Genomic DNA, 288358 nt, shown 5'->3' on the forward strand with positions numbered 1-288358 from the left:
GCTCCAGAATCTGCACTCTTATCTATCTAAATGGATATATCAGCAGGCAATTGGATACAGTCTTCAGTTCAGGGTAGAAGTCAGGTCTAGATAGAGATATGCAGTTGGGAATTATTAGCACATTGATGGTATTTGAAGCCACGGTACTGTTTGAGATCATGTAAGGAGAGAGCATGGATGGAAAAGACAATCAGTTCAGGGGCTAAGTCTTGGGGTATTTCATCATTTGGAGCTCAGAAATGAGAGAAGGCACCAGTAAGAAAAAAAAAGTTGGCCCAGCATGGTGGCTCACATCTGTAATCCTAACACTTTGGGAGGCTGAGGAGGGAGGATTGCTTGAACCCAGGTGTTCGAGACCAGCCTGTGCAACATGATGAGACTTCATTTCTACAAAAAAAAAAAAAAAATTTAGCTGAGTGTGGTGGAGTGTGCCTGTAGTCCCAACTACTTAAAAGGCTGAGCCAGGAGGATTGTTTGAGCCTGGGAGAGTGACGCTGCAGTGAGCTATGATCATGCTACCGTACTCCAGCCTGGACAACAGAGCAAGACCCTGTCTCAAAAAAAAAGAAAAAAGAGAGGACTTGCCTGTGGAGTAGGAGGTAAATCAAGACCCTGTTGTGTGTGGGAAGCCAAACATAGAAACTAGGCTGGGCATGGTGGCTCATGCCTGTAATTCTAACACTTTGAGAGGCCAAGGTGGGAGAATCACTTCAACCCAGGAGTTTGAAAACAGCCTGGGCAACAAAGTGAGACCCAATCTCTAAGAAAAATTTTAAAAATGTATGGGCAGGGTGGTGAATACCTACAATGCCAGCTACTCAGGAGGCTGAGGTAGGAGGATCCCTTGAGCCCAGGAGATTGAGACTGCAGTGAGCTATGATCACACCACTGCACCCCAACCTGGGCGACAGAGTGAAACCCTGTCTCTAAATCAATCAGTCAGTCAACCAATCATAGAAATTGTTTCAAGAAGGAATGATCAGCTCTGTCAAATACTGCTGATAGCTTGAAAAAATGATGACTGAGGATTGACCAATAGATTTGACAATACAAAAGTCATTGGTGGCTAAGCATTTTCAAGGAATGACAGGGGCAGAAGCTTGAAGGAGTGTGTCAAGGAGGGATAGGAAGAGGGTAAATGGAGATCACCAGCTTGGACAACTTTTGAAGATTTTTTTCTAAATAAAAGGAAGCATAACTAAGTTCTCTTTTCTTCTCCCCTAGTGGCTCTCTGCTGACTCCTCCAGATTGTGACACTCCATTTTTACCAAACTTGTAACTCCCAGAAAAGTCATATCTGGGGGCCTTACAAATCTCAGTTGTCAGAAACACACCTGACCAACAGCCAATCATATGCCCATTCTCACCTCTGCCCTTTTCTGGTTCATGGGCCAGTTATCAACCTAGCATCTGGTCCTATTAACCCAGGTGTCTCCCTCAAACTCTACCTCTTAACAGCCTTCCCAAACTCCCAGACTGGGTCAGGCATCTATAATTATGGGATCCTGAACTTTGCTCTATGGTGCTTATCACAGTTTGTAATTATACACATTTTTGTATGATTGTTTTATTTATGTTTGTCTTTTCTACTGTGCTGTGCTAAGAAACTGGGCTCTGGAATCAGATCGCCAAGGTTCAAATCTTGATCACACGGACTAGTTGGATGGGCAAGTAATTTAGTCACACTGAGACACAGTTTTCGTATCTGTTAAATTAAAGTAGTATTCACTTCATCCAATTTTTGTGAGGCTGATACTATGTAAAGGGTCTAAAGACTGGTGCCTAGCATTCAATTAACCTGAAAATCATTGTGAATATATTAAAGTAGAAAATACATATTTTAATATAGCCAAAATAACCTAGAGCTAATCTGTTTATTTCCACCTACTCTTCCCTCCTTCCACTGCCGCTCAGGCTCACTGTGTTATATATTAGGCACATATCTTTTTTTTTACCTCTATTATACCCAACTGCAAAAACCATTATCTTACTGAATTTAGCAACTAATAGAATTTTTTAATGGAAGTGGTCTAAAACATTATAAGAAATTCCACCATTACTTTTTCCCTACAGTACAGAAGCCCCTTTGTTGTTTTGGGGGAATACCTAACAAGTAAAAGGCACTGAGTGAGTTTTCCAGTTATCTGTTACTCCATAACAAACCACCTCTCCACCTAGTGTCTTAAACCAACCATTTGCTAGGTTTTGTTACGATCTAGTGGGTAAATTGGGCTCATGTGAGTAGTTCTTGCTTGTCTCTCTCATAATATTGCAGGGAAACAGATCCTGGAGCTAAAGTCATCTGTAGGCTTCACTGTGCTGGATGTCAAATGTGGATTCTTCACTCACATGTTTAGGTGGAATAGAGTGATGGAACAGCAGCTGAGGACTAGCTGGATTGATTTCTCTCTCTCTCTCTCTCTCTCTTTCTCCCTCCCTCCCTTTCTCTTTGTCTCTCCTCTCCATAGTCTTCTCCATGTGGTAGCTTGGCTCTTTAATAGTATGGAGATTTCAATGTGTTCACACTTCTTACATGATGGCTGGCTTTCCCAGAATGAGACCTAGGTGGAAACTATAAGACTTCTTACCTTGGCTCAGGAGTCACACAGTGTCACTTCTACTGCACCCTGTTAGTCAAAAGCAAGTCACAGAGGACCAAACCAGATTCAAGTGGCAGGGAATGCACAAAAGTATGCATTCTGAGAGGCATGGTTCATTGGAGGGCCATCTTTGAGGACTAATGACCAAAGTGAGCCTATACACATATACAGTAAAACCACAAAGACTCTGCCTTTAAGAAGCTTATAGTATTGTATAGGGCAGGGGTTTTTAACTTTTGCACTACTGACTCTTTTTATTAAATACATTTTATTTTTAGAGTAGTTTTAGATTTATAAAAACATTGCAAAGATAGTACAGTTCACATATACCCTACACCCAGTTTCCCCTATTATTAACATCTTACATTAATATGGTACATATATTACAATTAAAGAACTGATCAATTGACATTATTATTAACTACAGTCTATACTTTACTCATATTTCCTGAGTTTTAACCTAAAGTCCTTTTTCTGTTCAAGGGTCTCATACATTACATTTAGTTTACATATCTCCTTAGACTCCTCTTGGCTATGATAATTTCTTACACTTTGTTTTTGATGGCCTTGACAGGTTTTTTTTTTTTTTTGAGACAGTCAGGCTGGAGTGCAGTGGTGGATCTCGGCTCACTGCAACCTCTAGCTCCTGGGTTCAAGCAATTCTCCCGCCTCAGCCTCCCGAGTAGCTGGGACTACAGGTGCGTGCCACCACACCCATGTAATTTTTGTGTTTTTGGTAGAGACGGGGTTTCGGCATGTTGGCCAGGATGGTCTCGATCTCTTGACCTCGTGATCTGCCCACGAGGCTGAGGGGCCTCCCAAAGTGCTGGGATTACAGCCATGAGCCACCGCATCTGGCCAGGTTTTGTTTTTTTTAGAGACAGAGTCTTGCTCTATCACCCAGGCTGTAGTGCAGTGGTGCGATCGCAGCTTACTGCAGCCTCGACCTCCTGGCCTCAAGTGATTTTCCCATCTCAGCCTCCCAAATAAGCAGCAATGAGAGCAACCATGCCTCACTAAGTTTTATATTTTTTGTACAGACAGAGTTTTGCCATGTTGCCCAGGTCAGTCTTGAACTCCTGGGCTCAAGTGATCCTCCTGCCTCGGCCTCCCAAAGTGCTGAGATTACAGGCATGAACCACCACACCTGGCTCCTTGGCAGTTCTGAGAAGCCTGGTCAAATGTTTTATCAAACGCCCCTCTTTTGGAATTTATCTGATGCTTTTCTCATGATTAGATTGGGGTTAGAGCACACACATTATCAACATGACTTACCATTGTTGATGTACCTTCTCACTACCTGGCTGAGGTAGTGTTTGCCAGGTTTCCTCTGTAAAGTTACTCCCCCATGAAACCCCCATGAAACTCCCCTCCCACCTTCTACTGTGGAAGTCAGTAATCAGCCCACACTTTAGGAGTGGAGAATTATACTCCCTCTCCTTAAGGGAGGTTATTTATATAAATCATTTGGAATTATTTGGCAAGGAAGATTTGTTTCTTCTCCTCTGATTATTTTTCAATAATTTACTTACATTAATATAGACTCATGGTATTTATATTATACTTTGAGTTATAACCCAATACTACTTTGTTTATTTTGTTGTTTAACTAGTTCTAGTTTTAGACATCGAGAGCTCTTTCTGATGGTTCCTGTGTCCCTTTGGCATACCCCTAACAATGTGGGTTTTGTTTTGTTTTCTGAGCACTTCCTATTTCCTAGCACTGCAAGATACTCCAGGCCCACTTTGTATATTTTCAGCCCCAGTCCTAGAGTCAGCCTTTCGTCTAAGGACCCCCAAGTTCCTTTTATTAGAAGCCAAAATTTGTAGGGTGTATAACAGTATCCTTGGCCTCTGCTTATTACATGCCAGTAGCAACCTTTCTCCTGTAGTCATGAAAATCAATGATGTTTCCAGACATTGTTAAGTGTCTCCTGGAAGGCAAAATGGCCCCAAGTTGAGAACCACTGCTATAGAGATAGACCTGCTGAAAATTACGTTAAGATAATATGATGGAGGGCAGTGGGAGCATTCCAGAAGAAGCTTCTGAACCTGTCAGCAGATATTGCTGCAGAGGAGGTTTGCCAGAGGAGGTGCCATTTGAACTGAGAATTGATTTGCAATTCTCAGTTTTATTGAGCAATTATCACAAGCCAGACATAAGGTAATGTTTTACTTTAATTATTTCTTATAATTCCAACCTTAAAAAGCAGGTATTATTGTCAGTTTACAGCTGAAAAAACTAAGGTTCAAAGGGACAAAGTAACTTGCTTAGGGTGCTTGAGCTGGTCTTGAAAGTTCCAGCTGTGCATGTGGATGGAAAGTTACAAGGGTACTGACATGTGCCCACACTGCTTGAGTCAAGACTATCTCAACTACTTTCTTTGTTTACAAACCTGCAATACCACTTCATTTTAAATTTATTTTTTTCCCATTGAATTCTGGGTTCTCGAGAGCAGGAATCTTGCAGTGTTCATCTTATGTCTGCTTTCCAGCACAATGTTTGCAGTGATAGGTGTTCAATAAATGTTCAACAAATGAATTAATATTAATCTATGTCATCAAATTCACCACTTACAGCTTATGGAATTAATTCAAGTTCCTTCCGGTCAGATCACTATCCTGGCAGCACCTCTGGTAGAGAACTCATTGCTAGACACACCAACCAACCTCCAGGAGTCTTTTAGTCACTCTGTCTCATTGTTTTACTCTCAGCATCCCGTAAGGCTAGTAGGCTGGTATTATGACTTCCTCAAATGATTATGGTATGTGATCATAATATGTTGCCATGGGTTAGAGCTACAAAACAGGAGTTCTCTAAGGAAGGGAAAAATATGCTACATCTCTAATATTAAAATGTCAGAATGTATTGTTACTAATTTCCACATGTAACCCCAATTTTATATATATATATGTATATATGTGTGTATATATATATTCTTCTGAAAATCCCTTTATCTTGATTGTTGTAGCATTTTAAGATGAAATTTTATGCAGATCATGAAAGAGTTTTTTTTCCTTTCTTTAAATTCCTTCCCATTCTCATCGTAATTTCCTTTTATTTAATTTATTTATTAATTTTTGGTTGTGAGGATGGAATCTTTCTCCTTGTTTATTAAACAAAACAAGGGGAGAAATGTCCTTTTTTTGTTGCTTTTCTTTATTCTACAACTTTTGGATCTGCTATTTGCAGTTGCTCTGAAATTTTGTCCATTGAATTAGAAGTTGCTCTCTGGTTTCAAGACTCTTTCTTCCTTTCCTTTGCTAAAATTTGGTCTAATTAAAAAAACAGTAGATCATAGTTAAATAAAACTGTACCCAGGATAACCCTAATTTCCATATGCAGATTTATCTGCACTGACAGCCACCCCCCTTACACACACACACTCTCTCTCTTTCTCATTCTCCTTTCCCTCCTCTCCATCTCCCTATTGCATTGTGTCTGACTGATTTTCAGAGCACCTTCGCTGTTTCCCCCTTCTCGTTCCCTTCCCATAAAATATCTAGACAGGAAGGAGGTGGCTGCAGAGGCTGAACAATCTCATATTCTGCCTGCAATGTCATCGTTTCTTTCCCCCATTTTAGGGGGCTGAAGTTGCCCAGCAAGGGATGCAGAGGAGCTGGAAAGGAAGGGGGGAGCTCTCCAGAGGCAGCTGCGGTCAGGGGCAGGGACTGCCGCCAGATGTGCCTGCCTTTCTGGGCTTTGATGAGAAAGGGGCAGCAGGAGGAAATATTGGGAGACAAAAGCCCCGGTTTAAATGATCATTTTCTTTATTTAACATGGCAGCAGACACTCTCTGCGTAGGATCATCATGCCGAGCATAAACTGGACTTTCCCACTTGCCTGGCAGGAGTCACACAGATCCCTGTGTGCTAAATGAACATCTGAGGTAAGACCCACTGTTTCAGATACTTGCTTTTTTCCTAATCGATTAATTTTCTTAAATATATGTTTCAGCCTCAACCACAAACAGCATAGTGGGGGCAAATCTGTGTTAATGTGTATCTAAAAAGCCAAGAAAAACCAGAGGTATAATAGATTCAAGTCAATTTGGGGAGGTTAGTTACTTTGTCAATTCTATGTATGCTGTTTGTTTTGTAGGAAAAATATTTGGTTTAAGAATAGACTAGTGTCATCCTAATCCACCACTGGTGATAATACTGATGTTCAGACTCTTAAAAAAACTTTGTAAAAAGACAGTGAGCTACAGATGCATGTGCTGTATTTTTAGCTCACATACAAATATTAGAACTCTTATTAAAATGATAGGGTTTTTTTTTTTTAGCAGAGAAGGATGAATGCTGCATAATTAAGTACAGTATTTAATTTGGCTGTTGTGAAGCAAAAGAATAAGGTAATAATTTTTATTGTACTAATCAGTCTCAAGATGTTCTCTGTGTTAATTGGGTTAAAAAAATTGCAGTACTTATTAGAAATTCTAATTTCACAATGCAGCACTGACAATAAGCTCAGCCAGTGAATTATTCACATCTTTAATTTGCTCACTTAATGACAGTGTTCTGTAATCAGAGTGCAGAGACTGCTGCCTATGCATTATGTATGATGCTCAGGACTTAAATGCAGGACATTATGAAGCTCTCAGTGGTTCAGTAATTAGTTTTCCACAAGACAGGATTTAGATATTCAGAGATAAAAGTCCACAGTTGGATAATATTAAGGTTGCAACACAAAATAACAAAGGAAAGGAAGCTCAAAGTTTGGACTGAAACTTTGTCTCTAGGGCCTTGTCCACCGTGGAAACAGAATCATGCCACCTGAAATAGTTGCCTAGCTCTGATCACATGTTTGAAAACTGTTTTTGAACAAAGTTGTAGCAGGCAAGGCATTTGAACAATTTCAGTGGACCAGAGGGGAAAGATAAAACCTTTTTAATTAGTGTTCACAGAAGCCCTGCAATATATCCTCCTAACAAGTCTGTAGTATGCATAGCAGGCATCCTCAATGTGCTTTGTAACTTAGTTAGTGCAAATGCAAATCAGGTTACAATAGTGTTTGGCTGTAATTGTGTTTGTAAAAGGGTTACATGCCCAAATGGAGATTGAGCTTGCTCATGGTTTTGTTCCAATTGCTTCTGAGGGAAGGTTTGAAAATCAAATGAGATATTAAGTAAATCTGGGCATGAAAGGAAGTAGATCCGAATTGTCAGTGCAACTTTGGAATTTCTTACACTTGTCAGTTTGGAGTTGTCAGTTTTTCTTTAACGATGCTACGGTTGTTCTGTCATAATTATGTAACTTTAATGGATTACCCAGCCCATTAGCAATACTTTAAAAATGTATACTAGGTTTCAGAAAACATGTCACAGTATCATTTCTAAAGTTTAATAAGTAACTTGAAATCTTTAAGTGATGTTTTAAAAAGAAGAACATGCTGTTATAGTAGACTATATGGGGTATTTTTGAGAGCTTAAATATTAATATTTACTAATAAAATCTCACTGCTTTATCATTTATCAGTCTAAGATTTGTGCTCATTTTCAAAATCCAGGAATTAGAATCCTTAGTAAAAATTGGTATCCAACATTGGAAAACACAGCAATACTTTGTAAAAACTGCCTTTTATAGGTTACAGCATTATCTACAAGGAAGTTGAGTTGAGAAGCCTTATAAACAAATGTAATGTTTAGTAAATAATGAAGGGTCAAATTTCTAAAAGTTACATCTTACCATACATTTGAAAAATTCAAAATTAAAAAATGTAAGTCCCATCTCCAAATTTGACTTCTAATTTCTAAAACTAAAAAGTTACTTCAAAAAATAAAAAAACTTTTTCATAAATGTTTAGGAAGCTATTGCCTGTGTGATACTTAGAACATACTTTTTGGAAACGATGCTTGATTGGAGCAGAATTAGGATACTAGGCAGCTGAGCACGTGACCTGGCTTTGACTTGGGTTTGGATACAGGTTAGCATCCATGTATGGATAACATGTGGCAGTCTAATCAGATGGTGGCAGTGGTGCTGGTGGTAGCTGAACAGAGTTTTAAAAATAAATAAATAAATAAAAAGAAATAGAGAAATGGTTGAGAATTAGGAAACTTGAGTTCTATTCTCACTTTTGCCACAAAACAGCCATAAAGTTGTTACAGGGATAAATGAGGTAGGAGCAAAAGTTTTTTTGAAGATTATAAAGCACTAGATAAAAACAAGGGAGCTATTTAACATAAAGTTAAATGTATTTCTTTGAACCTGTGTTATTCATTATGGCAGGGATTGCCATCCAGATTTGCAACACTCTATAATGCTAAAATGTCAAAATATTCTCAAGCAAATCAATTTAAATTTAATTAAATGAAAAATAAGCCATGAGGGGGAAAAAAAGTATTCTTCTTAGGTATTTTGGGGAGAATAAGAGCATTTTGAAGTCTCATAAATGTCAATTTGGTGTTACCACTCCAAAAAGGTTAGCAATCATCATGCTTTAGAGAGTTCTTCTACCCATAACTTAAGAGACACTTGCATATTAATATTCTAAGAAGTCTTATGCATTAAATGTCTGCTAATTACTAAGATTTTAGCCATCTTTTTCATTTTAGATTGTATGAGTCAGATTGAAATCATTTATACGACTAGAATTTTGGAGCTCTTTTCCTCACTAAAAGTCAATTTATATATCAATCAATCAATAATTGACTATCGGCTGGGTGTGATGGCTCACACTGTAATCCCAGCACTTTGGGAGGCTGACATGCAAATGTAAAGCAAGCTGGTCAGATGTGTGTTTCACTTGAGGTTAGGAGTTCGAGACCAACCTGGTCAAAGTGGTGAAACCCCAACTCTACTAAAAATACGAAAATTAGCCAGACCTGGTGGTGTGGACCTGTAGTCTCAGTCATTCGGGAGGCTGAGGCAGGAGAATCGCTTGAACCTGGGAAGTGGAGGCTGCAGTGAGCCTATTGTGCCACTGTACTCTAGTCTAGGCAACAGAGCAAGACTCCGTCTCAAAAAATTTTTTTTAAAATAGACTATCCATTAATGATTTTTTTCAACACCTACTGAGCACTTATAATGCTAAGAAAAATAAGGTGATAACTTCCTCTCATTCTTGAGAGGCAGTATCCCCATATTCCAGGTGAGAAATTGAAGCCTAAAGAAGTTAAGTAGGCTGAGCGTGGTGGCTCACGCCTGTAATCCCAGCACTTTGGGAGGCCGAGGCGGGCAGATCACGAGGTCAGGAGATCAAGACCATCCTGGTTAACACAGGGAAACCCCGTCTCTACAAAAAAAATTAGCCAGGTGTGGTGGTGGGCGCCTGTAGTCCCAGCTACTCAGGAGGCTGAGGCAGGAGAATGGCGTGAACCTGGGAGGTGGAGCTTGCAGTGAGCCGAGATTGTGCCACTGCACTCCAGCCTGGGCGACAGAGCAAGACTCCGTCTCAATAAAAGAAAAAAAAAAGAAGTTAAGTAACTTGACAGCACGACACAGCTGGTGAGTGGAAGTTGGAATTGAACCAGCTTTAGGTCCTCAATTTTCAACAAATAGACCATATTTTCAGTTTCCAAGGCCTTCTGCTAAGGCTGAAAGAAGGTAGATTGAAAGAGGTTCTTGTCCTCAAACTACTCACAGTGGTAATACTTGAATTTCTTCTACCTGGCTCAGTTGTTGGTCAAGACTCTTGCTCCTCTTGGTGCAGTCCAGAGACCAGCAGCATTGGCATCATCCAGAACTAGGCTTGGGTGCTTCTCAAACATTAATGTGGACTTCGAATCACCTGGGATGTCTTTACAATGCAGACTCTTATTCAGTAGGTTTGAGATGGGGCCCAAGATGCTTTTCTGACAAGTTTCCTGGTGATGCAATGTTGCTGTTGGGGAAACCTCCATTTGGTGAGTTCTACAGTTTGTCTTGTTTTTCAGTGTGTCTAAGGTAGGCCCAGTATACCTTACTGGGTTCCTTACTGAGTCGTAGCTTTCCTCCAATTCTGATGTTCTCTTGATTCAAATAGAAGAGCTTTCACCTTGGCTTCTTGGCTATGGCCCTCTGCTGCCCTGGGTCCCAACCTACATAGCTATGGCCCTGCCTGCCTGCTTATCTCTAGCTTAGACTTTCTTTTGAGTCCACACTCCCAGTTACCAGTGATGTTCTAACATCAGCCTGGTTGAGGATCTTCATTCCCTCCTCTTCATCAAAACCAACTGTGAAGCCCATTAAAAACCTTCAAGCCTTCTAGGTCTACAACCATAGATTTTAATTCTGGGGCTAGTCTTTGGAATCTTATTTTCATTTACAAAGTTTTATAGTTGATTCTGATGGGTGTCACATACTGAGAACAACTTCCCTAGGGGCCCCTGCTATGCTCTGACCTGATGGGAACCTCTTGGAAAGTAACATTGGCATGGCTTGGGTTCAAGTTTGCAATACACTGAGAACTTTTTCTCTATGCCTCTGTGTTAGCAATGAGAGCACAGCACGGAGAGAACTTAAAACTTTACTGAACTAGTTTCAGAAGGCTTTGCTGAGTGATTGGCATTTGAATTGGATAGCCGTTTAATGAACAGGTCCTTTGTTCAGGCCAAAGGAGTGGCATATGCAATGATAGTTAAAAGTGAGAAGTGCCTTAAGTAAACATCCATTTGGACAAAAGTGTTTGTTTAACACATGGAAAGGAGAAGTAGGAGATAAAATTATAAAGGTAGGTAAAAGCCTCACTTTTAGAACTTCATGTGTTACACCAAACAGTATGTGCTTTATTCTACATATTGTGAGGATTATCAGAGATTAAGATGGAAAGCAAGCTGATCAGATGTGTGTCTCAGAAAGATAACCTTGGCTTTGAGGAAGATGAATTCAGTGAGGCAAGACTGAAGAAAAAGAGACCAGTTAGGTACGTGTGGTAATAGAGTGTGAGAGATGAAGAGGGATCCTTTCCTTGTGCCATATGCCTGGGACCTGAACCTAAGTTCCTCTGTCTCAGACACTGATGATGCTTTTTTTTTTTTTTTTACAGTTACATTTCATAGCAATAGCCTGCTAAGCCTCTTAGACCTTATAAATGGCATGGCCTTGAGAATTCAGGTAACTCAAAGCTTTTATGAGCCATCAGTTGTTCTTACTTCTCCTGATTATTTTATTTTATAGTGCTGAGACAGCTAGCTCTAGGGTTCTTCCCTCAGGAGATACTTAGAGCTTTTAAGGTAATTATTTGGTAGAAAATCTTCTACTAATGGCCTAAGATAAATTTGAAACCAGTTAATGAGCAGCTATATGAATCCAATGGTTGGGAGAGTTGTGTCTAGGCCTGTTGAATGCACTGCTTTTGCCCTACCTTTGGAGAAAGACTTTGCATTATCCTTGACCTAGCTTGATTTTTTTAGGTACTGCCTCTGGATTTGTTCCTTTTAGAGTGACAGCTCCAGTCAGTTGCCTTTTAAAAGTAAGCGTAGATGTGGCTGGGCGCGGCAGCTCACACCTGTAATCCCAGCACTTTGGGAGGCATTGGTGGGTGGATCACCTGAGGTCAGAGGTTCAAGACCAGCCTGGCCAACATGGAGAAACCCCGTCTCTACTAAAAATACAAAAATTAGCCAGGCATGGTGGCGGGTGTCTGTAATCCCAGCTACTCGGGAGGCTGAGGCAGGAGAATCGCTTGAACCTGGGAGGGGAGGTTGCAGTGACTGAGATTGCACCATTGCACTCCAGCCTGGGCGACAGGGTAAGACTCCGTCTCAAAAAAAAAAAAATAATAAGAAAAGTAAGCATAGACGTATTGCTTCACCAGCCTTCATTTACTCACCTCTACGTGGAAAGCTCACTAAATTCTAACCACTACATATATTGTATCATAGAATATATTTTGGGGACAATAATACTCTCAGATGTGCCTAGGCATTTCAACAAGTTTTTGACCCAGCCTAGTTTGTTCTTATTTCCATTTCTGTTCTGTACTTCCTTGTTATTAGCTCAACTCTGTCTTCCTTTGTGGGGTAAACTGAGTGTCCCCCTCCTATGAAGATTTCCACTTCATAACTCTCAGAGCCTGTGAATATGTTACTTATACAGTAATCCTCTCTTATCTGAAGTTTTACTTTCCACACTTTCAGTTATCCATGGTAAATCACAGTCTGAAAATATTAAATGAAAAACTCCAGAAATAAATAATTTGTAAATTTAAATGCTGTTCTGATTAGCGTGATGAAATCTGTCACCATACCACACTGTTCTACTCTGTTCCACCTGGGTATGAATCATCCATTTGTCCAGTGAACCCATGTTGTAGACACTACAGGCCCATTAGTCACTTAGTAGCTGTCTCCATTATCAGATCTACTGTCGAGGTATTGCAGTGCTTGTGGTAAAGTAACCCTTATTTTACTTAATGATGTCCCCAACATGCAGTAGTACTGATGCTAGCATGTTGTTAAAATTATTGTTTTATCATTAGTTATTGTTGTTAATCTCTTACTCTGCCTAATGTATAAATTACATTTTATTATAGGTATGTATGTATAGGAAAAAACAGAGTATATATAGGGTTCATTATTATCCTTGGTTTCAGACATTCACTGGGGGTCTTATCTCCCTTGAGAATAAGAGGGGGAATACTCTATGGCAAAAGGGACTTAGGAGATATAATTAAGAATTTTGAAATGGGAAATTATTCTGGATTTTCTGGGTGGGACTTATGTAATCACAATGGTCTTTTTAAAAGGTAGGCAGGAAAGAGTCAGAGAAAGGAGGTGCTACTGTGCTGGATTTGAAGACAGAGGGAGGGACTATGAGCTAAGGAAAGCAGGCATCCTTTAGAAACTGCAGAAGGATGGAAACAAATTTTACCATGCAGCCTCCAGAAGGAACCAAACCTGCCAGTGTTGGACTTCTTATATCCAGAACTGTAAGACAGCAGATTTGTATTATTTTAAGCCACAAAGGTTGGGGCAATTTGTTAACCCAGTAATAGAGTATTAATATAGCATATGGTGTACCTTTAACTGATTTGTTTCTTTGCTCAGTTTGTCCTACTGATAACATTTTTATTGGTTCATCGTTGTTCTTTCTTGACTACTTCTCTTTTATTGAGTCAGCACCCTTACTTTTTCCGAGTGTCCATTTCCTCACTTAATGACAATAGTGTTATCTAGGAGATGAATGACTGCTGGCACTGTTCTGAGGTGAATGAGGTAAGGCCAGCAAAGCACGCCACAGTGTCTGCTGTACAGCAGGTGTGTAATGAATGCAGCTCCTGTCACTTCGTGGGCTTTTGCCAACCTGATCATTGGGGTTTTACTCACAATCTTGGAGAAATTTAGAAGCTGTTTTGCATATTGGCAGCTTACAGGATAGAAAAGTTTCATTTAGAATTTAGATTAGTAAGTGCTTAGTGCTAATAGCATTTCTAGATTAATTTCATTTTCTTCAATCCATTTCAAATCTCATTTAAAATATATTTTAATTTTGAATTCTTGACTTTTGTGGTAAAATACATCTCATTTGTGGCCATGTCTACACTTTAAATACTGAACTAGCTAAAGCTAAGCAGAGCAGAATTCCTCCCCGCCTACCCCCCCAACACACTAGAGTCTACAGTACAATTAGTGTCCTACATAGATAGAAGCCTTAAGGGTTAAGTGAGAATGCCGGTGAAAGTACTTTGTGAAGTCTTTTGCTGTCCAATGTAATTTGTTGGTACATTGTTGCATTTATAAGGTTATGAGCTCCTTGAGAATAATACTGTGTATTATTTCCTTGGATCCCCAAGGCCTTACAAGATTTATTAAATAAATTACTAAATAAGTTAGAAAATTAGAGTGGGGAAAGGAAATGAAGAAGTGTTAGAGAAAAGGAAGATAAAGAACTGGATTTGGTAGTTCTTTGAGTAGGATCACTCACTAGTTGTCTTGGAAATGGCTCCTGATCCCTGTATTTGCGCTCTCACCCCCTAACCTATACACTGCTGGTGTGTAAACGCTAAACCCTCCCTCACATAACTTGTCTCAGTAACTCAGACTGCCCAACTAGGGTGGGCATGTAAAGCAACCCACTCCCTAAATGAGTTTCCTATTGTTGCCATATGCAATAACCATAAATGTGGTGGATTAAAATGACACACATTTGTTATCTTACAATTCTATAGTAAGAAGTCTGGTCCAGAGTCTTAGCTCTCACCAGGCTAAAACCAAGGTGTCAGTAGGCTGTGTTTCTGTCTAGAAGTTCTAGGGGAGAACCTGCCTTGCTCATTTGAGTTGCTGGCAGAATTCAGTTCCTGGTGGTGGTGGGGCTGAGACCCCACTTTCTTGCTTACTGTTTGAGGGATATTTCCAGCTTCTTAAGGTCATCCACATTCCTTGGCTCATAGACCTGTTCCTCCATCTTCAAACCCCACAATGGCAAGTCCAGTTGCTCCCTCACTTCAGATTTCTCCTCCTCCTTCTTCCATATGATCTTTCTGGCCCATTCTTTTGCCTCTCTCTTTCAATTTCAAAAACTTATGATTACTTTGGATCCACATGGATAATCCAGAATAATCTCCCAGCTAAAGATCCTTAACCTAATCATACCTGCAAAGTCCCTTTTGCCTTTAAGGTAAAATACTCATAGTTTCCACGGATGAGGAGGTAGAACTCTTTAGGGTGTCATTATTCTGTTTATCATAGCCCCTAATTTATAACATTTACCTATATTTTAATTATTCCACATTTAGTTTTCTGATTTGTGTAGTAGCATTTTTTTTTTCTTTTTGGAGACAGAGTCCTACTCTGTCTCCCAGGATGGAGTGCAGTGGTGTGATTTCAGCTCACTGCAACCTCCACCTCCTGGGCTCAAGCGATTCTTGTGCCTCAGCCACCTGAATAGCTGGGATTACAGGCATGTGCCACCACACCTGGCTAACTTTTGTATTTTTAGTAGAGACAGGGTTTCACCATGTCGGCCAGGCTGGTCTCGAACTTCTGGCTTCAAGTGATCCACCCACCTTGGCCTCCCAAAGTGCTGGTACTACAGGAGTGAGCCACCACGCCCTGCCTTGATTTGTGTAATAGTATTTTTAGTTTCTCTCTAAACCTCAGTTATCCATTCTCAGAATTCTATCAGGCATCTGGTTCAACTCTGTTGTCAGCTTCGTTTTTCTGCAATATAAAGTCATTTTTACCCCAGTTTGTTTCAATCCAGTTAGATTCAATTCAATTCAACAACACTTTATTGTCTGCTGAAAACATTCCTAGTATGATAAGGTAAGGTAAGGTATAGAGTTTGTAATCTGCTTGTAGAGATAAGACATATTCACAGGAGATAGAGAAAAATGCAAGACAGAATACAGTAACCTGCCATGTGTATATTACAGACAAGGGAGCTAGAAGGGGAAGATTAACATGCATTGGTGGGATTAAGTAAACAAAGTTGTGACTATGCCTGGCTGAAGTCACTTATATGCTGTGATTTAAGGGACAATGGGAAGGGCTTTCTCCTTGAAACTATCTCCCTACATAGCCTGAAATTTGTTGCATCACTTTGTCACTATTAGATCACATCCATTTAGTTTAACAAACATTCTGTTTTATCAAGGCATCCTGCAGAACTCTTGCTCTCTGTTTAAATATATATATATATATATATATATATATATATATATACTATTTTTTGTTTGTTTGTTTGTTTGTTTTTTTCTAGACGGAGTCTCGCTCTGTCACTCCAGGCTGGAGTGCAGTGGCGCGATCTCGGCTCACTGCAATCTCCGCCTCCCGGGTTCATGGCATTCTCCTGCCTCAGCCTCCCAAGAAGCTGGGACTACAGGTGCCCGCCACCACGCCCGGCTAATTTTTTTTTGTATTTTTAGTAGAGAAGGGGTTTCACTGTGTTAGCCAGGATGGTCTTGATCTCCCGACCTTGTGATCTGCCCACCTTGGCCTCCCAAAGTGCTGGGATTATAGGCGTGAGCCACCATGCCAGGCCAAATATATTCATAATTTTTAATTGAACCACTGTATACTAATCCCTGTACTTTAGTTTGAGTCAACTTTCTGTAGATCTTTTTTTTTTTTTTTTTGAGACAGAGTCTTGCTCTGTTGCACAGTCTGGAGTACAGTGGTATGATCTCGGCTCACTGCAACCTCCGCCTCCTGGGTTCAAGCAATTCTCCTGCCTCAGCCTCCTGAGTAGCTGAGACTACAGGCGCCTGCCACCATGCCTGGCTAATTTTTGTATTTTTAGTAGAGACGGGGTTTCACCATGTTGGTCAGGCTGGCCTCAAACTCCTGACCCTCATGATCTGCCTGCCTTGGCCTCCCAAAGTGCTGGGATTACAGGCGTGAGCCACCACGCCTGGCCACTTTCTGTAGGTCTTTAAAGAATATTTCCCTTCCAAATTTGTTGTCCTAATAACTTGATAGGGTTTCTAGCAGCAGACATTTCGAGACCTCAGTAATACATAAGTCAAGTAAGTCAGGACCAAATGAGAAAAAGCCTTGGAAAACTGATCTAGGCCAGGACACCTTTTATTCTCTGATGATGCCCCTAAGAGAAATTAACATGGCAGCAGTGCTGACTCCCACGGAGTGTGGCCGGGAGTCCATATTCCAGTGTTCAAGGGCAAGTAGTTCAAGTCTGAAGCAAACTACTATTAACATCATAGAAGTTCTTAAAATGTGAAGTAGTGACCTAGCTATAGAAGTATTTGGACAAGAGCAGATAATTATAGTCAGGTAGAGGTAGCTTGTTTTCAAAATACTAAATCCAGTACCTTAGCTAGTGTCTGAGGATACAGATCTAAGTTCCAGCTCCATTAGGGAGAGGCGGCTGACAAGAGGTAGGTAAATTCGGATTCCAGGCAAATGGCCTAGAGTTCAGAAAGGAGGCTTGAACATAAAGTGGGCACCATGGCTGAAGCCCAGAATAGAGTGGGACAAAGGGTCAAGCTTGGAGCTTGGAGCACTAGTGTCATGGGAGACATGGGCTTTGGATGACAGGACAAATTTCAGACCACTGGGATCATGACTCTAATATCCAATGAGGCCTCATTCTCTTTGGCTCTGGCAGAACAGGACTCACTGACTATTGTTCTGTAACCTGTAATGGCACAGCCCATTGTAGGCTCCACTTGTCAGCCTTAGAGGAATAGGAAGAGCACAGTCAGTTACCATTAGGGGTTTTATGGTAAAAATACCATCACAGGCATTTGTCCCACCTATGTTGTAGAGTTTGTCTAATGCCATATGACTCCAGTCATGATTGAATTAACAAGTTATTCCTATTAAAGTGTTATTCTAAATCTAGACCTTGGTCATTAAATTATTTGTTCATTTTATTCATTTTCTAAGCCAAAAATTTAGATTGTATTTTAGCTGAATAGAAGAAATAAATTCTAATAATTCAAGTTCTCTGAAGATGAAATGAGAGGCCATAGGCTCCCTGAAACTGGAAGGATCAAAACATACATTGGATGACCATTTGGCAGATGAGATGCTGAGGGATTAAACAGGTGACATTTAAGGTCCCTCCTAATCTTAAAACGCCATCTAAGCCAGGATAATACAAACATGCCTAGAGTTCACAGACATTAGTTTTATTTACTGAACACCTGGCTTCTTTTAAATTTTAGAAAAACACTTATTAATTAGAAAAGAGATATTAAAATGGAATAATTTTCATTAAGCATACTTGGCCATTTTTAATTACTTTCTTCAACTTAAAATCCCCTTAATACACTGATTACTTATTAGATAAACCAATAATCTTCTATGATTTGCAGTAAAATGGAAATGTATGCATAAATATTTAAATGTTACAGATAGTCATATACAGTGAGGATCCTCCTTTTTTTAAGCATAAAATTCATACTGGTATATTTTATTACAAAGTTGTTTGTTTTAATCCTGAAATAAAACCAAAGTTTGTCTCCTAGTTGCACTGAATTTCAATGGCCTTTTAAGTTGCAATTAAGCTCAGAGTTCTTTTAGAAGAAGAGCCTATCTGTACTTAAGATGTAAGTTGCCCTAGGTAAGGCTTTCAATCCCTGCTGTGCCTGGCAGTCTGTGAAGAAAAAGTCTAAAAGAATGGTGTGTGATTTTGGAATTGATGTCTATATCTAGGATTAGGGTCCACTGAGAAAGGCCTTTTCTAAACTTTTGCTTTGGTGCTTCCAGTTCAAGTCTGGAATTACCAAATTTTTGTGCTTCAGAGATCATTAGTGATGGCTCTTGCCTCACTGAGTCACAGTGAGTTTGAGTGGCTTATCTATTCATCTGTTGTACCTAAGAGTTCTCTAAGCTCTGTTACTTCCAATTTGACAGTGACACATAATCTCAATTATGGGATTCAGTGACATGGACAAGATCACACTTTCAGTAGATCGGAGTCATGTTACCTCCTCTTGTGATGCTGGGCTACAGCCTTCACAGTACTTCTTTCCATTTTTATTTCTCTAATGACTACAAGGTGACTAAATTGAACCTTATTTGTCTGATGGTAGGTAAAATAAGGTTACAATCTAGACCATTAAATGTAATTCTCATTTATTGAAAAATAATGTTTGTAAGATTTGTAATTACTTAAAGATACTTTTTTCCTAAGGTATTTACTAAACCTTATCGTGTGTAGTATACATTTTATAAATAATATAGATGTCAATCATATGTATTAAGATATCAGATATTTACAGGTTTCAGGATACTTAGCATTTTAAAAATAAATTACTGCTTATACAGTAATAGTTCACTTGTTGCCTTGTGATTGTTAGTCTTAATGAATATTGTTATATGTAGTTGGAACAATCAGGAGCAGAAACTTGATCATGATTCAGGCTGAAAGTTATTCTCAGAATTTTAATTTCATAATGTTGTACATTATAAATAACTGACTTGATATCTCTTGATCTCTATGTGCTGATTTTAAAAAAGTATTCTTAATTACCTGCCTAAAGCTAGAGGTAGGCAGGAATTTTGATTGCAGCATTCTTATATCTTGTTTCTAAGAAGTTGCTTGTCCAAAGAAATAGCACCTTCCTTGCACCTTCCTTTTTCCCTCCCCCTCTCTCTTTCTTTCTTTTTCCCCTCTGAGCTCAGATGTGATACTCCCACAATTTCTCTGTTGTCATCACAAGAACTCTCTAGCATAGGGAAGATGTATCCAAGCCACTTTCCCTTGACCTTCATGACTGTACCCAGACTCACTGCTGGGCTCTTTACAATATGCCATCCCTTTTATTTTTATTTATTTATTCATTTATTTATTTTTTGAGATGGAGTCTCACACTGTCACCTGGGCTAGAGTACAGTGGCATGATCTCGGCTCACTGCAACCTCTGCCTCCCGCGTTCAAGCGATTCTCCTGCCTCAGCCTCCTGAATAGCTGGGACTACAGGCGCGCGCCACCATGCCTGGCTAATTTTTGTATTTTTAGTAGAGACGAGGTTTCACCATTTTGACCAGGATGGTCTCGAACTCCTGACCTCATGATCTGCCCACCTCGGCCTCGGGATTACAGGCATGAGCCACTGCACCTGGCCGCCATCCTTTTTATTCTTACGACATTCCTGAGACCTAAGCATTGCATTAGGATTGTTGTTCTGTAAATGAGAGAACTGAGGTTTTCAGAGGTTTATTGTGTCCAAAACTCATTCAAGATATCCTTTCTACCACACCCAGCTTCTTAATTATATTTATTTGTTGGTGGGGGGGAGACAAAGAGAATAAAAATAAGATAAAAAATGGCATTTCACATCTGTAGACCACTTTAGAAATTTTTCTTTGTCTCCTAGCCCATTATGTTTTATATGTATATTACAGTGATCTCTAGAGAACTAATGTGTTAATGATAATAGTAATATTTGTTAAAAACTTGCTATATGGCAGGCACTGTGCTAAGTGTTTCACATACATTATTTCATTTCATCCTCACAGCAATCCTATGAAGTAGAAATTATCCTCATTTTTAAGATGAAAAAATGAAGCTTGGAGAGATTAAATAGTTTGCCCAAGGTTACTGCTGTTTAAACCAGAGCAATCTGCAAATTTCTATCCCCTAACCACTCCTCTCTGCTGCTTGCACTGTACCTAAGGCTCTTCTTGTTTTGCTACAACATTTCTTCTCTTTAGGAAGGGTTGCAGGGAAATGACTTCTGCACTACCAGTATGCTATTAGGAGCCACTGCTGCTGACCAATGCCCTCAGATTTTAATGTGCATGGAAATTATCTGTTGTTTTCTAAGGCAAATGGTCCTAGACATTTCTGAAATTTTCATATTACACTAAGTATAAAATTTAAATGAATTAGAGTTGCTTAGTGGATAAAACGCTACAACTTGATATTGTCAATAAATATCTAAAGTAAATAATCATTTCTCAACTTATTTTTTATATAAAATCAGATTTTGTAAAGTCAATTGCTTTAAAAATTTTCTTTCTTTTTTTTGGGGGTGGGGGATGGAGTCTTGCACTGTCTCCCTGGTGCTGCATGGTGCCTTATCTTTGTAATTCATACAATTGTGGGATATAATCAGAAAAGATCTTTGTTTTTATTTCTCTGCCCCTTTAAATTTCTTTAGTGGCCTTAGCTTGTCTGCTACTGAATGGAAACATGGGCAATTCTATCACTTTACCACTCTCTCCTAGGATCCTACAGTGTCTGTATCTAACATACACAGTCTCAATTTAGTAATGAGAAGTGTCCACTCCCATGTATTGGCAAACACTTCCATCTTCATCCAAAATACAATTACTTACTTACCCTAGCTGAAGCTTTTTGCAGGTGGGAATCCAAGTGGGGAGTGTGGGCCTTCCTTTCTTCTCTTTTTTGAGACAGAGTTTCACTTGTCACCCAGGCTGGAGCGCAATGATGCAATATCGGCTCACTGCAACCTCTGCCTCTCGAGTTCAAGCGATTGTCCTGCCTCAGTCTCCCTAGTAGCTGGGATTACAGGCGCCTGCCATGACACCTAGCTAATTTTTGTATTTTTAGTAGAAACGGGGTTTCACCATGTTGGCCAGGATGGTCTCAAACTCCTGACCTCAAGTGATCTACCCGCCTTGCCCTCCCAAAGTGCTGGGATTACAGGCGTGAGCCACCACACCTGCCTTTTCTTTTCTTTTTTATTTTTTTGAGACAGAATCTTGCTCTGTCTTGCCCAGGCTGAAGTGCAGTGGGCCAAGTGATCACGGCTCGCTGCAGTCTTGTTGACCACCTGGTCTCAAGTGATCTGTTCACCTCAGCCTCCCAAGTAGCTGGGACAACAGGTGGGATGCCACGCCAGGTGAATTTTTGTATTTTTTTGTAGAGACAGGGTTTGCCATGTGGCCCTAGTCTCGAACTGGCTGGTCTCGAACTCCTGGCCTCAAGCAAAGTGCTGGGATTATAGGTGTGAGCCACCGTGCCCTGCTGGGCCTTCCTTTCTATTTCCCTATTTCAGTGGTTCTTAAAAAGCATGATCCTGTGGACCAGTAGCATGAACAGGGAAATTGTTAGGAATTGATATTCTTGGTTCCCACCCAGACTTACTGAATCAGAAAATCGGGATGAGGCCAGCAATGCATTTTAACAAGTGCTCCAGGTAACTGATAAACATTAGTTTGAAAAACACTGCCCTATCTGACACTTATTTCCCTCCTCATCCTTCTTGGTATTCTTAGTTTCTGTGACTAAACCAAAGGGAGCGGGGATAGAAAAGGGGCCAGTAGGGTTATTATTCCTCTGGTATTGTTGTAAGATAACTTCTTGCATTAGGGCCTGAGTCTTATCTATAGTTGATGCTTTCTCTGGTGGCTGCTTTTTCAAAGGCCTTGGCTAAGAATATACGTTTATCCCTTTTCTTCTCTTCCCCTTTTTTCCCTACCCTTCTTCCATGTGAAAGGATCTCTCTGTTGGGGTCTTACTGTCCTTTCAGGGCCCAATCAGAATGACCCTAGAAATGCTTTTATTTGATATAGTTTACAGAATACAAAGTTGTAAAATAAAAAATGAGTCTATTCTTTATGAACAAGATTTTCTTTTCTCCCACTGACCCCCTGCCATTTTCCAAGTGTAAAGAAGTTTATGAATTGATTGATCTGGGGCTTCCTTGATAGTATTTTGAGGTCTCTCAGTCCAGAGTGAGATCATGAAACTAGACAACAGTCAGGGATTAGGTTAGAACTGCCTGATCATTACCTACTGAACTGGACCCCTCTTGTACACCATTTTACATCATCTTGTCCTCACTTATTACTCTAGTCACTGCTATAGTTACTAGGTCTAGAGAGACTTGACCAGTCATGTAGGTGCAACATGACAATGCCTCAGCCTGGGTCAGTTACATCCTGTTTCCTGCCTGGTGCTTCTCTGATGGCCTAGTATCTGCTGGGCTTCCATGCATGATCAAACAAGAATTGGGTGCAAGGGAGTTAATGCCTATGGCGCCATTCTTGGCTAATAGGGAACACATTTACCAGATAAAAACTTCCGCCTTTTAAGCCAGGTGGGAAATTCTGAAATGGATGTTCATAAAGCTTCTCAGAACCTCCTACAGAATTGAGTAATTATTGCCTATAGAAGTTTCCAGCTAGATAATGCATCTTTGTATTGACTTTCCCTCCTTCCTCACTCATTCTCTCATTCCTCACTGCTGTTCCCTGATCGCTTCCTAAACAAATGGCCTGCTTACAAACCTTTTTCTCAGCCTTTCAGGGGGACTCAGGCAAAGACACCAATATGAACCTTTCGTATTTCCTATCTTTTGAAGATTTTGCAGACTCAAAGATTCAAGGTGATAAATTCATTTGAAACTGAGGATATCTGCAAAAGGGAATGTCTGAGATTTGTTGGCTTCAACTGAACAATTAGTCACCAAGAATTGAAATTACCCATATGTGATTCATGAAATACTATCAAGCTGCCATCATTTCTGGAGGCAGGGAACTACTAGATAACATCTTTGAGAAACACTGAGGATTTCAGTGACTATTTTATAAGAGGGAGGCACTTATTTTTTTCTGTCTCAGCAAAGTATCAAAAAATCTTGGCATTTATCAGGGCTCACAAGTGACTATACACTGAAGAGATGACTTATAGTTCGCTTTAATTTAAAAGCAAGACATACTTGTCACAATTCAGAGTTCTCTTGGGTGACAGCGATGCCAGTATTGCCTCAACTTGCCTTTGTGCTACACAGAAGAAGCCATGCAAGTGCATTAGCTTTTTTAGCCTCAGAAACTACTGTGGTTGTATGCTAATCTAGCCAGTGGTTTGAGAAAACTGGCTATGAATTGATTATATTGAAATCACTAGGGAAGCTTTTTAAAAATACATGTTTCTGAGTTCCATCTCTGGGTATTTGGATTGGGGCTGGTGTGTGGGCAGTGGTGGCCTGAAGCTGGCTGTGAGAGCTGATTGTGCACTTCTCTTCCTTACTCTATGTTGAGTGACTTTATGTTGGTAGCTTGAAATCAGCTCTAGTGGGAGTATGTATACCATGAAAATTGGCAAATCCTACAACTTGGCAATTTATCCCCCTAGAGAGCTGGTTATAAAACATTTACTAGAACATCACTAGATTGAGCCTATGAATCCAATGCAATCTTCTACCCAGGTAAGGAATCTGCCTTTCAGGAATGTTAATATTTTTATTTCTGATTTAATATGAGCTGTTCAGATGTCAGTACAATTAGTCCACTATCCATTTTTTGCAAGTATAATGTTTAAGGTAGATATTAACCTTTTGTATTTGATATATTATTGAAATTACTTTAATAAAAATACCAATTTGACTTGTATTACAGAAGCTAATGTAAATGACCTCCCCTTTGTACCTGATTGGATTTTCTAAAGGAAAACCGGTCCACATTAATTTAACTCCCTATGTGATACTGTTCTACAAAATTAAAATATTTATCTGGCTTGGTTTAAGGACAGTTGTTAGAATAATTGTTTTAACAGAAACTTGGACAATATATTCTCACACATATTATACTTTAATGAACGATTTCTGTGCTAAACTGAATAGTTATCATTATAAGATTTTATCTGGAATTTGGAGAGGTGGCCCGTTAGAGAGATTACAGGGGAGTCCCTATTTCTCTCTCCTATTGGTACCATTAATTATTAATATTAAACATTAGACATAGTGAGGTTGGAGAATTCAGTACATATTAAGAAAGAGAAGGAATAATAATTTTCAACACAATGCCTATATTTCTGTACCTGGCAATAATGATTTAAAGACCAGTTTAGGTCATTTATGCCATTTCTAACAGAGTTTACACTGATAAACTTGAAATACAAAAAAATCACAATGTGGTTTTAACATGAAGTGGAAATGTCAAATTGTTTGATATGGTATAGTATTCTGAAAATTGAATTAGATGTAAGGAAGAAATGTGTTCTAACCTCAGCTTCATCATTTCCTATTCAAATGCCATGGGTCAATCACATAATCATTCTCAACTTCGATTCCTTATTCTTGAAACTAGTGAATTTATACTACATAGTTTATTCTGAGGATCAAATAAGATAGTGCAGGTGTGAGCACTTTGAATATTCTACATTACTCTTCAAATGTAAGAAATTATTAATATTAGTTTTTTATTTCAAAGACTTTGGAAGGATATTATCTTTTTATTAAATGTGATTCAATCTAAATAGATATATAATGTATCTAGTGTTGATAAATCCCTTGTTAGAACTTTAAGTGACAGGATGAATCTTAATTCGCCATTGACAGATGTGGTTATCTTCTTTTGGATGCTATCTGCCATTGACAAATGTGGTTATCTTCTTTTGGATGTTATCTTCTTTTGGATGTTATGAAATCATTCTCAAAATTCAAATAAATCTCTTAATAGCTACAAGCATTATTTTGCAATTATTTTATGGAAGAAGAGTTGTATTGCTTAAAATATTTCTATCTTCTGTGAAGGTGTAGTATAAATAAAAAAAATAGCTAACTTATGGAGTTCTTACTGTTTGGGAGGAACCATGTTATAAAGTAGAGTAGGTATTATTAGTATCCCATTTTTTTTCAGATGAGAAAACCAAGGCTAAGAGAGAATAATCGATTTTCCACATCTAACAGCTATAAGATGATAAAGCTAGGACTCAGAAATTATTCCACCTGACATCCAAGCTCAGACTCTGAAACAAAATGCTAATACTGCCTCTTGGATTGTTCGCCTTTGCCTTTATTCTCACTTTACCCACTATATATGAATGTATATATTTTATATGTGTACATCACTATACATCTTCATCACTATATATGAATGTACATAATGTATATAAAACTGTCCCTACGTTTAACAGTGGCTGCAAACTACCTGGCATCCTGACGGTCTGATTTCTGTCAATCACATGCATAGCAATTTATAACTGTAGTTAATGGTGTTATTTCCTCAATTAACCCTAGATTTGAAGGTCAAGTGGACCTTCAAATTTCCCTCAAAGGACACTTATTTAGTTTATTATGGGAAAGTAATAATAGGCACAATTTTTATTATTTGTTAAGTACCTAGCAATTTGTACCTATAACCCTTACTATAGGCATAGATATTATAATCCTCATGTTGCAGATAACAGACTGAGATGGACAGTACTCTGCTGGAGGTTATGCAATAGCTTAGTGACAGAGCTGGAATTTAAACTGGTCCCCAAACTCCGTAGCCTATCATTTTCTCACTAACAACAAACACATGGCACACCATGTGTGATACACTGAGGGGATCCCCTTGTTAGAATTGGTCATCTCTAGATGCTAGTGTGATTTCAAAGCTTTGTTGACTGAGGGGGAAAAGTTAATTCTGTGCTACATTTATGATTAATTAGCAAATTGAGGGTAGAGCTGTTTTAGTTGTTCTCAAGATAATGTAGTTTGGGTCCAAACCAGGGATCTCTAAGAGAATAAATACTTTACACTCATCCTCTGGAATTGTGATTGATATGATGTAAATAACATCAAAATTAAAATTAAAATTTTGATGTTATTTAAAATTATGTCTGTGATTTTTAAGGTTTCTATACATTAAAATTTAGGTAGTAAAGAATACTGCTTGCACTAGAGTTCTTGAAAATGATAAGATCTTACATTTTGTTTGGAAACCACCAAATTCTAAATTCAGGGGATGAGTTGGAGAGGGAGCACTAACCTCTTTTTGTTCATTATCGTGTAAGTTATATTATGCAATCCTCAAAATAGGCTTTTAGGCCATTACTCAGATGGAAGAAGCAGATTTTGTTTTACAACTAGAGGATAATATAGTACATCTCCTGTAAAAACAAACTCAAGTCTTCATATTCAGAGACCTATTTTAGTTTTCTAATTAAAAAATGAAACAAACAAAAAATTGTTCTAGAATTACGAAAAAACTGAAGAAAATATACTAATTAAAATATCAATTTGGCAGAAACTTTAAAAAAAGAATTGTGTTTCTCAAGTGTACCAAAGCTTTAAATAAAATCTTACAGGGGATTTTATTCATGTGTAGGCAGTCATAAAATATCTCAAGTTGAATGGGGGTGGGGAGGCATTCTTAAAGTTAGTATTACTTTTGTGGGTCAATTCTTTCTGAAATTTTTTATTATTTATTTATTACTTTGAATCCTCAAAAGCTATTTTAATTAATTAACTAATTTCTACTTTGAACCCTGAGAAGCTATTTTAAAAATTTAACTTAATTTTTAACCTAAATATAGCTCTTTTTTAAACTTTTTTTATTTTAATTTTTTTCTTTGTTTTTTGAGACAGGGTCTTGCTCTGTTGCCCAGGCAGGAGTACAGTGGTGCAAGTGATTTCAGCTCACTACAGCCTCGACCTCCAAGGCTCAAGTAATCTTCCCACTTCAGCCTCCCAAGCAGCTGGGATTACAGGCATGTGCCACCATACCCAGCTAATTCAGAAATTAATTGATATCTACACTCATATGTAGTCCAGAGTGTTTAGGTCACTAACAAAAATAGTTCACTTACATATCTTAATATGATACTTTATGTAAAAGAATTTCAAAGTTTAAAAACTATAAGCAAACATAGGTTATTGTTATTATTTGGGCATTTCCCCTTCTTAATCAGTAAATACTTTTTAAGTGCATACTATGAATCAAACACTGTTAGGTGCTGATATTGTTTGGCTCTGTGTCCCCACCCAAATCTCATCTGAATTGTAATAATTCCCACGTGTCATGGGAGGGACCTGGTGGGATATAATGGAATCATGGGAGTAGGTTTTTCCTGTACTGTTCTCGTGATAGTAAGTCTCATGAGATCTGATGGTTTTATAAAGGGGAGTTCCCCTGCACATGTTCTCTTGCCTGCCACCATGCAAGACATGACTTTGCTCCTCATTTGCCTTCTGCAATGATTATGAGGCCTCCCCAGCCATGTGGAACTGTGAGTCAACTAAACCTCTTTCCTTTATAAATTACCCAGTCTCAGGGATGTCTTTATTAGCAGCATGAGAACAGACTAATACAGTAAATTGGTACCAGTAGAGTGGGATGCTGCTGTAAAGATACCTGAAAATGTGGAAGTGACTTTGGAACTGGGCAACAGGCAGAGGTTAGAACAGTTTGGAGGACTTAGAAGAAGACAGGAAAATGTGGGAAAGTTTGGAACTTCCTAGAGACTTGGAGTACTCAGAAGACAGGAAGATGTGAGAAAGTTTGGAACTTCCTAGCCTTGTTGAATGGCTTTGACCAAAATGCTGATAGTGATATGGACAATGAAGTCCAGGATGAGGTAGTCTTAGATAGAAATGAGGAGCTTGTTGGGAACTGGAACAAAGGTGAGTTTTGCTATGTTTAACAAAGAGACTACCAGCATCTTGCCCCTGCCTTAGAGATTTGTGAAACTTTGAACTTGAGAGAGATGATTTAGGGCATCTGGCAGGAGGAATTTCTAAGCAGCAAATTATTCAAAAGGTGACTTGGGTACTGTTAAAAACGTTCAGTTTTATGTATTCACAAAGATATGGTTTGGAATTGGAACTTATGTTTAAAAGGGAGGCAGAACATAAAAGTTTGGAAAATGTGGCTGGGGGCAGTGGCTTATGCCTGTAATCCCAGCACTTTGGGAGGCCGGGGCGGGCAGATCATGAGGTCAAGAGATTGAGACCATTCTGGCCAACATGATGAAACTCCGTCTCTACCAAAAATACAAAAATTAGCTGGGCATGGTGGTGCATGCCTATAGTCCCAGCTACTTGGGAGGCTGAGGCAGGAGAATCCCTTGAACCCGGGAGGCAGAGGTTGCAGTGAGCCAAGATCATGCCACTACACTCCAGCCTGGCAACAGAGTGAGACTCTATCTCAAAAAAAAAAAAAAAAAAAAAAAAGTTTGGAAAATGTGCAGCCTGATGATGCAATAGAAAAGAAAAACCCATTTTCTGAGGAGAAATTCAAGCTGACTACAGAAATTTGCCTAAGTAATGAGAAGCCAAATGTTAATCACCAAGACCATGGGGAAAATGTCTCCAGGGCATGTCAGAGGTCTTCACAGCAACCCCTCCCATCACAACCTGGGAGACCTAGGAGGAAAAAATGGTTTTGTGAGTTAGGTCCAGGGTCTTGCTGCTTTGTACAGTCTAGGGACTTGGTAACCTACGTTGCAACAATGGCTAAAAGAAGTCAACATACAGCTCAGGCCATTGCATCAGAGGGTGGAAGCCCTAAACCTTCGTGGCTTCCACGTGATGTTGGGCCTACAGGTGCACAGAAGTCAGGAATTGAGGTTTGGGGACCTCTGGCTATATTTCAGAGGATTATGGAAACACCTGGATGTCCAGGCAGATGTATGCTGCAGCAGTGGAGCCCTCATGGAGAACTTCTGCTAGGGAAGTGCAGAAGGGAAATGTGGGGTGCAATCCCCCTCACAGAGTCCCCACTGGGGGAATGTCTAGTGGAATTATGAGAAGGGGGCCACTGTCCTCCAGACCCCAGAATGGTAGATCTACCAACAGCTTGCACTGTGCCCTGGAAAAGCCACAGACCCTCAATACCAGCCTGTGAAAGCAGCCAGGAGGGGGAAACCCACCTCTTGCATCAGCATTACCTGGATGTGAGACATGGAGTCAAAGGAGATAATTTTGAAGCTTTAAGATTTGACTGCCCTGCTGGATTTTGGACTTGCATGGGCCTGTAGTCCCTTTGTTTTGGCCAAGTTCTTCCATTTCGAATGAGTATATTTATCCAATGCCTGTATCCCCATTGTATCTACGAAGTCACCAACTTACTTTTTTTTTTTTTTTTTTTTTTTTGAGATGGAGTCTTGCTCTATTGCCAGGCTGGAGTGCAGTGGCACGATCTCGGCTCACTGCAAGCTCTGCCTCCCAGGTTCATGCCATTCTCCTGCCTCAGCCTCCTGAGTAGCTGGGAATACAGGTGCCCACCACCATGCCTGGCTAATTTTTTTGTATTTTTAGTAGAGATGGGGTTTCACCATGTTAGCCAGGATGGTCTTGATCTCCTGACCTTGTGATCCACCCGCCTTGGCCTCCCAAAGTTCTGGGATTACAGGCATGAGCCACCGCGCCCTGCCACTGGCTTACTTTTGATTTTACAAGCTCATAGATGGAAGGGACTTGCCTTGTCTCAGATGAGACTTTGGATTGTGGACTTTTGAGTTAATACTGAAATGAGTTAAGACTTTAGGGGACTTTTGGGCAGGCATGATTGGTTTTGAAATGTGAGGACAGGATGTTTGGCAGGGGCCAAGATCAAAATGATATGGTTTGGCTCTGTGACCCCACCCAAATCTCACCTTGAATTGTAATAATCCCCATGTGTTGTAGAAGGGACCTAGTGGGAGGTAACTGAATCATGGTTGTTTTTCCTGGGCTGTTGTCATGATAGTGAATAAGTCTCATGAGATCTGATGGTTTCCTAAAGGAGAGTTCCCCTGCACATGCTCTCTTGACTGCTGCCATGTAAGATGTGACTTTGCTCTTTATTTGCTTTCTACCATGATTATGACACCTCCCCAGCCATGTGGAACTGTGAGTCAATTATACCTCTTTCTTTTATAAATTATAGTTTTGGGTGTGTATGTCTTTATTAGCAGTGTGAGAGCAGACTAATACAGGTGCTGTGGAAGATTTATAAAAAATGTTTTTGAATATATATTTTATTTTATTTATTTATTCTTTTGAGACGGAGTCTCGCTCTGTCGCCCAGGCTGGAGTGCAGTGGCACGATCTTGGTTCACTGCAAGCTCCGCCTCCTGGGTTCACGCCATGCCATTCTCCTGCCTTAGCCTCCTGAGTAGCTGGGACTACAGGTGCCCGCCACCATGCCTGGCTAATTTTTTGTATTTTTAGTAGAGACGGGGTTTCCCCATATTAGCCAGGATGGTCTCGATCTCCTGACCTCGTGATCCACCCGCCTTGGCCTCCCAAAGTGCTGGGATTACAGGCATGAGCCACTGCACCTGGCTCCTTTAATATATATTTTAAATAATCAAATAGTTTACGATTTGAAAAGTAAAGAAAGGAACATAGTGAAAATACCTTGAAAATTATTGTTTCATTCTTATTCCTATGCCCAGAGGCAACAAATATTACATGTTTCTTGTGTATCCTTACACAGATAATTTATGCAAATATAAGCAAAGCAGGGATTGTTCTTTCCTTCATACCTGTTGTGCAGCTTACTTTACATACATGGTAGTAGATCCTACAAATAGTTCAGAATCTTGCCTTCAGCTCTCCATCCCTGTTGCTGCAAAGGACATGATTTCATTCATTTTTATGGCTTTTATAGTATTTCATGTGTATATATATCACATTTTGTTTAACAAAACAACCATCGAGGGACACTTAGGTTGTGACTCTTGCTTTTTCACATGCATATCTTGCAAAGTATTTCAAAGCCCAGGTCATAAGTTTACTCATTCTTTTTTTTTTTTTTTTTAATGGCTGCAAACTATTTCCTTTTATGGATGTTTCATAGTTTATTTAACTAGTCATCTGGTATTGACACTTAAGTAATTTCCAATCTTGCTGTTACAAATCATATTGCAGTGAATAAACTTCTGTATAGGTCTTTTCACCCATAAATATCTATGTCTTCAAGGGAAGTCCTTGAAGTAATGTTGTTGGATTAAAGGTATATGCTTTTGCAACTGTGATAGATACTGACAAATTAAACTGCATAGAGGTTGTGTCAGTTTACACTTTGGCTAGCAACATGTGAAAATGCCTGTTTCTCCAGCCTGGCCAACATGGTAAAAACCCATCTCTACTAAAAATACAAAAATTATCCAGGCGTGGTGGTGGGCACCTGTAATCCCAGCTACTCAGGAGGCTGAGGCAGGAGAATCTTGTGAACCCGAGAGGCAGAGGTTGTAGTGAGCCGAGCTCGCACCACTGCACTCCAGGCTGGGCAACAGAGCAAGACTCCATCTCAAAAAAAAAAAAAAAAGCCTGTTTCTGAACTGTCTGGCCAAACAGTATTATGAATTTTTTGTATCTTTGCCCATCTGCCAGATACAGAGTGATGTTAGTATAGTTTTAATTATCATCACCCTTATTTCTTTATTCATGTATTTAAGAGTTATTTGTGTTTCATGTCCATGAACTATCTGTGCATATTGTTTGCTTATTTTGGGTCATTTATTATCAAATAGTAGGTATTCTTTACTGTTTATTGGTTTGTGATATGAATTTCAAGTACTTATCCCAGCTTGTCATTTTTCTTTTGTCATTGCTTATTGTGGTTTTTGCTGTAAAGATTATTTAAAATTTTTTGTGTTGTACAATTTATCAGTCTTTTGATTTATAGCTTCTGTGTCATATTTAAATGGGCCTCTCCTCTACCAACATTATAAAGATACTTCTCCCACATTACTTCTAATACTTTTAGGCTTTCAGTTTTACAATCATATCTTTCCATTTGAAATTTATCCTGATATAGAATATGAGGCATAATGCCAATGTTATTTTTTTTCTAGGTAACTACCCCATGTCGTTTTTTCTTCACCTATTTGAAATGCTGCCTTAATATGTTTTGTTATATTAATAATTATGGTGTACACCCTATGAATAAAGCATTGTGTCAGGCACTGTGGGAAAATTTATAAAGTGTAACGTAGTTCATGCAGCCAGAAATTGCCATCTAGTTATAGTTACAAAACTAACACTCACAGAAATAACCAAATGGTGGGTTGTATCAGAGAAGATTTTATGGGAGGGGTCGTCATTAGTTCTCTAACAGTTGTAAGTGGATTTAGAGAATAAAAACACAGAAAAGAGGCTGGGTGCGGTGGCTCATTACTTTAAAATTTTTAACAATAGAAGATTTAGAAACCTCTATAAGGATGATACAATTACATGTATTATTTTGTCGTTGTTTTTCAACTTAATCTTTTTTTTTTTATCGAGACAGAGTCTCCCTTTGTCACCCAGGCTGGAGTGCAGTGGCGCGATCTCGGCTCACTGCAAGCTCCGCCTCCCGGATTCACACCGTTCTCCTGCCTCAGCCTCCCGAGTAGCTGGGACTACAGGCGCCCACCACCACGCCTGGCTAATTTTCTGTATTTTCATTAGAGACGGGGTTTCACCGTGTTAGCCAGGATGGTCTCGATCTCCTGACCTCGTGATCTGCCCAACTCGGCCTCCCAAAGTGCTGGGATTACAGGCGTGAGCCACCGCACCTGGCCTCAACTTAATCTTTTTTTAAAAATTGAGATATAATTCACATGCCATTAAAATTCACCATTTTAGGCCGAGCATGGTGGCTCACGCCTATAATCCCAGCACTTTGGGAGGCTTAAACTCCTCGCTTCAGGTCAGGAGTTCGAGACCAGCCTGGCCAACATAGTGAAACCCTGTCTCTACTAAAACATACAAAAATTAGCTAGGCATGGTGATGCACACCTATAATCCCAGCTACTCGGGAGGCTGAGGCAGGAGAATTGCTTGAACTCGAGAGGAGGAGGTTGCAGTGAGCTGAGATCCCACCGCTGTGCTCCAGCTTGGGCAAAAGAATGAGACTCCATCTCAAAAAAAAAAAAAACACAAAAAAAATTTTGGCATTTTAAAGTGCATAAAGTGGTTTTTAGTAAATTCACAAAGTTGAGTAATCATCACTACTATTTAATTCCAGAACATTTCCATTACCCCAAAGAGAAGCCCTGTATGAGTTAGCTGTTACTTTTATAATAACCCACTCCCCAGCTCCTGACAGTTACAAATGACTACTTTCTGTATCTACAGATTTGCCTATTTTGGACATTTCATATAAATGTAATCATACAATATACAGCCTTTTGTGTTTGCCTTCTTTCATGGAACAGTGTTTTGAGGTTCATCCATATTGTGGAAAGTATCAGTAGTTTGTTCTCTTTTTATGGTTGAATAATATTCCACTCTATGTATGTAGCACATCTTGTGGTGTATGTGTTTATCAGTTGATGAATGTGGGAGCTGTTTCCACTTTTTGGCTATTATGAACAATGCAGCTATGGACATTTATGTACAAGTTTTTACATGGACATATATGTTTTCGTTTATCTTTTGTATTTACCTAGGAGTGGACTTGCTGGATCATTGATAACTCTATGTTTAAATTCTGGAGAAGCTACCAAACTTTTCCATATTGACTACACTGTTTTATATTCATACTAGCAATGTATGAAGGTTTGAATTTCTTCACATCTTTACCGATACTCGTTACTTATTTATTTATTTTTTTGAGACAGGGTCTCACTCTCCCTTCCAGGCTGTAGAGCAGTGGCGTGCTCATGGCACACTGCAACCTTGATTTCCTGGGCTCAGTTGATCCTTCCACCTCAGCCTCCCAAGTAACTGGGTCTACAGACCGGGTTTCACCATGTTGCCTGGGCTCATCTCAAGCTTCTGGGCTCAAGTGATCTGTCTGCCTCAGCCACTCGTTATTTTGTGTTTTATTTTTAAAATTATAATCATCCTAGTGTGTGGAAAGTGGTATTTCATTGTACTTTTAATTTGCACTTCTCTAACAACTTACGGTGTTCAGTGGCCTTTCGTGTACTTATTAGGCATTTATATGTCCCTCCTTAGGGAAATATCTATTTAAATGCTTTAACCATTTTTGAATTTTGAATTGGTCATTTTGAATTGATCATTTTATTACTGAGTTGTAGATATTTTTATATATCATGAATACTAGAGCCTTATAAGATATATAATTTGCAAATAGTTCCTCTTGTTGCTGGTTTGTCTTTTCACTTTCTTTATAGTGTCCGTTGACACACACAAGTTGTTTTGTTTCTTATTAAAATTGCATTAAAAGATTTTGTTCATTTTTAAATTTGAAAATGAATCCAAGTTATCTTTTTCTTTGATTACCTGTGCTTTTGTTTATAACTAAGAAACTTTTGCCTAACTCAGATTCATGAGGATTTACTCCTGTGTTTTATCTTTAGAGTTTTATGGTTTTAGCTTTTACATGTAGGAATGGGATCTATTTTGAGTTATTTTTTATGTGGTTTGAAGTAGGGGTCCAACTTCATTTTTTTTTTTTTGTATGTGGATACTAGTTGTCCTAGTGCCATTTGTTGAAAACACTGTTCTTTCTTCATTTAAAAGTCTTGCCATCCTTGTTGAAAATTAATTGACCAAAGATGTAAGGGTTTATTTCTGTACTCTCAATTCTATTCCACTGATCTATATGCCTATCTTTATGTCAGTATCACACTATCTTGACTATTGTAGCTTTGTAGTAGACTTTAAAATCAGGAAGTATGAGTCCTCCAACTTTGTTATTTTTAAAGATTTTTTTGGCTATCTTGGGTTACTTGCACTTCTATGTGAATTTTAGAATCAACTTGTGTATTTCTGTAAAAAAGAAATTTAGAATTTTGACAGGGATTGCACTGAATCTGTAAATCAGTTTGGTCATTCAGTGTTTCCAAATAAGTTGATTCTACTATGTTTAAAATATTCAAATATTCTTCTCATAATTTTTTCTAATATCTGATCTAAATTTTAGGGTTAATACTGAATTTGTTCTCCTAGATCTGAATTTAGTGTGCTTTCCAAATGGTTACTATTGTCACATGCTTACTTTTGCAACTTTTCCTCTGAAAGAGTATTTTGTCTGACTTGAATTCACTTCGTGATGATCCTGGTGGTAAAGGTGCTGATGCATGTAATACTGGTTTTAAAGATACTAGACATCAGGCAACAAGGGACATTTATCCCTAGTGAGGGTCATATGATTTATGGTACAGATTAAGTGAAGGTTTTGTTATAGTTTGAATAAAGAAAAGTATGGGAAAACTGAGTTATCATGTGAAATATAGTAGATGCATGGGCAGACCAAATTAAAAAGAATCCTCAATAGCTGTCTGAACCATATTCATATTATAAGCAGCATTTTTTTTTTTTTGAGACAGTCTCACTCTGTTGCTTAGGCCAGAGTGCAGTGGCACCATCTCAGCTCACTGGTTTCAAGCAAGTCTTGTGCCTCAGCCTCCTGTGTAGCTGAGATTACAGGTGTGTGCCACCACGCCTGGCTATTTTTTGTATTTTTAGTAGAGACGGGGTTTCACCATGTTGTCCAGGCTAGTCTCAGACTCTTGGCCTCAAGTGATCCACCCGCCACAGCCTACCAAAGTGCTGGGATTCCAGGCTTGAGCCACCGCGCCTGGCCTGTAAGCAGCAATTTAATTTCAGGTAAATATCATGTGTTGGCTTCAATTAATATTATTAATTTGAATTTTATTAATTTTGGAGTTTTTGAGTGATTTTAATTTGAAAATTTGCTTTGCCTTTACAATTAAGAGCTATAAACAATAACAAATATTTATGTTAACTGGAGTTTATAAGAATTTAAAAAATATATTACATTAGGGGTCCTCAACCTTTTTGGCACCAGGGACTGGTTTTGTGGAAGACAATTTTTCCAGGGACATAGGTGGGGTGGGGATTGTGGGGGATGGTTTCAGGATGAAACTCTGCCATGTCACATCATCAGACATTAGATTCTTATAAGGAGCACGGAACCTAGGTCCCTCACACACACAGTTTACAATAGGGTTCTCACTCCCATGAGAGTCTAATGCAGCTGCTGATCTGACAGAAGGCAGAGCTCAGGTGGTAATGCTTGCTCGCCCACCACTCACCTCCTGCTGTGCAGCCTGGTTCCTAACAGGCCACAGACTGCTACCAGTCTGCAGCCTGGGGGTTAGGGACCCCTGTTTACATGATTGAGAATTTCTGTTCTTAGGCAACCATCATCTAGCCTCCTATATTCTTCTAAAATAAATATGTAGGTGATGCCCATATCTTCAATCTACCTCTACCTCTACTTTTCTGGCCACACTGTTTCACCCTAGTGCAGAATGCTAACAATTTGTTGTCTATATTATTGTTCTAGCCTTCTAAGTCTTTCTTCCACTCATTTTGCCTCTCGACCACCTCTTATATACACTTCTATTAGATTAAGTCATTTTTGTATTTTCCCATGCACAAACAACAGTTTTCGAATATCGTGATTCTACTAAGCCAAGTACCACTTACACAACCCTACTCTTTGCCTCTACCTTGTTCTTTAAATTTTTCTTGGATGTTCTTGGCCTGAATTTTAGGATAACAATAAAAGTTTTTGAAAATCTGTGCTGTGACATTGATTAAAATTTCTTTGAATTTATAAATTATATGGGAGGGAAATTTAACTTTTTAAATATCCAGTCTAAAAATATGGTATATTTCCTCACTTATTTAGAATTTCTTTTATGTTCTACAATTTTTAAAACGTTGCATGAGGTCTTGCACATCTTTTGTTAAATTTATAAATTTATTATTAGTTACCTTAGAATTTTTATCACTGTTGTCAGTATGATTTTCTTTTCCATTAGTTTTCCAATTGTTTATTACTGGCATATAGAAGCATTTTTTGTTTTTTGTACATTTACCTTAATGACTCTTATTAGCATAAAATTTAATCTGTAGCTGTTTTTAGAATTTTACACAAGTCGACCGGGCGTGGTGGTTCATGCCTGTAATCCCAGCACTTTGGGATGCTGAGGCGGGTGGATCACGAGGTTAAGAGATCGAGGCAATTCTGGCCAACATGGTGAAACCCCGTCTCTACTAAAAATACAAAAAATTAGCTGGGCGTGGTGGCGGGCGCCTGTAGTCCCAGATACTTGGGAGGCTGAGGCAAGAGAATCACTTGAACCTGGGAGGTGAAGGTTGCAGTGAGCTGAGATCACGCCACTGCACTCCAGCCTGGTGAGAGTGAGACTCTGCCTCAAAAAAAAAAAAAGAAAAGAAAAGAATTTTATGCAAGTCATCTTTCTCAAATGTAAACCTGATAGTTTCTTTTCTTCTTATAAACCTTCCATGGCTCCTCATCCCCTGCCTGGCATACAGGCTTCTTTATGATCTAGCTACTTCCTTCATCATGCTTACTACTTTTAGCCAGACTCCAACCCCTACAGTTCCCAAATGTTCCATGCTACTTTACATACATGTCTTTGTTCTGATTCTTCCAGCCCCTAGAAGAAGTGCTGAAGAAATGCTCAGTACTTTTTTTTGTTGTTGTTCAGAGACAAGGTGTCACAATGTTGCCCAGGCTGGCCTGGAACTCCTGGGCTCAAGCAATCCTCCCACCTCAGCCTCCTGAATAGCTGGGACAACATGTGTGAGCCACTATGCCTGGCTTAATACATTTTTTTCTTGAGTGATTGAAGGAATAACTGAGTGAGCTTCCTCTGCTTGAAACATTTTTCTCAATTTTTGTCCATCTGCTTTAGATCAGCTAATACTTTATTCTCCCTCTAAGACTTTACCTTCTTTTAAAGTCCTCTCTGACCATACCTAGGCAAATTCCGGCACTCTTTTTCTGTGCTTGCCTCTGTTACCCTGAATCATGTATGTGCATCTCTTGTAATAGTTTTTATGTCTTGTAATTGTTCACATACATATACATTTTTATCTTGAAAATTGGAAGACAGGGATATTCTCTTTCTCTTCTTGTGTGACCCCACATCTAGCAGAGTATCTTATATGCAGACTTAATAAACATATATTAAATATAAATAAGAAAAATACGATGTTTTCCTTTTTATGCTGGCTTTATTGACTCTCTCTCTCTCTCTATATATATATAGCTTATTTATATATATATATAATCTTGGTCCAGAAAATTGGACCAAGATTTCGAGGATGAAAAATGTGGCACTCATGCAAATATCTAGAGAAAGCTTTCCAAGGAGAGAGAGAAAAAACAGCAAGTGCAAAGGCTTCTAGGTAAGGATGAGCTTGGCATATTCATGTAGGAGATACATAAAGAGAGCTATTATAGATAGAACATTTAGAAAGGCAAGGGAGTGAATGGGAGATGACATAGAGGTATGTAGAGACCTATCATGTAGGGGCTCTATGTGTCCTGCAAAGAGACTGGAGTTGGAATTTATTATAATTATAGTAAAAATTTATGGAAGGGTTTTAAGGGAGAGGGGTAGAAATAAGCTGCCCTAAGAAGCTTATGCACAAGGCATAGCTCTGAAATTAAATTCCAAACAGAGCAAATTTACTCAAATGTAAAGATGAGGCTGGGCACGGTGGCTCACACCTGTAATCCCAGCACTTTAAGAAGCTGAGGCAGGAGCATCACTTGAGGCCAGGAGTTCAAGACCAGCCTGGCCAACATGGCGAAACCCCATCTCTACCAAAAGTACAAAATTTAGCCAGGCGTGGCTGTGCGCATCTGTAATCCCAGCTACTCAGGAGGCTGAGGCAGGAGAATTGCTTGAACCCAGGAGGCGGAGGTTGCAGTGAGCCGAGATCGTGCCACTGCACTCCAGTCTGGGCGGCAAAGTGAGACTCTGTCTCAAAAATAAATAAATAAATAAATCCAAGTAAACAGTCCTGTCTCATAGAAGTCTCTCAAATATTTTTTGACTAATTATGACTAGTTATAATACTGTTTTCTCAACATGTACTCCAATTTTTTTTTCACTTATTTTGGCATATGATTAGTTTTTCTCCTATTGCTAAACCTAGTCTTTTAAAGGATGTCTCTAAATCAAAATTCAATTGCTTTATGGCAAAGAAACCCAGATGTGTTCAATCACGCAAATAAACTCTCAATTATTAGGGCCTTTTATAAACTATATAAACAATTGTGTTTCTCTTCATTTTAAAATGCTAGTTTTCTGTTGTTCTGAACTTCTGTTTAACAATGTATTACTGTTATTTATTTTCTCTTATATATTTTGCCTTTTGCCAACTAGACCATAAGCTACTAGAGGCAGGGAACATGTTCAGTCCTTTGGATACCTGTGATGTCGAGTAGAGTGACTGAGCAAAGTTTCAGCTACTCGCCTAGTTGTTTTCATTGCAACTGGAGTCAAGAAACAAAGAGAAAAAGAGCCAAATCAACTAGACATTACTAATAATGATCATCACATCTTTATAACAGACTTGGTGAAAGAAGGATGTTGATGTTTTTAAAAATGTGGTTTATGTGTTTTGTTACAAAACTTTCCAAATCAGCTCTGTTCATTGTGTAAAAGCTATTGTTCATGTTATCAACGGTTATAATGGCACGGCCTTTGTAGCTGATTAACCTGTGTAATTTAAAGCCTTTCAGGGCTCCTGCAAAATATATTTGGTATGGAGAGACACTAGAATTACATCTATGTTATGGACTGAATGTTTGTGTTCTCCCCGATTTCCAATTTTGTATGTTGAAACCCTACCCTCTAATGTGATGGTATTATGAGAAGGGGCCTGTGGGAGGTAATTGGATTAGATGAAGTCTTGAGGGTATAGTCCTCGTGAATGAGACTAATGCCCTTGTAAGAGTCCTGAGAGATCTTGCTTCTCCTTACTCTCTGCTACATGAAGATACAAGCAATTGGCAGTCTGCAACCCAGAAGAGAGCCCTTGCCAGAACCCGACCCTGTTGACAACCTGATCTCAGAATTCCAGCCTACAGAAGTGTGAGAAATACATTTCTGTTGTTCATAAAACACCCAGTCTGTGGTAATTTGTTATAGCAGCCCAAACTGACTAAGACGCCTCCTTTTAGGAACTCTTTCTTTCTTTAAGGAAAAAAGCACAAAAGTAAATGTTTTAACATCCTAGTAGGGTTAAGATCTCAGTTGGAGGCCAGGCGCGGTGGCTCACGCCTGTAATCCCAGCACTTTGGGAGGCCGAGACGGGCGGATCACGAGGTCAGGAGATTGAGACCATCCTGGCTAACACGGTGAAACCCCGTTTCTACTAAAAATACAAAAAATTAGCCAGGCCTGGTGGCTGGCGCCTGTAGTCCCAGCTACTCAGGAGGCTGAGGCAGGGGAATGGCGTGAACCTGGGAAGCGGAACTTTCAGTGAGCCAAGATCGCGCCACTGTACTCCAGCCTGGGCGACAGAGCGAGACTCCATCTCAAAAAAAACAAAAGATCTCAGTTGGATTAAAAATACAAATTGGTAAACAATGCTCTTCCAGCAAATCTGATGGCAAATTACTTTTTCACTATAATTGAAAGAGATGTTATTACATTATAGCATTTGTGATATGCTGAATTTATTTGCAGTGTTTATAATATCTCTCATATATTTTATGGAAGAATTTTAGTATGTGTTTATCGAATTAAAAATTGCCTCTAAGATTGTTCATTCTGTTTTTAAACTTTATCACTGATTATAGATACAAGGCACTTCTATCATTTATTTTAAAGACTGTTTATTAACTTGTCTTTAGGCTAGTTCAGATTGCATATTGCTAAGAAATTAAGTGCTTTGGACAATCAGTAATTTGCATAATTATTGTTTTGGAGATAATTCTGTAGGGAATAGTCTGCATCTATGAATATTTATAAACTATCTGATTTATAAGCATAGAAACAATAAGTATAAGGTATTGTTGTCTAGTTGTTTGAAAGATAATAAAATATCCACAGAGAAAAAGTGTATTATCTTTGATACAGCTCAAATAACTTTATCACTAATCATATAATAGAAAAGAAACAGAGTAAGGGGAAATTTTCCATTATTTAGATTATTCCTTCACTTTCAGAACACAGTTCCTGAAATACTCAGTATAGTACTTTATATTCAAGTGTGTGTATCTGTGTATGATGATGCATATGTAACATGTCTGCATGATGTACAACATATCTTTGTATGATGAGATGTAATCTAGATCAAGATCTGGCAAACTTAATGCCTGTGAATTGAATCAGCCCTCACTTACAGTTTTTGTGTATAAGGCTTTGTTGGAACACAACAATGCTCATTCATTTGCATATTACTTTATATGGCTGCTTTAATGCTCTGTCAGCAGAGTTGAGCATGGCCTGCAAAGGTGTGCCCTTTAAAGGAAAAGCTTGTGATCCCTCACCTAGATATTAATTATATAGATTCAGCTGACCCTCATGCCCCAGAAACACTATGTTGCTGTATTTTTAAGTGTTCCATTCGGTAAATGCTTTTCTTTCTAACATACAGGAAAACCAAGGACAGTCTACAGGTATCAACTTAAACAAGATCCAATAAATCTTTTTGATCCTTATCTTGCATCTATATTTATAATCATAAGCATCCAAAGTAAAGATATATAAAACACATTAATTCAAAAACCAAAGATTCTGTCATAAAATGTTGTAAATTCTTTAGTGCTTTTTGAATACACAGGAATACCTGATTAATAGCTTGGAAAACTGAACACAAAAGGTATTATACCCTTGATAGTGTATGCATTGTGACCCTCCAAAGCCACTCCGTCCATCACAAGAATAGTTTCCAACAATTCTCCTCCCTTATTTTACAACTGAAAAAAAAATGAGGAAAGCCAATTCCAATGTAACTATAAGAATATTTTATATCTTTATTTAAAGACTTATAATTTCAATTAAAATATTGAGTCAAATGACCTCAAGGGTTTTCTTAAATTTTAAAATCTTACAGTTTTTTTCAAGATAATGTAAGATTTTATCAAACAAAAACAAATTTATACTTTTAAAGAACCAGTTTAGTTTGTTATTAGTAATAGAAATGGCTGTTTTTCATAAGCTCATTCTCTGTAGAGATAAGTCATAAGAAAATAACTCTAGGCCAGGTGTGGTGGCTTATGCCTATAATCCTAGCACTTTGGGAGGCCAAGATGGGTGGATCACTTGAGCCCAGGAGTTAAAGACCAGCCTGGGCAACATGGCAAAACTCTGTCTCTACAAAAAAAAAAAAAAAAAATTAGCCAGGCATGGTGGCATGTGCCTGTAGTCCCACCTACCCAGGAGACTGAGGTGGAAGGGTCACCTGAACCTGGGAGGTTGAGGCTGCAGTAAGCCATGATCATGCCACTGCATTCCAGCTCCTGGGTGATGGAGTGAGACTCTTATTCAAAAAATAAAAAATAAAAATAAATAAAGAGATATACCATGTTCATAGATTAAAACTCAAGATTGTTAAGATGTCGATTCTTTATAAATTCTCTAGACTCACTAAAATCCCCAACAGTATCCCAGTAGGCTTTGTCTTTAGCAGAAATGGGTAAATTGATTCTAAAATTTCTATGGAAACATATGGGAATTAGAATAGCCATACACACAAAAATCTTGAAGTAGAGCAATGTTGAAGAACTCAGACAAACAACTTGATTTTAAGACTGAATTTGAAGCTATAGCATTAAGGACAGGTCTGTTATTGGCATAAGGATAGGCAAATAGATTATTTGAATAGAATCAAACACATTTGTGGTAGTCTGTTTTTAAAAGTCAAATCTAAAACAAATGGTCCTAGAACCAACGGGAAAATGAACTTTTCCCCTTACATTACACATAAAAATATCAACATGTATCATAGATGTAAATTTAAGACCTAAAAGAAAAGGCTTCTAGAAAAAAATAAGAGACTATCAATGTAATTTTGGATATTTGAAGATTCCCGAGACAAGAGCAAAAATTCCCAACCACAAAAGGAAAAAATAGATGAGTTGGATTTTATAATAATAATTTTTTTCTCATCACAAGGTATTGTTAAGATAATAAAAACAAGGTAAAAACTTGAAGAAAATATTTGCAATATTTACATCTGTCAATCTGTACCTATACATAAATAATACATATTCCAGAATATATCAGTAATCTTACAAATCAGTAATAAAGACAACCCAATAAAAAAGCTAATAAACTAGAACAGATACTTGAACAAAAAGAATAAAATGAATGGCCAATAAATATATGAAAAGGTGCTCAACATCATAATAGAGGTGCAAATTAAAATCACAGCGAATTACCATTTAATACTCAATAAATATCTAAAACTAAAAATTTTGACAAGAACAATGATTGACGAGAATGTAGAAAACTGGAACTTTCATATTGCTGACAGGTGTATGAAATTGTACAATTACTTGGAAAACAGTTGGCAATTTTTTATAAAATTAAAAGTAGGTTTATCTTATAATCCAACAATTTCATTCCTAGATATTTACTCAAGAGAAATAGAGATACAAAAAGCATGTTTATATTTGTTTGATTCATAGTAGATAAAAACTGAAAACAGCTCAATCACTCATTAAAAGGACAATGAATAAATAAATGGTGGTATAGTCATACAACATAAAACTACTGGGCAATATGAAAGAGCAAATAACTGAAACCTGGAACATCATGGATGGGTCTCAAATTTTATGTCAAATGAAAGAAAGCAGACACAAAATACTGCAAACAACCATATATTTCAATTTATATGAAGCTCAAGAACAGGCAAAACAAAAAACTGAAAGCAATCTAATGCCCATCAATTGGATAAACAAAATGTAGCGTTTATACAATGAAATATTACTCAGTTAAAAAAATGAACATCTGATATAACTGATCCATCTGATACAAGAGGTAAAGCATTATGCTAAGTGAAAGAAGCTAGACACAAAAGATTACGTAGTGTCTGCCGGGCACGGTGCTCACGCCTGTAATCCCAGGACTGTGGGAGGCCAAGGCAGTCAGATCACTTGAGGTCAAAAGTTTGAGACCAGCCTGGCCAACATGGCAAAACATTGTGTCTACTAAATATACAAAAATTAGCTGGGCATGGTGTCGCACGCCTTTAATTCTAACCACTCTGGAGACTGAGGCAGGAGAATCACTTGAACCCAGGAGACAGAAGTTGCTGCAAGCTAAGATGGTGCCACAGCACTGCAGCCTGGGTGAGGGGGTGAGTCTCTGTCTCAAAAAAAAAAAAGAAAATTACATAGTGTCCAATTCCATATATATATACATGGAGTTTTTCAGAAAAGCCAAATCTGTCCTGATGGAAAGCAGATCAGTGATTACTGGGACTGCGAGTGAGAGTAGGGATTGACTGCAAATGGATATGAAGGAACTTTTTTTTTTTTTTGAGATGGAATCTTGCTGTCACCCAGGCTGGAGTGCAATGAGGTGATCTCAGCTCACTGCAACCTCCGCCTCCTGGGTTGAAGTGATTCCTCTGCCTCAACCTCTCGTGTAGCTGGGATTACAGGCATGCACCACCACGCCTGGCTAATTTTTATGTTTTTTTAGTAGAGACGGGGTTTCACCATGTTGGCCAGGCTGGTCTCGACCTCCTGAGCTCAAGTGATCTGCCCACTTTGGCCTCCCAAAGTGCTGGGATTACACGCACGAGCCACCGTGCCTGGCCTGATTTGGGTATTTTTATAGTATATAAATTATACCATAAATTAAAAGAAAAAGTCATTACAAATTTAGACTCTGTTGACTTGGAAAAAAGTAACAGTGGAAGTTACCTGGATTAAACTTTGCTTGATTCTGAGGCATGAAGGAAACAGACATGGAAGAAGATGATGACTGTTAATTTTATCATATGTGAAGTGATTTCTGAGGCAGTAAAACATGCAGAAGCTTGAGGAGAGAGAGGTGATGTCAACACAGAATTTATTTGCTCCTAGATACACATGATTAGTAAAAGGAAGTAAAATTAAGGATCTTTTATTTTTAAGAGGCCACATTTCTGCAGTGGAGACCATTGTCACTTTTTTTCAAGCCAGTCCTTTAAGAAGTTTGTTAGGCACATGGAGCTCTCCTCAGTTTACAACTAGAAGCACTATGAATAAGATAAGGTAAAAGTTTTTTGAGGAGTAATGAAAAGCTCATGTTTAATTGAGTAGTAATGAATAAAAGGTGTATAGTTTACACCTAAAATTTTTTAACCTCATTTCTTATTCTCTATTGGATGCTCTAGAGGCAGAGCCTGAGAGAGGGATTCTTGTTCAAGTGACTCATTGGAGGAGTGTTCTCTGGGGAAGGAGAGTGAGGGATGTAGGACAAGACAGGGAATGTGTCTCAGCTGGAGACTGGTTTCACTCAGATCCTATTGGGAAGGTCTGGGATGAAAATTACACTGAAAAGCTGGTCCCACCATGAGGTAAGTGGGTCCTTTTTACTCTTCTATCAGTTATTGGCTGAGGTTTCAAGGGCGGTAGTGTTGGAAAGTGTAGCCTTCCTGGTGTGGTAGCTTTCTTTGGTGATTGTCTTAGTCTGTTCAGGCTACTATAACAAAATACCTTAAACTGGATAATTTATAAATAATGTAAATATATTTCTCATGGTTCTGAAGGCTGGGAAGTCCAAGGTCAAGGCACCAGCAGATTCACTGTTACTGTCTGGTGAGGACCTGTTTTTCCCAGGTGGCGCCTTCTCTATGTCCTCACTTGACAGAAGAAGAAAAGGCAGCTCCCTTCAACCTCTTTTATAAGGGCACAAGTCTCATTCATGAGGGCAGAGCTCTCATGACTTAATCACCCCCTAAAGGACTCACTTTTTAATATTTTTGCATTGGGGGTTAGGTTTCAACATGTGAATGTTTTTTGTTTGTTTGTTTGTTTTGGTGATGGGTACCAACATTCAGACCACAGTACTTTCCAGGGAATGGAGTCATTTGTGAACTATTATCAACCTACACTCACAACAGCCAGTGGATGAGAGCACCTGCCTGAAAAGGGACAGGGTCGCACAGTGTCCACTACAATGTAGTATAAAATACATAACTCTGGAGAGTTACTTTTTAGGGAAAGGTTATGTGCATGTTCAATTAAGTGTTTTAAAACTCTTTTCCCCTTATGCTTGGAAAAAGCTATTTTCTGAATCAAAACTCAGGATGTTTTGTCAAGTCATGTATCCTGACTTGGGATTTAGAAATGTATTTCTCTGATACTTTATTTTTATGAAACATGTGACATATAAATTTAACATATTTATTGGTATACTTAAACATTAAAATAATAAATAAAGATGGGCCATTGGGATGCTTTGGAACATAAAAGGCTTATTATTCCCAAGTATCATATACAGAGTCTCAAACCAGATTTGATGGACAAAATTTCTCATTTGCTTTACAAATCTCAATTCCTTTTGTCCCACTCAAATGTCTATTCAAATTTTCTCTTCCTTTAAATTTTTCTATAATTTAAGTAACATCTTGTTTCTATTTGCTTTTTTTTCTTTCTATAAATCATATTTATTCTTCTTTTGCTTGCTTTTCAGGGCATGGCTTGAGGTTTCTCAGGAAACTTATTCTTTACATCTAACCTATTATATCTATTAATTGTTATCTCTATCATCATTTTTTTCACCTCATTGACTCATTATTCTCAGAGTCAAGCAAATGGGAATGCACTTAAGTGTACAGGAGAGAAATAGTAAAATGTTGACAATGTGTAATAGTGTTTTATTGCTATCATCATCTGTTATAACTCCTCTGACACCCATTACATATGTTTATGAAGAGCCAGGTTGGAAGAGCATGGAGTCTGCTTTTGGGAAGGCATTTGAGCTGCCTCCAGCCTGATAAAGAGTTTAGAATGGTTACCCACTCATCCCCAGATGATAATTATATTACCTTTATTCAATATTTTCTTATGCTAGACATCATTTCATTGTAAAAGCCAAATAAAATTTTAAATGTGTTTTGAACCAAAAGTGTTGCAGATTTCATTGTCTTTTAATTTTTTCTGTCTTACTTTGCATTCCTTATAATCCTAATATTCTGATTGTCTTGATTTTTCTCCTGTTCATGAATGATCCTTAACATGCTCAGGCTGCTTTTCTATTTCTGAACCATATTTAATGCTAAAGCATACTGCCCAGAAATCCTGTTGTCTTGTAATGGTCCCTACTTCCTCATCAAGACCCTCTCCCTGCCTACAAATACCTTGGCTTCACTCAGTTGCTAAAATTTTCATCCAAAGACCAGAGTGGGAGCTGCCATTGCCAGTGCTTCCCAAAGTGCACTCTCAGGGGTCCCCTGAGTACCACGAGGTCTTCCCCTTGTGCTTTTTCAAAACCTAGTTTTTTTTTTTTTTTCTTGCTTTTGAATTCCGTGGACCTCAGATTACTTCACTACTTCTGAGGCAACGTGACCATCTCTTTTTGCCATCTCATTTCCTCAGAAGCAAGGCCTCGCTTTTTTTTCATTTCTATTTAACAGTTCTTGGTCTTTTTTCATATGGGTTTTCATATGCCTTTTAAAAGACCAACTCCTGGGACTTATTTCTCTTCTACCTGCTCAGATCTAGGACTCTTTTGGATCTGAGCTTCTTTCTCTTTCTTTTTTTTTTTTCCTCTTTGTGACCATTCTTACTTTAATGTCAAAAAAAAAAAAAAAAAACCCAAAACTTTTAAAACCCGGTTTTTAAACTGTTTCTATGGGAGTTTCTATTTCCTTCAAAAGCTCTGGCAATTGTTTCTATTTATTTAATAGTAAATTTGTTTTTTGGTTTGATGTGTATGTGTGTTTACTCTGTTTTCTGCTGCTGTAGCACAAATCAGATTCCTAAAATCAGTGTTTAGGCACAAGACCAAAAACACCTTCTTACCCTGGAAATATTGCATATCTCCTCTCTGCTTCCAAAATTCATTCTTACTTTTTCATCTCTCATTAAACTTCACTTTGAATAATCCTGCACTCTGGATTCTCAAAATTAGTGACAATGATTAAATCTTAGTAACATACCACTCCCTTCCCTCTTAAAAAACAAGATTAAGAGGGAAAAAAAATGAGCTGGAGTAATGAAATCCAACTCACATATTAAAGCAAAGGTAAAACTGCATCTCAGATTTCAATCTATTTGAAACAAATCTTTCCTGGCTTCCAGAATGACTTCTTACCTCCTCCACAAGCAGATTTCTGCATGCTTCACATGATGTAGGGCCACTTATGAATGTAGCTACTATTTATAGAGGCTTCACTGAAACAAGACTGAATCTCTATTCACTCCATCTCAGATTCCTCCTATTTATTATCTGCTGTATAAAACTTGCATCTACTAAGGATTCAGAGTTTTGAGATACATGGCTCTAAAAGTATGATTTTTTTTTAGTAATCTCTTTTCCCAATTAACCATCCACTATGAAATTATCATCAGACTGGAGTGTTTCTTCTGGAGGAAAAATTACCTGTGAACCTAGATGCACAAATATCCCTACAACCTCATACTGTTGTACATTGCCAAGATGCATAAGCATGGGAGACATTCTTTAGGCAAATGCTCTGCATACATTATTACTAGCTGTGGTTTGGATCTCAAGCTTGTTTAAACTGTGATACTAAATGTAGTCCACCAGAGCCACATGTTTTCTTCTAACTCGAATGGGTCAAGTGACTCCATTCTCCTAGGCCTATTTGCTGATCTAATTATTTTGGGCTTATCATCTGTTTTGGAAAAGGAAGTAGACAAAATGGAATCCAAGAAAGTAATACCAGAGACAGAGCTAGTCAGAGACAGAGCTGACCTAAACTATCTCTTCCACGTCTTCCTCCTTTTGGAGCCCATTGAAGTCCATTATACCCAGTACCCTTCATAAGATTGAGAGATTCAAGATAAATAGAGATAATAGATTTTGGTGGGAAGATAATAAACTTAATTTTCAATAGTAACATCCTTCTAAAATTCTAGAAAGTAGTTTGAAATGCAGGACGAACCTGGGAGAGGAGTTAGGACTGGAAAAAGATTTCAAAGTCATCTGCATAAAGTATTTAAGGCCATGGGAGTAGGTGGAAGATTGTGTAAGTGAATCAGAAGTATAATAGTATATATCTGAGATCAGAATGCCTAGGTTTAATTCTATCTCTGTCATATTTTAACTGAAATCTTGGGCAAATTACCATCTGTGATCCTTGGTTTTCTCATGTTTGTAATGGGTTTTGATTTAGGTTATCTTTAAGTTCCCTTTTATCTCCAAAATTCTACTATTTTAAGAAATTGTTAAAGGTAAAAATGCAGAGATAAAATATAGAGAACCTATAAGTACGTAATAGAATTGAGACTTAAGGCAGGTTTCAAAGCTGAGAACAACTTAAGAATGTGCATATTTGAATGAGATTATTTGTTTCTTGATTAACACATGAACTTTTTCCCCCCCGGGGGGTATTAGGACCCAATTTTCATTAAAATTTCCTCTTCACAAGGTAAAATGTAGTACTCTAAGGAGATTACAATAACTGAAACTAATGATGATTTAAGCATCAAAAATTAGAATAAAACAAGTGAATTTTAGGGATGATATTTCAACGATAAAGTAGCAACTGATGACAACCTGAATGTGGTACGAGAGAAGCAAAGTCAATTGGTTCTAAGATTGCACACTATTTGATACTATAATTGAAGACATAGTGTAAGAGGAGATGGAAATTAAGAAGTTGTAATCATATGGGTGCCTTTATGAAGCACTCAAAACACTTTGCACACATCAAGTGTTAATCCTTATTATATCTTTAAGAGGCAAATAAGAGAATGAGTATTATTCTCACTTAGAAATGGATGGCTTGTGTTTATGGGGTAAGCACGTGGCACATGCAGAGGCAGCCAAATGTCGCCACTGAAAGAATGTGCTCTACGTCACAGGGCCTGCATTTAGCTCCCCAAAGCACCACCCCACACATCGTGTGTCCTGGGGCGAGTTCTTATTTGGGCTTCAATGTTCTTACCTACAAAATGGAAATAATAATGGTTATTAGTAGCTGTTAGGTTTAAATAATGTGTGTAAAGTGCTTCTAATGGTATCTGCCACATAGTAAATATAGTCAATATAATTTACTACTACTGCTATTACTGCTACAATGACAATCAGCAACATACAGTGAGGTTTTGATACATGTAAAAGGAAATTAATGTTTCTTCATTCTTATTTTGGGGCTTCTATTCTGTAAGTGGGGCCTGGGGAGAACAGGGACTATGAAGGTCCCTGTGGCAGTTCACTGCGTGGTTCCTATTAATATTAATATTAATGATACCACAGTGCCTTCACTTTTTTGAGTACAAAACTTGTTTATGACATTTTGTTGAAGACAAATGGAAGTTAAAAACAACAGCTTTTTCTTTTCCCATTAATTTTGTGTTTTTAATGGAGCAGGAACTGGGTTAGAGGCATAGTTTGTTTGAAGGGTATTTCTTCTCATGAAAGGGGTCAATGAAAAGCAAAAGCTTAGGAGATTTTGTGCTGGAGTATAACGGCAGGATAATAAATTAGTGATATTTTTAAAAAGATAGGTGAGAAAAGTCAGACTAATAGCCTGTTGCATAGTCTTTCAGATTCTACTTCTACCCCACACTGCGTCAGGATTTATTTCTATCCCATTCTTTTAGCTAAGCCTTCTACCCTCTGAAAAACTTTCCTTCCTTAGCTCATTAATCCATGTCTTTTTGATCCTTTAATATGTGATTCAAAACATTCTGATTGTCTCCCCTACTTAGATCACCCACTGGATCACCTCAGTATACATATATTATTTGCACTATTTTAATTTTGCACTAATTTATGTTTCTTTGGAAACCCTATTTTAGTCCATTTAGATAGCATGAATAATCAGTACTATTGAAAGTTCCTTGTTGTCAGGAACCATATTTTCTATTTCTATTGCATCTCCCTAGGGTATCTGTCATAATGTTCAGAAACATTTATGAAGTACCCAGTAATGCTTAATGAATGTTAGTGATGACAAGACTCTCATGCAATTGAGATAGCAATACAACATCTGAGAGATTTCTGGGAGACAAGCAGAGAAACACAGGCCAGAGATGTACAGATTTGAGTTTTATCCATGTAATGAGAGTAGTTTCACTAGGCAAAAGTTCCAGGTTTCTTAAACCTTTTCATTCACCTAAGTGCTCCATGTCTTTTTAAGCATTTTCAATGTCTTTTTTGGTATACTCTTACAAAATTTGTATGCCTTTTCTCTCTAAGGAAGATGACGTTAACTGATTGAAAGGTGAAAGAATACCATAATTTATATAATGGTATTATATTTTCTTTCTAATATTCTCCAATTATGGAGGGCTTTAAGATTGTCCCTGTTAGCTATGGGATGTCATAGCTATAATCTTGTACTATGCCATGTACTATAATCTTTAAAATGAATTCATTTTTGACATTTTTATTTTCTTGTGACATAGCATCATCAAATTTTCAATAGTATATGTGACTAGTATATAAAAACCTAAAACAAATCATACATTCTTTGAAAACTATGGAGTGAAAATAAACTACAAATGTAATTTGGTATGTATCTTAGCTTAAAGTGGGAAACATTCTAGGAGATATTTTATATAAAAAGAAAACAAAAGAAACCTAATTTTTCCCCTTTTTACGATTTCCAGAATTAGTGCTATAAATTGCAGAAGAAAATAGAAAATTATATAAGCGATGCAATATATGTTGAAGATACCTTCTTGTAAGGAAACACTATGGTACATAATTGTCATAGTATTAATAATTCTTTACCTTGAAAAGTAGTCAAATGATCTTCACTTCAGACAAATCATAGGACCGCAAGTCGGGCATAATCACAATATAAATATTCATGTATAGCATATATAGGAATATATGTGTGTGTTGTATATGTGTGCATATGTGTATACATGTTTATAATAGGTTCTGTTTAAAATATGTTATAGTAATGGAGAAAACGTTTGAGACAGTAACTTTTAAAATAGAAATCTTAAGGAAGGAAAAAGAAAAAAATTGTCACAAACCCTGAAATTTACACAGTATAGTACTTCTCATGGCAACTGTCGTTGATATTCATGTGGTCATCCATGGAATGCAATGTGCAATGAGGACAAGAGCAGTGATATCAGCAAAACAATTTAGTCGTGGATGTAAGCTCATGTCTGATACATAAAACACTATACTTGATTTTAGCCAAAAGGCTGAGAAGTGCTGGCATATAAATGACATATAAAATAAATTTGGTTCTCTCTATTAAGCATATTAGGAATTAGCATCAATTAATTATATTTCAGGGGCTAATATGTAACTAATTTTAATGGGCCTTGGGCCTCAGTGCATTTAGTTATTTTTATAGAAAGTACCTTTCACTTCAGGTGCCAGATTAAGGTAACAGTCTGATAAGAAGCACATGCACTAAGAATAAATGAGGGTTTATTTGCCTCAGAGTGGTTGGAGTGACTTCTTTCATTTGTTTTCATCTTGCTGATCTCAAACATTGTTACTTCCTGTCCCTTCTCCAGATAAACAAGGCATAGGTCTACTAGCAAGAGGGATTTCTGTAGTTCCCAATTATAGCTCATTTTGAAGGAAATGTGTATTGGACTTTTTGTGAAGAACACTAGTAGCCTTAAACAAGCCATTGAAATGCAAATACAAAATTATCTAATTGGAACATTTTTATGAATTGCTAGAATAATTTTTACATATTTTTAGAAGATATTACTAGAGTCTTTAAAATTTTAGTAGTAGTTCTGTGACTCAAATTTGGTGTTTTATAGAAAAGACAAGGTTGGCATACCTTCTGTTTTTAGGCATACTTAAGTTGAGATTAGAAGAAAAATTAGTGTCTCTTTTCCTGCATTCATTGGTGTATTATGTGGAATTTTGTCAAAGTCATGATCAGTAAGTAAAAGAAAGCTGTGTAAATGAAAAGCAAAACTGCAAAAATCAGCTGCAGTAAAGGTTTATTTTTCATTGATAAAATTTTCTAATTCCCAAACAATCTGGAGTCTGGCAAATATGTAGTAGTATAGTAGTTTCATTAGGCAGGTTTATATGAGAGAAAAAAACAACAAGGAAAAGTTTTGCTTAAGCATCTGAAGGCCACCCTGATGATATCTAGTGTTTGAAATAGCTGTGCTTTTGAATTGTGCAAAAGGGAATCAAAGGAAATGCCTTAAAATTCTACCCAATATGTTGGTTATGGAGTATCTCCTGGGAGTCACATTAAAACAAACACACACACACACACACAAACAACAATTCATCCAAAATTGTTCAAATTGTGAATAGGTGGATATATTGCAAAAACATGCATATCAAACTCTAAAGAATGGTTATAACTATTTGCAATTGAGCAATGTAATATAAAACTCACAAAAAAATTAAAACATTTATTGTTCTAGCCCAGCACTTCTCAAATGTCATGCCTAGAGCTGCAAATACATAGATTAGATTCTGACTTAATTTGTCTTACGTGGGACTGAGGATTAGGTAATTCTTTCAAGCTCTCTTAGTGATACTGGTATGAATACATGGTTGAGAAATACTGCTTTACACCATGGATCCTTGAGAGGAAAGCAAAGACTTTAGGGTGGATTGGCCCTCTGTTGAAATCCTAGCTCTGCCACTGGCTGTGGGGCCTTGTGTAGGGAACTCTCAGAGGCTTCATTCTCAATCGTATGGGAAATGCAAAACCACAGGATTCTTATGAGAATTATATTTGGTAATGTTCTTAAAGCCTTTGGTATAGATCAAAAATACTTGTTTACTATCTTTGTACACTTCTCACTCTCTGATAAACCCAGGCATAAGGTCACCTTGTCTTATAATATTAGGTAATATTAGTGTCACTACCCCCAATATATTATCTAGTACAATGTTCAGCATTTTTGAGGATTCTTTGGGGATGAGGTTAATGCATGTAATTATTTTTGGCTCTTTTTTCCTGCTTCTTAAATTCACAGTGTCTACCTCCAATTTTGCTTCTTGCTTCTGACTGTATTTCTATTTTGTAATGTGCCACTGGACAAGGTCTCTATCCCTTTGCTATCAAAAGTATCAACTGTAGCTAATTTTAATGAAGGTTTGTGATTCAAAAACCTAAAATTGTACATTGGATAGTCAATTTCTTAAAAATATCGCAACCATTTCTGGCTCTGAGGAATTTTTATTGTCTATTCTAGTGGGGTTTTGACCTCTTTTTATGTTCCTGTTCTCTCTTTGTTTCTTTTTAAAACTCCATTACATGTTTTCCTAGATGTTTTTGCTTCAAAATCCCAAAATAGCTAGTTAGTCCTGAGTTCTCCATTTGGCTCACTTTGAGGCAATTCAGTTATATGCTGATTAATGTCTTTTCACCACAAAGTTATTGAACACAATATTTTGCTAAATAAAAATTGTTCTTGCCTCAAAGAGGAATTTTTCCATTCATGAGAATGATAATTTTCCTCGCCATTGTACAATGTTGGCACAACTGATTTTTTTTTTTTTAGTATGTATAATTGGCTGAACAATGACACAGTTGAGATAGCAGAATACCTTCGAGAGATCAATAGAGCTAGGGTTGTATCCTGGAAAACTAAGTTTTGTTTGTCAGTTCATAGCTTTGACCTAACTAAATTTAAGAATCACTCCATATAATATCTGATGTTGAATGCCACTGTCTTTATGTGACTTTCAGGATTATGCAAAATGGCTGAGAGTATTGACTTAGAAGTAAAATAATTCAGTGGGTCCATCTGAAAGTTGGAACATACTTAGAATTTTTTATTTTTTTGTATAGTTAATACCTGGGTATCTATTTCTTAGTTCTTCTCCCTCTTTTTAATGTATTTAAATTTTTTTTGTATACACAGTGATATTTGTCTGTTTTAGAAAATCTAGAACTTAAAACAAGTAGAAAATAAGAAAGTAAAAAGGATCTGCAATGTTACAATCCAATAATAATTACCACTGACATTTTCGTTTTAATCTTTCTTTCTTTTTTTATACAAACATTTTTGCTTACTAATAAAAAAGAGGTTAATATAAATACAATTATGTAATTCACTTTATTCAGCTTAACATTAGGCAAACATCTTTCCATGCCGTTAGATATTTACTTATACTATTACTTTTAGTGATGTATATATATGTGTGTGTGTGTGTGTGTATATATATATATATATATATAGTGTCCCATTATATGGATACACTAATAATTCATTCAATTTTCTATTATTGAACCCTTAAGGTTTTTTCCCTTACCATTTTTATTATAAAAAACATCCTAGTGAAAATTATTTTAATTAAATTATTGCATACATTCAGGATAGACTTCTTAAAATACTTTATTTTTTAGAGCAATTTTAGGTTCATAGCAAAATTACAAGGATGTACAGAGATATTTCCTATACCCAGAACTCCTGCATTTGCATAACCTCCCTTACTATCAACATCCCCAGCAGAGTGGTATATTTGTTACAATTAATGAACCCACACTGACACATCGCTATTATCCAAAGACCATAGTTTACATTAAGTTTCACTCTTGGTGTACATTCTGTGGATTTTGGTTTGGACAAATTCAAAATGACATGTATCCACCATTATGGTATCATACAGAGTATTTTCACTGCTTCCAAAATCTTGTATTCTACCTATTCATTGTTTATGGTTATAAAACAATAATCCCATCTCATTTTTAGAGTAGTACTTAGTTTTACTCTAATTTTAAAAATAAATCTAACCTTTGTGGAAAATTGCAAAAAAACATGAAAAGGAAATAAAAATCAACCTTAATTTTAGCAGCTATAAAAAATTAACGTTTTGGGTATATGCTCCTTTCTATGTATGTTTTTCCCTCAAATTATAAAGTAAGATGTGTTAATCATTGAAAACATGATAGTAGAGAAACCTGCAAACAGGATAAAATTTTATTTATTATCTCAGTTTCCTGAAGTGACCACTGTTACAATGTAGATATAATATATACCTTTCTTCTTTATGTTTTTATTTATTTAAGCTCATATTGGATAGATTTGTTATGATTTCATTAACTTTCTACTGTTGTAAAATAATTTCCTGGAGTTATTAAGAACTCTAATTTTTAATACTGCTTAATAGTCTATTTTGTGGAAGTATTTTCTATTATTTGGCAGTTAGCCTATTATTTGATAGCTAGTTTGTGTTATTTTTAATATAAATATTATGAATACTGCTGCTTTATGTACACTAATGCATTTTTAATGTACATTAGGCTTTTTTTATAAGATTGGTTCTTCCAAGTGGAATTAGAGTGTAAATGTTATGAAGTTTATTTCTGCTGTTTCTTATGTTTCTGGTTAACTGATGCTGGTAAACTCACATCAGTGGCATTAAAAGGCATGTTCATCTTCCTATTTTCTTGAGAAGGGTAAATGTAATTTTCAACTTTTGCAAATTGTTTCTGTACAAATGAAAAAGAGAATCAAGAGCAAATATAAATATAGCGGTGGATATAAATATGTTTTCCTTTGTTTTTGTGTCTTAGAATTCTCATATATTTTCTTCAAATATCTCTTTGAATTAGCAAATTGTGTGAGAAAATACATGCTAAATGTTTTTAAGTGATAGTTATGTTAATAATGGTTATTCATTAATCAAGTATTTTTTTTAAACTCCTATGTACCAGACATGTTCCTAGGGGTTTGTTTTATCTTTTCTCTTTTTAATGTATTTAATTCAGTGAGAAACTGAATGAGGAGAGCTAAGTAGATTAATTCATTTAATGAATATTTATTCTATACTCTCTGCTGCATGGGGGTTAAGTGCTGGCAGTACAGAGAAGAATAAGACATGATTCCCGTCCCTAGGAGCTCCAGGTCTAGTGGGGGACAGTGGGTCAACAAGTGATTGTAATCCAAAGTGGGAGATGCAGCAAATTGGTGTGCTTGCTGTCCGTGGGTGCAAGGAGTGAGCAGTGATGCTCTGCAGGGGGAGATGATCAGTGGAAGCTTCACCTAGGAGAAGGCACTTGAGATGGTTCTGGAGGGATTTAGGAGTTGGCTAATATGAGAGGATGGAAGGTGAGGGGGTACTTGCTACCTTAGTCTCAAGGTAAAGGGAAGGATCAAAGATGTATAGCAGGTTATGAAATGGCATTAGCCTTGGTGAAGTCAACAAAAGCCTTATGGGTCAATTAGACAGTGAATTTGTGAAATTAAGCTTGAATAACATGAGACAGCTTTATGTTGTGCTTAATTAGTAGACATTTACATGTGTAATAATACAATTAACTAAGACAAATCTTTTTGCAGTAGTTATATTTTTCTGTGTTTACAGACTATATATTTGCTCATTGAAAAATTGTGAAAATATAGGAAAAAGAGGAAAATAAATATTCAGGCATAATCACTGTTAACATTTTAATGGACATGTTTTAGAAATTTTTTTAAACATATAAACATCCTTTAAAAAATGTAATCATATAATGCATATGGCTTTTTATCTGTTTCTTCTCACGTAATATATCATGAAATCTTTCTCAAAATAAACATAAGCTAATATTTCATATTAACATATTCTGCTATATGGATGTGCCACAATTTGTTGAACAAATTCACCTCTTCTAGTACATTTGAGGTTATCCTTTTTTTCTATTAAGAAGAATGCTAAGGTAAACAGTCTTTTATGGTCATCTTTGTTCACTTCTTCATATCCTTAGGAAAAATTACTGGGTTAAAGTATTTATGTTTCAAATGTTGCCAAATTGGCTTCTTGAAAGTTTGTATCGTTGTAATTATATTTTCACTAAACAATGTAAAAGAATATAAGCAAATCTTACTCTGATTCAAATTGCTTTCCTTGTAAAACTAACGTTATTCTGCTCAAAATAAAACCATTGGTGCCAATATACTTCAATTAGGCTTGTGATTAAATTATAAATAAAGAAGAGATCAGTAACTCTGTGCTTCTGAGTTTTCCCCTCAAGAATATTAAATGAAAGTGTAACAGACAAAATTGAACATAAATAAAATTTCTCCAATGAATTAATAGACATTTATATTTAAGCCAAAATTTGAAGAAACTGAAGAAATTTGTATTTTGGGGATGTCTTCATACTGAGAAGCTTCACATTTTCAGTTGTGTTCTATTATTGAATAATAAGATCATCCAGATTTTTGTACCCATAAGCTAATGTTCTGTCTTCAAAGAAATTCATAGAATAAGTTATGCTAACTTAAATAACTTTCCCTTTCACGAGAGTAAATTTCACGAGAGTATTTCAGTGTTCTGAGTTAACCCCTAGTAATCTCAAAGAATTAAGACAACTTTTCAAAGTATACAATTTAACACTGGAGTGTTTTAAAATATAAAACAAAATGGGCCGGGCGTGATGGCTCACGCCTGTAATTGCAGCACTTTGGGAGGCTGAGGCGTGCAGGTCACGAGGTCAGGAGATCGAGACGAGACCATCCTGGCTAACACAGTGAAACCCCGTCTCTACTAAAAATACAAAAAAACATTAGCTGGGCGTGGTGGTGGGCGCCTGTAGTCCCAGCTACTTGGGAGGCTGAGGCAGGGGAATGGAGTGAACCCGGGAGGCAGAGCTTGCAGTGAGCCGAGATTGTGCCACTGCACTCCAGCCTGGGCAATAGAGCGAGACTCTGTCTCCAGGGGAAAAAAAAAAAAAAAATATATATATATATATATAATATATAATATATATTTATAAATATATTATAAATATATATTATATATAATATATTTATAATATAAATTATGTTCATAAATATATTATATATAATATATATAACAAAATTAAACGAATCTAGAGGTTTATGTGTGCTTTTATTATTATTATTTAATATTCAAAGTTAAAAAAATTACATTAACTTCCTAAGATTTAATAGCAACTCAAAGTCCTGTATAAATATATTGATCCATTCTTTATAATTACTATGCATCAATAGTCTAGGCACCCCAAATTCCTGGTGAATGAGTCATTTTAGATAGCCATTTTCTAAGTAATAGAATTCCCCCCCGCCACTAAGAAATAGAAATATTTCAGAATTACCTTTTAAACTTCCTTGACTTATTTAAGCAAGCCTCAGGTAATTGTTATATACTGTACTGCTGCATTGACCTCAGGGTCTATCGAATTTTATTTTTGCCCCTGCTAATTGATCCTATATTTCTTTGCTGAAAATTCTTGAGCTTGCTTTGTATTTTTCAGTCTTCTTTGTCAGTTGTCATATTTTTCTGTCAGTGTATCTACTTTATCTAATTCTAATTTGCTGATGCTAATCTGGCATAAATATGCTTGTTAAGATTGTATAAAGCAAAAGTAAATGAGAACTTGGAAAGGAAATGACAGCTTGTTTTTGAGCAAAGAACAAGCATTTTCCTTTATAAATATAAATCTTATTAATATACTCACTGGCTAAGGAGTCAAAATTACTAATTTCCTACTCTGGCTATCCTATTTTGAATAGAAAAGCTAATTTTCTTACTCTAAGTGCCCCTCTTGACCCAAACTAAGTGTCAAGCAAAAGGGAGTTTTAGGGAAGGCAAAGAATAAAGCTGTCATGGCTTTCTCCTACACTATCATCAGATTAAGGTGCAGTTTCACCTTAAATTCCACCAGCTGTATTGTCTGTGTGCAAATTTCCCTGTTTTCTATGTTCTTCTAAAATGAACTGACTTCTGCTGTGAGGTTCCGTAAACTTATGAACATCAGCTCTTGTTTTCACCCAGCGTCACCCACTGTTCTAAAATCTGCTTTGATTTTTTTTTCTTTTTGGTAAAAATAAGAGCAAGTTCTAGGGGGTTTTAGCTCATTTTTAGCAACATATGCATTAGAGAAGAAGGACTAATCCTGTTGTGATTCAGGAAAAATAGGCATACCATATATTTAGAGAGTGTCTGGACAGAGTTACTGGATTAAATTGGAGTTAAAGTCTTCATTTGAGTTTGATGGTGTTTTGTAGTCCAATATACACTTAAATCTTCCTTGGCATGAAAGCAAGTTAGAAGTAGCTGGGCAATACAATTAGAGATGAGGAAAAAATGTTTAGAAGAATCACTGGTAATGAACACAAAGTTTTTAAAAAGTTAGAAAGCAAGTCTAGTGATACAAGTTATCATAAAAAAAGGTTAAAGTAGAAGTGTAATCTTCTATTTAATATTTGATATTGTTTTTTGTTACCTAACTTAGGGAACACAATTATGAAGTAATTCAAAGGAAATAATAGCTTTAGGGAGCATTAGAAATGACATTTAGGTATTGTGTTTCACATGGAAGCATCTGAGAATGTACCACCCCTTTATTTAAAGACAATGTGGCTAAAAATAAGTAGATCATTTTCTGATATGTATGAAGTTTATTGTTACTGAAGAACTGACTAATTTGCTTCCCATTTTTACTAAGAATGGGATAAATCATATGTAATCTATTCATTATTCTTCTAGAATTCTTTTTGGATTGTACCTATAAGAGGCAGGGGACTCTAAGAGCCTCATGATTCTATTTTTAAAAGGCCAACAAAAAGAATGGAAAGATATGGGCATTTTCTCATTTAAATGATACATAAAGAGGAAGATCTTGCTCAATTCTGGATTAAAGATGTTGGTCATTTTCTTCCCATCAGCTATGCTGCTGATGGGGAGCACTGACCTCATGCTTTCTCCTTCCCATTATCTGCAGATAAGTCACTTTTCCATTTCTGGGGGAAGTGCTTAACATATTATATGAAACTACCACAAAGGCTTTGCCGTTACTATTTTTAAAACAAAATTATTATATACATATTCATGTAGTTTTGGAACTCTTGTATTTCAGTTTTACTGCAATTTTTTAAAACTACAAAATACATGCTTATATGATAACATGTAAATTTTTTTAATGAGAGGAAGACTGATGGTCATGTTTTTATCATTCTTCTTGCCAATCTCTTCCATGAGTAGCTTTGACAAAAGTGTTTGGCAATTTATTTTTACTAGATATAAATTACACATTGTGCAAATATTTCTTTTGTAAATATGATTAAACCAGGATGATTTTTAAGAATATGTTATGCACTAATAGGTTTGAATAATTTTCAGGACACTTACGCAAACATGGTCACCTATCAGATTATAAGGCTCAAAGTGTTTTCAAATATATCTAAAAACTGTAGAATTAACTATTACAATGCAAACATTAATTCTAAATCCTCAAATTATTGCCTATTCAGATAATGTAGCCACATGAGTAAATCATGTGAAGTATTCTTACAAAGCATGTGTAACTATAAAAAGACACACTGAATTGGATTTGTGGCAGCAAACCTTAGTGATAAAGAGCACAGAGTGCAAAGTCAGACTGTGAGACCTTGTGCTAGTTACTTTTCTAGTCTGTGCCTCGGTTTCCTCTTCTGTGAAAGGGGTATTAATAATAGTACTTACCATGTAGAGCTGTTGAGAGGATTGAATTAGTTAGTCCATTTAAAGTGCTTAGAGCAGGGCCTTACCCAGGTAAACTCTACAAAAGTGCTGGCTGTTGAATGATTATGTAAGTGAGAGCGATTGCAACAATAACTATGGAATGCCTGTACATTTCTGGGCACCAGGCCAGGCGCTTTATTTATTCAGATTCTCACAACAATCCTTCAAGACAAATAGTATGCACATTTTATAGATGAAACTAAAATTCATAGGTTAACTAATTTGGCAAGGTCATATTGCCAGCTTCTACTATAGCCATGATTTAAGCTCTGGTCTGTTTGAGTTCAAAGCCTGGCCCCTTTCTACTAAGTCATATTGTAGTTATAAGCTTTGTTATAATCATAAAATTATATGAGAATAGGAGGATACTTTTTCACGCACAGAATATACTGAATATTAAAGTAGCTACATCCTCTACAATTGAAAAAATAATTGCGGTGGCTGACGCCTGTAATCATAGCACTCTAGGAGCCCGAGGTGGGCGGATCACCTGAGATCAGGGGTTCGAGACCAGCCTGGCCAATGTAGTGAAACCCTGTCTATACTAAAAATACAAAAATTAGCTGGGTGTGGTGGCGCACGCCTGTAGTCCCAGCTACTCAGGAGGCTGAGGAAGGAGAATTGCTTGAACCCAGGAGGTGGAGGTTGCAGTGAGCTGAGATCACGCCGCTGCACTCCAGCCTGGGTGACAGAGCTAGACTCCGTCTCAAAATATATATATATATATACATATATACGTATATATATATGTATATATATATACGTATATATGTATATATATATATATACGTATATATATATGTGTATATATATACGTATATATATATACACACACAAATAGAATTTTTATATGAATAGAATTATATTTCGTATTATATATTGCAGTTTTGCCACATCGGCATATATAAATAGACCTTATTTTTTGTTGTTGAATAATATTTTTCTAGTTTTCATTATTGATAAAAAGTGCCGTGATGAACATGACACAGAAGTGCTGTAAGTTTAATATTGCGCTTGTTTTGAATTTAGCAACCTTCTGTTCTTTTTGTGTGTAACTGACTTCATTTATACTTCCTGGGCAAATGTCTCCATTATTATAGCAGATCACCACAAAGAGATCCTTTTACTTCGATTTTGGGGCTCTTTTTTCCTCAGGCATCCCCCTTCTTTCGAAACAAATTCTGCCCATTACCTCCTGTTTTGTGGTTCACAGACTCTCTTTCACTAGCAGAATTCTATGAGAAAAGACTCCCTGGTTTCTCACCTTTCTGCTACCTTTACACTTTATTCTGCCCTGCCTCCAATACCATGTCTGATTTTTGGCCCTCCTCTTCATCTATTCCTTAGGACAACTTAGTTACAGAGTAGGAATGAAAGCAGAACAGGTACAAGGATTTTGGGGTAAGGATAAAGTCATGAATCGTCGTGAATTTAATGTGTTAAGGGAAGCAGTCATGATAACAATAGTTGTTTTTTGTTGTTGTTGATTTTGTTGTAGTTTTGAGATGGGCTCTTGCTCTGTCACTCAGGCTCCAGTGCAGTGGCGTGATCACCACTCACTGCAGCCTGGACTTCCTGGGCTCAAGTGATCCTCCCTCCTCAGCCTCCTGAATGGCTGGGACTACAGGCATGTGCCACCATGCCTGGCTAATTTTAAATTTTTTTTTGTAGAGATGAGTTCTCACTATGTTGCCTAGGCTGGTCTTGAACTCCTGAGCTCAAGTGATCCTCCTGGCTTCGTTTCCCAAAGTGCTAGGATTACAAGTGTGAGCCACCATGCCTGGTCATAACAATAGTTTTTATCTGTTTTGTTAAAAATGTACAAATGTGGCCAGGCGTGGTGGCTCACGCCTGTAATCCCAGCACTTTGGGAGACCGAGGTGGGTGGATCACCTGAGGTCAGGAGTTCGAGACCAGCCTGGCCAACATGGTGAAACCCCCTGTCTACTAAAACTACAAAAACTAATGGCATGGTGGTGGCAGGCGCATGTAATCCCAGCTACTCAGGAGGCTGAGGCAGGAGAATTGCTTGAACCCAAAAGGCGGAGGTTGCGGTGAGTCAAGATCACGCCACTGCACTCCAACCTGGGGGACAAGAGCGAGGCTTCATCTCAAAACAGAAAAAAAAAATGTTCAAATGTTTACTTGAGACTGCTAGTCTTTAGCAGTCAGATTCTTCAAACAAAAACTTAGTTTCAAAGGAATGAAAATTGTCTGTGTAGTTTCCTATACCAAAAATTTGAGTTTAATAAAGAGGAAATATTATTTTACATCTACCATCAATAACAGCATAATAGAGTAATGGATACATCATTAATTTGATTAAGTAGTATTCCTGATCTAATGATATGGGAAGGTCATTACCTATGTACATGGAATAATGTTTAGTTTTATATTACAAACCAGGCAAAATGAGTGCATATAATTAGAAAGTGAAGTTATATCATCACAAAATATCAAGAAGATGTTTCATCAAGACTAACACTATTAAATGAGGAAATGTTTATGGACATTCATAGTTTAATATATGAGTTCTGTGAGGGGAAATACATAAGGTGGACAATGTTATGTGTAAATAAATGCAACCATTAGAATAGAATATTAGAGCTATATAATTAGCTGAATGTGTAATATGCTAATACTGAATATTTAACTCATCTTAATTCTGTGTCAAAGTGGAGAAAATCAATTTAGAAAACAGAGTTTAATGGTCATTATACTCCCCTTTTTTGAAGACATATTTCTTCATTGAGCACTTTAGTTTCCCTGTGGAATGTTTGTGAACATTTAAAAGATTCAAACTGTGATTACTACATTAAAAACAAAGGTCTTTTAGGTGTAATTCCTTTGCAAGCAATTAGACTATATTAACAGAAGAACATGAGTTTTTACTTTAACCTCTGGTACTTTTCGTGAACATTTATTAAAACACATAGGTATGTTATTAAAATACTATTTGCCATAGAACAAAATTCTAAGCTAGTCTTTACTGAATGTTATATTACAGGCTTTAGATGCTGAATTATCTCATTATAAGGGGCTTTACTTAAGGCAACATGACATTACAAATTCCAATAATAGTTCTATAGGAGACTTACAATAATAAATACATGCATATAAATATTCATGAATTATATGCCAATATACATGTATATGCATTTATTTACAAGGATAACACGTCTGATATCCTTGTGGGTTGTTTGGAGCAGCACTATGTTAAGAAGTTAACATTATCAGTTAAGTCTTGGCCAGGGGCTGTTTTTGTTCCAGATTGTTGGATGGTCATAAGAGGGACAGGGAATGAATTGGTTCAGAATTATTGCTTCACCTGGTAAATTTTAAACTAATGCCCACTATTTCCCAGAAACTATGGGTAATAGGTATATGATTATTACAGGAAAATAAGTAAGTGACTATTACAGGAAATTACTATTTAAATAGGTAAATGATTGTTACAGGAAAATTTTTTGTATACCCTAGTAATAATTTTTCAAAAGTTTTTGAACATTTATAGTGTTCAAAACATATATATGTATTTTTGTTCCAAACTTTTGATCGTGGTACTGTTGACATATTTGTATAACACCAATAAGTGAACAAAAATCCTTTTCAGGTTGAGCATTCATTGATTCAACAATTTTTTAAAAACACCTTTATTTATATGTAGTCAAATTAATCTTTTTCTTTATAATTTTCTCCATTACTTTTGGAGAAAAGCCTTTTTCTCACAGAGTTCAGATAATTATTCTTATGTATTATCTCTAAAGTTTTCATTTTTGACTTTTTGCATTTAACTCTAATCATCTGGAATGTTTTGAAATATGTGCAAAATTGGGTACTAATACATCCCTAATATTATTATAAAAAAGTAGAGCTGTATATACAGTATTTGGCACTGAGCACTCTGTTAGGCTCATAACTGGTGCTCAACACATTTTCTGAATCCACCCATCTACTTTCCCAAATCCAACCAGGGAATATACTCAGTCAGTGTCCCAGAAAATAAACATCTGACCTAAGAAGGGCCCAGTTCTTGATGCCAAGGCACTCGCCAAAAAGAAAAGGAGGAGATGCAAACAAATGACTCTAATATAACTTTGGTGAGACAAGAGGACAGAGAAACCTTCAAAGGGGGCATTCAACAATGCTACCTGAGATATGAGTCGAAGTTTATTAAATGAGTGGAAGAGAAATGACTGTCCAGGAAGAATGTACCTAAAAGAGTCTGGTGTTTTCAGGGGCTTCTCAGAAGCACAGCAGGATGCTGACATGGCTGACAGGAGGTGGAGGATGGAAAGAAGGCCTAGGCCAGATAATGAAAGAAGTGGCAAGCCGTGCTGAGGATTTTGGTCTAGAATTTCTTGTATATACTAGGATGCTAGTAGCATAGTTCATTCAGACTTTTTGATTCTTACATTTCTAGTACAATTTTTAGAGTGGGTATAAAATATCTTTCATGCAGTTTTGTGTCTGAATCATTAACAGTTCATAATACTCTTGGTTAGTCTGAAATTACTGGAGTACTTAATTTATAGTAATGCTTAGATCATGTGGGTTGAAAAAATTTGCTTGCCTTCCCCCATTGATATTTTTACTTATGTATGGGTCTATTTACTTAAATATTTGGGAGCATACTTTTGTAGCATACTCATGGAGTAGAAATATGGTTTTGCAACATGGGACTATGCCATATAACTTGTTTTCGCTCTGAAGCAGAAAACTATAATGAACTGTACCAAGACCATTTTACTTTATTCACAAGTTTTACAAACATACTTGACACCATTAATATTTATTAAGCATGCTTGGCAAACCACGAACTTTGTCAACAATCTAAAGTGAAGGCTTGCTAAGTATTACTTGGGCATATCTGAATAATGGGACTTCATCTAATTTGTTCTCATTAACAGATGGAATGAGGAAGTTTTCACCTTTAATATGTATCTACTATAAACAAAGAGTATGTTTATATATACATAGTCTCTGAAGATTGTCTACTTATACATTTGCCTCAAGATAACACATGATTGACTGTTCCAGTTGAATCTTATTAGAGAATGAATCATTATACTTGCATGGGTTGTTTTGTTTTTGGGCTCTGAGAATTTTCCTGTGAAAAAAGCACTGATGTTCAAGTAGGCATGGCTGATACACTGTGTTAGAATGGGGGAAATGGGGAAGTTGAATGTTAAAGAGGGACTCCAAGAAGGCTGGGAGAAACACAAGTTAAGGGAAGAAAGTTTGGAAGAAGGAGCTGCATTGAAACAGAGGGGTGGCAGAGGAGAGTGGTTCTAGGGATAAAGTCATTGATGTTATTTAAACTTACTTCAACCCAGCTATTCCGCTCCTTAAGAGAAAGTCTATGAGCATGTAAAATTAAACGATACTACAGCCTAGTATCTCCTTATGGGCACCTCTAAAAGATCCTGACATAATGGAGAGGAAGCCATTTTGTTTCTCATTTCTTGGTAGAATGATGGCCAGCTCTTGAGCAGAGTAGTGGGCTAGCATTAATGATGTGGGTAGCTGCCTGAACACTGGGCAAGATTTCTGCTCATTTATGGGCCTAGGAAGGGAGTAGACTGTATGGAGTGGTTCTGGAACCTTGTAGCAGAAATGGTATATTCAGATGCTAGAATGTGGCCTGGAAGTTGTGGGTCACTGGAGTGGTACAAATGGAACCTCAGATGTTTGTGAATGTTAGTCTACAATAACAAATGATGACAAAGCTGCAAATTGAACTTGCCTGATTTGTAACTGAGGTATTGGGAACTGATTCTGTTGGGAATTCTGAAATAATTGAGAACTGAGATGAGAAATATATTCAAACTGTGAAAACTGGTGTGGCATATTGATATTATCCCATTAGTAACCCTGTGCTGAAGAGGGCTTGGAATACTTGGGTCACACACTGATTTGACCATTATCTTTACAAACGTCAGTTGGAGTTTTCAGTCAATGGCTAGGCCAGACATAAATAACTGTATAAATCAGGAAGGTTTATTTATTGCAAAAAGTGCTTTTCAACCATGTTTACATCATAGAATGCATAGAAGATGATGTATTTGTTTGGTATCCAGGAGTAAAATGGAGGAGGTTTGGAAGAGCATTTCCATGAAGCTTAGTTAAGAAAAAATTGTTTTCTTTATGTTATGTAACAATGAAAGGAGAACTAAATAAAAAAAATTAGGACAAAATTGCATGTATGTCTAACTTTCAAGTAAATTTTATTGAACATTTTAATAAACTTGACTTGCTTTAATGAACTCATAGTTTCTGATCAAAACATTTTAATGATAATTTCTTTAATACTTGATACTATAAATAAGAAACTGTTTTAAAACTATTTTTTTCAACAATCCAAATTTTTCAACAGTTACAAGTGAGAATTTGAAGAATTCTACAGCTCTTCTTTTCTTTCAATGTCAAACGTAATGCTAAAATTTCTTGTGAATTCAAATGCACTTCAATTCCACCTGCACTTTTTTATATCAAAGATTTCAAAAGAACAGTCAAACTCTAATTGCAGAATATACATGCATTTTTACTCCATAGTCAGTTTGAATGCCCCTAGGTGGCCACAAAGTCATAAACTCACAAAAGTATTGGATATATGGAAACACAGAAATTTGGAGTCAGATTTAAAGCTGCGTCGTTCAGTAGTTCTCCCAGCCCACCTCTGAAAATTGTTCCCTGAGCTGTGTTTCTTCACTTCTGGAGTGTGAACTCTTCCATCAGCTTCACAGGCCTCTTGAGCAAGGCTGGTGGTAATTTGGTCTGCCCCAGGCTGCTAAAGCAGATATCCAGGTAATAGATCACCTCCCTAGGGAAACTCATGATGCCACAGAGGAGCAATAAGTGTAGCACATGTCATTTCTTGTGCACCCATCTGAGGGTATCATAGGGTGAGCCTAACCCTAACCTCTAACTTTTCTCCAAGAAGTCCTGGAAAATGCTTATTGAGGTCAAAGCCATCCAATGGGGAACTCCAACCCCAAGGCCCAAGTGGATCAGGCCTTCTGCATACACTTTTAAGCCACAGAATGCATATCAGTGTTCTGCAGTTCAACAGGTGGGAAACTAATCTAAATCCTACATGGGAGAGTAACACAACAGAAATATTAGCAGTTATCTCCAGTGACAGATTAAGATGTTTCTGTGTCTCCCCAAAATACTTCACACATTTGCAGATGATAGGTCTAGATTAAGAAGAGTCAGTTTAGAGCTTGAAGAAGCGCAAATGCTCCCCTTATGGCCTGACCTTAAATACAAAAGGCTAAAGTGTTCCAAAAGACAACTTTGCCAGAACATGGGCCCTAGCACATTAATCTCAGAATTACAGGCCAGACACCATGGCTCACACCTGTAACCTCAGCATTTTGGGAGGCAATGTCTCTCAAAAAAAAAAAAATCTCAAAATTACATACATAATATGTGGCATACAGTGTACTTGGCCCTGAATAAACTCCTTGGCCATTGTTCTCAGCCTCCTAGTGGGACACAGATTGGATCAAATACAATTAATTCAGTGGAATTTGAGCAAGTGGCAGCAAGATTTCTGGGATTCCTTTTCATATGTTGTGAGACAAGCCAAAGGCCAATTGTGTACAACACATGATCTGTACAATTTCTGGAAAACAGTTCAAAATATAGCTGGAACTGGCTATCATAAAGATTATTGTACGCAGTATTTGGGAGAATTTTCTGGTCTCTTAAATATCCTGTATTTTTCCTCTTTTGTGGACACAATGAGAAAAGGGGGAAATGTGAAGATTGAGATATCTTTTTACTTAACGTTTCAATGCATAGATTTAATTAAGTTTGATTATTAAAATGTAGACAATATCAAGATGAATTTAGAAGCAGTGGATTATGTTAAATGTGCATTAGTCTTTCCATAGAAATGGATACTCACAGGACATTGAGGAAACTCATTTCCTGAGGAGACAAAAAATGGTTTGTCAAATGTCTTATAAATGTTGGTGTCTCAAATCTGAATGCAGCCAGGAGTTGCTTCTGGCAACTGCAAGATTTTAACATCACTTGTCTGTAAAGTTGGCTTATGCCCTGGAGCCAAGGCACATTCTGCTTCCTTGCTCCTCTGAACTTTCCAGGTTAATTAAAAACTATCATTATCACTGTTTCAGCAGCTGGCATGCTATAAAATGAGCTTTAACAAGTGATTAATTGAAAAGTAGAGGGTTATTTCAGAAGTCTTAAGTCAAAAGGGAATATACCTCCTTCACTACCAAAACAGTACAAAAATTAGTTCACACGGAGCAAGCGTAAGTGGGCCCACAGATGTCTGCCAGTCCCCTTGTCTTGGAAAACTTGAGATCCATCCTTCTTCAGACCAATTCCCTATTCTGATTCTGACCTCACGAGCATCAGCCATAAAGGAATCACTAAAGGGTGCCTGCGATTCTGCAAATAGAGTATAGAGTCCTGTAGTGCCCCTAAAGTAGAAGGATCAAAGTGTGGGCCCCTACTCACATCATTCCCTTGCCCTTCTCCCCATTGCAACAGCAGGTAAATCCTACATTCTGAGAATGTGCTGGGTTTTTGCTCTTAATTGGCAAGTGGTTGTTATTTTTGCGACTTATTTAATGTTCCCAGGGTTTGTGAACTGTCCTTTTTGCTTGGTGGGGGACAATTCCAATGTGCATCTTTTCCCAATCAAACCAAACCTAAATGATTTGTGTTAGTATACTCTTACAAACATTTGCCTTTCAAATAAAAGTTCCTAAGGACAATGACTTCTCCTTTGATAGAGTAAATTCAATTCTAAGGGCTTTTCATCATTCTGATTTCAAATCAAATGTTTCTTTTCTGTGAACTCTTTCATAACTCTCCAGATAAAGATAATTGTCCTTGCCTCTGTACTCCAAATCTTGTCCCTTTGTATATATTTCTGTAATAATGTTTACCATACTAAGCTGCAGTGATTTGTTTATATTCTTTTTTGTTTCATTAGGCTGTGAACTCCTAATGGGCAGTGCCTTGTTTTTCTTTGTATTTTCAGGGTCTAGCACTAGAGAGGAATAATAAGGACTTAATTAGTGAAAGAATGAATAACCAATCTGTAATGAATCTTAACCAAAGAATTTTAGTTTCTTAGGTGCCAAGTAACTACTTTAAAGTTACCAAGGCATGAAGTGTAAGAACATTGCTCTATCAATGTATCAGTATTTTGTTTATAGATTATAAATTTATATGCCAAGGAAGATATTAGATCCTAAAGTTCCTCTCCTACTTTCTATTAGAAATACTGGAATTCTTATATCTTATTTTAATGATTATATTAGATTTAGGACCTTGAATGATTTTCTGATATGCAAAGTAATGCCTGAATATACTGTCATCATTGGACTTACATAGGAGATAATGTAGGGCTTAGCACTTGGGGTTTGATGGACTATAATTCTAATATCAAATATATTAAAAGTGGACTACTAATCTCTACTTTATATAATTTGGTAAAAATTACTTTCTTAAGGAGATACTGCAAATCAGAATTTAAAAATCAATTTTTAAGAGTTTATTCTGAACTCCTTCTGAAAAACTAAGCCATAAGCTATATTATTTTTTAATAATTCTGAGGAATTACTCAGACTACAGATAAAAAATAAAATAATAGTTTGAGTTTTTTCCTTCCCCTTTCTCTTATACTTGTTTTTAAGTAAGATCTCTCACAGATATCTAAATTTTTTTTGAGAGAATTGCCAAATAATGGGGGATTGATCACCTATCATAGGTATGATATAGGCTGAAGCTTTGTATTTCTTTAGGCAAAAATATTATTCCTAAAGTGCTCATGCTTCCCTTTTCCTGACATTATCTGTTTACAAATATGATTTTATTTTCCATTTGGTTGGATCGTAGTTGAATCATATATTCAGATTGAAGATTATAGAATGAAATCAAAAGCATCTGCAAATACAAGCAAGACAATGAATAATTAACAAAAGGAGAAACCTTGATCTTCAAAGTGCTTTCAAGTAGAGATTTAAAAATAAGGTTTTACTTATAGAAAGATGAAGCTGAACTACTACTGTGGAATCTCTTTATTTCAAAACCTCAAATTCAGGTTATTTTTGGAAAATCTTTTATTTTTTTTATTTTTTATTTTTTTTACTTTTTTGCCATTATTGAAATTGAATTATTGTGGTTTAAATTCTTATGGTGATTTATTCTTGGGTTCCAGATGGTGATAAGGAGTTCCAGGCCTATATACTCCTAGGTTCAAGTTCAACTGGAAGAATCACATGCCTGTCTTTTGGTATACATAGCAAAATCCACAGACTAGATCCCATTGGCACTGAAAAAATCATGTTCCATTTCTGAGCCAGCCCTAAGACCAAAGGAATGAGCTCCTTTGACTACTAAGATTAGAGTTATATGCATCATCCCTGAAATTAGTAGTAAATTCACTTCTACAAGAAGCATATAGATTCAAGCAGAGCAGTGCATGATCCCTCATACAAAGATCAGGATTGTATAATGTCCTGGGATTACCAGAAGGTGAATGAGACATTACATAGAAAATACAATAGATTCCCACTACAAAGAGATTACAGGTATGCCTTGCTTTATTGTACTTCCTAGATTTTTTTTAACTGATCAAAGAAAGGTTTGTGGAACCCTGTGTCAAACAAGACTGTTGGTGCCTTGTTTCCAACAGCATGTACTTACTTCATGTTTTTGTGTTATATTTTGGTAATTCTTGCAATATTTCCAACTATTATTATTATATCTGTTATGATGATCTGTGACCAGTGATTTTTGTTGTTGCTATGTAATTATTTTGGAGCACCACAAGCTGCACCCATATACGATGGCAAACTTAATTGATAAATACTGTATGTGTTTTGACTGCTCTACTCACCAGCCATTCCCATCTCTCGCCTTCTCTTCAGCCCCCCCATTTCCCTACATACAACAATACTGAAATTAGGCCTATTAATAACCCTACAATGGCCTATAAGTGTTCAAGTGAAAGGAAGAGTCACATATCTCTGACTTTAAATCAAGATCTAGAAATGATTAAGCTTACTGAGGAAGGCATGTCAAAAGCCGAGACAGGCTGAAAGCTGGGTGTCTTGTGCCAAACAGCCAAGTTGTGAATGCAAAGGATAAGTTCTTGAAGGAAATGAAAAGTTCTACTCCAGTGAACTCATGAATGATAAGAAAATGAAGCAGCCTTACTGCTGATATGGAGAAAGTTTTAGTGGTCTGAATGGAAGATCAAACCAGCCACACTATTCCCTTAAAGCAAAAGCTAATCCAGAGCAGGGCCCTAAATCTCTTCAATTCTATGAGAGCTGAGAGAGGTGAGAGAGCTACAGAAGAAAAGTTGGAAACTAGCAGAGTTGGTTCATGAGGTTAAAGGAAAGAAGCCATCTCTATAACGTAAAAGTGCAAGATGAAGCAGCAAGTGCTAATGGAGAAGCTTCAGCATTGTCCAGAAGATTTAGTTAAAATCATTGGTGAAGGTGGCTACATTAAACAACAGCTTTCAATGTAGATGAAATAGCAATGAGCCTTCTACTGGAAGAAGATGCCATCTATGACCTTCATAGCTGGAGAAAAGGTAATGACTGGCATCACATCTTTGAAGGACAGGCTTACTCTTATTAAGGGCTAGTGCAGCTGGTAGCATTAAGTTGAATTTAATGCTCATTTACCATTCAAAAAATTCTAGGGCCCTTAAAAATTATGCTAAATCTACTCTGCTTTTGCTCTATAAATGGAACAATGAAGCCTGGATTGCAGCACATTATTTATAGCATGGGTTACTGAACATTTTAAACCTACTATTGAGAGGTACTGCTCAGAAAAGAAAAGATGCCTTTCAAAATATTACTACTCATTGGCAATGCACCTAGCCACCCAAGAGCTCTGATGGAGATCTGCAAAGGGATTAATGATGTTTTCATGCTTGCTAAAACAACATTCTGTAGCCCATGGATCAAAGAGTAGTTTCAACTTTCATATTTTATTATTTAATAAATACATTTTAAAAAACTTTTAAGTTCAGGGGTACATGAACTTAAAATGTTACATGGGTAAAGTTGTGTCGTGGGGGTTTGTTTTACAGATTATTTTGTCACCCAGGTGTTAAGCCTAGTACTCATTAGTTATGTTTCCTGCTCTTGTCCCTCCTTTCACCCTCCACCCTCCAGTAGGCCACCATGTCTGTTGTTTCCCTATATGTGTGCATGTGTTCTCATTTTTTAGCTCCCAACTATAAGTGAGAACGTGCAATATTTGGTTTTCTGTTCCTGCCTTAGTTTGCTAAGGATAACGGCCTCCAGCTCCATCCATGTTCCTGCAAAGGACATGACATAATTCTTTTATATAGCTGCATAGTATTCTGTGGTGTATATGTACTATATTTTCTTTATCCAGTCTACCATTGATGGGCATTTAGGTTGATTCCATGTCTTTGCTATTGTGAATAATGTTGCAATGAATGTATGTGTGCATGTGTCTTTATGATAGAATGATTTATACTCCTTTGGGTATATACCCAGTAATGAGATTGCTGAGTTGAACAGTATTTCTGTTTTTAGGTCTTTGAGGAATCGCCACACTGTTTTCCACAAAGGTCAAACTAATTTACACTCCCACCAACAATGTGTAAGTGTTCCTTTTTCTCTGCACCCTTACCAGCATCTGTTTTGTTTTGTTTTGTTTTGTTTAACTTTTTAATAGCTATTCTGACTGGTGTGAGATTGGTATTTCATTGTGGTTTTGATTTTCATTTCTCTTATGATCAGTGTTGAATTTTTTTTTTTTTTTTTGAGATGGAGTCTTGCTCTGTCCCCCAGGCTGGAGTGCAGTGGCATAATCTCGGCTCACTGCAAGTTCTGCCTCCTGGGTTCACGCCATTCTCCTGCCTCAGCCTCCCCTCCCGAGTAGCTGGGACTACAGGTGCCCACCACCATGCCCGGCTAATTTTTTGTGTTTTTAGTAGAGACGGGGTTTCACCGTGTTAGCCAGGATGGTCTTGATCTCCTGACCTCGTGATCCACCCCCCTCGGCCTCCCAAAATGCTGGGATTACAAGCATGAGCCACCGCGCCCAGCGAATATTGAACTTTTTCTCATATGCTCGTTGGCTGCATGTATGTCTTCTTTTGAAAAGTGTCTATTCATTCCTTTGCCCACTTTTTAATGGGATTTTTTTTCTTGTAAATTTGTGTAAGTTCCTTATAGATTCTGGATATTAAACCTTTGTCACATGCATAGTTTGCAAAAATTCTATGCCATTCTGCAGGTTGTCTCTTTACTCTGTTGATAGTTTCTTGCATTTCTCTTATGATCAGTGATGTTGAACTTTTTTTCATATGCTCGTTGGCTGCATGTATGTCTTCTTTTGAAAAGTGTCTGTTCATTCCTTTGCCCACTCTTGTATTATTATTATAATTTATAAATTCTGGGGTACATAGGCAGAACGTGCAGTTTTGTTACATAGGTATACATGTGCCATGGTGGTTTGCTGCACCCATCAACCCGTCACCTACATTAGGTATTTCTCCTAATGACATCCCTCCCCTAGCCCCCAGTTGCCTGACAGGCCCTGGTGTGTGATGTTCCCTTCCCTGTGTCCATGTGTTCTCCTTGTTCAACTCCCACTTATGAGTGAGAATATGTGGTGTTTGGTTTTCTGTTCTTGTGATAGTTTGCTGAGAATGATGGTTTCCAGCTTCATCCATGTCCCTGCAAAGGACATGAACTTATCCTTTTTATGGCTGCATAGTAGTCCATGATGGATATGTGCCACATTTGTTTAATCCAGTCTATCATTGATGGACATTTGGGTTGGATCTGAGTCTTTGCTATTGTGAATAGTCCTTTGCCCATTTTTTAATGGTATTTTTTTTCTTGTAAATTTGTATAAGTTCCTTATAGATTCTGGATATTAGACCTTTGTCACATGCATAGTTTGCAAAAATTCTATACCATTCTTCAGGTTGTCTCTTTACTCTGTTGATAGTTTCTTTTGATGTGCAGATGCTCTTTAGTTTAATTAGCTCCCATTTGTCAATTTTTGCTTTTGTTGCAATTGTGTTTGGCATCTTTGTCATGAAATCTTTGCCTGTTCCTATGTCCAGAATGGTATTGCTTAGGTTGTCTTTCAGGGTTTTTATAGTTTTGGGTTTTACATTTAAGTCTTTGATCCATCTTGAGTTGATTTTTGTATATGGTGTAAGGAAGGGGTTCAGTTTCAGTCTTCCACATATGGCTAGCCAGTTATCCTAGCACCACTTACTGAATACGGAGTCCTTTCCCATGGCTTGTTTTTTTCAGCTTTGTTGAAGATCAGATCATTGTAGGTGTGTCGCCTCATTTTGGTGCTCTCTATTCTGTTCCATTGGTCTATGTGTCTGTTTTTATACCAGTGCCATGCTGTTTTGGTCACTGTAGCCCTGTAGTATAGTTTGAAGTTGGGTAGCATGATGCCTCCAGCTTTGTTGTTTTTGCTTAGGATTACCTTAGCTATTTGGGCTCTTTTTTGGTTCCATGTGAATTTTGAAATAGTTTTAGTTCTGTGAAGAATGCCATTGGTAGTTTGATAGGAATAGCATTGAACTTATAAATTGCTTTGGGCAATATGGCCCAAATTTTAACAATATTGATTCTTCCTATTTATAAACATAGAATTTATAATATTTCTATTTGTGTTATCTCTGATTTATTTGAGCAGTGTTTTGTAGTTCTTATTGTAGAGAACTTTCACCTCCCTGGTTAGCTGTATTCCTAGATATTTTATTCTTTTTGTGGCAATTGTGAATGGGATCATGCTCCTGATTTGGCTCTTGGCCTGATGGCTGTTGGTGTATAGGAATGCTGCTGATTTTTGTTCGTTGCTTTTGTATTCTGAGACTTTGCTGAAGTTGTTTATTCGTGGAAGGAGCTTTTGGGCTGGGGCTATAGCTGCCATAGATAGTGATTCCTCTGATGGATTTGGTCAAAGTAAATTGAAAACATTGTGGAGAGGATTCATCATTCTAGATATCATGAAGAACATTTGTGATTCATGTAAGGTGGCCAAAATATCAACATTACAGAAGTTTGGAATAAGTTGATTCTAACTCTCTTGGATGACTTTGTGGGATTTAAGATTTTAGTAAAAAAAGTAACTGCAAATATGGTGGAAATAGCAAGAGAACTGGAACTACAAGTGGAACCTGAAGATGGCACTGAATTGCTGCCAATCTCGTGATCAGACTTGAATGGATGAAGAGTTGCTTCTTTTTTTTATTATTATTATACTTTAAGTTTTAGGGTACATGTGCACAATGTGCAGGTTAGTTACATATGTATACATGTGCCATGCTGGTGCGCTGCACCCACTAACTCGTCATTTAGCATTAGGTATATCTCCCAATGCTATCCCTCCCCCCTGCCCCCACCCCACAACAGTCCCCAGAGTGTGATGTTCCCCTTCCTGTGTCCATATGTTCTCATTGTTCAATTCCCACCTATGAGTGAGAACATGCGGTGTTTGGTTTTTTGTTCTTGTGATAGTTTACTGAGAATGATGATTTCCAGTTTCATCCATGTCCCTACAAAGGACATGAACTCATCATTTTTTATGGCTGCATAGTATTCCATGGTGTATATGTGCCACGTTTTCTTAATCCAGTCTATCATTGTTGGACATTTGGGTTGGTTCCAAGTCTTTGCTATTGTGAATAGTGCCGCAATAAACATACGTGTGCATGTGTCTTTATAGCAGCATGATTTATAGTCCTTTGGGTATATAGCCAGTAATGGGATTGCTGGGTCAAATGGTATTTCTAGTTTTAGATCCCTGAGGAATCACGACACTGACTTCCACAAAGGTTGAAATAGTTTACAGTCCTACCAACAGTGTAAAAGTGTTCCTATTTCTCCACATCCTCTCCAGCACCTGTTGTTTCCTGACTTTTAAATGATTGCCATTCTAACTGGTGTGAGATGATATCTCATTGTGGTTTTGATTTGCATTTCTCTGATGGCAGTGATGGTGAGCATTTTTTCATGTGTTTTTTGGCTGCATAAATATCCTCTTTTGAGAAGTGTCTGTTCATGTCCTTCACCCACTTTTTGATGGGGTTGTTTGTTTTTTTCTTATAAATTTGTTTGAGTTCATTGTAGATTCTGGATATTAGCCCTTTGTCAGATGAGTAGGTTGCAAAAATTTTCTCCTATTTTGTGGGTTGCCTGTTCACTCTGATGGTAGTTTCTTTTGCTGTGCAGAAGCTCTTTAGTTTAATTAGATCCCATTTGTCAATTTTGTCTTTTGTTGCCATTGCTTTTGGTGTTTTAGACATGAAGTCCTTGCCCATGCCTATGTCCTGAATGGTAATGCCTAGGTTTTCTTCTAGGGTTTTTATGGTTTTAGGTCTAACGTTTAAGTCTTTAATCCATCTTGAATTAATTTTTGTATAAGGTGTAAGGAAGGGATCCAGTTTCAGCTTTTTACATATGGCTGGCCAGTTTTCCCAGCACCATTTATTAAATAGGGAATCCTTTCCCCATTTCTTGTTTTTCTCAGGTTTGTCAAAGATCAGATAGTTGTAGATATGCGGCATTATTTCTGAGGGCTCTGTTCTGTTCCATTGATCTATATCTGTGTTTTGGTACCAGTACCATGCATTTTTGGTTATTGTAGCCTTGTAGTATAGTTTGAAGTCAGGTAGCGTGATGCCTCCAGCTTTGTTCTTTTGGCTTAGGATTGACTTGGTGATGTGGGCTCTTTTTTGGTTCCATATGTACTTTAAAGTAGTTTTTTCCAATACTGTGAAGAAAGTCATTGGTAGCTTGATGGGGTTGGCATTGAATCTATAAATTACCTTGGGCAGTATGGCCATTTTCACGATATTGATTCTTCCTACCCATGAGCATGGAATGTTCTTCCATTTGTTTGTATCCTCTTTTATTTCATTGAGCAGTGGTTTGTAATTCTCCTTGAAGAGGTCCTTCACGTCCCTTGTAAGGTGGATTCCTAGGTATTTTATTCTCTTTGAAGCAATTGTGAGTGGGAGTTCAGTCATGATTTGGCTCTCCGTTTGTCTGTTATTGGTGTATAAGAATGCTTGTGATTTTTGTACATTGATTTTGTATCCTGAGACTTTGCTGAAGTTGCTTATCAGCTTAAGGAGATTTTGGGCTGAGACAATGGGGTTTTCTAGATATACAATCATGTCGTCTGCAACCAGGGACAATTTGACTTCCTCTTTTCCTAATTGAATACCTTTTATTTCCTTCTCCTGCCTAATTGCCCTGGCCAGAACTTCCAACACTATGTTGAATAGGAGTGGTGAGAGAGGGCATCCCTGTCTTGTGCCAGTTTTCAAAGGGAATGCTTCCAGTTTTTGCCCATTCAGTATGATACTGGCTGTGGGTTTGTCTTATTATTTTGAGATACGTCCCATCAATACCTAATTTATTGAAAGTTTTTAGCATGAAGCATTGTTGAATTTTGTCAAAGGCCTTTTCTGCATCTATTGAGATAATCATGTGGTTTTTGTCTTTGGTTCTGTTTGTATGCTGGATTACATTTACTGATTTGCGTATATTGAACCAGCCTTGCATCCCAGGGATGAAGCCCACTTGATCATGGTGGATAAGCTTTTTGATGTGCTGCTGGATTCGGTTTGCCAGTATTTTATTGAGGATTTTTGCATCAATGTTCATCAAGGATATTGGTCTAAAATTCTCTTTTTTGGTTGTGTCTCTGCCTGGCTTTAGTATCAGGATGATGCTGGTCTCATAAAATGAGTTAGGGAGGATTCCCTCTTTTTCTATTGATTGGAATGGTTTCAGAAGGAATGGTACCAGTTCCTCCTTGTACCTCTGGTAGAATTCGGCTGTGAATCCATCTGGTCCTGGACTCTTTTTGGTTGGTAAGCTATTGATTATTGCCACAATTTCAGCTCCTGTTATTGGTCTATTCAGAGATTCAGCTTCTTCCTGGTTTAGTCTTGGGAGAGTGTATGTGTCGAGGAATTTATCCATTTCTTCTAGATTTTCTAGTTTATTTGCGTAGAGGTGTTTGTAGTAATCTCTGATGGTAGTTTGTATTTCTGTGGGATTGGTGGTGATATCCCCTTTATCATTTTTTATTGCATCTATTTGATTCTTCTCTCTTTTTTTCTTTATTAGTCTTGCTAGCGGTCTATCAATTTTGTTGATCCTTTCAAAAAACCAGCTCCTGGATTCATTAATTTTTTGAAGGGTTTTTTGTGTCTCTATTTCCTTCAGTTCTGCTCTGATTTTAGTTATTTCTTGCCTTCTGCTAGCTTTTGAATGTGTTTGCTCTTGCTTTTCTGGTTCTTTTAATTGTGATGTTAGGGTGTCAATTTTGGATCTTTCCTGCTTTCTCTTGTGGGCATTTTGTGCTATAAATTTCCCTCTGCACACTGCTTTGAATGTGTCCCAGAGATTCTGGTATGTTGTGTCTTTTTTCTCGTTGGTTTCAAAGAACATCTTTATTTCTGCCTTCATTTCGTTGTGTACCCAGTAGTCATTCAGGAGCAGGTTGTTCAGTTGCCATGTAGTTGAGCGGTTTTAAGTGAGTTTCTTAATCCTGAGTTCTAGTTTGATTGCACTGTGGTCTGAGAGACAGTTTGTTATAATTTCTGTTCTTTTACATTTGCTGAGGAGAGCTTTACTTCCAACTATGTGGTTAATTTTGGAATAGGTGTGGTGTGGTGTGGTGCTGAAAAAAATGTATGTTCTGTTGATTTGGGGTGGAGAGTTCTGTAGATGTCTATTAGGTCCGCTTGGTGCAGAGCTGAGTTCAATTCCTGGGTATCCTTGTTAACTTTCTGTCTCATTGATCTGTCTAATGTTGACAGTGGGGTGTTAAAGTCTCCCATTATTAATGTGTGGGAGTCTAAGTCTCTTTTGTAGGTCACTCAGGACTTGCTTTATGAATCTGGGTGCTCCTGTATTGGGCACATATATATTTAAGATAGTTAGCTCTTCTTGTTGAATTGATCCCTTTACCATTATGTAATGGCCTTGTCTCTTTTGATTTTTGTTGGTTTAAAGTCTGTTTTATCAGAGACTAGGATTGCAACCCCTGCCTTTTTTTGTTTTCCATTTGCTTGGTAGATCTTCCTCCATCCTTTTATTTTGAGCCTATGTGTGTCTCTGCATGTGAGATGGGTTTCCTGAATACAGCACACTGATGGGTCTTGACTCTTTATCCAATTTGCCAGTCTGTGTCTTTTAATTGGAGCATTTAGTCCATTTACATTTAAAGTTAATATTGTTATGTGTGAATTTGATCCTGTCATTATGATGTTAGCTGGTTATTTTGCTCGTTAGTTGATGCAGTTTCTTCCTAGCCTCAATGGTCTTTACATTTTGGCATGATTTTGCAGCGGCTGGTACTGGTTGTTCCTTTCCATGTTTAGTGCTTCCTTCAGGAGCTCTTTTAGGGCAGGCCTGGTGGTGACAAAATCTCTCAGCATTTGCTTGTCTGTAAAGTATTTTATTTATCTTTCACTTATGAAGCTTAGTTTGGCTGGATATGAAATTCTAGGTTGAAAATTCTTTTCTTTAAGAATGTTGAATATTGGCCCCCACTCTCTTCTGGCTTGTAGAGTTTCTGCTGAGAGATCCGCTGTTAGTCTGATGGGCTTCCCTTTGTGGGTAACCCGACCTTTCTCTCTGGCTGCCCTTAACATTTTTTCCTTCATTTCAACTTTGGTGAATCTGACAATTATGTGTCTTGGAGTTGCTCTTCTCGAGGAGTATCTTTGTGGCGTTCTCTGCATTTCCTGAATCTGAATATTGGCCTGCCTTGCTAGATTGGGGAAGTTCTTCCGGATAATATCTTGCAGAGTGTTTTCCAATTTGGTTCCATTCTCCCCGTCACTTTCAGGTACACCAATCAGATGTAGATTTGGTCTTTTCACATAGTCCCACATTTCTTGGAGGCTTTGTTCATTTCTTTTTATTCTTTTTTCTCTAAACTTCCCTTCTCGCTTCATTTCATTCATTTGATCTTCAATCACTGATACCCTTTCTTCCAGTTGATCGCATCAGCTCTTGAGGCTTCTGCATTCTTCACATAGTTCTCGAGCCTTGGCTTTCAGCTCCATCAGCTCCTTTAAGCACATCTCTGTATTGGTTATTCTAGTTATACATTTGTCTAAATTTTTTTCAAAGTTTTTAACTTCTTTGCCTTTGGTTTGAATTTCCTCCTGTAGCTCGTAGTTTGATCGTCTGAAGCCTTCTTCTCTCAACTCGTCAAAGTCATTCTCCGTCCAGCTTTGTTCCATTGCTGGTGAGGAACTGCGTTCCTTTGGAGGAGGAGAGGTGCTCTGCTTTTTAGAGTTTCCAGTTTTTCTGCTCTGTTTTTTCCCCATCTTTGTGGTTTTATCTACTTTTGGTCTTTGATGATGGTGATGTTTTATCTACTTTTGGTCTTTGATGATGGGTTTTTGGTGTGGATATCCTTTCTGCTTGTTAGTTTTCCTTCTAACAGACAGGACCCTCGGCTGCAGGTCTGTTGGAGTTTGCTAGAGGTCCACTCCAGACCCTGTTTGCCTGGGTATCAGCAGCGGTGTCTTCAGAACAGTGGTTTTTCATGAACCGCGAATGCTGCTGTCTGATCGTTCCTCTGGAAGTTTTGTCTCAGAGGAGTACCTGGCCTTGTGACGTGTCAGTCTGCCCCTACTGGGGGGTGCCTCCAAGTTAGGCTGCTCAGGGGTCAGCGGTCAGGGACCCACTTGAGGAGGCAGTCTGCCTGTTCTCAGATCTCCAGCTGCGTGCTGGGAGAACCACTGCTCTCTTCAAAGCTGTCAGACAGGGACATTTAAGTCTGCAGAGGTTACTGCTGTCTTTTTGTTTGTCTGTGCCCTGCCGCCAGAGGTGGAGCCTACAGAGGCAGGCAGGCCTCCTTGAGCTGTGGTGGGCTCCACCCAGTTCGAGCTTCCCGGCTGCTTTGTTTACCTAAGCAAGCCTGGGTAATGGCGGGCGCCCCTCCCCCAGCCTGGCTGCCGCCTTGCAGTTTGATTTCAGACTGCTGTGCTGGCAATCAGCGAGACTCCATGGGCATAGGACCCTCTGAGCCAGGTGCGGGATATAATCTCCTGGTGCACCATTTTTTAAGCCCGTCGGAAAAGCACAGTATTCGGGTGGGAGTGACCCGATTTTCCAGGTGCCGTCTGTCACCCCTTTCTTTGACTAGGAAAGGGAACTCCCTGACCCCTTGCGCTTCCCGAGTGAGGCAATGCCTCGCCCTGCTTTGGCCCGTGCACAGTGTGCTGCACCCACTGACCTGCACCCACTGTCTGGCACTCCCTAGTAAGATGAACCTGGTACCTCAGATGGAAATGCAGAAATCACCCATCTTCTGCGTCGTTCACACTGGGAGCTGTAGACGGGAGCTGTTCCTATTCGGCCATCTTGGCTCCTTCCCCCACCGAGTTGCTTCTTATGGATGAGCAAATAAAGTGGTTTCTTTGAGAAGGAATCTACTCCTGGTTAACATTGTTGAAATGACAGTAAAGAATTGAGAATCTTCCATAAACCTTACTTGATAAAGCAGTGCAGGGTTTGAGAGGATTGACTCTAATTTTGAAAGAATTTCTATTGTGGGTAAAATGCTAAAAAATCAAACAGCATTGCATACTGCAGAGAAATCTTTTGTGAAAGTAAGAGTCAATTGATGTGGCAACTTTATTTTTATTTTATTTTAAGAAATTGCCACAGCCACCCCAACCTTCTGCAACCACTAACCTGTTAAGTCAGTAGCCATCAACATCAAGGCACAACCTGCCACCAGCTAAAATATTGCTACTCACTTAAGGCTCAGATGATTGTTAGTATTTTTCAGCAATAAGGGATTACTTTTTTTTTTTTTTTGTAGAGACAGGAGTCTCACTAGGTTGATTTTAGGTTGGCTAGTTTTGAACTCCTGGCCTCAGGTGATCTTCCCACCTTAGCTTCCCAAAGTGTTGGGATTACACACATGGGCCACCATGCCTGGCAGCAGTAAGGTATTTTTAATTAAGATGTATACATTTTTTTAAAACATAATACCATTGTAGACTTAGTAGACTACAGTGTAGTGTAAACATAACTTTTAATGCACTGGGAAATGAAAACCTTTGTGTGACTTGCTTTATTTTGATATTTGCTTTATTAAAATGGTCTGGACCTGAACCTGCAGTATCTCTGAGGTGTGCTTGTATAGTCACTGTTACAAAAATAGCACATAAATTTGCAAATGTAGAGCAATTGTTTTAGGACTGTAAATGTTCAAAGTCAAATGATAGTACAGAAAATACACTTTAGACCAAGAAGTACTCACTGAGAAGGTCCAAAGAAGACTTAGGCTTTGACCGGGAAGGGGACTTAATGGGTGTATTAGGTGCTTTATTACTCTCATTTATTCTACTCTTGAAAATACATAGTAGAATATGTTACTTCACTTGTATAGATGACAAGCTCAAATTCAGAGAAGTTAAGTTACTTAATAATGGTAGTACATATTTATTAATGTTTTCTATATGCTGGAAACTGATAAGGGCTTTATTTATATATAGTATCTATCTATCTATCTATCTATATACATCATCATCATCATCATCACCAACAACCCCATAAAGATAAAGAAATGGAGAATTAGAGATATTAAGTAACTTAGCCAGGGTGGCATCCATGATAAATAGTAGCCCTGGGCTTTGAACCTGAAGAGATTTAGTCACGAACCAATAGGGTCAATCTGTGCACTGTGACTTAGTCAAGGTTACATTGCCAGTAAGTGATGGAGCTGAAATTCGTATTCCTGACTTGTCTGACTGCCAAGCCTATGATCATTTTCTCTGTATCATTGTTTTTGGTAAAATTTAGATAGGAATTAAATATTTGGTAGAGTATTTAGGTTAAATTATTAGGGCTGTAATGACCAAACTAATGTTCCCATAGCAAAAAATCCTCAAAAGAGGGCATATAGATGGAAAGGCAGTAATACATATATATCTTGTTAAGTGGTTTGGCCAGTATTAGCTCCCATTTCCCATTTTGATAAGCAGGATCTTCCATTTTATGTTTCTTTCCATATGTTTGTCTTAGACCTGCCACAATTCTAGACAATTCTTGTTCTGGTTTTTACCAGACATTGGATTGGCACTTTGTTTCTCCTAATGCTATGTTTCTACTAATCCAACTTCCTTGTTTTCAATCCTTTAGCTTCAGGTTCTTTATACATTCCATTATCCAATCCAATAAACCAACATATGACAGAGCATTCATGGAAAATCTGCCTGGGTAGATATTTTCTCCAATTTTTTTTTTAAGTTATAATCTGTCTAAGGGCAGTGATTCTAATGGTGAGAATTTCAAACTTGGTAGGAGAGAACAATTCTGTGGAGCAGGTCTCCCTTGGTGAAACCATCAGTTCAACTGCATCAAATTTCACTTTATTCCTGATTCCCTCTATGGATCTTTAAGTAATAAACTTGAATATTAGAAGTGAGCCTGAGGCCAGGTGCGGTGGCTCACGACTGTAATCCTAGCACTTTGAGGGGCCAAGGCGGGCACATCACGAGATCAGGAGTTCGAGACCATCCTGGCCAACATGGTGAAACCCCATCTCTACTGAAAATACAAAAAATAGCTGGGCGTGGTGGTGTGTGCCTGTAGTCCCAGCTACTTGGGAGGCTGGGGCAGGAGAATCGCTTGAACCCCGGAGGCGGAGGTCGCAGTGAGCTGAGATTATGCCACTGCACTCCAGCCTAGAGACAGAGAGAGACTATATATATATATATATATATATAAAATAAGTGAGCCTGCTTTTCTTCCCTGCAAGTCAAGAACTAAACATAGCTTAAGAGTTTTAGGAAATGAGAGGATCTGTGATTAAAAGGTGACTTTGCCGTAAATGATATTTTCTCAGTAAATGCTGTTCAATATATCTAAATTATCTCATATTGAATTGTATTATAATTCTTTGAAATTTGCTAACCCATCCGTACTTTATATGCACCTTCTATTAACCAGAAGGGGAGATTAACTTACTGTTGGGCCATATTTTGTTGCAAATTGAAATACTGATTTTTTTCATTTTAAAATTCCATTTTTGTGTTCATTAATTGGTTCATCCTTTGAGTAGATACAGCAAAGCAAATTTAGATGTGGCAAAGCAAATTTATAAGATACAGTTTTTAACTTAAAAGCCTTTACAATTTAGTTGAGGGTATGACACAGACATATAAACATTAAATTATAGTAGAAGAGAACCATACTATTTTAGTGATTATAGTTTAGATATGAAAGGACCACCAAAATCTTTAATCCATTGTTTTTCACTTGTTTTTTTCAGAGGCTTCTTAGAAAGATTGTTTTTAGAGGTAGAGGGAAGAGAGGCTAGAGAAATGGAGCCAGCCTGTCAGAGAACTACCCTTCTCCTTATACTTCAGCTATAGATACTCTACTGTCATCTATATTATATAAGGTTTGATTTGAATACAGAATGCTGTACTAAAAATGTGTGAGACTCACTGATCCAATAGAATTCCTATTATTTTCAGATGAGATAATTGCTTGAAGCCAGCATAGATTATAGGACTGCCCTAGTTTGAAGAGTTTGGAGTTAAAGGAAGGGTTGAAACTGGTTCTGTTAATGTCCTAGTATTGGTCTAGTGTTATGCTATTTGTGGATGCCCACATTTTAGTAGCAGATATAAAATATTTTACATAAATTTGACTTTATTTTTAACATGTATTATATAAATATGCATTATATATAAATATATATTATATATATAAATATATGTATAATATATATATAAATGTAGACCACTCTGCTTACATCTAATAAATTAGCATGTAATTTTTCACTTTTCTTCCTGGTCTTTTATGTATAAGTAATTTTTATATAATTATCATTCTACAGATATATATGTCTATGATTTTTTCAACCTATTTTGTGATAAATATTTTTCTTTTGAATTTATATTCATATTTATAAATTTTATATTTATAAATTTTAATTCTTGTACAAAGTCCTATTGGTTGATATAGCATACTTTCCTTAATCTTTTACACGTTATTGGACATTGAGGATATTTTTAGTTTCTTTGCAATTTTGTTACATCCATATACCTTTCCTTTCTTTTGGATTATTTAAAAAAATAAATTGTGAGGAGTAAGGTTAATGTATCAAACGGATATAAAAAATTTTGTAAGTCTTATATATTGCTTTCTCAAAGGGTTATATAAGTAGCATTTACCATGCCTCCCACCTGTAGGTATTATCAATATTTTGAAATGTTGTTAGTTTTTTTTTGTGCTACCACATTGATTTTTGTTTGTTTGTTTGTTTGTTTTTTTGAGGCAGAGTCTTGCTCTGTGGCCCAGGCTGGAGTACAGTGGTGCAATCTTGGCTCACTCTATCCTCCACCTCCTGGGCTCAAACGACATTCCTGCATCAGCCTCCCGAGTAGCAGGGATCACAGGTGTGCACCACCACACCAGGATAATTTTTTAATTTTTAGTAAAGACAGGGTTTTGCTGTGTTGGCCAAGCTGGTCTCAAACTCCTGGCCTTAGGTGATCTGCCTGTCTCAGCCTTCCAAAGTGCTGGGATTACAGGTGTGAGCCACCATGCGTGGCCTAATGTTTTGATATTGTGTTTTGATTATTAGTGAAGATTGTTATTTTTGTCATTATACTTACATGCCAATTATCATTCTTTGGATGAATGGATTGCTGATTTGTACACTTTTTTCTTTTGTGGTTCTCTTAATTTGTAAGAGCTCTTTACAAATATATCATTTTGCTAAAAATACATTCATAGTCACCTTTTAATATTTTTAACCAGTCACTTTCACATGTCTAACTCAATTTCCCACTATTACTAATGCTTTTAACTAGGTTTTAAAAATATACATTGAAACGTTTATTTTTCCTTGTTAGAAACTGTCCTATTTTAATAAAAATGAGAGAATAGTTTTTATAAAAGAATTGATTGCAGTATCTAATATATAGAGAGGATTAATTTTGGGCTGGATAATTTGGGCAAATAACAACATTTGTAAAACTCAAATCGTTTTAGATTTGCCCTACCATTTCTTACATAAAACACATCTTCACAGCTAGCAGTTGTCCTGTTTTTATTAGCAGATTTCCTCTTTGTAAACCAATTCAGATTACTGATAATTCTAATCTTTATATATATATATATATATATATATATATATATATATATATATAATACTTTAAGTTCTAGGGCACATGTGCACAATGTGCAGGTTTGTTACATATGTATACATGTGCCATGTTGGTGTGCTGCACCCATTAACTCATCATTTACATTAGGTTTATCTCCTAATGCTATCCCTCCCGCCTCCCCCTGCCCCACAACACGCCCCGGTGTGTGATGTTCTCCTTCTTGTGTTTCTTTGAGAGATGTTGGACTAAAGCATTTCATTGATCCTGACAGTTTGAAGACTAAAATTATAAATGATAAAAGTATAAGATTAGAATTGTCCTTGCAATTCTAATAAAAGTATAAGATTAGAATTGTCCTTGCAATTCTAATAAAAGTATAAGATTAGAATTGTCCTTGCAATTCTAATCTCATACTTTTATCATTTATAATTTTAGTCTTCAAACTGTCAGGATCAATGAAATGCTTTAGTCCAACATCTCTCAAAGAACAATTCACTTGTTATGCTTATTTCTATCTAAATAAAACAGAAAAAAAGCAGAAAATTGTATAGTCCTATGCAGGCCATCCTTAAGTTACACATTTGAGCTGGTAAAGTTGAGAAGGAGTCTTCTTTATTTGGGAATATTCTTATGAATGCATAAACAAGCAAGCACTCTTGGGTTTTGTTGTTGTTGTTGTTATTGTTGTTGTTGTTATCTTAACCCTACAAACAAACAGTAAAGGATGCTTTAAGAATTTGACACTTGTGCACATATTTCCCTACTGGTGTTTCAGAGCTTCTGGAAACATCAAATACAGTCGGAGGTTGTTCAAAACTATGTTTGCTTGCTACTGCAACTGGTACAGTGAACTAATTTTTCTGAAGTGATTGGCCCCTAACCTGAATTTCTCTTCAGCTGCCTCCATCAAATGGAGTTAGAGTCTTTTCCATTGCTGTGAGGTTAATAGCATTTTCAGATTCTAATCTAGTCTGTGGAAAATTGTCTTTTTAAAAAATTAATCAATAATACTCATTTATATATCAGTATGTCAAACAAGGCAAAGTCTACCACATCAGGCATTTCTGCCACTAACTGTACTATCAGTAGATATTCCTACATGACAAAAGTCAATAAACTCACCATGGTTGCAGCGTTGCCATTTGTTCATGCTTTTAATTCACTCATGTATTAAACTCAGCCTGGAAGACTCACTGGGCAAAGACACTAAATTCCCCTGAAGCAAATAATTTCAGGAAAAAGTCTTAAATACATTTTCATGTGTATATCCTGACTCTTTCTCTTCAGGGATACTGGACAAATGCTCTCTGAAGACAATTTATGTGTACTGCCACAAAATAATCAGTTAATGAATTAATTTCCAAAGTGACCTGGAGGTGACATCAAAGCAGATTTATTGAATAAGAAATCAGGAAGAGTTGTTTTAGGGATTTCATTAGATAATCATATAAAAACATATAGTTTCATGCCAGAAACATAATAAACAGTTGATATTAGCAATAATGAGCATTAGCAATTATTACTTACATTATATCAAATAACAATTATGGGTTGTAATTGGGACTCTGTATAGGGCAACATTAAGCATAACCATTTCCATCATTGATATTACCATGGTAAAACATATTGAGTGCTATATAATGGCAATATAAATGCAAACCAGGAATAGGTTTGTTTCTTTTTCCCAAGAGAACCAAACTGGCCAGAAATAGACTAAACTGTTAATAAAATTACTCATGGAAGAGATTGGGTATTAGACCGGTTATGGCATAGCACTTTTAGCTCAATTCAATTGACATAAAGCCTGTACTATGGGTCAGATGTTATACTACAGGTATTATTGTATCCCATAGGGGTATCAAATGTAACTTTTAGTTCCTGTCTTAAAGGAACTGTGTGGTAAAGTATGGGAGACACAAATGTAAATTAATTATATTACACTGTGGTAAATGCAGTAATACAACATGTAGGATATAAAAGAGGACAAAGTGATTACGTGATTACTAACAGGCAAGATTGGAGAAGGCTACCTGGAGGAATATTCGAGTTGGATTTCGAAAGATGTAAAAGTTAGGAAGCATGTTATGACAGAGAATAAAGTTGCACAAAAGCTTGGAGGCTGGAATAAACATAGTTCTTAAGGAAAATTTAACATGGCTGCAGTGGTAAATGTGAGAGGAAGATGAATGAAGAGAGATGAGGCCATATTTTGAAAAGGTTTATAACTACGGAATTTGGACATTGTTTCAAGGTCATGAAATAGAGCTAACTGATCATTCTTAAATATTATAAAGAATACTTTAATTCTAAAGTGTGAACTGGCATAGTGGCAGATGCCTGTAGTCCCTGCTACTCAGGGGGCTGAGGCAGGAGAATCACTTGAACCTGGAAGGCAGAGGTTGCAGTGACCCTAGATTGTGCCACTGAACTCCAGCCTGGTGACAGAGCAAGACTCCGTCTCAAAAAAAAAAAAAAAAAAAAAAAAGGATTGCAAGAGGCAGGAATAAAGGCAGGGATTTATAATTTCGGACTTCATTCACTGCTATAGAAACTTATAAATCCAAACATGATCAAAACTCTTACTTATCAATGGATCATTGATTAATGGTTTGAGGCAGTGGTAATATGTATATTTTGTATTTTCATCTTTGAAGATTGCCACTGAGGTCCCTTTTGGTAAGCTGGGCTCCTACTTTAGGTTTATTTTCTGATTCCAGGAGTTTATGTCAACATCAAGCTAAGAATAAAATATATTACATTGAGGGCAATTACACACACACACACATACACAATTGTGTGTTTTGTGTAATATAATGCATTTAGGAATTCATGAGTGAGGCAAATGGGTATGGAACAATTTGATGAGTCTGATTTCTGGTTTGTGACACAGGATAACCTGAAGAGAAGAGCGGTTCTGAAGGATGTGGAGTTGAAGGGTGGAGAAGATTCAGGATGGACCACTTTTGCTTTGGAAGGTCACTGGGAACCTAGCTTTCTTTTAGTGCTGTCTGATGATCCCAAGCTCAGGACTGGACACAGGTTATACACAGTATGCTAGGGCTTCTGTGGATGAAGCCTAGGCTAGACCCTTGGTGCTGTTCAAACCTCCTTGTTATAGTCTGGTCTAGTTCCAGGGAGGGGCTGGAAACTGGCCCTATTTCTACAGGAGAAGGTTGGGTCTTCTTATTGGAATGATATTCTATGCCAGTTATTGTTTCTTTTTTTTTTTTCAGTTATTGTTTCTACAGGTTGTATTGGTGGGTTTCTGAGTTAAATATTTTGTACTACTTGTGAGACTGTTGAGTATTTTATGTCCCCAATTACAGATATAGAACTTTATGTACTCAAGTGTATCAGACTTACATATATATAAGCACCTAAGGATAAAGGTGAATGGGTTCTAATGGACAAGTAGTTAATTTGGATCTAAAATTGAGAGACACTCATTTCAGAAAACTTTTAGGACTCAAATTTCAACTGTGTTAGTAAAAGAATTTTGAACTTCAATTAGAAAGTTAATAGGCTTTAATTACCTTTATTTCTCCTTTACTAGCCTTCTTGTTTATTGGATTTGGAAATTTTCTAACTTCTAAGGACTAAGCCAAGATTTCGCTTTCCTCAGGGAGCATTTCATGCTACATCCTCATAGTCCTTTTTTCCATCCTCTATCCATCCTTTATCTCTAATCCTGGCCTTCCCACATCATACTGTATTATAATTATATGTTTATATATGTTCTGTCAGACTGTGAGCTCCAGTGGAGCAAGCCCTGTCTTGTTCCACTCTGTCTTCTGGGCACCTAGCAGAATGTCTGCATAAGAAAGAAAAGAAAAGAAAAGAAAAAGATGGTGGATTTAATGAATGCAGCAAGTATTGCTGTCTTTGTTTACATATTAGATTCAGTGACTTCCATCTATACCTCAATTTCTAGAGCTATGACAGGCACATAGGTTTCTTTGTGTTTTCTTTTTTAAAACCGTTAAAAAATAGCATCAAAAAAGCAGCCCTAGTAAAAGCACTTACTTGCTTAGATCGTATGTTCATGTGAAACACACACATACATACACACACACACAAACACACACACTATTTTAAAAAGCATGAAACAAACTAGTTCAGCACGGTGGTCATTTTGATGGGAGAGAGAAGTATGGTCAATGAATGGGCCCTGGGTAGGACTCCCACTATATAGGTAATGTTTTATTTTGATCTGATGATACATAAACATATGCTCATTGCATTCTTTATTCATTTTTGCACATCCTATTTTATGCATATGAATAGAAGGTACTGTAATCTTGAATAGAATCTTCCTATCATAGGACATCTTGTATTAAATGTTTTAAATGAGAATTAGCAGATTTGGGGAACTATAGAGGCTTTTTGATTTGTTTTACCTATAGGAATTGCATTTTGGACATAGATTTTAATATTATGTTGAAATAAATCGTCTAATCAACATTTTCCCTAAATATTTTATAAATATGCAAAATTTATCAAAGTGCACTTGTATGTAGATCTTTTGACTATATATATAGTCTATATATATTTATATAATATATTTATATGTATATATATAAAAATTCATATATTATATGTATTTATATACTGCATATATAGTTAAAAGATCTACATGCATAAATACGTGTATATCTATCGGTATAAATATAATAAATATATTAATATATTTATTACATATTAATATATTTATATTCACCAAAGCTGAAGTGCAATAGAGTGATTATAACTAACTGCAGCCTCAAACTTGTGGACTCAAGTGATCCTCCTGCCTTAGCCTCTCGAGTAGCTGGGACCACAGGCATGTGTCACCATGCACAGCTATTTTTTATTTTTCATAGAGATAGGGGTCTCACTTCGTTGCTCAGGCTGGTCTTGAACTCCTGGCTTCAAGCAATACTCCCTCTTCAGCCTACCAAAGTGCTGGGATTACAGGTTGAGCCACTACACCCAGCCACTATTTTTATACATAGCTTTAAAAGTTTTGAAAAATTTTCCTGGGGGACTGATATTACTAAATGTCTATCTTTTCATGACTCCTCCATGCATAAAATATAATTAAGGAAATGGAAGGGCTAATTTAATCTGTAAATATTTTAGTAATGATAAGATATTAAAGAAAGCAGAAGGACAAAAGGAAGGAAAGCTGGGTCAGGGCGGGGGGATAAGGAAGACTTCAGGGAGAAAGCAAATGAATTGAGCTTTGAAGAATGAATAAAGGTTTGCCAAAAGGCTGTGGAGTGTGAGGTCAAAAGCATTCCAGACAAGAAAGAATTTCATGCAAAGTTCCAGAGATGTGGAAGGATGAATCATATGATTAGAGAACTTGGGTTAATTAGGAATTGCTGGATTTTAAATTGCAGGTGGAAGACACTATTCAGAGAAAGGTAGAGATCAGGAAACAAAGAACCTTATTTCCTTCTAAGGAATCTAGGCTTTATTTTTAAGTGATGGGAATTCTGAGGACTTTTGAGTGATAGGGCCAGGTGTCTGTGAAGTTAAGTTTAGATTTGTGGGATGAGATCATAGAAGGAAGGGAGTTACGAGATTATCAAATGTTTGGGGCAGAGATAATGAGGTCTTAGGCTCAGAGCAGAAGGTTGAGGAGAGAGAACTGAGAATAGAGGCTTAGAAGGGAGGAGGGAAATGGATGTGGGAGCAAGAGATGGGGAGGGAAAAAGACATAGAGGAGCAGAAGTGGGTTAAGGAAGTCAAGCGTCCTGAGAACTCATTATTAACTCATACACATATATAGGCAAATAATGTTTTGTTGCAGACATCTGTTGTGCAAAATAGAAAATAGTAAATCTGAATCCCATTCATTGTATAGATACTGATTTTTAAATACATGTCACACAGGCAGAACACACAAAGACATACTGGTGAGTGGAGATAATTTTCAAAAGGAAACCTCTCGGTAAGGAAAATCACAGGTTGCTTGCTGTTTGATTCAGAATCAAAAGTGTTAATTGAAAATTGTTATTTATATTTCCCTAAAGTCTCATGACACTGTTTTGGTCTACTTATATTAAAATGCGGATAACACAAGGTATGATGAGGTAATTTTTTGCCACTTTCTAAACTTCTTGTTATTCACTCTAGTTGTTTAAGTGTTGAATTTCTTTGTCTTGTTAAAAAGTGTCCTGTTGCTGAATGGTACAAGTACTAGATCTGTTCATTAGTAGCTAATTTTATTGATATTTAAATGAAGAAGTTATTGATGGAAGGAGCAATGTCATAAAGAAAATCGAAGTAAACATTTTATGTATAAAAATTAGATAAATGGTTCCTTTTGAGTGGGAGAAAGAGGGACCAGTCCAGAAAGGAAGAAAGGTACTTCCTTGGCCATAAATGCTTTTCTTATGTTTTTGGTGCCTTGTTACCTGAAAGTAGATTTGAGGTGTGTGAGATGAACAGCATTAGTGGAACCATTAGAGAGGTGTAGGCCACCTCTTTTGCTTTGAGATCTGTTTCTTAAACTGAGAGAATCAGAGGGATGACTAATCCAACTAGGGGGAAATTGATCTTAGATTAAAGAGTCCAGGGTGAAATATAGTAAATTCCATTTTGGGGTCTGTAGAGTTAGAGTAAACTGCTAATTGGACAGCTAATATGTAGTGAGGTAAGATATCAATCATGTATCATAGAATTCTAATTTCTTTTAAAAATTTAAAGTGTGTTGATACTTGTTCACATAATAATTACATTACTTTTTGAAATAATTTTTAAGAAAGAAATTATCTCTGACTAAAATACTGATAATACATGCTTTTAAATCTGTGAGGAATTGGGTGCAAAGAACCAGTAGCCTAGAAAAGAGACTTCTAGGTTTGTTGAATTGAATGAATGCTTCTTGGATATCAACACATCGAGGTGCTCTGGCTGCTTACACTGCTTCACTGAGCACTACTCCCACCTAGTGGCAATCTACCTGTAGTGCATGGGTATTTTAAAGGAATGAAAACTGAAGTTCTCTGGAAGGGAACTATGTACTTTGACCTGCTGTCAATCATACTTCAACATTATTAAATTTATTGAAGGAAGAAGCCTTATAACATTCAATTCTGAATTTTCTATAAAAATGTAGTTGAAGATTTTGTTCACCATATTCATGATTCAATGTAGCTTATTTGAAAGAACAGTCTTTTAATAATTCCTAGAAATAAAAAAAAATTTACAAATAAAAAATAATTTACAAATAAGAAAAATATAAATTGCTAATATATGGACATATTTCAACCTCATTAAGTAACAAATAAATGAAGATTTGGATACTATTTCTCCCTGTCAAAATAGCAGATTACAAAAAACAATAATATTGTGCTATAAGGAAGAAATGAAGGAAGTATCTTCAATAATTATTATTGGTGGGTGAGCAAATTGGAAAAATCATTTTATTTTAATTTTTAAACTTTTTACTTGTGAATAATTTCAAACTTAAAAAAAGTTACAAGAATATAATTAGTACAAAGAACACCTGCATGACTTTTACCTAGATCTATTATTAATATTCTAACCCATTTGCTTTATAATTACCTTGCAGACCATTTGAAGCTAAGATACAAAAATCGTGACCTCAACACTTCTGTATGTATTTCCTAAGAATAGGGATATTCTCTTACATATCCACAGTACAGTTATTGGCTTTGATGAATTTAACATTGATGCAATGATGTTTACTATCTAATCTACCATTCATTTAATAATTTTGTCAGTTGACTCAATAGTCTTTTATATTGATTTATTCCCCTTCAGTACAAGATCCAGTCTAAGATCAGCTGTTGCATTTAGTTGTCATGTCTCCTCATCCTCCTTTAATCTAGAACTGTTCTGCAGCCCTAGTTTGTCTTTTATGACTTTGACTCCTTTGAAGAGTATAGCTGCTTTCTTTTCCTTTAATACATGATTCTACATGTTGTGTTTGTCTAATGTTCCTCATTAGATTCTGATTAGACATTCTTTGTTGAAATGCTTTTTATGTGATGTTGTGGCTTTCTCAAAGTATCACTTCTGGAAGCACATGATGTCCATCTGCCCTTCCTTGACAATGTTCATTTCATTTACCTGGTCAAAAGTGGTCTGATTTCTTCATTGTGTAATTATTTTTTTTTCCTGTGTAGAAACACTTTAAGAACATAAAAATATTCTACTCTTTATAAAATTCTCCTGTAACCTAGTACTTATTGATCATTTTGTTAGTTGCTATCTTTACTGTGATGGTTGTAGAATGCTGATTTTCAACTCCAGTACCCCCGTTACATTTATCACCTGGCCCTAAGCATTCTATTGTAAGCAAATTGCCTCCCTTCTTTCTTATTTGTCTGTATAGACTCATTAATTCCAATTTTTTAAAATGACTTATAATTCATTACTGTACTCATTGTCCCAGATTTGGCCAGTAGAAACCCCTTCAAGATGACTCCTTCAAGGTAACAAAGAAAGAAAAATAAGAAAAATGCACATATGTGATCTTGCTTCCTTTTTTTTTTTTTTTTTTGAGACGGAGTTTCACTCTTGTCATCCAGGCTGGAGTGCACTGGCACAATCTCGGCTCACTGCAACCTCCACCTCCTGGGTTCAAGTGATTCTCCTGCCTCGGCCTCCTGAGTAGCTTGGATTACAGGTGCCTGCTACCATGCTCAGCTAATTTTTGTATTTTTTTAGTAGAGACAGAGTTTCATCGTGGTGGCCAGGCTGGTCTCAAACTCCTGACCTCAGGTGATTCACCTGCCTTGGACTCCCAAAGTGCTGGGATTACAGGTGTGAGCCACCGCGCCCGGTCTGCACCTTGTTTTTTAAATCTACCAAAATGTTGTGGAAGTTATTCCATATCAGTTCATAGTGATCTTCCTCATTCTTTTATATAGCAGCATACATATCACTCCAAGGATTGTCTCTAACAGCAGGATCTTTAAAATATTTATACCCATTGATCAAGTAGCTTCAATTTTAGAAATATTTTTTAAAGGAAATTGTCAGAGATGCAGATAAACGTTTCTATACAAAGATGGTCAATAAAATACCATTTATAATGGTAAAAATTTATGAATGATCTGAAGAGCTTACATTAAAGTAATGATTTGTTTACTATGTCCATGTAATTAAACATTATGTAATCATTAAAAAGGTTCATGTTAAGCAAATCAAACAAATCTCAAAATTATATACTTGGAACTAAAGTAGGTAGAATGCACAGAAAAGAGATAGGAAGGAAATACACTGAAGTGATAAAAATGGCTGTTTCTGAGGGCAGGATTTCTGATTTTTTTTAAAAAAGTATGTTTCATATTTTTGTACTCTCTGATTTATCTTCAGTGTATATATATTCATATTATTTTCAGAAAAGTTGAAATCAGTAATCTAGTGTTATAAGAAGCTTTTCTCCCTTAGAAACTGGAATGCTTCTTCACTGTGAACTATAATAGTCTTTATTATATTGCATTTCTCTTTATGCTCTGGGTGCCAGGAGCCAGGTTTAAAGGTCAAGCACAACAACTTAGAAAGCAGACACTTGAGTTCTCTTTTTCTTAACTTTTTAATATCTGTTTTTTAACCTTATTATGACATCTTGTTGAAAACTATCTCAAATCAGTTTTTAAAAGAGGTGGGATATAAATAAATAGAATCTAAATGAAATTTCTACGTAACAATTGTCCAAAAACTGCTGAGGTAGACATTATGGATACATAATAGATTTAGTTTTAATATTTAAAGTGTTTTATCATATACCATAGTAATAAAATAGTAGATTTCTCTGATGGTTAGTAGGTGGAATCCGAGAGAAATTTACCCATATTTCTATTTTCTGGAAGAATAAAAAAAAAGAAGGAAAAATTAAATCCACGATACTGAGTTGACACTGTAGAAAATCTACTCAAAAGCAGATTTAAGTTGGACCTTAAAAAGTTATATTTTTAGAATAGCAGATGTCTCCATTCAAGATAGAACCCACTTGGTACTTCTGTTCCCAGTCGTCCAACCCTACTAATGTTAAACATATGCTTGCCGACCCGCTCTACTCTTCTCTGCCTAGTAGTTAGGAATTGTCTAACCCAAATCTTCCATGTTCTCATTTAAGCCAATTCCTTGTGGCGTTGGCCTCTAAGGACATGTAGAACAATTGTTCTAATTTCCATGTGGTGTTCTTTCATAAAAATGAAGACAATTGTTAAATTCAGCTCCTCTTTCTCTGTCCCACTCTTTCAGAATAAATTTAAATGAGAGATAGTAGATCCTTTTACATAACTATAGGGAAATGAACACCGAATAAAAGTAGCAGGGATTTCTGGATTTTGAAAAATTAGAGTTTATTTTCACATATCCACACAATTTCAGACACAAAAGAATGTCACTTCTTATTCAAAGAATTAAGGAAATAAAATTTTCTGTTTTTTGGCAATCAATTATTTAAAAAGTCTTATAGTAGGACCTTCCCGCCACAAATCTGACTACCTTTATGCTTCAATTTGAGCACTTGTCCTCAGTGGAGACGGAAAGAAGAAGTTACATAACTGAATTAACCTGACAACTCTTACTAAGCTTCTTTTGATTTTTTTCTGTCTTTTAGGATAACAAATTTGGTCCTTTAAACTTGTTCTATAGATATTATTTTCTAACCAATTAACCATATCTGTAGCTTATCTATGAATTGCTTCCAGATTGTTCACATATAGTGATGTGTCACTTAATGTCAGTATATATTCTAAGAAATGTGTCCTTAGGCAATTCTGTCATTGTGTGGACATCACAGGGTATAGTTACACAAACCTAGATGGCATAGCCTACTACACACCTAGGCTATGTGGTCTGGCCTGTTACTACTAGGCTATAAACCTGTACAGCATGTTACTGTACTTAATACTGTATGTGATTGTAACACAATGGTAAGTATTTGTGTATCTAAACGTAGAAAAGGTACAGTAAAAATATGTATTATAATCTTATGGGACCACTGTCTCATATGCTGTCCATCATTTACCAAAATGTCGTTATTCTGTACATGGCTGTGCTTCCGTTGCCATGCATCTTAAACAAGACACAGTCTATAATCATCAAGCTATTATATTAAATAGATGAAAATATCTTCTCACATTTTATGCTGTTTGTGTTACTCAATTTGCTTCTGGACTTGCTTTTATGAAAATGCTACTTTATTACAGATTTCTGTTTTAAGTGCACCAATCAGCCTAAGATCACTAATAATCATCATTCAGACTAGTAACCATAATTCAGCATCAGGAGGGGAGAAACTATATTTGTTTTGCTCATGATTATATTCGCAGTACCTGACACACAGAAGACACTTAAATATTTGTAGCTGACCAACTGAATGGGTGAAATTTTCTGTAGCATTTCATAATTGGCAGCACAATTTTTAAACAGAATTTCATTTAATTTTCAAAGCCATTGGCAAGCTTGTTATTATAAGCTGTGGGAAATGGAATTCAAAATAATCTGTGAAAGGTTACTCTTAATCACAAAGTAGTGGAGCTGGGCCTGGTAGCTTGTGCCTGTAATTCTATCTGCTTGGGAGGCTGGAGTGGGAGGATCGCTTGAGCACAACAGTTCAAGGATGCAGTGAGCTATGACTCTGACACTGGAAAAAAAAAAAAGTAGTGGAACCAATTGTTTACCTACATCACTGTGCTGTGTAGAGGTAGTGTGCGCCTTGGAAGATGGTGTGGTCTCAACTTGCAGAACAGCTAAGTTACAATGAGTGTCAGTGTGAAACAGGCCAGGTCAGGCCAATGGGACTTCAGAATGTGGTATAGAAACATAAGCAAAATTATTTTCTCGCGTTATGTTGGTTTCTTGGATAAACTAGTGTTTTTGAGCCTATTTTTCTCATCTGCATAATGAGGGTAAGGGTGATACCTATTAACTATTTCACAGAGCATGTCTTATGAGCACAAAGATACAGAGAGTGTGTGAGTTTAAAAGTACTCTGTAGACTGTAAGGTACAATGCCTGTGCTGGGTGGTGGTGGCACTGGTGTTACTGCACCATGTAGTGTGTTCCTCTTTCTTGACCGGAAAAGGTTGGCTAACCCATAATTTAGATAAATGCTCCTCTCACTGACAAGAAGTAGTCAATATATGTGCACAACAAATATAATGTAAACTGTATTTCCAGTTTTAAAAATCTTTCTGTGTTTGGTCCCTCTATCTCACAGGCTGTCACTTTGGTTACCAAACAACCCCCAATCTCCACCCCCACCCCATCATCCCTATCCATTAAAATGAGAAGACTTGCATTGCTCTAGGTGAGGTACCCTGTGAGACCATGTATTTTTAAATATAAATACCATATTTATTAGATATTTGATAATGCTAGTGCATTCAATGTTGTTTGTTTCTAGGTATATCTTAAGGTATCAGTGATGATCTATATATTTCTTAACAGTTCAGGTCTTTTTTCTATATGAACAACTCAGAGTAGGTACAGCACTGTGGAAATTAATTCTGAGGTTCATTATCTGGTGACAAGAAGATTTGTGGAGTTTGGTGGAGGCTCTAATTATTCTTGGCAGGGAAATCCAACCTATTGAGTTTGGGGGCATCTTTATGAGAGCTACTTGGTATTGTAATATATGCTGATGGCTGCTGCTGTGCTTTATGTATTTTAGCTAAATTTTTTATGTTTGTACCTTCAGGCAATTTAATCCTTAAATATGTAAATTGATAAATTTTAAAAAGACACAAAATAAGAAATGTAAAAAATAAAATGTAAATAAATGAACTTCCTCCTAAACAAAACCCAAATAAAGATAACAACAAACCAGAATTTTAAAAAATTGCCTTTTAGAGGTTAATGTGAAGAGTTATCTTTTCCTCTAACCCAGGTTGTTTATTTATTTATAATCTTAGGCGACTGTTCCTTTTAGAAGTGTGTACTCCCTGTTATCCCACAGTTACTAGTGTAGCAAGACACTACTCTTGAATGAATTATGTCTCTCAGTTGTGTTGGGGTAGAAAAGACATTTGATTTCATCAGATGCAGTCAATTCTCCAGGATGCCAAAGGGAGAGAGAGAAAAAGTATAGGAAGTACATTGTGAATAAGAATGTAGCTTTAGGTAGAATATAGTACATTTAAAAGCAATTTAGCTAAAAAAAAAATAACTTTTAAAAGAAAATATGGTTGACTCTTGAACAAAGAAAGGGTTAGGGATGCTGATCGGCCATGCAGTAGATCCATGTATAACTTCTCACTCCCCCAAAACTTAAATACTAATAGGCTACTGTTGACAGGAAGCCTTACTGATAACATAAACAGCCGGTTAACACATATTTTGTATATTTTTATATTTGTATTCTTGCAATAAAATAAAATGTAAACAAATGAACTGCCTCCTAGACAAAACCCAAACAAAAATAACAAAAAAAGAGAATTTTAAAAAATGACCTTTTATAGGCTAAAGTGAAGAGTTACCTTTTCCTCTAACTGCAGTTGTTTACTAATGAAATAAAGTAAGTTAGAGAAAAGGAAATCTTATTAAGAAAATCATAAGAAGGGAAAATATATTTACTGTTTATTAAGTGGAAGTGCATCATCAGAAAAGTATCCTCGTCATCTTTATGTTGAGCAGACTGAGGAGAAGGAGGAAGGGGAGAGGTTGGTCTTGCTATCTCAGAGTGGCAGAGGTGAAAAAAGCAGAGAAGGTGAAAGAGGAGGCAGGAGAGGCAGGCACACTCTATGTAGCTTTATGGAAATACATTGTAATCTTTGTCTGACATTTTTCCTTTTAATTTCTCTAGAAATGTTTCCATGTAGTACCAATCCTTCTTCTACCATTGGCTTTAGTTTCAGTGATCCACAACATAGAAGGGTTCATGTTGTAAAATAAGTCAAAAATAGGCTTGAATAATTGGAACCCTTCTGCCAGATTGTCTAATGCCAATTTATTTTCTGGCACTGCTTCTTCTGTGTCCTCTTATTCATTATCCGGCACTGGTTTGGAAGCACTCATATTCATTAATTTGTCTTCTGTTAATTCCTCTGGTGTGGTAACTGTTAGCTCTTGAATTTCTCCAAAATCCACGTCATGAAACTCTTCACCCTGCACCCCTCACTTTTTTTTTTTTGGCCATATCCATAATCCCTCTCATGATTTTCTTGCTTGGTTCTGCCGTAAATCCTATGAAGTCACAAATGACATCTGGACACAGTTTTTTTCCAGCAGGAAATTATTGTTTCAGGCTTGATGACTTTCCTGGCTTCTTATGTAACAAAAATGCATCTTCAATGATGTAATCCTTCCAGACTTTCACAATGATCTCTCTATTGGGGTTCTCTTATTGGCAAGGTACTTGCTGACTTCAGGGACGAGACATTAATGGAACCAATCCAGAAAGAGTTTTCATTGTTCAGGCCTTCCTGTTGTACAACCAAAAGATGTCAGCTGATGTTTATCTTTTCCCTCAGGAGATAGCAGCTTTGTAGTTAAGGAAAATCCTGATAAAAAACCCAACTGTATTTGCACAAAACAGCAGAGTTAGCTTGTCCCTTCCTGCCTTAAATCTTGGTCCTACTCCTCTTCTCTTACTTGCTAATAAATGCTCTTTGTGGCATTTTTTTCCTCCAAAATAGGCACTTTCATCTGTATTAAAAACCTGTTCAGACAGATATTCTTTCTCCTCACTGATTTTCTTAATGGCACCTGAGAACTCGTCTGCTGCTTTTTGGTTGGCAGGAGTTCCTGCTTCTGTTATCTTGACATTCTTTTTTTTTTTTTTCAGGATTTTTTTTTTATTATACTTTAAGTTTTAGGGTACATGTGCACAACGTTCAGGTTTGTTACATATATACACATGTGCCATGTTGGTGTGCTGCACCCATTAACTCATCATTTAACATTAGGTATATCTCCTAATGCTATCCCTCCCCCCTCCCCCCACCCCACAACAGGCCCTGGTGTGTGATGTTCCCCTTCCTGTGTCCATGTGTTCTCATTGTTCAATTCCCACCTATGAGTGAGAACATGCAGTGTTTGGTTTTTTGTCCTTGTGATAGTTTGCTGAGAATGATGGTTTCCAGCTTCATCCATGTCCCTACAAAGGACATGAACTCATCATTTTTTATGGCTGCATAGTATTCCATGGTGTATATGTGCCACATTTTCTTAATCCAGTCTATCATTGTTGGACATTTGGGTTGGTTCCAAGTCTTTGCTATTGTGAATAGTGCCACAATAAACATACGTGTGCATGTGTCTTTATAGCAGCATGATTTATAATCCTTTGGGTATATACCCAGTAATGGGATGGCTGGGTCAAATGGTATTTCTAGTTCTAGATCCCTGAGGAATCGCCACACTGACATTTCTTAAAGCCAAACCTTTTTCTAAAATTATCAAACCATCCTTTGCTGGCATTAAATTCTCCAGCTTTAGGCCCTTTATCTTCTTTTTGCTATAAATTCTCATATAATGAGTTCACTTTTTCTTGAATCACATTAGAAAGACATAAAAGGTATGCCTTTCTTATAGCAATCCTGCACCCCATAAAAGCTGCATTTTTGATATGAGATTAAAAAGTATTTTGCACAAAGTGCAGGGTTATTGCACCTGCTGGAGTAGATGCAGTGACAAATGTATGAATTTCCTTTTCTTTTTTTTACATGCTGGATTCATTTTTCTTGAAATGGCAGGCAACTGCAGCTGCAGACTTCAATCTGTGGTACTTGTCAAGCAATTTCACTTTTTCTTGTAATGTCATAACTTTCCCCTGCTTCTTGGGAAACTTTCAGCATCACTTGTGGTACTTTGTATAGGTTCCATGGTATTACTCAAGGTTTACAGTATTGCAACAAACATGATGAAAAATACACAAAGACCATGAGAAATCACCTTTTACTGCTAAATTCATTTTATTGGAGAGAGGAGCAACTCACTAAGAGATGATCAGCATCACATGGCGTTTTAAGCTAATACTAGCAACACTTGAGCACATTGCAATAGCAACAGGGGTTGGCTATGAAATTATTACAGTAGTACAATATGTACTACAGTTAATTTTATGTAGTTATGATTTAATACTGCATTTTGTATTTTATTATATGTCTCTGGACTGCAGATGGCACCATGTATAGTCTGTAATGTTTGTGTGCATAAGTTTTGATAGTTTTAAAATGTTTATAATAGATTGGTATATACTTTAAGTGGTGAATGATAAAATGGACTGGTATCTACATATATTTTATACATTTATGACATTCCTAATTTTTTCTTAAATTTTTAAATATATATGGGCTACCTGGTTCATCTGTGAGCTTTTTCAAATTGTTGCAAATCTCCCAAAATTCTTTCAGTATATTTATTGAAAAACACCAGCATGTAAGTGGGCCTGTATTGTTCAAACCTGTGTTGTTCAAGGATTAACTGTAATATTATAACATCTTCAGCAAAAAGCTTTATTAAAAGTTTATTATTATTATTATTTTGAAACAGGGTCTCACTCTGCTGCCCAGGCTGGAGTGCAGTGATGCGATCATGGCTCACTTCAGCCTTGACCTCCCGGGGCTCAGGTGGCCCTCCCACCTCAGGCCCCTGAGGTTGCAGGCCTACAGGCATGCAACAGCACGCATGGCTAATTTTTGTTTTTTGTTTTTTCTTTTTTTGGTTGAGACGAGGTTTCACCATGTTGGCCAGGCTGGAAAACTTCCAAACTTCCAAATATTTTGGATATTTCAGTTTAAGAAAAGGATACTGTTTTCCTCCATATTTTCTAAAGAGAGAACTTGTTTAAGCAAATTAGTGGTTGAAATAATGTTGTAAGGAGATATTTACTTAGAAGAACTTAAACAGATTTTTGGAAATATTTAGTTACAAAAAAACAACAAATGGCCTTGTATATGAGGTTAGCATTATTTAGACTAGTACACAGTAAGATAGTACTTTTCCAAGGTAACATGGAATATTTTCATATATAAGGGATATATCTGTTACATTAGGCAAATATTTTAAATATGTATTACATATTATATATCTATTACTCCATATGCATTCTAATAGAGAAGTCTAAAAAGTTAAATAAACCCTTAGTGATTCTACAAATAAAGGAATTAAATAATTTATTAAAGCTTACCAATACTGTCTACTATGGAAATAAGCAGCACAACCTCAACTTAAATGTGCAAACTCAGATACTGTATCTGGCTCTCTGCAATATGTTTCATGAGCACAATCTTTAATTGATGTTCAGTAAAGGGAGATATTGTTCCACTTTTGGCTCACAGCCCTTAAGAAATCATTCTGAAAAAGCGTTGTGCTGTGACCCAACACTTTTTATTGAACTGCCAGTTCATGTGTGAGAGGTCCTTCTGTTTGCCCTTCAATGTCCTGGGGTTTAAAGGATAGCAAAAGCCTGACTTAATCACCAGGCCTGCAGCATGGCCACAGTGCAGAAGGACCATCTTTCTCCACCACTCTAATGTTCACAGTTCCTTTTGAGATGCATTGGTTCCCAGAGGTGTTTTCTTCAGTATAAGCTGGCTTGGGTCTCGCTGAGCACTTATTGTCCTTTTCCTTTAGTATCTCTTCAACTCTGAAGAAAATACTTTGCTCAGCAGCTAATCTGCTTTCCCTCATTGCCTTGATATCATGCACAAAGAAAAAAAAAACTTCTTAAAATCCTTTTACAAAACTTTGTCCATGATAATAGAGTCTTTGACAATTCTTCACCACTGGGCAAGTGCAGGCTTTCTTTGGCACTTCACATTTTTCTGAGGGTCATGATTCCTGCAAATAGTCATACACGCAGGTTAACCATGCTTTCAACTTTCACTGAAGTTCTATCCATTGATTGGTGAATTAATTTTTCACTATTAGAACATTCACTTTTGGTGGATTTGCCAGTGCTCAAGTGATTGAGTTGTGGACTTCTACATTCTACACTTTAATTTATTCTATGCTTGTATTTTTAGACAATAATCACTTAAGAATTTTTATTTTCATTTTATTATATTTGCTAGCAGTTAACCTTTTCTGATAAACTTTTCTGATTTTATACAAAAACCAAAGCTAAGAAAAAAAAGAAAAGAAGAAATCAATCCCTCATGAGCATTACTGTGCTTGAAATTATAGACTGAAAGCAACAAAATAGGACGCTGAGTGTGATGGAGACCCAGGCTTACATGCTATTCAAATAGCTTGCTCTTGCCTGTCCAAGAGAGATCAGGTCCCTGCTTTTGTTAAATCGTGAATGACTCCACATTCTGAATCTGTAGGGTTGTTTTTAAATTGTTGAATTTAAAAATAATTTAAACATCATGAAACAATTTAAAAACATGAATTTAAAACATGAATTTAAAAACAATTTAAACATCAATTTAAAAACAATCGTGAAAGATAAACCTTGCTTTGCCCCAGTTCCAGATATTAAATGTTCTGCATAACAATGAAAATTGTGTTTAAAATGTTTTACAAATTTTATTCAATTATTATTTTAAAGTAAAGTTTTTTAGTATGTGGTGAAATAAATACTTGTAGGTACATTTAGTTTGTTAAAAGAAAAACTTTAGAGAAAAAGTTAACAGGGTTTATTTGAGCAAAGGATAATTCGTGAATCAGGCAGCACTTAGAACCAGAAGTGGTTCAGTGAGCTCTGCCCAGTAGTGTCAGCAGTGATCTTTTATAGACTGAATACAAGCATAGAAAAAACAAAAAAAAACCTAGAAAAATCACTTGATTAGGTACAAGTAGGAATCTGCATTATTCGGGCATAGTGTGATAAGGCATTTGCCTTTTTTGGGCATGATGCAATAAGGCATTTGCTTTATTTGGGCAAGGTCTAATCAGTTGGTTGCCTGCTGTTAGCTGAATCTTGACTGTTTGCAATGGGCTGAATTGCAAACAGGGCTGTAACTATGTGTAACTATTTGTTACAAAAAATATACTCCTAAATTACACTGTGGTTTGTTTACCTACTAAGTTAGGTGGAGTTTGTTTGTAGGAACTCAAAGTAGGAGACAGCCTCAGGTTAATGTCCTCTTGCTTATGTAATTTAATGAGTTTATATGCAATGAAGCCTGGTTTTCCTTAAGGTTTGTGTTTTATAGAAGAATGGAGCTCCTAGAAAATAAGAAGCCTATCTTTCTGTAATTAAGTGAGATGTATTTTTTCCACTTGCATTCTTCTCATAGAGACATGATTATAGAAAAATAATCAATCTGTGGTGATGATCTCTGAGCTGGATATTAACGTATTTTAAAATGGATTTTTCAGATCTTTAATTGGCAGCCGATAGTATTTGGCTTTGTGATGATCTTTTGGATGGACATCATTTAATTCTTACCAATTTGTTTTATTTTCCAAATATTGTCTTATCAACATTGTTTGTACTAAGTCATTAATTTTTTAGTAGATACAGATTTTAACTTTGACTTCAGCCTTAAATGAAATTGTGTCTATACAGCGTTTTTTTTCCCCAAATGCTGATTTAAACTTTTTATTGAAGATATCACTAAAAAATTATCTTCTTATTTGGATTAATTGCTCAATACATTTTGTTAGATGAGTTTCCAGTTACATTTTTAAAGGTTTTATGAAAGGCATTCTGTGATATGGAATATTATATGAAATGATCAAATGTAGTAGGGTTTATACTTAATTTTACAAAATTTAAATGCCTACCCATATTTAGTGATTAATTTAATGCATTAGTTTTAAGTACAACATGTATCATGAATAGTTTTTGTTGAATAGTGCCCAATACCCTTCCTTTCATTTGATTTTTAAATGGTGTATACTTTTTAAAAAGTAAAATACCCAATATAAATATAAATTTTGTGCAACATTTATATTGAGCTAGTTCATTACAGTCCAATAAATCCTCAAATAGGAAAAGAGTAACTCATTTAAAAATGACTGCTGCTTTACCTGTTTTTTATGTTTAAAGGTAAAAAAGGTAAGCCTAAATTCCATCTATAAAAGTGCCTTTTTGATGTGTTTTATACACTTCTCTGTATCTCAGATCCTTTTAATGTTTTCAGAAAATGTACTAAATGACCAGATATTGGAATTTGAGTTACCTGGAATTCTCTTGTTGACAGTTTATAAACATAACTTGCATTTTTGCTTAAAGTCACATGATATATTTGTTTTACTTCCTAAGATCTAGTGTATAGAAAGGCACAGCAACTTAATTTCAGTAGTGATTATTTAGAGCTATAGCATCTGAATATAAATAAGAAAAAAATGTGGTTATTCTGCTGAACTTATAACATCACTATTCATCTGTAAATGAGAAGGTTGGGAGATTTTGTTTCCTCCATTGACTTAACTTAACATTGTCTGTTCATTATCTTCTTTATTTAATATTTGTTTGTGTACTTTTGAGGAACAGAATTCCAGAGGCCAAATAAAATAAAAGCTTATCTATTAGTCAGGATTTTCCAGAGAAACAGAACCAATAAAGAACAAACTAGAGGCATCATGCTACCTGACTTCAAACCATACTAAACGGCTACAGTAACCAAAACAGCATGGTACTGGTACCAAAACAGATATATAGATCAATGGAACAGAACAGAGACCTCAGAAATAACACCACATATCTACAACAATCTGATCTTTGACACATCTGATAAAAACAAGCAATGGGGAAAGGATTCCCTATTTAATAAATGGTACTGGGAAAACTGGCTAGCCATATGCAGAAAACTGAAACTGGACCCCTTCCTTACACCTTATACAAAAATTAACTCAAGATGGATTGAAGACTTAAATATAAAACCCCAAACCATGAAAATCCTAGAAGAAAACCTAGGCAATACCATTCAGGACATAGGCATGGGCAAAGACTTTATCACTAAAACACCAAAAGCAATTGCAACCAAAGCAAACATTGACAAATGGAATCTAATTAAACTAAAGAGCTTCTGCACAGCAAAAGAAACTGTCATCAGAGTGAACAGGCAACCTACAGAATGGGAGAAAATTTTGACAATCTATCCATCTGACAAAGGGCTAATATCCAGAATCTACAAAGAACTTAAACAAATTTACAAGAAAAAAACAAACCCCATCAAAAAATGGGTGAAGGATATGAACAGACACTTCTCAAAAGAAAACATTTTTGTGGCCAACAAACATATGAAAAAACCTCATCATCACTGTTGATTAGAAAAATGCAAATCAAAACCACAATGAGATACCATCTCATGCCAGTTAGAATGGTGATTATTAAAAAGTTAAGAAACAGCAGATGCTGGTGAGGCTGTGGAGAAATAGGAACTCTTTTACACTGTTGGTGGGAGTGTAAATTCATTCAACCACTGTGGAAAACAGTGTGGTGATTCCTCAAGGATCTGCAACCAGAAATACCATTTGACCCAGCAATCCCATTACAGGTTATATACCCAAAGGATTATAAATCATTCTACTATAAAGACACATGCACATGTATGTTTATTGCAGCACTGTTTACAATAGCAAAGACTTGGAACCAACTGGAATGCCCACCAATGATAGACTGGATAAAGAAAATGTGGCCATGATTCTGAGCAAACTATCGCAAGGACAGAAAACCAAACACCGCATGTTCTCACTCATAGGTAGGAGTTGAACAATGAGAACACTTGGACACAGGGTGGGGAACATCACACACTGGGGCCTGTCATGGGGTGGGGGGAGGGGGAGGGATAGCATTAGGAGATATACCTAATGTAAATGATGAGTTGATGGGTGCAGCACACCAACATGGCACATGTATACATATGTAACAAACCTGCATGTTGTGCATATGCATGTACCCTAGAACTTAAAGTATAATTAAAAAAAAAAAAGAAAATGTGGCACATATACACCGTGGAATACTATGCAGCCATAAAAAGGATGAGTTCATGTTCTTTGCAGGGACATGGATGAAGCTGGAAGCCATCATTCTCAGCAAACTGACACAGGAACAGGAAACCAAACACCGCAGTGAGTTGAACAGTGAGAACACATGGAGACAGGGAGGGGAACATCACACACCGGGGCCTGTTGCAGGGTGGAGTGCAACAGGAGGGAGAGCATTAGGAAAAATACCTAATGCATGCGGGGCTTAAAACCTAGATGACAGGTTGACAGGTGCAGCAAACCACCATGGCACATGTATAACTATGTAACAAGCCTGTGCGGTCTGCACATGTATCCCAGAACTTAAAGTAAAATTTAAAAAATTGAAAAAAAAGAGATTAAATATATACATATGTATATATTTATGTATTATGTATATTATATGGAGATATTTACTTAATATAATATATAACACATATATACATAACATAATTTATACATATATACTATATACATATATAGACATATACATATGTTAACTATGTGATATATTACATATATGATGTATATACATATATAGTGTATATATACAATATACATGCATATACATATATACAATATAATATGATGTATTATATAAAAATATATAGGCACTATATATGTATATTGTATATAGTGCATATATACATATATTTTTATTGTATATAGTGTGTATATATACAATATACATATATGATGTAAATATATAAAATATATGCCTATATACACTAAATGTGTATATTGTATACATACACACATATATGATGTATATATAAAATACATGTATATATACACTATATATGTTTATTGTATAGTATATCTATGTATAGGTACATGTATACTATACATAAACATATATTACATGATATAGTAATATATTGATGTATATGTATATATCATATATTTAATATATCAGTATATTACTATATCAATATATACACATACTGTATATATACATATATACACATACATATATGTATACAATGTATACATACATATATAGGTATACATACATATGTTATGTATGTATATATAAACACAGGCATTCCTGAGAGATATTGTGGATTTGATTTCAGAGCATCACAATAAAGCAAATATCACAATAAAGTGAGTTACACAATTTTTTTAGTTTCCCAGTGCATATAAAAGTTATGTTTACATTATGTTGTAGTCTATTAAATATGCAATAGCATTATATCTAAAAAAAAGTATCTACCTTAAGTAACAATACTTTATTGCTAAAAAATGCTAGTGATCTTCTGCGCCTTCAGTGAGGTGTAACCATTTTGCTGGTGGAGATTCTTGTCTGTATGTTGATGGCTGCTGACTGATTAGGATGGTAGTTGCTGAACATTGAGGTGGCTGTGACAGTTTCCTAAAAGAAGAAAATAATGAAGTATGCTGCATTGATTAATTCTTCCTTTCATGAAAGATTTGTGTGTAGAAATCTCTGATGGCATTTTACCTACAGTAGACCTTTTTTCAAAATTGGAGTCAATCTTCTCAAAGCCTACTGTTGCTTTATCAGCTAAGCTTATGAAATGTCCTAAATTCTTTGTTGTCCTTTCAACAATGTTCACAGCATCTTCACAGGATTACATTTTATCTCTAAGAAACTACTACTTTCTTTGCTCATCCATAAGAAGCAAATCCTAATCCATTCAAATTTGATTGTGAGATTGCAACAATTCAGTCACATCATTGGGCTTCACTCGTAATTCTGGTTTTCCTGTTCTTTGTATCACATCTGCAGTTACATCTTCCACTAAAGTCTTCAATCCTTAAAGTCATCCATGAGGGTTGGAATCAGCTTCTTCCAAATCTTGTTAATGTTGACATATTGATCTCATTCTACGAATCACGAATGGTTTTTTTAAATGACATGAAGAATGGTGAATCCTTTCCAGAATGTTTTAAATTTACTTTACCCAGTTGCATCCTAGGAATCATGATCTGTAGCAGCCATTGCCTTACAAAAATGTATTTCTTAACTAATAAGAATTGAAAGTTGAAATAACTCCTTGATCCATGGGTTTCAAGATAGTTGCTGTGTTAGCAGGCATGGAATCAACATGAATCTTCCTGTATATACCCATCAGAGCTCTTGGGTGATTAGGTGCATTGTTAATAAACAATAATATTTTGAAAGGAATCTTCTGAACAGTGTATCTCAATACTGGGCTCAAAATATCCAGTAAACTATGCTGTAAACTAACATGCCATCATGAGGATTTTTGTTCTTCCATTTACAGAGCAAAAGCAGAGTACACTTAACAGAATTCTTAAGGGGCCTAGGATTTGTGTCATGATAAATAAGCATTAGCTTCAACTTCTAGTCACCAGCTGCATTAACCCTTAACAAAAGAGTCAGGCTGTCCTTCAAAGCTTTGAAGCTAGGTATTGACTTCTCTGCAGCTATGAAAGTCCTAGGTGACATCTTCTTTCAATAGAAGGCTGTTGTTTTCTATGTGGAAAATGTGTTGTTTAGCGTGGCCACCTTGGTCTATGACCTTAGCTAGCTAGATCTTCTCAACAACTTGCTGCAGCTTCTACATCAAGCACTTGGTGCTTCACCTTGCTGTTTTTTGTTATGGAGATGGCTTCTTTTCTTAAACCACATGAGCCAACCTTTGCTAACTTCCAGCTTTCCTTCTGCAACTTCCTCACCTCTCTCAGCCTTAATGTAACTGAAGGGAGTTAGGATTAACTCTGGATTAGGGTTTGGATTAACTCTTTTTCAGTTTGCCTTAAGAATACTCACCAGTGGCACTTGTGGCTGCAGCATTTACCCCAAAATAACTTTGCCAAGAAATATCTCACTTTTATTATTATTTTTGCATCACTCTAGTACATCAACTTTGGAAACAAAAGACATCATTCTACTTATAACATTCTGTTTTTAGTAGTGGTATTTCCATTGACAATATGTAGTAATTCTCGATCACTGAAAATGTCAAATCCTAGAAAACGCAGCATTTCTATGCGTAATGTTAACATCTTTCTTGAACAGTTATTGGCCGGATTCATTTGATGAATTCAATTTTTCTGAAATAGATGATTCTGATGTTAGTTCTGTTTAGAAATAACTCCAAGAACAGTTTTTATATTTTATTTTCACACTAAAAATCAGTCAGATTTGCTTCAGCCTCAAAGAGTGTGTTTATGTAAATTTAAATGAGTGCTGGCAGAAAGCTGCACCTTTTTTTTTTTTTTCTTTCTAAATGGGAAAATTTAAGCAAATGTTGTGGCTGGTTTGACCTTCTATTCAGACTGCTAAAACTTTCTTCAAATCAGCAGTAAGGCTGTTTAACCTTCTTATCTTTCAAGTGTCCACTGTAGTAGCACTTTTAATTTCCTTTAAGAACCTTTCCTTTGCATTCACAGCTTGGTTAACTGTTTGGGACAAAACTGTTTGGTATAGCTCAGCTTTCAACATGCCCTCCTCACTAAGCTTAATCATTTCTAGCTTTTGATTTTAAAGTGAGAGGTTCGTGCCTCTTCCTTTTACTTGAATACTGAGAGGCCACTGTAGGGTTATTAATTGACCCAATTTTAATATTGTTGTATCTCAGAGAATAGGGGGACTCAAGGAGAGGATGAGAAATGGGGAAATGAGTAGAGCTGTCAGAACACACAACTGATCAATTAAGTTTGTTGTCTTACATGGGTGCACTTCATGGCATCCCAAAACAATTACAATCGCAACATCAAAGATCACTGATCACAGATCACCATAGCAGATATAATAATAATGAAAACGTTTAAAATATTTCAAATATTACCAAAATGTGACACAGAGACATGAAGTGAGCACATGCTGTAGACTTGCTCAATGCAGTGTTGTCACAAATCTTCAATTTGTAGAAATCCCATCTGTGAAGAGCAATAAAATGAAGTGCAATAAAACAAGGTGTGCCTGTACATAAAAATTAGAAATTGGCTTATGTGATTACAGAGGTTGAGAAGTCCCACGATCTGCAATCTGCAAGCTAGAGAACCAGGAAAGCTGGTGGTATAATTCAGTTGAAGTGAAAGCCTGAGAGCCAGGGGCACTGATGTCTGAAGGCAGAAGAAGATGGGTGTCCAAGCTGAAACAGAGTGAATTTGTCTTTTCTTTGCCTTTTTGTTCCACTGGGCCCTCCCTCAATAGATTGGATGGTGCCCACTCACACTGGTGCGGGTGATCATTTTTACTTAGTCAACCAATTAAAATTCTAATCTCATGTAGAAACACCCTCACAAACACACCCAGAAGCAATGTTTAACAGCTATCTGGGCATCCATTTGCCCAAACTGTTCATTTGTGACAAATTAGCCATCACAAGTCTGCCCCTTGTCAACTTGGCACACATATACATCTCCTTAAATCAAATTTAATCTTCAAATAAAGATAATAACAAGGTCATACTTCTACCTAATGTGATACAAGTATCCTGTGTACAAACAAAAACATACTAATCCTTTCTTTAGATGAGGAGGTAAGTCCTTTAGTGATGTTTACTCTTCTTTTGATATCCCTTTACTTAAATATTATCATGTAAAATTAACAGTAGAGTCATTCCTCAGTATCCATGGGGGATTTGTTCCAGGAGCTCCTATGAATAACAAATCTGCAGGTGTCAAGTCCCTGATTGAAAATGGTGTAATATTTGCTTATAACCTATCCATGTCCTCTCATTTAATTTAAATAATCTCTAGATTACTTATAATACTTAACACACACAATGTAAATGCTATGTGAATAGTTGTTACACTGAATTGTTTAGGAAATAATCACAAGAAAAAAATCTGTGTATGTTCAGTACAGGTGCTTTTTTTCTCCAAAATATTTTCTATTTGTTGTTGGTTGACCCCGTGGATGGTAACGTGTGGATACAAAGGACTGGCTGTGCTTAAATACTGATATGCATCTTATGTTAATACATACTGACTTAACATAAGTTATGTAACATCTTATGTTAATGATAAGGAAATAGAAAAGAAAACGCCGGGCGCGGTGGCTCACGCCTGTAATCCCAGCACTTTGGGAGGCCAAGGCAGGCGGATCACGAGGTCAGGAGATCGAGACCATCCTGGCTAACACGGTGAAACCCCGTCTCTACTAAAAATACAAAAAAAATTAGCCGGGCGTGGTAGCGGGCGCCTGTAGTCCCAGCTACTCGGGAGGCTGAGGCAGGAGAATGGCGTGAACCCGGGAGGCGGAGCTTGCAGTGAGCCGAGATCGCGCCACTGCACTCCAGCCTGGGCGACAGAGGGAGACTCCGTCTCAAAAAAAACAAAACAAAACAAAACAAAACAAACAAACAAAAAAGAAAACAAAGATAGTTTGTTAATACAGGTATATTTACATGCAAACATATTCATAAAAATTAAGGAGGAAATACACATAACGATTAAATCCTCATTTTTTTTATTTTGGAAGAGTTCTTATACATATGTTGCTTTTATTTATTATTACCTTTAATGGCAAAAACCGCGATTACTTTTGCACCAACCTAATATTTAAAAAAAAAACTCTTTTGGCCGGGCGCGGTGGCTCATGCCTGTAATCCCAGCACTTTGGGAGGCCGAGGCTGGCAGATCACCTGAGGTCAGGAGTTTCAGACCAGCCTGACCAACATGGAGAAACCCCGTCTCTACCAGAAATACAATATTAGCCAGGCGTGGTGGCACATGCCTGTAATCCCAGCTACTTGGGAGGCTGAGGCAGGAGAATTGCTGGAATCTGGGAGGTGAAGGTAGCAGTGAGCCGAGATCGCACCATTGCACTCCAGCCTGGGCAACAAGAGCGAAACTCTGTCTCTAAATAAATAAATAAATCAAATAAGATAAAATAACTCTTTCTGTTTTAAAATATTATCATTTGGCAAACTGAAAATGATCCCATAAGTGGCCACCCTGAGAGATCTTTTTGTTATAGCATCTACTACAAGTGAATGCTCATCAAACTAGTAATGTGAAAAATTGGTTTTACCCAAAGAAGAATCTGAATTTTTGTACAGGAGCTATCATTTTTTAATTTTTAATTTAATTTTTGTGAGTACATAGTAGGTGTATGTATTGATGGGGTATATGAGATATTTTGATACAAGCACGCAATGTGTAATAATCACATCATGAAGAATAGGGTATCCATCCCCTCAAACATTTATCCTCTGTTACAAACAATCCAATTATACTCTTTTAGTTATTTTAAAATGTATAATTATTATTGACTGTAGTCATCCTGTTGTGATATCAAATAGTAGGCCTTATTCATTCTTCTAATTTTTTGTACCCATTAACCATCCCCACCACCCCTCCAGCCCTAACTATCTTTCAACCGTTCTTCCAGTCTCTATGTCCATGAGTTCAATTGTTTCGATATTTAGATCCCACAAATAAGTGAGAACATGAGATGTTTGTCTTTCTGTTCCTGGCTTATTTTACTTAATATAATTATCTCTAGTTCTACCCATGTTACTGTAAATGACAGGATCTCATTCTTTTTTATGGCTGAATAGTATTCCATTGTGTATATGTTCCACATTTTCTGTATCCTTTCATCCATTGGTGAACACTTAGGTTGCTTCCAAATTTTAGCTATAGTAAACAATGCTGCAATAAACATAGGAATATGTTTTTCATGTAAGTAAGTCTTTGATTTACTGATTTCCTTTCTTTTGTATATATGCTCAGCAGTGGGATTTCTGGGTCATATGATAGCCCTATTTTTAGTTTTTTGAGGAACCTCCAAACTATTCTCCATAGTGGTTGTACTAATTTACATTTCCACCAATAGTGTACAAGAGTTCCCTTTTCTCCACATCCTCACCAGCGTTTGTTATTGCCTATCTTTTGGATAAAAGCCATTTTAACTGGAATGAGATGATATCTCTTTGTAGTTTTTATTTGCATTTCTCTGATGATCGATGATGTTAAGCACCTTTTCATATGCCTGCTTGCCATTTGTATGTCTTCTTTTGAGAAATGTCTACTCAAATATTTTGCCTATTTTTCACTTGGATTATTGATTTTTTTCCTGTAGAGTTGTTTGAGATACTTATGCATTTTAGTTATTAATCCCTTGTCAGATGGGTAGTTTGCAAATATGTTTTCCCATTCTGTGGGTTGTCTCTGCTTTGTTGATTGTATCCTTTGCTGTGCAGAAGATTTTTAACTTGATGTGATCCCACTTGTCCTTTTTGCTTTGGTTGCCATACTTGTGGGGTATTACTCGAGAAGTCATTGGCCAGACCAATGACCTGAAGAGTTTACCAGTGTTTTTTTGTAGTAGTTTCATAGTTGGAGGTCTTAGATTTAAGTCTTTAATCCATTTTGGTTTGATTTTTATATATGGCAAGACGTAGGGGTCTAGTTTCATTCTTCTGCATTTGGATATGCAATTTACCCAGAAGGATTTATTGAATAGATTGTCTTTTCTCCAATGTATGTTCTCTGGGGAAAAAGACTTTGTAAAAATGAGTTCACTGTAGGTGTGTGGGTTTGTTTCTGGGTTTCCTATTCTGCTCCATTGGTCTATGTGTCTCTTTTTATGCCAATACCATGCGATTTTGGTTACTGTAACTCTGTAGTGTAATTTGAAGTCAGATACTATGATCCCTCCAGTTTTGTTCTTTTTGCTCAGGATAGCTTTGGCTATTCTGAGTTTTTTGTTGTTCCATAAAAATTTTAGGATTGTTTTTTCTATTTCTGTGAAGAATGTCACTGGTATTTTGATAGGGATTGCACTGAATCTGTAGTTTGCTTTGGTTAATATGGACATTTTAATAATACTGATTCTTCCTATTCTGGAACATGGAATGTCTTCCATATTTTTTGTGTCCTCTTCAATTTTACTCATTAGTATTTTATAGTTTTCATTATAGACATCTTTTACTTTGGTTAATTCATACTTATTTAATTTTATTTGTGGCTATTGTAAATGGAATTATTTTTTGATTTCTTTCCGAGATTGTTCACTGTTAGCATATAGAAATGCTACTGGTTTTTGTAGGTTGATTTTGTATCCTGCAACTTGACTGAATTTGTTTATCTATTCTAATAGTTTTTTGGGGGAGTTTTTAGGTTTTTCTAAATATAAGATCATATCATCTGCAAACAAGGATAATTTCATTTATTTCTTTCCAGTTTGGATACCCTTTAGGTCTTTGTCTGATTGCTCTAGGTAGGCTATAGCCTGTGTTTTCTCAAAGCCCTGGGGCTCCACAATCAGAAGGTGGCAAGCTGGACAGGTCGGTGTCTTTTCCTTCAGGATAGCAAGCTCCCTCAGGTTCTGTGTTAATCTGGAGGTGCTATCTGATCTGGGAGCCAGGGACTACAGTCAAAAACCTTAGAAGTCTCTCTGATGAAGTCTCTCTGGTGTTCTTTCATGCTGTGGCTGAGCTGGCACTCAAACTACAAGACACAGTTCTTCCCACTCTTCCCTCCCCTTTCCAAAGGCAGAGGAGCCTCACCCCGTGGTCACTGCCATCAGTACTACGTTAAATAACAGTGGTGAAAGTGGGCATCCTTGTCGTGTTCCAGATCTTAGAGGAAAGGCTTTCAGTTTCTCCCCATTCAGTATGATAGTAGCTGTGGGTCTGCTGTATATGGCTTTTATTATGTTGAGGTGTGTTCCTTACATACTCAGTTATTTGAGGGTTTTTATGACGTGAGATTGAACTTTATCAAATGGTTTTTCAGCATCATTTGAAATTATCATGTGGTTTCTGTCTTTCATTCTGTTGATATGATGTATCACATTGATTGATTTGTATATGTTGAACCATTCTTGCATGCCAGGGATAAATTCTATTTGGCCATGATGAATGATCTTTTTAAGGTATTCTTGAATTTGGTTTGCTAGTATTTTGTTGAGGATTTTTGCATGGATATTCATCAGAGATGTGGACCTGTAGTTTTCTTTTTTTGATGTGTCTTTTTCTGGTTTTGGTATCAGGGTGATACTGGCCTTATAAAATGAGTTTGGGGGTATTCCCTCCTCCTCTATTTTTCAGAATAGTTTGAGTAAGATAGGTATTAGTTCTTTAAATGTTTGGTAGAATTCAGCAGTGAAGTCATTGGGTCCTGGCATTTTCTTTGCTGCAAGACTTTTTATTATGGCTTTGGTCTTGTTTCTTGTTATTGGTCTGTTCACGTTTTAGATTTCTTCATGGATCTACCTTGGTACATTGTTTGTATTTAGGAATTTGTTCATTTTTTCTAGATTTTAAAATTTATTTGCACATAGTTGCTAATAATAGCCACTAATGATCCTTCGAGTTTCTGCAGTGTCAGTTGTGATGTTTCCTTTTTCATCTCTGATTTTATTTATTTAGATCTTCTCTCTTTTATTCTTAGTCTGTCTAAAGGTTTATCAATTTTGTTTAACTTTTCAAAAAACCAACTTTTTGTTACATTGATCTTTTGTATTGTTGTGTTCATTTCAATTTCATTTATTTATGCTCTGATCTTTATTATTATTTTTCTTCTGCTAATTTTGGGTTTGTTTTACTCTTGCTTTTCTAATTCTTTAACATGCATTGTTAGGTTGTTTATTTGAAGTTTTTCTCCTTTTTTTTAACAGGCAGTTATAGCTGTAAACTTCCCTGTTAGTACTGCTTTTGCTGTATCCCCTAGGTTTTGGTATTTTATGTTTTTATTATTATTTGTTCCAATTTTTTTCTCAATTTCCTTCTTAATTTCTTCCTTGACCCACTGGTCATTCAGGAGCATATTGTTTAATTTGCTGGTATTGTTTACAAAATCCTTAAGTGATTTCTAGTTTTATTCCACTGTGATTAAAGAAGATACTTGCTATTATTTTGATTTTTTTAGTATTTTAAGACTTGTTTTGTGACCTAACATATGGTCTACCTTTGAGAATGATCCACATGCTGAGGAAAATGATGTGTATGTTGCAGCCCTTGGGTGAAATGTTCTGTAAATATCTATTAGGTCCATTTGGTGTATACTGCAGAATAAGTCCAGTGTTTCCTTGTGGATTTTCTGTCTGGAAGATCTGTCCAATGCTGAAAGTGTGGTGTTGAAGTCTCTAGCTATTGTTGTATTGGAGTCTATCTCTTCTTTTAGTGCTAATAATATTTGCTTTATATGTCTGGGTGCTCCACTGTTGGGTGTATATATTTTTAAAATTGTTATATCCTCTTGCTAATTGACCCCTTTATTATTATATCATGACCCTCTTTGTCTCTTATAGTTTTTGTCTTGAAATCGCTTTTGTTTGATATAAGTATAGCTATTCCTGCTCTTTTTTGGTTTCCATTGTCATGGAATATCTTTTCTCCTCTCTTTATTTTCAGTCTATGTGTTTCTTTACAGGTGAAGTATGTTTCTTGTAGGAAACGGATCATTGGTCTTTTTTTTTAAATCCATTCAGCCACTCTATGTCTTTTTGACTGGAGGATTTAGTCTATTTACATTCATTATTATTATTGAAAAGTAAGGACTTACTCTTGCCACTTTGTTATTTGTTTTCTGATTGTATTGTAGTCTTTTCTTTCTTCTTTCCTTCCTGTCTTGCTTTTAGTGAAGGTGATTTTCTCTGGTGATATGATTTAGTTTTTTGCTTTCTTATGTATTTGTTGTATTTTTTTTTTTTGGTTTGAGGTTACCATGAGTCTTGCAAACACTATTTTGTAACTCATTATTTTAAGCTGATAATAACTTGACACTGTTTGTATAAACAAACAACAGGGGAGCGAAAAAAAAAAAACTCATGAAGACTCTACACCTTAACTTTGTTTTTCCGTTTTTTAACTTTATGTTGTTTCTATTTATGTCTTATTCTACTGTCTATGTCTTGAAAAGTTGTTGTAGTTATTATTTTTAATTGGTTTATCATTTAGTTTCTCTACTTAAGATAAGAGTAGTTTATATACCGTAGTTACAATATTATAATAGTTTGCATTCTTTCTCTGTACTTACTATTACCAGTGAGTTTTATACAGATGATTCTTTATTGCTCATTAACCTCCTTTTCTTTCTGATTGAAGTACTCTCTTTAGCATTTCTTGTAGGATGGGTCTGATGTCGATAAAATTCCTCAGCTTTTATTTGTCTGGAAAAGCCTTTATTTCTCCTTCATTACTGAAGAATATTTTTGCTGTATATACTATTCTAGGGTAAAAGCCTTTTTCTTCCAGCACTTTTAATATATCATGCCACTCTCTTGGCCTGTAAGGTTTTCATTGAAAAGTCTGCTGCCAGCTGTAGTGGAGCTCCATTGTATGTCATTTGTTTATTTTCTTTTGATGCTTTTTAGGATCTTTTCTTTATTCTTGACCTTTGGGAGTTTGATTATTAAATGCCTTGTGGTAGTCTTTGTTAGGTTAAATCTGTTTAGTGTTCTATAACCTTCTTATTCTTGGATATTGTTTCTTTGGGTTTGGGAAGTTCTCTATTATTATCCCGTTGAATAATCTTTATACCCTATCTCTTTCTCTACCTCCTCGTTAAGGCCAATATCTCTTAGATTTTCCCTTTTGAGGCTATTTTCTAGATCCTATAGGTGTGCTTCATTGTTTTTTATTTTTTTCGGTTGTCTTTTCTGTGTATTTTCAAATAGCTGGTCTTCAGGCTCACTAATTCTTTTTTCTGCTCCATCAATTCTGCTATTAAAAAACTCTGATGCATTCTTTAGTGTGGCAATTGCATTTTTCAGCTCCAGAATTTCTGCTTGATTCTTTTTAATTATTTCAATCTCTTTGTTAAATTTATCTGATAGAATTCTGAATTCCTTCTCTGTGTTATCTTTGAATTTCCCCAACACAGCTATTTTGAATTCTCTGTCTGAAAGGTCGCATATCTCTGTTTCTCCAGGGTTGGCCCCTGGTGCCTTATTTAGTTCATTTAGTGAGGTCATGTTTTCCTGGATGATATTGATGCTTGTAGATGTTCATTGTGCCTGAGAATTAAAGAGTTAGGTATTTATTGTAGTGTTCTCAGTCTGGACTTTTTTGTACCCAGGCTTCTAGGGAAGGCTTTCCAGATATTCCAGATTGGTGGTTGTGATGTAAGCAGTATCTACTTTAGGGGACACTGTGAGCCCAGTAATACTGTGGTTCTTGCAGACTCACAGAGGTACCTCCTGGATGGTCTTGGACAAGTTCCAGAATAATTCTCTGGATTACCAGGCAGAAACTCCTGTTCTCTTTTTTACTTTCTTCCAAATGTATGCAGTCTCTCTCTCTCTGTTTGAGCCACCTAGAGCTGGGGTTGGGGGTGACACAAGCACTCCTGTGGTCACCACCACTATGACTGTGCTAGGTCAGACCTTCTATAGCCAGTATAGCACTGGGTCTTGCCCAAGGGCTACTGTAATTATTTCCTGGCTATAGCCTGTGTTTTCTCAAAGCCCTGGGGCTCCACAATCAGAAGGTGGCAAACTGGACAGGTCGGTGTCTTTTCCTTCAGGATAGCAAGCTCCCCCAGGTTCTGTGTTAACCTGGAGGTGCTATCTGATCTGGGAGCCAGGTACTAGAGTCAGAAACCTTAGAAGTCTCTCTGATGAAGTCTCTCTGGTGTTCTCTTATGCTGTGGCTGAGCTGGCACTCAAACTACAAGACACAGTTCTTCCCACTCTTCCCTCCCCTTTCCAAAGGCAGAGGAGCTTCACCCCATGGTCACTGCCACCACAGACCCACAGAGGGTACTGCCAGACTACCACTGACATTCCCTTAAAGCCCAAGAGTTCCTCAGTCAACTTGTGGTGAATGCTGCCTGGCCTGGTACTCACCTTTCTGGGCAGTGGGCTTCCCTTTTGGATGCAAGAGCCAAGTCTTGCAACTGGGGACCCCAAGAGCCCACTTGGTGCTCTACCCCCCGTGACTGAGTTGGTACTTAAGGTGCAAGACAAAGTACCCTTTGCTTTTCTCTCCACCTTTCTCAAGTGAAAGGATTCTTGCCCTATAGCTACCACAGCTGGGAATGTGCTGAGTCTCACCTGAAGGCAGCAAGCCTCAGAGTCTTACCAAAGGCCCTTGACATAGTACCTGGGATTCACTGCTGGTTATTCAGGGCCTAAGGTCTCTTCAGCTAGCAGGTGATGAGTCCTGCCAGGACGTGGTCCTTTCCTTTAAGGTAGTGCGTTCTCTTCTGGTGCAGTGTGTCTTGAAATGTCATCTGGGAGCTAGGGCCTGGAATGACTCTGACTGGTGCCCTATCCTGCTGTGGCTGAGCTGGTATCCTAGATACAAGACAAAGTTCTCCCCATTCTTCCCTCCCTTCTCCTCAAGCAGAGAGAAGAGGATTTTTTTGGAGCTGTGAGCTGTGCATCCTAGTGTTAGAGAAGAGGTGATGTCAGCACTTCCTTAGCTGCTCCAGCTGGTGTCTCAGTAGGTCATATACCAGCCCACCTCCCCACCCTCCCCACCCAGTTCACTGTCCCTGGGCCTGCCTAGTTCGGCACTAGGACTCACATAGGGGTTACAGTCCTTGAGGCCTAGACTGCCTTTCAAGTTTATTTCGGGCCCCAGAGTACTTTAACTCACAGCAGGGAAGCTTTTGGGAACTTAAGTTTAGACTGCTGGGATCAGTGATTTCCCTCTGGCTACGACTGGTTTGAATGCTCCCTCTGTGGGTGGGCATCAGCTGAGTTTGGTCCAGTTTTGTTTTCTGTTATATTAGGGTAGCACTGAGTTCAGTGCCTAACAAATGCTAGGCTCTCTCTCTCTCCAATCGCCAAAACACTCTGTACCATGCTTTTGCTGCCAGGGGATGGAGGAGGGATGGAGTCAGTGATTTAAGACTGTTTTTCTTACCTCTTTAGTGCCTCTTTCAATGATATGAAGTTAAAACCAGGTACTGTGAGTGCTCACCTTTTCCTTTGTTCTTATAGAGTTTGCGTGTGTGTGTGTGTGTGTGTGTGTGTGTGTGTGTGTGTGTAGATAGTTGTTAAATTCTGTTTGCCACAGGGACGACTGGTAGAACCTTCTCGTCCACCATCTTGCTCTGCCCCAAGTCCCTAAATTTTTCATTTCTGTAACTGGTTGTGTGGTAGTAACTGGTATTTATAATTACCTTATACTGTCCATCCTGTATTTCCTTTGCCTTCAGCAAGAACCTCAGCTGGTTATGGTTCTTTACCTGGGGTGGGTGTGAGGAGTGACTAAAATCTTTATTTCTGAAGGGTCTAGACTATTTGTAGTACTGCCTGGATTGGGTTGTAGTTTTCCATGGACCTTAATCATTGGGCCTGGTAATACTAAGAGATACCCAAAGGAATCTCCTATAATCCAGGCATACTCTCCCTTACCTCCATTATGGAGTCATAGTCCAATGTCTCTTTTGTTGTCAGGACCAATTACCCTACCCAACACCCTTGTCTCTCTTCTTTACCTGTTGATTCAGAGGCATGAGGAGCCCAGAGTTTCCAGTTGGCACTCTTAACTTCCAGTTCAATGGAATGGTTGTTGTGTCTCACAGTTGTAATATTCTCTCTGAAACTGAGACTTCTAGACCAGCAGATTATAAAATCACTGAAACAGAAAGCAAGAACTTTGCTAGTGGGTAACTAGGGGTAATAATGACTGGTGTCACTCTCATTTTCACTCTTAATTCCTAGACCCTTGAATCCTGACTATTGGAGAAACAGCACCATATTTTGGATACTGATTCAGACCATATACAGCCTTCTGGAGAATCTTGCCCCAGTCCTGAAAGGTATTTCTATTCATCTAGTTGGTGCTATAACTGAGTCTTCAAAAGACAATTCCACTGTTCTATCAAGAAAGCTGCTTCAGGATGGTGGGAGATATGGTAAGAGCAGTGAATTTCATGAGCATGGGCCTGTTGTCACACATATTTTGCGGGGGATGATTTCCTTGATTGGAAGCAATGCTGTGTGGAATGCCATCATGGTGGGCAAGGCCATTATCAAATGCCATAATGGTGGATAAGGAATTCTGTAATTCCATGGTTGGTAATTTTGGCATAAGCATGTTATGAAGAGAAGACAAATCCATATCCAGAGTAAGTGTCTATTCTGGTAGGGACAAAATGCTTCCACTTCCACAATTGAAGTGGTCCAATGTAATCAACCTGTCACCAGATAGCTGGCTGATTATCCCTAGAAATGGTGTCATAGTGAGGGCTCCCTGTTGCTCTCTGCTGCTGGCAGATTGGGCACTCAGTGGTGATCCTGGCCAGGTCAGGCTTGGTGAATGGAAGTCATGTTGCTGAGCCCCTGCATGACATCCATCCCTTCCACCATGGTCACTGTGTTCATGAGCCCATTGGGAATGACTGGAGAAAGAGGCTGACTGGTGTCCACAGAAGAGTCATTCTATCTATTCAATTATTAAAATCTTCCTCGGTTGTGTTCACTTTTTGGGTAGCATTCATATGGGACACAAATATCTTCACATTTTTGCTCATTCAGAGAGATCTATTCGCATACCTATTCCTCAAATTTCTTTGTCATAAATTTTCCAATCATGTTATTTCCAAGTGCCTGAATCTGTATATAACTGCACATCTGGCCAGTTTTCCTTTCAACCAAAGATCACAAGTAGGTGCACTTCCCAAAGTTCTGTCCCATGGAAGGATTTCCCTTCACCACTGCTCTTCAGTGATGTGTCAGAAAGGGGCTGTAGTGCTGCAGATATTTTCTTCTGGGTGGTGGCCACATATCATGTAGAACTGCCTGTAAACTTGGCCTCAGTCTTCTTTTTCTCTGTCAACTGATCTTAGAGAACCATCCATGAAGCCATAGGTGTAGGCTGAGAGAGAGAAAGGAGTGTAGCAGGAGTGTGGACCATGGGCATTTGCCATATCAATAGCTGCATACCAGGTACTGGGGAATGTGTGCATATAATAATGTTTCAAATTCAATAATATAAAGATAGACAACATTAAGTGCCTAGGCATTATTCTAAACACTTGATTGGTATTAAATCACTAATCTTTTACTGACAACCATGTGAAATATATCCTATCATTATCCCCAATATATTGGTAACAAAACTGAGTGTCAGAGTGATTAAATAACTACTTAACGTCAGACAGCTGGTAAATGGTAGAACTGGGTTTCAAGCCCTGTGTTTCTGGCTCATTGTTTGAGTTCTTAAACACTGTCTTTTGTCTTCCCATACTGTATGCATACTTATAATAATGCTCAATTAACAGAAGACCAGTAGATGAGATTCCCCAACCAACAGGAATGATGTTGAACCTAATTAATTTTCAAGACAATAGGTAAGGTTAGTTTGAATCAGTGATTTAGTAGAAGACACTTTTCTGACTAAATCCTTAGGTTGAACATTCGCCCCAATGGTATCATAAATGTGGTTAAAACTTAGAGTCAGAATAAATGTTTGGAATATAGTCATTGGTTGACATTATGTTTTTGGAAAACAATTTAACTATTCAAAACCCCATTTTTTTCACCTATAAAATGGGAATGAGAGCTTTCATGTCTCTCTGATAGATTTCTCTCAAAGACGAAGTGAAATAGCACTGGTGAAAGCCCTTTGCAAACTGCATAGCACCCTACATCATCGTCTTCAACAATATAATAAAAATGATATTGATACAAAATTCCAAGATACATATGGATGGTATATAATTCTCCAAATGTAGAGTTGATACTTGCCTCTGACATTGCCTGGCACCTGCTCTTCCCTTTGGAATATTATGCTACTCTCTCATTAACCAAAACTACACCTATTTTTGTCCCTATATGTTCCAAAGCCTCCTGGTCAGCTTCACTGTTGCTTTCAATTACCTAAAACTGGACATTTTTAGTGCTGAAATCAACATCTCTTTCCTAAAACAATTCATTCAGTCTCTAATTCAATTGATGGTACCAAAAACCAGTCAAGAAAGCCATAAACCTCTGTCACTCTTCCCATTCCCTCACCCCTGCTCCAATCAGTTACTTATCCAGCTGATTTTTGCATCACAAATATTTCTTAAACTATTCCTTATTGCTATCTCCACTGTCTCTGCCCTAGTTTAGGTCTTTCTTTCTCTGATTTTGAATATTGGCTGGAAGAATCTCCTAATAGATCCCTGAGACCCTGGCCATCTCTTCTTTGAATCACATGCCACATCAGGGGTATAGATGTAAAACAGAAATATAATTATATCAATTCTCTGCTACCTTCGTACAGATCTACTTAACCTACAGAATAAGCTCTTTAACATGGCAGCCAGGGTTTTCCATTATCTGCCCTTGTCTATACCTCTAGCCTTCCATCTCCACAATCCTTGTCTTATGCTTGATGTTCTAGCACAGTAAATTATTCATAAATACCTCAACACACGTATCTTTCTGCCTCCAGTGCCCTTCTGTAGGCACTCCTCTCCCCAGCCTACGTTTTCACCAGCCTGCATTTAAACTCTGAATATTTAAGACTCTTCTAAGAGATTGTGGATCCTTTACCTTTAAAAAGTAGGAATTGTAGAATCCAAGTCTGTTAGAGAACTTAAAAATGATACAAAAAGAAGATAGTCTCTTAATAGCTACCAATTATTGATCCCATACTATATGCCAGACTCTATACATGGTGCTGTCATGCTTTCCCATCTAATGCTCACAGTAAACCTGAAAATAGGCATTATTAATTCCATGTAACAATCAAGCAACTGAGGTGCAGAGAGTTGTGTGTCTCATCCATGTTCATGCAGCTAGGAAATGATAGAGCCATTATATAAACCTCAATTCATTTGTTGATAAAGTCTGCTTATAACTGCCTCTATATAAAAATATTATAATACTGTCTGTGGTTTCCAAAAATAAGATACCAGAGAAGATTCCAGGGAAGGAAGTGGAAAAACATTTTTTATGATTTAAGTATACAATATTTAGGGCATATATAGGCATATATATAGGATATACACAGCAATGACCTTCCTTTTCTTTTCTCCTCTGGATACTTACTCACTTAAAGATTTAAGGGCTCTCCTACTACTTCCAGGTCCTATGCTAAAAGATGCTTTAGAAAAGTTCCCTTCTTTTAAGAACATATGATTCTTTTTGGATTCTTTTGGCTTTCTTGTTACCAAAGCCTACACTTCTCTAGAAATAACAGAGGGAGCTTAGAGAGGAGGGCCTAGAAAATGTTCAGTGCCAGACTTATTAATTTGAATATTACACTCATAATAATGATGATGATAGTAAAAATGTGTGTCAAGCTTTATGTTTCACATATTGGACATGGCTTTTGCATATATTATTTTATTTAATCCCAACAAACCTTTGAGGTAGGTACTATCGTAATCTCCATTTTCAGATGAGGAAACTGAAGCACAGAGAAGTCAAATTATTTGTCAAAAGTCAGACAGATAAAAACTCCACAGAGTTGGAATGTAGACCCAAAAACCCATGATATATGTTATAAGTACTCTAATAGCATATATAAAGAGTGTCTTTGGAATGCAGTGGATGGAATTTTGCTTAAGTGTGTAGTTGAGAGGGAAGACTTCACAGAGGTGGTGTCTTCGACCTGGATTCCAAAGCAGAAAGCTTGAATTTTCCAAGCCAAGGAAATGGAGAATGGTGTTTCTCATAGTAAGAGAAAAAATAAATATAAAAGCCTGGAGGTTTAACAGTGGTGATTTATTTTGGAGAAATGGCAAGTAATTCAGTGTAGCTAGAAATGGAAAATTAGAGTAGATACACAGTTTGTGGTCATATCATAAATGGCAAGAACTGTCAGCAGGGAGTGGGAAGCCATGAAGCAATTTTAAGAAAAAGGGAGAGAGATGATAATAGTAACAGTTAACATATAGCTCTTGCTATATGTCAGACACTATTTTAAGTGCTTTACATATTTTAACTCAGTTAATACTCATAAGAATCCCATGATGTACATAGACTGTTAATTATTATCTCCAGTTTATAGCTGAGGAAACAAGCAGTGAGGTTAATAAGTTGTTCAAGAATCATAGCTAATAAGTTGCAGAGGTGAGAGTAGAACTCAGATTGTCTAGTTTCAGAGTTTTTTGTTCTCACCAGCATACCATACCACATTTTTTATGAGTTTTGAAGAAAATCTCTCTGGAGGCAGCATAGGGAATTAATTAAATAGGTGGCTAGACTGGAAACAAGGAGAACCACTTGCAGTGGTCCACGTAGGAGATACTTGGGGTCTGAATCAGGTTAGTGGATATATCCTCCAAAATCAGAGTGGAAAATTGAAAGGAACTGTAACTGGCTTGTTACAGTTATTGATAAAGATGCCCAAGATGACAGGCTTATGCTGGTTGAAAACTAAAATGATTACAGAGGGAGCAGTTAGGTAATTTAGAGTCGGGAACATGTGCAAGTCACTAGATAGTGGTGGAGACTGTGGGGATTATAGAGCACGTATTTGGTCTAAAGAGTGCACTTGCTCGGAGGCTCCAGTGGGTTTCTGCCATCGAAATATGAGCCATGTATTGTCTGATATTGTACTCTAATTTCTTTTCTTTTCTTTTCCTTTTTTTGAGACGGAGTTTTGCCCTTGTCACTCAGCTGGAGTGCAGTGGTGCAATCTCAGCTCACTGCAACCTCCGCCTCCCAGGTTCAAGCAATTGTACTCTAATTTCTTAAAAGGAGTTTTAAATTTGAATCTTTATGGAGAATCTGCTGATTTTTAAATGATAATAAATAATTTAGAAACAGAAAAACAATCCTGTATGACTCAGTCAAAACAAATCTTCCAGTTGAATTAAACCTGCAGCTGTCATTTACAATCTTTGCAATAATTCTGGATTTTGCAACTGAGAGAATATTAATGTCTATAGAGGATGTAGGAATAAAAGCAGGCTGGAGGATAGGCAAAAATGCGTTAGGAGTTTTGGATGTATTTTTGTGGATGTCTTGTTGGGTGGACCAGGAAAATGATTGGAAGCAAATAGTGTCATGAAGTAGAAGGCAGAAAAATGCTCTGAAGAGCATAGATCAGTATGATAAGATGGAGAGAATTCCTATCAAAGTGTGATAGTCATTATAATTAACATCATCATTGCTGTCATACTGAAGGCTTAATCTGTGCAAAGCATATTCTTAATTTTACATTTAAGTTTACTGTCAAGCTAACATTTAGCATTTTTAGGATTAAATGTTGATCTCATTTAATCCTAAAAACAACCCTCTTAGGCAGACATTATCATTATTATTATTATCACTGTACCTATTTTATAGATGAGGGCAAGTCTTAAAACAAGTAAGTGGCAGAACTGTGACTCAAACCCAGATTTTCCTGTTACTAAAGTTTTTATTCATCTGGAAATGTAAGTGGGAGTGTAGAGAAGACGGCCTAGAAATGTGCAGCACCAGCTTTCTACATACGAACATTTAAAAATTAAAACTTTTAATTTGAGATAATTGTAGATTTACGTACAGCTGTAAGAAATAATACAGAGAGTTTATATGTATATCTGACCCAGTTTTCCCCAATGGTAACATATTGCAAAACCAAAGTTGTGTATCACAACCAGGGTACTAATATTGATGCATCCAAGATTTAGAACATGAACATCCTGTACATGTTTTAAATATACTCCTATTTACATTTTTTGGCATTGATGTAAATGGCATTATTTTTAAAAATGTTGTTATCCATGTGTTCAATATTAATATATAGAAATAAAATTGATTTTTACATGTTTATCTTATATCTTCTGACCTTTCTTAACTCACTTATTCATTCTATTTTTTTTTTTTTTTTGGTAGATGCCTTGGAATTTTCTATGTAGACAATCACATCATCTACAGTTAGGAAGAGTTTTATTTCTTCCTTACTAATCTACATGGCTTTACTTATTTTTCTTGCCTTACTGTACTGAAGATAACTTGTAGCATGTGTTGAATAAGAGTGGTGACAGTGGATATCCTTGCCTTGCTCCAGATATCACAGGGAAAGCATCCAGTCTAGCAACATTAAGTATAATGTTAACTTATAGCTTTTTCATTTAAAAAAATTTGTTATAGATGCTCTTTATCAAGTTGAGGAAATTTCCCTCCATTCCTAATTTTCTGAGAGTTTTTATCATGAATGAATGATGAATTTTGTCAAATGCTTTTCCTGCATTAATTAACATGGTCGTGTAATCTATAGCAATGATTAATTTTTGAAAGTTGAACCAGTGTTGTATCCCTGGAATAAAACTCACTTGATTATAGTGTACCTTTAAAAAAAATTGCTGAATCCTATTTGCTAATATTGTGTTAAGGATTTTTTTCACATCTATATTCATGAGAAATATTGCCTATATTTTTTTTGTATTGTCTGTCTCTGGTTTGCTAATAGGTTAATATTGGCTTCATAAAATGAATTCAGACATGTTACCTCTTCTATTTTCTGGAAGAGATTATATAGCATTGGTGTTACTTCTTTAAACCTTTGGTAAAATTTTTCAGCGAAACCATCGGATCCTGGAGAATTTTTTTGGAGTGTTTTAAAATTGTGAATCAAGTTTCCTTAATAGTTTTAGGACTATTCAAATTACCTATTTCCTATTGGATGAGTTGTGATAGTTTACGTTTTTTAAGGAAATGGTTTATCTTGTCTAACTTGTCAAGTTTGTATTTATAGAGTTGTTAGCAATATTTACTTATTATCCTTTTATGTCCTCAGAATCCATAGTGATAGCCCTTATTTCATTCCTAATACTGACAATTTATTTATTTTCTCTATTTTCTTCATTAGTTTTGCTAAAGAATTGCCAGTTTTTCTTTTCAAAGAAACAGCTGTTTGGTTTTTTTCTATTGTCTTTGCTTTTAATTTTGTTGATTTCTGCTCTTGTTTTTATTATTTTCTTCCTTTTGCTTACTTTGAGCTTATTTTCTTCTCTCTTTCTAGATTCTTGAGATAGCTTAGATTATTGATTTGAGACTTCATCTTTCCTAATCTATGCACTTAGTGCTACAAATTTTTCTCTTAACACAGCTAAAGCAATTTTTATGTGTTGTATTTTTATTTTCATTAAGGTCAATAGATTAAAAAATTTCTTCTGAGATTTTCTCTTTGAACCATGGATTATTTAGAGTGTGTTGCTTAGTTTCAAATATTTGTAGATTTTTCCATTATGTTTTTGTTATCAATTTCTAGTTTGGTTCCATTGTGGTTATAGAACACATTCTGTATATTTTCACACCCACTTAGTTATGGTGTATAATTCTTTTCATAGGTTGCTAGGTTAGGTTTATAAGTATTTTGTTCATAAAAGATATTAGCCTGTAGTTTTCTTTCTTCTACCTGGTAACACCCATTACTCACATTAATGGTAGCAGATTCCAGTCTGCTGTATCAAATCACCTTAAATTTGGTGGCTTTAAACAACAGAAATTTATTCTCTTGCAGTTGTGGAGGCAAGAAGTCAAAAATCAGTTTCACTCAACTGAAATAATTGTATTGACAGATTAACACTCCCTGTGGAGGCTGTAATGAGAGGGTCTGTTTCTTGACTTTTCTAACTTCTGGTGGCTGTCAGCTTTCTTTAGCTTATGGCTGCATCACTTCAATTTCTGCCATTTTGATCACCTTTATATTGGGAAATTTCTATTATTCCATCTTCTACTTTATTGAATCTTTTCTTTCTCCCTTACATTCATTCTGTCATGGAACCCACCCACTGAGCTTTTTTGTTTCAGTTACTGTATTTTTGAGTTCTACATTTTCTATTGATTCTTCTTTACATCCATTTTTTTTTTTGGCTGAAGGTTTCTATTGCTTTCATTTGTTTCAAGCATGTTTAATAGCTTGTTGAAGACTTTTTATTAAGTCTACTTTACAGTATTTGTCAGATCATCTAATATTTCTGTCACTTCAGTGTTGACATCTATTGATTATCTTTTTTTCATTCAGTTTGACATCTTCCCAGTTGTTGGAGCCACATTTTTTGCTGTGGTGTTTGGCTATATTAGGATGGTTATTATCTGAACATTTTGTCTTGCTAGGCTGTCCCTTTCTTGATCCGTTTCCTAGAGAGAGAAAGCTTTTGTTGGGGCTTTAGTCTGTGTCTGTTTAAGTTTTTATGTTTCCAGCTTCTTCACCTTTAGTTGTGGTATAAGGCAAGAAGAAAACCCAGGGAACTTACTACCATGTTATTCTTCAGGTCTCGAGGTTGCAAGTAGTCTTTTATCTTTGCTTTCCAGTCTTATATTTATTGTATAGGAATGTCCAGAGTTTTCAATTGTACATAACCAGAAGAATAGGAAAAAGTACATCTACTGCATTTTGCCAGAAATGGAAGTTCTATATACCTATTTGAAACTCTAATTATTTATTTTTTAAACTCTTTATAATACAAAATTTCAAACATATATATAAATAAAGAGAAGACAGCATAATGAACTCTATGCTTCAAAAATGATCAATATTCTGCCTTTTTTGTTTCTTTTTTTCTCACAAGACACTAGTTGGGGGAGATTAGGATATTATAAATAAAATTTTATTCAACTCTAATTTGTTTTATAGGATAGTCTTTGATTCTTCATTAAATTATTACTTAAAACTGCTTTGTACAAAGATTCATGTATTTTCTTCCTGGAGATGTTTGTACATATTATTAATTGAAACTGATTATACACACATAGAATATTCTGAGCTACCAATATGCTGCCATATATGTTTATTAGACATGACAAGGTGAGACTTTTGGTGACTTTAAATAAATGTAGTTAATTAAGTGTTTAATTTTTCAAATGCAGAAATGAATATTTGTCATTGCTTAAATGACTCAGAACACTGGTTTGGGAAGACTCTCATATAGAATTGTGAGCTTGAATTTATGAATTATCTACCTTTCCCTCTGTGTTAGTCTTTAAAGATGAATGCAAATTTTAAAAATTTTCCTGACTAGCAAAATTCAAAGGCAACTATGATCTGTATTAAGCAGTAATTTTGGTAAGTTGCTAATTTATTGTATGATACATAATTTAGTTTTTAGAATCTGAAATGCAAAAGCTGATTCAACAAAAACCCAATACTCTAAAGAGTAGTAACCATAAAAATGTCTTTCTATGGCCACTGATGTCACTGAGGCTTGGTGTGGACTCAAAATCCTGCACTATTTCCTCTTCTTCAGAGGAGAACATATTCAGCAGTTCAGTCCAAAAATAAGTGAGAGAAAAAAAAATGCTACAGATAGTTTAATGACATACCCCTCAGGGTAAGTGTAGTTTTAGTCATGGTAAACAAAGGACAAATGACAGCCCATCCAAATTGAGTCTGAAATTTCTTCAGGTATCTGAACAGTATTTATCCCAACAATAATGTGAGCTGTCTCTGTGTGTCAAGAGTTATAAAGCCAGCCTTTTAGAGGAGTTAACACACATTACGCCAGATCTCTGTCTTGAAACTTTTTGGTCTAAAAATACAAATGTGGGACAGTTGTATGTTTTAATGGAGGGCTAACATAACCTTTACTATTCCCTCTTTCTTGCTTATCCTTCCTTTAAAGTTATATATTTCAGATTCTTGATGCAGACTGCTTTTGGAAATCTATAGATTAAACTGCTAAAAATAATAGGTTTATAGAGTTCTGTTAGTATAAGGCTCTTGAAATAATTGGGGTTTTTCTCTATCCCCTTGTTATTCTGTATAATTTTTCTGTCACTTCATTAGTGACTTCTGGTTCTTGGATTTATTTATTTAAGTTAGTTATTCCTGCTTCTATTTTCTCATATCCTCTGTTTATGTTTGTATTCTATAGTTCTGGCTCATTGTATAAGAGAAGTTTGCTGCCTTAGTGAGATTTGTAAGTACTCTCGAATGTAGAGGCTGTGTTACTGTCCTTTTATTCCCAGCATGTAGCACATGGTACATAATGGGCTGTCAGTCACTTCTAGGTTAAAATTTTGAGATAGTGTTATTTGAATTGAAGGACAGATGGGACTTGCATGAATTTTGGTGTTCAATAATCCCTCCTCTTGCATCCTCAAACACAACAAAGCACACAAAATGCCCTAAAATAAAAATCATTTTCAATTAATTTCTCACTAATAACTATAGCTCTCTCCCAGCTGGACTCCTGATTTGAAAATGATAGTAGCTATAAATGAACATTGAATTGAGTTAAACTAAGTGTCCTAGAATCTTACGCTACAGGATCAATGGCATGGTCCTTCCAAGGTACATCTCTTTCTTTTTGCTATGATTTCTGCTCTTGCTATCTCCTTTCTTCTAAGCAGAGGCTCTATGGGTTCCTGATTCCCTCTCCCCTACCCTTTAATTATAGCATCCAGAGTATATCAGAGAGACAGTGTCTATATCTACTTAGGTAGTGACCCATCCATGCTATACTTAAGAGAAAGGACATTCTCTCTCTCTCTCTTTCTGTCTCTTCCTCTCCTTCTCTCTCTCTCCATCCCTCTTTATCTCTCTGAGACAGGGTCTCACTCTGTTGCCCAGGATGGATTGCTGTGGCATAATCATAATACACTGTAACCTTGAACTCCTGGGCTCAAGGGATCCTCTTGCCTTTGCCTCCTGAATAGCTAGGATTGCAGGTGCATGCCACCAAACCTGGCTAATTTTTGTTAAATTTTTCATAGAGACAGGGTCTCACTGTGTTGGCCAGGCTGGTCTCGAACTCCTGGTCTCAAGCAATACTACCACATTGGCCTCCCAAAATGCTGGGATTACAGGTGTGAGCAACTGCACCTGACCTAGGACATATTTTTCTTTAACCTCTGTAATTGGTGGCTAAAGCAAAATTGCATTTTATCCTTTCTATTCTCAATTTTCTATTGTGTCTCAAGTGGAACAAGCCCGCCATGCTTTTGTGGAACTTTAAAATTAAGCTTAAGGGAAAAAATCTAAAAGAAATAGTGTGTGAAAAGTTATTCTTCTTCACTTTTAGGAGCCTCAGATGATTTGCTTGTTTCAATAGATTTTCTTTCCATATTGTCCTATTCACAAGGGCTAAAAGAATCTTCTGTAGTATCCCAAATTGATTGAACCCTGTGTCACCAAAGAAGAGCTAGCTATATGCCATGGCAAACATTTGTTGAGTATCGACAGGTATCAGGCACATTGCTTGGTGGCACTGGGGAAGCAAATATGTTTCATATTCATATCCTTAAAGACTCTCAGCATAGTCAGGAAAAAGGATGTTAAGAAATAAGTGCCAGAATGGTGAAAGAGGGTAAAGTAATATGAAACTACACATTATATAATAGGAGGGGCTATTGCTTCTCTCTGATGTAGATTGTAGGAGGTCAGGGCATGCTTCCTAGTGGACATCACATTAGAATTGAACAATAAAGAGCATAGGAGACAGTGATTCCACAGGAAGCACCCTGGAGGCCAAGAGACTGCAGTGGTTGTTGACATAGCCTGAAGGATCCATTGAGCATTTTCTCAGAGATTTTCCAGGTCTCCAGAACTGATGTCTCATACTCACTTTATATCTCTGAGGGTTGTTTTAGGGTCTCTAGACCAATCCACTATTGTAGTTTTAGTTGGAGACCCTCTTGTATTAATGATATTTCCCATTGAACTGTTCTCTCCACCTGGGATCATTCTGCTGTGACTATGCCATAAAAAAGGACATTAGAAAATATGATATGAAGCTCTCTTTTCTCCATCCTATGGTTCTGAACTGTTTTGAGCTGGTCTGGAAGAGCATGCAGGCAAAAAGGCACCATGAGTAGAGTGATAGATATAATGCAAATTTGGCAATGATATGAGGGGATATATGTTCTTATATTGAAGAAGTGCCTTTGGGTCTTACAAAAAGGGACAATTAACAATAATATTTACTTAATCAAAATCTCTTTTTTTCCACTTAAGAAGCCCACCGAGCACAGTGCTTATACTATTCTTCAAGGACTAGTGTACACTAATAGCATATATTATTCTTCAAGGAATATTACTGAGTCACTAGCTTGGCTATTCTACTTTGGTAGTATGTAAGTTTTTGTTATTAAGTACATTTAAAAGGCTGTGAATTTTGGTATAAAAAGAATATAATTAAGTTTCTAGTTTTAAAAATGTCAGAAATCTGCCTTAGTCAAGTGATCAATGTTAACACTAGTTGTAACACATGGTGACAACATGAATCCCTTGAAATGATTTTCTGAACAGAACACAATATCTCTTCTGTGGTATTCTTGCCAAAATTCACAACTTAGAAAGTTTCTAGGTCATGAAAGATAAGGAAAGACTGGTGAACAATTATAGATTAGAAGAGCCCAAGGAAAAATAACAAAGAAATGCAGTGTGGTGTCCCAGATGGGACATTATAACAGAAAAAGGACATTAGTGGAAAAATTGGAGAAATTTGAATGAAGTCTATAGTTTAGTTGATATTATTGTACAAAAATCAGTGTCCTGGTTTTGATAACTATGTCTAAGTACAAAATGCTAACACTAGGGGAAACTGAGTCGGGGTATATGGAACTCTGTATTATTTTGGCAAGTTTTTTTGATTTCTAAAATTAGTCAAAACAAACAGTTAAAAGATCTTCATACATATGTAAATGTCATATAAATATGCAACTGGAAATAAAAGCAGATTTATTATTCATGTATTTACATTGCCAGTGATCGTTAATGGTTATTTTAAGTTTAGAGGTGTTTGTATCAATATGGACACTATAAAGTTTTGAATAAGTTTTAAAAACAATGTTATTCATATTAACTCAAAGTTTTTGGTTTTATTTGAGTGGTTTTTGGTTGGTGTTCCTTCTCTTTAAGCTGCACTTTCTAGATATTTTTCTAAGCATTAATAATGATACTTATAGTAGATTGTAGCAGAAATAGGATTAATTTTTTTGGTTTATGAAACACTAAGTACTTTTTGAGGATAAAATTGGCTGTCAGTCCTTGGAAATGCTGTACTGATAAATTTGCTTGCTTTTAAACATTTTTTTATTTCTGCCTCCTACCCATTCTCCACCTTTTTGGATTACAAACCACAATGTTCTTGCCTTCTCTATTGCCCTCTAGGGGTAGACTAGAGAACTTGTGCCATTGTGAATTCCTGACTGTGCAGTTCAGGGGGAAGAAAATAACTTGGAAGTTTCTGAATTTAGTGGAGATAAATACGGACAGCTCAGAAATATATTTCCCAAATATCACAGTCTCGATCTTTGTCTAGCATTGCCAGCATGTTGTTTAAAGACCTATTGTTTATTGTGGCATATGCAAATCCCATTAGCCTTGTGCCAAGTGGAAGACTTGGGGGCATAGTAGATGCTTTATTCACAAAGACAATGTCAACAGAAGCCTTCAGGATCAATCTCTCATCTGTGATCCTTCCTCCTTCATCATGCACACCCCCTTCCCTCAGATGCCTCAGGCTCTTTGTTCCCTTTCCTAATATTAAAACCCATTCTGTTAGCTCTTTTTCGGAAATAAATGTTTGTGAAGAATTAAAATGTTATTTCACCTATTTCTGCTTTTGGAAAAAAAACCCTACACATTTACTCCCTGCTAAGAATATATTATTCTTCAATTTATTTGTTTATTCTTTCATCTCTCTACTATCCTTCGGAGTTCAGGTGTTAGTAGCACCATATTTGCATCGAATATTTTCATTTGCTAAATTAAAAAAATCTCAGAAGTATCTTTACCTTTTTTTGGTAACATTGCACTTTTATAGCATTACTGAGACTTTATTTTCTAGGAATATAAGGCTAAAATGAAATTTAAGTCATAATTCAATATGGCGCATATTTTAATTCTTGACAAAAATGTAACTTTTCTGAGATATATTTATTTTATGAATGCACAAAAGAAATATATATATGAGTTAATGAAAGCTTCCAATTGATATTTTTAGACTAGAAGTTAACTGAGGCCAGCTAAACATGTTAATTAGTTGACTATGTCATTTTTAAATAGAGATTTACAATATGAGTTTGAACATATTAATATTATGAATTTCATTGTTGTTTTCCTATGAGCTGTGTGAAACTCACCACAGTAGAGAGCTGGATGGTTTCAATATCTAATGACTGAACTTTTCACCTCAGGCCTTGGTTCACATTAGGCTTTGGTTTCAAGTGATTGACAGCCATTTCATAGTAACCTGAAATGAATTGGGGGTCAAAATCATCCAAATGATGGAGAGAAAATGCCCCCGTTAGAAAAAAATAAAGGCAGAAGTAAACTAACCAGTGTAGTTGAAACTAATTGGCCTCCTTATTGGCAAAGGATTGAACGGGCACAGGGACTGAATTAATCTCTTGAATTCGGTGGCAGATCCTTGCAGGTTGAAATTGTGAATTGGCAGGTTAGCATAAGGGGTGGCTGTATCCCCCTAGCATGTGATACTTCTGTTCTGTGAATTTCCATTTTGTGGAGCTGTCAATCTGAGGCTTTTGTGAGCATTAAACTTTCTTTAGAAGCAACACCACTAAAAAAAGAATGACCCCACCTCCTAAACTACCACATAAATCAGCTTGATTAGTAATCTCTATTAAGAGACATTGAGTTTTGAATTGGCTGGGGTATTGTAGGTCCAGAATGAAGGACTTGGCAGGCCCAAATAGGGAAGTTTGAACATCTGCCCTACTCCGTCCTACCACTTCTGCAAGTTTTAAGCCTATTCACAAATGGCCTAAATTATAAAAGTGCAAACTGTAGTTCTCCACAAGCAGTTTTTAAAATAACATTAAGGGGTGAATATATAATATTAGTATTTATTGAAGGTGTAGAAATTCCATAAAATATTTTATATTAAGGAGAAAGGTAACAGTAACAGACCTTTATATTTGAGCCCATTAATACCAGCTTTCTTTTAGCATTCTTCTTTTCTGTAACAAGTGAAGTTTGATCTTGAATTTTTATTCAAAGCTCTGTAAACCAAAGCCACAGATGGGGTATTGCTGTGTCATTTCCATGGCCTTATACAGATTACAGAATGTATGCAGCTGTACCATACTCCCTTAATAGACCTTCAGCTTTTCAATACATCTTCCACTGATGGCATTTCTGTGGATAAACATCATTTCAGAATGAAATGTGCCAGATGTCCTGCAGTGCACTTAGGTACAACAAGGCACTTTTTAAAAAAGTCGCGCCTGTATTATTTACTCATTTAGAGAATGTGACTTCTGGGATATACATTGGAAATCCAAAATTTGCTGAATGAGAGAGGAAATATTATAAATAGTTTGTAACTCATATGTACCTTAAAATTCCCTTAAATACATTTTTTCCAGACCATAAAGAAATCAATATTTTATATCCAGGTTTCTCATAATTTTTTCCTCTAGGAGGCATAACTCAATCAAAATCTCTGGTTACTACTGAATAGAAATTGTCCTTTTTATTGAGGTTAAAAGTTGCTAGATCAGGGATTTGGAATATATATATATGTCTATATATACACACATAAATATAATTTTTCCTTTAGTATAGCTAATTTTAGGAAGCATTCCTTTCAACATTCTTGAGTTTTATATTCCTGCCACAAGAAAATATTATTTTCAAATTCTGTATTTTGTTATTGTTGTTGTTAAGAGACTGGAATAGGTGATCCAAATGAAAGTAAAACACCAGTGAGAAATGGCAATTCAGGATCATTCCAATATCAGCATTTGATTCTCTCATATCAAATGCAACTATACCACATGCTCAAGTGCTTGACTGACTATTGACTTATGTCATTTAACATTTTTTTTACATACATACCACTCTTCAAAGACTGCAAAATCATCGACTGCAAGGACCATATCTTCTGCCACTTAATACGCCTCGTTGCTGAACACAATGTGAGATTTTAGTCAGTGGCTGTTGAGTTGACGACTACGTTTATGGTAAACTAGAACAAGGAGATGTGTATTAAATTTTTCTATGAGGAAATCCATTTTCACTTATAAGTGCTTATAGATTATACCAAAGATATAGACTTCACTTAATTGCGATATCACAAACTGTGGTAGCTTTAATGTTCTTCAGCATGTTTTGTATGCATTTTTCATTTTTTAAAGAGTGAGGTTTGCAGAGGCAGTCCACTAATAGCTGATAAAACTGAGGTACAGACCTTTAGATGGTCCACAACTAAAGGAGATTGTGCTAGGCTGTATTTTGAAGCTTCTGAGAATCCCTAGGAATTATTTAAAAGAGACATGTCCTTCAATATTGCATAAACTAATTATCTATGAAATGTTTATCCTAAGCAAAATAATAATAATAATAATAATAATAATAAATCATAATGAGAAAATGTTACTCCAGGAACGTTGACAATTATTTAAAATCTCACTATGTATTTAATTCAAAAAGTGTGATTCTTGAGGCTGTATACTTTTCTATGTGTGCACTCCCTAAGAAAACTAGCTGAAACTTTTAATGATTTATCAAATCACTTGATAATTTTATATATTGCCAATTTACCTCCTCTTCCTAACAGCAATGTTCCTCTTAACACAAAATATACTGCATTTAGAAAACTGAAACATATTTATCATTTGTCTTGCCATCAAGGTTTTTAGAAAATATCTGCGCTGTAGTTCTGACAGCTGTGTGGTTAATTTTTCGATCCCTGGTATGTAGCTGTCTCTTTCGGTGCTGCTGCGTTTGCAGCCATGCTGTCAACATCCACCAGAGAGCAGAGCAGCTCCAACCCCCACATCTTTCATGCTAGAAATAGATGGAGACAGTAACACAGTCAGATCCTTGGCCAAACAACGCGGATTGCAGTTCATTTCAAAGGTCAGCACATATTTAAGCTTGCTTCATTACTGCCACCTTTATGCCTGAGATTTTCATTTAAAAAAAAAATCAGTTTACCCAGGTTCCTTTAGAGACAGAAAAATGAAAGTGCTGAGTCCTATTTTCATTTGGAGATATCAAGCTTTTTATCAAATTATAGAGGTGGCGTTTCAGAATATTTCATATCTGATCAAGAGGGAAATCCAAAAATAATTTTCTCTTTATTCAGGAGTCTTTCAGGCAGGAAAACTGTTTTATTTTTTACTTAATATTGTGCTCAAGTCAATCATTTTAAATTCATAGAGAAAACAGACATTTAAAAACAATTTATAATAAAAATATTTTGGAGTTTAATATTTTTATTTATATTTTCTAATGAAAACACCACAATTTGTACTCTTTCGACATGTTTTAACTTATCAACTAGTAAAATAAATATACACACTTTCCTTTTTTATATTAAGGATGGTGAACAAGTGAATAATTATACAACACTTTCTAGTTAAAAAGAAATAGTTTGCCTTTTAAGAAAAAAGCAAGGATGGTTTATTTTGTTTTAAATCAAATCTGTCCTTTTCCTATTTACCATAAGGATCTAATATACATAGGAAGAATATGATACAGTATACATTAGGACTATTAATATGGCCTGTGTATATTAAGGATTCTCAATGGTTTATGTCACAGATATCTTTAAAACGAATACTTTATTTTTAATTAAAATAATTAATTTTGAGACGAAGCTTTACATCTTCTTTGCAAAAATAGAGTTCTAGGAAATGAAAGAAAATCATTCTGAGATAGGATGTACAAGCCACAGAGAAAATACATTTTCAAAATAGTGTTTTAATAAAGGTTTTTGATACCAAAATGTGAGAAAAATTGTATAAGTGGTTTCGTTAATCATTGGAAATTAAACTGCCTATAATTTTTTTAATGACTAACAACATAAGTAGTAAAGAATTTTTCAAACTTGATGTCATGATCATTTTAGATCATGGAAATTTATATTTTTCTTGTAACACATTGTGGGAACATAATTATGGAAATACCTTAGAAAGAGTTTAAAAGGAATGCCTTGAGGCTAAAGGCTTCCTAAAAGAAATACTCACATACTCAGGTTATATAGCTGAATATATATATTTTATATATATATATATATATACACGTATATATTTTAGTGATAATTTTAACTAGGTTATTTTAATTTTGGCATTCATGTATTTCTGAAATGAATATTTAAAATACACTATAACTGAAAGAGGAAAAAACATATCTATATTTAAAGTATAATAATTTTAGATTTATAAATAGATTTTATAAAAGTTTTTTGAATACTTCATTAATACTTTATCTATAACTTACTTTAAAATAATTAAGAAATGTATATGGCTGAAAGTCCAGTCATCAGTTGTATTTAGACTTGGACTACTTCACTCAATTCTATAGGCTGGTTGGAATTTGAAAACAAATTCTCATTTGTTTTCAGGAATAATGATCTATAAAAAGTATGTGAATGAGATCCAGAAAATATGATAATAGGACATTAGGATAAAAGTAAGAAATGTGAAAGGTGAGAAAACTGGGAAAAAATAGGACCTCAAGTCCCTTGGACCATCCAAGTGCATCTTTTAACCTGAAAGATAACATGAACCCATTTTCTCGTCCCTCAGATTCTAAAGTACATGGTGCTGATTTTACTTGTTATAAATTCTGACGTGACTTAGATATAGGTTCATTTACTTCTTTCTTAGATGCAATTTAAAACAACAAGTCAGCATTATGAAATAAAACCAGGTAACAAACTTGCATAAGTGCTCCCTGAATCTAAAGTAAAAGTTGAAAAAATTAAAACCAGCAATAAAAGAAAACCAAACTTCTATTAGAAAATTATATTCCTATTTTAAAGGAAGTAAAAAGATATTTATTGCCAATTATTTGCCCAACAGCACATTATCTCATTTAACCTTCATTATCACACTGGGAGCTGGGTGGTGCTAGGCCCATTTTACAGAGAAGAGACTTAAAATTTTAAGAATTTAGTGATTACCTCTATTACCTAGCCAAGGCTTGGTCCCAGATCGTCTGACTTCACGTCCTATTTTTCTCTTTTGCTAAGTTAAAATTCTGGACAAAGACAAAAATCCTTCCCTTAAAGGTTAACTATCTTAGAGATTCATGGATTTGAATTACTGGCAGAAAGAAAAATTAGGAAGAGCAAAGATTAGCTGTGAGGTAAATGATAATACATGGGTGATTTCTATTTTTCAGTTTGCGATTTAATTCTGTAGTCAATTATCTGTATTAAAAAACTAACTAAAGTGCTCAAAACTTAGACTGATTTGTTATTTATCAGGTATTTATCCTAACACTTTAATTACTACTCATAGCAGAATAATTAAACCTATTTGGCCTATATTCCTGGTAAAATGGGAGTTTTATATATGAAAAAATAGCACACATCATTTTTGGATAATTAAAGGTAGTCCATTGTATGTGATATTAATGGCTGATATCTTTAAATACGTCGTGACAATTTTAAGGGTGGAAATATAATTTAGCTTGACTTTTGGCTTTTTTTTTTTTTAACATGGGTTAAAAAAGTTTAGTGTACTCAAAGACTACAGAATTGCCCTATTGTTATTTATTCAACTCAGGTACCAGGGGCTAAGAAAGTCAGGAAAGCCACTTTTTTTTTTTTTTTTTCCATTCTTCATCACGGCCTCTACTTCCCTGGCTCCCCAGATGTAGCATGGCCTTGTTTTGAAATGATACATTCAACAGCAATATTTTAAAAAGCCTTTTTCATTTGTACAAATGAGAAATCAGGTTCAAATGATTACAGGTAGAAGTGATCTTTAGCCTTTTCTTAGAATTTAAGTTAGGTTTACACGTAGAGGTAGGTGATCTTTGGCCTCACTTTAGAATTTGAGTTACAGGTTTTTGAAAGCCTGGTAGCCCTTTACATAAGCTCTACATATCCTGCAATAGAGCAACCAAAGGATACTTTGACTGCTGTAGTAGACAGTTTCTTTTCTTTTGCTTATTAATACAAAGGTGCTTAGCGGCACAGCAGGAAAATTTAAATTCACTCTCCAAAAGCCCATTTATGTGGAATGTGTTAAAATTACTTTTTCCAAAATAATTTGCTAACCTAGTATTCTTCTATATTCAGAAGTTTAAAAATAAATCTCTTAAGCCTCAAGCAGAATAATGATTTAATACAAAAATACAGAGAAATGATTTTTTTTTTCTTACAATATGGTCATTGTCTTTCACTGAGTTCTAAGGATGTTAACATTAAAGTTCCTATGATGAAAACACTTTAAACTCTATGATAGGAACTTGGAACCTTCTGTGGAAGGCTCTTAAGAAATCTGATACAACCAAAATATTTTTCAAAACTTGTGTTTGTTGTTGTTGTTGTAAGTTGTGCTTAATTAAAGGGATTGTACTTTACAATGCAAATACTAGAAGGCAGATTTGAAAGTGCTAGTATATTTTTAAAGAAATTCATATACGTTTTCTGAGTTGATTATATCTGAACTTTTAAATAGACACAGAAGCAGAATCTATTATCACTATTAGGTCATGGAATAATAGCACTATGCAAAGGTTCAGGTGAAAAGATAGTGGTAACATCAAAATTTTCTCATTTTCTTAAAATTTAAGATAAAAATGAAGGGTCACTGTGTAGAGATTTCATGAGTTTGACTCATTAATTCACGAAGAAAGGAAAAGGAGAAGAATATATTTTTAAAGAAAAACATTAGAATGTGTTGGCTGTATTTCAGATGATGATTTGTTTTTAGTGATTTAGACCTCTATTATATTTCTGTAGAATTAGTATTGATCATTTCAACTTTTTTAGGAGCCTTATTATGCTCTAATTCAAAGGCAGCACATTCTATCTTAAAATCATGAATACTGCAGAGTTCTTCATAACTTTATGGATCCAGTCTTTTAGTATTCATTTGGATATTGCATTGTTGTTAGCTAGGTATCCCTATGTTGCTTGTTTGTATATTTAGAATATGGCTGATATACTTTATTTTCTTAATATATCCCAATGTATTTTAATATAGGAGCTTGCATGTGGAGTTCCGAATTTATTTTATGATAGCACTCTCAAATTTTATAGTACATTATTAATTTGCTAGGCTAAAAATCTAAGCCAGTCTCTGAGCCTTCAAAGAAATTCTAAAAAACAAAATGCTGTTAGTTGGAAGCATGATTTCAGTAGGAATATCTTCTGAATTGTTTGTGGTTCATATAAATATATTTTGAGGGAAGTTCTTGTACCAAAGTTCAAGGTCCTGATATTTACATAGTTTCTTTACATAGTGCACCAAGTTGATTTGTGAGGAAATGAAGAGAATTTAAATTAAAAATTTAAACCATGAATGTAAAATTGCTGGTTATTTGCACATAGTACAGGGTTGAAGGGAGTTTTTTTTAAGTTATCCATATGGCAGCAGAACTTTTAATAAACAATAGTTCTAACACAGATTCTTTATGGAAACAGAAAATAGGATTTATGAGGTGACATTTTGAGTATGTTAAGTAAAATGAAATAAGATTAGCTTTATTTTCCTATTTCCCCCCAGCCTTGCGAAGGTTTAGTGGCTGAATTACCACTTATAATTTGTTTTTTCATTCCTCGCATGCATTTCATTAACCTATTCCTGGCTCTGCAGCCAGCCTGCAGAGAAAAATCAGCAGAAGGATTTCTGAACAGATTGGCTACAACACGCTATAGGACATATTTCAGAATCCAAGGACAATTTGATAACTTTTACTGTGCTTTACATTAATAATGTGAAAAGTTTCATTTTGTTTAAATGGTATCTTAGAGAATTAATGTTATTTAATAATATTTAAGTAAAAGTTATGAGATATTACCAAACACTCAAAATTTAACTCATAGTTCATTGAAATTATTCTGACTGCTTCAGAGTCAGGATTAAATAGATTAGTATTGAAGTTCAGTTCAGGGATTTTACCACTTACTCGATGAACTACTGGAATAGTAGTAAAAGTTTTTTGTAATACAGTTGATTTTTCTTTGAAATAGTTATGAGACTCATGTAATAAAGATTGGAAGATATTTCAAACAGATGTAATTGTACAATTTTCTGAATGTAACAGAATTTTGCCTTTCATTCTTTTTAAAAATAACTCTCAGTTATGTATGTTAGCGCAATAATGCAATTGCACATAAATAAATGAAATTGGTGTTGAAATGCAAAAAATTATTTTTCATATGAAAGTTACCTTTTAAATTATATTTTGATTTGACTTTAATTTTGTACATTTACATTCCCCAACAGAGAATGATGGCTCAGAATGCCCCAGGTGAGAGGATGAGATGAGTTTGTGATTTAAAAATGCTGTGACTCTAAAAAGAAAATTTTTAAAGTTAAAAGGTACTTCAGTTCAACCTTTTGTCCTATAATTCCCTCATCCTGTCTGAAAACTCAGCATTCTCTGGTACTGTTTTATAACTTATTATTTGTTCGGGCCAGTGATAGTATACTCATTACCTCCCTGCAAAAGGCAGCCTCTGTTTTGGGATATTTTAAGAATCAAATTGTTTCTTTCTTTTCTTCTTGCTTGTTTTGAGCTCAGATCTGCCCTATAATACCTTTTATTTGCAGTTTTTGTTCTGTGATAGAAAGCTACCAGAATGTCACTCATTCTCTACGTAAAAGACTATCAAATTCAGCTATTGCTACATTTCTCTGCTCTGTTTTATAGCAAAAGTCCTGGAAAGAGTTCAATTCAGCAAATGTTTATGGAGTGTCTAATGTTATTTTAGGTTCTTAGGATATAAACAAACAAACAAACAAAATAAAGATCCCTGCCTTGAGGAAGCTTCTATTCTAGTTGGAATAACAAAATAAAAGACAATAAGTTTACTAAATGATTTTAGAACACCATTGGCTCTAATTGCTTTTCTTCGCATTCTTTCATGCACCTCCCAATAGGCTGTTGTCCCTGCTATTCTTCTGAACTACTCTTCACTTGAGAACTAGAATTTCATTATTTCTTCTTTATTCTCAGTCTTCATTAGTTTTTATCTTTTCAGCAACATTTGAAACAACAGAACACACCCACCCTCCTTTTTGAAATATTGTCTTTATTTTCAGGACACCACTGGCTCTTACCTTTTTCCTTGACTCACTGCCACCCTTTCTATTCTCCTTTGCCAGCTTCTCCTCCTTTTCCAGGCCTTTAAATGCCCCAGGGCTCTGTCCCTACTCCCTCATCCTTCTCCTCTTTTTTTTCTCTGCCTATACTTACTTATTAGGTGATTTCACAGTTTCATGGCTTCAATGACATCTTTATGCTGGTATCTTTCAAATATTCTATAATCCAAAGAAACTAAGACACTGATTCTGAAACTGACTTCTGATGCACCATTATTTTGTATACTACTAAGGAGAACAAAAAGGTTGCCATTTCTCTGTAAGATATTATTGATTGTGAGACATGTCCCTATTTCAAAGATGTTAAAATAGTGAAAAAGAGTGTGTCATAGAATAAATGAAATGTGGCATATATCCTGACCTCTCCTCTCAGATTCAGACTGGTATATCCAATGGCATACAACATCTCCACTGAGTTGTTGAATGGGTGTCTCAGGTGGCATTCCTTAAACTGAATTCTCAATTCCCACTCATTCCCAAATTTGCTCTTCCTCTAGTGGTCTCCACATCAATAAATGGAATCTCCATTCATCCGGTTGCTTTGCTCAAAACCCCAAAGGTAATGTCTGATCTGAGTTTTCAACTTTGGCACAAATTTTATAATAAGCAAGTTCTCTACTCTCAAATAAATCCCCAAATTTGATCACTTTTTACTACCTCTGCTACCACTCTTGTCTAAGACACTTTGTTTCCTGCCTATAATACTGAACCAGCCTCCTAACTGGCCTCTGGTGTCCATCTCTTGCTCCTAAGCAGTTATATTTCACATATAGCCAGAGTGAGTGTTTAAAAAACAAACATCAAATTGCCCTACACCAACTCAAAACCTTACAGAGGCTTCTCTTTATATTCGAAATATGTTCCATCCCTTTCCTTGGTTTTCAGGGCTCCACATGACCATGCTCCTGCCTCACTCTGTGACTTTACTCCCCATTGCTCTCTTCTGGGTGCCGTATTTTCCAGACACTTTGTTATTCTTGCTATTCCTCCACAGCACCATGCTAGTTTCCTCCCTGCTCCCAGATCATTAGAGTGTCACATAATTTGAAGCCCTGCTACATGATGATCCTGCTGTCTTCATACTCCTACCCACAACCCAAGGTAACTAATTATGCCTTTGCCTTTATTTATGGTTTTAGCACATATATAGACACCTCTAAAGTATATATAACTTTTAGTTTTGTTCTGTATAAATGGAATTATACTGTATGTGTTCTCATGTGAATTGCTCTTTCACTTAACATTATGATATGTACAGCTGTACTTTGCTCATTTGCTCTGCTGTGTAGTATTTCATCGCGTGGATATACCAAATTCATTATTCATACATTTAACTGTCAACAGATTTTTTGCATGTATGTGGATATATTAACAGTGCTGCTGTGACAGTCATGTGCATGTTTCAAGATGAAATTGTTAAAACGTTTCACTGGAAGTGGATTTGGCATCAAAAGGAATATGTATCTTCAGTTTCACTAAATAATGCAAATAATTTTCCAGAGTAGTTATGCCCTTCAGCAGCATATAAAATTATCTGCAAATCCCCGACCTCAAGAAATCCTGATATTGTCAGACTACTTTTTCTTCTCAGTCAAATGGGTATAAATAATATTTCATTATTTAAATTTATATTTTCTCAATAATTTTATATACTTATTGGCCATTAATGTTTCTTTTTGTTACATTCCTATAAGTGCCTTTGCCAGTTTTTTTAAAATGGATTTTTTAAGCTGATTTTAAATGTGTTCAACTAGGATTACCTACCCTCCTATATGAGTATTTTGTTGGTTAAATATTCTGTAAGTATTTTTCATTTGTCATTGCTTAGTATTTTACTCTCTTTATAGTATTTTCTGATGAATAATAGTTCTTGATTTACCAACTTTTTCTTTTATTAATTGTACTTTTTGGATGTTATATAAGAAAACTTCCCTACTCTGAAATCTTGTAGATATTCTCCTATATTTTCTTCTAAGTGTTATAGAGTATTGTCTTATACATTCAACTACTGAACCCATCTGGAATTAACTTTTCTGTTTGGTATAGCTAACAGTTAAATTCCATTTTTTTTCCATATAGAAAACCAGCTATTTCCATGCCATGTATTAAAGTGATCACCCTTTTAAATAAACTAAGAAGTCAACTCTGTCTTAAATCACAATTCACTATGTATTGATACTATTTCTGGGTTCCTTATTCTGATGATAAATTTATATATCTCTTTGCCAATACCACCCATCTTAATTACTACAGGTTTAAGTAATTCTATGTAACAGGTAAAACAACTTCCCTGACCGTGTTCTTCTTCTGCAATATTTAGGCTGTTATTGGCCTTTTGATATTCTGCATGCATTTTTGGAATACAATTTTCAAATTTAGTGAAAAAATCTGTTTATATTCTGATTGAAATTTTGGTAAATCTGTAGATCAATATGGAGAAACTTTACCATAACCAGCCCCAGCTAAGTCCCTAGGCACTGCATCTCAAATAAGCTTCCCTGGTAGATGACATTTCACATGAGCTGTCACAATTCATTGCTGTGGGAATTAAGTGTGCTTTGTGTGACTCTGCTAGGCGAGAACTCTTGGAAGCTTGTGCTTGCTTTTCTCTTGACTTTGCCCATGTGCTTTTTCCCCTTGCTGATTTCCCTTTACTGATTTCCTTTTGCTTCGTATCCTTTCACTATAATAAATCTTAGCCATGAGCATGGCTATATACTGAGTCCTGTGAGTCCTTCTAGTAAATCCTGGTTACTTCCTACACACCCAGAGTATTTTTCCATTATATTTTCAGCTTTCCCATGATTTTATATTTTAGTGCATCTCTTGATAAAGCCTTCTTACTTTCTCCCTTTGTGGCAAAGATTTATTTAGCTAATCTTTTCAGGGTGTTATTTTCTAGGGTCCTGGTTTTATTATTTTTCTTGGATCTCTGCTCTGACATTTCACCAAGCAAGAGGCCTAGACTGAGTCTTCTTTTTCCATGAATGTTCCCTGAAACAAAGGTCCAGGCCACCAAGGATTGGCAAATGCTGTAAAAATGTAGCAGTCAGCATCTGCATATTAGCCTAACCCTCTCTGGCTTCATGCTCCCTCTCTCTCTCTTCTTTTTTTCTCCTGTAAACATTTTATGCAGATACCATTACTATTCAGAGGCTTTCACTCTCAATTTAGTCCCTCATCAAATGCAGTGCCAACGCAGTTCTTTGCATCCTCTACTAAAGGCGGTATCTTTGATAGTCCAAACAGTCCTGGGCCCTGGAGCTGACACAGCTTGCCTTGGAAGAGATTTGGATGCACATGTGTTTTATCCGCAGCCTGTAGCCATCTCTTCAACAAAAAGTATTTGTTCTAAACAGTTAAATTTTTTTTTCAGGACACATATTATGGACATGCAGTGTTATCTAATTGCTAATTTATATTTGTTTATTTTGAATACAAAATAATAAATCTTTCCATAATTCCTATTAAAACATTAAAAAAACCCATTATTTCTAAATAGAGGGGCTTTTCAGAAGTTACATTCTCTTTTCTTATGTACTGATTCATTCTTTTTCTGGGAGTAATAGATAATAATAGCTCTTTGTATTTCCTATATTTTATCATGAAAAGTAAAACAGTAATCACATAATGATTTTATGACTTTTTACCTTCTCTAAGTGACTCCTTAATACCCTAATATTTATCCCAAAGATATTTAGGGGAGTCCTTGAGATCCTTAGTTGCCATATTCGTATGGGTCCTAGATATAGAACTTGGTATTGATTGTAGCCTAGAGTTCTGTTTTTGAGCTAAGCAAAACATGGATCTAAGTAAGACATGAACCCTAGCTCTAGGTCTTAGAAAAAAGCAATTATGAAATAATTTGAGGCTGCAGTATAAAGAGAGGCCATTTATATAATTCTGGGGACATGACTAGTTAGGATTTTAGGATAATGAAGGAAGATAGAGGTTTAGTCAGTTTAGGACATAGACTTTTCTTTGGCTTGGATTTTGTAGAAAAAATCTCATTCAATTGGGATTTCCAAAAAGTCATTGGATTATAGCAATTAAATTTTCAGTCACCTAATATGATTTTGGGTCATACAGTTGAGCATATCTCTGCAAGATTCTTTGATGGGAAGATTTTTATGGAGGAAAAGGGAAGGTAGGTCAACTGGTCTATTGACTTTAGCACAGACTATTAACACTTGTTGAGTATCTTTCATATATCAGATGTTATCCCTGACTGTCTATATTTGTTATTTTATTTTATACTTCTAAAATCTCAGTGAAATTAAGCATTTAAAAAACCCCTCTCTAAGCCAGACATATTGGCTCCAGCCTGTAATCCCAGCACTTTGGGAAGCTGAAGTAGGGGGACTGGTTGAGCCCAGAAGTTCAAGACCAGCTTGGGCAATAAAGTGAGACCTCCATCTCTACAAAAAAAATTAACCTGGAATGGTGGGATGGGCCTGTAGTCCCAGCTACATGAGAAGCTGAGGCTGAGAGATCCCGTGAATTCAGGAGGTCAAGGCTGCAGTGAGCCATGATTGTACCACAGCACTCCAGCCTGGGTGACAGAGTAAGACCCTGTCTCAAGAAAAATTAAAAATGCCTCTCACAGATGAACAAATAAGACTCAGTTTAAGTAATTTACTTGAGGTCATGCAACTTTTGGCTCTAAAGCTTTGGCATGCTTATTATATATGCTGTCTTAGTCTATTTTCTGTTGCTGTAACAGAATACCACAGACTGGGTGATTTATAAAGAAAAAGAGTTTGTTCAGCTTATGGTGCTGGAGGCTGAACCATGAGTATGGTAGATAAGTTGAAAAGTCCAAGAGTATGACACTGACATTTGGTGAGGGTCATTCCATGGTGGAAGGGCAGAAGGCAGGAACTCATGCATGAGACAGAGAAGAAAAGGGGGCCAAACTCCTGTGGTAACTAAACTACTCTTACAATAATGGCGTTAATCCAATCATGAGAATGGAGCCTTCATGGCCCAATTGCCTTCCAAAGGCCTCACCTCTTAACACTGCCATAATGGCAACCAAGTTTCCAACACATGAACTTTTGGGGGTCACATTGAAACCATAGCACATGCAAACCTTGTGTTCCATAGATCATATACAGAATTAGCTCTGGTAGAAATGTGTATCACATAAGTCATTAAGGCAGAAGCTTGAACAGAAGGGGAACTGGACTAGTTTAATGTTATTCTCCATATTTGTTTGAAATGCTTTAAGTTCCTCCATTTCAATTTAGCATAGACTTAGGGACTGGGACAAAGCTGACCCCACTAATGAGGATCAGGTAGATTCTGTAAGATCTAGAGGCTGGCGGAGCTGACAGCATCAAAGTACATATAAATATGGAGAGGAATTCAGAACAAATGGCTTATCAAAGTAAGAAAGAATTAATAGGGAAGGGGTTTTGTGGCAGAAAGGATTTGGATGATCTCTAATTCAGCAAATGTTTAACAGATGATTCTTTTGTATATGGCACTTTGCTTGGAGACAAGTAAAGCCAAGATGTATTTGGCCCCCTCTCTGCTCTCGAAGAATTTCTATTAAACAAATTACCTTAATATTTGGTGGAATGGAATAAATACTAAATAGAAGAACAAGTGCATGTTATGGAATCATGGAGCAATTACATGACTGGTGCATTAATGGAAGCCTTAACAAAAAAAGTGATAGGTAAACAGTTTATTGAAGGGTAAGTAAAACTTTAAAAAATGGTAGATCAGTTGACAAATTTCATGAGACAGCAACACGAAGAAACAGCACAGAGCAGGGAGTTGTCCAAGGAGGTAAATGAGATAAACAAGTCAATTTTACTTAGGAAATGATATAGATAGAAAAAGGTAGACACAATTGTTTTTGCCCAATGAATACTCATTTTTCCCTTGTTTTTTTTTTTAATTTTAATTTTTTTTTTTGAGTTGTAGTTTTACTCTTGTCGTCCAGGCTGGAGTACAATGGTGCAATCTTGGCTCACTGCAACCTCCACCTCCTCAGTTCAAGCGATTGTCCCGCCTCAGCCTCCCAAGTAACTGGAATTACAGGCATACGCCACCATGCCTGGCTAATTTTGTATTTTTAGTAGAGACGGGGTTTCACCACATTGGCCAGGCTGGTCTCGAACTCCTGACCTCAAGTGATATGCCCGTCTCGGCCTCCCAAAGTGCTGGGATTACAGGTGTGAGCCACTGCGCCTGGCCCTCAGTTTACCTTCTTATGATAACAACATGTTTATCTTACCCTGGGGAATCATCACTCTTTTATCTCTTATCCTGATTATTTGAATGTGATGGCTGTCTACCCTACATTTTCCCAAATCAGGAGTGAGCATGTGATCTAGGCTTGGCCAATTAGCAAATTAGACTCAATCTTGAAGTTTCGATTGAAAAAGAGCCTTCTTCTGAGATGGTTAGGCTGTGATGATGTGTTCCTGGAGCAGCCAGGGAGCAATGTGACGGGAGATCCTCCCTTAGAATAACCAGAGAGAAAATCAGAGCCAAGGGTCAGAGACAGTGTCCTGATCTTGCCCCAGATTTTTGGTTATGTGAGCCAATACCCCTCCTGTCCTTTTTTTACTTGTGTTTATTTAAATTGAAGGTATAAATTGTTTCTAATGAAAGCGTCCTGACTAATATACAGGGCTTGGAGGCCCCACGTTGGAAACTGAGCAGAAAGCAGAGTAGAACAAGCTGTTGAAGTAATAGAAGCGGTTGGGCCATGTTGAGACTGGTGAGAAATGAGACAGGAGAAGTATGATAATACAAATTGGCACACAGCTGAGCAGGGGATTGATATATTAACAACTAGGAGACAGTCCAGTGTTTTTTGGGCAGTAGACTGATACAGTGAAGAATTTTAATCTTTCTCTCTTTCTTGTAATTTTTTTTGTATTCCACTTTCTACCCTCTCTGCTCTGGCATTGGTTATATTTATAGCAATGTTGATTTTGTTTCTTATGGCTATCTTTTGTGGAACTTAACACTGAAATTGATCAAGACACCAAATCTCAGATATTGTGCCTCTTTGAAAAGAGATGAGAGTTTTCTAGAGATGATACACAGGGAGCACAGACTCACTAGATACCTCTCAGTTGGATTTCATTTTTTCATCTTCCAAATCCATGTACCACTGAATTAGTATTTATTTTATGGCAATAAACCCAGTATGATGTAGGCTATTGTTGTATGGCACTTGTCTTCAAACTACCCAAGCCCGCTCCCTTTATGCCAGATTGTAGCCTTCTTGGTGGGCAGGAACTAAACATTGTGCATATTTTAGAAGAAATTTTTCACAGTGCCAGTCCATTCTCTTGTATACAATAGGTAGTCCAAAGCTTATGGGGAAATTTTTCCTTTAAATAAAACTATTACATGTTTATTAAAGCAAATATTAGTATCTAGGCTTAGAGACTAGTTACCTGAAAATTTATTACTCTTTGAATGATTAAAGGAAGAAATAAGTTATGGAAGAGACTGTTTTGACATTTGGAATGTGCATGTGCATTTATCCCAAAAATAGGAAGTACTATTGTTTCCACAGGTCATAGGACGTTTCCTAGGAGTATAATTCTCAATCCTTAAGTCTCCTGTTCTCCTTTTCTCAATAATTTTCTATTCAATAAAATTATTACATATGTGTAGATATTCCCTTCTACAGGAGGTGGAGTTCAGTTCTGCCCCCTACTCCCATTGTCCTCCACTCTTTCCCCTTTTCTTAGTGAATCATTTCCTAAGCATAGAGTGAGCAAAAGGAAAACAGTAACTTTACAGTGGAGAATACTGGAAAACATTATCTTAACCAAGTGATGAAAGTTACCATTAATCATGTTGTCATGTGGAGAACATGTACCCTTGATGTGACATGACAAAAGGGCACTTGACCTCTGTTGATTCCTTTTCAAAAGGAATCTAACCATAACCTCAATCTAACCATGAGAAAAATAACAGAAAAGGCCCAAACAGGGGACATTTACAGGATATTTGGCCAGTACTGCTTAAGACTGTCAAGGTCATGAAAAACAAGGAAAGACTGAGAAACTGTCACAGGTTGGAGAGACTTGACATCTAAATGCAATGTGGTACTCTGGATTGGATCCTGAAACAGAAAGAAGACATTAACGGGAAAAAATGGTGAAAGCCAAACAAAGTCTGGCATTTGGTTAGTAGTAATGTACTAACATTAGTTTCTCCATTTTGACCCAAATGTATTATACAATACTAACGTAAGATATTAACTAATGTAAGATGGGGGAAACTGGGTCAAGGAACAGAAACTCTTAACTACTAATTTTGCAACCTGTAAATCTAAAATTATTCCAAAACAAAAAGTTTATTTAAATAATTGTTATGAAGTATTTCAGTAATGTAGAACATTAAGAAGGATATAATTAACAACACGTATTAATCACCCAAACTTAAGAGAGAAAAATTACAGATATACACTTTTCCTTGTGCTTTCACAATCCTGATACACTTTTCTTGAGAGGTAACCAGTATTCTAAATTGTGTTCATCATTTCTGTTTGTCTTTGTTTTATTCTACATATATGTGAATCTGTAAACTTTCTGTATTATTGTGTTATACATATTTAAACTTGAATTAATGGAACAATACTCTGTCAATATTTTTTCAGCTTGCTTTGTTCACCTAGTAATATGTTCTTGAATTTCATCTGTAAGGTTGATCAGTCGTGCTCCAGTCATTCATTCCATACCTATTTATTATACCTGGTAGAATACTAGGTACTTAGGATTCAACAGTGAATCAAATATTTCTGGAAGGCACTGTGCTCAAAGATGTATATATAAAAAGTGTTATTGATAAGCTTATAGTCTAGTTAGGGAGCTTTCACACAGTAAGAGGCTGTAATATGGATACTTATTTCTAACTTCATTGTTATCTACGAATACTCTCTGTTAGATATTTTATTTGGATGGCCTGCAGACATGTTTTGTTTAGTCAGCTCAATGCCTTTTAAAATTTTGTGTTAGTTATCAAGAGCAGTTAAAAATTAAGTGATTTCTTATAATGATTTGGTTTCCAGCTTCTCTTGAAAAATCTGGCCCTAATGGGCTGATTCCAACATGGTTACCACTGGGAGGAGCAGAGGAGCTGTGGCTCTGAGTTACTCACAGCTCGCTTTGCCCTTTGCACAACTGCCTTACTTGCTGGACACCCCGGGAAGTTTCAGACACTTGAGCTGTACAGTTAGGCATATGCATGCTCCTTGTTTTCCCATACAATCTCTTAAATGTTGTCATTGATATTGTTGACAAATATGGGAGAGTAAAAAGATGTGTATATCCACATAGAGCTTGAGATTTTCAACACTGTATATGCTATGGCAAATTTTTCTCTTTTTCTGAAAAGAATTAGATCATTTTTATGAACACACAAACCAGTTTTTCTACAAGTGGGCACAGTTTTCCAAATTAGATGCTTTTATTGCAGTTTATTCCACTGTTTCTTGAGGGCCCAATACATTCAGGACATGGTTCTAACTGCTGAAGTGATTCAAAGAAATATATTGTAGGGTAGTAAAACACATTCATAAATGACTTTGTAATTCAACATATTTGTTGAGCACTTGCTGTAGGCTAGGAACTTACTATATGCAAAGGGAATGACATAGGTGAATAAGATGATTCTTGACTTCAAGTACTTTATTATTATCTGGAGCAGTGGTCCTCAGAGTTGCATGTGCTGACATGGAGATTCCTGAGCCCACCTGCGCACCTTCTAATTTAGTGATTGAGGTAAATATGAGGCATCTTCAGTTTTAAGAAGTATCTCAGGCAAAGGCAGATTTATTGTGATGGTAACTGGCCTTAAGTGGCAGGGCCCTTCACTTGCACTAACTGCGTGAATTCTGGAAGTCACTGAGAATTCTAGAGTGTTTTATGAGGAAAGAGAGGAGAACCAGGTTTCCACTAGGAACCATTTCTAAGCAAGCACTGTAAATTTTCTAATGTGACCTTAATTTCCAAGTCTCCAGTACAGTCGGCCCTCTATATCTGTGCATTCCACATCTGCGGATTCAAATATGGATTGAATTATATTTGGATTGAAATATTTGGATTGAAAATATTTGGAATGTACCATGGATTGAAAATATTTGGAAAAAAGCATTTCACAAAATTCCAAAAATCAAATCTTTAATTTGCTGTCTGTGGAGTACTATGTTGAATCCATGAGGATGAAGTGATATGTAGACATCGTAATAAGTATGACAAGTAATCTAGAGACAATTTAAAGGATGATATGTTTAGGTTGTGTGTAAATACGATACCATTTTATATAAAAGACTTAAGCATCTGGGGATTTTGGTATCCACAGGGTGTCAGGGTGTCTTGGAACCAATCTCCCACAAATACTGAGGGGACAACTATAATTTGTTGTGATTTATTTTCTCATGCTAAATAGTCACATTTGTATCTAACTTTAATTCAAATATTCTTTTCTTTTCCCTAAAATGACTTCACCAAATTATGTAAGCTTCAGGCTGATAGCCCTGGTGATTTTGGTGCATGTTGTTCCTGGACCAACCTTTGACAAATGCTATCCAGGGTTATGGAATGAGATGGGAGATAGAATATCAGTTACATGTAATGCCAGCAAGATGTCAGATGGGCTGTTGCTAGAGAGTCAGAAATAGTATTAGAGGTGAACATTGGAAGTAAAATTTAATTTTGATTGGGAATTTTAGGCTTTGTGCCTAACCACTATGTGACCACTGGACACCAGCCTGCCATGCAGTGGTAGTTTGGATAATTTTACTTATTTGCTAAATATGGTACCTCTGGAAGGATGTGTTAGAGGACTGCCTGATTGTGGGTATATATTTTTAAAAAGGTTGGATGTCATTGAATTGATGAGAATGTACCTTTATGGACAGTCCAACCTCAGGTCCTCTGCTTCTGTTCTCCCTACCATCTGTAGCTTTTCAAAGTTGAGTCCAATGCTTTCCACACACCTCCAACCTCTCCCACCACCTGCAAGCTTAAACCCTCCCCCTTTTAGACGTAGTCCTCACTGAGGCATAAAGTGCTTGAACAGCCTCAGCTCTGTCATATAATTGGGCTTTCAGTTACATCCATATCCCAGAGTTGGTGGCACACCTAGGACTGCTAGATTCTACACCTTGTGATTTCTCAAGATTTTTCCAAAAACAGAGCCGGGGGCCAGGAGGAGTATTTGTATATAGTTTACCTCCGTTTCTCTCATTTCTCCTAATCCCCAGAAAAAACCCTGAGTTGTAGCCTAACACACCCTATAATTTGTCTTAATCCAAACTTAACTTCCCAGAGTCACAATTCCTACTGAATGTTAGGCTGTAATTATTGAGGAACAAAGTTTGCACAGAATCAGGGGCTGCAGATGGTATGAAATTATTTCCTAATAGTACAGGATATTATGGCCATGCCCTCTCCTCTCTTTATTTGCTGGTAATAGCCTGATCCAGAGCAACTTTGGAAAGCAATGGATCTCATTAGGAATCTTGCTGAAAACAGAGCCCAAGAGATAATCCGCCATTCTCTTGATAAATAGGTACCATAGTTTCTGGTTATCTTTTATGATATTCCAATTAGCAGAGGGTTGGGGTAAGAATGAACAAATGATTGAATTGTGGGTCCTGATAAGTGTATATTATCTAGCATGACTGAGTGCCTTTTGTATGCCGGGAACTTTAACGAATGCTTTATGTACATTATCTTAATCTTTTATATACATATATATATATATATATAAGCAAACTCATTGTATATATAGATGACAAAACTGAGACTTGAGGAGAATGTGTAGCTTCTCAAAAGCCATATAGCAATAAAAAGAGCTGAAATATGAACTCAGATTTTAGGGACTCAACCTCATTGTATTATAGACCAATCATTATTTGTCTTCCCATGTTTAAGGCATACTCTTCATTGGTCTATATGGTTTGTATCTACGTACAGTTTCTTACATACTCCCAAAGCAATGTATTGATAAAGAATTAGAGTCAATCAGGACACTATGCAACCTGGGATAAAGGGTTCCTTAGCAGTGGTGCCCTTGGGAACGCAGAAGATTAGGTGAGGTTATTTGAGACAAACCAGGATAAAGGCAACAGGATTTTATCATGGATGTTCCTCACATCTGTAGAAGTGTTCCTATTGGCTAGGAAGAAGCAATATTAGTAGGAGTCCTAATTAGGTGTTTGCAACCATTATTTCTACTAACTGTTAACTCTGAGCTATTAAGACCCCATTTGGGCACATCCTAATTTAGGGTGTAAAAGAAAATAACAGGGTGGGCTGGGCGAGGTGGCTCATGTGTGTGATACCAGCACTTTGGGAGACTGAGGCAGAGGATTGCTTGAGGCCAGGGGTTTGAGGCTATGGTAAGCTATGATGGTGCCACTGCACTTCAGCCTGGGTGACAGGGTGAGATCCCGTCTCTCTAATAAATAAATAAATAAATAAATAAATAAATAAAAAATAACAGGGCTGTCAGTGATATCATTTCCTAGGGTTAACGTAAAGCATCTGTCACTCTTTGCCATTTTTGCATTTGGTTAAAGGAATACTATCACATCACGTGACACCCACTAAAGGGTCCCAGAACAATCATTTTGTGAAGTGTTGGGGCTACTGCAATATAATTGCCCAAAGAACTATACACTTTGTTTCTTTATTGACTCTTAATGTGCTGTTGCAGACAGTGAAGATAGTGGCATAGTGGCTCCAGGGGAAAGTTATAGAGTAATTTCTGGTGGAACGGAGATGTCATCAAAGACAGAAGAGACCTTTAGAAACAATGCCACTGGCTGTACTTTCAAAGCCATGTAATCTGGGAGTAGAGATCTCACAGGGTGGCAGTGCCAGTGCTATGCAACACTTAGGTCTGTGGACCCAGCTCATGCTTCTTTCTCAGTGTCTGTTTCATCATTTTAAAGACTTCTGATGTACCATGATTAGCTATCGGTCTTTTTCTCACCTCATCCCTTGAAAGAACATATTTTATTTTTCTTAGTACAACATAGCATAATTCCACTAAACAGTAGTCATCTGTAAGCCTGCCAAGCCAGATAATGTTTGGCTCTCTTTTCTAGCTCATTCCCCTGGAGAAAAAATATAGTGAAATCCCAGAAAAGGTTACAGAGGTATTCTGCTGTTTAACAGTATTGCTGCCTTTTAAGAAACAAATGAAAACTATCCAAAGCCAAATATCCTTTGATAATATGGATGCATATCATCCCTTTCTAGACTAATGGATAACTATGTTCAATTTCTTTTTTCCATTTAAAATTTGAAAAGACAATATTTACCTGTCAAAATTTTGAAATTCCTTGATTGGAAAGAAAGGATTCGTAGGAGATGTGGGGGATGGGGATTGTGACTTCCTCTTCTCAGGGTCCCACACAGTGCCTGGCATGTAGTAAGCTCAAGAGAGGTGAATCATACTGCCTGGATCATCCCTAGTGTGTTTCATGGTCACTTCCGCATGTCCATCGACACTTCCTCTTTCTACTGAATGAGATTTACATTGAGGCATATGCACATTTATATTTACCCTTCTTTCAGGGACAGTGCAGCTCCAAGTGCCCTCTGCACGTGTGATTAAATATTAATTAGGCTTCTAATATAAGCAAGTGAGTTCACAGGCCTGAGTGTCACATGAATAATTTATGAGGTACCCGAAGGCTCAGCCTGGAAAGCTGATTGGCCACCTTGGATTTGTATAATTACGAAGTTTCATTATTAACAGTGGAAGCGGTGCAGAGATTTGCCTAGCTTGAGGGACTTTGAAAGCATAAGCTGTCTCATTAGGGAAAAAGGGAATAAGGCAAAATATGCAAACTTGTTAGCAGAAAAGAAGGGGGGTGGATGAGATTTAAATTTAGCTTTCAAACATGACTATAGTATGTATGCTTTTAAAAATATGTAGTAAAATTGGTATTCTGATTGATAAGCATGTTTGCTTTAAATTTTTAGTATACTGAGAAATGCTTCAAAGGTTTTTTTTAAAATTGAAGGCCAAAATCTTTAATATTTTACTGAAAAAGCCACAGGTAGCCTAATGGGCCCTGTGGAGTGAGAGGTTTGGAGGTAAAAGAATGAAGACAGTCCAGGGCTCTTGCTAGAATGTGTGTTGTGCATGCAATTAAATCTCAAGGTCAAACAATTTACAGACAATTACTTTTCTAACATCTCCAGAAATGCCTGCTTACACGTCTTTAATTTTAAATGATACTGATATTCCAATTCTCCCCAAAGGTTAATGCTGACTAAATCCAGCTGTGACCTGACACGATGCGACAGCACAGTGCCTAATTATCCTCTGGATAGTCATTTACTTGAAACCATTAAAGGAATAGGCTGAGAGGAAGATTTAGGACCCTGAAAAAATGTTAGCCTGACTTCTTTCTTCTTGAAGATGGGATGGGCTGAAAAATAAAAATAAAATCCTGCTAAATGTTAGCCATTTGCTTTGATGGCAGAAAATTGTTCATCCCACTCTGTTTTTTTACAGGTTAAATTGCTAACTAGTTCATTTTATCCATTGCCTACGGCTGGCGCTAAATGTCAGTGACAAATTTTGTACTTGTCTTGAAGAATGAATTAAGTTATGCACAAAAGCTATAGTGCTCTTTTAAGATGAGTGAATTGCAGAGGGAAAAAAGTTGCTCTTTTGAGAAAGGATTATTTTGATTAAAGGCCTTTTCTATAGTAGCGGAAGACAGGTAGTGGTTTAAGATAATTCCGACAGTTACCTCCCACAGAGGCTGCAGTCCTTTGCTAGAAATTTCCCTAAGAGCAATTGTGTCAGATTATATACTATGATTATTATCATAAGACCATTAGTGACAGCGAAATAAATTACTAAAAAAAATTTAAAAACCCTAGTTTTTATTAACAAGAGTAAAAATCATTGTTTTCTGTTGTAGGGGTTAGCATTCCATCACTTTGTTACATAAACCTTTCACAGTGAGTTGCAATGGAAATTAAAGAGAGACATAATATGCTTGCCAAAATGTTGCGAAAATGAAACCTTAGGTCCTTAGGTAACTTGTAATAGAAAAATTTGACAACAGCTGCTAGAGACCTTCATCTCTCTTGTTTTTAGTTTCTTGGCAGTTGAGTCTTGACTCATTGCCTCGTAATAAAAACTATCTAGCAACAGTTATTGACATCCCATTGTAAGCTAGTTTACTATCACTAACTTATATAAAATGAGATTTGCATCAGTTCTATTTCTGGTTTTCATTTTGGAATATTTTTGCTTATTTGATATACAAAGTTTAATAGGAGTAATTTTGTCATAGTACTGAATTATTCCAACTAAATTTTAGCACTCTTGATAAATAAAATGAGTAGACTAAAAATGCAATTTTAAAAAATTATAGTGCTAATATGAACATACCGAAGTATTGAGTACCTGAAGGGAGATTTCACCTCTGATTCAAATAGATGGGTTTTGTTTGAGTGGGGACAGGATTTTCTTTGATGAACTCCAAGAATGTGACTGACTACAAATAGTTTATAATTTCTATTCTGTTAGTCCAAGATGTTTACTTGAAGGAGCAAAAATATGCTGATGGTTTCTAGGTGAAGTGATAATACAAGGTTATTTAGTTAGAATTTTCCTTGCATCATAAGAGACAAGTATAACCAAGCTTTGTTAATTGATACCATTTCATACTGTGAAATTATTATAGGGAATTTGATTTTAAAGAAAACTATAGTGATTAGTTTTAAAACCCTAGTTAAATAATTACTTACTTGGGATCGGCTCTTTTAAATTAAATTAATGAAATGAGTTGTCAAATCAGCTCTCACTAAAGTGATAGATAAATATAGGTATTTGAACTTCTGTCAAGACCTAGTATTCAGTCTTGGCAAGAAATGGCTTTTGTGATTGAATGGTTTCCTCTTTTACTCCTCGGTCCCCCACCCCTTTTCTAACTACTGCGATCCTGTTCTATAATTATGAGTAGTGTGAATGGCCTCTCAGTTGGAGTTGCCATTATCTTCATCCTTCCCAGCAAGAGTTTCAGTCTGATGATGTAGAACAAGATTTTGAGGAAACAGCCTAGGCTTCAGTATTAGGGAGAAGTGGTCTCCCAGAATGTTGCTTAGGATGTTTTTTTCTTGGTGTGCATATATGTGTGTCTGTAGTGCAGTGTGCTGTGATGTAGTGTGGCATGCAGAGGGAAGTGCCAGCTGCATTTAAATAGAATTTTATCTACAAAATGGTTTCTTATGTATTCCTGCGTTTGGGCTCACACCATCTTTTTGGATAATTCTGCAGGGGCCAGATGCTCTAACTATCACCGGGGGGTGTATGTCCACATTTTTCATGACTGATGTGTCAGGAAATTGGACAATAGGTGATGGAGATCACGTGGCTGGTTAATTTACCTAATTGGATCAGAGTTCACTAACTTCATGAATTTGGTGCTGATTTTACCTGATTTTCTTCTCTTCCTTTTGTATTTTATGGTTTATATAATTAGCACATTAAACTTATAGGCTTAAAGAAAACATAATTTAGTTTTCAGTAAATAACTATGTTTAGTGATGCGTGTTTTTCTAGGTAGGTTTTGTCTTCAAATTGTTCCCACTGTGACTTGTTGGCATTAATAAGTCTACTGGAAGAGTCAGAGGGATGAACAGAGAACACTGTTTTCCCCAATGAAAATAATCTCTGGTATCTCCATATTTGTGGCTGAGAATGTAGACCTACTACTAGAAAGTGTTCAATATTGCAAGAGGTGTGTAGTGAAGCCTAGAATATATTTTGGCATTTTGCTTCCCCATGCAGCTTCTTGTATAATCAATCCCACTGTGTTTACAGGTGAAATCTTACTATGTTTGTTTAAAAAAGAAAATAGTGGAAATGGTTGGAATGTGTAAACTTGAAGAGTAAAGTCCTCTGCAATAATGTACACTGAGAGCCAAAGTATTTTAATTTGTGTGTAAATTGGACATATACTAGCAACATATCTTTTTGTGCTTTAGCTGTGAATTGTGTCCACTTATCTATTGTCATCAGTCAACATTTCTAGAAAGAGTGCTTTTTAAACTTGCAGTTAATATTCAACACAGGTAATAACAAATATCCATTCAAAAAATAATTTTACCGTTTCAATTTATTTGTTAGGGACTGTAAATCATAAATTGACTTCCAATATGATTTAGTCCACATAATCATTTCTATTAAAACATAAAGTTTATCCATGTAGATTAATGTTATTGAGCATTTTTGTTTCCATTTTTTAATGGTGATGTTGCTGTCCTGCACCTAACATTCCATGAAGTCACATGTGTAGCAATTGTAAGTTCAACAGAAGGAATGGAGTATCCATAGAAGATTGAGTGTTAATAGGACATTTTATATTTGATTCTACCTTTGTTTCCAAAGTTCTTCATATAATTGAAGTCTCCTTTAACCCCCTCTACTTTTCAGAGAGGCCTCTCTCCTTTACTGCTCAGACTATTATTTCAATAATTTAATTTTGATTTTATATTGCTAAGTATTGCATTAAACATTCTCTTTTGAGAACTATGTACTGTATTTGACATTCCACTTGAAAAATCTTAAATTCATTTTCTGTCTCTGTTGCTTATTTTTAAACCCACTAAATTTAAACTGTCCCGTTTCTCTCCCCCCTCCCTGGGTGTTCAGACCACAAAGTTTTTTTTATGTGATATAGGGCACATAGAGGATGAGTCAAAAAATATTTAAAAATGGCCTCACTTATGTAACCATAATATAGATCTTAACTTCTTAGCAAATGCATAAATTATCACTATGTTTTCCCACAGCCTTGGACTTCCCAATTGCCACATGTAGTAGTTGTGGGATACTATTAACTAAAATGAAATAATCAAATGAAATTAATACATTTTCCTACCTAAAAGCTCACCAGCTTATTTACTTGTTTCTAGCTCAGAAGGCCAGAGCATGCCATCTAAAAACTTGGACAACATGAACTTGAACCCAAGTTTGTCCAACTTAGATCTCCTCTCTGTCTAACTTAGATACCCTGTTTTCCCTTGAATATGTCTCTCCCTATTTTGGCAAAAGCTATGGTCTTTCTGAATCAGAGTCATGCAGTTTATTAGGGACAGCTAGCTGAGAAACCACAAATAAATATAGATCTTTTATATCCACTTAACATTTATTTTATTATTTCTCTGTGGGAAATTGGAAATAACTTGGAGTGTAGATGTATTGCTTCAAGCAGATCCAATGGATGAAACAGTTTGCTTTGGAGAACAAGCAAGTTACTGGTGATTTGCTTTATAGTACTAAGGATAATAACTATAGCAATTATACTTTTTTGAGCACTTACTGTATGTAACTCTTATTTAATCCTCACATTTACTCTGCAAGGCAGTTATAAACTGTATTTTACAGGTGAAAAAACTGATGTTCAGTATTGTACAATATGAATTAAATAAGTGAATCTATCACATCCCTGACATTATTTTCTTGCTTTCCTCTGTGTTTGAATAGAAATACTCTGTAACTGAAAAAAAGAATAAGTTATTTGGAGTGAAAGTTTATGCAAATATTTTTTCTCATGGGATTCAAGTTATGGCTCTGGCTTTTTGCTTCCATCTCTACCCCCTTGAAATATTTTGCTATTCATATTGGAATAGGCATTTGTCTATCAGACATTTGTGATCTCCCAATCAAATAAGATCACTGAGAACTTGCAGAAATATTATTTAGTGTCATGATTTTACTTGGCATACATGACTTAGAAATAGTTGAAATATATATATTTTTAAAGGAAATCATACCTTAGTAAGTACAAGAGAAAATTCAGATTAACTTCATTTTGCATGTTGTCTTTTAAACGCTTCCTGGGATCTGATTTATGCTGACACTGTGGGCACTATATAAACAGTATGTTGTAGTGCTTCTCTCCTTGTGCCCCCACTTCCCTCTCCAGCCCAGTAAATCCTTTGAAGGTTTTATTATTCAGGGGTGGGAAGATTGGAGTGAAAGCTACAGAATGATTTAACACTGTGGGAACTTAATCAATAAGAGTGTTGCCGAGAGCTCCCAGGAAAGGGTGTTGTTTTCCATCCAGATGATAATGAGGCCGAGTAGCAGCAACCTCTGGAGGAGGAGTGCTGGGGCAGCGATTCTTTGGTAGTGCTTTTGCTGGTTGCTAATTAATAGTTTTGAGGCCAGTGGGGCACCTTTTGGCCTCTCTGACATTTGCAAGCTTTTCTGTGGCTTGTCCCACATGTCTTTCCACCATCAGGGGTCACTCTCAACTGGATTGGAGTCTGACAAGTCTAATTGGCTCGAATCTATGCAGATTTAAACATCTAGCCCACATGCCAAAAATCTGATGTTTTCTCATGCTGCTTCTGAGTTCCTGGCATTATAGGATCGGTGCATGCCTGAATTATTATGTACCAGCTTATCCTTCTGTTAGCATGTTAAAGAGCAATTAACTGGATGTGGTGTAAGAAATAGGGGAAAGAACTTCAATGCAGTTCAGTTGTAAATGCCTTTTATACTTAAAAAAAACTGTCAGACCATTGAGCATTACTGGTTGGAAAGCAGATTGAATCGTATAGTCAAAATTTTTAAAGGGTGAATAATTTTTTGAGAGTTGGTTTAAAAAAAAATCCTTGCTGGGCAAACATACAACGGTAGTATAATATAAATCACCCAAACATTCTTGATTTACTTATGTTGTCCCACTTCCTTTCCCAGATCTTACACTTCTCTCTCGAACTCTCAACTTTTATTTTCCCAAAATTTCAACTTCCTTATAACTGGTGAGTGGTCAGCCAACTTGCTAGATGAGTTTTCTTGTAGATTATGTCTTTTTCATCACTGCCACTTTATAGGATTCTGAGTTAATGGCAGAATGCTGAGCTGGATGCACTCATAGTCCACACAAGACATTTGGATAAGATAATAAATTTCCAGTTTTCTTGTAAATAATTTATTTTAATTGACCATTATGACATATACAAAATAACATAATAGATATGCTGATATGTTGCTTTGCAATTTCTAATGCATTTTGCCATGTTTAATCTTCACAATAATCTTGAGAAGACAATAAAGCCAGATGGGTTAATATTACTAAATTTCTAAATAAACATATTGATTTACAGAAAAATTAGATGGCATGCACAGTGTGCCTGTGCTATTGAGAGGCGGAGTTGGATTTTGATTACAAGCCACTTTTTCACCATAACATGTATGAAAATAATTTGTTCAGTTGATTAGTTCATAAAAATCTTTTTTAACTATAGGCTAATTTTTAAAAATGTGTTGGCATAGTCTTAAACTATCCAAGGAGTTTTTGAAATATAGCAATAAAGTGATGAGTAAATTTATCTATGTGTGACTTAACAATTTTAATACCAAACTACTCTAGAGACTGAGAATGCATTTGATTTTCATTTTCTGAGAAATCTGTGTCATCGATAATTCACCTGAAGACATCAACCTTGCCATACAACATGTGGGAAATATTAAATTAATCCTTAAAAGTCTTACTTTTTAATAAAATGTTGACATACGAAAGTATGTTTAATGCAAATAATAACTGAAAATATCAGTTAAATGCTATTCTTAGCTTTTGTCTCAAACACTTGAGAAATCTGGTAAATAAAATCTTTAATTTTTTTCCTATTTTTTTCCTCAGAGAATGCTCTCCTTTTGTTTGTTTGTTTGTTTGTTTTTTTTTTTGAAAATTCTTTTGTGTCTCAAAGTTTCTGAGGTCTGAAAATCCCTCTTTCCATATCCTCACAACTTATATTGTAGTTGCAGTGTTGGAAAAATATTACAAGTTAAAAAGAAGAGAGAGTGTGTGTGTGTGTGTGTGTGTGTGTGTGTGTGTGTGATGCATGGATGTGTAGCATGTGTGGTTTCAAAATAACTTAGAATTTTCTAGCCTTCAGTATAATCGATTACATGGAATATAGTGAACTGCATTTGTCTCTTGCTGTTGGCGTCTATTTGTGTAGTATTAGATACCCTTTGAGTGAAAAAGATGGACATTTAAAGATCAAACTGGTAGAGAGCTTTGATATCATTAGTTCAGCTTCTCATTATACATTATTTTATTTATTTGTTTTTCTGTTTTTTTTTCCCCAAAGCAAATAATTTTGGGCCCATTAGTATAAGAAGAAATAAAAGGGCAGGTACTTTATATATCACCTATGGAAATATTTTGATGCGATTTTCTATTAGGAAGTGAATAAATATTAATTTTAGCAAATTTTAACATACGGTCAAGCAATTTCAATGAGCAAGATCCTAATTTTACCATTCTAGATAAGATGAAATTGGACTAACAGTTTGATTATTTATCTATTTATTTATTCATTTTAGAGACAGGGGATCGCTCTGTCACACAGGCTGAAGTGCAATGGCGTGATCTCGGCTCACTGCAACCTCCGCCTCTTGGTTCAAGCAATTCTCCTGCCTCAGCCTCCCAAGTAGCTGGGATTACAGGCATGTGCCACCATGCCTGGCTAACTTTTGTATTTTTAGTAGAGACTGTGTTTCACCATGTTGGCCAAGCTGGTCTCAAGCTCCTGCCCTCAAGTGATCCACATGCTTCAGCCTCCCAAAGTGCTGGGATTACAGACATGAGCTACTGCACCCAGCCTTCACTTTGAAATCATACAAAATATATAACTTGAATGAATACCTTCTGTTCCATTTGTGTAAACATTCTGTAATGGAATTAAATACCATCAGATCTGAGTTTCTAGTTTGAATTTGCCACTAACAAACTGTGTGATTTAGATCAAATTATTTACCTCCCTGTAAATCAAATTTCTCAATAGCAAAATAGGAAAAACACATACCTTTTATATAAAATAATAGTGACTCACCAGAACTTGCTAGTGTTTTTATAAAATAAGCAGAGAAGCTTTACTATTATCAGACCAAAAAATTTTATTTTAAGGTGGTATCATACACTTTAAGATACATAATGGCCTGGCTCACACAGACCTTGATTCAAATCCTGACTCAGCACTTTTACCAAATATGATTGTTTGGGGAATTATGTCAGGTTGTGGACTCCCTGCCTCCCTTTCTTCCTTCCTTCCTTCCTTCCTTCCTTCCTTCCTTCCTTCTTTCCTTCCCTCCTTTTTTCTTTCTTTGTTTTGGTTTCCATCTGAAAATAAAAGGGAAAGAACATGCTCTTTATCTCTTTGGCACAGATTTGCTAAATGATAGGCCCTCAATAGATGTTAGTTTCTCCTTTCCAGTTTTATGAATATAATTGGACAACAAAGCTTAGAGTAATATAAATGTGGCTTACCACTGTTATTATATAATAATGATAAAATATTATGTTTCATCTGATTTGCTCATTTACTGAAATCACTATGTTTAAATTTTCTTGATGTTTAGAAAGGATAAAAAATTAAAAATGACACTGAATTATAGATATATCTTGTTTCAGTGAAGGGGATGGAGAAAAGTTAGGAAAGATACAAGCTACTTGAGCCAAATGTGATATGGTTTTGGTGGGCTTCAATTGTGGAGGAAGGGACCAGAGTAGAAGTCTTGTCAACTGTCTGGAAATTAAGGAGAAAGAACCTAGGCAGATGAACAAGCTAAGATGGTGAAGGGCAGGGAGGGATGTAATTTGGGGTCTAGATATAGCCTTTGGCTTTAACCATGTCTGATTTGGAGTAAAGACCAGTTTTGAGTAGGAAATGTGGGTAGGGGTGGGTTTGTAATAGAATGGTGTGGGAGGAGTGGTAGGCAGTGTTAGGAAACTTTTAGTATGGGTTTCAAGCTCGATGCTATCATGGGTCCCAAGACTGGTTGAAATCATTGGCACATCTGCCTTGTTATGAGTTAGAGAAGAAACGTGGGTGAACTACATCAAGAGCTGATGTCTTGGTTTGTTTCTTTTTGTCAAATTCATTATTTAATGGTAATTTACACCATGTCCTACTTAGCAGTTGAGTATATGACATTTTTTCATTTTCACTGGGACACAAATAAGTAGGTAATCTCTCAGAATTGTGTACAGGTAGAGGACTAGAGCTCTATATCAAGCAAGCTTTATTCACTGGTTTCCTCTGGAATCTAACGAAAGGTAATAAATGGTTAAGCAATTATTTTAAAAAATTTATGTCTATTTTCCTCTGAAAATTCTACAAAGGACATGCTTGTAAATGCATCTGGAATGTCTACTTATTGTACGTTAAAAACTTTTCTTTTTTGTTACTGGGTTAGAAGGATCAATCTCTCAAGCCCACAATCAATTGTGACTACATCCATAAAACTAACAGTGGATGTACATTTTCAAAATTGAAAGTCATTATAAAACAATGTAGGCCACTGTAAATCATAGCTAAAAACAGTCATAATGGAAGTCTTTTATCTATGTCTGATCCACTAACATGCAGTTATTCTGAGAACTAATAACTTCTTCTTGGAGATAGGGCCCCAAATTCAATTTTATAGCTCACAGTCCCAGTAAATAGAAAAAGTCTGCCAAACCTGCATTTATAAATCTTAGTGATTTCATGTTTTTACCATATGTATTAGACTAGAAAAATGAGAAGTGAGGTTTGATGAGTTTTCTTACTTGGCCAATAAACTCTGCTATGTCTGTATGGAAAGTTTTATTATTAATTTTTATATTATTTCAGAGCTATATAACTAGCATTAATTATTTTAATAAAATTCAAGAGTACTTGGGAGAAATATTTGCTCCTCTTTCAAATAATAATTCAGCCTCAACTGTTTGAATAGGCCATCAATCCTCATTTTCTACTCATTGAGCAGCTGGGCTACAATAATCGACTCCCACCACAGTGTTATTAGAAGGGAGTACACTGCTCACTTCCTGGCAATGGACCTCTTTGATGCTTCCTAGTTCCAAAGGAGAAATTTACTAAATAAAGCACCGGTGCTCTGGGAAAAGAAAAACTTAAAGGACCAATCTGCTTCTTTCACACTGAGAAACTGATGTCTTGTGAAGGGATTCAGATCCCAATGTTGATATTAGCTTTTAACATTATTTGGTAATATTTTCATAAAGTGATTTTATTTTTGTTTAGATATTTTTATTTTTATTGAATTTGTTATTTAAAAGTTAAATACTTTCATGAATCAGAGATTTTTATCCACACAAAAGAACCTGACTGGCTAATTTAAGACAGAATAGAAATTTGCTAAAAGGTTATTTGATATTATATAATATTAAACAGATATTAAAAGGAATCTCTGGAAAGACTAGAGACCCAGGCTTGTGGGCTCTGTAGACTGGAACAAATCCTAAAACTGTTTCTCAGAACAATCTGTTGGACACAGATATGACACCTTGTACCCCTGACAGTACTTACCCTGGACTCTGCTTACTTCTAATAGAATTTGCTGTCCCTGGAGTCTGGTTGTATCTGCTGATATACTGGCCCTATCCTTGCTAGAATAGATTCTACATGGCCATTTCAGGAGGGTGGTGCCCTGGTGCTTGTCTCTGCGGAACGTCTTGCCATCCTAGAGATTAACCCAGAGGTTTAAACAATGAAAACTAAACAAAACCCACAGTGGTTTATCTAGTGGAGTTGTGAACTTCTATTCATGGAATTGCTCAAGTAGAGAATAGGTGAGCACTAGGGATATTTTAAAGGGGATTCCTTCATTGGATGGGGTTTGTACAAGATAATGTTTAAGGTTCTGTAGAATTTTTAGTTTAAATCTGAGAAAAGTTTTAGGATATATTTATTCTCCCATTCGTTCATTTCTGTACTTTCTTCTTCATCTATTCATCTGCAAGGGCATCTGTTGCAATCTTACTCTGTGCATGTCCCTTTATAGATGCTGCTATAGGTGAATTAAAGGAGGATGATGTAGGTTTATGCATCAGTTTTATACTCCAAATAATAACTACTTCTGAATTACGAAACCCAGAAATAAAGACAAACTATTGTGGATGTTATGGGCTTCCAGTTTAACACATTGGGTTGAAAACAATTTGTGAAACCCAATTAAAATAACAAAAGTTTAATAAATATATAAACACATGGAATGGAAGAGGAGAGAAAAGTAGATAAAAGATGTTTCCAAGTTTGGAAGATAGAAAACATATGTAAAAGTGGTACCTAACTTGATGCAGCAAGATACGTGAGCTGGTTGGCTTTATAGTCCTATGGAAAATTTCAGGAATTGTAGGTACCAGATAATTCTGCTATGTTTAAAGAATATTACATTCTGTAAACGTTAATGTTGAGTATTTAGGCTTTAGATTTGAGGAAAATGGAAATAAGTGACATAAATACTTTTATTTGAAAGTTAGACTCAGAGGGTGAGAAAGACTATACAAGATAAGGGAAAAGAGCTAATACTTCAATGTTCACTGATGAAGAAAAGTAAGCTCAAGTCTCAGAAGATGAAGAGATATTTCTCTTCAAATTTATATATGCTGCTTAGAAGCTTTCATGTTTCCAGGAACTTAAAAAAGTGCTCTAGATATTTTAGTAACACTTCTGAAATACTACTGCCTCTTGAAAATAAACTAACTCATTCATTTGTACATTTATTCAATAATTATGTTTCCCTGGAGTGGCTGAGAATACAGTAGTAAACAAGATTGACACAATGCCTAGATTCATGGAGTTCACAGTCTTGAAATGACAAATTTTATGGTTTTGTTAGATCAGTTTCTTCTTACTCTAAAAGAAAAAGAATTTGCCTGGTCATATGATAGATGTTTTATATTTAATCCTCATAGAAGCTCCATTAGGCTTCATTTTTAAAAATCTGTATATTGTTTTGGATTGGTGTAAGGATTAAATAAGATAATGGATATCGTTGGCTTAATGCTTGCCACTAAATAATCATTCAACAAGTGTTAGCTATAGTTAATCTTTCTTTTATTCTTATGATTGTGATATATGCTTTAGGACTCCACCTGTGCAGATGAAGCAAGTGAAATTCAGAGAGAATGTATAACATGCTCCATGTCTCTTGACTAATAAATTGTGGAATTAAGATTTGAATCCAAGTCTGCCTCTCTCAAGACTGCATGCTCTCTCCCCTCTCTTATAAATACTCTGCCAATACATTATATAAAAATCTGCCTTTTCAGGTTGGCTTGCTATTGAGCAAGTGTTTATGAAATAATCTTTCCAAATATGTGCCTTATAAATGAGCTATTGAAATATAATTTGCTCATAAGTGGTGGTTTATTTAGCTATTGTGGAATCAAATGGATCCCCAGTAACTTGGAACATTTTTGTCTCACATTTCTTAAAACTAGTTAAGGGATTAAAATATAGTCATGTTCTGATCTTCTCGTTTTGGAGTGTCTAGGTAATGTCTGAAGGACTCTTTAACGACAGGAAGAATTCTATGTAGAGTGACGAGATTGCTTTCCTAAAACCATTTCCAAAGGTTGGTTTCAGTTAGATCGAGAGCAGACACATGGATTTCTATGGCACTGTATGACCAAAGATTTAATGACTAGGACTTCTGAAGCTAGAAGGCAGGGAGGTAGGCTGGGATGGTCGAGTCAGGGAGAATTATACTGTAACCCTACTTAGGAAGGGAAGAAAATCCAAAGCAGAGAAAGACAGAAACATTTCTGTGACTGTCATGTGAGGGACAAAAAATGAAACCAAGTGGTTGGAGCCCATCCATATTCATTGTTTGTTTGTTTGTTCATTTGATGTATTTAGAGAATTCTAAGGAAGCTCTGAATCACTAATTTTAAGGCCACCTAGTATGAGATAGTGAGATACTTTTGGATGACTTCATGTGTAGAGGTTCTAACTGAGCCACAAAAGAGTTAGTGAGACATTGAAAGAAAATCCCTGATTTCACTCAGCTTTACCGCTAGCCAGCTGTGGGAATCTAATCTCATGAGGGCTTATTTTACTCATTTACAAGTTGAAGATAAAATCTGATTTGTCTTTTCTTGTGGAAGTGTGTTGTGAGAATGGTCAAAGTAAGGCACAGTAAAGTCCTTTGAAAAGTCAAGCACCATGCAGATGAGATATATTACTAGTAGTGGTTGTAGCGACACCCACAGGAGACCAAATGCCTCTAATACCTTAATTTCTTGCACACCTTTCTTAAAGAAAGCCATTTTTTATTTGGCTCTGAGAAAAGTAGCAAGAAAGCTGTGGATGTAAAGCACTGACAAGAGTACCTACTGCCAGTACTATGTGTTAAAGTGATGTATTTTCAAGATAATAATAATGGGGGCTTACATTTATCGACAGCTTGCTATATAAACAAACATTATAATAAATAATAAATTAACTCATTTAATCCTCACAGAAATCATATGGTACATAATTTTCTTATCCCCTTTTACCTGTGGAGAGACTGAGACACTGAAAAATTAAGCTTCCCAAGGTCACATAGCCATTAAGGGGCTGAATCTAGTTTAGAAGTCAGATATTCTGTCTTCAAAGACTGTGTTACTAAACGCTACATCATTCAGGCTTTGGTATTGAGACTATCAGCTTGTCACTGATTTGAGTAAGCTCTTTAACACATGTTCAGATACTCATAAGATAACTTTTATATAACTTTTATTTTGGAATATTGTACTTTTAGATTTATTGAAGAGTTGAAAAGGTAGTGGAGAGTTCCCTAATATTAACATCTTCCATAACTGTGGTTCATTTGACAAAACTAAGAGGTTAACAACAATATACTACCATTAATTAAATTATACACTCGATTCAGATGTGACCGTTTTTTCTTTAATGATATTTTTCTGTTTTAGGATTGCATCTAGGATATCATATTGCATTTTGCTGCATGTCTTCATAGTCTCCTTTGCTTGGCAACAGTTTCTTAGTTTTTCCTTGTTTTTCATGATCTTGACAGTTTTGAAGAGTACTTGTCAGTATTATGTAGAATGTCTTGCAATTTGAGTCTGTTTAATGTTTTTGTCTTGGTTAGATTGGATTTATGTTTCTTTTTGTGATGAATACCACAGATGTGCCTTTCTCATTGCATTGTATCAGAGGGTGTCTAATATCAACATATTTTATCACCAGTGTTGTTAACCCTGGTCACTTGGTTAAGCTATTTTTTACCGGGATTCTCTACTGTGAAGTTCCTATTTTCCCTTTCTGTACTCTGTTCTTTGAATGCAAGTCACTAAGTCCAGCCTACATTTAAGTGGAGGGAGATTAAGTTCCACTTCATGGAGGCTGGAGTGTATTTGTATGTATTATTTGAAATTCTTTTGAAAGGACTATTTGCTTCTTCTCTTGCCCCCTGTTTTTTTATTCCAGAATTTATTTATGCTCATGTGGGCTCTTGTATATTTGCATCATATTTTGGGTTATGATCTAGTACTATGTTATTTATTTTGTTGCTTATCAGATAAATTTAAAAATACTTTCTTCTTGGCTTTGAAATATGATTCAGAATATTTCATGACTTGACATCTGAAACCTATATTGAATGCAAATAGACTCTGGACATTTCCTAGTGTTATATGAAATGCATTATCTTGGTGCCCCCCCCCAAAAAAAACCAGTTATAATAGGCTCTTTTAATTTATGCTTTTAACATTTTTTAAGGGCACATTGTGGTATTGTTAAGTATATGCATATTTTTGTAAAATAGATATCTAGAACTTTTTCGTCTTGCACAAATGAACTTTGTACCCATCGAACAACTACTCTGTTTCCCATGTCCCCCCCGTCCCTAGAAACTACCATCTCACTTTCTGTTTTTTATGTATTTAATTATTTTAGATAACTAATATAAGTGGAGTCATGCAGTTTTATCTTTTTGCGATTGGCTTATTTCATAGCATGATAGTCTCAAGATTCATCCATGTTGTAGTATATTACAGGATTTCTCTCTTCTTAAAGGCTGAATGATATTCTACTGTATGTATATACCCCTTAGCTATTGTGAATGATGCCGCAATGAACATGGGTATGCAACTATCTCTTTGAGGTCCTATTTTTAATTTTTGGGGGGATATAAGCCCAGGAGTGGGATTGGTGAGTCATGTGGTAGTTCTATTTTTAATTTTTTGAGGACCCTCCATTTTGTTTTTCGTAGTGTTTCCATCATTTTGCAATCCCTATAACAACAGCACTGAAGGGTTCCAATTTTTCTACATCCTCACCAACACTTGTTATTTCATTTTTTTGATAGTGGCCGTTCTAATAGGTGTGAAGGTGATGTCTCATCATCATGATTTCTTTGATGATTAGTGATGTTGAACATCTTTTATATCCTTCTTGGCAATTCCCATATTTTTTTTTGAGAAATGTCTATGAAAGTCCTTTGCTTGTTTTTAAATGATTTTTTAAATTTATTTTTTGTTTTTCAGTTGTAGGAATTCTTTACATATTCTAGATATTAACCCCTTTTCCAACATATGATTAACAAACATTTTCTCTCATTTCATAGGTTGTCTCTGTTAATTATTGTCTCTGCTACATGGAAGTTTTTAATTTTGATGTCGTTCCATCTGTCTTTTTTTGCTTCTGTTACCCGTGTTTTTAATGCCATATTCACGTAATCATTGCCCATTCCATTGTCATGAAGATTTTCCCCTATGTATTCCTCTGGGAATTTATAGTTTAGGTCTTACATTTGGGCCTTTAATACATTTTTGAGTTAATTTCACTGTATGGTTCAAGATAAATGTACATCTTCATCTTTTTCATGTGGATATCCAATTTTTCCAATATCATTGATTGAAGAGACTATTCTTTTCATATTGCAAGGTCTTGGCACATTTGTGAAAGTTCATTTGACCATATACGGGAATGTTTATTTCTGAGCTTTCTACTTTGTTTGAACACATTGGTGTATATGTCTGTCTTTATGTCAATATCATACTGTTTTGGTTATGGTAGGTTTGTAATACGTTTTAAAATCAGGTAGTGGATGCCTTCCAAATTTGTTCTTCTTCCTAAAGATTGTTTTGGCTTTTAGGGTTTTTGAGATGACATATTAATTTTAGGATATTTTTCTATTTTGAAAAAAATGCTACTGAGCACACAATTTATAGTTAATAATAATTTATTGTATATTTCAAAGTCACTAGAAGAATTGTAATCTTCCCAACACAAAGAAAAGATAAATGTTTAAGGTGATGGCTGTCTCTCAATTACCCTGCATTGCTCATTACACATTGTATATAGGTTTCAATATATCACATGTACTCCCAAGATATGTATAATTATTAAATATAATTTAAAATGCCACTGATATTTTGATAGGGATTACATTGAATCTGTAGATTACTTTGAATAGTAGAGAAATTTAAACGAGGTGAAGTCTTCCAGTCCATAAACACCGATATCTTCCTGTTTATTTGTTTCTTCTTCAATGTTTTGTAGTTCTCAGTGTATAAGTCTTTCACCTCCTTGGTCAAGTTTATTCCTAAGTATTTTTTTGACATTATTGTAAATGGGCTGTTTTCTCGATTTCCTTTTTTTGGTTAATTTTTGCAAGTTGATTTTGTATCCTGTAACTTTGCTGAATTTATTAGTTCTAACAGTTGTGTGTGTGTGTGTGTGTTTGTGTGTGTGTGTGTGTGTGTGTATTTGCAGAATCTTTGGGGTTTTCAACATATAAGATCATATCGCCTGTGAATAGAGATAATTTTGCTGCTTTTTTAAAATTATGCTTTAAGTTTTAGGGTACATGTGCACAACGTGCAGGTTTGTTACATATGTATACATGTGCCATGTTGATGTGCTGCAGCCATTAACTCGTCATTTAAAATTTGGATGCCTTTTACTTCTTTTTCCTTTCCTAATTGTTCTGACTGGGAGTTCCAGCAGTATGTTGAAAAGAAGTCGTGGAAGTCATGAGAGTAGGCATATTTGCTTTGTTCCTGATCTTAGAAGAAAAAGCTTTTAGGCTGAGGTGATGTTAGCTGTGGGCTTTCTTATATGACCTTTATTGTGTGGAGGCAATTTATTTCTATTTCTAGTTTGTTTTTATGATGAAAGTCTGAAGAATTTTATCAGATGCTTTTTCTACATCAGCTGAAATTATCATGTAATTTTTGTTCTTTGTGCTGTTAACATGTTATGCTACGTTTATTGATTTTCATATGTCGAACCATGTTTGCATTTCAAGGATAAATCACCCTTGGTCATAACATATAATTTTTTAAATGTACTGTTGACTTTGTTTTACTAAGATTTTGTGGAGAATTATTGCACCAATATTCTTCAGGGTTATTCGTCTGTAGTTTTATTTATCTGGCTTTGGTATCAGGGTAATGCTAGCCTCATAGAATAAATTTGGAATTTTTTTTCATCTTCAGTTTTTTGGAAGAGTTTGAGAATAATTGACATTAATTGTTGTTTAAATATTTCATAGAATTCTCCAGTGAAGCCATCTGGTCTTAAACTTATCTGTTAAGAGGCTTTAGATTACTGAGTCAATCTCCTTATTAATTAGAGATCTATTCAGATTTTCTATTTCTTCATGATTTAGTCTTGGTAGGTTGTATATTTCTAGGAATTTGTCCATTTAATCTAGGTTATCCATTTTGTTAACATACAATTATTTATAGTACTTTCTTATCATCCTTTTAATTTCCGTAGCATCAGTTGTAATGTCTCCCCTTTCATTTATGATTTTAATTATTTGAGTCTTCTCTGTTCTGTTTTTTCTTAATCTCTCTAAGGGCTTGACAATTTTGTTGATCTTTTTAATAAACCAAATCTTAGTCATTGATGTTTTTCTATTGCTTTTTCATTCTCTATTTTGTTTATTTGATCTCTAATTTTATTATCTTCTTCCCTTTGTTAACTTTGGGTTAGTTCGTTCTTCCTTTTTCAATTCCTTGTGGAATAAAGCTAGATTGTTGATTTGAGATTTTTTAAAAATGTAAATGTTAACAACTATAAGCTTCTCCCTTAGTAATTCTTTTGCTATGCCCCATAAGTTTTGGCATGTTGTGTTTTAATTTTCATTTATTTTAAGATATTTTCTTATTTCTTTTTTTATTTCACTTTGACTCATTGGTTGTTTAAGTATGTGGTGTGTAATTTCTACATATTTTTGAATTTTCCAGTTTTGCTACTGTTCCTGATTCATTTCATTGTGATCAGAAAAGCTGCTTGGTAAGATTTCCATCTTTTAATATTTGTTTTACTTATTTTGTAGCCTAACATGATCTATTCTAGAGAATGTTCTGAGTGCATTTGAGAAAAATGTATATTATGTTGCTGTTAAATGGTAGGTTCTATATGACTGTTAGGTTCAGTTGGTCTGCAGTGTTGCTATGCCCTCTATGTTCTTAATGGTCTTCCGTCTGGTTGTGGTGGATATTGAAATTTCCTACCATTATTGTGTTATTGTCTATTGTTCCCTTCAATTTTGTCAATGTTTGCTTCATGTATTTGGGTGCTCTGATGTTAGTGCATATATACATATATATGTATATATATATATATTTTTAATTGTTATATCTTTCTGAAGAATTGACACTTGTGTCATTAGAGCATGTCCTTTGTCTCTTGTGGCAGTTTTTAAATTAAAATTTAGTTTGTCTGTATAAGTAGCTACTTCTGCTCTCTTTTGGTTACCATCTGCATAGAATTTTTATCCTTTTACTTTCACGCTTTGTTCACCTTTCCATCGGAGGTAAGTTTTTTGTAGAAAGCATATAGTTGCATCTTTTTTTTTAAAAGTAATCCATTCAGTCACTTCATATCTTTTTATTGGGGAGTTTAATCCATTTACATTTAAAGATATTACTGTAAGGAAAAACTTACTACTGTCATTTCCTTAATTCCTCTTTGACTTTTACTTCTGCTAACTTTAATGTGTCTTTACATGGGTCTTTTTTTGGTCATTCTGGATAAGGTCCTTTGAGTTCTTTGAATTTGGATGTCTATTTCCTTCCTCAGATTTGGGAAATTTTCAGCCTTTATTTCTTCAAATAAGCTCTGTGTCCTTTCCTGCTCTCTTCTCCTTCACTGTGTATTACATGTTTTTCTGCTTGGTGGTGTACCTAAGTCTCTCCTACTTTCTTCACTTTTCTTCATTCTCGACCTCTCTGTCTCTGTATCTCTTTCTCTCTTTTTGCTCCTCTGATTCATTAATTTCAAATGATCTTTCTACACGTTTGCTGAATCTTTCTTTTGCTTAATCAAATCTACTATTGGACCCTCTAGAAAATTGTTGAGTTCAGTTATTGCGTTATTTAGTTTCAGAATTCCTGTTTGGCCTTTCTTTTTTTAGTTTTTAAAAAATCATTTTTTTAAATTGGGAAATGGATCATTTTCCTGATTTCATTTAGTTGTCTATCTCTGTAAATCATTGCCTTCTTTACAACAATTATTTTGAATTATTTGTCAGGTAATTCATCTGTGTTTCTTTGAGGTTGGTTTTTGGAGATTAATTTTGTTCTGCCATGCTTTCCTATTTCTCTTTCTCTCTCTCTCTCTCTCTCTCTCTCTCTCTCTCTCTCTCTGTGTGTGTGTGTGTGTGTGTGTGTTTGGCTGAGTTTTATGCATTTGAAAAAACAGCTACCTCTTCCAGTCTTCACAGATTGGATTTGTTCAGGGAAAGACCTTCACCAATTAGCCCAGCTAGAGATCCTGGGGGCTTGAAACCTTTTTTGGGGAATGTGATTTTTCCAGTCTTGTGCATATGATTTCCCAATTAGAGAGCTTTGCTGTTTTCTTTCTCAGGAGCTTATAATCTCTTGCTTTCTGTGATGTCTATCAGTCATACCATAGGTTATCTCATAGAAGTAGCAAGGTACTCCTCTTTCATTTGTCTTAGTAGCCTCCAGGCATCCAAAGCATGGTAGCTTTCCATTAGCTTTCCAAGTCAGATGAGACAGTTACCAGTTCCTTAGGCAGCATTCCAAAAAGCCAAAATGCCAAATGTCTGGTTTACTTTTTTCCTCTTTCCCAAGGGAGAAGTGATGAGTTGAAAATCTTGTCCCAGTTGTACCAAGCCCTAACAGCCTCTACCTGCAGCACCACATGGTTCCCCACTTTCTTTCTTTCTTTCTTTTTTTTTTTTTTGAGATGGAGTCTCACTCTGTCGCCCAGGCTGGAGTGGCAGTGGCACCGTCTTGGCTCACTGCAAGCTCCACCTCCCGGGTTCATGCCATTCTCCTGCCTCAGCCTCCCGAGTAGCTGGGACTACAGGCGCCCGCCACCAAACCCAGCTAATTTTTTGTATTTTTAGTAGAGACGGGGTTTCACCGTGTTAGCCAGGATGGTCTCGATCTTCTGACCTCGTGATCCACCCGCCTCGGCCTCCGAAAGTGTTGAGATTACAGGCTTGAGCCACCGCGCCCGGCCACTTGCTTTTGCTTTAAGAGACCTCCAGGCATCCAAATTATGCGGTTCTGTTAGTACTTTTAGTCAGGCAAAACAGATACCAGTCTCTTGGGCTGTCTTCCAAAAAGCCAGGATGTTAGATGTACACTCTTCTCTTTGCCCTTAAAGGAAAAGCCATGAGCCAACCTAGACTGTGCTGACTTGGAGGAGCAATCATGGATAAAATGGAATGGCCCTTCTTACCCTTTTCAATGTTGCTGTACTTAGCTTTGTGCTCACGAGGGGTACTGCAACTTCTTAACGTTTTTCTGGAATTCTCAAAAAGGATTTTTGCTTTGTTTGTTGCTGTTAATTCAGTGACCCTGTGGGAAAAGAGAAGTGAGACTTCTTATTTTACCATCTTACTGATATTACTTCAATTATAATAAACTTAAATACCATCTTCAAGTTTATGATGGATTTCTACAAAATACTGAATGTGAGGAAACTTTCTCAAAGTTAGTAGTTACACTGAAATTGGGGAAAATAACTCATGAAACCCACAGTTTTTACTTAAAAATAATTAGTTTGCCATTTAGACTTTTTTTTTTTTTTTTTTTTTTTTTGACACGGAGTCTCGCTCTGTTGCCAGGCTGGAGTGCAGTGGCGCAATCTCGGCTCATTGCAACCTCTGCCTCCCAGATTCAAGAGATTCTCCTGCCTCAGTCTCCCGAGTAGCTGGGACTACAGGTGCGCACCACCATGCCCAGCTAATTTTTGTATTTTTAGTAGAGACGGGGTTTCATCATGTTGGCTAGGATGGTCTCAATCTCTTCACCTTGTGATTGCCCCGGCCTCCCAAAGTGCTGGGATTACAGGCGTGAGCCACCGCGCCCAGTCACCATTTAGTTTTATACAAGTATAACATCTAGTTAGAGATAATTCACTTTTGATTATTCCAGCCCTATTTGCCTTTAACTTTAATAGCATCAACACCCAAGAGTTATTCATTGGCAGATTAACATTTTTAAGGTTTGTGGCCTCTAAATGACAGAATGAAAAAAAAATCATTGGACAAATGTGAAGGAGCAAATATTCATCAACTGGAGGGAAAAATATTTTGATTAAAGATTTGAAAGTAGATTACTAGGGTTAGTTAAAATTGCTAGAGTTCAACTGCTATTGGGACTTTGTTCAAGAGAATGAGGAATATATGCTAGTAATAGAACAAGGAAAATAAGGTGGCTATGAAAATATACAGATGCAGGAAATCTTAGAATATGCATTTATTTTTTAAAAAGTGAGTATTTAACTATTTAGTATATCACTGGGAAAATTTATGCAGTGACTGAGAAGCAGACTAGGTGCTTTGACCAATACATTTTACCTTCAATTTATGTCCTGTTGTGCATGTGTGGCAATCATCAAGTTATCATGTTATTGCTTTCATCCAAAGGTTATTAAAAGATCTATGGAGCAAAGGATAAATAGATTATGACGTTTAGAATGGATTATAGGGACAAAAACAGAACAATATGACTTTCTGTATGTAAAACAAACTTGCATTTTGGAATAGAATTTAGAATAGAAATGATCAAACCTCTGCCATTATTATTATCTATAATTATTAAATAAACTTTGGCTCTAGATTTTTGAAGCACCCAAGAAATAGAGACATTCTGAGTCATAAGCAGAGCTCTGCTACAGATTAATTTACTTGTTTCTTTAGGTGTTTTAAATGATGTTTCTATTAAAAAGTCTGTATGTGAATTCTGGCTTCATTCTGGATGCATGGAGTGGATTAGTAAGTAATGAAAAAGGATTTTCAAAGTAAGTTGTGCAAGATGATCTCTTGTCATTCAGAAAGATACTATTAAAACTTCCTACATCGGGCATGGTGGGATCACGCCTGTAATCCCAGCACTTTGGGAGGCTGAGCAAGGAGGATCACCTGAGGTCAGGAGCTTGGGACCACCCTGGCCCACATGGCAAAGCCCCAACTCTACTAAAAATAAAAAAAATTAGTTGGGTGTGGTGGTGCATGCCTGTAATCCCAGCTACTCAGGAGGCTGAGGCAGAGAATCTCTTGAACCTGGTAGGCAGAGGCTGCAGTGAGCTGAGGTCATGCCATTGCACTCCAGCCTGGGTGACAGAGTGAGACTCCGTCTCAGAAATAAATAAATATATAAAACTTCCTTAAAAATGATTTTGACCTCATTTAAAACTTCTTTTTTTTGGTGTGTGCATGAATTTAAAAAAATTTCTATATCAGTACAGTAAAACACATATTTACTTTTAAATAAATAAGAATATTACAAAACTTTTTACAGATAAGACTGTCTTAAGTTTAGGTCCATTGAGATCCAAGGCTTGGAACTTTTGCATTCAATTAGGCATTGACATTTTTCAAAAAGCAGATTTATTGAGGTATAATTTACATACCATAAAATTCACCCTGTGTAACCAATGAAATAATTTTTAGTAAATTTTTAAAATTTGCAACCATCACAGTATACCAGCTTTAGAATATTTCCATCACCCTAAACATTTCTTTAAAGCTCATCTTCAGTAAATTCCTATTCCTTCTGATTTCTGTCTCTATAAATTTTCCTTTTTTTGGACATTTTATATAAATGGCTATACAATATGTAGTCTTTTGTGTGTAACTTCCTTCATTCAGCATAATGCTTTTTAAAATTTTAAACACTTTTTTCTTTGTTATATTTTAATAGTTTTTGGGAAACAGGTATTTTTTGGTTACATGGATAAGTTCTTTAGTGGTGATTTCTTAGATTTCGGTGCATCCGTCACCCAAGCAGTATATTTTGTACTCAAAATTTTGTGCTGTACTCAATGTATAGTCTTATCCCTCACCCTCTCCCACCCTTCTCCCAAGTCGCCAAAGTCCATGATATCATTCTTATACCTTTGTGTATTCATAGCTTAGCTCCCACTTATAACTGAGAATATATGATATTTAGTTTTCTATTCCTAAGTTAATTCACTTAGAATGATGGTCCCCAACTCCATGTAGGTTGCTGCAAATGCCATTATTTCCTTCCATTTCATAGATGACTGGTATTCCATGGTGTATATATTTTCTTTTTCCACTGTTTGGTTGATGGGCATTTAGGTTGGTTCCATATTTTTGCAATTGTGAATAGTGCTGCTATAAACACCACTTAGTGTAATGTTTTTGAGGTTTACTCACATAGTAGTATGTAACCATATTTCATTCCCTTTTTTGCTTAATAGTGTTCCATTTTATGGATACACCATATTTAATTTATCTACTCATTATTTAATGGATGTTTGGATTGTTTCCAGTTTGTGGTTACAATATAATGTTGATATGAATATAATAGTCCTCCCTTATCTGCAGGGAATATATTACAAGACTTAAGTGGATGCCTGAAACTGCAGATAGTGTCAAACCCTATATATACAAGTTGAGTATCTTTTATCTGAAATGCTTGGGACCCATGCTTCGGATTTGGAATTTTTTTTTTAATTTTGGAATATTGTATTATACTTACTGTCTGAACATCCCAGATCCAAACATTCAAAATCTGAAATGCCCCAATAAGCATTTCCTTTATCATTTCAGTGTTCAAAAAGTTTCAAATTTTGGAACATTTCAGATGTTGGATTTACAGATTTGGAATGCACAACCTCTTGTATATATTTTCCAATATGTACATAACTATCATAAAGTTTAATTTATAAATTAGGCATGTTAAGAGATTAACAACAATAACTAGTAATAAAATAGAACAATTATTAAAATATACTGTAATGTATGTGAATGTGATGAACAATGATGATGAGCATTTTTTCATATGTCCCTTGGCCATTTGTGTATTTTCTTTTGAGAAATATCTGTTCAGATCTTTTGCACATTTAAAATCTGGTTATTTGATTTTTTTTTAAATTGGGTTGAGTTGTTATATGTTTTGGATATTTAGCCCTTACTGGATACACAGCTTGCAAATATTTTCTCCCATTCTGTGGGTTGTCTCTTCACAGCTTTGATTATTTCCTTTAATCTGCAGAAGCTTTTTAGTTTGATGTAACCTTACTTGTCAGTTTTTGCTTTTGTTGCCTATGTTTTTGGGGTCATATAAAAAAATTGTTCAGACCAGTGTTGTGGAGTTTTCCTACTATGTTTTCTTCTAGTATTTAGAGTTGATTTTTGTAGATGATTGAGATAGGGTCTAACTTTATTCTTCTGCATGTGAATATTCTCTTTTCCCACCACCACTTATGAGACATTATCCTCTTCCCATTGTATGTTCGTGGCATCTTTGTAAAAAATCAATTGAATATAAATACACGGACTTATTTCTGGGTTCTCTGTCCTGTTTCATTAGTCTATGTGTCTTTTTTATTTATGTACCATGATGTTTTGATTACAGAAGTTTTGTAGTATATTTCTTATCAGAGAGTGTGATGCTTCTAGCTTTATTCTTTTTGTTCACTATTGCTTTGGCTATTCAGTGTCTTTTGTGGTTCCATACAACTTTTAAAATTGCTTTTCTATTTCTGTGAAAAACGTATTGGAGTTTTGTTAGGGATTGCATTGAATCTGTAGATTGCTTTGGGTAGCTGGGACATTTAAAAAATATTAAATCTCCCAATCCATAAATACAAGATGTCTTTCCATTTATTTGTGCTTTCTTCAATTTATTTCATCATTGTTTTCTAATTTTAAATGTAAACATCTTTCACTTTCTTGGTTAGATTTATTCCTAAGTATTTTAATTTTCTTAGCTATTGTAAATGGGATTGTTTCTTGATTTCTTTTTCATATAGTTTGTTGTTATTGTATAGAAATGCTTTATGTTCTTTTTGTTCATTTTGTGAAACTTTACTGATTTCAGTAAAGTTGTAGGATAATAAAGTTAACTTTACTAATAAAGTAAAGTTTATTAGTTCTAACAGTTTTTTTGGCAGAGTCTTTATGGTGAAGTCTTTAAGATCATATGGTCTGCAGACAGAGACAGTTTAACTTCTTCCTTTCCAATTTCGATACCTTTTATGTCTTTCTCTTGTCTAATTGCTCTGGCTAGGACTTCCAGTACTATGGTGAATAGATGTGGTGTGAACTGGCATTCTTATCTTGTTCCTGATCTTAGAGGAAAAGCTTTCAAGTTTACACTGTTAAGTATGTTGTTCTCTATGGGTTTGTTATGTATGGTCTCTATTGTGATGAAGTATGTTCCTTCTTATATCCAATTTTCTGATAGTTTTTATTATGAAAGTAGGTTGAATTATGTCATAATTTTTCTGCATCTATTGAGATGAACATATGGTTTTTGTCCTTCATTCTGTTAATGTGGTGTAACACATTTATTGATATGATTTTGTTGAATCATCCTTACATGTCAGGGATAAATCCCATTTAATTATGGTGAGTGATCCTTTTAATGTGCTGCTAAATTCAGTTTCTAGTATTTTGTTGAAGATTTTTGCATCTATGTTCATAAGGAATATTTGTCTATAATTTTCTTGTTTTCAGTATCTAGGTAATGCTTGCTTCGTAAAAGGAGTTTGGAAATATTCCCTCTTCTTCAGTTTTTGAATTTAAGAAGAATTTGCACTGCTGCTTCTTTAATTGTTTGGTAGAACTCAGCAGTGAAACTTTTTAAAAGAAACTGATTTGGTCTCTTTAATTGCCCTAGGTCTGTTCAGGTTTTCTATTTCTTCATGATTTAGAGTGACATGTTGTATGTTTCTATGAATTTATCTGTTTCTTCTAGGGTACTCAATTTCTTGGCATGTAATTGTTCATAGTAGACTCTTATGATCCTCCATCAATTGTATTGTCTCCTCTTCCACTTCTGATTTTTTTATTTGAGTCTTCTCTTTTTTTATTAGTATGGCTTAAGTTTTGTTGATTTCAGTTATGTTTTCAAAAAATGAACTCAGTTTCATTAAACTTTTCTGTTGTTGTTCGTATCTCTATTTCATTTATTTCAGCTCTGATCTTTATTATCTTCTGAATGATATCTTGATTATCTCTACATTTTGTCAGTTATGAACATCCATCTGCAGGTTTTCATGTGAACATAAAGATTTCAGTTTTTTTGAGTATAGACCAAGGAGTTTGATTGCTGGGTCTTATGATAAATGTATGTTTAGTTTTGTAAGAAAGTGCCAAACTATCTTCCAAAGGGCTGTGCCATTTTGCGTTCCCACCAGCAATTAATAAAATTCCTGTTGCTCCACATTCTGACTAGCATTTGGTGTGTTAGTGTCTGGATTTTAGCCATTTTAATAGGTATGCAGTGGTATCTCATTGTTGTTTTAATTTGCATTTCCCTAATCACATGATATGAAGCAATTTTTTTTTGTATTCTTATTTGCCAATTGTATATTTTCTTTGGTGGGGTGTCTGTTAAGGTCTTTGGCCTACATTTAAAAATCAGTTTTTTATTTTCTTATTATTAAAGTTTAAGAGTTCCTTGTATATTTTGAATAATAGTCCTTTATCAGATATGTCTTTTAAAAATATTTTTTCTTGGTCTGTGGCTTGTTTTTTCTTTCTATTAACAATGTCTTTTGCAGAGCTGATGTTTTTACTTTTGATAAAGTACAGCTTATTAAGTCTTTCTTTCATGGGTTGTACCCTTGTGGTGTATCTACAAAATCATGACCAAATCCAAGGTCATTTAAATTTTCTCCCATGTTATCTTCTAGGGGTTTTATATAAAGTTTTCTATTTCACATTTAGATCTATGACCCATTTGGAATTAATTTTTGTGAAAGGTGCAAGGTCTGTATCTAGTTTTTTTTTTTTTTTTTTGCATGTTGATATCCAGTAGGTTCAGCACCATTTGTTGAAAAGACTGTCTTTGCTCCATTGTATTGCCTTGCTCATTTGTCAAAGATGAGTTGATTATTTTTTTGTGGGTCTTTTTCTGGGCTCTCTATTCTGTTCAATTGAACTATTTTGCCTGTTTTTTTAATACTACACTGTCTTCATTACTATAGTTTTGCAGTAGATATTGAAGTTAGGTAATGGCAATTCTCCAATTTTGTTCTTCTCCTTCAATATTGTGTTGGCTATTCTGAGGTTTTGCCTCTACACATAAACTTTAGTATCAATTTGTTGATATCCATAAAATAACTTGCTCAGATTTTGATTATGATTGCATTGAATCTACAGATCACGTTGGGAAAACTGACATCTTGACAAAATTGAGCCTTCCAATCCATGAATATTAGCAACTCTCCATTTATATAATTTCTTTCATCAGTTTTGTAGTTTTTCTCATAAAAATCTTGCACATATTTTTGTTAGATTTATACTAAAATGTTTCAATTTTGGGGTGTTAATGAAAATGATATTCGGTTTTTAACTTCACATTCTATTTCTTTATTACTGGTATGTAAGAAAGTGATTGATTTTTGTATATTAACCTTGTATTCTACAACCTTGGTTTTAGCAGTTGTTTTTTGTTTACTCTTTCGGACTTTCTACATGCTTTATGATTTGAAATGTACAAATTTCTTCTTTTCTTAAATTTATTTATTCATTTTTATGCTTGTGTATGAAATTGTTTCCTGAATTTATTTTTGGGTTCCTCATTGTTAGTATATATAAATAAAATTAATTTTTTGAATTTGTGACCCATGACCTTGCTGAAGTTATTTGTTAGTTTTTTTGTCCTTAAAATTTTTTATATACAAGATTATTTCATCTGTCTTCAAAAACAGGTTTACTTCTTCCTTTTCAATTTATGTGCCTTCTACTTCTCTCTTTCCCCTTCTCACTCTCATGTTTGCTTTATTGTACTGGCTGGTACCTCAAATAAATAAAATGTTGAATGGCATTGGTGAGTTTGAGTACCTTGCCTTCTTCCCAACCTCAGTGGGAAAGTATTTACTCTTGCATCATTAAGAATGATGTTAGCTGTAGGCTTTTTATAGTTGCTGTTTATCGGTTTGAGAAAATTCTCTTCTATTTCTGATTTATTGAATATTTTTCATTATGAATGGTTGTTGGAATTTGCTAAGAACTTTTCTGCATCAATCAATATAATTTTTGTCCTTTATTCTACTAACATAGCATGTTACTTTAAGCAGTTTTCATATATTAAACCAATTTTGCATTCCTGTTATAAATCCAATTTAGTCATAAGTATAATCAAAAGTAAAATTTTTTGTATGTTGCTAGATTCACTTTGCTAATATTTTGTTGGGATTTTTGCTTCTAAGTTCATGAGGGATAATGGTTTGTAATTTTCTTTTCTTGTAATGTCTTTGTCTGATTTTGATAATAGGATAGTTTGGGAAGTATTCTCTTTCTGAAAGTTTGTGAAGGATTAGTATTATTTATATATTAATTATGTTAGAATTAATCGTTTTTATTTTTAAAAAGTAAATCAGATCATATTAATTATTTGCTTAAATTCCAATTATGCCTCCACGTTAAATTTTGCATAGAATCCAGTTTCCTTACCAAGGCCTACAAGGCCCAGTGTATAAAGAGCCTTTCTATATCTGACATTGTTTTCTATTAATTTCTTACTTGCCCACTATGCTCTAACTACACAGGCCTTTTTATGTACCTCGAACGCTCTAATCTTAGGGCCTTTTTACTTGATTCTTTCTATTACTGGCTCTTTCTCATCAATTATATCTTAGCTCAAATGTAATTGATAGAGTTATTCCCAGTTTACTCACCTTCATTTCTGCTCCAATGACTTTTTACCCCCTTATTATGTTTTATTTTTTTTCCAGAACTGTTCAGTATTTGACATTCTTATTTATTTGTATATTTAGCATTTATTATCTGTCTCTTCTCCCTTAAACATAAGCTCAGTGAAGGCAGCTATCTGGCCTTTCTCATTTGTTACTATATCCCTTGTACCTAGAACAGCGTCTGGTCCTTAGTAAAACCTCAATCATTATTTGCATAATAAGTGAATGAAATGAGTTATCCACGGTCTTGCTTGGATTTTGGAAAGATAATTAGATAATGTGATCCTTCCCAAGAGTTCTTAATCAGAAACCTTAAAAATAGAAAAAATAGGCCCGGCACGGTGGCTCACGCCTGTAATCCCAGCACTTTGGGATGCCGTGGCGGGCGAATCACGAAGTCAGGAGATCGAGAGCATCCTGGCTAACACGGTGAAACCCCTCTCTACTAAAAATACAGAAAAATTAGACGGGCGTGGTGGCGGGCGCCTGTAGTCCCAGCTACTTGGGAGGCGGAGGCAGGAGAACAGCGTGAACCCGGGAGCCTGAGCTTGCAGTGAGCCGAGATTGCGCCACTGCACTCCAGCCTGGGGGACAGAGGGAGACTCTGTCTCAAAAAAAAAAAAAAAAAAAAGAAAAAAAAGAAAAGAAGAAGAAAAAGAAAAAGAAAAAATAAGTTGATAGAAATAATGAGATCCACTTTTGTCGGTAAATAGCATTACAAAAGTTTGGTATCAGTGTTGTCAAGACCGTATTGGTCATATGGACAGTAAGAAATTAAAGAAGTGGTTGGGATCTTTAGGCTCAATTACTTCCTCCGATAATTAAAATGATTAAACAAATATTTCCCTTTGCTCATTTTACTGATCCAAACAGATCATTCCATAACATCCTGGTGTGATCTGTGGTATCCTTAAGGACCTTGAAGCTCCATTATCTTCCTCATTTTCTTCATTCATTTAAAATAAAAGTCAGCCTCTAATGGACGATACAAGACAATTTCCACCTTCTTAATAAAAAGATCCCCCGGAAGTTTTTGGTTTACTTATTATTTTAAACTTCTATGCATATAAGTCAGATCACGTAATATCCACATATAATATTTCAGTTAGAAATTTGGTTTTTTGTTTCTATTTAAAATCTCATTTTATAAAGCATTAACTGATAAAGTTGCTTTTTTCCCATTCATACATCATGGAATTATTGTATTCAGATTTACTTCAGTTATTTGCCTCTTCTATGTCTGTATCAACACTTTAACCTATTTTTTTTTGTCATCGAATACCATTTTCCATTTAACAGATTTCCAAAGTACCTTATTTTTAAAGTTGTTTGAGATACAGCGATCTTGGAATCAGCATATGATACTGTCTCTAAAAATGTTATTCCAAGCTACAGGTAAATATTTATAAAATATTTTAACATTTTATAAACATTATAAAAGTTTTTATTTTTATTCACCCTATTTATTATATACTTATCAATACACCACTTTGTATATGTAAGTGTTGCATTTTTTTTGGTAACATGGTCTTTAAAAAGCTTGTTTCTGTTTGAATTGTAAGCTCTTATTCCAGATAGAAGTACTGAATCCACATTTAATATTTTAATTTTTTTGTCTTTTTTCTTTTTTGTTGCTTTTTAAATATCAATCTCATGATTTAAGCATCCCAAATTAGCACTGATTACAGACTAATGTGTCTTCTCCAAACTACACTTAGTTGCTTAAAATAAATATTGAATTCCACTTAATAAAAATATTTTAAAAGCCCTCTAATACAGTGCAACATTCTTTTTTGTATGAGATCATTTTGGGGGAGAATTCATGCTTCCAGTTTGGCCAGATAGAGATTTTAAAGAATATATTCATGTCTTTTAGTTTTCAGACTTCCAGGAATATAAATTTTTTTCCATTTGTTTAATGTAGATTTTTCTCTCCCATCTTTTAAAAATATTTGTGCAGAAGTGAGTATTTTATTTGATTACTTACTCTTCTACTAACTACCACCATAAAGAAATCCACCTAATTGATCCTACATGTTTGAAGTAATGTTGAACACTACATGCTTTTTGAGAATGTAACATCTATGAAAGTTCGTTTCTTTGAAAAATCAAACAAAAGCAGATGAATGACTTATTTACTTTAACTATATAGTATCCTAGTATTTGACGTGTTAGGATTAATTTTGTATTTTTAGATGCATAACTCAAATTTTTATTAAAACAGGAAACTTTAATATCTTTATAATTATAAAATCTTATTGTTAACAAATCTGTTAGATGGGCAGGTAGTTCATAGGCAATACCTGTGCCAGTATTATAGTATAGTAGTTAAAGGTATGATTTGGAGCAAGGCATCCTCAGTTTAAATCTTGATCTTCCTTTTATAGCCATGTGATTTTTAGGAAAGTTGCTTAGCCTCTGTGTGCCTCCATAGCCTCCTATATAAATTGAGAATGACGGAAAGATTAAGTAATTTGACAAGCATAAAGAAAATGTGTGGTGCATAATAAATATTAAATAAGTATTTGACATCTTAAATAAGTATCTGATATTATTGTTATAATCAACAATAACAGTAGAATGTCCAGTCAAGAACTTAGTCTTTTTAAAAATTTATTACTGTTTTCTGTAAACACTGTGATGACTTAAGAACTTAGTCTTAACACCAGCTCATCTAATTGTGATTCATTTTCTTTTTCCCTGTCAAACTGTTTTAATTTAAAATGCATTTATTTGTTAACTACCATTAGTTAACTATTACTAGGTGGGATATATCTTCTGCCAATTAAAAACTTATTATTGACAGGTGTGTTTGACAAAAATCCAATTAACTCTAAATAAGATGAAATATAATAGGAAAAAAGCTAGTATTTATTGATCATGTACTTAGCATTGTTCTTCAAATTCCTTTTTATTTATTTATTTAATTCCAAACTCTTCAAAATTGGCATTACAATTCCAATTTTTACAGATAAAGAAACTGGAGTTCAAAAAGTTATGAAAATTGCTAAAAGCCACACTGGTGTAACTAGGATTTACAACTATTTGTAAATGAAGAGGGTAATTTTATTATGCAGAAAGAGGTTCAAATTCATCCTAGATGTTGAAGCTAAAGTTTCTGAAAATGCTGTTGCTTATGAAAGTGACAATTGGCTATGTTTCACAGGCTTTGGGACAGTTTTTCTTGTGGCTGTATATTGGTTCAGGCCTACTCTTGTTCCTATTTCAGCTAGGGCATCTTTCTGAATTTTTCAACTGGGGTATCTTGTCCTGCTTTTGACCACCTCTAGGAGGTTGCATATATTCGTTGTTAGGAATAACAAGGCACCTTATATTCCATGCCACCATCACTTCTTTGTGATTCATGTGGACAGCTCTACCTACAGAAAAGCCTGGTTATCCTGAAAGTACATACAATCCCAAAGATAGAACTTTAAAGAGAATAGATATGTGAATAATACATTGCAAATGAAGGTCAACTCCTAAATATCCAAATAGATTTTAATTCTGCTCAAGACAGATCAATATAGCCAAATTTGATGATTTCAGGTATAGCTGATTTAGAGCTATTACCTTAAAACCAACTTGCTATTTCCTGTACCAATGAAAGATTGCATGACTTTTACAGTAAATGTTACTTAAAGAAAAAATTGCCCTTATAGTTCTTGGCCAAATATCTGGGGTCAGATGGAAAACCTTTGGAAGCTTAGCAATTTTGGCAGTTCCCCAGAGTTTAGTAGTATTAATGTTTTAGTTTCCTAATAACATTTTAAATTTCTTTAAATTCTCGAATAGATTATGTCATTTGAAAATATAGAATAATGTCAAAAAAGGAATATAATAACCTTGAGATTTTCAAATATTTATTTTGGAAGCTCTTCACACTTATATAATTTAATATAATAATTGGTTGATTTGGTTTTTCTTTCCATTGTATTTAAATTCTTACAGGAATATTTTAACATAATAGGTTGCCAGCAGGAGCTTAAGTAGTAAAAATAAAGAATGAATGCCATTATAATAATTTTTGAGAAAATTTTCTCTATTTCTGTACTCAATAACTATTTATTTGTGCATTTATAGTTATATTCATCCCTGTGTCTTTACCTAGATTTGTTTACGGACTTCATACTCAAGTATAACTGGCTGCTGATACATTTTCACGGAAAGATCACCCTTGAGGCACTTCAAGCCCAACAGCTCCAAAATCAAATTTGTTATTTTTATACTTCGATTTTTCTTCCAAGTTCCTTAATTTGGTCAATGGTATCACCATCCATTATTTATTCAAACAAGAAACCTTTTAGTTATATTTAAATTTTCTTTTTCACCTTCCATATCCAATTAGTTACCAATTTTGATCCTGCTCTTTAATTTCTGAAATAATCTTTTTTTTTTTTTTGCCATCTCCTTGTAACTATTACTATAGCTTTCAAATTGGTCTCCTAGCCTATTCTCATTCCAAACTCACCCACTGAACCTGTCTTCTATTCTATCTTAGCCTAGGTCTTCCCCCAGAGCAGATCCTGAGACAGGGCTCTCATGCTGGTTGCTTACTTTGGGAGGTGATCCTAAGGAACAAGAATGAGCTGCTGAGAAAAGTGAAACAAGCAAGGAGAGAGCAATGATCTGGATGCCTTATCAAGCTGGGTCCACCGGGGCAATTAGCACCCTGTCTTACTAAAGACTCCTGATGAGCTCTGTAGAATCTACCTCAGAATTGTACATCCGGGGGATGAAAACAGGGAGCATTTATCTACTAGCTTCCATTCTCCACTGTTCTAGAGTTTCTTAAAGGTGTTAACTCACATATTTTCAGGTTTAGTTGAACAGATGCCCACATGGGATTACACCAGAGAAATTCAACTGCAGAAAGCAAGATAGCAGGGCTAACTGCATGGGTGTTGATCTATGCCCTCACAGGCACCCACACTTTGAAGGTCCTAATGCTTGTTGCTCTTACTGTTTCAAAATTCATAATTATTTATGAACAAAAGAACTTGTGTTTTAATTTTCCACTGGACCCCTGCAAATTATGTAGCAGGCTTTGCCGGAGGCACAGAGTGGCCCTGAGGTGAGGGGCTTCCTGAAAGCAGTTGTCTCCCATATCAAAAGTTGCAGTAAAACAGTGAGCCAAGATAATGTGAAGTAAGACTTAAGAGGTATCCAGGACACATCCTGTGTCTTGCATCTATATCTGTGTGTCTATGTTTCAAGACATGTGAGTCTGGGGCCTCTCTGCTTAGGGCAGTCCTTGAGGGCAACCATGTAGGCCATGATTCAGGCCTGGTGTGCTGGTTCCTCAGATTAAATGTGAGCGTGAGGTTATAAGCATTTCTGAATAAGCCTTCTCCTGTCTTCTCTGCACCTCCCTCCACCCCCAATTTTGAATTGAGGGGCTTATCCCTAAAATCAGCTGGGAAGATACTCCACCAACGTGGGGGAAGCACATATGGACGGGTAGGCCAGGAAGAACACCACTTTTGTTTGCCTGTTTCTTTTCTTAATGTGGTGATTGCTGTTCCAACCCAGAGCTTCGAGGAAGGAAGGGAAGCACATCCACAAAAAATGATTTAAGTAATTTACCGATATGTATGTCTTTTCTATAACATGTTTTTGCTATCTCTTATGTACCACTAAGGAATCTAAAGAAAAAGGTACAATTTGGGTGTATAATCTGAAATGCGCTATATTCAACATGCTATTATATTTTTACTGGACAAATACTTTTGTCAGCTTTTAAATATCAAGGATCTGGGAGTGTTCTGATTGGTTCTAAGGTAAACTTTTGTTTTTGAGAAACAACAGAAGAAAAGTCTAGAAGCACAAAGTGAAAAGAATACATTTTATGAAAGAATAAAAAACACTGAAGTACTCCTATAAGATGTAGAAAATAGTCTCAAAAGGGCAGATCTAAGCATTATTGGCCTTAGGTAACAAATGCTTGTGAGGATGTGGTGAAAGGGAACTCTTGTACACTGTTGATGGGAATGTAAATTAGTACAACCACTATGGAGGACAGTTTGGAGCTTCCTCAAAAAACTAAAAATTGAGCTTCCATATGATTCAGCAGTTCCACTGCTGGGTATATACACAAAAGAAATGAAATCAGTTTGAAGAGAATCTGCACTCCCTATGTTTGTTGCAGTACTGGTTACAATAGCTGAGATTTAGAAGCAACCTAAGTGTCCATCAACCAAGGAATGGATACAGAAAATGTGGTACATATACACAATGGAGTACTATTCAGTCATAAAAAGAACGAGATCCAGTCATCATTATGTTAAGTGAAATTAGCAAGTCACTGAAAGACAAACATCTCATGTTCTCCCTTATTTGTGGGATCTTAAAAATAAAAAAATTGAACTCATGGACATAGAGAGTAGAAGGATGGTTAGTAGAGACTGGGAGGGTAGCGGGGACCCAGGGGCAGGTAGAGATGATTAATGGGTACAAATAAAATAGTAGGAATAGAAGGAATGTAAAATAGTAGGAATAGAGGTAACAGTAGAAATAGAAGGAATGATTAAGACCTACTATTTGCTAGCACAATAGGGTGACTATAGTCAATAATAACTTAATTGTACATTTTAAAATAAAGAGTGTAATTGGATTGTTTGTAACTCAGAAGATAGATGTTCAAGGGGATGGATACCCCATTCTCCATGATGTGCTTATTTCACGTTGCATTCCTGTATCAAAACATCTCATGTACCCCAAAATATATAGACCTACTATATATTCACAAATTTAAAAAATAGGAAAAAAATTTGAAATAACACATTTCATTTTTTTTCTTAGGTGACAATTGCCCCACAAGTTAAGGCATTGTCAAATAGTATTTTTTATGGCTCAAAATCTGTAATGCAACACAGGGAGGGTTTCTAAGCTCTTCAATCAGAACTATCTAGCAAGCTAAATATGAATATGAACCCAGCCCAATATTTTGCTCATTGAATTGACAGTACTAGTTTTGGAATTTCAGTTGTAATTGAACTCTGAAGATAATCATTATCAATTTCTTTTCTCCCCACTCTACCCCCTTTTCCTTAGTATGAAACTATGAAGAAATGGGGATGACAAATGATAATTGTTTAAGACTATTTTTTTAATAGTCAAAAAGATAAATAAAACTATGTACATTTCATTGGATTATGGAAATAGTTACTGTTTAAGTGTTTCTTTTGTGAGTGTCTCTAGTTTACATGTATTCAATTTACAAGTAAATCATTGTGAAAAGAAAGTTGAAAGGATTTAATAAGATTTTGTTCATGTTAACATGTACAAATAATGTGTTTATATACATATGCAGGGTACAAATGCATATGTTTATATGTGTATAAACACATAAATAAAAACAGGAATGATTCAAGCACAGGAATATGAAAGGCTATTATTGTTTTTGGGTGGTGTTTCTTCTCCAAAGAGGCAAATAGCTACATTCCACTGAACACCTGATTTTTCTTTGTGTCATTGTTGTAAATTAACTTGTTGTGATGATCTACATAAAAACTGATGACAAATTATTTTTGAAAAATGTGGATACATTCATCATGATCAGTTGTGATCAGCTGGAGTGAAGATATTCTTTGAAAATGAGGTGTTTTAAATTAAGATGCTTAAAAAGTACAAATAACAAAAGCCAACTGAGCAAAACCTCCAGCTTTTCAGACTTGGTATGTGAATGTGTCCATTTTTAATGAGGAAAATGAGGTCAGCATCAGTTGGGAACTTTCAGGAGAACACAGTGTACTGTACCAATTAGTGAGTCTTCTCAGGAGGCCGCAGTGACACAATTCTTTATCCTGCTGCCAGGTGGCGCTGTGCAGTAGTAGGTACAGTCTTGCACACGGCATAAAATGTCTGCTCCTGACATGGCAGTTTAATTGTATTACTAACCTGGTAACTGATTCTACTGGAAGTGTGAAAATAAACTTATTTTCCAAAGTTCCAAAATTCTAAATCATCTCTGTATAACTCTAGTTTAATCGGTCTAAATCCTCACTTTCGGTGGCAAGCTTCTGTGCTAGTGAATAAATCTTAAAAGACTAGATAAAAGACTCATGGTTTCCAAAAGCACTGTCTTTCATTATAACTGGTGCTTATGCCTTATAAACCCTCTGCTTTGAATTTAAATAAAGCAGTATTAAAATAAAACTCTTTTGTTGCAATAGAATGCTTTTTACTTTGGAAGAGTTAGACCAGAAGGAATTTAAAGGCAATGAATAGAGGAAATATCTTATAGCATTAGTTTAACATGTGTAAGCACACACTTTAATTTTTTTTTAAGAAAAGACTTCTATTTAATTTTTTTTTCAAAAAATCTATTTTTGCCCATTTATTCCCCCAAGGATAGTTACAATCATTCTTAAAATGGTCAACTTTCTGTTTTTTTTCTTTTGACGTGATGTAATTTGGTTCTTTTTCTTTGTTATGATAATGACCTGACTTCAAAATTACTCTTAAATCAATCTTCAGATAGGAAGTTCCCCAGCCCAATGCAGTTGGCATATATTAGATCCAAAATTATTTGAAATGTTTGATTTATTTGATTGCCATTACAAATTTAAATCCCCAAATTGTGTAAATGTATAAGGCAAATGTGCTCTTTGAGTGTGAAACACCTATCAGAAATACGATGTTTTGGGTTTTTAAGAGATGACATTTAAAAAATGTGAACGTTTTTGCAATCTATGTGAAACAGGACAGTTTTTCCTGTTGTCAACCGTATCTTTTCATGTTACAGAGTCATCTAGGCATTACAATGGTTAACAAAACAGGTGAATTTATAGATGTATCTTGATTGTATTGGTATTTATAAAGTCCCACGGTTTATAGAAAAAATTTCCAGAGAGAGGGGGCCATATTTAGCTGTAATTATTAAGTTTTTCATGCAAAATTTATTATGGCACTATGAGGAACTCGGAGTAGTATGAATGTGTGAATCAGTTTCATAGTGTTTGAAAGGAGAAATATTTTTATTGAATGTTAATTGGTGGGGACATATTTCTTAGAGTGGTTCTTATTGAATATCCATAATATGGTGGGGGTAGTTGAAATCAACTACCGGTTGGGCAAGAGTTGTGGCTTCAAGGAGATTTTACTTTAATTGGTGACAGAAAATTCTATTTTGAAGCGAGTGTCATAGAAATAAAAGATGCTTATTAAAGAGTTACTGGGAGCAGTATAAATAGTTTACAATAAAATGGAAGCTTAGCAAAGTACTGACATATCCCTATAATATGCTACTTAAACATCATGATTTTAAGAATATATAATGGTATGGATAAATGCTCACCATTTATAATTGCAAAAAAAAGGTAGGCTATAAAAGGGCATATAATCTTTCTCCCTAACAACACACACATACGATAAACCCAATTTCATATTAAATAATAATAAAATATACATTAAAAAGATTTAAATATTTTCATCAAAATGTTAAAAGCAATTTTTTTTCTGGGTAGTAGGATTTTGAATGACTTTTTTTCTTCACATTTTGTGCTCTGGAAAATTTTCTTCACTACATGTATTATTTTTATGTTATGAAAAATGCATTTTCTTTTAAAAAAAGTAACAAAAATTATAGTATTATGTTCAGAAGTGCAAGATTTTGCACTTTTGCAACAGTTTGCAACATGCAAACATTTTATTGTCAATATATTTTATGAAACTGATAAAAAAATCTGGTTCTTTGCAATGCTGATATGTAATCTCCTCATTACCCTGAACCTGGGCTAAATTTTTACTCTGCGATATCTAACGGGCACTATTTTGTATATTCATACCTTTTTAAAGATCTTTAGTTGCAATACATTTTGGATGTCTTGATAAGTAAATTTCTTTTATGTAGTTTTAAACACAAGCTTAATTTTGCCTTTCCACTGATTCATAATATATAGGCGAGGAGAGACAAAAAGTGGCATGAATAAATGTGCCTAAGGAAATCCTATTAAATGCTGGTTTCTAGGCTTCGTTTTGTACTAATTGGCATCATTTTTTGAGCATTCACAGTGTGCCTGGCATTGTGCTAAGAGCATTTTAAAATACTTTATTTCATTCCCATGTTAACTCATGTTTGAGTTCATATTGTTCATATTGTTATTTCTATTTTATAGGCAAGTAATTGGGTCTTGGAAAGCTAATGGTTTACCAGAGGTCACAGAATCTGAGACTCTTTTTAGACTTAAAAATCTATGCTTTCTAATTGTAAATTAATCAATTGTTTTACCACATAAATTGCTTTCTAGGATTTAATTATTTTCTCATATTTAAAGTATAGGACTTGGATGAGGTTGCGGGGGTAAGAGGGTGGTGCTAAAACTCTTCCTAATAAGAGCTACTTTAAATTTTTCCAAAATTTTATGTTTGTATTTGGGGCTAAACCAAGTGTACTGATTAACAAGTTGTTGAGAGTGAAAAAAGCTTGGAAATTGAACAGATAGGTATACTTTTTACATTGTTAGTAGATAGGAAGTGACTGTCTAAGATCTCTGGATCCTCTAGGGAACTTTCAGACAATACTAGTTAGTGATTCTCATGTACCTTTTACTGGCCAAAATATATGTTAGTTAGCCTTCTGTTTTTTTAAAAAATGTTTGAGGTCTGTTTTAAAGAGTGTCTGTAAGAAGGATATAGCAGTAATAAGAAGGATTAGTTACAAGTAGGTAAGGGCAGAATTATTTATTTGTTACAAAAAGTCCAATAACGTTTAAAGGCAATGATTGTCAGGTTAGAAAACAATTCATCATAGTGAAAAATAGTAATGCAATGAAAGGAGAAATAATAGAATCTCATAATGGGAGAATAGACTCTATATTTGAAAATATTTTGCTGAGAGCACCCTGATACCAGGAACAGATGAAGTGAGTGACCTCACAGGGCTTTTCTAATTTCTGTGATTCTGTAACGGAGCACTCTGAAGGTACCTTGCTTATGACATTTCTGGATTTACATTTTACCACATAATGAACTGCTGAATGATTTTGGTTGAAACAGTTTCCGTATTATTGGACGAGTCACCTCATTATTGAATGGAACAACTTCAGAAAGATCAAAACTGGAACTTGACTATAATGATTTTCTAAGTTCATTTTATAATCAGTGATGCAATGCTTCACATTCATATTCATAAATATAAAAGGTTTTGGGGACTCTACATGTCAATATCATATGCCATTAAACTTATGCAATTTATTTTTATAAAATACAAAAAATGGCCAGAATGATATGGAAACTATAGAGTGCATATTTCCTTTTTATTAGTACTTTTTTTCTCCCATCTCATACAGCACCCAATTTAGGGCAAAGACAAAACGAAAGTGTATCTTGAATATGCATCACAGGTTCCAAAAATGAAAAGAAATTGGATTTGGATAGCACTTACTCAATAGACAGATATGATACATGGTAAGAAGGTGCACTGTCTGCCCTGTGATAGATTAAACTACTTTGTAGGAAAATTACTGTGAGCCAGTCACCACCACCACCGTGGCTAAATCTTTAATAAAATTCTCTTCCATATTCAGGAGTGAGGTATGAAGTACACAATAAGCAAAGTGAAGTAGAGTGCCATTTATCAAACACCGACCAGGTCTGTAATCTTCTGCTTTATCCTTTCTTTGTACTTTATTTCTTTATTGTTACAAGGAGGGATATTTACCCAGAGCAGTGGGCATGAAGCCCTGATAAACCTCCTCCTTCCTGTCTTTCCCCTTTTCTTACTCCTTTTCGTCAGCCTTGTCAGTATAATTTGTTTCCTTCTAGGTGGTCTTTTGCTTGTTTGGCATTCTTTTTTCTCTTCTTTTCTCTGCCTTTCTTTGAAATGTGCGTTCATGATATGGGAAATGACACCAAAACTACAGGAAAATGCAATGGGAATGCTAACAACTACAATGAAGGACTGTCCAGGATGCATTCGGTAATGACTTTGAATGCCTCTTGGCAAGATAGCAGTATTAAAATGTTGTAGACAGCCCCTGGGTGGCAGTGCACAGCCGGTCCTGATGCCAACAAAAGCATTTTCAAAGTAAAGATTTTATATGTGGGTGTATGTGTATATGTGTAATATACATATGTATGTAATATATATGTTATATATGATGTATGTATGTATATGTAATATATGTATGTTTCTATATATGACATGAGTATGTGTTATATGTATATTTGTGTGTGATATATGTACATGTATCTATGATGTAGATATGTAATATGTTGTATAAAATATAAGTATATTTTATTATATATATACACACACACTGCATTTTTACCCAGCTGCTCCCAAACTAAAGAATTTAAAAGTAGCTTTCTATTTGAAAGATACAAATGCTCTATCTAATTTATCTCTTATTTCTTAAGTACAATAATGATAATTTTGCTAAAAATAATTTTCATGTTTAAAAATCATATACTGAAAAGGTCCTAGATATTCTGGCCATGTGATAATGTCTGAAATGTCTTTGAAACCATGCAGATATAGGTACAGATGCAGAAGAGTCTAGAGGGTAGTGAGAATGTGGCTGGAGGTATTTTGTGCCCCTCAATCTGCACACTGCCAGTCTATACAGCAGCCTTGGGGGTAAATTATTTTTAGTACTATTATAACCCTTTTTTATTGTTTGAATAGCAGTTTTATGACAAAACATTTATAGTCAGGCTGTCTTTGTACTTGACTGAAAGAGAGCAATCATGGAGAGTGATAAGGCAACAATGGTAATGATAACTGCATTTATAAAGATGTACAGAATTTAAATGGGTGTGCTAAAATAGACTGGCGGTAGTTCTCTATCTGTACTTGGAGCAGAGATGGGCACAATTCTTGTGGCAGAGATGCTTTTGTTATTTGGGGCAGATGACAGAGAGAGAGAGAGAGAGAGTGTGTGTGTGTGTGTGTGTGCGTGCATGCACACACATGTGCATGCTTTCCTTTGTCATTGTTTCTTCCTTTCAGTTAAATGCACCTGATATGTAGTTGTAGGGTTAGTAATAACAAACAGAAAAATATCCTATATTCAGATTGACAATTATCATGATTTTGTGAGATTATGATAAAATGCAACTGCATTTCTGCATAAACTATTCAACTGAAGTATTAGTTCTTTAAAAATTATGATTATTTGCTCTTATCTAGCATTGGTCTATTTCTCTGTCTCTTGAGAATCTACCTCTCATGAAAAATTGATAATTTTCTCTGAGAAGGAGAGGAGGATGGAGGGGAGGGTGCTGTATCTCAAAACATAATTCAAGAGTGAGAGTTTATTCTGTCTGCTTGGTACCAATGGTTTTCATATATTTTTACAGTTTCATCAATTTTCTTTATTTCTAATGTTCTGACCATAAGTAAAAGTGAAGCTTCTTCAGGTCCAGTTACATTCCTTTGTTTCTTTTTTAATTTTTAGATATTTTGTAGCATTAACATAATGATATAACATAATAAAAAGGGTTGACATTGTACAATTGCCTTGTGCTCTACATAAAACTAAAAGCATACAATGTGGGTTAGAAATAGTATCTTCTCTTCACAAGGTATCCCCAAGGTCTCTTAAAATCAGCCATACATTGCTGAAGTCTATATTTTGTCTTCCTTGGCCCACTCTCCTCTTCAGCAAAGTTAATAACTTCTATCATGAAGGGAAAAAATCAATTTATTTGTGTCCTACCTTGTTTCAAAAAGAAATTAAGGTGACTTACAAAGATACATAAAATAGATTTAAAACTAAGTGAGGGAAATGAAAGCCAAAGGAAAGCCAGAGAAGGAGGGAAGGGTGGAGAAAAGAGTAACTGTGGAACCAAATGCCAATTGTGAACCCCTATGTGCCTGTGAGACTTGGGCTGCAGATTTAGGTTTTAGCTCTCTAGCAGCCAATACAAAGATGGAAACAATTCCAAGATACACAGAGTCAACATCAAGAGAATAAATAGATTTCTCAGGAGATATGCAACTATTTCAGGGTATTCAGGCTTATAGGAAATTTATCTCCTGGGTTGTAATAGAACACTGTGTAATCCCAGGAAATATGTTTCTTAACTATAGCCTATGGTAAACACACGTGTAAGTATAATAAAAACTAGTTGTAGCATCTTGAGAAAACAAAAGTCAGTGAAAGCAAGTCTAAAGTTTATTCATTCAGTAGTCATCTATTTAATGTGTCCTCTGTATTCTGCAACAGGCAGGAAATGGAACAGTAGAACAGTAGTGAGCAAGAGCCATAGCCTCCTGCCCTCATCAAACTTACAATTTTTTACTGAAACTGACATCGACAAATTAGTTATGTGTGTGATGAAAAATCCTGCAAGTGATGAGAAGGAGAAGACTCAGCTTAGGTCTCGTAGTCTAACCTAATCATCAGGTAGATATCACAAAAACTGGAGCTACATACAATGTAGGCAGCTGTATACAAATGGCACTTCTTTTTTTAAAATAAAATTTATTTTAGGTTTGGAGGTACATGTGCAGGTTTGGTACATAGGTAAACTCATGCCATGAGGGGTTGATGTACAGATTATTTCAACACCCAGGTACTAAGCCTGGTACCCATTAGTTATTTTTTCGGCTCCTCTCACTACTCCTACCCTCCGTTCTCAAGTAGGCCCCGGTGTTTGTTGTTCCCTTCTTTGTGTTCATAAGTTCTCATCATTTAGCTTCCACTTATAAGTGAGAACATGTTGTATTTGGTTTTCAGTTCCTTCATTAGTTTGCTAAGGATAATGGCCTCCAGCTCCATCCATGTCCCTGAAAAGGAAATGATCTCATTCTTTTCTGTGGCTGCATAGTATTTCATGGTGTGTATGTACCACGTTTTGTTTATCCAATCTGTCATTGATGGGCATTTAGGTTGATTCCATATATTTGCTATTGTGAATAGTGCTGCAATGAATATTCGTATGCATGTGTCTTTATAGTGGAATGATTTATATTCCTCTGCAGATATACCTAGTAATGGAATTGCTGGGTCTAATGGTGGTTCTGTTTTCAGCAATTTGAGGAATTGCCACACTGCTTTCCACAATGGTTGACCTAATTTATACTCCCACAAACAGTATATAAGTGTTCCCTCCTTTTTTTTTTTTTACAGCCTCTCCAGCTTCTGTTATTTTTTGATTTTTTAAATAATAGCCATTCTGACTGATGTAAGATGGTATCTCATTGTGGTTTTTATTTGCATTTCTCTAATGATCAGTGATATTGAGCTTTTTTTCATATGCTTGTTGGCCACATGTGTCTTTTTCAGAAAAGTGTCTGTTCATTCTTTTGCCCACTTTTTAATGGGGTGGATTGTTTTTTCCTACAAATTTGTTTAAGTTCCTTATAAATGCTGAATAAACAAGCAATGGGGAAAGGGGTCCCTATTTAATAAAATTGTGCTGGGATAACTGGTTAGCCATAAGCAGACGATTGAAACTGGACCCCTTCCTTATACCATATACAAAAATCAACTCAAGATGGATTAAAGACTTAAATGCAAAACCTAAAACTATAAAGACCCTGGAAGGCAACCTAGGCAACACCATCCTGGACATAGGAATGGGGGCAAGGATTTTATGACAAAGACGCCAAAAGCAATTGCAACAAAAGCAATAATTGATCTAATGCGACCTAATTAAACTTAAGAGCTTCTGCACAGCAAAAGAAACTATCAACAGAGTAAACAGAGAACCCACAGAATGAGAGAAACTATTTGCAAACTGTGCATCTGACAAATAGCATTTCTATGAATGCAGCTTTTAATTTGTGTGGGGTAGTGGTGAGTTCAAGATGTACTTCCTGACAAGTCTGAAAAGTTCACTTTTTCTGGGTTGCCAGTTGAGAACAAAGCCACGTGCCTCAGGAATCAGTTGAGCTGTTGCTAGAAAGACAAGAAAAATTGAGAGAATTTCATATTTAACCATCTTCATTTGCCTACATGAAGGAGAAAAGAAAGAAATGTTTATATTTGCATTTTGGCCGCCTAATTCTCCCATTATGAGTCTCTTATCTTGCAATGTGTTTAGTCTTTTCTTTAGTGTTTATTTGTGGAGTGTAACTCACATACTAACCTATATCTTTAGAATTTTTAAACAGATTTTCTTTCAACAGTCACTGTTAAAACCATGCTTCAGAAAAGAAATTTTTTAGAAGGCATGGTTATCTTCCAGGAAACACATACATCTATTTGAAAAATAGAATTTTATGACATCAAGGAATTTATTTTTCATTAATCATATAATTGGATTGTAAATGCTCTTGTTGTGTTCCTATTTAAGTTGTTATTAATAGTATTGAGCAGTTTCACTTTAAAATATGGAAATACAACATTTCAAGCAATCTATCTTTTTGGTTCCATGTGTCTCCAAGAATGGTCTTGTTTGTTTAGCTTTTAAATTCTTTTTACAGATCCATAATTAGCTCTCTTCAAATGATTTGTTTGTTCCTCTTTTGGAACTGTTTGTGAAAACAGTGGGGAGGGAGGAGAAAGATGTCTAGTAAAATGATGATGAATCCAGTATTATGATAAAAAGACGAAAAAAAAAACCTCCCAGCAAATTCTGGCTTCATGGTAAGATAGAAAGAACACCTGGTCTTTGGTAACCAGTTTTGGATGATCAGGTCATGTTAACTTATCAGGAAGACAGTTGCTGTTTAGCATGAGATTGTTTACCAACATGGAAGGGATTTGGCAACTTGTCTCAGAAAGTAATTCTCAAGCCTATTTTGATTAGCAACCCTCCTATCCTGCCTTACCTATATATACAGGCCCTGCAGTGACGTTGAGCACTCCTCCTCCTTTTCTTCCACATTCTATTGTCTTATTTGCTCCAAAGTAATGGAATAAATAAATAATCTTTATTACGATTAATTTGAATTTAGAGAGTTTAGAAGAGCTCTGTGTGGAATAATGGAACTCATCTCCTACACACTGACATATTAGAGGAACCAGAATATCTTTCTTTAAAGTGGATTTGCCTATGAGACGGGGGGATAGGAGATAAGCAATAGTTTCATCTCTTCTCTGAGTAATCCAGAAATCTCATGATCTTCAAAATATTCCTAAAAAGAAGTCACCGTGCTGTTCTCCATCCATCTCCAGACCCCATCACCATCCCCAGCTTTAAGCTACATGAGAAATACAAAGCATTTGTCCTCCTTTCCTCTCAGAAAAAGAAAAATAAGCCACAGAAATAATAACATTATTTTTTATACTTTTACAGCCTGACTATGGGAGATCCAACTCATTTGACTTTGACTGCTCCTTGAGAAATAACAACAAAAAAGATATTTCATAAAAGATATTTTACCCCTGAGTCATTCTAGTTAATGTTTATTTTCTAATGTATGTCTCTCGGGGTTTAAAAACAGTGATACAGAGGTGCATCCAAAAATTATAGAAATGCCTTTAGACTTGGTAGAGATGGCCATGCATAAAATTAAGCAAAAACCTGAAACTCCTCTTATTGTTGCCTAATGTTATCTATTGCATGTAGCCAGTATTAATTCTTCATGGAGCTCTGGTTTCACAGCATATATAAAACTATGGTTTAAAATGGGTAAGTGGACTTTACAACTACCTGAAGCTTATATCCATTCTTAAAAATGAAGGATGTCTCTATGGCATAATACTGGTTTATTTGAACATTAGAGATTCCAGTTTAAACTTAAGCATAATTAGTTATACTATAACACTAAGCAAGTTTTCTTCTAGTTGGCAGGTTACTTTCAGATACATAGTGACAAAAATAGATTTGTTTCTTTATGTCCCTTTATTTCTTCCTTAGCTTCCCTAACAAAAGCTTTTTGGCAAGACAGAATCCAATAGGACATATTTCCTTCTAGACCTCATTGAGAAAGACTTAAGTGTTAACCACATTAGGGCATTGAGAAATAATACACAATAGGTATAAGAAGGGGAAAAATCAAATAACAAGAATAAAGAAAGATGAACTAAAGAAAGTGATAAAGAGGGAAGAGAAACAGGAAAGTGCTCTCAATCTAATTAAAAAGCAAAAGCTTCAATACAGCATTGTATTTCAAAGCAGATACATTTCTTCATGGACATATATTTTAATTTTTGATAAAGGTGATGATGTTAAAAACTCTAAAGACTTTTTTTGTCAGGTAAGAAATGATGCCCTACAAAATGGGATTTAGTAACTAACTTTTGACTCAAAATAAGATGTTCACAAAATAAGAAATGATTGGAAATAGCCTCACTCTAAGGGGGAAAATCTGCCTGTTTATCTATTTTGAGAAGTAGCAGTAGTTGTTACATTTCAGACGTTCTTTCCTAAAGAATATAATTGTAAAGATGTTGCAGATAAGAGATTTTTATCTCTTCAAGTTTATCTATGCAACTTGTCTGCAACATCTTTACTATGATAAAAATCTCCCCCTCTTCTCACCGTTTTGTTTTTTTTTTTTTGAGGATAAAAGTTTTATCTTGTGGCCAGAAAGACAGTTCTTTTATGTCCAACTTAGTTGATAACCAAAAACAGTGTTTTAAGCTCAGTAGGGTCAATTCCATAAAGGGATATGGAATTACCAAGTAGCAGGTACTTATGGATATTAAGTACATCAGTTTCTCTTTTCCATCTCTGTCTTTTCTTTGTTACAATGATGTCTGCATGCCCTTTTTATGTACTATTGTGATATGATGTTGGCTCCCAAGAGATGATGCTATAATAGGCAACATGGCAGCATGCAGTGTGCTTTCCAGGAATACCCTGTGTTTACATCTCTAAATGCTACATTGAAATTGTAATCCCAATAGTTCTGTGAGATTAGTTTGTCTACTGTGTACAATACATTAGCAACATCAATTCTGGGTAGCTGTCTGGTAGGAATTGTTAATGACAGTACTCAGCTGTGGCTCTCAAAAAGTCACACTATTTAGCAAAGATTTTACAGAGTGAATTCTTCACCTTCCTGCTAACTATGATGGTTAGGTAGAAGTGATAGTGTTATGGGAGGATAGGTAAAAGTTTAATAATACACTTTCACTTATATCTAATCCAAATAGATATATATATCTATTATAATAATCACATTAAAAATTATAATTTTTTGTTATTAAATATAAACATAAAAAATAAAAAAATAAAAAAACATAAAAAATAAAAAATTACAATAACAGAATCTTAGCATTGACGGCATCCTTAATGGTCATTGATTCTCACCCTCATTTTATAGGAATGAAGAAATAAGGCTTAAAATGCAGTTCTGAAGGCCCCATGTTATTGGAAGAATAAATATCATGAATCAGATCTTAAAAACTAAATTTGCTGCCTTTTCCTGGCTTTGGGGTTTTTAGTGATATGATTTCCCCTCTACTAATATATTACTTTATTGAGTTTAGGTTGAATAAAAGCATAAAGGTCATAGTTCTCTTATGCACATATTAATTCCTTGACCACTTGCATAATTAACTTTTTGAATATTTTTGGATCATGCTTAACATTTTCTCAGGAGGAATTTCTTAAAATTGCACTTTTTATTACTTTTGTCTATTTTAGATTTATAGAATTGTAGAAATCAAATGAATCTGTAAAAGATCACCCAGTGCAAACTTCTTACTTTACAAATGAGGAAACTGAGGACCAGAGACTTTTTTTGTCATTTGTACCAGACCCACGGTCAATAACTGAGTGGAGATGAAAGTGCCAGGGTTCTGTGACTCAGTCCATTGCCCTTTATAATCTTCTGCATTGTATTTTTTTCTACTTATATTCTATAAAAAATTAAATTTTGAAATATTTCAAGCATACAGAGAAGTATTAGTGGGATCCTTGCACTGTAATCCTTAAAATCATAATGTTTTGCTCTGTTTCCTTCCAGACATTTTGTATCTTTATTTTAAAGAATGAACCAGACACGGTTAAGCTGCTTGTGTTTTTCTGTCCCTCATTTCTACTCCTTTTATTTTAATATGTATTTTTTTTTCAACTTTTGGTAAGAAAAATTGTAAACATGGAAAAGCTGAAAAATCTTACAGTGATGATTGTATAAACTACTATCTGGATTCTGCTATTAACATTTTACTATATTGCTTTGTTGCATATCTATTCATCTAGTTATTCCTACATTCCTCAATATATCTATTTTTGGTTGCATTTCCAATGAAAGTGCAGATATTAATACACTTTCCCCTGAACACTTAGCATGCATATCACAAAGTAGTATTCAATATTTTTTACATTTTTTCTTTTTATGTAAAATTTGCATGCAATGAAATATACTTATAAAAAGTGTACTTTCATCAAATTTTGACAGTTGCATCTACCTGTGTAACCACCACCGTGACTTTGCTACAGAATACTACCATCTCCCCAGAAAATTCTCTCATGATCCTTTTCAGTCAATTCTTGCCCCAAACCACCCAGAAATAACCACATTTTTTTTTTTTTTTTTTTTTTGAGATGAAGTCTCACTATGTCACTCAGGCTGGAGTGCAGTGACATGATCTCAGCTCACTGTAACCTCTGTCTCCCGGGTTCAAGTGATTCTTCTGCCTCAGCCTTCCCAGTAGCTGGGATTACAGATGTGCACCACCACAACTGGCTTTTTTTTTTTTTTTTTTGTATTTTTAGTAGAGAGGGGGTTTGCTACGTTGGCCAGGCTGGTCCCAAACTCCTGACCTCAAGTGATCTGCCGGCCTTGGCCTCCCCAAGTGCTGGGATTACAGACATGAGCCACTGCACCCGGCCCCACTGTTTTGATATTTTTCACCACTAGTTAGTTTTTCCTGTTCTAGAGCTGAATATAAATTGAATCAAACAGTATGTTCTGTTTTGTGTGAAGCTTCTTTCCCTCAGCACAATGTTTTTGAGATGTATCCATGCTATTGGATATATCAATAGTTAGTTATTTTTTATTGCCAGGTATTATTCCATTGTATGAATGAATCTTGGTTTGTTTATCCAGTTCTCTGTTGACAGAATGTTGGCTTTCTAGTTTTGCTCTATTATAAATAAAGCTGCTATGATAGACAATCTAGCAATGCTATAATTACTGTTTCAATTTCTTTTTCCATATATTTAAACTATCCATGTCTTTATATTTAAAATCCAACTTATGCAAATAACATAGAGTCTTGCTTTTTTAATGTCTGATGATCTCTACTTTTAAATTGGAATTATTAATCCACTTATTGTTAATGTAATTATTAATATTTTTTGATTTAGGTCTATTATGTAAAAATTTTATTTTTGCTTTTTCTTTCTCTGTTTTTCATTTCTTTTTTTCTCCTTTGCTGTCTTATTCTAGATTTCACAAATATGTTTAGAATTTTTAGAATTATGTTTTATACTTGGCTTTTTGGCTATGCTCTTTTGTGTTATATGTATTTTAGTGGTTACTACAGGTGTTACAATATACAATCATAATTTTCCACACTTTAATTAGTGTTAATTTTTTTAAATCAAAGTAAGATGTATTAGGTTGGTGCAAAAGTGATTGTTGTTTTGCCATTGGTTTTGCACCAACATAATAGAAATTTTTCAACTATATAGGCCCCTTTACCAATTCCCACCTTCTTTTATTCTGTAATTTTCGTATGTCATTTATCTGCATATGTTATAAACCCTACAGTTTAAACACAGATTTAAACAATATGTGATAAATAAATTAAAACGAAAAAGCAGTCTTTTGTATTTACCCAGATATTTATCATTTTCCTCATTCCTTCCTAAAGATCCAAGTTTCTATCTAGTATTATTTTCCTTCAGCCTGAAGAACTTTCTTTAGCATTTCTGGCAATGTAGGTCTTTCTAGTAATAAATACTCCTAGTCTTCTCTTATCTAAAAGTGTTTTTATTTTGCCTGTATTTTTGAAGGATTTTTTTTTCTGCATATAAAAGTTCAGTTTGACAGTTTTTTTTTGCTTTATGCACTTTAAATATGTTCTACTTTCTTAGGCAGTTTTTGTTTCTGATGAAAGCACGGCAGTTATTTGAATTCTGTATCCAATGTGTTGTTTCTTCTGTTTTTAAGAATTTATCTTTGTATTTGGTTCCCACCAGTTTGACTATGTATGCCTATGCATTATTAATTTCATATTTATTCTGTTTGGTATGTTGAAATAATTGAATTTGAATATTTATGTTTTTCACAAATTTAGGAAGTTTTTGGCCAATATTTTTTCAAATATATTATCTCTACCATTCCTTGGGACTCCACATAACCCTTGTGTTAGTCAGTTTTGCATTGCTATAAAGAAATATCTGAGACTGGATAATTTATTTTAAAAAGAGGTTTATTGGAATCATGGTTTTGTAGGCTGTGCACAAAGCATAGTGCTGGCATCTGCTTCTGGTTAGGGTCTCAGGAAGCTTACAATCATTGCAGAAGGTGAAGGGGAGCTGGCATATCATGTGATGAGAGAGGGAGCAAGAGAAAATGGGGTACGTGCCTGGCTCTTAAACAACCAGATCTCACATAAGCTTATAGAGTGAGAACTCTACCATGAGGAAAGCACCAAGCAATTCATGATTGATCTGACTCCATGACCCAAACACCTCCCAATAGGCCCACCTCCAACATTGGAGGTCACATTTCAATATGAGATTTGGAGGAGACATAACATCCAAACCATACTGTCCCAGTTAGACATTTTGTCAGTATTCCACAGGTCCCTGAAGTGTTGTTCCATCTGTTTTCAATCTTTTTTCCCTCTTTCTTCTTCATTTGGATAGTTTCTATTGTCTTATCTGCAGGTTCACTCTTTCCACTGACATCTCTACTCTTCTTATAAGCCTATCTATTAACTTTTCTTTATTTGTTTGTTTTTGAGATGGAGTGTCGCTCTGTTGCCCAGGCTGGAGTGCAGTGGCGTGATCTTGGCTCCCTGCAACCTCCACCTCCCAGGTTCAAGTGATTCTCCTGCCTCAGCCTCCCAAGTAGCTGGGACTACAGGCATGTGACACCATGCCCAGCTTTATTATTTATTTATTTATTCATTTTTTTATTTTTGTATTTTTAGTAGAGATGGGGTTTCACCATATTGGCCAGGCTGCTCTTGAACTCCTGATCTCGTCATCCGCCCGCCTCGGACTCCCAAAGTGCTGAGATTACAGGTGTGAGCCACTGCGCCCAGCCTCTAGTAACATTTTAAAATCAGATTTTGTGCTTTTCAGTTTTAAATTTTCAATTTTAAAAGTATAATTTCTTGAGTGATGTCACCCAGATGGCAGAGTAGGGGATACTAGCCTTCATACCCCCACACAAAACCAAATATAGACAGCTATTCACAAACAGAAATAGCCCAAAGAGGCTCAAGTTCACATTAAAAGATCTGAGGCAATAGAGTGGAACAAATAAACAAACAACAACAAAGGAGAATATCCACATAGAAAGTATTGTTGATGAGACTGGCATACCTGAGATACCAGGAAACAGCTAGGAGCAAAGAATAAAAATGAGACTGGCATACCTGAGATACCAGGAAACAGCTAGGAGCAAAGAATAAAAATGAGACTGGCATACCTGAGATACCAGGAAACAGCTAGGAGCAAAGAATAGAAAAGCAGATTATCACTATTAGCTACAAGGTGGGAACCACCATGGTCCCTGTCAGCCTACTCCACTAAGAACACAAGGATGTCTTGCCACTCAGGTAACCAAGAGCTATTCCTACTGGGAACCCCCAAAAGGGAGATGATGGTTGCACATCTCTTTCCTGCCCAAGAAGTGGCCACTGTTGAGATGCTTTGGGAAAGGAGTCACTGCCTCTCTCATCCCATGTGTGCTTTGATGCTAGACCATGGCTGTTCTGCAAGTGCTCACACTCCAGACCAGGGTTCTGCAGCTACACTGAATCCACTTACAGCTTAGACACTGGGACCATTGTCATATTGAGCTATTTCACCCTCTACACCCTAGAGCCAAGCCCTGATGCACCTGACCATGTCCTGGGTGCCAGCCTAGCTACTACAGAGAGCTAGACCCTGCCTTGACCCTGGAGTTGCACTAATTGTGCACACATCTGTGTGCATACATTTTGACTACCTGGCTACTTCATAAGCATCTGTGCTTCAGCTACAGTTGCCAAGGCAGCAATACAGGTGCCTTAGCCTCAGGTACTGACTCAGCTGCCATAGAGAGCTAGACCTCACCCTAACCCTGGAGCCACTGTAACTTTGTTCATATATGTGCTTCCATTCTTGGCTTTCCAGGCTGCTTCACAAGCATCTGTACCTTACATTCAGTTACCAATGTGGCAGTGGAGATGCCTGTTCCCTGGTTATCAATGCCATTACTTGCTCAATCCCAGAGTCATAATTCCTCCATTCATGCCTGAGCTTCAGACCTCAGCTCTGTGGCTCTTGCAGGGGTGCCATTCATAAGACACCAGTTCCACCGTGACTGCTAGCAAGCTTGTGAGCCAGGCATAGTACCAAGAGGGATCCCCTGACCACAACTTTCCTGGTGAGAGAAAAAGAAATTGTGATGACCTTAGCAGCCATCACCACCAAAGACCCCAACAGCACTTGCTATCACTGCAAATATCCACATATTGGCTGCTGAGGATCCCTGCAATATTTATCAACACTGACTTCAGCTGACAGAGCTGCACAGAGAATACACAGCTGATACCCACACTGGTACCAGAACTGCTGCACTCCACCCAGCAAGTGCCCTCATACTCCCCAAAGGGGAAGGTCTCTCCATAGGAGAGCTAGCCTGTAAAGACTGCAAGTGGTTACTGCTCTATCAAATGCACAGACATCAATATAAAGCAGCAAGAAACATGAAAAACCAAAAAGATATAGCATTGCCAAAAGAACACAATAATCTCCCAGTAGTTAACCACAAAGAAATGGAGATATATGAAATGAGTGAGGAAGAATTCAAAATATTTCTTTTAAGGAAGCTCAGTGAACTACAAGAAAATACAGAGAAACAATTCAGTGAAATTAGGGAAACAATAAATGATCAAATGAGAAATTTAACAGAGAGATTAAAGTTATTTTAAAAAAGGAACTCAAGAGCTTAAAAATACAATGAATAAAGTAAAAAAATGCAATAGAGAGCATCAGCAGCAGACTCAATCAAGCAGGAGAAATATTCTGTGAACTCAAAGGCCAGATATTTGAAGATATGTAATCAGAGGAGAGAAAAGAAGATCAAAAAGAATGAAGAAAGCTTATGGGATTTATGGGATAGTATGAAAATAGCAAACATTTGAGTTTTAAAAGTTAATGAAAGAGAAGAAAAAGATAAATGGATATGGCTTATTTAAAGAAGGAATAGGTGAAAACTTTTTAGATTTGGGGAAAGATATATATATATATGTGTCTTTCAAATGTGTATATATATGTGTATATATATGTATGTATATGTGTGTGTGTATGTGTATATATATATGTATATATACATACACACACATTTGACCTTCCTGTACCTGGAAAAAGATGTATCTATATCTATATGTATATAGATATATAGGCATATCTCTTTCCTGTACCTGGAAATAAATCCTGTACCTGGAAATAAACATCTATTTATCTATATATCTATTACCAGATACTGGAAGGTCAAATGTCTCCAGTCAGACTCAACCCCAAAAAGACTACATCAAGACATATTATATAACAAAATTGTCAAATATGAAAAAGAGAGGATCCTAAAAGCAGCAAAAGAAGAGAAAGCAAGTAACATATAAGGGACTTTCAAGATTTTTAGCAGTGGATTTTATAGGAAAAACTTAACAGATGAGGAGAGAGTGGGATGATACATTCAAAGTGCTAGGAAAAAAAAACCCCTGCTAACCAAATATACTGTGCCTGGAAAAGTTGTCCTTCAGAAATGAAAGAGAGGTAAGGGCTTTCGTAGACAAAGAAAAGCTGAAAGAATTCATTGCCAGCAGATCTGTCTTACAAGAAATGCTTAAAAAAAGTTCTTCAGGCCAGGCACAGTGGCTCACGCCTGTAATCCCAGCACTTTGGGAGGCCAAGGCGGGCAGATCACAAGCCCAGGAGGTTGAGACCATCCTGGCTAACATGGTGAAACGCCATCTCTACTAAAAATACAAAAAATTAGCTGGGCATGGTGGCACTCGCCTGTAATCCCAGCTACTCGGGGAGCTGAGGCAGGAGAACTGCTTGAACCTGGGAGGCGGACGTTGCAGTGAGCCAAGATTGCGCCACTGCACTGCAGCCTGGGTGACAGAGTGAGACTCCGTCTCAAAAAAAAAAAAAAAAAAGTTCTTCAAGCTGGAAGAAAAGGACATTAATTGGTAATACAAAAAAAAAAAGTATAAAACTCACTGATAAAAATAAGTCAAATTCAGAATACTCTAGTACTGTATAGTGTGTAAATCACTTATATCTTTGGTGTAAAAGTTAAAAGACAAACTGTTAAAATATTAATAGCTATAATTTGTCAACGGTTACACAATATAAAATGATGTGAATTGTGATATCGAAAACATAAAATGTGTGCATGAAGATGGAGTAAAAGTGTTGTTGTTTTATGTGATCAAAGTTAAGTTGTTATCAGCTTAAAATAGCCTGTTGTAGCTATAAGATGTTTATGTAAGCTTCATGGTAACTGCAAAACAAAAACCTATAGTAGACACATCAAAGATAAAAAGTAAGGAATCAAAGTCTGTCACTAGAGAAAATCTTCTAAACTCAAAAGAAAACAGCAGAGAGGAAGAAAAATAAAAGATCTACAAAGCAACCAGAAAAAATTAACAAAATAGCATTAGTAAATCTTTACCCATCAATAATTACCTTGAAGGTAAATGGATTCAATTCTGTAATCAAAAGACATAAAGTGGCTGAGTGAAAACAAAAACAAAAACAAAACAAACAAACAAAGAAACCTCAAGGTCTAACTATATGCTGCCTCCAAAAGACTCACTTCACCAGTGAGGAGACACATAGATTGTGTGAAAGTGAAAGAATGGAAAAACATATCTGATGCAATTGGAAACCAAAAGAGAGCAGAGGCCACTATACTTACAGCCGATAAAATAGACTGTAAGTCAAAAACTAAAATGAGACAAAAATTTTGTTATATAATGATAAAGACTTTTCAAAATCGTGCAAAAATCACAAGCATTCTTATACACTAATAACAGACAGAGGGCCAAGTCATGAGTGAACTCCCATTCACAATTGCTTCAAAGAGAATAAAATACCTAGGAATCCAACTTACAAGGAATGTGAAGGAGCTCTTCAAGGAGAACTACAAACCACTGCTCAATGAAATAAAAGAGGATACAAAGAAATGGAAGAACATTCCATGCTCATGGGTAGGAAGAATCAATATCGTGAAAATGGCCATACTGCCCAAGGTAATTTATAGATTCAATGCCATCCCCATCAAGCTACCAATGATTTCTTCACAGAATTGGAAAAAACTACTTTTAAGTTCATATGGAACCAAAAAAGAGCCCGCATTGCCAAGTCAATCCTAAACCAAAAGAACAAAGCTGGAGGCATCACACTACCTGACTTCAAACTATACTACAAAGCTACAGTAACCACAACAGCACGGTACTGGTACCAAAACAGAGATATAGACCAGTGGAACAGAAGAGAGTCCTCAGGAATAATGCCGCATATCTACAACCATCTGATCTTTGACAAACCTGACAAAAACAAGAAATGGGGAAAGGATTCCCTATTTAATAAATGATCGTGCTGCTATAAAGACACATGCACATGTATGTTTATTGCGGCACTATTCACAATAGCAAAGACTTGGAACCAAGCCAAATGTCCAACAATGATAGACTGGATTAAGAAAATGTGGCACACATACACCATGGAATACTATGCAGCCATAAAAAATGATGAGTTCCTGTCCTTTGTAGGGACATGGATGAAGCTGGAAACCATCATTCTCAGCAAGCTATCGCAAGGACAAAAAACCAAACACTGCATGTTCTCACTCATAGATGGGAATTGAACAATGAGAACACATGGACACAGGAAGGGGAACATCACACACTGGGGCCTGTTGTGGGGTGGGGGGAGCAGGGAGGGATAGCATTTGGAAATATACCTAATGTTAAATGACGAGTTACTGGGTGCAGCACACCAACGTGGCACATGTATACATATTTAACTAACCTGCACGTTGTGCACATGTACCCTAAAACTTAAAGTGTACTAAAAAAAGAAGAAGAAGATATAATAATTGTGTGTGTGTGTGTGTGTGTATATATATACAGACTTGAACTACTCTGTATACCAATGGCCCGAGCAGATCATTCTGTTCAACAGCAGCAGAACACCCTTTCGTATTAAGACCACAGAGAAAATTCTTCAGGATAAAAGACATCCAGATTGGAAAGAAAGAAGTTAAATGGTTTCTGTGGACCACATGATCCTATGTATAATAAACCCTAAGGACTCCCCACCAAAATTCGTAGAGCTAGTAAGTGATTACAGTAAAGTTGCAAGATACAAAATCAACACATGAGAATGAGTAGTATTTCTGTTCACTGACAACAAACTATTTGAAAAAGAAATAAAGAAAATCTCATTTACAATAGCTACAAAAATAACATACTTAGGAATAAACTTAGCTAAGCCAGTGAAGATCTGTACACTGAAAATTATAAAACATTGATGAAAAACATTGAATGAGACACAAATAAATGGAAATATATTCAATGTTCATGGATTGGAAGAATTGCTCTTGTTAAAATGTTCATACAACCCCAAATGATCTGCAAATTCAAGGCAATCACTATCGAAAGTCAAAGATACTTTTCACAGAAATAGAAAAAAAACTTCTAAAATTTGTATTGAACTACAAAAGGCCACAAATAGCCAAAGCAATCTTTAGTAAAAAGAACAAAACCAGAGGCATCACACTAACTGATTTCAAAATGTACTACAAAGCTATAGAAATCAAAATAGCATGATACTAGTACGAAAACAGCACATAGACCAATGGAAGAATTTAGAGAACCTGGAAATAAATCCACAAATCTATTGTTAACAGATCTTCAAAAAAGTGCCAAGAGCACACAATGGGGAAATGAGAATGTCTTCAATAAATGAATACATAGTGCTGTGAGAACTGGGTATCCACATGCAGAAGAATGAAATTGGATTCTTATCTTACAGCATCTAAAAATATCAACTAAAATTGACTAAGGAATTAAACATAAGATCTGAAACTAAAACTAGTTTTTGTTTCCACAAGAAAACAGTGGAAAAACTCCTTGATGTTGGTCTGGGCAGATATTTTCTTGGATATAACCCTAAAAACACAGGCAACAAAACAAAGGATTACATAAAACTAAAAATCTTCTGCACAGCTAAGGAAATAATCAACAAATTAAAGAGAAAAACCTACAGAATGAGAGAAAATACTTGCAAACCATACATCTGTTAAGGTGTTAATATACAAAGTATATAAGGAACTCAAGTCAATAGCAAGAAAACAAATATTCAGATTAAAAAATTGACAAAGAACTCGAATAGATATTTCTCAAAAGAAGACATACAAGTGGCCAATAGACGTATGAAAAAATGCTCAGCATCACTAATAATCATGGAAATGCAAATTAAAACCACAATGAGACATCACTCACACCTGTCAGAAAGGCTACTATCAAAAAGATGAAAGATAAAGAGTGTCAGCAAGAATGTGGCGAAAAGGGAACCATGCATGCTGTTGGTGGTGGGAATGTAAACTAGTACAGCCTTTCTGGAAAACAGTATGGAGGCTCCTAAAAAATTAAAAATAAAACTACTCTATGATCTAGCAATCCCACTATTGGGTATTTATCCAAGATTTTGAAATAAGTATATTAAAGAGAAATCTGCACTCTAGTGCTTACTGGAACATTATTTACAATAGCCAAGATACAGAATCAAACTTAGTGTTCATTAACTGATGAATGGGTAAAGAAAAGTATTATGTACACACAGTGGAATATTATTCAGCCTTAAAGAGAAGGAAATCCTGTCATTTGCAAAAACGTGGATGAACCTGGAAGATATTATGTTAAGTGAAATAAGCCAAGCACATAAAGATATATCCACACTAACTTATAGGTGGAATGTAAAAAAGTCAACCTCATAGAGACAGAGAGTAAAGTGGTGATTGTTTACTTGAGGCTGGTGAGAGTGGTTGGGGAGCTGTTGGTAAAAGGTCACAAAATTCCACTTAGACAGAGGGAATAATTTCAAGAAATGTATTTTACGTCATGATGACTACAGTTAATAACCATATATTGTATATTTGAAAATTGCTAAGAAGGTAAATTTTAACTGTCCTCACCAAAAAAAAAGTGATAAGTATGTAAGGTGATACGTATGTTAATTATCTTGATTTAGCTACTCCACAATGTATATCTATACCAAATCATCATGTTGTATGCATTTGTAATTTGTAAAAATTGCAAATATGTGTAATTTTTACTTGTCAATTAAAAACATATTTGATAAAAAGTATTTTTTCTATTTTCCTTCATTGCAGGCAGATTTTCCTTTAGATCATTGATATAATTGTTTGTTTAAACTTGCCTGAAAATTCCAATATCTAGATCATCTCAGAATTGGTCTCACTGCTACTCCCTTCCCTTGAAAATGGATCACATTTTTTTTTATTCTTCCTATGTCAAATTAAATTCGATTTTTATTATGGTTTTTTGAATATAATGTTGTGGAGACTCTGAATTCTATTATATTCCTTAAAAGAATGTTGATTTTTTTAAAGGAGGCATTTAACTTAGTTCCACTATTAAGAAATTCTGGGTTAAGCAATGATTTCTTAGATATGACACCAAAAGTCTTATTCATACATAACAAAATCAATACATTTGATTTTAACAAAATTAAAATATTTTGTCCTTCAAAAGTCAAGCCATATTAGAGAAAATATTTGCAAGTTCTATATCTAATAAAGGACTTCTATCAAAAATATATTAAAAAGGTGACAATCCAATTTAAAAAATGGATGTTATTTTATTTGTTTAGTTTTTATTTTTAATTAATTGACAAATTATAATTGTATATATTTATGGGGTATAAAATGATGTTATGTTTTATAATACAATGTGGAATATAAATATTTAAATATACATTATAATAACAACACAAATATGATTGGCTAACAAGCACATGAAAGATGCTCGATATCGTTAGTCATTACTGAAATGCAAATTAGAACCACAGTGTGATATCATTACACACTTAATAGAAGAGTTGTAACCCCAGACTGAAAATGCCTGGGTTAGTGAGGATGTGGAGCAATTGAGACCCTTATACATTGTGGTTGGAAATGGAAAACAGTTAGGCAGTTTATTAAAAAGTCAAAATGACCTTTACCATATGACCCAGCAATTTTACTCCTAGTTAGCCTCTCAGGATAAATGAAAACAGGTTCACACAAACACTTGTATGTAACTGTTTGTACAGGTTGAGCATTCATAATCCAAAAGTCTGAAGTCCAAAATGTTCCAAAATTTTAACTTTTTGAGTGTTGACATGATGCTTTAAGGAAATACTAATTTAAGCATTTTAGATTTCAAATTAGGGATGCTGAACCAGTAAATAATGCAAATATTACAAAATCTGAAAAAAATCCTAAGTCCAAAATCCAAAATACTTCTGGGCCCAAGCATTTTATGATAAAGGTTACTCAGCCTGTAGCAGCATTATTTGTAAAGACCTTACACTGAAATAATCCAAATGTGTACCAATTTGTGAATGAATAAATAAAATATGATATATACATATACTTAAATATAATTCAAAATAAAATGGAATAGACTATTGATACATGCTACATCATAAACAGACCTCACACACATTATGCTAAGTCAAAGTAGCCAGATACAAAGGACTACACCTTATATGATTTTATTTATAAGAAATGTTTAGAAATTTCAAAACTATATAAAGATAAAGGAGATTAATGTTTGCCTGGGGCTAGTGGTGGGAGTGGGGATTGATTGCAAACAAATATAAGGAAACTTTTGAGGTGATGAAACTGTTCTAAAATTGAATATTGATGATAATTCCATGGCGTATAAATTAACTAAAAATTATTAGCTGTAAAGTATGTAAATTACACCTCAATAAAATGAGATATTACTACTACCAGATTTGCTAAATTGAAAAGACTGACTCTACCAAGTGTTGGTGAAAGTACAGATCAGCTATATATCTCATTCATTGCTGTGGGAAGACAAAATGGCAGAAGGACTATAGAAAACAGTTTGGTAATTTCTTATAAAATTGAACATACACTTACATATAGCCCAGAAATTCCACTGCTAGGCATTTACTCAAGAGATATGAAAATATATATCAATATAAACATTTATACTCAAATGTTCATAGCAGCTTTATTTATAATGGTCAACAGCTGTAAACAACTTATATGTGAATGGATGGAACAAATTGTGTTATATTCATATAATGAAATACTTCTTGGCAATGAAAATGAGTGAACTACTTATACAGCCAACAGCATGGATGAATCCCAAAAGCTTTACACTGAGTTAAAAAAAGCTGGACACAAAGGATTGCATACTGTATGATTCCATTTATGTGAAATTCTAGAAAAAGAAATATTGTAATAACAGAAAGCAGATCATTGGTTGCCAAGGGTCAGGGTGGGAGGAGTGAATTGATGACAAAGAGACACATGAGACAAAACTTCAGGGTGCAGGGAATGTTCTGGTTCATGATTCTGGTGGTGTTTACATGTGTGTATACATTTTTTCAAAACTCATCAAAGTGTCTGTGTAACATGGAGGAGTTTTCTTGTGTATAAATCACATTAAAAGAAAAACGTTAAAAAATAAAAAATACCTTTTAAGGAGATAAATTATAAGAGCAAATTTTTAATGTTTATTAATCTTCCCTGGTTTAAAATTTGATGTAATTTTAAAAATGCCACTTTTATTAATTGTTCCCACTTTTTATTTTCTGTGAAACCTTACTAATGCCAATGACAGTTTTATCAACCTCTGTACTTTTAAGTAGAGAAGAAATATGTATATATGTATATGTGTGTGTGTGTGTGTTTGTGTAGTGTAGATTTGTGTATTTTTTTGAATTATGCTATTCAATTTTTGAAGCAGGAAAATTTAGATGCAAAATGCTTAGTTGTGTTCAAAGAAAGAAAGTGGAGACAGAAGGAATTATGGATGAATAGTATAAACAGTATAAATAAAATAAGGAACCTACGAAGTGGCATATTATTTTAATAACCTATAATAATAAAAAATAAACATTTTCTCAAAAATTGCTGAAAAATTATTAATTAAATTAGGAACCAGAACATTTTGAAGTTCATAAACAATTCTAATTTGTTTAAAAATGCAAGTGATATCAATGACAGTCTTTTTTGACTAACTGGCTTGTTGAAAAGTTAATCAGATATTAAAAGCTGGGTCAAGATTTTATTTTTCTAGACATAGGACTGAGACTGATAATCATGCCAGCCATGAAGTTATTTGGCCAGTGGACTTCTAACTTTGTAGTTAGACGGATGGTGGCTGCTTTATGACCAGGTCAGTTAGTAGAACAAAAATTTACTGGGTTGTGGTACTTCAGTTATGTAGGTAGGGAAACTGCAGTGGGTTCAGCCACTTTATTCGATTCTTCTTGTGAAGTCAGAAGTTGACTGGCCTTGTGTGGAAAAATCAATAAAGCATTTATAAACCTTCATGAAAGAAAAGATTTTTGAAAGGGGGAATATGTTGGTTACATGGAGAGATGACCCTGTGTGAAGGTGGGAAGGGTTAGAGTAAGCAGATTAAGCAGTAGTGACTACAGGGAACACACGCCAGTATTTTTGATTTATGTTAGCGTTCATGTAGTGAGCACTATCTGGAGAATAGCAGTGCTTTTCAAACCCTATTGATGAAGCTCTGCACACACATGGCAGCCTTGGGAAGTTGTTGGAATGTACTGTGCTGAAGGATGCTGCTTGTGTGTAGCTGATGATCCTTTTTTTCTTACGGGATGCCTGATTTAGTCTATATAGTTTGAATGGATGATATTTGGCTCAGCCTTCTTGCTTACATATAAGGTGATCAGTTGCTTTTTCTCTTTAACATTCCTACACAGCCAAATTTATGGTTGTCTAAATTTTAGATTTGAAAGTGCAGTCCCCTTTCTCTCTTGCTCATTGCTTTCACTTCTGCATGGTTATTTTGTGTGGGTCTAGTTGTGATGGACATGTTAGATTACCAAATATATGATACGACTCATTTATTTTACCTTTGGTTAAAATTTGTTTAATTTTTTAACTGGTCAGCATTTATACCACACTTTTAGTACCCCAAAATTTAAGGACATCAGCTTCAGTGAAAAAAGTTATTATTGGATTTAGAAACATGATACAGTATAAAGGAAGATAGATATACAGAATTTTATGACTGCATGTCTCTCTATTGATGAATGTTTAGCATAATAGAAATTGAGTACATTTTCTCAAAGTACAAACACATTGGTATGAGACATTGCACAAGTGGATGGGCTTTTAGGCTAAATCTGCCTGTATGCTCCTCAAATCTTTCTGGTTGTATCTTATATAATTTTCACTGCCAAAGCTCCTTTTTAATTTGTAAATGTGAAATGGTTGGATCAAAGTCTTATAAGATTCAAGGATTCTAATCCAATTTGATGTAGAGCAAAACACAATTTAAAATCTAAATAATTCCCAAACTCATGAAGCTGCTTTCTGATCTACTTTCTTTTCCAATCATCACAAAGCAAGACTCCTGCTGTAATTCTCTCTTCCCAACATAGGCATCTTTTCCATGCATCTCTTTGGCAACCTTAAAAAAATTACCCTTGCTCTGGTTCATTTGATTTAGTGGTCTGGAAATTTGAAAATGAGGTTGTCTGTTAAAGGTGACCCCCTGCAGTGGCTTTGGCAGCATGAGGTATTCCGGAGCTGGAACAACAATGGCAGGAAGCCTCTTGAAAGAGCAGCAGTGCTGACATGATTGGGCAGAGCAGCAAAGGCTGATTTCCTCACACCGAAGCTCTCCTGCCCCAGGCGTCTTCCTCTGACTGTCACCCTATTAATGCACAGCAATTGCTAGGCAGTCTCCAAGTCATCACCTTCTGAAAAACAACAGATGGGTTAACTGGCTTGAGGTCACTCAATGAGTCAGGAACAGAGCTGGGGGTTAAGTCCCCAGTCTCCTCATACCCATCCTGGTACATAACCAAATATATCCACTGTAGCTCCATCAGCATTTCTAATGCTTGGGGAACAAGCTCACTAAAACAGCTCTAAATTGATTAAATCAGGTTTATACTCAGTTTCTTTTTCTTTCTTTCTTTCATTAAAAAAAAAAAAAATCCTGGATTGATCATACACTAGTTACTGTACAAATCTTCAAGGAATGCTTCCTAATTATACTTCTACTTCTCTATGTTGCCTCCTGATATCAAATGATAATCTTCCCACATCTCATCACATTTTTTGTTAAAAATGTAAAATCTGAAATTAAAAGTTACAAGATGTACCCTTGGTTTTAGAAGAGGAGAATTTTTTTTTTTAGATGACTGTTCTGATCCCATATGTGAGTTGCCACATTTAAATAGCAGCTACTCTTTGATTATATGTGGGGGGAACGGAAATCACATTTAATTGATATCTACACACGAGAAAAAAAAGTGACTTTAGTTTACAACTTCAAACTACTGAATTTACAACCAAGCTTTTATCTAAAGGCATTTGAAAGACAGCAAAATTAGCCACTAAGTTTAAGTACTTCCCTCCTCAGACTAACTGCCAAAATGAATCAAACGCATGGGATGGTGGGTGGGGAGGAGAACCTAGTAAAAAACAAACAAAAAAACCAACCAACCAACCAAAGAATAAAGCTGAAGTAAGGGTTTAATTAATTTTATAATCAATTTGGAAAGGTGAATAATGGACTTGTGAATGAAAGCTTCTCTCAAATAAGTGATTTGTAATTTTTAGAAAAATTGTTTGTTTTTAGACTAGGACTGTGAATGAAGTTTGAAATTCTTAATAATGTTGTTAACTCTTCACAAGCTCATACACCATTTTAAATACAATTTGGGGTATTTCCTGAACTCTCTTAAAGCCTGTTTAAGAGCCCTAGGTTAAGCAACTGTATACTTAATTAAAGCACCTAGAAAACTATCTAGAATGAAAATTTAAAAATGAAATATTTTAAAATAATATTGGACCCAATCTAAGAGTTTTTAGCTAAGCAATGTACCTCCGCTGTGATTTTTCAAGAAATATGTCATCTTCTAATTGCATAAACTACCAACTTTCACTTTTGAAATCCCCGTTTCTCTTATCCCATTATTCTTTAAAACAGAGCTTTAAAATAATTAGTATTATCATAAAATTAAGCAGAGAAAAGGACTGTGAGAAATTACTTGAAATTTGAATGTAACTCTTGATCAGTAGAAATCTAAACCAGTCTAAAAAGTGAAACTGCTGCTATAAATTTCCAAATTCTACAACTATTCTCAATAGTTAATATATATAGAAGAAATAAATTTTATATTAGAGGAAGGAAATTTTTTATTAGAAGAAGAAAATTTTCTTTATATCTGACTTAAATTCTGTGTACTTCAAATTAATTTTTTTTTCCTCATCACTGGAGGTGATACACAGCTGGTCAACATCTTCTATGTAATGCTGCTCATATTTTAATCAACTAAAATATGTAGATAATGGGTTGTTTTGATTGTGTATTTAGTCTTGATCAGCTTCTAAGAGATTTTGCTGTGATTTAAACTCCTTGAATTTCAGCTTACGAACCAGAGTTTCCCTGGAACAAGCAAAACATTTTAAAATAGCAATTACTCTCGTAATTGCAAATAGCTGAAAGTTCCTAGATTTTTGATGCTCTTATTCTAGGTTTGATTTTCAGTATGTTTTTTGATTGCCTCCCTCAAATTTCTTTGCATTTTCTTGTAGTTCTATATATATTTAAAGCCATGTTTATAGTTTTAAGCTCATCAGGAAAATAAAAAGGAAGTCAGTTGTTGGAAGGAATGGGAAGGAAGCAAAAGAAAAATTCTTTAATCTCTTAAGATGCCATTTCCCCTTCTAAAGAAATTTATTCAAACGAGAGCATTTTGGGGGTCACTTTATGTTTATTTTCAAATGATATATTCCTTGTGGAGTTAAAGGGGCTAAGCTTTTATCACCGAAAATAATCTTTTGTTTTTTATTTCTCTCCACCCTACCCCTTTGCTCTTTAGAATGACTGGAAGAAGTGTTTCATGTTTTCATATTATCTCTGTTCCTAAGCCATTGATCCTATCAAGCATAATACATAATGCAAAATGTTCCTCAGTGAATAGCATTTCTTCAATATCTTAGTAGGTTCTCAGGATGGCATATGCCCTATTCAGTGTGTTCCTCTCAGTCATTTTCTGTCTCTTAATCATAACTTTATAGATTGATTTCAGGCCCTTAACTACAATTCCCCTTTCTTGAGACAGTTTGTTTTTTAATTCAAGGAGACCTTAAAAATGACTTTATCAAGATATTAATTAAAAACAGGAATTCTCAGAATCATTTTTATTTATATTCTTGTTATTTTAACATTTCATTCTCAGTTGTTGCAGCAGATGACGCAAGATCAGTCTCACAAACAAACATGATAAACGTAATGCAACAATATTAGAAATCAATAGTGTGTGTTTTATTGTATCCTGTACCTAAAATATACAATAGGGCAACTTACATAAATCATTTATTCCCAGTCATGATTGATAACCTCATAACTCACGAGTGACGGGGCAAAGCAGAGCCCCAAATGAGTTATGAAATGTCATCAATAACAAGTGGAAACAAATGATTTATCCAGTGTCACAGCCCATTGTATGTTCAGTTTATGCAACAGCAGTTAATGATAAAAATACCCCAAATGGGTGCAGCTTGTATTTTATCCGTCCTATATGCATACACTTTTTCTATACTATTTTACACTAGGTTAGTGCTTATTGGCCATGAAGAAAATGATCAAGCTTCAAATAGGAATGTGGGTTGATGGAGAAGATATTGTCTTTATATATGTAAATCCTTTTGGAATCTCTTTACATTTGTTTAGTCCCCTGCCCACCCCACCTTTTTTTCTTTCTTCAATATCTATTCCTTTTCTAGCAAAGAAAACATAAAAAAAGAGTATCTATAGCTATGTAATTCACATTGTTTCTTTTTGGGTTGACATTCTAGGAGAGAGAAGAATTAGCATGATTTTTAAAGTTAAAGGATGCTTTTGACTTTAACACTATTTTTTTCCCCCATGTGTTTTTTTCTGAGTGCAGCTTAGGACCAGGAGTTTTATATTCCCATATTCAAATGCAGTGAGAATTTGACTATTTTTATTTTGCAGTCTCATCCTGTTGACCTCATGTATATTTGGAAGTCCTGCATGTCTCATATAGAAATCTAATTTGCAACATTAAAATATAGTTATATTTTCATTGCAAATTTAGAAATATGTTTCAATGAGGTTAAAAATATTGGTGTTTGCTGGAAGCTTACATTTGAGGTTAATTTGATGAGGTTGACATTCCAGACTCAAAACTGATATTAACTTTTTTGGGGAAAATGTCATTTAAAGAAAATGTGAGGTTTGTTCTTTTGAACTGAAATAAAAGTCTGTCCCTTATGACACCCTCTTAAATATTTATAATATTGACTCATAAGGAACTCCAGAATCTTGTTAGATACCCCTAAATCAAGTGGATTTAAGAGACTATAATATGGGTATCATGCTGTGCTAGTTGTTATGCAAAATTAAGCAGATCTTGTACCTGAAATGAACAATTATACAAAAGGTAAAGGGATGATTAAAGAGTGAGTCTTAGTAGTTATAGAAAATAAATACAGTTTATAGGCATTGTATAAAAGCAAGTGTGTCAGGCTCTACTCCTTTTTGGTTTTCCTAGAGTATAGTTCTACAATGTGTCTGCCTGCTTCTTCAGATATCCATTGTCATCATAGTAGCTTAAGCAAATATCTTTTCTCTCTTAAACTATCTACTGTGAAGCTTCCAAATTTGATTTTTATTTTCTTTTATTTCCAGCAACATATTCTGCATATAGTAGCCCTGAGTGATCTTTTAAAAATGCAACATTCCCTACTACAGATCTTCAATGTCCATGCAGTACATTTAAGGTATATTTAAACCCCTCTAAGTTGAATTATGTATCTCTATAACCTAGTTTCTGTCTGGCTTCATCATGATCCGTTTTCCCTTTTACTTTAGTACATGTCTTTTTTTTTTTTTTTTTTCTTCATTCTCCCAAAGGGACTGAGCTCCTTACTTCCTGGGATCTTCTCCTGTACTATTACCTCTGATTGGAGTTTGTCCTCTTTTGCCTGGCTGTGCACCGCACATCGTTCAGGTCTCTCCTAAAGTGAATTTCTAAGAGACGTCTTCCCTCAGTTGTCATCTAAATCAGGTCCTGTTGTAAGCTGGGATTATGGGCACCCGCCACCATGCCCAGCTAATTTTTATTCTACTTTTCCTTCACAATGTCTATCACAATTTCATTGCATATTCTTCTATGCGATTATTTTGTTCAATACATGTCTCCCAATCTAGGCTTTAAGCTCCGTAAAGGAAGGAACATAGATCTTATTTATTCCTTTTCCCAGTATCTAGTACCTGGTACCTAATAAACATTTAATAAGTATTTTTTGAAAAACAGGAGACATTAAGGTTTGAAAATGATACAATAGAGAAAGTTATTCACCTCCTTTGAATAATCCCTCATTTACTAATCACATGAAGACTGCAAAACCCAATGCCATGGAGATTTACTAAAGGATATGAGATATTGTTTTGTTTTTTAATCTTGGAACACTGATACTACATATGAACACTTAAAACTAATTCAAGTATTTATTGAATAGTTATAGGAGGAGGGAAAGCATAGCTAACACTAGAAGTTTTCTTGATATTGGTGAGTTTGAGCCTTAACTTAAAAATGTGAGGAAAATATTAACAATTAGGAATGGAATGGGCATGGTTTCCTATATTGGGTTATACATACAATCATAAGGGCATAAATTAGCAAGTTTTGATGTCTTACCCGAAGGTCTGCTATTCTGGAGTGGAATATTTCTTGATTTGAAAAATCTAAAATTAAAATGCAAGTTTAATCTAAGCTGAGATGCTATAAAAATAGCAATGATAGTGATCACTTACGAGCAATTTACCTTGACACAATTGTCCAATACATGGGAATAAGAAGATGGTATAGGCCAGGTGCGGTGGCTGACGCCTGTAATCCCAGCACTTTGGGAGGCTGAGGTGTGCAGATCACGATGTCAGCAGATCGAGACCATCCTGGCTAACATGGTGAAACCGTGTCTCTACTAAAAATACAAAAAATTAGCTGGGCGTGGTGGCGGGCACCTATAATCCCAGCTACTCAGGATGCTGAGGCAGGAGAATTGCTTGATCCCAGGAGGTGGAGGTTGCAGTGGGCCAGGATTGCACCACTGCACTCCACACTCCAGCCTGGTGACAGAGTGAGACGCTGTCTCAAAAAAAAAAAAAAAAAAAAAAAAGGTGGTATAGATACTCCCTGTTGATTTTATTTCCTTGTATCCTGAAAATGGTTACTAATAATAATTGTGATAGATGCAATCGTATACTCTATCAATAAGAATATAGAAATCAGGGAGATTAATTCTTTGGTCTGTGAGTTAGACTTCACCTAGAGTTCTAATTTAGTCCTACTGCAAGATTACTAAATCATAATCTATGTGAATGGGACCGAGAAATTTATGTTTAAAAAACAAACTCCTAGACCAGCATTTGGGAAACACAGAACCAAAGCATATCCAAGAACAAATGGGATGGTAAAAGGACATAAAATTATATCTTAGCAGGAAGGAGTTATAATTCTATTTTAGCATATAAATCTGGAAAAGACATTATAATTGTCATTCCATATTTAAAATCTTGTCAGATAAAATAATATGACTTGATCACTGTCATTCAGAGGGTAAAATCTGGATCAATGGGTAGGAGATTCAGGTGTTATGATTTGGCATCAGCATGAAATTTTACAAATTTTTGGTGGTGTTCGCAGAACGGGTCATATTGGTAATTTCCGAGATCTCTATTACTGGAGATATTTAACTAAAAAATAGGTAACCTCTAAGGGAAGGGCATGTGTCAGACTTCTACAACATTCTTTCTTCCCAAAGGGGGAAGTGGTTGAGTAGATATCAGAGTTTTCAATCATGTGAATGACAGAATATATTTTTTAAAAAATTTTATCTGTCTTGGCATGTATAATATAATTAGAAACATGCATATACTACCTATTTGGTCCTAGAAATTTCCGCCATTAATTACTCTTCCATTTCAAGGGATCGAAGGTTGCCAATCAAATGAAGATATTTTGTGGGAAGATAATATCATAAGCCATTTTCAATTGCCACCTTCAACAGAGATTGCTGAAGGAATATTATGAAGAAAAGCTAATTTGTGGAGGCGATAATGAGAATGGATGGATTTAGAATATGAGCTCTGTCAAGCCAGTATAGGGCTGCCAGAATGGTATCCCGGGTTTGTAGAGGGTGGGGAGTAGGATTAGGCTCTGAGAACTTCAGAAAGGGCAATATCTTGCGCGACAGGGGAATGGAAAAATACTGAAAGCTAAATTCCTAGGAGTTATTATTTTATTCGGAGTTATTCCTGATCTTTTCTTCATCCATACTCAGTTATTATGGAACTATTTTTATTTCTATGTCTCTTACTCAGACCTCTCTTGTCGAATTCCTTTGAAATGATCCCCTAATTTCACAATGATTGGTGATGAAATTAGGTGATTTCCTTTTGTATTGGGTTGGGAGCTACTGGTGTCCACACAGGTAATAGGATATTTGTATATCAGGACCCAAATATGGGTTTTCCAGACTTTACCTATTAAGCCTGTAATATATTATGAATGTTTGAGATTAGGTGGCTGTTCCTAGGATGTGGACATTTGAGTTAATTATATCTTTCCTGTGGTTGGGCAACTCTGTGTGATGACAGCCTACCAGGGGGAAAAAAAGATAATTTCTTGTGAGATCCAGAGAGACACCTTAGGTCTAAACCAATACACAGAGTTTCTAGTCAGAGCAAGAACCTGCCATTGTCTGTTTTCATCTCTCTTCTCTCCACCCAGACTATTCATGTGTAATCTCTATCTTTTAAAGTTATACCTTAGCTTTAATTTTGTTCTTATTTCACCCAAATAAGAGTGTTTGAGGGATAGAAGGAAGAAGAAAGAGAACATACAATGAAATTCTCCATTTTATCCTAGACATGGCTCTGGAGACTGGCTCTTGTACATTAAAGTGATTTAGTGATTGATTGATTTATGACTTTTTTTTTTTTTTTTTTTGTGAGATGAAGTCTCTGTCTGTCGCCCAGGCTGGAGTGCAGTGGCTCGATCTTGGCTCACTGCAGCAACCTCCGCCTCCCAGGTTCAAGTGATTCTCCTGCCTCAGCCTCCTGAGTAGCTGGGAGTACAGGCATGTGCCCCCATACCCAGCTAATTTTTGTATTTTTGTAGAAATGGGGTTTTGCCATGTTGGCCAGGCTGATCTCAAACTCCTGACCTCAGGTGATTGAGTTTTAAAAGGTTAATTTGATGTGTACTTAGACTTGAGAATGGTTTTCCTAAGTCAAGGATTCAGGGCTGGCTTAGTTAGGTGGTTCTGGTTCAGGGTTTCTCCTGAGATTATAGTCAGGACAGCAGGATCTATAATCTTGACTGGTACTGGAAAGTCCACTTCCATGATTCAGGCTCACTTACATGGCTGTTGATAGGAAGCCTCAGTTTCTTATTACATGGGCCTCTCCATTGGCTGTTTGGTTTCCTCATGACATGGCAGCTGGCTCCCTCAGGGCAAGTGATCCAAGAGAAAGAAGAAGGCAGAAGCCACAATGTCCTTTATAACCTAACCTTGAATGTGACATTCCACTTGTCATGCAGACGAATCTTGACACAGTGTGGAAGGGTGCTATGCAAAGATGTAAATACCAGGAGGCAGGGGTCATTGGAGACCCTCTTGGAGGATTGTTACCACACATATCATGACTCATATCAATTCTCACCCCATGAATCAGAAAATAATCGATGGGACTTTTCCATCTGTCAAGGATGTCTATTTTCACTATATACCCAGGAAATGGAGAAATAACTACAGGATTAATTTGAAGACACACTGAACTGACTGAGTGCTGTACTTGGGCCAAAATTTCATTTATCATATGAGTACCATGAGCTTAATCTCTGACTAGTGGATCATGGTGGGTTCCCAAGGATTAATTTTAGCCCAGACCCAGTGTTGAAAATCTTCAAAAGTTCTGTGTCTTTCTCTTTCCTCAATGCATTGTCACTGCAGTAAATAGCTACAGATTGTTTGGGGAAGACTGGAAGGTGATCTTTGTAGGTCTTCCACATCTGTACCTGGCTTGTATGAGGCTGTGATTTTCTACTAGGGTGACTGAAGTCAGGCCTTTTTTTACTCTATTTATAAGTTTTCATTCTGTAAGTTTTCATTATGTGGATCAAATTAGGCTGCCCATTTATTTTAGTTAAAAGTGTTATGAGAAAAGCTTGGGACTGTAATGTCCCCTTCACACTGGGAAGGAACCAAGAGACTAAAGAATGACTTGAACAAGTCAAGTTTGATAAATAGATGAGTTTATTAAGACTTACAGAAAGGGTACTCCTGGATGGCAGCAGGACGGCTTTAGAGATCTGCCCTCACTCCCATCTCCAAACTGCTTTTAAACTAATTTTTTCGCCCCTTGCCTACCGTGTTTAACCGACGAGACTGTTTTTCTTGGTAGGTTCTCAGATACTCTCTGGGATGTTTAGGTTCTCAGGGCACCTTCTCCTTGGCTGGGCACCATGGCCTTGGCTCACTGCCCAGCCTTCAGTGTTGAGACATGCACCCTTAAGAAACATGGTGGGGAACCTGTAACACTACCGTAAGGAGCCTCTGGTTAATTAGTTATTGTCAAAGTTCATTCTGATGATTCCTTTAGCTATAATACCTATTATGGTAACATTATTCTCCTTAGCTCTTATAGTTAAGTCTCTGCCACATTTGGATCTCATCATTCTCACTCAAATCAAGGACTCCATTTTGATGGCAACATATGCCACTTTCCTTCCTGACTTCAGAGGATAGCTATGACTATACTTTCTGAGGATGTTGTTCCTCAGGGGGAACTATTCTGAGATTAAAGTGTTCCTTGTACAATTCATTTGTCAAGGTCTTTGTGAAGGGAATGTGCTTTGGGCCTGGGAGATGTGGCATGTGATAGGTTCACTTCAACATTTCGATTTCCCTAAGTCTTACATTCTCTCTTATGTATAATGCTATACCAAGATGTTTCCAACATCCTCACTAAATGATTTTAGGACTAAATGAGTTTAGGTTTCAGGTAATTAACTGACTACATGATGAAATTTGATACAGGTCTGGAAGAAAATAGGGTGTGGAAGGAGAAGAATTGGCATGTTTTTACAAGGTAATAGCCTCAAATGGGGTCATTATCAGGTCTTCATACAAGGTAGAACCAGCCTCATCAGTCAGGCAGAGGATCTCTGTTGACTGGAGAGGTTTGGTAGGATTTGGGGGTGCTATGTACTCAAAAATATGAATGTTCCCAATTGTCACCTTTAAATTCTCAAGGTCCTACTTCTTCCTTGGGAATTTAAGGAAAATTCTTAAACTTTCCTTAAGAATTTAGGAAATTCTTTCCTAATCAAGTTTTTAATTTTCACATAAGAAACATAAGATTTTGTTGTAATTCGGCAACTAAAGGATCAGATTCTTCTGTTAGTTTTTAGTGAATCAGCTCTGTGACAGTAAAGATAAGACATTCTTTTAAGGCAGTCAGAGAAACTCCCTGTTCTTAGATTTTGGCTTAAAAAAAGAATTCATGTTATTTTTCTTCTTGTAATTCTCCAATGCAGTTATAAGCCACTAATCTACCTGATTGTCCTTGCATCCTTTTGCTCATCATACTGTGTTTTGGAAACCACCTCATATTTCATTAAAGTTGTATGTTCAGTGGGCACTTCATTCCAGGTGACCATAGATGGTAATTGAAGTATCTGCTTCTCTATTGGAGGCCATGTTCTACTGATATTCAACCCTTTCTGGAAATCAAATCCTTACTTTTTAAAGCAAACTCAAATGCTCACCTTTGAGCATTGCATCTACAATTATTTCTGATAAGAAATTCTGTATTAGTCAAGGGTTCATTTGCTGATAGCAGAAAACACTTCAGCTATTTTAAGCAAAAAGATATTAAATGCAAGGAGTTAGCTGCTTACGAAATGTTGGAATTCTAGGAGGATTCGGAGCTATACTGGGCCTCCAGGGAGACTCACAGAAGAGTGGCAGAACAGTTCTGCCAGGAAAATCACAAACTCTACTACAATTAAGAGGCTGGGGAATCAACAATCTACCACTAGAACTCTAGACTCCAGAGTCATACCACATCTACTAGTTCTGACCCAGAAAAAATGAATGATTTGTGCATCACAACTTCGCCCCAACTTAGATTAGTACTGAATTCAAGTATCATGCAAATGCGTATAATTGTTAATACCTAAACTATATCTGGAATTCTAGATGCAAGGAAATTCAGAACATGTAGTTTCAGCTCTCCAGCCTCTGTAATGAAAAATTTATGTGAAGTACTTATCACAATTATTATGCATTCATAGTAAAATTTCAAAAAATGTTATTTTTATTGTTACTGAGAGAGTATATCATATGTTATTTGAGTGCACTAGACTATTTGGGGTGGACTCACACTTAGCGTTCTCCCTATTTATGGTCCTCGCTGGCAGAGATTTTATTTTCATTTGCCTGTTGGCAGGTGTCTTCAGATTTTTGCATCTAGTGCATTTACCTTATGTAATTTTTATGTAGCTTTCCATAGTGAACAGTTGAACAAGAACTAGAGTTCTTACTTCATGGGTTCTTGTAACAAATTGCATAATTCTTGCACCTCTTCCATTTGTTAAACCTATTTTAGTATTCTGCAGATAACTGGAAGACCATAAGAATATAATGAACAAGAAAAATGCTTTGTGCTTTGAAGTGCTAAGAAGAAGATGCTTATAATATATTCAAAGTATCTTAGGTTTGATATTTGTCTCTGGTCAGTCACAACCTTTAGGTACTGCTTGGTTTCATAAAGATTCCCTTGTTTACTATTATTATTAAAGTATGTGAGAGAGCAAACAGTGTCAGGATTCAGAGATACTTAGCTAAGTAATAATGAAAATTCAAATATTGATTGTAAATGCTAAATCCAAACCATAATTCTTATATAGTGGCATAAATATTGACAAAGCTGTACAGATGTGAAAGAAAAAGTAGTTCTAAAAATGTTGACATTTTATAGAAGATTAGGACTGGAAGAGATCTTAAACATCATCTGGTCTAAACTTTTTATTTTGGATACTGAGAACAGAGCTGAAGTAAATTGTCTGGAGTTATAAAGTTGGTTAATTGTCAAGCCAAAAATAGAACTCAGTCTCCTTTGCAGCTGAGTCCAGTCCAGAGTTCTAGCTACTGTAAAAACACTTTTTCCTTTTAATATTCTTAGTATTAATTACCTAGCTGCTCTTTGTCCCGTATTTCTTTCAAAGTACTAAGGAAATAAAAAATGTTCAAATTAATGTCAGTATTAACACATTTCTGATTTTTTTCTGCTATTTAAAATGATGATCTTCGAAAAAAACTTGTACATGTTTGCAGGGGAGTTTGCCCTCCAGTAGTGGTGTATCAACACTTTCTTTTCTAGAGAATTTTTTTTATCGCCCAATAACTCCTTTTTCATGTTCATTGGATTGGAGCAGTGGTGGCATTCGGTGATTAATTAGTTCAAAAAGTGTTAGTTCTCCAAGGATAGCCTGTTAAATACTTTCCAGGCCATTTAAAAAAGAGAAATCTATTGCTCATGTTTACAGGTGGTGGCACACTGAATCTAGATTGGTTATAAGGCACACAATGAATCTGCTACATCTGCAAGTCTCGTTGCTACTCTTGTCTTACAGTAATCCCCAGCAACAATTCAAATTAACATTTGACAACAGAGATATGAACACGTCCCTGTTTGATTCTATATTACGTTAAACATTCTTTGCACTTTCTTTTTAGATTCTTGTGCTAGCCTCTATTTGGTCCAAAAATGTTTTAGCTTAAATTTTCTAGAGAATTATTTTGTTTTTTGGAATCCTGAATAATTTTTTTGAGTTAATCAGGTGAATTACTGGTTGGCACTAGTCCTGTGTAGGACTGTGGACACTGTTAGATCAAAGTTACCCTTCAATTTAATCCCTAAAGGTTTTCCACATAATCTTGGCACTGACTTACATAATAAAGTGTCAATTGTCCTTTAAAGTATTATTATGCTCTGTTTCACATTTGAAAATTACTACTTCATCTTGGTAGTGAAATGATAGTGTAAATACAGCCAATGATGCTAAGAGATTCTTGACAGAAACCTTGATGGAAAGACAGGGAACACTTTATGTGAATGTATTCAGAGCCCTGGGTGAAGGTATTATCTGATAACATTTTATAAAAGATTTGGCCTTTTCTAGGTTTTACAGCCATTAAAATCTAGGGGCAAAATTTTACTGCCTGAATTTAGCAGGAGCAAGTGTTTGTTCTGGTTATTAAGATACATTATTACAGGTGCTCAGAGTCCTACCTTGTAAGGTACAGTGGTTGAGGCAACACATTTTCCTTAAGCATTTGCCATATTCTAGTGTCGTACAGGGTACTCTAGGGAACCAAGAGAAGCAGAAATGGACAAGGCCATGGGCATCTTCCAGGGAAAGGCAAACACTGGACTCTCTTCATTTAACCGCTTATTAACCATTTTTCCCCCGCTACAAGGAAGAGTGAATTTGAAGCATTGAACTGTAAGATACACCCCAAACAATTATGGATGCTAATGTTCTGGTTCTCAAAGAGCTGAGAATATGGTTATCAATGAAAGTAAAATTAGACCTTTTTTTTCTTTTTGTTACTATCTAAAAGAGCTCTCATGGTTGGAATGTCACCTTTAATGCTTTCCTGTGTCTATTACGCATTTATTGAGCGTCTTTAATTACAATCTTGAAATTGTCAAGTAAATAAAGACTGCCAATATTAATTTTTAAATGTATCACTGTTTCTAAACCTGTGAGGATTTTATTTTCCCTCGTTTAGAAAACAAAGACAATAGCTCATTGTTTTAATTTGGTTTTATTTTTCCATTTTAACTCTGATCCATTGTTGTAAATACAAAGGAAATTAATTTCATAAAAAATTCACTCATGCTGAAAAATGAACAGAAATACATTGAAAATGTCCTTTTGTTTTATTTTTAATCTAGATTTGTGTTCTTGATAGTTAACGCTTGCATTTTCAGGTTGAAAATGTTTACATAATTTGTCTAAAAAATACATTTTTCTCTTCATTACTCATAGTCATAATCACTACCATAAGCTATTTGAAAAATCATCAATCTGCATTCAGCTCTGCGCTGTGAACTTAAACTGTTTATTTACTGACTTGTATAGTAATACTGTCTTTTCTCCCAGAAGAAAACTGTCTCATACTATAGAAATATAACGAATTAACCACCCTACAAACCCCCTGTGAGGTAGAATATTTTACCTGACCCATCCCTTGTTTCTATTCTCTGCTTTTAGTAGAGATGGCCAGTTTTCACTAGAAGGCTGAGCAAACTCTCCAATAGTTGGCAGGTTCAGTTCTCAGTTCCAAGCTGTGGCTATCCTTCTGCTCCATTTTTGACAGTCTCACTCAGGGGACGTCAGTTAAAACCTGTAATCTGCCAAGGCCATTAAGTCATGTGGGAAAAATATATTTTTGTTCTTGGAATAGCAAAGACAAACAAACAAACACTTCTAAAACTTCTAGCTTTATACCAGCCTGGGCACTATGATAGATATTTAACTGACTGTGGCTAAGGTTTGTGCTCTTAGGGCAGCACCTTGTGCCAGGATAAATGGCAAATGAGTTCTTTGTGAGTCCTTCTTATAAATATACTCAAAATCTGACAGCTGTATATATAATTCTAGTTGTAAGAAGAGAGAGAGCATGACATGGGAAAGAACTGTCAATTCAGTCAAGGTACTCAGGTTCCTGGTAGTCAATAAGTTGGGTAGTCTTGGGGTAAATCATTGTCCTCTCTGAGGCTTCACTTCTTCATCTATCAAATGAGAAATTCTAACTAGTTAAACTCTAAGGTTTTTGTTGTTGATGTTGTTATGTTTTAAATATTAAGTGTTAAAACTTTTAGAATGGAGAAAAAAACACAATTCTAAGGGTTAAAGGTCATATACATTAGATTGTATATGACTTTTTGTATTTTTGTTCATAAAAAGCTAATGTTTTATTATCTTTTTTATTTGTAGGTGAATTGTGCTTTAGTAGCATATCTTTAGGTTTTCTATTTCTCTTTCATAGTATTCTCTACTTCTTTAGAACCCAAAGAAGTGTTTTGAGCTATACTGATTCCTGTATTGAAGAAGGTGTAACCCCCTCTCCATCTTTACCCAATACCAATATAGGACAGTAACAACTAGGTAGAAGCATTAGGGTTAACTTCCTGGATATAGTGCCAGAATTGACTAGGATAAACATACAGTTTGTCATCCAAACTGACACACTTTAAAAAGTGAAACAGAACACTCATTAATTATGACCAGCACTGTTAATCAGGACTATTAAGGAAGTATAAAAGGGCTGCAAAGGGGATGATTTTAATGTAATCCATATAGCTTTGCATGATACCCTCCTTTATTTATTCTGTAGCTTTCTTGAGGCAGAGAGAGAAATGATTTAGATTTGCATAAGGGTAAATTTTGGATTCAAATAGGCAAATCGTAGGTTTTGCTTTTCATATGTAAAATGGAATAAATTGCCGAACAGGAAGGCTCAAATTCAGCCAGAAATTCTGAAAAAGACAATTATACATAATCCAACAAACCCACTGAAATATGCAGTTCAGTACCTCATCTTGCTTACCTCTCCATGAAAGGTCAAAAGTGCCTCCTACTGTGATATATCTGAAATCCCTGAAAGATTGATTAAATTTCTATATAATATGGAATTGCTGAATCTAGTGAACCATAACTTATGTAATTTGTATTATACTTTATCAGTCACCTTTTAAAAAGTGTTTAACAGTGAAACTTTCCCTTGCAGGCGATGGAAACCTGAGAAATACTTGCTTTCTTTATGATAACCTTAGCAGTTTGTTTGACTCATTAAGTCAAGGTTGGTGTGGATTTCTTAAAGGGATTGAAATGTAAAAACTGACTTAATTTTGGCATTTAAATTTTAGAATGAAAAGTCAGAGAATAAAAAAGATGGCTCTTATATTGCATGAGAAACATAATCTTTTCATATATTATGAAAGAGTGGCCAAAGAGGTGTTTGAAAACTTCACTTACTCTTACTTTAAAGGGTATCATATTGATGTTACATTATAGAAACATGTCTACTTTTGGAAGATTCTATTGTATCCTGAGTTCCTCTTATATAAGACCTATATCTGCAGCAGGACAGTTAGAAAAGTCAGAGAATAAGAGTTTAGAGGTGAAGTATATTACAGTTTTGACAATGCGGATAATTTTCTCTTTCTCCTCCTCTATTCCTCACCCCTGTCACCTTCCCCATAGTTCCTAATTCTCAACTCATTTCAAAGTTTGACAGAAAGTGATCAAGAAGCATAAGATCTTCAGATAAGTCTAGAAGATAGAGCACCCTATATGTCCACTGAAGGATCTTGGGCAAGGTAGAATGATCCTTATCTCATCGAGCAGCAGAATTAAAAGCTATAGAACTGCTCCCAGAGACTCCTGGGATGAAAATCTCCAGTAAAAGATACTCCTGATAACACTAGGGGAAAAGAACAGTAACACTGATCACTGGGAATAAAATCAGATTCTTTAACATGGTCTTCAAAGTCCTGCTTTATCTACCTCCCCCACCCCCGCCCTCCCCTCACATAATCTTCTATTTCCCCCTTCTTTACCACTCTAGATGTCTTTATATTTCTTGTGTTTGCCATGCTTCCTTTAGCCCCAAGCCTTTTAAAGATTCTAAATCTAAATCCTTTGTATCTGATTTCCATACCTCCAACACCTTTCCTCTGGTTAAATTCAATTTATTCCTCAGATTTCAGTTCAAATATCCCTTTCCCAAGAAAGCCTTCTCTGACTAGGTCAACTCTATCTTCTATGTTTGTATTAGTTTTGTATTGCTGCAAAACCAATGATCATAAATTTAGCTGCTTAGGAGAACACAAGTTTATTATCTCATAGTTTCCTTGGGTTAAGAGCCTGCACATGGCTTAGCTAGATTTTCTGCTCAGATCTTACAAGGCTGAAATCAGGGTTTGGCTTGGCTGCTTTTCTCATTTAGGCTCAGGGCTCTTTTCCATGCTCACTGATAGTTGGTAGAATTAAATTCCCTGAGGTTGTATGACTACAACCTGGTCCCCTGTTTCTTGCTGGCTGTTGGCCAGTGACCGTTCTCAGCAACTAGAGGCTGTGTATAGCTCTTTGCCACATGACACCATAGGGAGATCATAAGATGGCTGTTAACTTTTTTCCAGGCCAGCAGGAGTGCATCTTTCTGATGCTCCACCTTCTTTTATATTTATTGTTATTTTAAATTTTTTAACTTTTAATTTTCCTGGGTATATAGTAGGTATATATATTTATGGGTTACATGAAATATTTTGATACTGACATACAATGTCTTTAGGATAAAGCCATTTTAACTGGGATGAGATGATATCCCATTGTAGTTTTGATCTGCATTTCTCTGATGATTGATTATACTGAGAACCTTCTCAAATGCCTTTTTTTTTTTTTTGCCATTTGTATGTCCTCTTTTGAGAAATATCTACTCAGATCTGTTGCCGATTTTTAACTGGATTATTAGATTTTTTCCTATAGAATTGGTTGAGCTCCTTATATATTTGGGTTATGAATCCCTTGTCAGATGGGAAGTTTGCAAATACTTTCCCCCATTCTGTGGGTTTCTCTTTTGATTCCTTTGCTATGCAGAAGCTTTTTTTTGAAATGGAGTCTCACTCTGTCACCCAGGCTGGAGTGCAGTGGTGCGATCTTGGCTCACTGCAACCTCTGCCTCCCGGGTTCAAGCGATTCTCCTGCCTCAGCCTCCTGAGTAGCCGGGGCTACAGGCACAAGACACCACAACCGGCTAATTTTTGTATTTTTAGTAGAGGCGGAGTTTCACCATGTTGGCCAGGATGGTCTTGATCTCCTGACCTCAAGATCCACCCGCCTTGGCCTCCCAAAGTGCTTGGATTACAGGCGTAAGCTTTTTAACGTGATGTGATCCCGTTTGTTCATTTTGCTTTGGTTGCCTGTGCTTGTGTGTTATTACTCAAAAAAGTCTTTGCCCACTCCAATGTCCTGCAGAATTTCCCCAATGTTTTCTTTTAGTAGTTTCATAGTTTGAGGTCCTAAATTTAAGTTTTTAATATTTTTTGATTTCATTTTTTTTGTATATGGTGAGAGATAATGGTGTAGTCTTCTTATTTTGCAAAGGGATATCCAGTTTTCCCAGCACCATTTATGGAAAAGACTGTCCTTTCTGTAATGTATATTCTTGGCACCTTTGTTGAAAATGAGTTCTCTGTAGACGTATGAATTATTTCTGGTTTCTCTATTCTGTTCCATTGGTCTATGTGTCTGTTTTTACGCCAGTTTCATGAGATTTTTGGTTACTATAGCTCTGTAATATAATTTGAAGTCAGTTTTGTTCTTTTTGCTTAGGATAGCTTTAAGTATTCTGGATCTTGCATGCTTCCATATAAATTTTAGGATTGTTTTTTCTATTTCTGTGAAGAATGTCATTGATATTTTGATAGGGATTGGATGAAATATGCAGATTTTTGGGTCATATGGACATTTTCACAGTATTGATTTTCTAGTCCATGGACAAGGAATATCTTTCCACTTTTTGCATCTTTTTCAATTTCTTGCATCCATGTTTTATAGCTTTCATTGCAGAGATCTTTCACTTCTTTGGTTAGTTTCTAGGTATTTAATTTTATTAGTAGCTATTATAAATAGGATTACTATCTTGATTTCTTTTTCAAGTTGCTTTTGGCATATACAAATGCTATTGATTTTTGTATCCTGCAACTTTACTATATTTGTTTATCTTTTCTAAAAGTTTTTGGTGGAGTTAGATTTTTTTCAAGTGTAAGATCCTGTAATCTGCAAATAAGGATAGTTTGACTTCTTCCTTTCCAATTTGGATGCCATTATTATCTTTCTCTTGTCTGATTGTTCTTGCTAGAACTTCCAGTACTATATTGAATAACAGTAGTGCAAGTGGGCATCCTTGTTGTGTTCCAGATCTTAGAGGGAAGGCTTTCAGTTTTTTCCCATTCAGTATGATACTAGCTGTGGGTCTGTCACATATGGCTTTTATTATGTTGAGGTATGTTCCATCTATACCCAGTTTTTTGAGGGTTTTTATTATGAAGAGATATTAAATTTTATAAAATGCTCTTTTAGTATCAATTGAAATGATTATATTGTTTTTGTCTTTCATTCTGTTGATATGATGAATCACACTGTTGAAGTTGCATATGTTGAACTATCCCTGCATTCCTGAGATAAATCCCACTTGGTCATGATGAATGATCTTTTTAATGTATTGTTGAATTCAGTTTGCTAGTATTTTGTTGAGAATTTTGGCATCAGTGTTCATTGGAGATATTGACCTATAGTTTTCTTTTGCTTGCGTCTTTGTCTGGTTTTGGCATCAGTGTAATAGTGGCCTCATAGAATGAGTTTGGAAGTATTTTTTCCTCCTCTATTTTCCGAATAGTTTGAGCAGAATTGATATTAGTTCTTTAAATGTTTGGCAGAATTCAGCAGTGAAGCTATCTGGTCCTGGGCTTTCCTTGCTGGGAGACTTTTTATTATGGCTTTGATCTCGTTACTGGTTATTGGTTTGCTCAGGTTTTGCATTTCTTCATGGGTCAATCTTGGTAAGTTATATGTGCCTAGGAATTTGCCCACTTCTCCCAGATTTTTCAACTTATTGGCATATAGTTGCTCATAGTGGCCACTAATGATCCTTTGAATTTCTGCAGTATCCATTACAATGTGTTCTTTTTTATCTCTGATTTTATTTATTTGGATCTTCCCTTTTTTTTCTTAGTCAGCTGAAGTTTTGTCAATTTTGTTTAACTTTTCAAAACACAACTTTTTCTCATTAATCGTTTTGTATTGTTTTCTTCATTTCAAATTTGTCTATGCTCTGATCTTCAGTATTTCTTTTCTTCTACTAATTTTGGGTTCGTTTTGCTTTTCTAGTTATTTGAGATTCATTGTTAAAGTGGTTATTGGAAGTTTTTCTTCTTTTTTGATGTAGGCAGTTAGAGATATAAGCTTCCCTCTTAGTACTTCTTTTGCTGTATCCCATAGGTTTTGGTATGTTGTGTTTCCATTATCATTTGTTTCAAGAAACTTTTCAATTTCCTTTGAAATTTCTTCATTGACTCACTGGTCATTCAGAAGCATACTGTTTGATTTCCACACGTTGTTATAGTTTCCAAAATTCCTCTTGTTATTGATTTCTAGTTTTATTCCTTTGTGGTCAAAGAAGATGCTTGATATTATTTCATTGTTTTGAATGTTTTTAGACTTATTTTGTGATCTAACATATGGTATATCCTTGAGAATGATCCATGTGCTAAGGAAAAGGAGTGTATTCTGAAGCCACTGGATAAAATGTTCTGTAAATATATATTTGGTCCATTTGATCTGTAGTGCAGATTAAGTTTTATGTTTGTCTATTTTGTGCCTGGAAGATCTGTCCAATGCTGAAAATGGGATGTTAAAGTCTCCAGCTACTGTTTTATTGGGATCTATCTCTCTTTTTAGCTCTAATCATAATTTCATTATACGTGTGTGTGCTCCAGTGTTGGGTGTATACATATTTAAAATTATTGTATTCTCTTTTTGAATTGATCCCTTTGTCATTATATAGTGTCCTTTGTTTTGAAATCTATTTTGTCTGATGTAAGTATAGCTACTCCTGCTTTCTTTGGTTTTCATTAGCATGGGATTTTTTTTTTCATCCCTTTATTTCTAGTCTATGTGTTTCTTTGTAGGTGAAGTGTGTTTCTTGTAAGCAAGATCTCATGACCACTGCCACTATAGGCCCACAGGGAGTGCTGCCAGGCTACCACTGATGTTACCTTAAGGCCCAAGGGCTCTTCAGTCAGCTTGGTGAATGCTGCCTGTCCTGGGATTCATCATTGAGGGCATAGGTTTAATGGGCTTACTGTTCCACATGGCTGGGGAAGCCTCACAATCATGGCAGAAGGTGAAGGAGGAGCAACAGCACATCTTACATGGCGGCAGGCAAGAGAGTATGTTCAGGGGACCTGCCCTTCATAAAACCATCAGATCTCATGAGACTTACTCACTATCATGAGAACAGCATGGGAAAAACCTGTCATCATGATTCAATTACCTCCCACCAGGTCCCTCCCAGGATACATGGGGACTGTGAGAGCTATTATACAATTCAAGATGAAATTTGGGTGGGGACATAGCCAAACCATATCACTTCTGGTGCAGATTGTGTCTAGAAATGTCATCCAGGAGTTATGGCCTGAAAAGAGTGCCTAATGACTCTGACTGGTGCCCTATCCTGCTGTGGCTAAGCTGGCATGTAAGATGCAAGGCAAAGTCCTCCCCACTCTCCCCTCTCCTCTCCTCTCCTCAAGTGGAAGGATGGGGTCTCTCTGAAAGCTGTGAGCTATGCAGCCTCAGGTTAGGGGAGGTATGTCACCAGCACTCTGTTAGCTACCCTGGCTAGTGTTTCAGTAGGTTGCTGCTCTCACAGTCCACAGTCGTGGAGCCCAGTTCAACAGGCACTAGGACTCTCCTAGAAAGTGCAGTCCTTGTGGCCTAGACTGCTCTTCAAGTTTATTTAGAGCCCCAGTGCACTTTAGCCTGTGCAGTCATGATGCTTGCAGGAACTGAAGTTCAAGCTACTGGGATGGGCAATTCCCCTTTGGCCAAGGCCGGGCTAAATGTTCTCTCTTGCATGGATGTTAGCTGAGTTCTTTCTAGTTTTGCTTTCTGCTATAACAGGGCAACATTGAGTTTAATGCAATGTCTCAGAATTGCCGTGCTCTCCCTTTCCCAAGTGCTCAGATTTTTCTCTCTGTACCACACTGTCACTGTTGGGGATGACAGAGGATGTGTCGTCGGAGATTCAAGACTTTTTCCTACCTCTTCAGTGCCTCTTTCAGGTGAGTGCTCACCAGATTTTTGATTCTTATGAAGGTGCTTTTTTGTGTTTAGATAGTTGTTAAATTGGTGTTTGTGGGTGGGTGAGGGTGACGATTGTTGGAGCCTTTTATTCTCCCATCTTGTTCCATCTCCCTACTTCACTGTCTTTGAAAAGCTCCTCTGATTGGGTGAGGTCCATCCAGGTACACCTAGGATAATCTCTCTTTTGATGAACCCAAAGCCAACTGATGAGTAACCTAATCATAGGAGAGATACCTTATTTCATTTACACGTGTTGCCCATGCTCAAGGATAGGGGATTATACAGGATATATACACCAGGGAGTAGAAATCTTGGGGACCATTGTGGACCCTGGCCCATGTCAATGCTCTCTTATGCCGTATGCCTCCTCTCTTTTATGACAAAATACAGTTCAATTGCATATTCATTTCTGTGATTCATTGATTAACATCAACCTTCCCAACTGGCATATGAGCTTAAGGAGAAAAAGGGAATACTGTTTTCAGGGATTCTCTTTGCTCACTAGCATATCTTTGGACATTAGCACAATGTTCAGGATAGTATAGTGGCTCAGCAAATATTTAAATAGATTAGGATGGCCGGGCACGGTGGCTCACGCCTGTAATGCCAGCACTTTGTGAGGCCGAGGCAGGCAGATCATGAGGTCAAGAGATAGAGACCATCCTGGCTAACACGGTGAAACCGCATCTCTACTAAAAATACAAAAAATTACCCGGTTGTGGTGCTGGGCGCCTGTAGTCCCAGCTACTCGGGAGGCTGAGGCAGGAAAATGGCATGAACCCAGGAGGCAGAGCTTGCAGTGAGCCGAGATGGCACCACTGCACTCCAGCCTGGGCGACAGAGACTCCGTCTCAAAAAAAAAAAAAAAATAGATTAGGGACTTTTACTGATTGAATAAATACATGACTGACTGAAAACTCTATCGTGACTATATTGCACTAGGTGGACGTTCTTAGATCTAATCATTTTCTAACATATATGCATTGAAAGATGGAAGCTGAATGCCAGACAATAGGCCTATATCCTGACGTCACTGGCAGGACTGACACTCAAAGGAGAAATGGTTCCTTAGCTCACGAGATTGAGTGGAGTCTATTTATATTAAAACTTTCTTGTCATTATGTATTGAGGTTTTCTGTTAGAATAACTTTCAGAGCCTGAGTGTTTACCAGTCCTCATACAGAGGGACCACAGTGAAACTACATCTTCTAGCCAGGCTACATCAGCTGGGGTGGTGGGTTCAGCTCATTCTTCTTACTCAGTCCATGCTGCTATAACAAAGTACCATAGAATGGGAGGCTTATAAACAACAGAAATTTATTTCTCACAGTTCTAGAGGATGAAAGTCCAAGATCAGAGTACCAGCATGGTTGGGTTCTGAGGAAGGCCTTCTTTGCAGACTGCCATCTTCTTCTTGTATCTTCACGTGGTATAAAGAGGGCAAGAGGGTTCTTTGGGGTCGCTTTCTTAAGGCACCAATTCCAATCATGAAGACTCCACCCTCATGACCTAATTAACTCCCAAACGTCCCACATCCTAATACTATCACACTGGAATTTGAATTTCAACATGTATATTTGGGAGGGACATAAACATTCATTCTCTTGCACTGTGGTAGACTCAGGTATTGATAAAACCAAGAGGATTCCAGAGAGGGTAGCTTAAAGCTCACAGAGAATGAATGTGCATGTGTGTATGTGTGTTTGAATTTTGTGTTTATGAAACTAAGTACTGGTGATTGTATGGGAAATGGGAAGAAGTCTCCTTAGATTGAAGCTTGCTCTCTCTTGTCCTTAATTTTCTATAAATGCAATAGCTCAATCAACATGACCCAGGTATCCTATAAGACTATAGAAATAAAGCCATAAATTATAAGTAGTTATGGTAAAACTTTGGGATTCTTCACATATAGAAGTAGGGCGGGGTATGTCTTTCTGAAGTGGGATGGCAGATCATGTCTTTAGTCTTGAGTGGTAAATTCTTTTCTTACTACTATTTGTACTAGTCAGGGTCCTCCAGAGAAACAGAGCCAAAAGGACAAAGAGGTGTGTGTACATATATATATGTATTTATATATAATATAAATGAATTATAAATGAAATATTAATGAATATGTAAATATTCATGAATTTTGTATATAATATTAAGTATATGAATTAATAAAGAAATAAAAATATGTATTTAAGGGACTCAGCTTATGCGATTGTGGAGGTGACTCAGAAGAGTTGGAATTAAGCTGATTTTGTAGAAGTCTGAAAGCAGTCTGCTAGCTAATTTCCTTTTGTTCTTAGGTCAGCCTTTGGTTCCATTCAAGCCTTCACCTGATTAGATGAGGCCTACTCACTTATGGATGGTAATCCACTTTATTTAAAGTCACCTGATTTAAGTATAAATCTCATCCAAAAACACCCTCACAGAAACATCCAGAATACTATTTGACCAAATATCTGGGCACTGTGACCCAGCCAAGTTAACATAAAATTAACCATCACAGTGCCCCTATGATTTAGTCTTATATTTACTATTAAAGTCTCATATTTGCATGAGACTCAGATATTATTTGTTCAGTTTAAAAATTCTGTCCCTCAGAGGATTTATTGACGCAGAGATTTCTTTGGTAGTTGTTGATCTCTCAGAACATGTTCTTTTCTTGATGAAAACACATTGGAAGAATTGGATTTATAATATGATGAAAACATTATTTTGGCTATTAAACTGAACTTAAATTAGCCCCTCATCCTAAACTTAATTCATGCCTACAAGAGGTCATAAGATTAACTGTATTTGGAGTATGTGAAGTTAAATTTGGCAAACATATTTTTGAGCACCTGCCACATACCAGGCCCAGTGTTAGGCATGGAGAGGACAAAGGTGAATAAACATAATTTCCACCATTGATAGAGTTTATAGTTTAGTGTGTGGAACAGTTATCAAAACACTAAAACATGGTGAGTCCAGGTGTGTTGAAGCAGGTGTGGGGGGTGGTGCTGGGGAAGCGATGTGAAGGATACAGTTAATGAGAATGAGCAGCATGGAATTTAGCCCTCATGTGGGGAAGGTAACAGACTACTGACAGAAGATAAGAAGCCTGTTATCTATAGTCATGTGTTTTGCCAGTAGGGGTACAGAGACCTAGGGCTTTAGATTTTTGTGATGATATTCTTTCTCTAGACCACTACCCACCTAAAATTTTGAAATTTTGATGGTTTTGAAAAGATATGCACCTCTTGGTAGCCACAAGAGAATCTGGGCCTGAAACATGATATAGCATGTAACCCTAGGTAATCTGTTAACTTTAATCTTCATTGTGAGCCTCATAATTCTTGATATACCTTGTCATTGGCTCATGACATATTTATTGTTGTGATGCATCTGCCAATGAATGTACGCTGCTGATAAAGACATACCTGAAACTGGGTAATTTTTAGAGAAAAAGAGGTTTAATGGACTCACAGTTCCACGTAGCTGGGGAGCCTCACAATCATGGCAGAAGTCGAAAGGCACGTCTTAATGGCAACAGGCAAAGAGAGAATGAGGGCCAAGCAAAAGGGACTTTCCCATATAAAACCATCAGATCTCATGAGATTTATTCACTACCATGAGAACAGTGTGGGGAAATCGCCCCCATGATTCAATTATCTCCCACCACATGGGAATTATGGGAGCTACAACTCAAGATGAGATTTGGGCGGGGACATAGACAAACCATATCAAATACCATATCTAGGGACCCACATTGTCCCCATGGAGACCTGTGTGAAGTGATCTGTCATATAAGAGTTCTCTGTGCTGGGCACAGTGACTCATGCCTGTAATTCCAGCACTTTAGGAGGCCGAGGTGGGCGGATCACAAGGTCAGGAGACTGAGACAATCCTGGCTAACACAGTGGTGAAACTCTGTCTCTATTAAAAATACAAAAAATTAGCCGGGCGTGGTGGCAGGCACCTGTAGTCCCAGCTACTCAGGAGGCTGAGGGAGAATGGCGTGAACCCGGGAGGTGGACCTTGCAGTGAGCGGAGATTGCACCACTGCACTCCAGCCTGGGTGACAGAGCGAGACTCCGTCTCAAAAAAAAAAAAAAAAAAAAAAAGGGACCTAGTTCTAGAGGAGTTTACTTGACAGGGATGCTAATAGGTACTCAGGCATGGGGTCAGGAAGCACTAGATGGGGAGAGGTGTGGTGGAAACACACACTTAAGCATTAGAAATAGAAGTTAGTGCAAAGACCTTGGGACACATAATAACTCAGGAGGTGAATTACTGGTACTGTGGCCCAAAAAGGAGCAAAATCAATAGTAGGCTGACTTAGCGCGGAGCTTTTCAGGTACCTTTTGACTTCTCAGCCATTGGACTTACCCTGAATTTCTTGCCTATCCTCACTAGTTGGATTTACTTTTTCCTGCTTCTGCAGAATGCATTGTTTTCCAGCCATCCTGCCAGAAGCTCTCTTTTTGTCAATAAATAATAAATGGCTTCAAAATTTGGAGATGATAATTGTGGCAAATAGAGTAAGTTTTTCACAGCTTTAAATTTGAATAAATTCCAGTCTGTAGAAAAATGTTGGAAGAAAAATACAATAAATAAACTTGCAGTCTTTGTCTAGATTCACTAATTATTAAGATTTCACCATATTTGCTATTATCTATCTACTTACCTGGCTATGTATATTTATTTATATGTATATGTATAAATATAGTTTGCTGAAAAACTTGAAAGTTGGTTGCAGATTTTTCACCCCTAAATGCTTCAGCCTCTATCTTGTAAATATACAAAGACATTCTCCTACCTAACCGCGTTACCACTACCATTCACAAGAAATTTTATATTGATGCAATAGAACTATCTGATATATATTCTATATTCAAATTTCCCAATTGCTTCAATAATGTCCTTTATAGATTTTTTATAGTGACTTAAAACATATCCAATTTCGTGAGGTATTTAGAAATGAAACTAGGAATATTAGATTTCTAAGGTATTTGGGAAAAGTGGTGTAAGTTGAATATGTTTGTGCAGTTTCCTCAAGAAAATTATTGTTTTCATCTTTCCACTGATGGGAAAGCACAACTATCAATCAAGTATATGTCAGTGTCTGGATGCATAGTATTAGCTTTTACTTAATGGAGTTAGAGTGAATTTTCACCTTTAGTTTAGAGTGAGTCTTCACTCTAAATAAGATGCTGGTTTTCATATTTAAATTGCATTCGTACTTGATCTTTTGGTCAAAGCAGCAAGAGACCAGTTATAAAAATCTATTCCTCTTAATTTAAAGGCAGCGATTAAAGGAGATTCAGAGCTTTGAAACTGTTGTGAGTATTCTACTTAGGAAAATAAACACTAATTGAAAGGGCTAATCAAAAGCTCATCATCCTGAAGGGCACTTGGATGGTTCACAAGTATGCAGTTTAGGTAGACAGGTGCTCTTATGAGGACCTCATCATTCTAAGTAAAGGGACTTTACGCCATGCGTTAGATGAGTCCCCTTAATGAGTGACTATTTATGATGATAAAATACATCTGCCGCTAACTTCCTTTATAATTTTTCAAATAATTTCAGAAATCATGAATGAAGGAAAAAATGAATGAGGAATGATTCAAACTCAATCAGTAACAAAAACTTTGCTTACATAACATTTCCTTAAAGAAAATCTTCCTTTTCCTAATCTGTAGTCTTTGTGCTTTTAATTATGTCACAAAATCTCTGCAAATATTTGGGCAAACAAGTAATTATTTCCAATAAAGTTGTGCTATTTAAAAACACATGAGTAATTAAACTCTGTTCCCCTTTACTCTAGTTATACAAGAAATTTTTCTGTCCTGGTAAAGATGACTTCACATGCCAAACCATTACCTCAGAGACTAAACCAAATTTCAGAGATGAAAAAACATTTAAAGATGCTTTTACAGATAATTCTGGATGATTCAGACTATTTCCTAAACAGTCAAAGTTCCTGTAAGTGGAATTTTCTCCTTACCAGACTATAAATCAATATGTGTTGGCTATAATGATGAATTAGTGACAAAGAAATTCTAACAACTATACCTGATGAAAAGGTCACTATTAGGTTGATAGTATGGTTGGTGGGGGCGGTTAGTGATTATCTAGGAAGCTTGTTTTTGAAACTGCTGCCATCAGTGGAACTTTGTTGGTCATTACAAGTGCACATGTGTACAATGGGCACGTGAGCAAGGCTGAGATGCATTGATCTATATAGTCCAAACAATCTGATAAGTATGTTTGAAAAGTACTATGAAAAAAATCATCAGTGTACATGTAAATGTTGTAAAATTTGGTCGCAGGAAGAATTCTGTTTCCTCCACTGAGTGCTAAATCATCCCATTTATATAGCTGCTTCACTTTTGCCCTCTATTTTGGCACTCCCATTTGCCTTTTTACTATCATCATATTGAACTCAATAATATATGCAACTTTGTTACTTTTGTCAAATTCTAAAACGCATGGGCCATTATATTTTTTCCAAAGCTGTTGATACATTTTAATTCTTAATAGGAAAGGGGATCTACGATTGGGAATTCACATTCAAATCCCATTATGGTAAACTTTAAAAAGGTATAATCATTCTCTTCCATTTAATCTTATTCTTTGTAATGAGTTCCAAGTTTGGTATAAAATAGTTGCCACTGGTTTATATATCCTGTGGAAACACATCTCATAAGATTTTCTGACCAATAGCCAATATTTCTATATAGCTGCAGGGAGGCATACACCTTCTAGATCTATGACACTAGCATGTAATTCTGTTAGACCATTTGTACTGCTATAACAAAATACCATAAACTCTGTAGCTTATAAACAAAATAGAAATTTCTTTCTCACAGTTTTAGAAGCTGGAAAGTCCAAGATTAAGGCATTGGCAGATTTGGTGTTTGGTGAGAGCCAACTTCCAGGTCCACAGATGGCACCCTCTAGCTGTGTCCTCATATGGTGGAAGAGCTGAGGGGTCTTTCTTGGACTTTTTTATAAAGATACTAATCTCATTAATGAGGGCTCTGTTCTCATGATATAATCACCTCCCAAAGGCCTCACATCCAAATACCATTACCTTGGAGGTTAGGATTTCAACATACGAATTTTAGGGAGACAGAGACTCTCAAACAATAGCAACATTGTTCATTCTATGCCCTTTGTCTTCATGCCTCCTAGTGAACACATTGAGTGGAAATGGAATTTATTAGAGGCTGTAGGATTCAGTTTTTTCCTGAAGGCTCATCTTCAGAAATCCAAATGAGACACCAGGGTTATTTGAAGAGAATTTTAGAAAGACTTTCTATAAATGCCATGAGACTATAAAATCATCAACTAAGTTGAATTATATGAACATGTTATATAGACAAAAGAATATTGCCCAGTTGGCACACATTTGAGTGTGAAAGGAGGAACTATTAATAATTAAAATAACAGGTGCACACTGGTACTGTTCAGGCAAAGCAGAATATAGGGTCACCCAGTAATAATAGTACTTACTGTATCGAGTTCTTATAATGAGTCAATGACAAAATATACGTAAATTAGTTGGCTGTCAATGGGAAACATTCAATAAGTGGTAGCTGCTTATGTTGGTATTTTTCATGCCTCCTTCTTTGGCTAACGAAGCAAGAAAATCAGTGAGTTATTTATTCTCTTTATCTTTTAACAGATGATGCTGGGTCTAGTAATGAGGTAATGAGTGTTTAGTAATATAATCATATGGAAGCCTCTTTGAGTGGGAAAGGAGCTTTATGTCTATTTAGTTATGTTTATTATAGTGATTCTCCACCAAAAGAAGGAAAAATCTGTTTTTCAAATTTAAAAAATTGAGACAGCCCATCCTGCCTCTTCCACACACCTACCTCCTTAGCTTGATAGTTACTTCCACATGAAGCCACTCTTACTGAGTGGACTGTGTCCTAGCTCTTAGGCTTATTGGAGCAGACAAAAATTAAGAATAACTAATTTATTAGATTAATATTTCCTTAAAGGCAGTGATTTTTAAAATTCTGATTCCCTATGCTTATTACAGTACCAGGTACATAGAAGATATTCAATATGTATTTGTTGAATTAGTGAAATATGAATAAATGGATCTCAGCAGCTAAAAATCAACCTTATGAGGTGATGGCCTCTAGTGTAACCCTGCAACCAAAACTGCGCCATATTCAGGAACTTTCCTATGCTTCATCTGGGGTCATAGAATCAAGGAATTCAGGGATTTCATAGCTGCAGTTGGTGCCAAGGAGCTATTTGCTATTTAGATTGGTTCCCTCTGTTAATTGATTGTAATAAGTAAAAACTCAATAAAGCTAATCTGCCAATTATCTCAATAAGGCTTCCTGCTGCACACTTTACAGATTCAAAACACAGAAGTGTCGTGTATGGATTTAAGCGCTATATGAGATATCAACATTGCTTATTAGTATTCAGTATCTTTGTTGAAGTATTATTGAGAACTGTATAAAATATATTTGTTTTATGTATGAAATAGAAAATATCAATTTTATATATCACTTCCATTGTATAAAAGTGACACTAAAGGCCTCATATTAACCTAGTTGTCCTGGCACTTGCTGTCTGCTCAAAGCTGGGCTTGGGAGACTGTGTGATGCTTAATTCACTTTCTATCATCCCTCATGTTGTTTCAAGTTGATGCAGGTTAGTAAAATGGACTTTGCATGTGGCCTTGGTTAATAGGATTAATTGCTTTTATATTACAGAAAATAGAAAATATGTTTTGCATTATTTGCAGCTTTTCCCTCTTCAGGAATTGCATGTGGTTTTATTCTGTACAGATCAGTGCACAGCCAGTGTTGTAGCTTTTATTTCGATTTTCTCTTGCAAATCTTTGAGTTAGCAGGCTCCATGTTGGAGGGTAGAGAATGTTATTACAGAGCACCATCCTTACACTATAGTCAAGGCCTGAGGGGTGAGGGATCTCCTCCTCATCCTACCACGTCTGCTTTCATCCCAAAAGATTGGCCCAGCTATCGAGTGTAAGGGCTCTAAATTGCTGCCACTGAAAGGTGGAGGTTGTTAAAAGGCTATGCCTGGGCTGTTCAAAAATTTCATGGGTGGGAACCTGTGTCACTTGGCCCACAAAACTAGATGGTAGGGCAGATATGGGCATGATGAATTGTGGCTTTGGTCACTTCTAACCTTGGGCTGAATCAGAGACTCGTAGGATGTTGGTAACTGCCTCCCTGAGCCAAAGAAACAAGAAAGACTCTCTGCATTCATGGTCTTTTCTTTCTTTCCTCTCCTTAGTCTCAAATATAAAACATACCTGCCTTGTTAGATCTTAGAAAAAAGACAAGCTGGAAACCCACATTTTATTACTTATACAATAAATGATGATAGATATTAACACAAAATGTTCTCAAACTTCAGCTTTTCATGCTAAGATAATGAATTAAAACAAATGGAAAAGAAATGTTTCTACTATTTAAAATTACAGTTTTCCTGTTTATGCTGTGAAAATGGTACATAATAGGACAACACAAATGATTGAAATGCCATAAGCATATCCACAGAAAGGATTACAGGGGATGCTGAAACAGCAATCATACTATGGAACTGATTAAATTTAACATGACTTATAATAATATGAGGTAGCAAGTCTGTGCTCAGTAAAAGCACCCCTCTTCTGAGGGGTTGAGTGGGTATTCGTAGTTGACTGATCAAGGTCTGTGCATTTTTTTTTTTAATGTAGTCAGTCCATCTTTCCCCAAGTGAAGGGAGTTCAGGGCTATCTCATAGGGTTGGCATAATACACTGCACTCATTTCACAGTGTAAAATTTTTGTTAGGTAGAAACAGGAATATTATTACATATCACCAAACTAATCATCCACAGTAGTTGATATTGTTAAAGACAGTTTAGTGTACAAGCCACCAGAGATTATAGAAAAGCAAAGACTGCATATTTGATACGTTATTAATCCCTTGTTTTGACTTAGGAAAGAAAACAAAGAAATACCTCTAAGGCTGTGTGGGTTCTAATTTCTGCTTCGGCTTCCTGCATACGTTGACATGAGCCATTTTACTTTCCTCCATTTCATTTCCCACATCCATAAGATTAGGAAGCAATGCTGGATAGTTGCAAAGCAAATATAAAAGATTGCATTCATATTAAATCATCTTTTAGAAGTGCGTGAAAAAGGTTAATACTAATTTAAACATTTGATCAATAAAAAAATGATAGATGCTATTTTCCATTGTTTGTGCATTCTTAGAAGTAAAGGGCAATTACATGCCAAGAATGATAGAAAAAATATGAATGTATTAGATATATTCCTGGTTTGAGTAGTGAGATTTCTTAATAAGAAAAGTTATTAGAATGCTTTATGAAGTTTATGAACTTGTAATTTGCTCCCATAATTAGATGAGACTCTGTTAGACCCATCCTTCTACAATTTCATAATTGAGAGGCTTTTGCCTACAACAATGTTGAATCAGATATACGTAGGCTTAATGGACCATTTTAAAGATTGGCCATAGCTTATGCAAAATAAGAACAATCCTTAGAGCATTTTAAAGGCTTCCTGCCACAAATTGCTTTTGCAATTTTCATTTCATTTTTTAACTATGAAGTTAAGGCATCTTTAGTTGTTTTTATTTTAAATTGCTCCTGCTGTTGTTCTCCTCCTAGGAAGTAGTCACTATTTTTTTTCCTTTCTGCTGGCCATTGTAATATTTCTTACATGAATAAAAACAAAGTGGTTTATTTAAAAAAGAGTTTTAAAATCCTCCTTTGCAGTTGCAAGAAAAATGCCTTACCATTATCAAATTGAAAAAGGGATAATGTAGCACAGTTACAAGTGAGTTTTATCAATGAGTGTTTTCCGGAAACTCTTTCTGCTGCATCCTTTAACATTGGCAGTTGAAAAGTTAATTCTGAAAACAAAGTACATGTGGAAAGGCAGGTGATTGATCAAGGCAAAAATTAAAATTGGGTACTGGTGGCACAATCTCTTACTTTTTGGCCCACAGGAATCCTGATAAAAATTAATTGTTTCTGTGATTCTTAGACCTTCATCAATCAGATGTAAATTACACCATGCATGATTGGCTGCCTTTCCATTCTGAGTTCCCCATAGAGAGCTGTTGGCTGCCAACTGCTACAGAGACATGGTGGAGCAGCAGCCTGTCTTTGGCCACTCTGGGACCACAAACTGAGAGATGGAGCTGACTTGCAACCACAATAGTGTGCCCAAGGATGCAGCCAGCACCTTTCTAGAGTAATTTCCATTTAGGGCAAAAGAGACATTTTTCAAACCAGTTTTAATATTAGGCAGATCTTCTGATTTTTAAACATGGTTTCAGACCAATCTAAGAGGATGCAAGAGCACAGAGCACCTAGCAGATAGTGGGAATAAACATAAGATTAATCTCAAGATTGATTAGGGAAAAACAAATATAGATTCCCTCAAAAAAAGGGTTTCCCAACATACTTTATGCACCTTTAGAGGCAGTTGTAATAATAATAGCTGAAACTTAATTAAAGTAAAATAAAAGACCCCAGTCAGGAGACCTTGTGACCACATTTGTAGCTGAGTACTGAATTTAGCCCCAAGAAATATGAGATCTACTTTTCATCTCACAACAATTTACCATTTCAAAAACCTCATATTAAGGAGGTGATTATAAGCTATAAAGTTGTCATATTTCATATGTAAAGAAAGAAGGGTTTGAGAATGTAGAAGGGCATCTTTTCAAAGAAACTTCACAATTAAATTTTAAACATGTATTGGTAAATGAGGTTATTGGAATGACCTGGGATACATGAAATGTAGTTTTTTTTTTAATCTTAAAGCATTAACTCAGGTCTTCATGGACATGTCTTTAGTGTAAATTACTTGTGTTTGTGAATTGTATTTTAAAAACACTGATAAATGCTATTTGAAAAAGAAAGTGAATTGGCTCTTAGGGTTACAGTCAAGGACCAAATTGCCTGAGTTCAAATTTTGATTCAGCTCCTATGTGACTTTGGCAAATTACTTAATCTCTCCAGTCCTTGGTTTCTTATCTATAAAATGGGCATAATAATACTTCATATTCTAACAAATTGTGTGGAATAAATGAGGTAATTCACTTTTAACAGTGCCTGATGTTTAGCAAATATTAAATACATATTAATTATCCTTATTATTTTATATGTGTTATCTGTAACTCATTTAAACCATTATCAAAAAGGAAAGGTTTCCTTCTAAGAAATCATTTCTTTAATTGAAACATCAACAACTTCTTAGGAATTTCGGTCAGGTTTCCAGGAGCACATGTAACTATGTAAATTTCTGCTCCTATAGCTTTCACCTGCTTGCTATTGCAGGATTCCCCTGTAATTATATTGTCAAGTCTCTTTACTGGGTAATAATGTTTATTTCACAATGTTTGAGGATTATAGAAACAAGTAATTAAGTGAGATGACATTTGTATAAGTGCTGAGAAGGGACTGGCTCACAGTAGGTCCTAAATAAATATTAGCTTTTTAGATACACACTTGCCTTCTGTATGAGGAAGGGAGCAAATGTTTATTGTTCCAAACAAAACATTATTTTTCACTATGACATTGAAGCTTGAGACACTCCTATGACCTATACATTAATTTTCTTTTAACTTTTCTTTTTGCCCCACAACAATTCTCTCCTAAGCACTCTGGGGCCATCACTTGACGGTACATCAGTGGTGGTATCTGCCACGTCTGAAGACAGTGGGACCTTAGAGTGTGTCAGTGAAGACAATTGCTCCCAAAGAAAGACAGTAAATTATATAAAGTGCCTGCTGGCTACTTAGGAAACCTTGCTATTATTGACTGGCTGTGAAGAAGTAAGCACCCATGTTGAGAAACCCCACTTGGCAAGGGATTGCAGGTGACCTCTGAGGGTAGCCTCTTGTTGACAACTGGCAAAAACCGAAGCTCTCAGTCCTAACAACTGCAAGGAACTTAATGCTGCCAAAAACTATATAATTAGGGAAGTGGATCCATTCTAGATTCCAGATGAGACTCCAGGTTGGCCAACATCCTGTGAGACTAAACAGAGGACCAAGTTAACTCGTGCCTGGACTTCTGACCCACAAAAATTGTGATATAATAATTTCTCTTGTCTGCAGCCTCTAACTTTGTGGTAATTTATTACATAGCAATATATTACTAATAAAGATTTTTTTCCCTTCTTATTTAATCTTAAGAAAGAAATCTTGTATTCTTGGAAAGTGGATTTTAATTTAAACACCAATGACTTCTTGGATTGGTATTTACCTAGGCATTCTGGAGGCATGTTCAACTGTAAAAACCATACTTTCTACTCTAATATCTATACCTAAAATGATGAGTGTAAATCCTTGCTCTGTCACTGTTTTGTAAATGTATTCTCTCTTAGCCTCAGTTTCATTGGCTGTAAAATGGAAATAATGCCAATTAGTTTTTAGTATTGTTGTAGAGATTGGCTAAAATATTCCATGGTGAATATATACCGCATTTTCTTTATCCACTCGTTGATTGGTGGGCATTTGGGCTGGCTCCATATTTTTGAATTGCAAGTTGTGCTGCTATAAACATGTGTGTGCAAGTATCTTTTTTGTATAATGACTTCTTTTTCTCTGGGTGGATACCTGGTGGTGGGATTGCTGGATCAAACAGCAGATCTACTTCTAGTTCTTTGAGGACTAAGAGTTTGTTGTAGATGGCTTTTATTACCATAAGCTATCTCACTTCTATGCCAATTTTGCTAAGGGTTTTAATCATAAAGGGATGCTAGATTTTGTTAAATACGTTTTCTACATCTATTGAGATGATCATGTGATTTTTGTTTTTAATTCTGTTTATGTTATGTGGTGTATCACATTTATTGATTTGTGTATGTTAAACCATCCTTGCATCCCTGATATGTAACCCACTTCATCATGGTGGATTATCTTTTTGATATGATGTTGGATTCGGTTAGCTAGTGTTTTGTTAAGGATTTTTGCCTCTGTATTCATCAGGGATATGTTCTGTAGTTTTCTCTTTTTTTGTTATGTTCTTTCCTGGTTTTGGTATTAGGGTGATACTGGCTTCATAGAATTATTTATGGAGGATTCTCTTTTACTCTATCTTGTGCAATAGTGTCAGTAGGATTCGTACCAATTATTTGAATGTCTAATAGAATTCAGCTGTGAATCTGTCTGGTCCTGGACTTTTTATTTCTTGGCAATTTTAAAATTACCATTTCAATCTCACTGCTTGTTCTTAGGCTGTTCAGAGATTCTATGTCTTTCTCGTGTAATTTAGGAGGGTTGTATATTTCCAGGAATTTATCCATCTCCTCTAGGTTTTCTGGTTTATGTGCATAAAGGTGTTCCTAGTAGCCTTGAATGATCTTTTGTATTTCTGTGGTATCAGTTGTAATATCTCCTGATATTACATTCTAATTGAGCTTTCTAATTTCTCAATTACTTTCTAATTGAGCTTATTTGGATGTTCTCTCTTCTTTTCTTGGTTAATCTCACTAACGATCTGTTAATTTTATTTATCATTTCAAAGAACCAGCTTTTTGTTTCATTTAGCATTTGTATTTTTTTGTTTCAATTTCATTTAGTTCTGTTCTGATCTTCATTATTTCTTTTCTTCTGACTGGTTTGGATTATTCTTGTTTCTCCAGTTCCATGAGGTGTGACCTTAGATTGTCTATTTGTGCTCTTTCAGACTTTTTGATGTAGGCATTTAATGCTTTGAACTTTCCTAGCGCCACTTTTCCTGTGTCCCAGAGGTTTTGATAGGTTGTGCCACTGTTATCATTTGGTTCAAAGAAGTTTTAAATTTCCATCTTGATTTCATTGTTGACTCAATGATCATCCAGGAGCAGTTTATTTAATTTCCATGTATTTGCATGGTTTTGTGGGTGCCTTTTGGAGTTGATCCTTCTGGTTTCTTTTTTGATTTCCAATTGTATTTCACTGTAGTCTGAGAGAGTACTTGATATAATTTTGATATTCTTAAATTTACTGAGGCTTGTTTTATGGCCTATCATATGGCCTGTCTTGGAGAATGTTCCATGTGCTGGTGAATAGAATGTATATTCTGCAGTTGTTGGGTAGAATGTTCTGTAAATATCTGTTAAGTCCATTTGTTTTAGGGTATAGTTCAAGTCCATTGTGTCTTTGTTGACTTTCTGTCTTGATTACCTGTCTAGCGCTGTCAGTGGAGTATTAAAGCCCCCTACTATTATTGTGTTGCTATCTCATTTCTTAGGTCTAGTAGTAATTGTTTTATACATTGTTAGGTGCATATTTATTTAGAACTGTAATATTTTCCTATGGACTAGTCCTTTTATCATTATATAATGTCCCTCTTTGTCTTTTTTAACTGCTGTTGCTTTAAAGTTTGTTTTGTCTGATATAAGAATAGTGACTCTTGCTTGCTTTTGGTGTCCATTTGCATGTAATATCTTTTTCCACTCTTTTACCTTAAGTTTGAGTCCATATGTGTTACGTGAGTCTCCTGAGGGAAGCAGAAACTTAGTTCGTGAATTATTATTCATTCTGTCGTTCTGTATCTTTTAAGTGGAGCATTTATGCCATTTACATTCAATGTTATTATTGAGATATGAGGTACTATTCTATTCATTTGCTTTTTGTTGCCTGAATTCCTTTTTCTTTCATTGTGTCATTGGTATATGGGTTCTGTGAGATTTATGCTTTAAGGAGGTTCTGCTTTGGTGTATTTTGAGGATTGTTTCAAGATTTAGAGCTCCTTTTAGCAGTTTTTGTAGTGTTGGCTTGGGGCTTCGTAGGGACACATTCTCTCAACATTTGTTTGTCTGGAAAAGAATGTATCTTTTTTTCATTTATGAACCTTAGTTTCACTGGATACAAAATTTTTGGCTGATAATTGCTTTGTTTAAGGAGGCTAAAATAGGACCGCAATCCCTTCTAGCTTGTAGGGTTTCTGCTGAGAAGTCTGCTGTTAATTTGATAGGTTTTCCTTTATAGGTTACACACTGCTTTTGCCTCACAGCTCTTAATATTTTTTTCCTTTGTCTTGACTGTAGATAACCTGATGACTTTGTGCCTAGATGATGATCTTTTTGTGATGAATTTCCCAAGTGTTCTTTGAGTTTCTTGTATTCAGATGTCTAGATCTCTAGCAAGGCTGGGGAAGTTTTCCATGTTTGTTTTTTCAAATATGTTTTCCAAACTTTTACATTTCTTTTCTTCCTTGGGAACACCAATTATTCTTAGGTTTGGACATTTAACATAGTCCCAAACTTCTTGGAGGTTTTGTTCATTAAATTTTTTTTCTTTGTCCTTGACAGATTGGGTTAATTTGAAAGCCCTTTCTTCGAGCTCTGAAGTTCTTTCTTCTGCTTCAATTCTATTGCTGAGACTTTCCAGTGCATTTTGCATTTCTTTAAGTGTGTCCTTGATTTCCAGAAGTTGTGATTGTTTTTCATTTATGCTGTGTATTTCACTGAATAATTTTCCTTTCATATCCCGTATCATGTTTTTTGTTTCTTTAAGTTGGACTTCACCTTTCTCTGGTGCCTTCCTGATTAGCTTAATAATTGACCTTCTGAATTCTTTTTCTGGCAATTCTCAGATTCCTTTTTGGTTTGGATCTGTTGCTGGTGAGCTGGTATGCTCTTTTGGGAATGTTAAAGAACCTCATTTTGTAGTATTACTAAAATTGTTTGCCTGGTTCCTTCTCATTTGGGTCGACTATGTCACAGGGAAGATCAGAGATTCAAGGGCTGCTGTTCAGGTTCTTTTGTCCCATGGGGTGCTCCCTTGATATGGTGTTCCACCCCCTTTCCCCTAGGAATGGGACTTCCTGAGAGCTGAACTGTAGTGATTGGTTTTACTCTTTTGGGTCTAGCCACCCAGTGGAGCTACTGGGCTCTGAGCTGGTATTGGGGAGTGTCTGCAAAGAGTCCTGTGATGTGATCCATCTTCAGATCTTGCAGCCATGGATACCAGCACCTGCCCCGTTGGAGGTAGCAGGGGAGTTAAGTGGACTCTGTGAGGGTCTTTGGTTGTTTTTTTTGTTTAGAGAGCTGATTTTGTGTTGGTTGGCCTGCAGCCAGGAGGTGGTGCTTTAAAGAGTGTATCCTATGGGGAGGTCCTATAGGGAGGATGTAAACTTTCCCTAGGCTCACCTGGTTAAGTATTCAGGTTTCTCAGGTGGTGGGCAGGACTATAGAGCTCCCAAGAGATTATGACCTTTGTCTTTGCCTACCAGGACTGGTAGAGAAAGACCACCAGGTGCCGGCAGGGATACGCATGTCTGAGATCAGCCTCTCTTTAGGCGGGGCTTGCTGCACCTGCTGTGGAGCATGGGAGTGTGGCTCCCAGGCCAATGGAGTTATATTCCCAGGGGGATTATTGCTATCTCGGCTGAGTCATACAGGTCGCTAGGGAAGTGGGGGAAAGCCAGCAGTCACAGGCCTCAACATGCTCCCACACAGCTGGCAGTCCTAAAGGCTGGTCTCACTCCCACTATGTCCGCAAAAGCACTGAATCTATTTCCAGGCAGCCAGTGACCAGGACTGAGAACTTGCCCCAGACCACGAGCCTCCCTGTTGAGAAAGCAAGCAGACTCAAACAGTATTTTGGCATCTCAGAGAGCCTGCCGGGGTGATCCAGTTCCTTCACAGGGTCTGTAGATTATCTCGGGTTTTCTTGTATGGTCCTGGGGTAGTAGTTCTTGGAGCAAAAGTTCACCATGTGAGTCTTTACATGCTGCTCTGTCTGTCTGAGTGGGAGCTGCAAGTTAGCCTTGCCTCCTCTCTACCATCTTAATCTAATCACCCTCCTCCATTAAATATATTTTTTACAAAAATTTTTTGATCATGAGGACTTCCTGTTTATGATGAAGAGATTTGATCCATTAATGTTTAATATTATAAGACTTTATGTGATTGTTCAAAAGATTGTATTTTAAATGATAAAAAACCACAGAGTGTAATATATTTTTTGAAATATTTGTGGATACATAGGAGGTGCATATATTTATGGGGCACATTAGACATTTTAATACAGGCATGTCATGTGAAATAATCACATCATGGAGAATAGGATATCTGTCCCCTCAAGCATTTATCCTTTGTGTTGAACACTATCCAATTACACTCTTTTAGCTATTTTAAAATGTACAGTGAAGTTATTACTGACACTGCACTGTTCACAATAGCTAAGGTTTGGAAGCAGCCTAAGTGTCCATCAGCAGATTAATGGATAAAGAAAATGTGATACATGTGTACATATTGGAGTACTATTCAGCTGTAGAAATAAATGAGATCCTGTCATTTTCAACAACATGAATAGAGAGTAATATTTTTAAAGGAAACTTTGCAATATGGAAATCAAAGTCATGAATTAGAAGAAAAAAACAAGTTTGTTTGGAACTATTTGCTATATCTGTTTAAAACATAACATTCTTTTTGAATGGCTCTTCTGCTCTTTGCCCTTCCATACTGGATACTGCCTCAGATCAACAGAGAAATTATCATAGAAATTCTGACTCTTTTTTGTTCTTTCACAGTTAATGCAATATAAATTTTGTTCATTGTACTTTAAGAGATGCCAAGGGGTTTGGTTTGCAATATATCTATGAAATAAGCACTTAAAAATCTTTAAAGGATTTTTTTCATTACAAAACAAATAATTTAAAATCTTTTTATTTAGGAAACAAGATGGAAGAACATGTTAACCATAGCAGCCACTAAAATCTTTGTCCTTATCTATTCAGTTACTTCTTCACTTACTCATCCATATTGTTGAATGTCAACCTAACACCATACACTGTCCCAAGTACTGGGAATATAGTGGTAAATCCAAAAATGTCCGAAACTGCAACTTGTACTATTGTCCCCGATTTAAGTTCTTTGTTTTCAATAGAAGTTTTGGCAGCTTGAAGGGCCTTTGAGTGGCTTACAAAAAGCACAAAGATAAGACAGTCAGGAATACAATGCAAGAACACCTTTGGTTGTTTGTTTCATTTCTTTCTCTTTCCTAAAAGTTGAAGCCATGTAGGATAGTAGAGTGAATCATAAACAAATGGTAGCATACAAATAAACAACATGTACAAATATTTAATTGAGGGTAACAACTAGATTTTATTAATCAAGATTTTACTGAATATACTCTTGGTTCTTCCCCATCACCAAGTAGTTGCAAAACAAATGAATATCGGACATTCATGCACTGATGCAAGTCTAATAATCATTAAATTCCATCTTATTTTTGGCCTTTTGACATATGAACCTATTTAATTTTTCAGAGATAACTTTACATAAAGGGTGTCATTCAGTACCCATAAAATATGTAATTATCCATGGCATATTGATGTGTATGTATGTATAAGTAGAAACATAGATGCATTACATATATTTTTACAGAAAGTATGGCAACAGGTTAGTTAGTGAGATTCTATGTATGCATGAGTAGAAACATAGACACATTACATATATTTTTGCAGATAGGATGGCCACAGATTAGTTAGTGAGATTCAAGGAGGAATGAAAGACTCCTTGAATGGTAGATTGTATTATTCAAAGAATTGTTTGCTGTTCTTTCTTACTGGCTCCTCCCTGCTAGAGGATTATATTTTCTATTCCACTGATGTTAGGTTTGTCAAGAGACTTGCTTTGGTCAATATAATGTAGTGAAAATGATGTGCACCACTCCCAGACAAAGCTTTAAGAGCCAATACATAATTCCACATTACTCTTCGCCCTATGCCATGAGACCACATGTCTCAGTTAGCTGTAGCTTCTTCAGCTTGGGTTTTCCAGTGAAGAGGAGAGATAGCAGAGTTGCAGCCAATCCACAAATGAGAAGTAAGGAGATCAAGAAACATTTATAGCTTTAAGTCATCAAGATTTTTTATTTTGGTCACCTCAGCAGAATTTAGCCTAAACTGGAAGATACAGACAAATATAATATTAATTACTAATATCGAATAGTTTCTGTGGACAAAGAATGACATTTGTTAATTTCACACTTGTCTCATGTGATCTTCATAATCATTCTATGGTTAGAAATAATCACATCCTCATTTCACAACTGAGAAAAATGCAGCCCATCAAATTTGCTCAGGATTATCTAGCTAATAAGATACATGAAATATGAATAGGAACATAAGTTTAGCTAATTTCTAAGTTTCACCCACAGGGTCCTGCCTCATTGGACTTTAGAATTAGATATCATATAATACAATATGTTCATTTTACAAAAGAGTAAACTCAAGTTCTCAATTACCTGTCATATATAGTTCCACTACCTAGCTATAAAGCTGCAACTTAAAGCAATAATCTCCTGGAGCTAGAAGTCAAATTTGTAGTCTGTACTTATTGTCTAGTACTCGTGTGTGTGGTTATATATACATATACATATGTAAAATGATACCTTTGTCAATATGAAATATATAGGGCATGTAAATACTATTTATATGTCTTTTTGGGATTAGAACAATAAACCTTAAAATTAAGAATTAATTTATCATAGCATGTATTTTTACCAATCTGTTAATCTAATACCAACACAAGCAATGAAAATGTTTTGAGTTACTATTTTTTATTATGTAGTTATAGAGTCATTTTGGTTTGTATATTATGAACTCATAATAGTGTTGCTCATCATTGTTTTCCTTTTCCTTGAGCTAAAAAAAATATAAATAGGATAATCCTATTTCCTGAGGTGACTTAATACTTAATCTTTTATTTCTTGTTTACTTTGTCATTAAAATAAGACATTCTACTTCAGTCTATTAAAAATATAGTTATACTGTATTCAGAGACATAATTTAGCTTTACTAAATAAAATATACATATCTAGTTGTTCTTAAGTTAAGAGTATTTATTTAAAAAGTAGAAAATTTTAAAAACTGCTTTTATAAAATCTTGCAATAACAAACCATGTAAATATATAAATGTGCTATAAAGTCTATTAATAGGCATTTTGTTTACATATTTTTATCTCAATTATCCATGCCCATAGGACTCATTCAATCAATCTTTCACTAAGTAGTTTTCAAAATATAATTACTCTTATGGGTAGGTCTAAGAACAGCAGTGTCATTTACACTATAGTTCACTAATTGCACTTCCAAGCTATTATAATGAATTATACCAGTACATTCTTCAAGAAGATCAGTTAATGCTAATCACTTGTATCGCATATATCACTTAGAAGAGATCCATCCATAAAAGCCTTTCATTTACAGCCTCATTTCTTTTTAATTCCCTTGCAATGCAAGTTATAGCTGTAAATATATACAACATGTGCTTCTGTTACCTGTTACCCTGTTGGACTGATTCTGAGTTAAGTATTGAAATCTAGAGACTATAATCTTTTATGATAGGAGTAATACTATTTATTTTAAAATCTTGTGTAATAATTATTCTTATTATACACAATTAAATCATTACAATACATATAATTATCTACATTTGGATAAAATATTAAGGACCTAAATAAAATCTTATTTCCTCTCAATATTTTTATCATCCCCTCCAATGTTCCCAGACTATATTTTTGCATTTCTTTCTATGTTCAAGAAAACTGGTATTTAATATGTTTATTACTTAAAAATAAATGACAAGAAAGTTTATGTTTTTAAACCTATACATAATGGTAAGATTTTCCAGACAATGAACATAGATACTAGGGTGTAAGCATATTGTTTTTTGGTAGAATATTGAAATAATTTTGTAGACTGAGTATCATGACAGAAGATTACATAAAGGGACAAAAATATAGAAAACTTCCTTTAAAATATTTCTTCTTTGTAAAATTTACCTATTAGGTAGTGTTTCTATAAATGTCACAGAAATGGAGAAATAGGAGAATCTTTTATTATCATTAGATATATATTATCATAAAATAAAAGTACAATTTGAATATTGGAGATGTTGATTTATTACGTGCTATTTGTTTTCTATTCAAAACAATACTTCTTAGAATTAATATAACTTGTTCTTAAGTAAGAGAAAAGGTTGTTGCATGTTGTAATCATGATTTAAATTTCTGACCTCACCTCATAAAATCAAGAGTGAAAGAGAAAAGATGACTTTGGTGAGTCTTCATTAGAAGGAGTTAAAACTGATAATAATATATAACTAATTAATATATAAAGTTCAGATTACACATATCTTTTAAAATCCTCTACAAAACAATGTTCTTGTCCCTATTTGACAGATAGTAAAACTAAGACTCAGAGAGATAACTTGCCCAGGATGACACAAGTGTTAAGAGATGGTACTGGGCTTTAAAACCATTAGGCCTAATTCAGAATTGTAACTTTGATATTCTACTGAAGTTTTGTGTATGTTTGTATATTGAGATGTGGCTATGATAGGTTATGGTACAAAGTCTACTCTCAAAACTCCGTTTTGCTGTTCTACAGTACAGGGCTTTACCAACATACAAAGTTAAGTGTTTGTGTTTGCCTGATATTTGTTATATTCATGCAAGGAGATGGACCAGTCATTCTCATTGGCTCTTGTAAGCACCAGAACTAAGAAAATATTTAGCAGTGTTGTCCCTAGATGAATTATCTCAACATTTGCAAGAAAAATGGATGCCTTAATTTCAGAGCTAACTTCCAGTTGATATGCTTAATCATAGAGCAAAATATCATTTTAAAACATGTCAAACGACGATGCAAATGAGATTAAATGCTGTTTCCCCAAAACACCTTCTTTTTTTTTTTTTTGAGACGGTGTCTTGCTCTGTTGTCCAGGCTGGAGTGTAGTGGCATGATCTTGGCTCACTACAACCTCTGCCTCCCCAGTTCAAGTGATTCTCCTGCCTTAGCCTCCCGAGTAGCTGGGACTACAAGTGCGCACCACCACACGCAGCTAATTTTTGTATTTTTAGTAGAGATGGGGTTTCACCATGTTGGCCAGGCTGGTCTCAATCTCTTGACCTCATGATCCGCCTGCCTCAGGCTTCCAAAGTGTTGGGATTACAGATGTAAGCCACTGTGCCCGGCTCCCAAAACACCTTCTAATAAAAGCCTGAGAATAGTAATTCTATTCTGTAACACCAGTAGTATATTTTATTCCATTGATTATTGTTGATGTTACTTTGTTTTAAAATATGGTTGGTATTTAGGTTATATGTTGATTTTTTGTTTCTTTTATGGGTAGAAATTCAGAGAAGAGCTATTTTATTCAACATTCAGATACATAAAAGTAAAGATTTCAGTTTCTAAGAATTCAGTGGCAGGAACCAGATTTATATTTTCACCCTAAGAACTGGGTAAAATAAATGAAACACAGTTTCAGATTTTAGATGACAGACCACACAGGATAATGATTCCTGAGAGTAGAGAGCCGTCCCGGAGAACCCTATGGTTGCCCCCACTTCTTAATTGGAGAGCATTTCCAGGATGCAGCCCAAGGAAGGGCAATCCAAACAGAGCCTGTTGGTCTTGTTGGATTGAAAAGAAGGAATTCGAGCTTTGGGGAGGCCAAGACAGCAAGAAATTGTGAGGCAAAATATGCCAAAGGGATCCACAGAAAGTGAATGCTGGAGATGTACTAAAGGGTCCCTTTTAGTATTTGACTATGCATGAGGTCATCTTGCAGTCAGAGAAAGAACCACTAGGAAGGAGCAGGTAGAACAATTCTAGAAGCTCATATAGGGCAGAGAATGGTTTGTGTTCCTTCCAGCCAAAGTGAAAAGAATGCCCAATTTATAGGCATTGAGGACAATCCTCAGAATGGTAATGCCTTAAGAGTGAGTCCAAACTGGCCCTAGGCTAAAAAATTCCCAGATCCCAGGCTAACAGAGTTAAAAAGAAAGACTCAAAGAATGAAACTAATTATAAGTAATTTAATTATGTTAACCGTAAGCTTAACCATATTTAAATAAGCTTAATCATATTTAAAATAATACAACAAAATTTAGCACCCAGAAATTTAAAATTCGAAATTTCTTACCTCCAATGAAAAAACTATCAGACACACACAAAAGGGAGAATTGACCTAGAACTAGGATTAACTTTAATCCATAGAAACAGACCCAGAAATGATAGAGATGATAAAATTAGTAGACAAGGATGTCAAAACAGCAATTATAAATAAAATCTACATGTTCAAGAAGATAGGAGAAAACATGATCATGAAAAGGAGAGAAAACGATGTTATAAAAAGTACCCACATTTCTAGATGAAAAATATAATATCTGAAATGAAAAACACTGGCTGGAATTAATAGCAGATTAGACACTATAGAAGAAACATCAGTTAACTCGAAAACATAACAATAGATACTATCAAAAGTGAAGCACAGAGTAAAAAAAGATTGGGAAAAAAAAGAACAGAGTATTAATAACATATGAGATTATAACTTGTAGTCTAATATATATGCAATTAGAGTCCCAAAAAGAGAGGAATGAAGGGTCCCCAAAATATTTGAAGAAACAATGGTCAAAAAACTTTCAAATTTTAAAATGTGCTAAACCCACAGATTCAAGAAGGTGAATGAAGCCCAAACAGAAGAAACATCCAATATACCCAAATAGTCATAGTAATAAATTTTAATCTCTTTATTCTGAATAATTATTTAGATTGTATTCCCATTCTGCAAATGAGGAACCCAGAATTTAGGCTGTTGATTAGCCAACAATCCTCAGTTTGTCTGTCAGACCCTGGCAGACAGAGAACTTTCCTTCCTTTACAGAACTCAACCATGTGGGTTTTGGGGTGCTATTGGCTGGTGGGCCACAACTGCCTTTCAATATGGTGCCTTTGAACCAGCGTTCAAATATGTGTAGCTCTACATAGTCTAAGTAAATTCCATTTGTACTATGGCCTTTTGCATAATGAACTCATACTGTGCATACAACATGTTGAAGGCTAATGAACAACTAGAAACTGGGGAGCTGGAGAAAATTATGTGCCGACAATATCTGACTTTAGAGCCTATATTAACCCGTGCAGAAAATAAAAGAATTGGTAGATTAGAACAAAAACTGTGCTGTCGTTTCTTTATTATGAAAAATAAAAAAGAAAGAACAATTGAAAAATGACAGAGCCAATCAATTTAGGAATAAGATTGAAAACAACAAAAGCAAAAGGTAACAGTGTACAAAAATAAACCGGTGAGTCAAAACTCTTTATAACCAGGATCCAAACATGAAGGGATGATGAATTTAGGCAGCTGTTTCTATAGAAGTGTTTTTTGCTTGCTATTTAGTTTTCTAACATCCGTTGTCTAAACTGCATGACCTTATCTTTCCCTATTCTAATCTCTCTCGTTGCTTAAAATTTTTACTCTTTTATTTCAAAATGTGGCTGTCATCCTTTGATCCACTAATTGGCTTTATTGCTCTAGCACCCTTCTTGCCTTCTCTATGTGTTGCCTGATGATTTTTTAAAAATCAAATCATTCCCACTATCTCACATTCCTCCTTTCCCATTGTTCCCCCTTTTCTCTGGATATCTAGAACTGTAGCACACAAAGATCCTGCCTCTGAGAGAAATTTCCATTGTTTCAAACATTGACCTCGTGAGATCCCTTTTTAAATGTTGAATATTTAAAGTAATGTTGGAACAAGGACACCAGGCCATGATCCATTGAGATTTTTTAGGATATAGGAATTCTGTTCTTTCGTGTGCCAATCTTCTAGAAACTGATACAAAACTTCCAGAATGTTTTCTTTTTTAATCACCTTGTCAACACCAACTTTTCCTAGGATCAGAATCTTTTAATCTAGGGTTCACAAGGAGTATGTAGATAGAACTCAGGGTAAGAATAAAAATTGTATCTTTATACTAGCTTGTGATGAAATTTAGCATTTCCTTCAATTATAAAGGTAAGCAACAAACCACAGTGGTGTTAGCAGTACTTGTGACTTTAGTATTTAATGTGAATCATTACTATTTTCATATTGTACTACAAGTATTAAAGATAACTAAAAATTGTTTACCTTCATCACTATTTCAAAGTTAGCATTATTAGAATTGCTGTTAGATAGATACTGTTAATAAATTTTAAAAAATCACTATTATCCCTATACATCAACAACAGTCAAGGCAAGAGCCAAATCAGGAACAAACTCCCGTTCACAATAGCTACAAAAAGAATAAAATACCTAGGAATACAGCTAACTAAGGAGGTGAAAGATCTCTACAAGGAGAACTACAAGCCACAGGAGAACTACAAATTGCTCAAGGAAGTCAGAGATAACACAAATGAAAAAACATTCCATGCTTATGGATAGGAAGAATCAATATTCAAACTATACTACAGGGCTACAGTGATATTAACTCAAGATGAATTAAAAACTTAAATGTAAAGCCCCAAATTATAAAAGCCCTGGAAGACAACCTAGGCAATACCATTCAGGACATAGGCATGGACAAAAATTTCATGATGAAGATGCCAAAAGCAATTGCAACAAAAGCAAAAATTGACAAATAGGATCCAATTAAACTAACGAGCTTCTGCACAGCAAAAGAAACTATCAAGAGTAAAGAGATAACCTACAGAATGGGAGAAAATATTTGCAAACTATGCATCTGACAAAGGTCTATTATTCAGCATCTATAAGGAACTTAATTTACAAGAAAAAAACAACCCCATAAAAAGGTAGGCAAAGAACATGAACAGACATGTTTCAAAAGAAGACACACATGTGGCCAGCGATCATATGCAAAAAAGCTCAGCATCATGGCTCATTTGAGAAATGCAAATGAAAACCACAATGAGCTACCATCTCACACCAGTCAGAATGGCTTCTACTAAAAAGTCAGAAAGTAACAGATGCTGGGCAAGGTTGTGGAGAAAAAGAACACGTATACATTGTTGATGGGAGTGTTATTAGTTCAACCATTGTGAAAGACAGTGTGGCAATTCCTCAAAGACCTAAAGACAGAAATACCATTAAATCATTCTGTTATAAAGACACATGCATGTATATATTCATTGCAACACAATTCACAATAGTAAAGACATGAATCAACCTAAATGCCCATCAGTGATAGACTGGATAAAGAAATTGTGGTACATATACACCACTAAATACTATGTAGCCATAGGAAAGAGTGAGATCATGTCCTTTTCAGGGACATGGATGGCGATGGAGGCCATTATCCTTAGCAAACTAACACAAAACAGAAAACCAAATACCACATGGTCTCACTTATAAGTGGGAGCTAAATGATGAGAACATTTGGACGCATAGAGGGGAATAACACATACTGGGGCCTATCAGAGGGTGGAGGGTGGGAAGAGGGAGAGGATCAGGAAAAATAACTAATGGATACTAGGCTTAATAACTGGGTGATGAAATAATCTGTACAACAAACCCTCATCACACAAGTTTACCTATGTAATAAACCTGCACATGTACCCCTGAAGTTTAGATAAAAGTTAAAAAAAATGAAGTAAACAACAATAAAATCATATCTTTTAAAACTGTTTTGAAATTGAAATGTTAATATATTTGGCTTTCCATGTAGTTTTATAGATATACCCTTTCATGCATTTAAAAACACTATCTGAGAAGGGGGTCATGGCACAAAACAGGTTGGAATTCCTGTACTAGATAATAGTGCAATATGCTTTTGAAGGAGGAGCTGTATTGGTTTACCTGAGACACGAGCGCCTGAGGTTGTTGTGGTCAGGTGACTTTCTTAATGTTGTAAGATGATACTACTGAGTGCCTCCTGCAACAGTTTTCTCAATTTAATATTATTATTTGCTGTTAAAAGACTACAAGACCAGCTTTCTGTCTAGTGTGATCTAATCAACAGATAGGACTAGTTCAAATGATAACACGTATTGTCCATGAAGAGCTACTGTACTGTAGGGGACAGAGATAGAAATTGTCAGGAGCCCAAAATTCAAATCTGAGCTCAGACTTTGGGTAGGTTATCTTTCTTGTACTTAGTGTTCTCATCTACTAAATAAAGGAATTGTGTTTGGTGATGTTTAAAATCTCTTTTCTTTTTGATGCTATGTGGGTCAGCTCCACCTGGCATTTAGAGGAGCTCTTCCATAGTCAGGATGCCTCTGCCCAGATTCATGCATTCTTTGCTAGTCTCTCCCACCTCTTGATCAATACACCTATGTAGGTTGACTGATTAGTATTAGGAAGCTGTTGCATGGCCTCTGGGTGACTGTGGACAGGTGACTTCACTTCTCTGAACATCATTTTTCTTATTGGATAATAATAATATTTATTATTACTCTGAGAGCAGTAAGGATTAAATAAAATAGCACATGTCAAACTGCTAAAACAGGAGCTGGCACACAGGCAGATGTTTAGTCAATCTTCCACCTCAATCCCACTCAGAACAGAGGAAAACTAAATGTCTTACTGAAGACTACACCCCAATACTTTGAAAAGTAAGTACCATTCTCATCAAGATTGAATAGATACTTGTGGGAATGTGTATACTTGTCAGTTAGAGTGGCACCTAGTAAGCCCCTGCCTTAAGTCCATCTCTTAGTAATTTATCAGAAATAATCATATGTCCTCTTCCTCTCCTTCCTACTCTTTCTTTTTTGTTCTTTTTCTTGCTGTTCTTCTTGGGTTAAAAATGCTATAGCTACTTTTTTTTTGCCTACGTTTTAAAAATTATAGCTCTTGAAGGCTTTCATTTATCATGGTGAATAACTATGGTATGGTCATTGCCCCAAAGATAACTCTTATTTGCCAGCAATGCAATGTATGTGTGTCTGATATGTATATATATGTGTGTGTGTTTGTGTGTCTACACATGCACATGTGTGTATATGTATTTATTCTAAAAAAAAACTTCTCTGCTTGCAGTCAATAATATGTTCATTTTACCAGCATATACACTCAATGCATTCATGACAGTCAAAAAATGCAGAAATGCCTACAGAGGATATGAATATATTGAATTTCCTAACTTTACTGTTTCTCAAACTATGTCCTAACTAGATGGTGTAATCTAATTGTATGAACCTGGAAATATATAGGATTTTATTTTAATGCTAAAAAGGTTAGTAGCTTTGGAACTTAAAATCTTTCCTGTCTTCTTTTCTTTCCTGGAAGCTCATCATCAAAGGATTACAAGATATCTTTAATGAAAAGTAGAATTTTATAAACTTAAATTTAGTTATTCATCTTTCATATATAAAATTCTTTTGATGAATACTCTAAATATATGGCAAAGCAATATATACTTTATTGAATGAGAAGTGAAATTTGTAGTAATATACTTGGTGTGGATGTAAGATTTCTTTTGAGGCAATTTCTTGAACTGTAACTATTATTGTACATTATATCTTTTTATCACTTGCAACATTATTTCAATATTTTATTGCTTTACTTCAACTTGAAAATGTTTCAGTTTCCTGAATAGTATTCTGCTAGCTTCAGAATGAAAGCCTGTTATTTTCTGATTTTGCTTGGATTTTTGGAATGTTGTTATCAGATGCATTTTAATTAAAAATTTAAAATTATCCACTGTATTCAGAGCTCTATGCTGACCATTTAAGGGAAGATTTTTTTTTTCAAAATGAATTTTTACCTTTATTTATCTTCTAACTTGAGAATTTAGATTTATTCTAATAAAATTAATGCAACTGATTAAAAATAGCATATCAATGAGTTTAAAACAAAGAAGTAAGAAAGGTAATTGATTCTATTAGGATTTGGAACCAAATGAGCAGTTAGTAAAGGAAAGGTTTACACTAAGAGTTATAAAGGACCTCTTTTTTTTTTTTGGATGAGAGGAAAAGGCTCAGAGGAGAGTCACAGCATGCTTAAGGTAATTCAGTAGTTAATGCTAGGTTCGGTAATACAACTCAAGTCTTTTGACTCCTAGTTCACTGTCAGATTTCCTAGGAGTCTTTGTGTGAAATGGACATATATTTCAATGTTGAGCCAAGGTATATAAGATTACTCATAATGTGATCATATGAAAGTGACTGGCCAATGCACTTTTAGTTCTGAGAAGGAAGAAATTTGAAATTTCTTTAATATAGATAGGCTCGTTTAGCACTTCCGTTATAGGAGAGATTCAGCAATAATAATGCCACTATTATAATGCCATTTCTGTAATAATAGCACTTCTGTTACAAAACACCATTATTATAAAAATGCTATTGTAAGAAACGCTGTTATTTAGAATTGCTTCAACAATAAAAGTGCTAAAAAAGTCTTGTATTATAGAAAATTATTGTGAATTTTTCTTGCTTTGCAATGAAATTTTCATTCCAAATCTTATTTGATTCTCCTGTGAAATGGCTCTCAGATTTTATTCTGATGACTCTGAGGCCTGGGCCAGATTGCTGTATAGAACAGGAAATTGCTTGACAGCCAAAGTCAGCTTGGTCAAATAAGTCGACTTCCTATCCGTCAGTTTCCACAAGGTGAAGTAAACCTTCCTTCATAGCTTTATTCATTTTCAGATCCTATATTCCTTTATTGTCTTTCTAAAAATACTATGTACTACCTTTTAATAGAAGGTTGAGACAATTTAATTTTACTGAAGTTAGGTAGTCACAGTCTTGCTTTCACATTATGTCTGTTAAACTAAACTAAAACACACAGTGTAATTGATTAGAACAAAATAAATTTAGGTTTAAATTATACCTCATTTATAATTTACATAATGGGCAGGGTAAAATTCAATGACCTACATGTTGTGAATTTAAGTGTAAATGAAGAGAAATGGGGATTTATAGGCATAGAGATGCATTTAAAAATATTATCTCTCTTCTTAGAGTATTGAAACACTGTGTTACTGTTTGAATTAAGTTAGGGCTATCCTTTTTAGAAAATCATTTATAAGTCTTAGTAAAGACAAACTAGAGTTATCTTACAATCAATATTACATCACATAAAATTATAGGCCTGCAGGTTTTAAGGTAACTTAATGATTATGCAAGTGGTTTCTATACATTTTTAAACACCAGAAAACTCATTTTAGATATAAAATTTTGTTCAGAATCTACAGCATTTAAACAGATAAAATGACATTTTACCAGCCTAAAATATCATAAATGTTCAGATTTACAATGATTTTCTTATTATAAAATCAGTCAGTGAGTCTAATACCACCTGATGATCACACATGTGAAATTGAAGAGTATATGTGTTGGTTACTGTCCTCTGGCTGCCTCAATGTATAATTTACTTCTACATCATGACTTGGTTTTAAAGCAAGGGGAATATCCTGAGTCACACAGATAAGGAGATGCAAATGATAACTGTCCTTTAAAGGAGTGCCTCACAATGTCTTTATTCTCTTTAGTGAACAGATACATAAGCTTGAAACAGTAGCGAGAGGGAATTTTGAGTTCAAGATTAAATTGGTAACTGTAACTAAAAACAGATCTCATTCTTTACCCAGTCAAAGCACCAAGAACTCCAAATAAGCACTAAAATAAGCTCTATGTTTTCAGGACACGATTTATTGTATGTTCCCTTGTTATTGTACAACTATGGCTGTCAGAGAGCACGTGCTGCAGCGATACACCATGGCGGTTCTAGCAGTTAGCCGAATGTGTGGCACCTACTTACTGGGGAAAACACCTGCCAGAATATCACCCAAATGGGATGGCTGGTGGCACAGAAAAACACACTGGTATATGGAAAATATTTATATTTAACGCATTTCAGTGTGTTTATAAAGCCAAAATTGTGAAAACAGATGAACAAGTATTTTTTTTTTTTCTTTTTTTTTTTCTTTTTTTGAGACAGAGTCTCCCTCTGTCACCCAGGCTGGAGTGCAATGGCGCCATCTCGGCTCACTGCAAGCTGCGCCTCCTGGGTTCACTCCATTCTCCCGCCTCAGCCTCCCAAGTAGCTGGGACTACAGGCGCCTGCCACCATGCCCTGCTAATTATGATTTTGTATTTTTAGTAGAGACAGGGTTTCACCGTGTTAGCCAGGATGGTCTCGATCTCCTGACCTCGATCTCTGATCCGCCCGCCTCGGCCTCCCAACGTGCCGGGATGGGATTACAGGCGTAAGCCACCATGCCTGGCCTGAACAAGTATTTTCAAAATTAAATTATATTCATATGTATGAGGAAATCCCTCAGGCACCAAGTTCCTTAGAAAAGTATTTTTTTTAAAAAAACCACTGGCCAAATCCAATGAGCCGTTCAATTTTTGAAACCCATCTGTAACAGTTGCACTAAATAGTTATTCAGCACCCACACACATATATTCAAGGAGGAGTATCCTCTTGTGTCCTGGGGCAGTCCATTTTGTCCATTGGCAACTCTCCCTATGGAAAAATCCTTCCTTACAGTGAGCTAAAATACGTTTTTCTGAAACTTCTACCATGTTCCAAGTTCTATTCCTTGTGACCATAGTATACAAATCCACATTGTGTCCTTATGATATCTTTAGATATTAGATGAGTCTTACTTATGTTTGATTTTCTCCATCTGACAGACCAATATCCTCAGTACCTTCTGTTGTTCTTCACATAACTTGGTTTGGTTGCCCTTCATTATCTTGTTTCCTTTCTTCCAAATGAGTTCCATAAGCCTTTCTGCCTTTTAAGAAAGGGTATTTGGGCCTAAATATAGATCTGGACATGGTTTGACTTCACAGAGAATAGTGACTAATTATCATCCTTTTCCTATATGAAAAAAATTCAGTTTTATTGAGCTAAGATTCCATTAATTATGGTATTTACTCAGTTTGATCTTATTGCCATCAAATATTCACAGGTTTTAAATTTCTCAATTATACATATATTTTGATAATTTATGCTATTTTAGGCATTTGGTTTGAAGAACTGGAAAGAATAATTTTAGATTTAAGACAAATACATATAACTTTGACTTATTCCATTCTTGCTCTCACTTAAATCATCCATTATATTTCTTTATGTAGTCTTGTGATCTGAAAATGTCATAAAAATTCTTTATGTTTATCCAAGTAAGGAATGAAGAAGAATGGTTAAAAATCTCTAATGAGGATTCTTTGGTAGTCAGTATTTCTCAAATTTAGGTACACTTTGTCTACCATATTTCTCAAATGTTTCAGTCAGTGAGTTTATTATTATTTTTAAAATTATACTTACTAAATGCATGTTGTTATTTCTCTAAAATATTTACAAACCATCATTTCTTTCTAGAATTGTGCTTGAGGTTGATGTTAAACTCACCATTCTTTTGTTTGTAGAATCTCTTGGCCTCTTTTTTTCCCCCTGTTGGAACACTTCAACAACAGTTTTAGTTTTTTTGTAATAATGAAATTTAAAAATTGGTGAGTGGTAAATTTGAATAGATCTAGGAAAAAGTCTTACTCTAGTGTCCACCAAGACAACTCAGAGGGTATGCCTTAGTGAATTTACCAAAATCTAGATTCGGTTGTTTAGCTTTGAGCATCCTGTGAATGGGTCTGTTTCTCAGGGGTACACTTCCTTTAACAAGTCTTACTGAAAAGAGATGTACAAACCGAACTATCATCTTGTCAATTTATAATGATGCTTCCCTCTCGTGGAGACTGGTGTCCTGCATATAGATTTACAGAACATTACATTTTACTTAGAAGATTAGCTTGGTATATATGAAATTAAACCAAGCATTTAATGGCAGAAGGCAGCTGCAACAATCTCCTCAAGCTGGACACCTTAGTTTAGGAATGAATTATTCAAGTCTGTGAACCAGAAAACTCTTTTTCCTGTGTTTTAGAATCAGACTGTGATTTTCTGTGTTCAGACATACCAAGCATCTTTGAATCAACAAGTCTTTTTTGGGATATATTCATTAATTCAGTCAAGGCTTGCTGTTGCCTGGGAGCCTTTCCTTTTCTTTAAGATGACTTTGTATATCTCTGATTCATTTTATTGTATGCCAACTTTAGAAATCTGAAGGATAGCTTATTTCTCATTTCCAACTAGAAGAAACAGCAGACCTCTATAACTTGGTGGCTCACATCTGAATTCAGCATAGGCAGAATTTTGTCATCTGATCTATTTTTTTGGTACTTTTTCAATATGATGACAATATTTACATAAAAATTGTGGATTTTTTTACTGCTCTTGAAAAATTATAAGATCTGGTAATTAATTCCCACATTCCCTCATGTTGACAATTAACTGAAATGGACTAGTGCTGCTTATTCTAGACAGAGCCTGTGTTCTCAGTTTACCACATTCCCTGCTTGCCCGCCTCCCTCATTTACACTACTCATCTGCCCCTAGAGGCATTTGAGTTTGAGAAACTTGAACACTCTCTTGGTAGACAGTTCTACTTCCTTCCCCATTGCTCCCAAGAACATTCTCCAGCTTTTGACCATTTTCTTAAATATTGCCAGCTGTGGTTCAATAATTTCACTTGCAAGTTCTATTAGTGCCCGAGATGTTATATGTCAGGGTAAAGATATTATAAATCACTGGGGATAGTTAGATACATTTTTACTATCTCTTTAATCATTTTTTTCCTTTGCCTTTTTTATCCACTAACATTATGTTTCCAATATCAAGCAGTATGTCTATTTCCTCATTTACTCATGTTACCTAAGTCAATGTTCCATAATAATAGTGAGCTGTTTATCTCAATGCAAAAATTTGCTATTATAAGTAATCCAGTATAATCGTTTTACAGTGTTCTGTGTAAACTTGTTGATTATATATATTTTATATATATTTATATAAGTTTATATTGTATGACTAAAATATAAGGAGAAATATGACAACATTTCTAGAAACTGTACATTACAAGAAATAAAAACAAAATACAGATTTAAGAAAACTCTCTTTTGACCAAAGGAGGAAAAGGAATAAAATAAACAGAGCAGATATATTTAGGAGTTTTGGGCTGTGATTTTGTAAGGCTAGAGAAATGGCAAACACTGCATGTTCTCACTCATAGGTGGAAATTGAACAATGAGAACACTTGGACACAGGGCGGGGAACATCACACACCCGGGCCTGTCGGGGGGAAGGGGAGCTGGGGGAGGGATAGCATTAGGAGATATACCTAATGTAAATGACGATTTGATGGGTACAACAAACCAACATGGTACAAGTATACCTATGTAACAAACCTGCACATTGTGCACATGTACCCTAGAACTTAAAGTATAATAATAAAAAAAGAGAAATGAATACAGAGAGATACACTATAGTTTAGTATAAAGATGGGATTGGCTCTTAATGAGCTGAATGCTGGCTGGTCTACCTGTAGTCATGAATGCTTGGGCAATAGGCTTATGTATTGAGCCTCAGTTTCCTCCAATAAAATTAAGAAATGAAGGGTCTTGTGCTTATTTTTGAAATCTCCTGTCTTTAGCAGGTTTTGGGATTCCAGAGAAAATGGAATGTGAGTGAATTCAGCTTTGTACTCTCTGTGCCTATCAGGTGTTTACCCTTAATTTTCAAGACATCTTTTTTTTTTAAGAGAAGGTTTTTTTTTAATTTTTAATTTTTGTGGGTGCACAGTATGTGTTCACATTTATGAGTTACATGAGATATTTTGGTACAGGTATGTAATGCATAATAATCACATCAGGGTAAATGGGGTATCCATCACCTCAAATATTTACCCTTTGTGTTTCAAGTAATTCAAATATTCTCTTTTAGTTATTTTAAAATGTACAATTAAATTATTTGCTAAAATAGTTACCCCATTTTGCTAGCAAATACTAGGTCTTATTCACCCTAACAATTTATTTGTACCCATTAACCATCCCTACCCCCTTGCACCTCCCCTCTACCCATTACCCTTCCCAGCCTCTAGTAACCATCCTTTTACTCTCTATCTCCGTGAGTTCAATTGTTTTAATTTTTAGCTGTCACAAATAAGTGAGACCATGCAATGTTTGTTTTTCTGTAGTGGGCTTATTTCATGTAGCATAATGACCTCCAGTTCCATCCATGTTATTGCAAATGACGGGATCTCATTCATTTTTTTGGCTGAATAGTACTCCATTGTGTATATATACTACATTTTCTTTATCCTTTCATCTGTTGATGGACACTTAGGTTGATTCAGTCTTGGCTATTGTGAATAGTGCTGCAATAAACATGGAAGTGAAGTTATCTCTTTGATATACTGATTTCCTTTCTTTTGGGTATATACCTTGGAATGGAGTTACTGGATTATATGGTAGCTCTATTTTTAGTTTTTTGAGGAACTTCCAAACTGTTCTCCATAGTGGTTGTACTAATTTACATTCCCACCAACAGTATATAAAGGTTCCTTTTTCTCCACATCCTTGTCAGCATTTGTCACTGCCTGGCTTTTGGATAAAAAACCATTTTAACTGGAGTGAGATAATGTCTCATAGTTTTGATCTACATTTCTTTGATGACCAGTGATGTTGAGCACCTTTTCATATACCTGTTTGCCATTTGTATGTCTTCTTTTGAGAAATACCTATTCAGATTTTTTGCCAATTTAAAAAATTAGATTATCAAAATTTTTTCATTAGAGTTGTTTGAGCTTCTTATATGTTCTGATTAGGAATCCCTTTTCAGATGAGTAGTTAGCAAATATTTTCTCCCATTCTGTGGGTTGTCTCTTCACTTTGTTGATTATATCCTTTTCTGTGCAGAAGTTTTTTAGCTTGATGTGATCTAATCTGTCCATTTTTGCTTTGGTTGCCTGTGCTTGTGGGATATTACTTAAGAAGTCTTTGCCCAGACCGATGTCTTGGAGAGTTTCCCCAATGTTTTTTTTTTTTTTTTAAGTGGTTTCATAGTTTGAGGTCTTAGCTTTAAGCCTTTAATCCGTTTTAATCCGTTTTGGTTTGGTTTCTTTATATGATGAGACATAGGGGTCTATTTTCATTCTTCTGCCTTTGGATACCCAGTTTTCCCAGCACATTTATTGAAGAGACTGTCCTTTCCTCAATGTATGTTCTTGGCACCTTTGTCAAAAATGAGCTCACCATAAATGTATGGATTTATTTCTGGGATCTCTATTCAGTTCCACTGGTTTATGTGTTTGTTTTTATGCCATTACCATGTCGTTTCAAATACCATAGCTCTGTAGTAAAATTTGAAGTGAGAGAATGTGATTCCTCCAGTTTTGTTCTTTCTGCTTAAGATAGTTTTGTCTAGTCTGGGTATTTTGTGGTTCCATATAAATTTTAGGATTTTTTTTTCTATTTCTGTGAAGAATGTCATTGATATTTAGATAGAGATTTCATGAAATCTGTAGATTGCTTTGGGTAGTATGGACATTTTAACAATATTGATTCTTCCAATCCTTGAACATGGCATATCTTTTCATATTTTTGTGTGTCCTCTTCTATTTCTCAAAGCATCTTTCTTAATACTTATGGTTATATATTATAGATTTTGCTTGTGTATTTAAAATAGCTTCTTTTGTTGGTTTCTTATTGCTAACACGTGTAATGAAATCTCACAACTTCCTGTTGTTTGTAGGCTATCACAAACCATAAGCACAGAGATATAGATACCACCTATTTTGTTTCAATTTTGATGAAGTTAGTCTTAGGAAGTTGAGGAAATTCAGCTTTGGTCCTGAAAATCTAATCTGCAGAATGGTTATATATTAATAACACCCTAGCAAAGAAATTCTGTTAAACAATGTCGAATGTGATAGACTTTTAATGGCAGCTTAAACATAGAATGGTAAATGCAGAAAATAACTAATCACTGTGATACTTTTTCAGTAATACGGTTTTGCTGAATTTTCTCCACAAGGACTGCAACTGTGGATTTGTATGTGAGTGGATTTACTTTTGAGCATTATAGAAGATAGACCTGTGTTGACTTTCTTATCTGCTGGTACTTCACCCTGCTTGTAGCCTCCAGCCCATGAAACATTTCTCTTAAATCAAGGTTAAAAAATAACTATTTTAGTTCTGAAAATGATAGCTATTTTTGATCTTATAAACCTTGATTCAAAACCTGAATATGGTACTTATAAACTTTCCAAAGTTGAATAAATGATTTAATTCTCTTGACCTCAGTTTAATCATCTGTGAGATAAGAAAAATAGTATTTACCCCAGAGAATTCTGTGTGAATTAAATGAAATTATAATTATTGTCAATTACAAGGTATTCTGTATTAGTTTTTTTTTTGCCTTCCTCCCTCCATCTTGTCCTCCCTCCCTCTCTCCTCCTTTCTGTTTCTTCTTTGCTTTCTTTGTTTTCTTTCTCTGTCACTCATTTTTTCTTTTCCTCCTTCTTCTAATATATAATTCTCCAATCCAAAAATGTTTTCATAGTTACAATTTTGTATTTGATGATTATTTATATTACGTGCATTAAAAAATTCAACCCAACATTTATTGAACACTTCCTCTGTTCGAGTCACATTGATAGATATTAGGATTCAGAGATGAAATGAAGACAGTGTTCCTGCTTTCAAAGCGATAAAAACTGAAATATAAATTAACTAACAGTTACAATACAGTGTGACATGACCTGTTTTGAGCAGGAAGTGCTATGATATACATAGGCATCCAGGTCAGCCTGGATGGTCAGGGAGGCCTTTTTTTTTTTTTTTTTTTTTTTTTTTTTTTTTTTTTGAGACGGAGTCTTGTTCTGTTGTCAGAGAGGCCATTTGTAGGGGAATGCACCTCATCTGTTAGCTGGGAGAAGGAATGATCTAGGTAGATCAAGAAGGAAATCAGGCTGAGCCCAAGAGGGCCTAGCATGTTTAGGTACCTGAGAAGATTAGTGTGGTTCTAACACAGGATGGGAAGGACCACGAAAGGAGCAACAAATGGGATAGTGTAAGTAGAGATGAGATGATAAAGGCCTTTGTATGCTATGTTTAGAGGTTATACCATGTTTTTCTATCTGTTCTTCATCTTTTAAAATTTTGATTGGCTCTGTAATACATATATTATTCATGTGCTCTTTTGCCTGTCTCTTCTTTTCTCTAGATGATAATCTCTATAATGGTGATTCTCAAATTTGGCTACACATTAGGATCACCCATGGGAGGGGTTAAAGAAATTATGAAGCCTCAGCTCACCCCTACAGATTCTGATTAAATTGTTATGGTGGTCTGGGTAGGGCAATGTGATGTCTTTGATTGACAGTGACTGCTGCCTCAGGCAGTTTCACTATTCTTTTTGGACAGTTGAGTGTTCTTGCAGGGGTTTCCTCATTCATTCTTTCTTTTGTAACTGCTGTTGTCCATAAGTTGCTTGAGAGAACTAACAAAATCGTGTCTCATGTAACAAAGTTCCAACAAAATTTGGACCTACAACGATGAAAATAAGATTAGGAAGTCAAGACTAGTGGGGAAGAGTGAGGGTCCTCACAGGCAAAAGTTAAAAGTAAGAAAGGGTGAGTAAAATACTTGTTAATGTAAGTTTCTGAGAAAACAAACTTCTCCTTATGATTTAGCGTTAGCAGACATTTGTGATCTGGGAACTGCTTTAAACAATGAATACTACAGTGGACATCTATATGCATAGACCTTTTCATGGTTTTTTTGAGTAGTATTTCCAGCAGAATTACTAGGCCTTGCAATTCTTTCTAAAAGGTTGTACTGATATACAATTGCTACCAGCAATGTAAAAGGACCCACCCCAACCCTAACAACGAAGCAGCATGCTAACTGTGCATTTTCTCATGGTCTCAGAGTACTGTGAAAACAACATTATACACAACAGGCCAGTTACAAAGGCTATCTTGGGGTAAAAGAGAAATGGAGAGTGAGTTGTGTGTGTGTGTTGTGGCATTCCCTCTCTCATTCCTCATGGAGTAGCAGAAGGGATATTTCTCCCCCTCCAGCAAAGCTGGAGAAGCTTTAAGAAATCTACTTTGAGAGGGGAAGTGTCTTATGTCCCCTGAAATTTAAGGGAAACAGGAACTGCTACCCAACCCAGGCCTGAGCAGTCCCAAAGTGACAGCTTGGCTGGTTAGATCCTGTGAATGTAGAAGAACTAGCTGAATTACCCACAGGGGGAGCCAAGATGCTTGAGTTTTCCAGCAGACCAAATGAACTGGATGAAGGGAAGCCAACTGTATTATCTTGAAAGAGATTCTGCTCTGGAAGATTCACCTTCAGGAGAAACAAGTCTTCTGGGTTGGGGGAAACTTTCCAATAGATAGAATATCCATACTGTGAAGCCTCAGAAGGTAGGGGACTGAGGAAGTTTGTCTTAAAAGCCAGCATAGGATGACATCCTCTGCTTTCAATGAACCAAGAAGTTTCCCAAAATGCCCTGGGAAAAAAACAAGCAGTCCTGGTGTCAGAGACAGCTCATTAGCCATAGTACACTGTCCCTTTCTCTTAATTTACTCCTGCAGACCCAACTCTAGAGGGACCAAAATAGCAGCTAGAGAGTAGTTACAAAGAGGTGGAGTGAAGAAAATGTGAAGAAGCTGCTTATATTCTTTTCCTTCCTGTGGGTTTCTGAGTCCAGGGCAGGCCAAAACTGGAGGAGGGAAGAAGAATGTCATTAGCTGATGATCTGTAGTTTTGATATTAGACTGAATCGAACTTTTACTTTCTGCAAGTGACTGCAAATAGCTTTGAAATCTGATCAATCAGGAAAAGTGGTGGGAAAGAATAAATTAATTGTTACCTGCTTGTGACTGATCCAGTAAAGTCTCAGTAAATACAACCATTACAACTTCAGAATATTTTCTCCTACACGTGCTTTTTATCTGAGTTACTGATTTTCATTGATTGGGAGTTCTAAGTGAATGTATATTAAAATCTGTTGATCTTTTCCTTCATTATTTTTTCTTTGCTTCAAATCTGAGAAAGTTATTCTTTCGTAGATCTGATATTCTATTTTCTTTTCTATTCACTTTTCATCAATGTATAAAAAACATTTAACAACTCTCTGAAGTTTACTTTGGCATGTAGTAAAATGTTCATTTAATTTAAATTATCCCAGATTACTATCTATAGCTGAAAATTGGCAATTTTTTATTCATTCACATTGTCCTTCTATATGTGAGTCTTACTGTTTTTTAAGGCCCACATACTTGGGACCTATTTATGTTTGATAAATTTGAAACATACTTAGACATTTATCTTATTCTTGAGTCAGGCTGAAAGTGGCAGGAGGAGTGGGTTGTAGCAGGTGGGAGTGAGCTTAGCGTATTCTGGGCAGCATTTGGCTCAACTGACCACTCCTTCCTTTTAAAAATTGGGCCGATTCTTGCAAGAAGCCACAAAAGACTTACTCTCTTCATTTTTTCTACCTCTTTTCCCTTGTGTTTGCCTAGTTTTTTCCACTTCTCTCACTACATGTGGGAATTCCTCTGGATTTGATTTTGAATCTGTGTTCCTTTTCTATGCTTTCTTCCCAGGAAACGCAACCACTAATAATTTAAAATATATATTGATGGCACAGTAAGATTAAGTCTTCCAGCCAGGCCCGGTGGCTCAAGCCTGTAATCCTAGCACTGTGGGAGACCGAGGCGGGCGGATCATGAGGTCAGGAGATTGAGACCATCCTAGCTAACACGGTGAAACCCTGTCTCTACTAAAAATACAAAAAAAATTAGCCGAGCGTGGTGGCGGGCG

The 288358-nt window shown here is 35.8% G+C and overlaps 1 long non-coding RNA gene across 1 annotated transcript; it reads left to right on the forward strand.

Moving 5' to 3' along the window:
* Window positions 1-5886: 5886 nt before the first annotated feature.
* On the forward strand, window positions 5887-124657 carry LOC134730614 (uncharacterized). The gene is made up of 3 exons (XR_010112480.1): window positions 5887-6489; window positions 74458-74524; window positions 124468-124657. It is a non-coding gene; the product is annotated as an uncharacterized LOC134730614 (long non-coding RNA).
* Window positions 124658-288358: the final 163701 nt, after the last annotated feature.

The sequence above is a fragment of the Pan paniscus genome, chromosome 5 (genome assembly GCF_029289425.2).
Source record: "Pan paniscus chromosome 5, NHGRI_mPanPan1-v2.0_pri, whole genome shotgun sequence".
Lineage (NCBI taxonomy): Eukaryota > Metazoa > Chordata > Mammalia > Primates > Hominidae > Pan > Pan paniscus.